The sequence below is a fragment of the Patagioenas fasciata genome, chromosome Z, assembly GCF_037038585.1.
Source record: "Patagioenas fasciata isolate bPatFas1 chromosome Z, bPatFas1.hap1, whole genome shotgun sequence".
Lineage (NCBI taxonomy): Eukaryota > Metazoa > Chordata > Aves > Columbiformes > Columbidae > Patagioenas > Patagioenas fasciata.
This window is the reverse complement of record NC_092560.1, coordinates 82091070-82376822: the sequence shown is the minus strand read 5'-3', so window position 1 is coordinate 82376822 and position 285753 is coordinate 82091070. Positions and strand designations below refer to the sequence as shown.

At 44.8% G+C, this 285753-nt stretch overlaps 9 protein-coding genes and 1 long non-coding RNA gene across 20 annotated transcripts in view; 4 read left to right on the top strand and 6 right to left on the bottom strand.

The window, feature by feature from the left end:
* ARK2C (arkadia (RNF111) C-terminal like ring finger ubiquitin ligase 2C) overlaps window positions 1-19495 on the bottom strand; it is a 52899-nt gene extending 33404 nt beyond the window's left edge. The window contains exon 1 of the mRNA XM_065860887.2: window positions 19332-19495. Coding sequence (XP_065716959.1) covers window positions 19332-19392 — 61 coding nt within the window. The 5' untranslated portion in view covers window positions 19393-19495. The remainder of the gene's footprint in view (window positions 1-19331) is intronic.
* A 22927-nt stretch (window positions 19496-42422) lies between these two features.
* Window positions 42423-88115, bottom strand: ARK2N (arkadia (RNF111) N-terminal like PKA signaling regulator 2N). Of its 3 annotated transcripts, XM_071801825.1 has the most exons (6): window positions 87918-88109; window positions 83551-83704; window positions 72005-72821; window positions 54034-54216; window positions 49520-49646; window positions 42423-45391 (listed from the first exon to the last, which is right to left on the bottom strand). In XM_071801825.1, the coding sequence occupies exons 3-6, from the start codon at window positions 72726-72728 to the stop codon at window positions 45202-45204; spliced, it is 1224 nt and encodes a 407-aa protein (XP_071657926.1). In that variant the 5' UTR covers window positions 72729-72821; window positions 83551-83704; window positions 87918-88109; the 3' UTR covers window positions 42423-45201. The 3 variants fall into 3 exon arrangements, with proteins under 3 accessions (XP_071657926.1, XP_065716791.1, XP_071657927.1); XM_065860719.2 differs by lacking the exon at window positions 83551-83704; XM_071801826.1 differs by lacking the exons at window positions 42423-45391; window positions 49520-49646; window positions 54034-54216; window positions 83551-83704 and adding an exon at window positions 59269-66062 and having other exon boundaries at window positions 87918-88115.
* LOC139826371 (uncharacterized) lies at window positions 84836-87933 on the top strand. The gene is made up of 3 exons (XR_011736360.1): window positions 84836-84977; window positions 85723-85808; window positions 87744-87933. It is a non-coding gene; the product is annotated as an uncharacterized lncRNA (long non-coding RNA).
* A 10812-nt stretch (window positions 88116-98927) lies between the features above and the next one.
* Window positions 98928-110007, bottom strand: HAUS1 (HAUS augmin like complex subunit 1). 4 transcript variants are annotated; one of them, XM_071802214.1, is made up of 11 exons: window positions 109945-109985; window positions 108952-109067; window positions 107719-107741; window positions 107567-107647; window positions 106871-107006; window positions 105400-105534; window positions 104470-104593; window positions 103626-103691; window positions 101872-101943; window positions 100199-100246; window positions 98928-99212 (listed from the first exon to the last, which is right to left on the bottom strand). In XM_071802214.1, the coding sequence occupies exons 4-11, from the start codon at window positions 107598-107600 to the stop codon at window positions 99153-99155; spliced, it is 675 nt and encodes a 224-aa protein (XP_071658315.1). In that variant the 5' UTR covers window positions 107601-107647; window positions 107719-107741; window positions 108952-109067; window positions 109945-109985; the 3' UTR covers window positions 98928-99152. The 4 variants fall into 4 exon arrangements, with proteins under 4 accessions (XP_071658315.1, XP_065716916.1, XP_065716914.1 ...); XM_065860844.2 differs by lacking the exon at window positions 108952-109067 and having other exon boundaries at window positions 109945-110003; XM_065860842.2 differs by having other exon boundaries at window positions 107567-107741; window positions 109945-109984.
* Window positions 110008-114267: 4260 nt separating this feature from the next.
* Window positions 114268-121837, top strand: ATP5F1A (ATP synthase F1 subunit alpha). Its single transcript, XM_065861183.2, has 12 exons — window positions 114268-114444; window positions 115579-115657; window positions 116733-116902; window positions 117717-117890; window positions 117968-118134; window positions 118279-118427; window positions 119320-119471; window positions 119602-119826; window positions 119931-120038; window positions 120553-120697; window positions 120813-120963; window positions 121632-121837. Exons 1-12 carry the CDS (start codon window positions 114385-114387, stop codon window positions 121711-121713), a joined length of 1662 nt encoding a protein of 553 aa, XP_065717255.1. The 5' UTR covers window positions 114268-114384; the 3' UTR covers window positions 121714-121837.
* Window positions 121838-124528: 2691 nt separating this feature from the next.
* Window positions 124529-150995, top strand: PSTPIP2 (proline-serine-threonine phosphatase interacting protein 2). Its single transcript, XM_065860945.2, has 15 exons — window positions 124529-124603; window positions 134701-134801; window positions 140819-140896; window positions 141800-141834; window positions 142359-142465; window positions 143174-143236; window positions 143686-143784; window positions 144381-144426; window positions 144804-144883; window positions 146662-146760; window positions 147279-147375; window positions 147693-147774; window positions 149417-149451; window positions 150251-150308; window positions 150886-150995. The coding sequence occupies exons 1-14, from the start codon at window positions 124571-124573 to the stop codon at window positions 150298-150300; spliced, it is 1005 nt and encodes a 334-aa protein (XP_065717017.1). The 5' UTR covers window positions 124529-124570; the 3' UTR covers window positions 150301-150308; window positions 150886-150995.
* A 3373-nt stretch (window positions 150996-154368) lies between these two features.
* EPG5 (ectopic P-granules 5 autophagy tethering factor) lies at window positions 154369-213808 on the top strand. 2 transcript variants are annotated; one of them, XM_065860791.2, is made up of 44 exons: window positions 154369-154469; window positions 159063-160004; window positions 161791-162034; window positions 162897-163033; window positions 163625-163732; window positions 164519-164592; window positions 166919-167027; window positions 167525-167639; window positions 168228-168378; window positions 169364-169519; window positions 169876-170033; window positions 173380-173534; window positions 174576-174716; window positions 174930-175094; window positions 176291-176410; window positions 177938-178197; window positions 179861-180001; window positions 180745-180889; window positions 181685-181882; window positions 182414-182524; window positions 183284-183403; window positions 183575-183741; window positions 183940-184167; window positions 187944-188067; window positions 188949-189090; window positions 189981-190152; window positions 191137-191299; window positions 191874-192016; window positions 193614-193770; window positions 194735-194929; window positions 195767-195980; window positions 196699-196859; window positions 196979-197186; window positions 197855-197930; window positions 198821-198924; window positions 199807-199982; window positions 200716-200901; window positions 203623-203832; window positions 203967-204111; window positions 206714-206956; window positions 207854-208073; window positions 209535-209750; window positions 210664-210778; window positions 211895-213808. In XM_065860791.2, the coding sequence occupies exons 1-44, from the start codon at window positions 154416-154418 to the stop codon at window positions 212075-212077; spliced, it is 7752 nt and encodes a 2583-aa protein (XP_065716863.1). In that variant the 5' UTR covers window positions 154369-154415; the 3' UTR covers window positions 212078-213808. The 2 variants fall into 2 exon arrangements, with proteins under 2 accessions (XP_065716863.1, XP_065716862.1); XM_065860790.2 differs by having other exon boundaries at window positions 176288-176410.
* Window positions 213809-218184: 4376 nt separating this feature from the next.
* SIGLEC15 (sialic acid binding Ig like lectin 15) lies at window positions 218185-227494 on the bottom strand. Its single transcript, XM_071802710.1, has 5 exons — window positions 227488-227494; window positions 225908-226291; window positions 221618-221977; window positions 219595-219625; window positions 218185-218281 (listed from the first exon to the last, which is right to left on the bottom strand). The coding sequence occupies exons 1-5, from the start codon at window positions 227492-227494 to the stop codon at window positions 218185-218187; spliced, it is 879 nt and encodes a 292-aa protein (XP_071658811.1).
* Window positions 227495-248321: 20827 nt separating this feature from the next.
* On the bottom strand, window positions 248322-264479 carry SLC14A1 (solute carrier family 14 member 1 (Kidd blood group)). 3 transcript variants are annotated; one of them, XM_071802365.1, is made up of 10 exons: window positions 264317-264479; window positions 258682-258834; window positions 257780-257969; window positions 256608-256736; window positions 255321-255513; window positions 253310-253457; window positions 252565-252699; window positions 251569-251618; window positions 250680-250891; window positions 248322-248947 (listed from the first exon to the last, which is right to left on the bottom strand). In XM_071802365.1, exons 2-9 carry the CDS (start codon window positions 258827-258829, stop codon window positions 250715-250717), a joined length of 1170 nt encoding a protein of 389 aa, XP_071658466.1. In that variant the 5' UTR covers window positions 258830-258834; window positions 264317-264479; the 3' UTR covers window positions 248322-248947; window positions 250680-250714. The 3 variants fall into 3 exon arrangements, with proteins under 3 accessions (XP_071658466.1, XP_065716644.1, XP_071658467.1); XM_065860572.2 differs by lacking the exon at window positions 248322-248947 and having other exon boundaries at window positions 250475-250891; XM_071802366.1 differs by lacking the exons at window positions 248322-248947; window positions 264317-264479 and adding an exon at window positions 263394-263657 and having other exon boundaries at window positions 250475-250891.
* A 15400-nt stretch (window positions 264480-279879) lies between these two features.
* LOC136114885 (urea transporter 2-like) overlaps window positions 279880-285753 on the bottom strand; it is a 296579-nt gene continuing 290705 nt past the window's right edge. For all 3 annotated transcript variants that reach the window (XM_071802363.1, XM_065860571.2, XM_071802364.1), the window contains 4 exons: window positions 285088-285235; window positions 283359-283493; window positions 281873-281922; window positions 279880-280518 (listed from right to left, as the gene is read on the bottom strand). In XM_071802363.1, coding sequence (XP_071658464.1) covers window positions 280249-280518; window positions 281873-281922; window positions 283359-283493; window positions 285088-285235 — 603 coding nt within the window. In that variant the 3' untranslated portion in view covers window positions 279880-280248. The remainder of the gene's footprint in view (window positions 280519-281872; window positions 281923-283358; window positions 283494-285087; window positions 285236-285753) is intronic.

Here is a 285753-nt window from a genome sequence, read left to right as displayed (position 1 = left end):
ACCTTGGAAGCCTACGTGCTGCGATTCAGCACAACCAGTGGGTATGGGGAGGCTGTGCAGCCCTCGGCCCCTGGACCAGCAAAACCCCTTGGAGAAGCCCATTAGCAGCACCAGGTTGCCACTGTTATCTTGCTTTCCAAAACCAGCCTCGCTGTTGAAAACCAAACCTGTCATTCAGAGGGAATTTGTCTCCCGGGGCTCTGGGTGCTGCTCTCTTAACAGAGACAATGAAATAAAGAGGTTTTCGGTTACAGGTCGCAGAATAACCTGTAAATTCTTCTTTATGGGGCTGTTTAAGTGCCTCATAAATACGAATAGTGGCGATGGCTGGAGTTAGGTGAGCTGTCACCTGGGGCAGGAAGGAGGGATGCTGTGGTGGGGAAAGCCTGTGTCCCCAGGGCTTTCTGCACAACAGGCACTTTTCAACTGAACTGATGCAACCACCCACACGTTTTCAGGATCAGTCACTGCTCACCACATATAAGGTGAGATTTTTCTCCTGCTGATGGGTTATTTCATGTTTGTAAGGTGTCTCGTGTGGGCTCGTAGTGGTTTTAATGGGTGTGAGGTGCAGCTGCTCCTCAAACTCCTGCTCTTGGACCTCTGGAGGTTGTGGGAGATGCAGTGTCAGGCACCAGAACTTGTTCTGGGGGAAAATTAGTGAACCCAGCTAGACCAGCCACCCATGTCAGCACAAGGGCTAAGGAATTTGCCAGTTAATTAGCACAGTACCATTAGGAGAAAGTTGATGGCCTCGGGGAGAAACCTGCAGCCTTGTTGAGCTCTTTCCACCAGGCTCTAAACCGCTGGCTAAACTGATTATTTGATTCTGCTTTTCCCAGATGAAATTCCTCTCCAGCGCAGTTCCTGCACTGGCAACATTTATATCAGATGAAGCCTTTAAAAGACCAGATTTTCAGACAAATACAGGATGTGGTGATGTCCCTACCAGAGAGATGTCTCCTAGCCGTCCCCATGAACCGGGATGGGAGGCTGGCAGACAGACAACCCTGTTTCACAGCAACTGATTAAGCTAGGATGGCAAGGCTTGGCAAAATTCCAAATTAATTAGTGCTAGCAACACGATTTACAAATCCCTTTTCACTTTTAAAAATCTAAAAATTGCCCAAATTCGTTTTTGCATACCTCACCGGCCTGATATTTCCCCTTGAATTTGCTGTTCCTGAGGTTGCACCTCTTTCACAGGGGGCTTGTGCCGTTTTTAGATGCTCTGAGTCTGAACATGTGGCAGAAGGAACTCGGACCCTTTATGGCTCTTGGCCTTTTGGAGAGGATGGACTAATCTTTGGCTGATATTTAGCAGAGGCTTCCAGAGCCGCACACGACCTCCTGCTTCATATGGTTATGACCTTTCAGCTTCGTCTGTGAGACCATCTGAAATTTGTTTGATTTCAGTTCCTCTGCAGGGCCTTCAAGCAGATTTCTCGCGAATCACAGTGCACCCAAATTACCTGATTCTGTACTTAAACGGCACAGCGGGAGGATGGCAAGGTGCTTGACCAGCAATGGGTAGTGCACTCTGTTTTAAGGGGAGAAGATGGCAGATGGGGAGAGGACAAGACTGGGTTGTGGGCCCAGGACCAGACCATCTCCTCCATGTATCTGCCATGAAAATACACTGGTCTAGGTTGGGCAGAGAGGTGGTGGCTGAACCATCCCTGGAGACATCCCAGGCCAGGCTGGACGGGGCTCTGAGCAACCTGAGCTGGTGAAGATGTCCCTGCTCATGGCAGTGGGGGCACTGGATGAGATTTGGAGGTCACTTCCAACCCAAACCATTCTATGATTTCCAATCACTGTGGGGTGAACAGACTGTACCACGCTCCCCCCGCAGCACACGAGAACCTACCAGGAACCCGTGCAGCTGCTAAATGGAAAAAAAAAAAGCACTTTTTTTAGTTCCACGTGTGACCTCGAGGCCCCAAGGATTTTTACTAATTACCCAATTTAATTTATTTCGCTCTCTTCGCGAGGCTAAGGCTTTGCTTCGCTGGGCCTGCATTGTTTCCATTACAGCCTGCTGGTGTCCAGAGAAGCTTCAAATTAAATATCAGTCACACATTCAGGTCAGGCAGCTCAATTCCATTAACGGACGACAACGCTCAGCCTCCTTGTAATGAATGCTGCCCGCGCCTCCTAATGATACCAGTGGAGGAACCGGGCAGCACCCGCAGAAAGTGATTGGCACCGCGCTGACACCAGGGACCACAAAATTGATTTTTAAAGTCCATTCATCTTCTACAAATCATGGCTTAAGTTTTCCTGACCTGTGACAAATCTGCACGGGCTTCGCTTAAAAGATAGAGTCGAGGGAAGAAAGAAAAAAATACCCACAATATCCACAAAAATCCCAAATTAAACAGGTTTCAGCAGGGTTGTTCTGTCTCAGTTTCTCATCCTCACCCTCAGCCATGTATTTCTGACTCTCACTTTACAAGCAAGATTAAAGGTTTTTCACCCCTCTGCCTCCCAGAAAGGGGGTGGAAAGGATCTAAAGATGCTACACGACCTACTCTGTCACTGGACTAGTGGACATCAGGTTGGGATAAGTCCATCCTTATCAGGTCTACCTACCCCTCTGTCTGCTTTTCATAGCCCAAGAGCCACCAACACTGGGTCCCACCTTGGTCTCTGTGCCCAACTGGGAAGCAGCTTTGAGGGGCTGGTGGTCAACACAGCAAGGAAATGAGCAATGTTGGTGCCCACCTCGATGTCTCTCCATACCCTCCTGGCATGGTCCTGTGGCTGGTGGTCCCAATGACCTGCAGTTCCCCTCCATGCTTCTACAACAAGGTGGTGCAGCTACTGTCGGTCATGGACAAATGAGGATTTACCACTAAAAACCATCAGAAAACGCTTTCGCAAATCCTTAGCATAATTAATCCAAACCTAAGGGTGCCGCCAGCTCATGTCCATACCAGACCAGCACAAGATGCAACATGTTATAGAGCCTTGATTTGTCAAAATCCCATTTGGGTGTCAAGGTGAGGATGTTCTCCACGACGTAACACAACAACATGGAGAAGAAGCTGAGTTGGGTGGAAATCAGGACTTTCTCTGTTGAGGGAAGGTGACAATTTCAGTTGTGTGTGACTACCCAAGGTGTAACCAACTAACTTCACAACATCTTTTCAGAGACATTTTGGAAGTGTTAAGTGGGGTGAGGGAAAAGAGGAAGTGGGGAAGGGGATGAAACAGGACTTTGAGGCACTGCTACCATACAAGAAATTCAGGTTTCAGGCTGCAAGCTGTCACACCATTATGGCTGAGGCATTTGGGAGCTTTATAACAGATGTTTTACGCTCTAAAATTCCTCCTTCCTGAAGGAAAACACTTATTCCACTCAAGTACAAAGAAGAGTTAAATACAGGCAGAGCAGTTCAATAGTGTGGTTACACCTATTAAGGCAACTGTAAAACTAGCATCACGGCATCTCTCATTAATTCCCTCTTGGTGACTCCAGATGTGATTTATTTCAATAAATATCCTGCTATTGAGAAGTGGACACAAGTCTCCCTGGCTCTGTATCAGCTGGCATAGCAAAAAGTTGCTGTCAGACTCAAAAAGTCAAGGTTTATCAGCTACACGGGGAATGCAAACCTATTGATCAGAGCGGCTACACGAGGAAGTTGTACGGTTGGTGTCAGCAGCCAAGTTTTCCCCCAGATCTCTATTTTTAAGCAGATTTCATAGAGGAGACGGGGCCTGAGTTATTCAGTGACCTTGGGAAAAATGTCTTCTCCAGATTCAAACAAAATCATGTGAAAACCATTCTTAAAAAAAAAAAAAAAAAAAAATCTATACATATATGACACTAAGAAAGAATTGAGGTTTTTATTTTTCATCTAAAAATCTCATCTTTGTCAGCGTTCTGTTTAATTTCTAAATCAATTTCCTGAAGAAAACGGAGACATCTGACAAAGTTTTTATGGCTAAATACAATTCTTCAGACATCTCCTATAACATAGCTCCTCAATAGAGACTCACGGAAAGGATGAAAACCAGAAATCTACTTTTCCCCATAAACATTTACATTTTCCCAGGAAATTTTACCTACCAAAGAGCAGAATCATTTGCATTTTCCATGCTCCCTGAATTTAATTCGCAGTGGCCTGTGAGATGGGCTCTGATGCCTTGTACAGGTGGAGAAGTGAGGGTGGGAGATCAAAAGCACCTACTCAAGCTCAGGGAAGGTCAGAGGGTCTGAGCAGGAATTTGTGAAGTTCGGGGTCACCATGTGGTGCCCGTTGCCCACCCAGACCCACACGTGTTGTTTGGGCAAGAAGGAGAACATCCAGCACTTTGGGGAGACCCGGTTTCTGCTCCAGGTGTTGGATACAGTCTTGGCCAAGCTTGGCCTTGAACCAGACCCATGGTGGTTTGGGATCTTCTCCATGCAGATGTGGCCATGGAAGTGGATGTCCCTACCCATGGGAAGTCCCCTTGTTTGCTTGGGATGACCCCAGCACAGAATGAGCAGAAAGCATCCCAACATTGAGTTTTATGGCAAGGGAGATCACATCTGCACCCATGTTCGTATCACCACACATGCAGCCCTGGGAGCAGGTGTACCCCCGGACACTGCTGACCAGAGGGCAGGTGCCTCCAAGGTGCTGTCATCTCCATCCTTGAATAGATCCCAGATTCACTGGGCTGGACCCTGAGACATTCAATAACCATGAACGTAGCCCTGCCTTGAGCTGGAGGCTTGGCTGGACACCTCCAGAGGTTCCTTCCCAACTGAATTATTACACAGCTCTATCAACCAGTCAAAGATACTCTAGAAAGAGAACATCTTCTGGGGTAGTTGGGTATGTGCCTCCACATTATAGCTCTGAAAGCACCATCAATGTGGAAAAAATCTCCTCTACCCTTGCTAGGGTTGTGCTTGTAAACGCACACGTGTGCAAAGAGTGATGCAGCGCACAGCGCTTCTGCATCACGGGGAGCGCAAACTTCACAAAAAGACTGGAATGAAAATAATCCTAGATGTGCGTTTTCCATTTACGCTGTCGGTTCACGGTGTGACCAAACCTTTAGAGACAGCAGAAGGAGATTACGAGATTTTTCACAGCACTAACCGCCGAATCCAGGAGAAGACTTCTGCCTGAGTTGAAGTAATACAGCATGAATAACACTGACCCGTGTAACGTCCACTGGTCAGTGGTTCTGGCAGATAACAATTAGAAGAGACAAAAGCAAGAATTGTAAAAGCGTATTTCAGATTCAACACAGTTCTGGGGGGAGAAGAAAAATACATATATATCTGTTCAAGCCACAAAATCTGACTCCTCGGAGATCCCAGTTACAAACAAAAAGGAATTAAAGTTGGGATCAGAACTTCTCAGCGATTTTAATTAGAGCCTCTAGAATACCAGCCGAGCTGCACCCTGCATTTCCAAAATTTCCCTTGTGATCTTGAGGAAGGTAAAGTACAAAGCATCTAATCCTGTCCCTCCATTCTGAAGCAGCATTTTGACCAAGCAAATCAAACCAAGTCCCGTTAGGAGGTGCAGGTTGGCTTAGTTGTCATCCAAGATTTGGCAGATCTGCAAAGATCTAACCCCAGAGAGATGCTTGCAGTCATTGCCCGAGCCCTGAATACCCTCACACAGAAAGGTGAATGGGCAAATCTTGATTTCTGACATTTTTCAGTGGGATCATTTTTGTTTTTTGGAGAAGCAACGAAAGCTGTACGGACGGCAGACTTCATCCTGGGACCCCCAAGGTTCAGGACGTTTATTCTCCTGCTCTAATGGAGTATATGAACTGCTGCTCTCAGTGTTTCAGGGTAGCAGCACAGCAGTGTAAAGCCCCACTAGTATTATCCTGCTTGTAGTTTTAAATACAGAAGTTCCTTGGTATCACAGATGCAGCTTGGGCAGAGTCGACACCCTCCTGAATGTCACATTTTCTCAGTGACAAGTGGTGGGTTGTTCGACCAAAGTGCCTGGTCCTTCAGAGCAGCTCAGCTTGCTTGACAAAGTTTTCCTTTTCTCTTAAATATTAAGGAAAACAGCCTATGGCAAACCCTGGCCCCTGCCCAGCTTGGGTGCAGTGGGGACCCACAGCTCTCCTAACCAGTACCAAGCTGCACTGATGAGCATCCCCAGCCTGTGGTGTGGGATCTCTTGGTGCGATGCTGCTTTTTCTTGACTTTCTGGTCCATCACTCACCATCCTGAGAGTATCCCAGGCTCCCTGCTCGGCACTGCCTTCCCTCCTCCACCATCAACCTGACCTGGGTGAAGACGTCCCTGCCCATGGTAGGGGGTTTGGACTAGGTGACCTTTGAAGGTCCCTTCCAACCCAAACCATTCTCTGACTCTGCGATCACCCAGCACTTCCATACCAGAGCTCAGCTAAAACCTCTCCCACAGATGAAAATTTGCCAGGAATGTTAAGCCCTCGTCCTTGGAGAGAGCAGGACACCAGAGGTGGAAGCCACCTTTCTCACCATGGGAGGTGGTGTGCAGGTGAACACACAGAGGAAGAACTTCTGCAGCTTAAGGACCACACCACGGCCAATCCTAAACCCCAGGAGATGTGGGGAGCAGACCCCTCATGGTGGCCATCAAGAAGAACAGATTACCTTTTCACTGGCTTTTTGGTGTCTGAACCTTGGCAAACACGTTGCATTTTCATGTTACTCTTGTGTTCTGGGCTTTTATGCCTTTCGTCTTTTTTTTTTATTATTATTATTTTTAATCACAAAGCCTCATTATATTTATTGGCTTTCTCAAAGCTCCAGCCCCCTGGCGTGATGCGAAAGTGCGTGCGTCATGGCATCACTAGGAGCGAACTTGTTCTTTATGCTGAAAAAAAACAGAAAGCAACCAAGAGCTGGGTCTATTCACGGTCTGGAGAGGAGTGTTTTGGCTCGGGGGCACGATGCCAACTCTGTACACACACACTTGCTCACTGAACTTACCTCCAACAGGCTGCTTTCAAAGAGGACTCCCCAGAGTCCTCTGCAGAGGTGGCAGCTCCAAGAGGGGTTCGTTGCTGGGTGCCCTGGTACACCCCTCCTCACCTTCATCGCCCTCTTGCTCAGCCCTGGCTCTCAGGTGGGTTCTTGTGCTGGCCTGGATGTCACCTCCCTCCAAGAGATGCTGCTGGTGAGTCATGTTTCTGAAAAGCATGTCCGTCCCCCCTGTTTCCCATTTGGATTGCGAAGTATTGGGAAGGGCCCCTTGCTACCTCCCCGTTTCCCATCACAGGGCCAGAAAGCTGTGACCAGTTGTGCCAGTGCACCAAAAACAGGAGGCGAGGGAGAGAAGAGGCACCAGAGCTCCCAGTACAACGCGATGGAAGAATAGCAGCACTTTTGCACAGGTGGTTTCCAGCAGAGTATCCATCAGAGGAACCCACTCTCTAAAAGCAATGCATTCTGGAAGTGATGCCAGGTGAGATATGTGTACGTACAGCCCACTCAGCACCACACCGTGACGGTCCTTTCCCCCAGCCAAGGGACCAACGTGAGCCATGCTTCAAAGCCAGCACTCTAGTTATGAGGTAGACCTTCCCATCACTGCATTCACTGGAGCACCACGTGCAGTTCTGGGTGCCACGGTATAGAAAAGATATTAAGCTACGGGAGAGTGTCCAGAAGAGGGCTATGAAGTTGGTGAAAGGTTTGGAGGGGAAGCCATATGAGGAGCAGTTGAAGTCACTTGGTTTGTTCAGCCTGGAGAAGAAGAGAGAAAGAGGAGACCTCATTGCACTTATGGCTTCCTCACAGGGGAGGAAGAGGGGCAGGGGCCAAACTTTAGTGACCAATGACAGAACCTGAGGGAATGTCAGGAAGATGTGCCAGAGGAGGTTAAGGTTTGGACATGAGGAGAAGGTTCTTCACCAGAGGTGCTGTACAGTGGAACAGGTTCCCAGGGAGGTGTCACGGCCCCAAGCCCAACAGTGTTCAAGAAGAGACTGGACAACGTCCTCAGACACAGGGTGTGAACTGCGGGGTTGTCCTGTGCAGGGACAGGAGTTGGACTTGGTGATCCTTGTGGGTCCCTTCCAACTCAGGACATTCCATGATTCCATGGTTCCCAACACCAGTGATTACAGCATCAACCACGGCCATCTCCCAGTGCAGCAGCCACCGGACAGCACTTGTTCTTCAGCCTCCTCATCCCTTCAGCGCGTAGAGAGCTCCCAAGGAGGTCCTCTGCCTTCTGGTCACACTATCCCATGGACAGCAGTGCCTTGCCCTCCCCTCCACCAAGACACACCAGACCGGTGTGCTAGAGCACCTCAAGTGTTTCCAGCAGGTTTGAGCCCCGGAGCCAGCACCAGCCCTGAGGAAGACTCTGGTGACTGGGGAATGAATGCAAGGACGGACAAATTCAGGAAAAGCCCATCACATCCACAGGGAAGAAAACATTGTAGATATTTAAAAGTGCTGTGGAAATTGAGAGAGATAAAGGTGGGCAAAACAAGTGAAGGGAACACCAGCAGCAGGGCTGGCCAGGAGGACTTCTCATCGGGCATATATCCAGCCTTGTAATGCATTTGCTGAAGAGCAGCAAACGTGTCCCTGCAGAAATCCAGAGGATGGGTCTAAGCCTGTGTTTGCCAGCATCCAGGTCAGCCCAGGAGGAAAAATAAACTCCTCTCACTGCTTAGTTTCAAAGCGAAAAATGTTGAGTGAGAGATGAAGGGCTGGGGACAAGGAGTCCTAGAAGGACAGGAGTTCAGCACAGCTGGTCGCACACAGTCTGGATGAATGTATGAGCCAGGGTAACATATCCCAAAACCTACTATGAGCCTCCCAGAGGTTGTTGCGGTCTGGCCCTTGATTTTTGTCAAAGAGGCACAAAATTGCCTGTTACAGGAAGAGCAGAGTCACACTGGACACCCAACAAACATACTTCAGCTTCCCTCACAGCACCCCAACTCCTTATAGGAGTAATTGCTGTTCAAAGGACCAGGAGGTTTACCTTGCATCCCTTCCCCTTGGTCCATGCCCTATTTTTCTAAGCTGACAGCTGCCTCTTGGTAATATTTTCATTGCCAAGGGCACCCCTGCACCCTACAGAGGAAGCATCACATGCCACCTGGATCTGGCATCTCCCTCCTTGCAGATGACCTGGGGCAAGACGATATGTCCTTATCTCCAGGGTTGTCCCATGGTCTGCTGTGGAAAAACACCCAGGGCGCCCACGGGCAGGTTTGTGATCACACACGCCAGACAGACTTTCGTGCTCCGATCAAACGGGAGGTGTGATTTGTCCCTGCAGGCTGGAGCAACTCAGGTAGATCAGCCCAGCGAGAAGCAAAGCAGTGGCTGCACATCTCTTTCGATACCTCAGCTCTCATTTTCATTTTGGAAACAGCCCCTGGCCCTTGCAAGGCTGGAAACCCACCCAATAGAGGTGAGAAGGAAGGAGGGGAAGGGGCTGACGTGACCTCCGGTGTTCTGTAAGGGTCCAACTGCATTTTGCAACCTCCTGCACTGGGAACAGAGCGTTTGCTTCTCCAAGGCTCATCTCGGGCATTAAAGCACTTTCTGTTGGTTAAATAAACCCAATTCCTGCACACATTAATGCCATAACGTAGTTTCACAGTACAAGAACGTGAAGGACTGGGGCAGTCTGTTCCTGACCATTGCATGTTTTTTCAAATGAGTACAAAACACCAAGTACATCTCCTGGATATATTAAAAAAAAATAGTGTCTAGGTGAAACATTTCTGTACAAAAAGCCCAACTGAAAGATTATGATGAATTGGTGTTATTCCCTGCATCCAGTTAATGCTGTTTAATTTCTGCCGTAAGATAGCATTTCACTTCTGGGGTTGTGGCCTATTTCATTTCACTCCAAATGAACCATTTAAAAGCCTTTTCCCCCTCCACCTCTCATTTCGCTGAAAAACTCAAAGACAATAACAAACCAGCAAAATAAATTTTCAACCAGTGAACTGGAAAATAATCACCATGATCAAAACCAGATATCTCTGTTCTCGTGTTGCTCCAGTCCCCAGAGACTCAGGTCAGTAGAAGTGACACCAGCTGAGCTGCTGGTCCAGCACCCACCAGCGCATCCCCTGGTTGGGACCCAACATCCCTCACTCCACGACCCAATTCCTCTGCAATATTCCTCCAATTCCAAACAAGTTGCCATTTTTTTTCAACTCATAGCTTCAAGGAGCAGCGTCAGAGACAGGAGTCCAGCCACCAAGCATTAATTTAACACAGGAAGGAATCAGACAGAGAGCTGAGCAACAAATTAAGGATGGACAATGAGTTTTGCTGCTGCTTTGCTAAGAGTAGGAAGGTATTTCACTCCCTGGGCTGTGGGTCATTCTTCACCCTTGCAAATGGGACCCTGAGAGGCTCCATCTCCCCACATCCCCCTGCCCACTATGCATGGTTTGGGTTGAAGGGACCTTCCCAGCTCCCCCAGTGCCCCCCCTGCCATGAGCAGGGACATCTTCACCAGCTCAGGTTGCTCAGAGCCCCGTCCAGCCTGGCCTGGGATGTCTCCAGGGATGGTTCAGCCACCACCTCTCTGCCCAGCCTGGGCCAGGCTCTCACCACCCTCAGGGACAACAATTCCTTCCTCATGCCCAGCCTGAATCTCCCTCCTTTAGTTTAAAACCATCACCCCTTGTCCTATCACAACAGGCCCTGCTCAAAAGTCTGTCCCCATCTTTCTCACAGGCCCCTTTGAAGTCCAGAAGGGTGCAATAAGGTCTCCCCAGAGCTTCTCTTCTCCAGCTGACCACCCCAGCTCTCTCATCCTGTCCTCCCAGCAGAGCTGTTCCAGCCTCGGATCATTCCTGTGGCTCCTCTGGCCCCTCTCCAGCAGGTCCATGTGTGTCCTGTGCTGAGGACCCAGAGCCGGACCAGCGCTGCAGGGGGGTCTCACCAGAGCAGGGCAGAGCGGCAGAGTCACCTCCTGACCTGGTGCCCACGATCCTGGTGATGCAGCACCCAGATTCACCCACCCGTCATCCCCCACCCAGTCTAGATTCACACAATTCCAGTATTCAGAATGCCTGACGATCCAGATCCGCAGCCCCCAACCAGCTTTGTTGCTACCTCCAGACTCCCGAGAGCTTCACTTGACACACAATACAACCATTATCTCAGGTTCATATGGACGTTTCCCACTCAGGCCAACAAGAGCTGAGCCAGCTGAGCTCAGTAAGTGATTTTGGTATAAGGTGGAAAAAATTGTCTCCGTTCAGCCTCATGAAGAGCTGCTTGCAGAACATTGATCTCCAAGGAAGCCCAGCCCCGGGGAGGGACTTTGGGGCTGCTGATGGGCTTTGCAGGTGGGCAGCATTGGAGGTGATCTTTTTTTGTAGGGTTGCATGCAACAGAGGCATTCGCTATCAAAAAAAAAAAGGCCTTGTAAACCCAATCCAAATCACATCACGTTATCTCTGTGCAGAAAGCCTCTTCATTCCTTATCTCAGCCCCTAGAGATTTGTGGGATATCACAAATAACAGCTGGACCAGATAAGGTGTCTTCCAACACGTTGGTTGCTCATAACGTCTAAAACACCCCGTCATGATGAACCTGAACGGACCGGTGGTTGTGGATGCTACATCTCATTTGTTTCCAATCTGACCCTGCTGTTTTCCAGATGTTTTGAGCAAACATTGTGTATGTTTTTTTCCACCATTCTCACGCCTCAGATTCCCACCTACAAACCCTACCAACACCCTCACCTCCAGCCATGAAGAGCAGAGACCAAAAACACTCAACGTTGGCCAAGCAAAGCTTAATCCACTTCCCATCCCTTCCAGCTTCTAGTGTTGGGGGATCTTCTTATTTCCAATTAGTGGCTCATGCAGTAAAACCCCCCAAGGAGGAGGAGAACCGTTCAGGATCTGACCCTCCAGGGTTTACCACCGTGGTAATGCAAAACCAGGCACGCCAGCAACAAAATGTTTATGTCCCTGTGATTCATAATACCGCAGAGTTTGCAGGAAATGTAATACCATTCACGATTAAGAAATGCTCTTGCTTTCTGCTAAATATATAAAATGATCACTCATCCCCTGAGCAGCAGATGCAAATTATACATAGCATTAGCCTCGTATGCCAACCACCATAATTCCGGTGCAGCATGAAGCAGTTTCCCAAGGCTCTAGAAGTCCCTTAATCTGCCTTTTGACGTCAAATGACAAATTTCTTGCCTGGGATCATTAACGGGATGACTAATGAAAGCTGATAAGTGAATTTATAAATGAAATTAAAGATATTAATATTAAAATCCAGGCTACGAGAAAGAGAAATGTGGATTTAACAAACCACAACAACGAGCGCGGTAATCTGCATGAGATTTACAGCTCTTTTCCTGCCAGGAAAATCGGAGACATGGTATTTTCCACCTGGAGGACGTGGAAGGTACCAGGCTTGATGGACACGTCTCCCAAAGCATTAGCAGTCCTAATACCTTCAGATGCTGAGATTTAAAGAAAAGCTCCTCAAATTTGCCAGAAAACACCACAGCAGGACTGAAAATATGATGACAGAAAATATATTTAGACTGTGGTCAGTTTGCTGTTTTTTTTAATTTGAAAAAGCCCACCTCGAACTAGATTCTCACCTCACTCATCCCAGTACAAGTGCCAAGCAACTCCGAGGACGTATTTTGGATTTATTCGCATGCGAACAAGTTCAGATCTTTCCAGCTTGGTGCTTTATCCCATGTCCAGGAAGCCTCACCATGGACCCACAGCTCATTTCTGACTCCAGCTGCTCCCCACAGAGGTTTGGGGTTCACGGGAGAGCCAATTTAAGCCTCAGCTCCCACCAGCTGATGATGATCAGCCCTGGATGGACCAGACAGATGTCCCAAGGAGTAAAGATAAATGAGATCCTACCTAATGCTGCAGGACTGCGTAAGAAGAGGCACCTCCTCTGCTATCAAAAGAAGAGAAGAAAGCTTCCTTTTGCCTGTAGATGCCCAGTTTTCAAGCAGATACATCATGGAAATAGGTTGGTTGGGCAAGTACTCATGAGTGGTGCCACCTGATGTGCCCACAGCTTCCAAAACAACCAAGAACCCCTTGGCTGTATCAGGACCTTGAGCCAGCAGCGTGACTGAAGAGTCAGATGCCACCAGGAGAATGAGAAAGCCCAGAAACACAACACAAAGCACCAATGGGGAAGGCACATTTGGTGCGGGGACATTTCCCAATCCCACCATCCAGTGGAAGAGCCCAAAGTGGGGAGCAGCCACACCATGGCGGGTGCCCAAGGGTCTGTGTTTCTGAACGTATCTTAGAAACCCTCCTGAGCCTGGAGAAGACAAGAATAGGTTTTTGAAGCAACTCCTAACTCAACCCCAGTGTTGAGTGCTTGGACACATGGCCTGCTGGGCTGTCCAGTTCCTGCTGAAGATCCCTGCAAAAAAGTCCCAGAAGGTACCCATAGCCTGGCTTTCTCCTCATTTAGGGGAACAGCTGCTCCTTGTACTATTTGCGGAAGGAGTTAGAGTGACACATGGTAACATGTCCACAGCATCACCTGAGCACTAAACAGATGGTCACTAATGGTCACCCACACCTCAGGGTGTCACCTCCAGCTCAGGCAGCAGCCCCACCAAGGAGCACAGGGACAGAGTGTGAGAGATGGGGACACCCAGATCCTTCTCTGAGCTACTGAAACCCTCATCTGAACATCTCCCCATGGGTACATCCTCGCTTCAAAGGGTCCCAGCCTGCAGGTACCCAGCTGCCCATCATTGTCTCTCCCCATAACCTGCATCTTCACTGCTTCCAGCATCTGCTTTGCTCCTGACCCCGCTGGGCTTATTCACTCAAACCAAAGCAATGACCTTCATCCAAAGATCTACGAACCATACACATGGAGCTTTCTGCAGGCACATTTAACAGCCTTTAAAGGGAGGGAGAGAAAACAAGAAGTGGTTAAGGACACTTACCAAGTGGGATCCACCATAGCACATGCCAGCCAGCCCGACCCAGCTGGGGCTGGGAAATATAAAGGACCAGCAGGCAGGAAAATGGGTGAGAAAAGGTCCCAGGAGACTGCAAAAATGGAGCAGAGCAGGAGCAGAAAGGGTTAAGTAAAGGCAGATTTTAAAGGGAGAATCTAACCACTCCCAAAAGACCTGAGTTTCTTTCTAAGGAGGTTTAGGAGTAAGGCAAGATGAAGTGAGGATTAAATTAGGAAGTCTCCTGTGGGGTCCTGCATGGAGATGGCCATGGGCACTGCACTCCATGTCCCCAAATTGAACCAAAAGAGGGAGAAAATGATAATTTTCCCCATTGGGTCTTAGCCTCACTCTTGCTGCCCACCTGCAGGTCCCTGCCCACAGCCACACATCGCCCTTCTCCTTCCCAAACCACCACATGGGCTGGAAAACCTCCCGAATGCTGTAGCTGAGTTTTGAGCACCAACGTTGCCACAAGCAGCAATTTGAAGCTCTGCTTTAATCAGAGTTTAACTCTACCCTTTTACTGAAAAGCCTCGTTCTGTTGCCCAGCTCCAGGAGGTGCAGGCTTATGTAGAAACACCCAAACACCTTGAGATGCCCAACAGCCATCACACCTCTCCCACCTGCAAAACCAAGTCTGGTCTTGGAGGTTACGAGCATTGATGATGATCTTGATGTAGGATAAGACCTTCTGCAAAGTCTGCCCTTGGATTTCTGGCGCATTTATTTAATGTTTCCCAAAACACGTGTTCTCAGGTTAAGGAGGGAGGGAAAGGCTCTTCTCTGCCGATCTGCTGCAGCACGTGTCCCTTTTTGAACACCTCTAGAGATAAGAACCTTCCAGTTTCGACACCAGCGCACAGTTTGGGTTTAAACCAGCAAGCAAAGGGACTGGAGGGGATGCCCATGCTCTCACTACCCAGTGTCATGTCCCACGGGACCCCCGGGAGGGCCATCCTCCCCTGTCCTTCCACGCCTGCACCTCCAGCAGCCGCAGACCTCTTCTGTCTGGTCAGTCCTGGGTGTCACACGTGCTCCCCATGGCATCTGGCGGGGCGGGGGGTTTCTCCTACAGATTTGGGAGCTCCCACAGCGCTTCACCCTCCCCTCCCAGCTAAACCAATTACCAGTAGGGTTTAAGACTACAATGACAAAAAGCGAAGCTCAGACTTACTCCAGGACAGCCCGTCCAGGTGGTTCGCAGAGGACTCGGCTCAGTGAGGACCCCGGTGCCTACGGATCCCCCCATCCCCATTTTGTCACCCCACTCCGTCCGGGAGACACCGAGCAATGCCAAACTGTGTCCCCACCGCCTCATCCACATGGCAGCTCCCAAGTTTTGTGGCAAACACCCCCAGATTCCCCCACTCCATCTTCACAGCCACATTTGCTCCCTCGCTTGGGCAGCGACTCACCGGTTCTTAAACAACACGCTTCCACGGGGCTGGATCCGCACACAGCACGGTAAATCCAGCTCAGATTTCGTTAGACTTTGCTGATGCTTCCCAATACAAGCAATATGTGACCTGCTACTTGTTTACCTTTTTCCCAAAAGTGATGGAAACGGTTGACGCCACCCCAAACCCCGCGTGAGGCACAGATGGGTCCAGCTCCCATTTGGCATCACTAAATGTGTGCAAGATCTTCACGTAACCCTTATATAAATGGATGTCGGGGCCCAATTTCTCCACGTTTGGGATTATCGGTCCCCCCGGTTGTTGGAAGAAGGTGTTTAACACCAGTTGGTGCTGGGGGGATCTTGGGGCTTTGCAGAAATCACCGCATGTGCCTCCACACCCACCGCGGCACCACCGGCGCATGACAAGGGTCAGGTTTCCTCAGCCTGCGATGCTAAAATCAAATAAAAACAGATTATTTGCTTCGTACCGGGTGGCTTTTCGAGACTCGTAGTGTCAAAGGAATTAAGTCATTACGCTGTGGATGCACTTGATGGATTATGAGCTATGAAAGGCCTGGTGGTTACTGACTAACAAGGCCGGGAGGTGGAGAGTTGGGGGGTGGAAAATGTTTCCTCTCGTAAGAAACACATTTCTAACGAGACAGGTCAAAATACGATGCGGATGATAAATTGCTTAAGTACCAGCTGCCGTTACCCCAGCAGTTTTCTGTAGGATTAGATTATCGAAGTATCCTCGGAGCACGTTGACCGAACAGTTTCGCTCTGTTATCAGCGCTAATTTGCAGGAGATCTGGGGGGTTTTTGTGCTCGCTGCAAACCCCAACAAAGGGGCAGCTGCCAGCAGGTGCACGTTTTGGAGGGGATTGGGTTTATCCATTTTGGGGTGAGGGGCTGGAAGGTAAAGGAGGGGATTATCATTTTTTTTCCCACATCATAACCCAAATCTCATCGTTTCACACATTGGGGGAGGGTTGAATTTAAGAAAAAAAAATAAAAAGAAAAGTAAAAAGAAAAAAAATTAAAACTCAAAAATAAAATAAAATAAAATAAGAATAAAATTAAAAGTCACATTGGAAAATGGACCAGCCCCCAACAGGCATGCACGTCTCCCTTCATGCAAGCGAGAAGCACAGCCTCCCTTCCTCGGGATGCGTACGGGGACATGTGTGGCATACGGGGACATGTGTCACGCAGGGAGCTCAGCGCCGGCCCGGGGCGAGGATGGAGCGAGAACAAAGGGCCACAGAAAACAACCACATCCAAAGGGGGGAACAAAGCGGGGGCAACCCGCTGGTGTTTGCAATGGGGGGACAGGATGGCCGAACAGGCATCGAGATACACGATAAAAAGTAAGGAAATATGGAGAAGGAAATAATAAATAAATGTTGGGGGCGGCGGGGAGGGGGGGGGAATTAAAGATAAATAAAAACTCAGGGTAAAGCGAGGAGGGAGGTGGAAAGGCACGGCCTGGCGGGATGAGGCGTCTCTCCGAGGGATGCTGGGGTAAGGCAGAGACACTTGCTTTTGGTTTTTGTTTTGCAAGCGGCTCCTCTCGGGATTTTAGCGGTGGCCACCGACCTGCTGAATTTCCCTTCCTCTCATCAAAAGGCAAATAACCAACCCTGCGCCTCCCCACCTTTCTGCGGAAATAAGATTAAAACAAGATGTTCCCCCCCCCCAACCCAGCCCCGGCCCCTGCTCTGGGGAGCCCTGACTTCCCTCGGATCCTGGTGGCATCCAAGCCAAAAAGGGAAGGTTTTACAAAGGTTTTACAGGACCATTTATTTTGCAGACCTGAGAAAGGAGGCCTGGCACGGGGACGAGTGACTGGTATTGTTATCACTTCGCAGCAAAAATCACTCTCGCTGACCACAATTTGGTTTCCCACCCCTCCCCGCTTCGAATATTTTCTCTCCCAACCCCGCTCTTCGCTCTTTTTTTTTTGACCAAAATCGAATTATTCAGAAGACGGTGGGGCCCGGAGGCTTTAAAGCAGGAGAATGTAGTTACAACATTAGCAGCTGGGGTGTTTTTTTGTTTAACAAGCCCTGCCTTGAAGGGGTCTGGCAAGGATATTTATACCGTGCCAGGCGCCGCGGGACCACGGCACCGCAACCTCTCGCCGAGCAGATGGTGGGCAGGGCGCTCACATATATATATATATATATTTATATACACGTTTAAATACACAGCTAATAAATTAGAGGGACTTTTTATTTCCCCCAGGCTCATTTACCTCTTGTTAATTGGGAGTTTAAAAATAAATTACTCCCCCCATCCATCCATCCGTCCATCCATCCAGAGGTTGTCCCTCTGGTTTTGGTTATCAGTCCGGTAAGGAATGTGCAATGTTGTAACCGGGATGAAATAAGCGGCAGAGCCTTCATCAGGCAGCTATCTTTTTTTTGGGGTTAATAATGAGGGCTTTGGGTTTGTGCGCCTTTCTTTCGGCTATTCTGCGGCAAAACGGAATCCTGCATCAGCACAAGGGTAATATGGACTGTGCGCCAGGGGAATATGTACACACAGAATAATGCTGGGGGGTAGATATGGGATAGGAATAAAAATAAATAAATAAGAATATGTATAAAAAAGCCCCCATATCCGCACTACGGGAAAAAAATCCACTCAAACCTCACGATGGGGGGAAAGCAAGGAAAAAATCTAAACAGCAGGATACGACAATAAATGGGAAAACAGCAATAGAAAAAGCACACTAGGTTAATATAGGAAAACTAGTTTCTTTATTGAGAGATCGTATATTAGTATTAGTGGAATCGTGTGTAACAATGTCATCATGCACACAATACAAAAAGGCAAGGCCCACCATGCTATGGAAGGGCAACAGAACAAAAGCAGCGTACACTGAGCAGATGTATAGGCTACAGCACATTACATTTCAGCAGGGTATGTCTCTACAGAGAGATTTACATCAGAAACTAGGTAATGTAAAAAAATACAGACCATGCTTTAGTTTTAGTACAAGAAAAAGGTGAAGATACACAACCAAAGGATATTCGATACAGAAAAATTACCCACAAAATAAGAACAGGAAGTAATTTAGCACAGCAGAAAAAAATGTTATCCCTGTTTAATGGAAAAACATTTTGCCAGTCGTCTCTTTTCATAATCGATTTTTTTATTATTATTATTATTTTTTTAGGGGGGAGGCAAGGGGTTGTTCGCCAGATTGGAGCCACGTTATTGGGACATTATTGGGACGGGACACTTGTGGCTGATAGGGACGGTGGGGCTGGTTGGGCACCCACGATGCTCAATTTGTATTTTTTTTCAAGAATTAAGGCAAACCGCCACATTTCCCTCTCCCCAGTGTTTTGGTTTTTTTAGGGGGTTTTCGGCCGCAATTTGGGGGCGTTCAGCCCCTCCCAAAGCCCGCCCCCCCACACACACTTCCCACCCAGGAGACCCGACGACCACAGCAAAACGAATCCACTTAACAGGAATTTACAGTGCAATGTACTCAGCTAAACAGGATGAAGGTACAAAAATGGCTGTTATCGTCTACAGCTACGCTGAGATGGCCTGGTGGCTATAGGCTACACGGCGAGACGGGGGTGGGGGAGTGGGGGGGAGTTAAATTAAAAAATAAAATAAAATTTAGAAAAAAATAAATTATATATATATAAGAAAAGGAAAATGGAGCTACCGAGGGACAGACTGGAGGTGCAGGTGGGAGCTGGGGGGAGGTGGGGAACCCCCACCCGGGGCACTGCTGGGGATGGGGCGGTTTGGGGGGGATTGGTGGGTGCGGAGCGCTGCGCGCCCGCGGAGCGGGGCGGCTGGCACCGATGGCACGGGGTGGGCAGCACCCCCATCCTGCCGGGGTCCCGGAGCCCGAGTCGAGCCGGACACACGCGCCCTCCTCGATATACACACAACCCGCCCCTCTCCGCCATCCCGCCCTGCTGCGCGGAGCGGCCCCGGGACGCGAACCCGCGGCCCCGGCGCGGTACCTCTGTTGCGCACGGAGCCGAAGACGGGCAGCACCAGGTAACCGACGTGCACCAGGACCATGCTGCGGCCTTTTGTGGCGCGGCGGAGTCGGCGGCGCGGCCCCGGGCCCGCTCCCGCCGGCCCCTCCGACGCGACGGCGAGTGGCGGCCGCCGCGCTCCGCTCCGCTCCGCTCCGCCGGCACACAAAGGCGCCCGCCGCCAATGGCAGCGCGCCGGCCGCCGGGAGGACACGCCCCCCCGCCGCTGGCCCCGCCCCGCCGAGGGACGCGTCGACCAATGAGGGGCTAAAAGGGAAAGGCGGGGCGGGGAGAGGGGGGCGGGGTCGGCCGTCAAGTGTACGCGCGCCGCGCGTGCGTGCGTGTGCACACGCGTGTGCGCGCGCTGCTGCGGTGCGGGCGTGCGAGCCTTGTGCGCGCCGGTGGGGTGGGGGGAAGGGGGGTGCACGCGCTGGTGCGCCTCTGTGCGCGGGCACGCGCCGGCCCGCACGTGCACGAGCAGGTGTTCACGTGTGCAGATGTGGACACGCGCATGTGCACACATGCACACTGCACGCGTAGACACAAGACACCCGTGCATACAGAAGCGTGTGCACACGCATGCACAAGCGGACACATGCACGTGCACACAGGCACGTGCACACATGCACTGCATGCATAGATGCACACGTAAGCACATGCACACACGTGCACAAGCAGATGCATGCACGTGCACACACAGATGTCTACCTGCATGCAGAGCCATATGCTCACACGTGTGCAGATGTGGACACATGAGCGTGCACACATGCACTGCACGCATAAACACAGACACGTGTGAGTACGGAAGCATGAGCACACGCACAAGCTGGCACATACACAAGTAGACACAGGCACGTGCAGAAGCAGACACTGGCACGTAGACACGGGCACATGCACACATGCACTACATGTATAGATGCACACATGTGCATACGGAAGCATCTGCACACACATGCACAAGTGGACAAATGCATGTGCACAAGCGGACAGGAGCATATGTACAAGCAGACGCATGTGCACACACGCATTGCATGCGTAGGTGCGCACATGTGCATACAGAACCATAATGCACACACATGCACAAGCAGACGCATGCATGTGCACACACAGGTGGCTACCTGCATGCAGACCCATATGCTCACACGTGTGCATGTGTGCAGATGTGGACACGTGCATGTGCACACATTCACTGCATGCACAGACAGAGAGATCTGTGTGTACGGAAGCGTGTGCACACATGCACAAGCGCACACATGCAAAAGGGGGCACATGCACGTGAAGAAGCAGACACAGGCACATGCACACATGCACTCCATGTGTAGACGCACACTGCATGTGTAGGCACACACATATGCATAGAGATGCATATGCACACACGTGCACAAGCGGACAAATGAGTGTGCACAAGCAGACACGCACGTGTACAAGCAGATGCTTGTGCACACATGCACTGCATGCGTAGATGCGCACATATGCATAGAGAAGCACATGCGCACATGTGCACAAGCAGACACATGCACGTGCACACACAGATGGCTACCTGCATGCAGAGCCATATGCTCATACGTGTGCATGTGTGCAGATGTGGACACGTTCACGTGCACACATTCACTGCATGCACAGACAGAGAGATCTGTGCGTAGGGAAGCGTGTGCACACACGCACAAGCGGACACATGCACAAGCAGACACATGCACATGCAGAAAGCAGACACAGGCATGTAGACACAGGCACGAGCACACATGCACTGCATGTGTAGATACATACATATGCATACGGAAGCATATGCACACACGTGCACAAGCAGACACATGCATGTGCTCACGCAGATGGCTACTTGCATGCAGAGCTATACGCTCACACGTGCGCTGTGAACACATGCACGTGCGCAAGCAGACACAGGCAAGTGCACACATTCAGTGCACACATAGACACAGGCACGCACGTGCATGCGGATGCATATGTACACACGTGCACAAGTGGGTGCATACATGTGTGTACATGCACAAGCACACACACAGGTATAAGCAGACACATGCACATGTGCACGGCACACATAGATGCATACAAATGCATATGTACACACAGGCTAGGTGCATATACATGGGCACTGGCATATGTGCACATAGGCACAAGCAGACACACACACGTGCACAAGCAAACACGTGTGTGCACACATGCATTTCACACATAGATGCTTACATGCTTACAGAGACTTACAGGCACTTGTGCACACACATGGGCACTGGCACACACGCACAAACGTGCAGACATGATCAGGCACACTCATGCACACATGCACAAGCACACACTGTGTACTCTGCAGTCCTGTGCAAATGTGCAGCTGCAGAAGCACACATGCATACACACACATGCATGCAAACGGGCGTGCAACGGCACACATTCACACACACAACATGGCCACAGCCCTGCTCTCCCCTCCGTACATCCCTCTGCACCGCAGCTTGCAATGACACTGCTGGCTGCAGCACGTATGGGAAACATACGTCAAGTCGTGCCCGAAGCAGAGGATGGCACTGGCTGCACGAGGATGATGGGGCTTGTCCCTGTCCCTGCAGGAGGCACAGTGGCCCATTGTGCTGGTGCCCCAGTTACTGACAGAACTTGTCCGTTGGGGCATCACTGACCTAAAATGGCTCCGTCTGAGCCCAGGAGGGAGCGTGGAAGCCCCACGGGGCTCAGAGCCGCCCTCCTTGTGAGACAAAGGGCCCTCATGGCTTAAAGCAGAACAATTACCTCCAAAAATCCCAACCAGAAGGTCATCGTTGTTTATTTAACGAAGTGGGAGAGAGCTCGTTGTGCAGGAGGGGTTTCTCTTGGGGGTTTCTCTTGGGGTGCAGGGTCCCGGGGAGCGTTTTTCCTGCTGCAAACTGAATTTTCGGTGCCCTCTCCACCCTGGCCAGGCTGGGGGTTGTTTTTGCCGCGCTCCCCCCGCGCTGCCGTCCCACCATGGGGAGCTCCCTTAATCCCCACTTATCTTTATCCGTCCTGTGCATCTGGCAGGTTTAAGCGCTCGGCAGCCTCATAATGTGTATATGTGATGGATTTGTTCGCGTGGATTATTGCATTGGGTTTAGCATTGAGTTTATTTTGTGTTGTGGTTTGTGGTGTGTGTGTTTTGTTTTGTTTTGTTTTGTTTTTCCTGATCTGATTTAAAACAGGGTCTCGGCAACCTGGATCTGTTTAACCCTTCCCCTCCCAGCCCCACAGCCTAAGGGCAGCAGCATGGGAAGGATTAACTTGATCCCCAGCAGCAGGGACAGCTGCCTGCACGTCCTCGCCGCCTTCTTCTCAGCTGTGATGTCCACCCAAAAGGCCTCTTTTGGGTAAGATTTCACACCATACGGAAAAAATCTCCGCTTTCCACTCATTTCTACCAGTAGCAAGAAATCATTTCGATAACCAAGGTACGATTCGCTTGAGCTCACGGTATTAAACACATCCCGCAATGGGACACTTCTTTGAGTGCTGAAAAGCCTGGGAGGTCTGATAGAATTAAAGAATCATAGAACAGTTTGGGTTGGAGGGAGCTTCTCAAGTCCCCAGTGCCACCCCTGCCATGAGCAGGGACATCTTCACCAGCTCAGGTTGCTCAGAGCCCCGTCCAGCCTGGCCTGGGATGTCTCCAGGGATGGTTCAGCCACCACCTCTCTGCCCAACCTGGGCCAGGCTCTCACCACCCTCAGAGACAACAATTCCTTCCTCATGTCCAGCCTGAATCTCCCTCCTTTAGTTTAAAACCATCACCGCTTGTCCTATCACAACAGGTCCTGCTCAAAAGTCTGTCCCCATCTTTCTCACAGGCCCCTTTGAAGTCCAGAAGGGTGCAATAAGGTCTCCTTGGAGCTTCTGTTCTCCAGCTGAACCCCCCAGCTCTCTCATCCTGTCCTCCCAGCAGAGCTGTTCCAGCCTCGGATCATTCCTGTGGCTCCTCTGGCCCCTCTCCAGCAGGTCCATGTGTGTCCTGTGCTGAGGACCCAGAGCTGGACCAGCACTGCAGGGGGGTCTCACCAGAGCAGGGCAGAGGGGCAGAGTCACCTCCTGACCTGCTACCCGCGCTTCTTTTAATAAAAGCCAAACATGACCAACCAAGGAGGGAATTCCACCTTGCCTCAGCTTGCCCGTCCCCACCATGATGGCTGCACGATGGGCCCCCGAGACCCTCCATGATGTCCACAGACCCTGCGAACACCTCGTTGTCCCCTCCACGGTCCCCCGAGACCATCGCTGGCCCTGGGCCATGGCTCCGGTTGCCTTTGACAGCTGTTCCCATGGCCCCGGCCCCACCGCCGCAGTTGTCACGGGCATTTCATGGGGCCGAGCGCTGGCTGCTGTTGTTTTTCATCCATGCATGCTCCCCCCAGGACACCCAATCTGCCAGTGGGGATTTGTGTGTCACACAGATGTCGCAGGCACAGGTTGATGTTAAAATTAGCCCTCAGCTTCCTCCTGCCCACATGGCCAGTGCCTGTTGGTGTGTCCACAATGCAGCTTTTGGGGTCCCAGCACCCCGCTGTTTGGGGCATCCTCTCGCTTTTACCCCAAGCCCTCTTTAAAAATTTGAACCATGGAATTATCCTTCAACGTGGTATTTCCATCACACGTTTCTTTCAATGTTTCCAGCCCCATGGATGCCACAAAGGTACCTATGGAACAGATGTTTTGGGGATGCAGGGTGCTGGGGCCGCCTCACTGCTTGGTCGACCACCAGGATGACCGTGAGCCAGCACTGGGCCCTTGTGGCCAGGAAGGCCAATGGTACCTGGGGTGGGTTAGAAGGGGGTGGTCAGTAGGTCAGAGAGGTTCTCCTGCCCCTCTGCTCTGCCCTGGGGAGACCACACCTGGAATCTTGTGTCCAGTTGTGGCCCCTCAGCTCCAGAAGGACAGGGAACTGCTGCAGAGAGTCCAGCGCAGCCACCAAGATGCTGAAGGGAGTGGAGCATCTCCCGGGTGAGGAAAGGCTGAGGGAGCTGGGGCTCTGGAGCTGGAGGAGACTGAGGGCTGACTCATTCATGGTTACAGATATAGAAAGGGTGAGTGTCAGGAGGATGGAGCCAGGCTCTTCTCGGTGGAAAACAATGATAGGACAAGGGGTAATGGATACAAACTGGGACACAAGAGGTTCCACTTAAATTTGAGAAGAAACTTCTTCATGGTGAGGGTGCAGAGCCTGGCCCAGGCTGCCCAGGGAGGTTGTGGAGTCTCCTTCTCTGCAGACATTCAAACCCGCCTGGACACCTTCCTGTGGAACCTCAGCTGGGTGTTCCTGCTCCATGGGGGGATTGCACTGGATGAGCTTCCCAGGTCCCTTCCAACCCCTCACATTCTGTGTGATTCTGTGTCTGTGTGTGTGGTCCCACATGGAAGGTTTCTCCCCTTGGCCAGGCACACACAGAGGATTTTTAAGAAAAATAAACACGATACAGAGCAGTTGAGAAGTGCTGGGGCACATGTGGCACATCAGCCACCATCAGCCACCGTCATTGTTCATTTCCAGACCATTTCACTACCTACCCACCTCAAAGCCCTAGGTAGTTTTGAGGTAATTTCACCTTCTCTGCAAAACTGAGCTGGGTGAAATCCTTTGAAAAGTCAGGATGGGATCAGAAGGCTCAAAACCTGGTGAGCCAGCATCCTGCAGACTTGGGGTGTTTTTGGCCAGCCTCTGGGACAGCAGAAAAGCCCCCATGAAGGACTTTTTCTGGCGGTTTTGAAGCTCAAGGTGGATGTCTGGCAGCCCCAGCAGCCATTTGATGGCAGGATGGAGAGCGATGGCATTGATGGCATTAAAAGATCTGATACCTTGCTCCTGATGGGGATGACACAGTTAGATGGCATGGTCTCTTTTCTAGAAGATGATCTGAACCTTTGGTTGTTCTCTGATCTCCATCTGCTCTTCGGATAATGATTTCCGTGATGTCAGTGGTGATACAACCATGGCACGGCCATGGATGGGTCTTTGGTGGTTCTTCTAGTGGTGATGGGTCTTACAAACCCCATGAAGAGGAAAATGTTTGGGGTTTTGAGCACCTCAAGTCTTAGACAGGGGGAGAGAAAGGGCCCTTTGGGCTTGAGAGACCAGCGCCAAAGATGAAAACCTACGGGGAAACGTGAAGGTGGAGAAATTAAAGGCAAAATAGCACAAATGAAGAATGGGTAGAGAAAAGGTGAAAAGGGACGAGAGATGTCAACCCAAACAAAGGTGAGAAGAGAGAAAGTGGGGCACTCCCCTTTCATGGAAGGGCTCTATTTGAGGTTTATTTATGCTGATGCTTCGTCTGTGCTTGTTTTACACCTTTGTTTTCTGCCTCCCTGTGATTTTATCTCTTTTGCCTTTTACCCCATTTATTTTTTTTTCTGTTCTCCAAAAAAAAAAGAAGTGAGGTAGAGAAAATCATTGTGCACTTACTTGAAATTAAAATGAAACATTTTAACATTTAGTGGGGAGAAAATAATATGGGGAGGAAATGTGCGAAAACCTCATATCCAAAGAGCAGCAATTTGGGAGGTGTGGAAGAAAACTGTGTCCCTATTTTGCCAAAGCAGATTTTGGATACATGGCCAGGGATTTTGTCTGGATGAAAACAGGAGCTCTTTTTTCCCCTTCCATTGAAAATAGGGATTTTTGGGGGCTCACATCTGCTCAGGGGGATCCCTAGCTCATTTAAGAGTGATCGCAATTTATTTCAGCAAAGGGGGACAAGGGGTTGCAATGCCCACATTTACACCTCATAATTTTGCTTGTCCTTTTTCTGACAGGTGGTGAATTTTGCTACACGGGAATGGGCGATGTTTCGCTGCAGTGAGTTCAGGGTGGGATATTTGGGATGACTGAATTATTCCTTGGAATTGCAATTCTGAGCGCGCATCCTCAGCTCTGACCCTCTGCCTCCCTGCAGAGATGGGGATTTAAGGTATTTCACATCACCCTGTTTCAAGAAGAATGGCCCCACATTTATCCCTTTTGCTCCATCCTGGCCATACTTTTGGGGAGCAGGGTTTTTGTTGTGTTTTCCTCCGTGGTCCCCAGGTGCTCTCCCCATCCCAGCATCCCACCAGCTCCCAGGAAAAAACAAAAATAATCTGTTTTGGGGGGCTTTTTTGTTGGTTTTTTCACATCCTTCACAGCCTTTTTGCCTGTTTTTGGGGGCACTTTCCCCGGTTCTGGGGGATGCAACAGAGGGTGCGATCGCATCCCCGAGCGCGTATCCTCCGGCTTTGGTGCCATCTAGTGCCTTCCCATGGGCTGCTCCCAGCCTGGGCTCTCCAAGATAAAATGCATCAATAAATGCCAAATTGCATCAAAAAATCATTATTATTACCTCATTTGCAGCTGCTGACAACCCTAACCTCCACCCTTATATCATGTACACCCGCGCCCAGCTTTTCCATGGGGTTGGGAACCATGAATTAAGGGGATTCCTCTCTGGCGCATGGGCAAGGGGGGAAAGTGGATGTAGAGCTAATTTTGAGAAGTTTTCCAAGCATTTTAAGAGTTTTGCTATACCCTCGCACAAGCTGTGAGTGCTGGTCCAGGGCAAGACCTCATGTTGGCCATGGAAGGATGGGGGATCTCAGCATCACCCCTGTGAAAACTTGGCTGTTGCATGTGGCTGCTTAGTGGGGTATAAAATGATATAATAACACTTTTTTGGCTGGAAGGGATCTCAGACCCTCCTGGAAAACATGCTCCCTGCCTTGTGTTGTGCCCTGGTGGGACTGCTTTAAAAATTACCCTAATTCTTCTTCTTAATGAGCAGCTGGAGGAAGAAGAGGTTGTGCAAGGAGCTGGTTGTTCCACAGCTCCAAGGAGGATGGGGGTTTTAATGGCCTGGGGCTGTTTCAGCAGCATCGCAGCCACGGAATCATAGAATCACAGAAGGGTTTGGGGTGAAGGGACCTTCCCAGCTCCCCCAGTGCCCCCCCTGCCATGAGCAGGGACATCTTCACCAGCTCAGGTTGCTCAGAGCCCCGTCCAGCCTGGCCTGGGATGTCTCCAGGGATGGTTCAGCCACCACCTCTCTGCCCAACCTGGGCCAGGCTCTCACCACCCTCAGGGACAACAGTTTCTTCCTCATGTCCAGCCTGAATCTCCCTTCTTTAGTTTAAAACCATCACCCCTTCACAGTATCACAGTATCACAGTATCACAGTATGTTTGGGATTGGAAGGGACCTCAAAAGATCATCTAGTCCAATCCCCCTGCTGGAGCAGGAACGCCTAGGTGAGGTCACACAGGAATGTGTCCAGGCGGGCTTTGAATGTCTCTCTGGCTTCTCTCTTTAAGCCAGTTTGCAACCCACCTCACTACTCTATTGTCGAGACCACACCTCCTCAATTTAGCTGTGAGGATGCTGTGAGGGACTGTGTCAAAGGCTTTACTGAAGTCAAGGTAGACCACATCCACTGCTCTGCCATCATCCATCCACCTTGTTACATTCTCATAAAAGGCTATGAGGTTGGTCAAGCATGACTTACCCTTGGTAAAGCCATGCTGACTGCCCCTAATGACCCTCTTATCCCTGATGTGCCTTGAGATGGCACCAAGGATAAGCTGTTCCATTACTTTCCCAGGGACAGAGGTGAGGCTGACCGGTCTATAATTACCCGGGTCCTCCTTCTTGCCCTTTTTAAAGACTGGAGTGACATTTGCTTTCCTCCAATCCTCGGGCACCTCTCCCGTTTCCCAAGACTTGGCAAAAATGATGGATAGCGGTCTAGCAATGACTTCAGCCAGCTCCCTCAGCACCCGTGGATGCATCCCATCTGGACCCATGGATTTATGGACGTCCAGACTACTTAATTGTTCCCTAACCCAGTCCTCATCGACTAAAGCAAACTCCTCCATTAACCTGGCTTCATCCGGGGTCTCAGGGGTACAGGGTTCCCCAGGACATCCTCCAGCGGAGTAGACAGAGACAAAGGCGGCATTCAGCAATTCTGCCTTCTCTGTGTCTTCTGCCACCAGGGCACCCACCTCATTCATCAGTGGGCCTACATTGCCTCTGGTATTAGTTTTATCTGCTATGTATTTGAAAAAGTTCTTCTTGCTGTCCTTGACCCCTCTCGCCAGCTGTAATTCTAAGGAGGCCTTGGCTACCCTAGCTGCCTTCCTGCATCCTCTAACAGCAGCCTTATATTCCTCCCAAGTGGCCAGTCCCTGCTTCCATGACCTGTAAACTCGCCTCTTCTGCTTGAGCATACCCAACAGATCCCTATTCAACCACACAGGCCTTCTGGCTCCCTTCCTTGACTTCCTTGTCCTATCACAACTGGCCCTGCTCAAAAGTCTGTCCCCATCTTTCTCACAGGCCCCTTTGAAGTCCAGAAAGGTGCACTAAGGTCTCCCCAGAGCTTCTCTTCTCCAGCTGAACACCCCAGCTCTCTCATCCTGTCCTCCCAGCAGAGCTGTTCCAGCCTCGGATCATTCCTGTGGCTCCTCTGGCCCCTCTCCAGCAGGTCCATGTGTGTCCTGTGCTGAGGACCCAGAGCTGGACCAGCACTGCAGGGGGGTCTCACCAGAGCGGGTCCTCAGACAGTCTCAGGAGGTGTGGAGGACAGCCAGGTGCGCGCCAGGGAATCATCCTCCTTTATGCAATGGAGGAGACGAAGTAAACAGCATTTTCAGCTTGCCAAGTCTTGTCCGAGACATGCTGCGAGCTGCCTGTTGAACTTATCCCTCCTTTTATTAGAGTTTAATCACTATGTTTTGTCTTCTGCTCTGGATGTCTTAAACCTCCATCCTGCTCCTCACCTTCCAGCCATTGACTTCCAATGGCTTGAATCAGCCCTGGGTTATCACAAAGACCACCTGCACCCATCTGCCCACCCCTGTGGGGGACAGTGGTCTTCAAAACTAGGGGGAACCCACCCTCACTGATGGAAATGAGATGGGAAAAATAAAACCCAACTGAATGAAGAGCGATATCGAGGCTGGTTCTCTGTCTCCGTGCAGCAGCAAAGGGACAGCACGCTGTCCTGTCCTTTAATCACATCCCAGGCACCTTGTGTCGGGGTCTGAGGTGGTGGCATGGGCTTGGTGGCCCAAGGGGAGTCCAAGGGCTGTATTAGGAGTTTGTGGTGCTCATCATCAGTGATACATCTACAACTCACCCACGGCAAAAGTGAGTGCATCAGCACAAGTAAGCACTTAGTCTCAATTATTCAAGGGAAGGCATCTGCTTACTCACTCCAGCCTGAGTAATGGTGATCATTTGAGCAGCTTCACACATCCCCTGGAGCCAACAGACACCAAAACGCCACAAGACTGTGTGAGGTGTTAAGGGGTGGGTTGAGTGTCTGGTTATTTTGTATGTCCTGGGGTCATCGGAGTAAAACCCCACCTGGCCCTGAGTTCCTGAGGAAGGTTGTACCATATTTTTATATCTCAAGTCATCATCGCTACAGAAAGTGGCAGAAAAATGCAGTTCACAACTTGATCGTGAACTTGGCGTTCTTGCATTATTAAGAGTTTCCATCCACAAACAGTCTGTGCCGATTGCTTCAAAGGGATTGATGGTTTTCTCCACGGCATAGGTCAGGGTGATGATGCTCTGTGCTTCCTCCAACACCTCACCCACCCTCACCCCTGAGCCCGGGATGATGATAAGAGACCTCGGCAGTCTGGAGACCAAAACCTTCAAAGAACAGGAGGACACAAGGAAATGGAATGGAGTTGGGTCAGGGGAAGTTTAGATGGGACGTTAGGAAAAGGTTCACAGTATCACAATATGTTTGGGATTGGAAGGAACCTCAAAAGCTCATCCAGTGCAATCCCCCCATGGAGCAGGAACACCCAGCTGAGGTTCCACAGGAAGGGGTCCAGGCGGGTTTGAATGTCTGCAGAGAAGGAGACTCCACAACCTCCCTGGGCAGCCTGGGCCAGGCTCTGACACCCTCACTGAGAAAAAGTTTCTTCTCAAATTTAAGTGGAACCTCTTGTGTTCCAGCTTGATCCCATTGCCCCTTGTCCTATCATTGTTTGCCACTGAGAAGAGCCTGGCTCCGTCCTCCTGACACTCACCCTTTATATATTTATAAACATTAATAAGGTCACCTCTCAGTCTCCTCTTCCCCAAACTAAAGAGCCCCAGCTCCCTCAGCCTTTCTTCATAAGGGAGATGCTCCACTCCCTTCAGCATCTTTGTTGCCCTACGGTGGACCCTCTCCAGCAGTTCCCTGTCCTTCTTGAACGGAGGGGCCCAGAACTGGACACAATATTCTAGATGGGCGGAGTAGAGGGGCAGGAGGACCTCTCTGACCTACTGACCACCCCCCTTGTAATACACCCCAGGATGCCATTGGCCTTCCTGGCCACAAGGGCCCAGTGCTGGCTCATGGTCATCCTGTTGTCCACCAAGACCCCCAAGTCCCTTTCCCCTACACTGCTCTCTAATACGTAATTTCCCAACCTATACTGGAACCTGGGGTTGTTCCTGCCCAGATGCAGGACTCTACACTTGGCCTTGTTAAATTTCATCAGGTTATTCCCCGTCCAACTCTCCAGCCTGTCCAGGTCTCTGGATGGCAGCACAGCCTCTGGCGTGTCAGCCACTCCTCCCAGCTTGGTGTCACCAGCAAACTTGCTGATAGTACACTCAATTCCCTCGTCTAAATCGTTAATGAATATATCGAATAATATTGGCCCCAGTACTGACCCCTGAGGCACTCCACTAGATACTGGCCTCCAACTAGACTCCACACCATTGACCACCACTCTCTGGCTTCTCTCTTTAAGCCAGTTTGCAACCCACCTCACTACTCTATTGTCTAGGCCACACTTCCTCAACTTAGCTGTGAAGATGATGGGGGAGACTGTGTCAAAGGCTTTACTGAAGTCAAGGTAGACCACATCCACCGCTCTGCCATCATCCATCCACCTTGTTACATTCTCATAAAAGGCTATGAGGTTGGTCAAGCATGACTTACCCTTGGTAGAGCCATGCTGACTGCCCCTAATGACCCTCTTATCTTTGCTATACCTTGAGATGACACCAAGCATAAGCTGTTCCATCACTTTCCCAGGGACAGAGGTGAGGCTGAATGGTCTATAGTTACCCGGGTCCTCCCTTTTACCCTTTTTGAAGACTGGAGTGACATTTGCTTTCCTCCAATCCTCGGGCACCTCTCGTTTTTCCCAAGACTTGGCAAAGATGATGGAGAGCGGTCCAGCAATGACTTCAGCCAGTTCCCTCAGCACTCGCGGATGCATCCCATCTGGACCCATGGATTTATGGATGTCCAGACTATTTAATTGCTCCCTAACCCAGTCCTCATTGACTAAAGCAAACTCCTTCATTGACCTGGCTTCATCTGGGGTCTCAGGGGATAGACACCTACAACAGTATCACCCCTGCCAGCCTCCCCTTGATCCTGACCCATACACTCTCAACTCACTCCTCATCCGCTCCTGGGCAGAATTTAGTACATTGCAGTTGCTCTCTCACATAGAGAGCAGCTCCACCACCACGCCTGGCTGGCCTGTCTTTCCTGAAAAGGGCATAGCCATCCATGACCACATTCCAGTCATGTGAACTGTCCCACCACGTTTCTGTAATTGCCACCAGATCATAATCTCCCGACCGAACATAGGATTCTAACTCCTCCTGCTTATTCCCCATGCTGCGCGCATTGGTGTACAGGCATTTCAGGGAGTGAGCAGAGCACACCAATTTCTCCCTAGGGGCATAGGAGGCCACCCTGTCCTCATCAGTTCTAGAATGCTGCCCCACTGGGAGAAGCCCAGCTACAACCCCATCCCCCTAGTTGAAAGCTCTCCAAATGAGCCCAGCTAATTCCTGCCCCAGCCTCCTTTTGCCCCTGTGAGATAAACCTTCACTGAGGTTCTTCACTGAGAGGCTGGTCAATCACTGCAACAGGCTTCCCAGGGAAGTGGTCATGGCACCAAGGCTGTCGGAGCACAAGGAGCATCTGGACAATGCTTTTAGAATCACAGAATCATTTTGGTTGGAAAAGACCCTCGAGATCATGGAGTCCAACCATTAACATCACACTATCACTAAACCATGTCCCTAAGAACCCCATCTACACATCTGTTCAACCCTTCCAGGGATGGTGATTCCACCACTGCCCTGGGCAGCCTGTTCCAATGCCTGGCAGTCCTTTCCAGGAAGAAATTATTCCTCATATCCAATGGCCACAGTGCTGGGACAGAAAGATGTAGCACATCTCATGCCAATCAATCTAAAATACTGATTTACCCCAAGGAGACAACTTCGTGAATCACAGTGGCAGCAATGGAAGGGAGAGGGTTGTCCCAAGGCAGGAGGCTGGAGTCCTCCATCAGAACAAAAATATTTCCTGCTCTTCCTCCTGTTGGACAAGCTATTGAGCCAGGAGCTGGATGGAAGAGGAGATGAAAATGGTTCATCTTCCCTCCAGCTGCTGCTCTGATCTTCATGGAGACACTGAGCAGTTCCATGCCTAAGAGGGATTGAAGACTCATAGAATCATTTTGCTTGAAAGAGAGCCTCAAGATCATGGAGTCCAACCATTAACCCAACATTGTCACCAAACCATGTCCCTAAACAGGGGTGTCAAACTCATTTTAGTCACATGGTTTAATTTTAGGTAGTCTTGTGAGGAGCAGGGTGTTGCACTTGATGATCCTTATGGATCCCTTCCAACTCAAGGTATTCTACGATTCCATGTTTGCTGAGTATATACGTTGCTTCCCCTACACGCTCCTGGCTCCTGGATTATTTTGTTACTTCGGGCACTTTTTTTAATGAGAGGTATTTGGAAGGTTGGTTCAGCAGAGCACAGGAGTGGAGACATTTCTACAAGCTGATGCTCCCACGTCTGATTGTTCACCAGAATTTTGTCCATGTAATCTCTGTCCTTTCCCTGTCCAGAGCCAAAACCAGGTCAGTGGAGAGCTTTGGTCTTTCCACAGACTGAGGGTGAGCTCCCATCACTGCCTGTCCAGCCTAATGCTCAGTATAAGACTGGAAATGTGGCACTAACAATCCAAGAAAAGACCCAGCATGCATAAAGAACCACCAGATACAAAAATTATTTTATGAAATACCCAAACCTGTGTTTTTTCCTCCTTGGGATGCACCTCATAAACAGACAGGTCCTATCTCAAATGTTCGCTGAGAAAATCAGAGACCATCCCCACCAGAGATGCATTTACACGCCGATGTTTTGGCCGCATCGCTCCACCGTGCTGGAGATGACACTTCTGCCCAGGGGCTGGGGATCTCTTATTAATGTTTACAAATATGCAAAGGGTGAGTGTCAGGAGGATGGAGCCAGGCTCTTCTGGGTGACAACCAGTGATAGAACAAGGGGCAATGGGTACAAACTGGAACACAAAAGGTTCCACTTTTAAATTTGAGAAGAAACTTATTCATGGTGAGGGTGTCAGAGCCTGGCCCAGGCTGCCCAGGGAGGCTGTGGAGTCTCCTTCTCTGCAGACATTCAAACCCGCCTGGACACCTTCCTGTGGAACCTCAGCTGGGTGTTCCTGCTCCATGGGGGGATTGCACTGGATGAGCTTTCCAGGGCCCTTCAACCCCTGACATTCTGTGATTCTGCAATTCTATGATCTCCTCCAGAGGCAAGAGGCCAAGCTGGAGCAGTTGTGGAGTCACCACCATCAGATGTCCCACTCCCGTGTGTCCCATCACTGGTACCCTGCATTGTGAGGATGCTTCCATCATTCCTTGCATCCCTGCAACCCAATGGGAAGCTGAGCAAGTGCCATCCCTCATCTTCAAGAGCCAACCCCGACCGCTCAGAAGAACCGCGCTTTGCCCAGGTCTATTGTTTAACCCACATCACCACTTATTTAAGTGCAAAATGACTGTTGTGGGGTGTACTTCACTCTTGTTGCTCTGAGCGATGCAGGGACGAGGAGGGGGTGTCCTCTCGGGACAGGAGAAGAAGGGAATCCCAGCCAAGGAGGTGGTTTCCAGCACATCGCTGCGTTGTGGAGGATTTCGCCTTGACTCTTCACGCAGATGACGGATCCCATTAGAGCTGTGAAACGTTAGCAGACGGGGAGCGTTAGAGATGTCAGAAAATAGATCCGAGGCCCTCAGCTGGTGATTTGTAAGTGGCAGAGCTCCTGCGAGAGGTGTTTTTATCCGGTGGTTTTGCCGCACGCCGTCCAGGGAAAGTGTGAATAAATGCGCCTGAGTGAGAAGTGTAATCGTGGAAAAGCAAGAAAATTACCCTTTCATGACTGTCTGTCATATCCTGTGCCAGGTAAGATGAGCTTTGAGTGAGAACACATAGTACAAGTGACACGTTTCCCATTAGGGTCTTGAAAGCATTACTCCAGCCCAAACACCTCTGACTTGAAAGCTCCTCTTTGGGTTTAGAGGACACTGCAGTTTGTAACACCATGGATAAACATCTGCTTCCTATCTACAGCCCCAGAGCGGGGACCCACGCTGCCAAATGGGGCACAGAGGGCTACAGTTGTAACACATGGGGAAAAACCAAGAGTATTTTAGGATGCAGATAATTAAATCTGCTGGCGGTAACATTGGTGAAGATGCACGTCCAAGTAAACAATGGAAAGTCACTGTTTTTATGAGTGGCTTTTTCAGATAGAGTTGGAAATTTCTACTAGAAAGCGCTGGTCGCAGGGTTGTGTAGCAGAACTGCCAATGCTGGAAGACACCGATGAGGTTGATGAGCTGGGGTGATGGACGCGATGTGACTTTGGAGTTCGGTGATGTCAAGTTTAAGGCAGACACACGACAAGAGAAGCAATGGGGAGGGTCTGAGTGTCCGTGTACCTGCTCATGGCAGGGTTTGGACCGAATGACCCTTGAAGGTCCCTTCCAACACAAACCATTCTGTTATTCTACAATCATTTCCAAAGGGTATTTATGAATGAGGAGTTGTAAGGATTCTCAGGAATGCATTTATACTTTTCACAAACTCCCTGGTATCAATACCCGGAGGGGCTGGATCCTCATCTGATGTTAATTTCAATAAAAGGAGGGCGTTCACCTTCTTTTGCTCCAAAGACCAAAGTTATGGAGCAAAGTTATAGGTTTTGTCTGTCGCAAGTTTGCATTTTGCCGGAGGTCTGCTCCTTTCCTTTGCAGGTAGGAGGGAAACTGCATCCCTGTGATGCTCTGGAGAGGAAGCCACAGACGACGACCCTAAATGGGAGAGGGAAAAACAAGTTGTATTTCAGCGAAAGGAGGGCACCATTTACAGATTGTCCAGGGACCTGGGGGACTAATCCACTTCATAAACCCTTCCAGTTCCCATTTTAAGGCAGACAAACTAAATCTTCGGCCACAAAATTAACACTGGGGAAAGCAGTAAAAAAAAATATCAAACCAGTTTGGGTAGTTTTTTTGCCTGTTCTCATGTCACCCCAGAAATGACAATTCCCACGGACTAAAGTGGCTCCTACATCAAAGCGAAGCGTCCTGAGCCACGAGGGGTGCGCTGGGTGCCGCGGGAGACATTTCGAGCTTTCTATTCCGCATATCCCCAAATCTAAATGCTCCAGGTGCCTCTTGGTGACGGAGGAACAAATGTTCAGTATGTACATCAGATGTCCTCGCCCCACGTTGTCACAGGTGAGTGATTTAGGGCCCTGTTTGCTGCAGAGTTTTGTTTAAGTCACTCAAGGCAAAGCGTGACTTAAAGCTCGGTGGCAGGTTTGCTGTTATGTAAAGCAGGGAGGAAACAAGCCAAGCCAAATCCTGCTCACCTCCCATCGCCTCTGGATCCCAAGACTCATGAAGCAAACTCCAAAGTTCACAGAAATAAGTCATTTAAAGGAGTAGAATAGCGGGAGGGCTGGCTCGAGCTGGTGGCTGCGCAGGGGTCCCAGCCAAGCACGGAAAATCCTGCGTTCTTATATTATTTACCTGTTTCTCGCACCATGATTCAGTCCAATGGCAATATTTGAGTTGAGGGTCTTCTTTTAGTTTAGCTGTAGATATTGTTTATAGTCCATAGCCTTGCAGGCGTTGTTTGGTCTGAATGAATCCTTTTCTTCTTAGCGAAGTGCAGAGCAGGCCCTGTTTTGCTGATGCCCATAATGTCTTCACATTAGCCCTGAAATCATCATTTTCTTCCCCGTCGATTCCGTTTTTCCCAGCAAAGTGAACTAGACCGCATCTCATGGATGTTCAGCGTAGTCTGTAGTTGCTTTTGGTAACTATGAGCAGAACTTTACAGCACACAGCCTACTAAGTATTATAACATGAAGCAGGAAGTATATTAAAAATCACAGAATCACACAGAATCCCAAAATGTCAGGGATTGGAAGGGCCCTGGAAAGCTCATCCAGTGCAATCCCCCCATGGAGCAGGAACACCCAGCTGAGGTTCCACAGGAAGGTGTCCAGGCGGGTTTGAATGTCTGCAGAGAAGGAGACTCCACAACCTCCCTGGGCAGCCTGGGCCAGGCTCTGCCACCCTCACCAGGAACAAGTTTCTTCTCAAATTTAAGTGGAACCTTTTGTGTTCCAGTTTGAACCCATTACCCCTTGTCCTATCACTGGTTGTCACCCAGAAGAGCCTGGCTCCATCCTCCTGACACTCACCCTTTATATATTTATAAACATGAATGAGGTCACCTCTCAGTCTCCTCTTCCCCAAACTAAAGAGCCCCAGCTCCCTCAGCCTTTCCTCACCCGGGAGATGCTCCACTCCCTTCAGCATCTTGGTGGCTGCGCTGGACTCTCCAGCAGTTCCCTGTCCTTCTGGAGCTGAGGGGCCACAACTGGACACAAGATTCCAGGTGTGGTCTCCCCAGGGCAGAGCAGAGGGGCAGGAGAACCTCTCTGACCTACTGACCACCCCCTTCTAACCCACCCCAGGTACCATTGGCCTTCCTGGCCACAAGGGCCCAGTGCTGGCTCATGCTCACCCTGCTGGGTGACCCCCAGGTCCCTTTCCCCTACACTGCTCTCTAATAGGTCATTCCCCAGCTTATACTGGAACCACTTATACTGGAATCAGCCTTACAATTCTAAGTGATTTATTCTATTCAGTATGCATTTATTTAAGGTGAATGACTGATGTGGAACTCGAACTGGGCTCATCCAGTGATGTGTGAGTAGTAAAATAAAAACCATTGCCACACAGCCTGTTCATCAGAGAGAGCTCGAAGCGGGCTCACCCAGGCTGTCGTATTTATAAAATAAAGTAGTTGTCTTGTAGTCAAACTGCACACAGTGGGAAAGGTCTGTACAAGACCCTCTACACCTGCTGCTTTTTGGTGTTCGGTTGCTGTTCTGCTGCCTTAGAACCACACAACGTCCTGAGTTGGAAGGACCCACAAGAATCATTGAGTCCAACCTGATATTGAAGTGCTGGAGCGGGTCCAGAGAAGAGCAACAAGACTGGGGAAGGGACTTGAGCACAAGCCCTATGGGGAGAGGCTGAGGGAGCTGGGCTTGTTCAGTCTGGAGCAGAGGAGGCTTAGAGGTGAGCTCAGCACTCTCTAGAACGACCTGAAGGGCAGTTCTAGCCAGGGGGGATTGGGCTCTTCTCCCAGGCATTCAGCAATAGGACAAGGGGGCTTAAATTTAAGTTTAGGTTGGAGATTAGAAAGCAATTCTGTGCAGAGAGAGTGATCAGGCATTGGAATGGCTGCCCAGGGAGGTGCTGGACTCGTCGGTCCTGGAGGTTTTTAAGCTGAGATTGGCCATGGCACTTAGTGCCATGATCTGGTCAATGGACTGGAGTTGGACCAAGGGTTGGACTGGATGATCTCTGAGGGCTTTTCCAACCCAGTCCATTCTGTGATTCTGTGAACCTCCCCTGGCGCATCTTCCTGCCATTTCCTTGAATAGAAACACTCGAAGGCTTTTCCAATGGCTCTTGGACATCCTCTGTGCCTGATGCCAAAAATGCATCTCGTCCTAGTGGTTTCTTTTCCTGAAAGAGTCATCTTCGTATGCTGACATGGACCACAGGGATCAACGTTGCGGTTTGAAATGGAGGGACAAGTACATGGGTGATTTCTGCACAACACGGGGACATTCATTCTTGGCAACACAAAAAGGAGGGGTTTTTAATCTTGCATTTGATTAAAAAGAAATACCTGATCAGCCACAGAAATCCACTTTCGAGGTCTTAAATCCTGACTGGTGCTGTACTCTGGCATCTTCACCCAGGACACCAAATGGGCTGTGCAAGCAGAGGTTCGGATGTGACAGCGTGGTCACCAACATGAGAGTGTTCAAGAGGATGAAAGTTTGTGAAGAACTTGGAATTCTGCATGATAAAATGTGGTGTGATTGTTAGGCATATTATAAGGGATGTAATTCCCAACTATCAAATGCACGTTTCTTTAATCATGTGCATACGGGCCCACTTGGCTTCAGTCAGCCCAGTTCATTCTCTCATGGAGTGGCAGCGCTGTTACCTCGTGCCCCTGTGTCATAAATACGTGGCATATCGTAGGCCAGTGGTAAAGAGTCCAATCGGTTGATAAATCGCTTGGTTTAAGTGTTAAATTAATATTACCTCTATACAGTGTTAACATGCATGCAAACTTGTGTCAAGCGAATAGCTTCAGTAATATAAAATGTCATTATTGATTGCGCTGCTGGGAATTCCTCATGCCGAACAGGGAGTCTTTGCCTAGATGTGTACCAGATAAAACGACTGCAAGTAACAAGCGTGATACTGTCAGAGCCAACAAAATCACAACTGGACGAAGCATTAGATTAAAAATTCTCATTGTGGTCGGTGACCACCTGAACAAGGTCGCCCACTGATAATATTTTCCACTCGCCTTCGGTCCTGCCAGATCACGATGTACTTTCAGCAGCGATATCATGATCTATTGTACCTTCATCTTAGAGCAATCTGCGAAACCAAGACTAAATATGCTGTTTTTGTCAGGGTGTGCTGGACAGGCTACCCCGTTAGGAGTAAGGGAGAATGGCTCGCGCACTAATTCTGCGCTTCGCACCACTGCTTTGATCTTTACCTGCAGGAATCTCAAGGGTGGATGATAAGGCGCCTTCACGACTCTTTCACAGGCCCGTTATCTAAGCGCAGAGGTTATTCTTGTGATATATCTGTTTCGCCACAGCACAGCTGCAGTTGCTTGAGTGTATTCACAGTTCTCCATCATTTTTGCGCTGTTCCCACCCATCCCACCCCTCGCTCAAGAGACGTTTCTGCTGGGCTGGCAAAGCTGGAGATGTTAATTTGGGCTTGCGGGATGCAGCACAGAGCACTTCACAGAGGCACACAGTAAACATACAGAAAAAGGAACAAACCTATCTGTACAATAATGCTTTAAATCAGGTATCCCATTCGTCTTGTCAAGGAGTTAAACGAGTTATTCAGCCGGGCATTATCAGGAGATTGTTCCACTTGATGCATTAAGTCCTGAAGATGTTAAATGTCGCGTTCCACGCTGGCTGGTTCATCAGTTGTGTTGGAGCAGCATGTGCCTTCTAAATCAAAGCAGCTTTTACAGCCATGACCAACACAGACTGGAAAGTGGTGGTTTGTGCTTTTTCAGACTGAACTTCAATGCGATGTTGCGTTCTCGACACCGGTAACACTGTCCCGGTGCTGTCTCTTCTATTTACTGAAGATGCCTGAAATGCAACATCTCTAGAATCTGATGTAAGCAAAGGATGTAAAATAAGACAAGTCTGGGTACAGTCTCTGGAGTTACTATATGAATTTAATAGTCTGTGGTCCCGCTTCACCATCCATTGGTGTGATTAATTCAATTTCCCCTTACTTAGCCCTGTATCCACAGCAGTGTGTGTACATTGCCGCCCCTTAGACCGGGCAGGGGCCAATATAATCAGCCTGCTGAGTATTCAAGGCCCACGGACCCCGTTTTATCTTTCCCCATGGCCTATGCAACTCCCTTAAATGTAACTCTGTACGGGCAGCGCAATGATGTGTGCATTTCAGAGTATGAAACAGCAAAGGGGTGATTGTGAGCCATGTCCCAAGCGTGTGCAGGGATAAAACTTCTCCAGCGCCCTAAAAATCCCCAAAAAGCATGTAATTGTTTAACCGCAGCTGGTGCAGAAGACTGCCGGACTGTTTGCCGTAGCTTACCTGGTATATTTCTCTAATATGTCCATGTCAAACTAGTCCTAAAAATAGTTCAGTAGCACTAGGGCCCTGTGTTTTAGTCAGGTTAAGCTGCCCAGCTTTAGTCCTGTAAGTGCATTTTCAATTTCTTTTTGTGATGCTGGTGTAATCAATAGATCATCAATATAATTGCAAACAGTAACAGTATCACAGTATCACAGTATGTTTGGGATTGGAAGGGCCCTGGAAAGCTCATCCAGTGCAATCCCCCCATGGAGCAGGAACACCCAGCTGAGGTTCCACAGGAAGGTGTCCAGGCGGGTTTGAATGTCTGCAGAGAAGGAGACTCCACAACCTCCCTGGGCAGCCTGGGCCAGGCTCTGACACCCTCACCAGGAACAAGTTTCTTCTCAAATTTAAGTGGAACCTCCTGTGTTCCAGTTTGTAGCCATTGCCCCTTGTCCTATCATTGTTTGCCACCGAGAAGAGCCTGGCTCCATCCTCATGGCACTCACCCTTTATATATTTATAAACATTAATAAGGTCAGCCCTCTGTCTCCTCCAAACTAAAGAGCCCCAGCTCCCTCAGCCTTTCCTCACACGGGAGATGCTCCACTCCCTTCAGCATCTTGGTGGCTGCGCTGGACTCTCTCCAGCAGTTCCCTGTCCTTCTGGAACTGAGGGGCCACAACTGGACACAATATTCCAGGTGTGGTCTCCCCAGGGCAGAGCAGAGGGGCAGGAGAACCTCTCTGACCTACTGACCACCCCCTTCTAACCCACCCCAGGTACCATTGGCCTTCCTGGCCACAAGGGCCCAGTGCTGGCTCATGCTCACCCTGCTGTCCCCAGGACCCCAGGTCCCTTTCCCCTACACTGCTCTCTAATATGTAATTTCCCAACCTATACTGGAACCTGGGGTTGTTCCTGCCCAGATTCAGGACTCTACACTTGCCCTTATTAAATTTCATCAGGTTATTCCCCGCCCAACTCTCCAGCCTGTCCAGGTCTCTGGATGGCAGCACAGCCTCTGGCGTGTCAGCCACTCCTCCCTGGCCACAGTGCTATATTAGCATTTGGTGGCAAATGGAGGGGTTGTATTTTTATCCCCAAAGCAATATTTGGAAAGCACGTTGCTTTTCCTGCCAGGTGAAGGAAAACGGGTCCTGCACTGAGCATGAACACCCGCACCGAACTCAGGGCGCTGCTCTCCCCTGTGGGACAGAGATGAAATAAAACCCAAGTGTGGCGTCCACCTCCACAACCACCACCCGAACGTGTGTTTTCCAGCTCCACAGAAGCCAAGAACTCGGTGGGGCTGAAAGGCCAGCTCGCTGCACCCTCAACATCCATCTCGACATTTAGAATACACAGGTAAATGTCTCTTCTTGTTTGCAACGCAGAGCCTTCACGCATGGTAAAAACATCAGAACTAAAGCAAATTCCCCTAAGTGGCTGGAAACCTAATGGATATCATAATTATTTCTATGTTGGCTATAAGAAGGCAAGCAGTAGGACCCTTAGTTTAGCACAGTGCAGGTGTACTTACTGTTCTTTTTATTAGAAACAATTTCTTCCCCAAAGGGCTGTGGGGCATTGGAACAGGCTGCCCAGGGCAGTGCTGGAGTCACGATCCCTGGAGGGGTTGAAATACACACAGATGAGGTTCTCAGGGACATGGGGCAGCATCAGGGGTGGGTTATGGTTGGACTCGATGATCTTGAGGGTCTTTTCCAAGCGAAATGATTCTGTGATTGTGCAGAACGCTATGGGCAGCGGCCACTCCTCCCCTGCACCCGCATCCCCACCAGCGCTGCAGGCAGGAGCCGCCCCGGCCTCGGAGATTAAAGCTTCTGGGTCAGCAAAACACATTTACACCCTGGATATCCAAAATTAAATGTGTTACGGCAGGAGCGGTGCTGAAATTGGGCAGTTGTAGCTCATTCCGGGTGCTGAAGGCTTTATTCGGGAGATGTGAGATACAGGAGACTGAATCAAAGTGGAGAAAAAAGATCCCGAACAAAGTGATATTGTTTAAATAATACACTCTATTTTATTTTGTCTTAAAATAGTTTAACCTTTATGCTACAGACTTGTTTCAAAAAACAGAAGGTCTCATCTTGCACCAAAAATATATATATTTTTTATATATATATAACACTCTGTTTTATTATTATTTTTTCTCCAAAGACCATTAAATACTAGATGGAAAAAAAACGAGAACTAAATAACGAGTGTCGAGAAGAATCGCGTTGGTTAACTAAAGTCGCACGTTTTCAACATTTATATTCTAAGCAATGATTTGTCTTCACTACAGAAGATTCCAAGTTCACACTCCAGCAATTCAGGAACTGCTAAACCATGAGGGGCTCGATCCAATGCATCAGGCCCCAAGTGCATTGGTTCTTGGCCATACAATGGCTAACGTTTCTCTTTCCTGCTGAGAAGAGCAAAACTGTCCAGGCACCTTTTGCTCTATTTAAAAAAAAAAACAAAAAAAACAAAAATAAAAATTTAAAAAATACAAAAAAAAAAATAAGAACACTTCCTAGCTATCCAGTGATTGCGGCTTTCAGACCACTACCCTTTCGAATTTGTTAAGATAAAATATGTAGTGTTTTAAATAAAAGAAAACCTGGTTCAGACTACAACACATGAATCATTTAAACAAACACAGTGCACAACTGGAGGAAGTTTGGTTAGGACGCAGTCGTTTTCATATATACATGGAAGTCACATCATATACAAACTGAAAAACAAGAGAGTTGGTTTGCATTTCTTTTTTTCATGGAAGGACTACAAATGGGTCCCTGCAGCTTCTTCTTCAAAACTGTTCTTTAAAATAACAAAAAAAAAAAAAGAGACTTTGTGAAACAGGACAAAAAAAGCAGCCGCACCAAACCACCGTTCCGAAATTACCTTTGCATCCCGCTGAAATGACGGCTCGAGCTGCGTGGTTTGAACACCAGGGCAAAAGGCGCTACTGATATAGATGCTATAGGGGCTTTTCCCAGTGCGCGCGCTGCTCCCTCCCTCCCGCCCCCGCGGAAATAAATCAGTCGCTATAAGCACCACATACATTTCTCTGGCCATGCAATACACTGATGTTCTGTGTTTTAGAAAGCTGGAAATTGGGACGTTAATCCCTTACCTAGTTGTTCTTTGAAGCGCGGTCATAACCGTTCTGCTCGTCAAAGGAAAAGCTGTTTGTTACTAACTATACCAACGCTGCTGTGCTTTGTTTTTGCTTTTTCAAGTTATGTGACAACATAGGCGATTTTAATTTACTTTTGCCCACGGATAAAATTGCTGGAAGCCAAATAAACTTAGAAACTGCTCAACACAGAGAGAAAACAGAACTTCCCATGTCCTGACTACCTCCTGCTCGGCCTTAAATGGGAAAAAATCTGACGACAGAACTGTACAAAATTCCCACTACAAACATTTTGAATACAAAGGAATATTTTAATAGCACAATAGACGTTTAAAGTGAATACCATCTTGCTAAAGTCTAATCTTTGGTTTTTGCCTCGAGAAAGGCTCAGAATGACAGATGAGGGGCAGGAACTTCCATATACGCTACAGAAACTACGGCCGGCTAAAGCAAGTAGTCCTGCTGGATTTTGGTAAATATTCTGGCAGAAAGTATTTGCTGGATCATAACCCTAAAAACGAGGATAAGAGACATGATCTAAAGCCAGGAAAACGGTGCGGATCTATTTTTTTTAAAAAGAAAATTAAAAATAAAAAGAGATCACAACCCTAGTCCCTGATCCTGCAACATCTTTGAGGGCAGTTGTACAGTTTTAAGCACTTGAATGGCCCCGTGAGTTTCAGCGACAGAACATCGCGCATTTGCTGAAGTGCTTTGCCAGACTGGGCTTTGCAAGTTGTTTCGGTTTGTTTTTCTTTTTTTGAGATGTTTTCGAGATGTGAATGAAGCAAATAAGCAACAGTAGAGACAAGGAGTACAAGCAAAATGTTTCGTTTCTCTCCTTCTGCGACTCCAGGCAAGACTTGGATACAGGTAAAAAAGTTCGGCCATATTTAAAAAGGAGAGGGATGCTGGGCCTTTTTACTTTACCTCATTTTCTTGTGCTTTTGCAGTAATCAGCTGCTTGTAAGTCACTACTATGACTATTTTAAACACTAACAAGCTCTGGGAAATGTTCAGTGAAACACAGTAGTCAAGTAGAGAGAAGACTCAGCACTGAAAAGAGTGTAAACTATAAATTATATGGAAAACAAAAACTTTAATTAAAAGCTGTTCAGTGCATACGTTATGGGCCGTTTGTATTAGACAGTCCCTCCTGCTGGTAACGCAACCAAATCAGCTTGAGCGTAAAAACTCTTGGCCCAGTTTTCAGAAGTGTTGAATACCCCCAAGTTCCACTGAAATCAGTGAGGACACAGCATTTCTCAAAATCACTGATGCTCACACAGCAAAACACTAACGTCTACTAAGAAAAATCAATATGCTGATAAATTAAAAACGTCCTGAAGTTGGAGGTGGGAAAGGGTGGGAGGACGTAAGTTTGCACACAGTTGTTTCTTCAGATTGACACACACACAAGTTAGTGACCCTAGATGTGTTTGAAATTTGGGTTTTAACTCTGGGAGGAATCCTCCTCGGAGAAGGCAAAAACACTTGAAATGATAGTGAAATTATATTATATTCTTACAGAAGTGAAAAGCTTAATGAGTTTGAATTTTGCAACGCCAGGAACCGGGCTTCCAAAGCTGAAGCTTTAACAACGTGTGCCACCAAGGGGGAGGAAGGGGTGGGGACAGACAGACAGCGACACCACGTTACAGTAGATATTTGCGCCTGGTGTCCTCATCCAAAGTGAGGTCTACAACTTCTGGGGGTGAGGACCAGTTCTGCTGGGGGGTCACAGCTGTCCATGGTTGGGTTTGCTGGGCGTTGATGTACTGGGAGCCCGCGCCGTGCTTCCAGGAGGACACGCTCTGGATCACACCTCCCCTGGGATGCACGCACCTGCGGCGACAGAAAACACACAAAGGGATTAAAGCAGCTATCGAATTCGGGCAGTTTGTCACTTTGGCATCTCATTAACAGGTCCCACTCCAAAATGTCCCCATTTATTTTCCATTTGTCGACTCGGTGACATCTCAAATTCCCAGTAACAAAGCTGAGACCAAACTTAAAAGTTCAGGGTGGTGATGGTGCAGATTAAATTATTTTTAAGAACCGAATTCTGCCAGTGGGTGCAAAATGCAAGCATTTCTATGCACATATCCCTATGGCAGAATCACAGAATCCCAGAATGTGAGGGATTGGAAGGGACCTGGAAAGCTCATCCAGTGCAATCCCCCCATGGAGCAGGAACACCCAGCTGAGGTTCCACAGGAAGGGGTCCAGGCGGGTTTGAATGTCTGCAGAGAAGGAGACTCCACAACCTCCCTGGGCAGCCTGGGCCAGGCTCTGACACCCTCACCAGGAACAAGTTTCTTCTCATATATAAGGGGCAGCTCCTGTGTTCCAGTTTGTACCCATTACCCCTTGTCCTATCACTGGTTGTCACCCAGAAGAGCCTGGCTCCATCCTCCTGACACTCACTCTTTATTTATCTGTAAACACGAATGAGGTCACCCCCCAGTCTCCTCTTCTCCAGCTCCAGAGCCCCAGCTCCCTCAGCCTTTCCTCACACGGGAGATGCTCCACTCCCTTCAGCATCTTGGTGGCTGCGCTGGACTCTCTCCAGCAGTTCCCTGTCCTTCTGGAACTGAGGGGCCACAACTGGACACAATATTCCAGGTGTGGTCTCCCCAGGGCAGAGCAGAGGGGCAGGAGAACCTCTCTGACCGACTGACCACCCCCTTCTAACCCACCCCAGGTACCATTGGCCTTCCTGGCCACAAGGGCCCAGTGCTGGTTCATGCTCACCCTGCTGTCCCCAGGACCCCCAGGTCCCTTTCCCCTATGCTGCTCTCTAATAGGTCATTCCCCAACTCATACTGGAACCTGGGGTTGTTCCTGCCCAGATACAAGACTCTACACATTTGCACGGATTCCAAGGATCTAGAAAAACTCTCCTCATCACTTGTAGTACTATGCATTATTCAGAAGCAGTCTCCTGAGAGCAGCTTTACCCACCGGACTTTTAAAGAGAAAAAAACGAGACAAAGAGAAAAAGCTATCTTTCCATATGAAATGATACTTTCATTATAATAATTACAAGAACCATCTTGTAACTACCTTATTACAGCCATTACGCTTGATTTTCCTTTGGTCTTCTAACTAAAAACCATAAACATGCTGAGAAGTGCTTGCTGATAACAGTACAGCCACACTTCAGCAAGACATTTAAGCTTTCGGTGATTATAGTCAACGAGACTAAATCATGTATTTAAAGATAAGCACACAGCCAAGTGCCTTGCTCAAGTGAGGTACATATCTACTTATTTGCACTGTATTTTTACCCATTATATTCATAATAGATGTGTGACGATTTAAGTACAAGCTAATAATAATTAGGAAAAAAGGAAACAAAGTAAAAGACAGACTAATTTTGTTATAGGATGAAGTGATGACAGGAATCTACTGGAGTCTTTAAGGCGGTCACTACCTGTCCAGCTGTAAATCTTACACAAGTGTAAGAAGAACTCTACACCCACTGCTCCAGAAGCTGTTTTGCTGTTCGTAGCACTGGTGGTGGCTGAAGCTGCTCCCAGTCTGGCTGCTGTGGGGGACCTGTTCTTGTTTCTTTCATTACGAAGGCATGTGTACCATATTTTAGGAACCCAGGTTTTCTACGCTGGTCAAATATCCCTGACATTTATGTTTTATTTGTTTTAAAGTAGCGTAATTTATTTCTCCCCAGAACTACTTTGGTTATGCTCATCTCTATTGTCTATGGTTAAAGAGTTTCACAAAAGAGAATTAAAAAAAATCTCATTCCCTGAGCTCTAACTTCTCTGAATATAAATGCCTCATTTCCTTCTCAGATACACTGCTTAGTTTTGGATGTGATGTTCAGAATGACTTTTTATTACTACCTCAGTCTTGAAAAATACACACTTAAAGTACACATCTACAAAGAATTAGAAATAAAAGGCTGGGACTCTAACAAATGCAGGCATTTTTTTTTACTTACAGCTTTCTTTTCAGATTAAATATTTTTAAGCATAACAAGGAAAGCTCATAGCCAAAGTAAACTAAATACAATGTTTGGTCTCAGGGACTATGGTCCATCGTTCTGATACAGAACAGTCCTCAATGCTTAGGCAAAGCTAATGCTAATTTTCCCCCTGAAGATGACAAAAAGCAAGCTATAAATTATCCCCTAGAAATGATATCTCGCAGGAATAAAAGTGTTTATCCTCGAAGAAGCCACACAAGCAGCCAACAGCAAAACATTCAAACATGAGCTGAGGGAACACGCTTTCCAATCTGTAGCTAAGGGAAGACGCCACGTAAAGGCAACTAAAAGAGTAGGTGAAAATAAAACCAGGCGGGCAAAAGAGGAAGACTGTTTTATACGCATTAATGATTAAAAAAGATGGACAAAAATTAAATAAACTGAAAAACGTGACTTGGTGTCCTAAGTAGATGCTAAGTAATATTCCAATGATGAGAAACACCGATTGAATAGCAATCTGAAAAACTACAGATGGTGGACAACCTTTGGGGTCTCACCACTCATACCAGCCCAACGATGGCATGGGATATACAGCACGATAAATAATAACTGAATCCAAACACCACGCTAACTAAGCATGGAAAAAAAACACTGATCAAACACCTAAGCCCTGCCAGAAGCCCATCTTTACTTCACAACTGCAAGCCTAGACCTGCAGGAGAAATGAAATTCTCAATAGGATTTGAACAACTGAAATACGTGAATATTTAATGGGGCCACTGAGAACAGGTCACGGGGAGGTGGCACGTGGTTACGTGAGCAAAGGAAAGCACAAAAGTGTGCCTTATGTCTCTCTTTGCTGAAATTATTTGGGTCCATATTGACTGAAACTGATTTTAAACAAGCAACTTTGCATTTAGTTAACATTTCCATTTTTATACACGGTAAATATTATCAAGTGTGGAAAGCTTCGGAACAGGGGACCCCAAAAAGGAGGGTTGTGTGTTCATAGTGCTAGAAAGGTTTACATGAACTAGATGTGGAGGACAAGTCCACGCTGCTTATCATTAGGAAAAAGATCCTCCGAACCCTGTGTCTGCTGGAGAAACAGCCAGGAGAGCGACCTCCCAAGGAATTAGTATCTGAAAGAGTCAGCCATGCAAGGACTTCCACTATTCTAGAAGCAAAGGCTAAATCTCTCTTCCTTCAGCACCTTAAAAATTCATGTTTTCAGATCCAACAGCACCGGGTTGTGCCCACACGATCTACACTGTTTCCCTGATGGGAAATTGGGTCCCACACACCTTCATTCTTCCTTTCCTCACCAAAAAAATACCTTAATCCAATGAAAGATCATGGACTAAAGAGGAAGAGAGGAGACTAACAGCTGAAGGACAGAGGGGCAGCTTGAGGGAAACCTCTGGCTTCATTACCCTTGTCTGCTTTGGGGGTTGAACTCTCTTGTATCTTCAATTAGAACCAAGATTCAGAAGGATCCACCTTTTAATCTAAACCTTATGACATAAACCATCGAAAAGCTGATGGTATTTTCACAACTACTGATTAAGTAAATAATCTGGAAGCTGATTAAATGCTTAATGTAAGTGAATATTTTGAAAGGAAACAAGAACCCACATAAGTATTTTTGTTAATGTATTTGCATATTCACACACTATGCCCTTAAAATCTGAACTTCTAACAATGGTTCATGATGTATATAAATTTGGTATGGCAATACTGGGTATTTTAATCCTAAATATGTTTTTCTTGTTAATGTTTGATACCGAATCACAAGGTTAATCTGAATACAATAGAAGCTGACGGTGTTCTGAAGAAAAACACATTCACACAGCAGAATAGTAAAAACTGGAGGAACATTTGTTATGTTTTGGGCACCAGTCATGGATGGATAACTATAGAAGTGGAAGTCAGCAGGGTTTTTTTATTAATTTTGGCAATACAGATATTCTGATAAAATGAAAGAACTATTAGAAGCGGAAAAAGCAAGAAAAAGGAATTAATACCTGGCGTGTTCCTGAACTCCAACAATCTCTACTTCACTATCAGAAGAGGCGATATTAATTTCTTCGTTGATCTGGGCATTACAAGAAGAGGCTTTGTCACTTGCGAGGAAGCCTGGATCCAAATGACCTACAGATGGGGAAAAAGCAAATACAGTCAATGTTTAACAGCTTACATGACTCAGAAATCAGCTGGAAATGAATTTTCCAAGCTAACAAAAAAAAAGACTGAAACATTAAGGTTGAAAAATCTTATTAGATCAACTTATCCAACTTCCAGTTCATCAGCTGATAAAGGATGATCACTGGATTTATTCAATCTCAGCAGCTCTAGCGATGGTGTTATCACACAAATCCTGACTGCTGCATCAAGAACCCTTGATGTAATTACACATCCCAGCACTTACTCTACAATGCTAAGAGTCAGACTGTGCCTAAACCTCTTTGAAATGAAGAAACAACCCACTGTCAATAAATCGAACTCAATGGCACTGTGGCATGCAAAGCTGGACAGAAACATCACACACACCAAGAAAAATTAAAATGCTTTTTTAAAAACACAAAATCAGGGTTGTTTTTCCTTACAGTTCCTCAGTGTTATCCAGTTAATCAGTCTGTCAGGGAACAAGTCCTCTATAAATACCAGTGTGGCAAGTTTTGCCTTCTCTGCCAAGTACTGCTAAGAACATTCTTCACTGCAATTAGTGAGGCTGTGTTGTGACTTATTAAGTAATAAGTGGAAAACACATGCCAGCCAAAATTATTTTTTTGTCTTACAGAAAATATATTTTTAAAAAATTAATTAAAAATGAGATTTCAATAAAAAGAAGAAAAAAAGAAAAAAGGGAAAATTAAAAAAAATAAGAAAGGGAAAGGGGGAAAGAAAGGAAAGGGGAAAAAAGAGGGAAAGAGGAAAAGGGGGGAAAGAGGGAAAAAATGGGGGAGAAGGGAGAAAGGGGGAAAAGAAGAGGGGAAAAGGAAGAAGGGAAAAGGAAGAAAGGAGAAAAGGAAGGAGGGGAAAAGGAAGGGGGGGGGGAAGGAAGGAGGGGGAAAAGGAAGGAGGGGGAAAAGGAAGGAGGGGGAAAAGGAAGGAGGGGGAAAAGGAAGGAGGGGAAAGGAAGAAGGGGGAAAGGAAGAAGGGAAAAGGAAGAAGGGGGAAAAGGAAGAAGGGGGACAAGGAAGAAGGGGGACAAGGAAGAAGGGGGACAAGGAAGAAGGGGGGAAAGGAAGAAGGGGGGAAAGGAAGAAGGGGGAAAGGAAGAAGGGGGGAAAGAAGAGGGGAAAAGGAAGAAAGGAGAAAAGGAAGGAGGGGAAAAGGAAGGGGGGGGAAAAGGAAGGAGGGGGAAAAGGAAGGAGGGGGAAAAGGAAGGAGGGGGAAAAGGAAGGAGGGGGAAAAGGAAGGAGGGGAAAGGAAGAAGGGGGAAAGGAAGAAGGGAAAAGGAAGAAGGGGGAAAAGGAAGAAGGGGGAAAAGGAAGAAGGGGGAAAAGGAAGAAGGGGGAAAAGGAAGAAGGGGGAAAAGGAAGAAGGGGGAAAAGGAAGAAGGGGGAAAAGGAAGAAGGGGGGAAAGGAAGAAGGGGGGAAAGGAAGAAGGGGGGAAAGGAAGAAGGGGGGAAAGGAAGAAGGGGGGAAAGGAAGAAGGGGGAAAAGGAAGAAGGGGAAAAAGGAAGAAGGGGAAAAGGAAGAAGGGAAAAGAAAAATCATCTGTGCCTCTGTTTAGTAGAAACCTGTGGAACACTGGGCAGCCCCGAAGCAGGTGAGATTACCTGTGTCTTGGAAACCACTCACTCAGGTTACATGGGTGAAGAATCATTTGTCGAGCAGAAATTTGGGATTAGATAAATGTATTACGTATATCTACTTTGATTGGACACCTCTTCGAAGACAACAGGAGAAGGATGTAGTAATGTCCCATAGAATTTCAAAGGTGTGTGAATATGCAGAGCTGATTATAACCCCATGTAGACCAAGACGACACAGACGGAAGAAATTAAACTTTAAAGGAAGTCCAGGGGAACCTTCTAATGGCTGGTTAAAGCACTTGGAAGAGATGCAAGCAAATAGAGGCGCAGAGACCATCCTGTATGTTCAATTTTCAGAAAGTGAAGACCTTTGGTGCAATATCTGATCAGGGTTAGCGAGGAAAGAAACCCGTGTGCTGCCTCCCAAAGAGGAGCTGCCACCTCACGAGACAACAAAAGGTATTTGCCAGCTGAACTTGAAGTAAATTAACAGCCCGGGTGGAGTTTTCCTAACATTATAGTTCAGCTGAACACCACCGTTCTGCGCCCTTCACTAGACAAGGGGATGTCTGGCAGGGGGAAAAAGCAGATTAGCTCTTAAATAGCCCCAAAATGATCCCCAGATGTATAACTGAAAGCCCCAAAAGAACAGTAAATTACCACAGCTTTAAGTTCAGACAACAAAAAGGCAATTAGCAGTAGAGAAACCATGATTAGCGGAGTAAATACTGCAACAGTAGCTGAGTGTAAACCAGGATTGTAGCATACAAACAGATTTACAGCCTCTGGCCATAAAAATTTAATGCCTAATAACATGCCTACACTGTTAAATTCTTTGCACGTTAGGATGACGCCCAAAGGAGATGTTTTGTTTGCCCTAAAACATCGGGGCTCGGGGAACAGCCCAAAATATTTGCCCACGCACAAAGATGTGATAGTGTGTCCTAGTAAGATTTTTCACTTCGATAAAGCTTATGTTGTTATTTTCCCGTGGGAACACATCATTTGATGCCTGTTAAACCAGATACTGGCTGAAGATTAAACTTGTGAATGCAAGATTTGAAAAGTCTGCCTTCCAAACACGCAGCCCTTGGCGCAGTAAGACGAAGCCAGTCCTGATGGTTGTGCCATCAGAAATGCACCGAGGGTGCAGGGCTCTGGGTACGCAGAAGAAGAACGTATTTCACCCTTTCAGACATCGACATGGCCGTAGCACCAGGAGCAGATTTGTCTGGACACGTTCCCAAAGGGCCAGGGATGAAGAATATTTTTGGTTTTCTAGTTTTCTTTTTACCTGGCAACGTCTTCCTTGCAAGTCCCCTTGGATATAGAAAGGAACACGAATTTTTACCTGCACCGCAGCGTTGTATTCGTAAGCAGGATGGGGAAGAAAGCTTGGTAAGAAAAGTTTATTTCCTTACACTCCTTTGAAGTACCAATCCATTAGTGCTACGTACAGATAATTTCAGCTGTTCTAATCGTTTAATAAATCATTTAATAAAGGAGTAGGCTTGTTAGGGGTCAAAAAGCTCACTTTCAGCTCGCTGCTATACTGAAAACAATACCAGTGAGCTTGGAGATAAAAAGGCTGGAAGCACATCCAGCCACAGACCATGGTGAAAATAACACAGCGGAGATTCCCACATTCAAATAATGGACTTGTCCACTACATAATAATGGGACATCTCTTTCAAAATCAGCCACATACTTGTATTTATTTAAGTTTTATAGGCGTCGAAAAGCAGCTCAGAGCTACCAGGGCACTTACACTGCAGGTGTCTTCTGGCAGGTTTGTGGTTGGAAAAGCCAGCGTGAAACAAAAAACTGCTGTGCTCCACTGCAGGCAAGACTGTGTCTTACACAGCTAAAGTGTTAACGTGTACAATAAAGAGTGGAAAGGAAGGCAGTATGTTGGCATACAAGGCCATGGGATGGAGCTAATGTTCCCCATTCGCTCTCTGCACCCCGAGCACTGCAGCATTTGATGCTTTTTAACTCCTTCGTTAGTGAAGAAGTTGCAGGGATTCAGCGAAACTGAACAGTTTTTATGAGCTCCATGAACTCCTCTGAATTCTTCCACAGTGTTTCTGCTCTTGCTTTCTTGAAGGAAATTTCTGTGCTGTTTTTTGCTGCTAAGCCCACTTATCAGCACCTTTTCATCTTTACCTGATGCTGGTATGTCCAGTTTTCTAAGGTATATTAGAAAAGCAGATGGAATACAAGCATTGGTTATTCCTGTATTTTAAAGAAACGAAGAGACAAAAGAGACCAAGACGACATACACAATTACAATAATTAAAATGGGATTGTGATCAGTTTAGTAGCTGGTGACACAGGTCATCATGATCAGCTATTCAGTAACAAGCTTAGCCCACTTTCGTCAAAATAAATAAAAATTAGAATTAAATTAAAACTAAACAAATAAAACCAACACAGCCTCCAACACACACACACAAGAACAAAAAACACCAAAAAACCCCACACCAAAATCCCAGACCTAAGTTCCAAGAAGCAATTAGAAGGAAAAGGAGGAGAAAAACATAATTAAGAAAATTAGTGTCAAAAGATACACTGCTGAAATCTTTGCCATTTTTTATCAGTTGTATTATGGAATAAATGCCAAGGCTTTTTAAGCAGCACCTATACTGTTTTATTGCACAGTCCGCACAAGGAGCTTTTAAAGTTGTGTAAATCACTAAAATACTGAAAGCAAGATAAGGGAGGGACACCGACTGAGATGCTGGAACAAGCATCGGAGAAAGAGGATTTAAACGAACCTGTGTCACCACTCAGCTCCTCTAGCAGCCCTCTGGATCTCCAGGCAGATCCCAGGTCTTGTTTTCCTAAAGAATTATTGTGCTCTTGAACTACTGCAGCCGCCAACAGATTGTCCACACTCACCACCTCCGGGTCTGAATTTGTGTCTGATATATCGTAATGAGCGACAATCGGAGGTCCATCTGCAGAAAGACAGAAGGAGAAAACACGGATTAGAAGTCACCATACTATGAAACACACCTTTAAAAGTATAAACAGTCTATGGGTTAATGCCATCCTCTACATGAAGCTCTTAAAGAACTATAAATTATATAAATTCTTAAACTTCACTTAAGGAAAGTACGTCTGAGATTACAGAGACATTTTAACTTCTGCATACATAAAAAACACAAATGCAAGAAAAACACATTTATCAATGTATCAGTTATCTGTGTACTATCTTTTACATTAACACATAAACATTTCCATATCTGACAATGTTACATTTACAATCCTAAAAGGATAAAACCTTCAGCTTAAAACAGAAAATAGTAGGTTACAGGACATTAAATTTGGCCAGACAAGATATTTAACTAGAAAATTTTACAAAACTCAACTGACAGCTCACATCGCTTTAGGGCTGGCTGAATAAAACTAACTTTCTGATATAACTGATCCAGTGACAACAGATTTAACATTAGGCAACTTTCCCTACGTAACATTTACCTGCCAAGGAAAAGGGAATTTCTCCAAATGGCTATGTTTTTTGGGGTGTTGTTTTTTTCAAGATCAACAAGAAACAAAACTATAATGTGCAGTAACAAACATGCTTTTAGTTAAATATGATTACCATATCCACCTTGGCCACCAAAGTGAAGAGCGAGAGAAACTTGCTTACATTATTCTGAAATCTATTATTGAAGAATAACAAAAAGCTATTTTTTGGTCTATTTTGTTAAGAGGCACAGAAAAAAAAGTAAAATTCAAGACAAAGATTAATGTGGGAGCAGAGAGAAAGGATATATGTAGTCATTCTGAAAAGATGCACATTTTTAACTCGAATGCCTCATCGCAGCTACAGCTTATTGACTCGGGGTGGGTGAAAATGGTTGGAATTCCCACTCCCCAAATGGCAGAATCAAAACTTTATTTGGGCCAAGACTTCATCCATAAAAACAAGGATGAAATAGGAAAACGTGAAGCCAAAGCTCAGCGCTTTTGCTACTGCGATTCCTTAATTCCAGAGCAGTTCTGGTGCTTGAGCATCTGCAGGAATTTTTGTTAAGGGTATGATGTGTAGATGGTATAATTTGTATGGAATAATATAAAATGATCATAAACTAATAATTTTTTTAGGAAGACAGGACCTCAAGAGGTATAAAGCGACTAAAGAAATCAAGAAACCAAGAATTAAATGAAAATACTTTTCAAGAAAGACTGGTTTCTTTCTTTTAGGAGTGTTAAGTGCCTGTTGAAGACAGAAAGAACGCAACAAACTAGAAGCATCAAATTTAGTCTGAAAAGCCATTTCTACTGAGGATTTTAGGGTGATTTTTTTTTTGGTTTTCCTTTTTTTTTTAATAACTTGGTGCCTGAAACATCATTCTACCCACTGTTCTAAGAAACGCCTATTTTGTGATTAGCAACACACTTCATTAAAAGAGCGACCATATTGCTTATTACTGGAGATCAGTTTTGCAACAAGGTATGAAGAAATTCACAATGTATTTCCAATCAGACCTGCCTCCAAAACAACAGTTTCATGAAACAATGTTGTATTACAAACTTAAAACAGACTCAACAAAAATAAATGAGTAGTTAAATGCCAACGTATTAAAGACCAAACTGTTCACAACATGAAACGCTGATGATTATGACTGGAAAAGAAGTCCCAATAATTAACTGAAAGGCAATCTTTGTCTTTTTAAAAGGCAATTACAAACTAATGGAATACCAAGTTCACAATTAAGCTGGTGATGCTCAGTTAATTATTTGCAAAAGCCGATGATTAAATCACATGCAGAAGTTACAGCTGGACTGAATCACGACAGGCATGTTTTCTTTCAGTCTTATCATCAGAGTTCAGCATGAACATACATAATGTGATCTAAAAAAATAAACAGTCGAGTGCAGAAGATACGAGGGTCAAGTACAATATTGACTATTTGACCATTTTTTCAAGAGGTTATCTAAAATTTCTAGAGCTGTGCACACTGTTCCTTCACATCTTTGTTCCTCTTGCATCTTACTAAAATCTGCAAAAGCAGAAGCGAAATTTGATTTTAGATAAGATGTGTCTACACAAGTAGAATTATATTTGGACAATAGGCACCAATAGTCTCAAGTCAAAATTGTACCACTCCTACATGTATAATCATGCAAAATGTATAATAAATGTATATACATGCAGAGTGATATTCTCATCACCTACCCATAGAAATAACTTGTGTGAAAGTCTTCATCAGTAGGAAATACAAGCATAAACTTGTTATCTGTAGCTCCACTCTTGTATCTTCCACACTTCCAAACAGCACACCTTATAACTTAGCTTAAATTTAGTATACATCAAACAGACAAAAATATTTTCAATATAATTTACATACTGTAATTATATTTGTCAGCGTAACAGCCACCAATTTAACAATCTGGGGGAAAAAAAAGCTGCTTATTTACAACGCAATCACAGCAGTGATCTGTTTTTGCCTTTCAGGATCAGATTTGGCCCCTGACATCAGGGTTATCCATACCTGTCACCTGTAAATGACCAATGTGGCCCAAGGAATGGCAACAAATCCTAGGATTCCCAGTGTGTATAAAAGAAATAAACACCTTTGTGTGTTTAAAAACAAACAACCAACCCACCAATATATAAGTTACAGACAACTACACCGAAGTTTCAATGAAGGCACATTAAAACACTCCCTAAAATTCCCCCTTTCTCAAAAGTCCATTTCCTTTTCAGCGTTACAAGGATGGGACGGGAAGGGTTAAATTTGGAAGTTAATAATATTTTCCCAGCCAACTACATCAGCATCTGATGATGTGATGTGAAGTGAATGTGTGGTACCAAGAAATAAGGACAAATTCAATTTGGCTAAGAAATAAGAGCAGAACCTCTTTCAGGTTGAAGAGGTAAGAGGATTAACTGCAACCACAGCTGTAACTTGTTGTATTTTGTTTGGGATGGAGCCACTTCTCAGAATTACTGACTGTGGCAGGATTTCAACAGATAAACAGACACCAGAACCCACCACACCATGCTACAAATTTAACGTAAGCATGATTAAGAGGTTCTCTGCTCCGTAATTTAAACTTATTTAAGGAAAAAAAAAATCAGACCTTTGGGAAGCCAAGCTGGCTGGAAGACTTAAATTTCCCTGGTGATAAGCCTTAACTCATTTCTAAAACAATAAATGCTTGAAAAGGACATGGCTGAAAGTTAATAAGTACCAGGAGCAAAATACAGCTGTTGACATTTAATGCTAATAGGGGACAGACCGCTTTTTTGTTTATTTTTTTAAATAATTCAGAGGCAGAGGTCATCACGGGGGCAGCGTTTCCAAGTGTCCAATTCTCTATTAATTTACAGAGATCATCAAAACTAATTTTGCTAAGGACGACTGAATCAGAAGACACACGCACAAAGGTTCAGGTCTACACGTGTCAATTTTTAAGCTTTCAGCACGGAAAATTCAACAATTTCTTATCTGCCAGCCACTCCCATGCCTCTCACAGAGCCACATCTCAACTTTCAGTGGTCTAAACTGTGCTATGAGATCCAAACTCATCCCTTAATCCATTATAATGGCAGCACAAGCAAAAAGAGGGAATCAGACATAAAATTTCAGGTGCAGGTTAAAAGCATTTTTCCTATAACAAGCACCGTACACTTGCACTGAAACAACTGTGCATCAATGCGCAGCAGTACTTTAACATAAGAAGCAAAAAATATAGTGTATTTAGTCCTGTATGTCATTATTGCTCTTTAGATTTCTTAAATCTAGGCATGTGGACCTAAACTCCCTCCTACTGCAGCCACACAGAAGAACTTAATGGACAAGTATTCCCAGCCTAGAAGCTGCAGCTTGGAGCATCATCTCCCCTCCTTCCCAGGGAACAGAAAGAGCTGAAGCAGCCCCTAAAATGAGGCACCTTTTACACTCCTGAAGTTCAGCACGATGAACATCGGCCTTAAGGATGGGACTTAAATTTTGCTGTATTTTCTCTACCCAGGTAGTGGGAAAAGACTAAAACCTCCAGAGGACTACCCTGACTGAATTCCAGAATTAAAAGCCTACTTTCGGTGGTCTGAATCGCCCTCTGGAGTCATCAGTGTCCTTGCAATGAGAAGTGAAACCTTACGAGTCTAAGCTTTAGAACACACAGAACAGGTAGGATAATAACAATAATAATAATTACAGCACTTTATTCTTCCAAAAAGCTTTCCATTTGTGGACCTCAAAGAGCTCCGAGGTGGTTATTAACCTCCTTTTGCCTATGGGGGAAACTGAGGCAAGCAGAGATTTGCAGCTTGCTCAAGGCTAACAAGCAGATGAGCTCGGCTTTGCAGAAAACAACGCTCCCCTCAAATTACTGAGCTATTTTTAACTGTTAAACTATTGAAGAGTTTAGAAATAGTGTTTAGGAATGCTTTCGTGAAACACACACAAGTTAAAAGGCAACACACAGAGGCACCCAGGTGCTTGTGAGCCCAAGGAGACACCCCGAACACAGGCACTGCTTTATCTTGGTCTCAGTGCTCTAAATTAAATTGCATTTATTTTTATACGACAAAAGAGAACACTGAGACATTTAAAAGCAGAAGATCTGAGAACATTCACATTCGGCACTTATATTTAAGAGATAACTCTATTTACCTCAAGATTTGGCAAAACGCGGAGTGGACTTTTGAAGATCAGATGATCACGACAGTGATCAAAATAATCAAGTTTTATGTGCCAAAACTTAGAGGATTCATCTCAAGGGACTTGCCAAAAGTTTTACAGGAGGCACACTGGTCAGTAACTTCGATCCGAACAGAAAGGGTTCACATACAACACTACAGGCTGAAGTGACAGTCGTTCTGCTTTAGATAAACAATACAAACCTGATGTTATTTAAAACATGATCCGGTTTCATAAAGTATGTGAAGTTCAAGTGGCATAAACTGGCTGAACTCTAAAACAATTCCCAAAGAGGGATGGGTGGCAGGAGATACTTGCTTTTTTATGTTTTTAGCAACATGAAATGCTTCATTACTATTTATATTGATTTATTTATTCCAGGTTACAGTAGTTACATTTCAAAATTTACAGGGTTAGACAAAGAATACATTGTCAATACAACAAAAAAAACCAATAGTAATGTAACAACATTCTCTCTAAAATCATAAAGTGAACAAAAATTATGCATGAATCCACCTTCCTCACATTTTCCTTCATTTCACACAGTAAAGCTTTTGTGTTTGTCTTTTTTTTTTTATATCACAATAATAAAATCAAAACAGCATGATCAAATGCTCTCAGACTGGATCGTTTTCAATATATCACACAAAAAGAGATCTCAAAAATTCAAGTCTCGCCGATCAACATTCATTGTTTCAGGCTTTTTGATGACTAGACGGAAAATATCTTGGATTTGTTTTACCAATTTAAAGACATAATAAAGTCTTTTTCATTGTGCGTTAGGCAAAGGCACATGGAAGGTGGCTGTGGACTGGAAATATCAGGGTGTGGTGTGCACTTCGTATCTCATGATAGATTTATTTTCCCTGATACCAGCTAATAATTGATTAATTATGGAAGCAGATATATTAGCCAGATCTCTTACCCAGTTTTACACACAAAAGTGTATCAGGAGGGTTTTGGAAACCATCGCACCCTACCCTGACATAGCTATGACAGTTAAAAAAAATCCCTATGGAAATAAAACTTAAATCAGGAAAAGGTGGGTAAAAACGCACCCCATGTACTCCAGAAAACAACTGCTTCTAAACCAATAATCCCATTTTCCATGTGCCTTCATTTTGCACTGCAAAGCTAATAAAATTTGTGAGAAAAGACCGATTTCTGGGTTCGCGTTTTGCAAGGTACTGCCCATCTCTGTCAACCAGCCTGAACGTTTCAGCTCCTACAGCACAAATCACACAGCACGTCTGTTTTGGTGCTTCCAAATGGAACTGCAGTGGTCACAGCGCAGAGCCTCAATTCACCTGATTTACACACGATAACCAGGCAAAGATTAAAGCCTCCCGAAGGATTCTCTGACCAAAAACTGCAGAATTGGCTCAATTTTTAATGAGGTTAAGTGCTAGCCCCCATTGAAATTAGCAGAAGTTTTCTACTGGTTTTAATGGGGGTAGAATTTAATTTATCAATGCCCTTGAAATATCACTTTTTTTTTTTAAAAAAAAGAAGGTTTACAGTATGTGGATACAGGAAAAGACAAAATATATTAACAAGAGAAAACAGTGTTACTAAATACATTTCAGTTTGTAGAATAACTGCCAAATACAATCCCGTTTCATTTAAGTTAAGATTGGTCCTCCAGTCTTAACTCTAGCAGCTCAGATAAAATAACCTAACGATCCTGCAAAAACAATAAAAGACACTGTGAACCTGAAAAGTATTTAAACTTCTGCCTGAATTTTGTCCTAATACTGTTAAAAATAACATTGAAGGGCAGTATATCTGAAAGGCTTATTTTTTCCCCTGTTCAGTTATTTTTTTGCATTAGAAACGCTGAATAAAGTTTCACTGCCTTTAGTAGAATCTGTTCTATGTTGTGTATTGCCCTTTTTTTTTTTTTATTCCCAAGCAAAACCTGAAAAATTCAGGTGTCTTGTTAGAAGCACGTGAAGCAGAAACCCCAAACCCTTGGATCAAATTATGTGTAAAGGGCAGAATTTAAGGGAGTGGAGCATCTCCCATGCGAGGAAAGGCTGAGGGAGCTGGGGCTCTGAGGCTTGGAGGAGACTGAGGGGTGACCTCATTCATGTTTACAGGTATATAAAGGGTGAGTGTCAGGAGGATGGAGCCAGGCTCTTCTGGGTGACAACCAGTGATAGGACAAGGGGTAATGGGTTCAAACTGGAACACAGGAGGTTCCACTTAAATTTGAGAAGAAACTTGTTCCTGGTGAGGGTGTCAGAGCCTGGCCCAGGCTGCCCAGGGAGGTTGTGGAGTCTCCTTCTCTGCAGCCATTCAAACCCGCCTGGACACCTTCCTGTGGAACCTCAGCTGGGTGTTCCTGCTCCATGGGGGGATTGCACTGGATGAGCTTTCCAGGTCCCTTCCAATCCCTGACATTCTGGGATTCTGTGAATTTCCTACAGACCTTTCTTACCAAACCACACTCAAGGGAGCGAAAAGCAGCACAAATGCCTGAGGAAATACACTGTATCCTAAAGCTCCCTGGCTTCCAAAGGCTCCTACACAGGGTGCGACTCCTGGAGCAGATATCTTAATTTCTTCATTTACTGAATTGCCAGTTTGGCATTTAAGCCGCTTGAAGTCTTACTTATATTGTACTTCCACAAAAAAATGCTAATAAATTAGCTGTGTTTCACCTGCTACTAAATCCCAACTTTGCAGTCACATGGGTGTTCAGTTACTCCCCTGCAAACAGCTGCCACACCGAAAACATATAATTTGATATTAAAAATGGCAATATAGAGACTACCATAGGCCGGCTGGGTTATAACTGGCACTGTCTCCATTGGAATTACACCAGCTGATCTGATGCATTTGCTCTTTCAAAACCATAAGCAAAATTCTTTGAAGAAACTGGAATGTTTCTTTACTCCATTTGAAAGTATAAAACCTAGGGCAATTAAACTCTGAATTATCATCTGTGATTCTCAGTGTCTGTGCAAAACTCCTACTGGTTTCTCCTCTGTTGTTAAATTTGAAGGAATTTGTTGAGATGTGAGAATAAACATACATTGAAGATTAACTCTGGGTTGGAAAGTAGAAGAGTTTCCTTCCGACAGTCTTAAAAATAGTCTTAAATTAGGGCAGGATGCTTTAACGAATCATAGAATGGATGAGATTAAAATTTACGTTAAAATTTCAGCTGAAGAAATTTTAAATCCCTGAAAGTCTCTCGTCAAAGCCCTTTGACAATAAGAGCCTAAAACAGAAATCATTACGAACTTAACCGCAGCCATATAATATAGCAAAAATATTTCCAGGAGGACAAAGAGTAAATCTGAAATTACGTGTTAGGAATCAATTTTCTGAAAGAGACGCCAAAGGCTGCTGCACATGTATTTAAAATACAGACTCATGACTAGTTTTGCTACCTGAAAGTTGGTTTATTCAGTGCTCTGTGTCTTTCAAATTCACAATACAGAGCATGAGGAGAGATGCTCCTGTTTAATTGCACAGCCCGACAAATCCTTCAGCAGGCAGGTTATATACATTACACCCAAAAAAGCAGAAATTTTGGGTTCCCCTCTTGGCTCCTAGAAGGAAAAACTTATTTCTTCACTCGGAAAACAAGCTATTGGACCCAATATTCAACCGTGTAAATCAACACACAGTTTTCATTTCAAAGGAGCGGATTTATGACGGCTGAATATCTGGCTCCAGGTTTGCAGCAAGTTAAAAGAACCAACACAAAAACCAATATTTACCATTTACAACCATTGGTCTTGCACAGGTGTTCTTAGCACTAGGTAGTTTTTGCAGGGAAATCAAGTTGAAATGATATCTAATATAAACTATTCCCTCAGCCTTCTGGGTGCCTTGGAATAATTTTATCCTAGGAAGAGCACAGCTTTAAAGTCTGTATGCTCAACTGCTATAACTGTCTGCTTGTTCTTTCACATTCATAACTACTTGAAGTGAAAAAAAAACAATGAGTATAAATGGATAAAAATGTGTAAAGGTGTTTAATTTTTGCCCATAGTAATGAAACCCAAATTTTGATCTATTACTACACCGAATGATTTCAGTATTTCTATTTCTTTAAATAGATCACCTAGCCAAGACACTTGCAGGCTGGCAGAAATCCCTAACAAAGTAATTATCTATTTATGAGATCGATATGTAAAAGTCTGTTTCAGTCTGAGAGATAATTAAGTTCAGCTCATCTCCTTACACAACTTGTTTTGAAATACCTAATTGCTCCATATATGCTATTTTATTTAAAAAAAAAGGTTAAGGCCATGCTTACAGACGTACTGAGTTATGTGACTCTTACACATTAAAAGAAACCAGTCACTGCAAAAAGCTGCTTCTGCATGCATGGGAAGACTTGTAAAGTTGTCATGCTTTATGTTATGCTGCTCTTATCATTGTCATAAAGGCATATATATATATATATGTATATATCAAATCTATCAACGCCAGAATGATCTGATTTTTTTTAATATCAGCAAATAATCTTCCCTGAAGGATCTTAAATTTTAAACAAATAAGGACAAGTCTATTAAATTACAATCCAACATAACTAGTTTCACTTTTACCTACAGTTATATTAAAAATGCACGCAGTTTCAGATGAGGGGGTTTTCTTACAAGTTCATATCAAAAGCTTTGTATCAAAATTATGCATGAAGGTGATCTGTAAAGATTTTATTCCAGTACTTAAAAATTATCTCCTGCATAGTCTTTCAAACAGTGACTCTGAGAACAACACAGCTCTCTAACCTCATTTTTTAATGAAGGCATCACATATGATTAAAATAAAAAAAAGAAGTCTGTGACAAGAATAATGTTAAAACACCAGTGTTAGTACTATACTGAAAACAAAAGGGATTTCTTGAGTTCCTGTTAGAGGTTTGATCCAAACCCCACCTAAATTGATGGAAAAACTCCCACTGACTTCAAGGAGAAAAAACAATCAGATCTATAGAAGATACAGCGGTTACTTCCAACAGGAAGAAAAGTAATTACACTAACATAATTAGGTTTTAAAAGCAAAACAACAGACCTAAAGGAGACATATAGCATTCTCTTTACTTAAGCTATCCCTATGCAAAGACCTTCAACTTCCATAATGAGAACTTTCATTTAATTCGCTTTAGAAACTTTTAGCAAGTTCCAACTGATGATAAATATATGTTTTTGGTAGTTATGGAGAGTTACTTCATAGGAAGAAAGGCTTTAATGGAGAGATGACCAAAAAATCCCTGTCTGTAGTGATAATAATAAGAATTAAATAGAGATTTCTAATATATAGTTAAAATTAATCCTACTTTAAACATCACAGTTTCAAGCCTGCCTATTCAGGCTATCAGTATAAAAAAATCCACACAATAGCAAGTTATTGTATTATTTAAATGAACCTAATGTTCTGGCATTCCCCATCACAAGTAAATAATTATTTCAGTGTCATTCAGACGTGGTTCAGAAGAAGCTCTTGCTGTCTGACCCAGACCAGCAGCCCACACCTTCAGACCACCACAGTGTTTACTAATCTGGTTGTCGAGCCTTATTTTAAATTCCTGTGCCAAGGCTCAAACCATCCGCAGATGGCTGCTTATCTTAGGACTGACATAACCATGTTTATTCCAGCATGAAGGATGCAGTTTGGTCGTATATACAGAATAAAGCAGCAGTATTTTCCGTGCATGGGTCATGCAGGCACACACAGTTGGGTGTGATTCACCTCACCTGACTTTAGCCAAAAATTATCTATTGTAAATTGTTTATGTGGGAGGCTTAGACAACTAATGGAAGAGAAAGACGCTGCCAGGAGGTGTCCTCTTGTAGGTGCTTATCTCTTCCCTTTGATTCGGGAGATCCACAGCAAATGACACCTAAAATTAGAGATGACTTCCACCCAAACCGCACACACACACACACACACACACACACACACACACATATATATATATATACATGTGTGTATTTGTGCGCACAGTATAAGACAGCTGCCTCCATAAATATGCCATGTGCAACACAGCGGTGACAATAATAAAAACTCCGGACAGAAAATGAACTACTAAATGGGAGACAAAAAAACCCAAACAACCAGTTGCGCACATTTGTTATATATAAGTAAATCTTTAGGGTAAGCTTGTTTATTACTTCTGCCTAAAAAGGAAGAAGGAAAAAAAATAACGTGTGATAAATTGAAGCTGTACAACTTTGGAGTAAACAGAGTTAAGCAAATGTCATGAGTCTGTACCTAATCTGCTTTTCTAGGGTGTTTTACATCCTTAAATACAAAACTTACTTCCTAATATAAATGTTTTAACATGCAAAAAGAGCATTTGGATGAATGCTCTGAATGCTCCTATTATAACAAACATAGCTCTACTGATTTTGTGGTATCTAAACAAGGATTCTAAGTCATACTTTTCCAAGGTTGGTGATGAAGGCTCAGTGTGGTTTCCCCTCACACCTTTAAAGGTGTCTGTATGGGTGTGCTGGCACATGCACGTGGGTACAATGTGGGTGTTTTAAAACTACATATATATTCTCTATAAATTAAACAAAAAAAACCCCAAAAATCAATGGTAACAAAGCCCAAAAGAGGAAAAGCAAAACAAGCATACACAAAGAGAAAAGCAAACGTTTGTTTTAGCATAATCCAAAGTAACATCAAGATTGCAAAGATCGGATTTTTTTTTTGTTTGTTTTAAGTTTATGATTGATTCAGATCAGGCTCTGCAACATTCCCGTTCTCTGGAAAGACAGGTGGAAAATTGTTATTGAAAGTTGCTGGAAACTCTAGCGCAGCATCGACATTTTGATATCCCACGTAAGAATTAAACGACTGCTGTGGAAGTACTTGGCTATCAGGCATCTGTATGAAAGCCCCTGACTGTGTGGTAGGGGGGACTCTTTGGCCAACTAGTTGAATTTTAGGTTCCCTGGGCTCCAGTTGTTGCTTGCTTTCTTCGTCCGTGTCAAGACGGGTTAGCTTTTCTATCCACATGCGGAATTTCTCCTCTGTCTGCCTCTGCATCTCGGCAAAGCAGTTCATGGCCTCTTCCAGGACATTGCCTATGCAGTTCCTATCCCACACGGTGCCCCTGTCAAGCAATCCTGGAATTTCCCTGGTCGCTCCTCCAGATCCCCCAGCACGACTGAAGCCAGCTTTAAAGACATTGAGGCCATTTGATAAGACATTGTTAAGTGAGAACATAATATTGTTTATTAAGGCATGTTAACTCAGGAAAACAAACTTTTCTAATTGTGTCCCTTGGGTATGACAATGGGGGAAGGATTAGCAAATATTAACCAACAGTACTGCTGTCCGAAAAAATATAACATTTCACACTCATTAAGATTATAAGAGAAATTTTGGCTTCAAAATTATTCTTATTCTAGAATTCTCAGACAGTCATGTCACAAAGGTTTGTTGTGTTTTTTTCTTTTAATAAATAAACCAAATTAGTCCAATTGCCTTGCAATTCCTGTTTTGGATTCAACTGAAGGTGTCAAAAACATTATACAAAAACATGCTTAGTTCAAGTTGCAATCCAAAATACTACTGTTTAACTTAGTAATTATGCACATTTTACTTAGATACTTGACCCCTTTTGTAACAGACTGTTAAGCATACACAAAACTGCATGCAAGATAACAGAAATAAAGGCTGATATAGTGATTGCAGCACTTAAAGCAGCCAAGCCCAAAGCTTACCGCTGTTGGTTCGATTTTGGAGAACGCACTAAACACCAAAGAGAACACACGACAGGTGCACACAAAGAGATAACGTGAATGCTGCGCTAACACACGAGGTGAAAACACCCTCCGGAAGGTCGGACGGACACGGATCCATCACATGGGGAATTCACACGACATGTGGGAGCGATCAACCTCACATCAACAAACGCATTTCTAGCGCCACTTCTAGCCAAGCCAGAAAACAGACAAGGCATAGCTGGGAGGAAATTGTTCTCCTTCTTTCCATCTATCAAAATTGACTGGCTTTGGGAGTATAAGGAAAAACTTCAGCAGCAAGAAGAGGTGGCCTCCTCATTATCTTACTCTAAATATCAATATGAAAAGGCAGTGTTATCTGCATTTTTAAGCCTAGAGTTCACTCAGGAATCCTCTAGGAAACAACAAAACCCCAAGAAACAAGGCCCTGTACCTCTCTGAGTTATAACAAACCACGTGTGCATGCCCTCCGAACACACAAACATTGCCTAAGGTAATTCAAACAAGAGAAGCATCACATTAAACTATACAAAGCAGATACAGAACCTGACAAATTTAATATGTAAACATGAAACTTGTGGGATCCTCTGGCTTAAGAACAGTAGAAAATTCCCCTAAGAATGAGAGAAATCACTGCACAACCTAAGCAAATATTTACTAATAAAAACATAAGGCACTAAATCTTTATTGGGATTTCACTGTGTACATGAAATTACAGTATTACTTAAACAGTAGATTATTTTCAGGAGCTATTTAAATGAGGTATACCTAAGTCCTCCTGTAACAGCAAAACAAAGCCTAGGATTATTCTTATTTCTGAGCAGTAGCAATGCTACCCATTGGGGCCAAAAACTTGCTATTAAAATCCTACTTTTTAAGTGTTCTCTCCTGTCTGCTTACGTATCAGACAGGCTGGAAATTCAGTATTCAGGTCCTCTGCTCAAAAATAAATTACTTTATAGCAACTAATTTGCATCCATCCAACTGCATTTTAACTAAAAGTAAAGCTATCTTTTTCCTAAAACATGGTTCCTTTTGTATATTCAATGTCTTTTTCATCCCTGAAAAAGATATTCCTTCTGCTCATATAATCTTAGCGTTGAATGTTCAATATGATTAATCTTTATTCGTCATTAGTCTGTGATCCTATCCCTAGATCAAGTAACTAAACCTCAGTCCTCCTCATTTCCATGGGCTTACCATCTGACACCTTTTAAATAACGTTGAGTAAGGTTTAATTGCAATTAAAAAACTATTGATGGCCGTATGTGAGACATAATCTACCTAGGGTTTTAAAGTTACGAATGAACTAGCATGGTCACAGTTAACAAAACCGTTTTGTAAACTGAAGTGAATATGTATTGAAATATGTATTACCCTGCAATACTATTTTTAAAAGGCATCATTCATAGTATATCTACAATTTACAGTTGCAGCAAATCGATGCTTCAGATGCTTCCCCTGCAATTCTTATAACATGGCTTATTCAATCTTTACTGCTGGCCTTAAGTGTTAAAAAAATTAATCGCGTCTAAAAAGGCATTTTTATTATATTAAAAAGCTAGCATTTATTTAATTGGTCCTTCTGCTATCTATAAACTTACAGCTCTATAGTTTTTGAAGCGACACCAGATTACAAGGAGAAGAAATTTGCAGTCACAAAAGGGGTCAGAATCCAAGAAGTACGTCTTATTTTCAGGATGATACCTCATCCAGAAAAGCGTCAAATTCCCCAATGCTGTCTCTTTAATTTCAGAAGTCTGACAACATAACAATTTAAGATGATATGTCACAACTTCATTTTAATTAGCAATAGTGGATTCCTCCGTATCATTATACTATCCAACATTTCTAAATAAGTAAACTACTGGAATTCACTCTTAAATTTCCCCCCAGTCCCATTCTTACACAATTGCGATTCCGAGTTACTTCAACCAAATTCATCCCTTGCAAGATGCTTCATACAGGGTCTACGCACAATCTTAGGAGAAAATAACCTGGCTGGGAGTCCCTCATGCACATTGTTCCCCTCTCTTTGGACTTCTACATATCAAAAACCCTTTTATTTTTTAAATGTGAGCTGCGACACCTCTTTTTTCTTTTTTTTTTTTTTTACATCAATACTAAAACTTCTTAAAATATCTTTTTGAAAGCCTAAAACATGAGTCACTCCTATTTCAATTTACATTTTCCTGAGTTCTAAAAAGCTCAATGGTGCTAAAATGCTAGGGGTTTTTGTATTATATTTGAATTTTTAAAACCCTCTTCCTTCTTCCACGTAAAATTGTTTACGCAGAAATAAATATTGATTCCCAGACTTGCTTTCACGCCAATTTACTTCAGAGTTAATTTGCACAAAGGAAAAACTTTTCACGGCAGCAGGTCTACCAGAACCTATTTCAGGACTCAAAGATCATCCTCTTATGCTGTGAATATTACCCAGTGTTTGTTCAAGAATGGCAAGACCCTAAATGGCAACAGACAGGCTCAATCATTAAAAGATAAGAAATTGCTGCTAATCTACCATAATTCAAAAATCATGGCATTCCCTAAATTAAAAAGCCAAGATCATGATTGCTCAAGTTGGTGAAAATACTCTTGGTAGCATCCATAAAGTTTAGATTGAATCTGCATTTTCAAGTATAAATCAACAACATGTATTCAGAATAACCTACTGTATCAGGCTTAGCCCCTACTGAGCTCACAATATTCGTACTGAAGTATTACCAGTAAGATCTCAACTCTTGACTCTTAAGTCCTTGCTGAGAAGAAAAGCAAGAGTTTTAGTCACACAAAGTGAAAGACTACTTATTTCAAAATGTGGCACTTAAATTTTCAGACCACAGACAAATCGTCTTTTGTAAAACTACGTGTGTCGACATAAGTTGAATACCCAGAGTATGTATAGCCCTTGTACATGAAGGCCACATTAAATTAACTGTAACTAAAAATTTTAGAGCATCTCTGTTGGCAAAGCTCTTTTTCAGAAAGCAGATATCTGAAAATCAGCCACAATAATAAGCTACATTTAGACAGTAACCAACACTACAACTGAAGTGTCCCAGTACAGTCAGACTAAGGGGAATACAGTTTACGTGTAAGGACCTTTTTCATCAATATGTACAGACTTTTTTCAAAAGGAAAAAGTTTTTTCATGCTTAAGTCCTTCTGACAGGTGCATTGTAGTTTCTTGACACTCAAGTATCAAGTTAAACCTGAAGTTTTCTCTTAGTTTTTGACTGTGTGCAAAGGACACACATGGCCTTAAATCCCCAGTAATGCTTCTTGATACCCTGTATTGTTCTCCAACTATGTGTTCATTCCTAAATTTTGAGCACATTCACAGTGTAATGCTAAGTGCACTAAAATGGCTTTCCAGTAAAAAAAAATATATATATATATATGTATATATAGTTATATAGTTATGTACTTTGCCAGTTCCAAGAAGAGGGATTGCAGATGGCATGTGAACCTTCCGCTGCAATGGAGAGCTGGGAGTCCTGCTCAGACTCAGAGCTCCACCGCATCTGTTAAGACCACAACGTTTCAGTAACCCACAACTAGCACAAGATGCACTTTTGGCCAACCTCGTCCTTATCTCTACAGAGAATATTTTTCTTTTGCACTTGGAGACTGTTTCCCACAAACCAAAGTCGTTTCTGTTTAAAGGAAAACTGCAATGTGGCAGGTACACATCGCACCTCGTTCCAAAACTTTTGATGTCTTAAGTGTGATTCAGTGTCAAGCAGATGATACCTGCTATGAAATAACAATAAAGGGCATTGTTCCCCAGGATAGTTTTTGCACTCCAACATCTTGCATTGCAGGTAAAATTGGGCCTTGGTGTGTTCATCATTAAGTCATCAAGTTGTTTCATATACTACAAGGAGACCTTTTCACTAGAAGCATCTCACAGTTAAGGCTGAGCTCAAACACAGAATGAGCCTAATGACACACAAAAAGTACCCCAGAGTGGTTTTGGGTCTCCACAATAGAAGCCATAAACCTTGGCAGATCTGAAAATATCATGTGGTGCCCTTCCGGGTCACAAGGTACTTTCACAACTTAAAAAATAACATAACCTTGGGGACCTCTTGTGTGTGTGTTTTGAGGTTTTTTTAGGAGCGGGGAGGAACCTGTCCCAAAACTCAATGAAATAGTCTTCTTTGACAGGCTTTAAATCAGGCTTTAATTGCCCAGCAAAGTGTAAATATAGTAAATAAACAGGCACAAAACTACGAAAGCTACAAGCCCACCTAACTACTAAATTGGTAAAAATAATTTTAGATCTCTATTAGAATTTTACTACAAAATAATCATAAAACTATGCCTCTCCCAGACCTTCTAATATAAAACATCAACTTCCTTGAGGCAACCTGCTTCCTAGCCATATGTGGGAAAAATGCCAGTTCTCATAGTGAAAGAATCATTCACTACAATAAAGTCAGTTAAAAGAGTTATCCTGCTGCAAATATTTTAAATAATTAATCTATCAGACATTCATTCAGCAAGTTATGACTAATTATTGCAGTTTTCCTTTAAAAGTTCTGGACCTATGTAAGCTGACACTTATCTCTAGAAAAAAAAAAAAGTCTTTTAGCACAGGAGGAAAAAAGGCATGTAACCCAGTAAAGATTGGCAAGCCAAAAGGTTTATTTTTATGTGATTTTATTTTTGATTGCCATGGATGTGTCAGAAAATTTTAAGTGTAGAAATTATAGATCCTATGACACAGGAAAATAGTAACAGCTTTTGCCTAATATGTTGAAAATTTAAGGGTGAACATAGCTTGGGCACCTGCGTAAACATATTCATATTTATGTCCTAAAATAGGTGACCAGCTGCAATCTGCATGAACTTACAATAAGGCTAAGTAGGTTTGTCATGCACTGAAACGTAGAGCTGCAAGCACAGCCTAAGTGCAATAATGAACAGGGCCTTATTGTAACAAGGGCAGGAGGGCTGCCAGGTTATTTCTAACACAGCTGCCGAGCTGTGCTCTTAAAATATTAAAGCAAAGCTGGCCACTTATCTTAAGAATGTGTTTATTAGATTATCACCATCTAGTGGGATTTGACAGCACTGATAGTTCATGTAGGCTTACAAACGAGAAGATCTGAAAATTCCAGAACTCAAGGATAGTCCTTCCACCAATTTACCATTTCTATGCTTTGTCGGTGTGCAAAAGTGCACTGAAACCTCAGAAATTATTTTTAAGATTTGCCCATGTCTTGTTAATACACTGCAGTCTTCAAATTTACACAGAGCTGCAGTTCTCCTGGTTTTTCTCAAGTGTCACTCATCTAATTTAGCATTACAGCTGAGAAACGATGTCAGATGTGTTACAGCTCAGTTTAAAAAACATCCTCTACCTGGTATCTCTGCAGTGATTGTCTTGCTGCTCCCTGAAACCTCTTCATCATCATCTGATGAACTCGTGCTCGAGTCACACGTCAGGTCACTATCACTGGTACTGCTGTCCTGCAGCAGGTTGTATTTCTTGCGAGCAGCTGCCTCCCGTTTCTGTCTTAAGAGCCGGATTCTTTCTTTGTGTTTTTGGCTTCGGTGACCTTTTACCTTGGTAACTCGGCCATTCTGCTTGTCAATAGACTGTCGGTTTTTCTTTGCAGCCATTGTTGAAGTTTCGCTTTCGGACCTGGATCGCCTGGATTTCCTCCCGATCACAGCCCCAGACACCACAGAAGGGTCACCTTCTACAGCAGCTTCAGCTTGACAGGGCTCATTCTCTTCTGTGGAAGACAACGTGTCTGAGTCAGCCAAATGCCCGCTGGAAGAAGGGGAAAGCATGCAATGATTAGAAGAGTCACTCTCGTAAACTCGACCACCCGTTGGCTTATCGCTCTCCGTAGATGCCAGCTGAGACTCTGAGGAGTCTCGCCTCAGTTCCATCAGTAAGCAAGGCATGGAGGAGAGGACTGCAGAGTCCACTGCAGCGGCCACGCTGTCCTTCTGGGTTTGCGTCTCCAGTTCTATAGGCCCATCTTCATCAGGAGCCACCTCTTGCTTTTCAGAAGTCTTTGGTGGAACTTCTGAATCAACAAGTTCTTCTGTTTTTCCCACTGCCTCCATCTTCATTTCAGAACACCAAGGTCCTCCTGGTCTCAAAGCATGGAGCACGTGGTCTGGAAGACGGGGTGAACTAGACACAGACTTCAGCAATGCAGCAGCCTGCACAAGAACAGAACAGTAAGAATCATTTACCCAAATAACTCAGTCCTGTTCTTCACAGTATTAACTTGATGCTTTAAATTACAGACAGCATGGTTCAGTATCATATTCACAGAATCACTGAATCATTTTGGTTGGAAAAGACCTTCAAGATGATTGAGTCCAACCATTAACCTCCATGACCCTAAGAACCTCATCTCTGTGGCTTTCAAACACCTCCAGGTTTTCTTCATTTAATTCTTCCCAGTGAATTCATCCTGTTACACCACACTATTCTTCCTTTCACACACCCATGAAAGACAGTATTGGAATCACATCAAATGTGGTTCACCTCACTAGAATAATCAAAACAGATCAGAAAATAATAAAAATATTTCTAAACTCTTACTTTACAGAATGTAAATCAATGTATTGTAAGCAACATATGCTAAACTTTTTCACCTAGAACTTCATACATATTTTAATGGAGAATTTTGCCCTTATGAACAATGCCAGCCAGAAAATTCCCAGACTTGGCAGTCATCTACCTGGACACACCAGAATGTAGTTCTGTTTCCATAGCTATGAGAAATCTACTCTCAGCTGAATAGGACCTCAACTTCACAAAATTACCATGTTTATATGGTAATTTGCAAACTTACAGTACCAACACGACATAGGAGAAATCCAGTCGCTTTGTGCAGAGATCTGAAAAAACAGGCTGCTGAACATCACAGAGCAAACACCTTCCCTTTGCAGTGGACCTGCTGCCAGCAAATCTCGCATACCAAAGACGTATTTAGAAGAAATGCCACAAATCGATATGAAATGGTCAAGGACACGGGTTTACGACATCTACAGGCAATGCCTTTAGAAGCATTAGCTGTGTTTAAGGCAGATTTGTTCCCAGCAACTGCTGCAAGCAACGAACAGTATCCACCCACACCAATACCCTAAATTTCACTTCAAGTTATAATTTAATAAGTTGCATCACTTCAGTGCAAATGCAAAGCCCAAGCTATTTATCTGATTGATAACTTGCATGTTATCAACCCAAAAGTATCAGAAGCACTTTCAGGGAAATTTTATTTATATTCATTATTCACACCCTGCCTTCCAGCTAAATTTTCACTTTGAATTCAAAAGAAAGATGTTTTAATTATCACATTTGCTTGCAGATAAATGGTATGAAGTAAATCATTTCTGGGTTTAGAAGTATTGTAAACGATAAACTTATGGCACCCCCACAAAAAAGTGTAGACAAAAAAAAAAGTAGCATTAAGACTTAACCTACTGTTCTTTGAAAACACATTTCTGCAGACGAGGACAATTAGTACTTGAGCAACCTGAGAAAGCACGAGTGGTTCAGAGAGATTTTTCTGTACCCTGACAATCCTCCTTCAGTTTCCCGATCCACCCCAAGCTGCCTGTAATTGCACATATGTAATTGTACGCTGCTTCCCTGACTCCATCTGCAGCACAGAATTAGCCTGTCTCCCTACTAAAAGGTTCTGTGAAAAGCTCAGTGTTGTCCTATCTGCCCTAAAACACTTTAAAACTTCATTTTTAAAGAATATTAAAATAGACCTCATGCTTCCTTCAGGCTAATGAATTAAATGCTGAGTGGTGCAAGGGGATTACGAAAACATTTAGAGAAGAGAAACCCTAGTTAATAAGAGAAAGCTTAGTTAATATCAGATAATACAAGAAAGATGGAGATGATCCCTCTAGGTCTGCCAAATAAGTGAAAGAAAACCAAACACCCTCCCCAAAACAAACAAACAAAACCCCACAAATAAAGCAGTAAACCCCACATTTACTTGAAAAAAAAAAAAGCAGAATACATGTTGTAAAATACAGGAACACATAAAGAAAAATATTTTCCAATACTTGCACTGAGTAATACTCCCTTGAAAGTAACTTAGAAGGATTTTTTGAGATGGTAATTTAATGTAGGCAATAAATATAATGTAAGAATAAATTTATTTCCAAGGCCACAGCATGGCATCAACAAACCCAAATGATGAATACACATGTTCTGAAACATAAACACATCCCAATACTGTAATAAGATCATATTTCTACATATTTCATCTGCAAAACTACATTATCAAATAATTCCCTTATACAAGCAAGTAAAACACATATTTGACTATTAAATGACTGATACACAGTGGGATATGTATTGTACCAGCTAGTGCAACTCCCAGCTTTGCTCTGGCCATGTACTTCAGAAAGAAAAGTACCTTTTCTAAGAGTTTTGAAATGTACATGTAAGGAAAAATGTGGTTTTTCAAACACGTACAAGAAGAATGATAGCCTGACCAAAATAAATGTATTTAATGATTAATTCTAATAACTGCAGAACAGCTTCTGTACTATTCATCCTTCTTGCCTGGGGAGCACAAAGAACAGAGCTTGACACAAAGCTAAAGGGCAGACAAAGAGAACTAGAGACTTCTTCACAAACGTCCTACTTGGGAACATTACCCACCTCTCAGCTCCCAAAGGGACTATTAACAACACCTGTACTCGCCCTTCCATCTCTCTGCCCTACCAGCCAAAAAAAATTATGTTCCATCTGCACAGTATCATCTCGCTAACAGCCTATTCTACAGCTTATGAAGATTTGTTTATTATTCAATAAGATCTTATTTTAACTACTCAAACCACGCTGGTCTGATCCCTCGCAAAACAATCAGTGAATTACATTTTCAGTAATACGGCAGCACAGGGACTGGTAACTTCACCAAAATGTATCTGGTCCAGACTGATGTGTGTTTCTTTGTGTACAAAGACACTTGCTCTGATGAGGTTTGTACCCTTCAGGTCCTCTGAACTTGCTATTTACAAAGTCAGCAATTGCAGTATTAGTATGCATATAAAAGAGAACTTGATATTTATCTCAGTCTGTTGTGACTCCAACAGACTGTGCTGCAAGGAAGAACAAAGACAGTACTTGCAAAGCCTTTTCTCAAAGAAAGAAAAAACGTACTGTTTTAGTTCTACTTGAGAAATTCATAAATCAGGGAGAGGAAAAGGACACTGAACAACTCCCACTCCTTTCTTGCTACTCACTTTATAACCGTACTAGAAGAGGTAATCTTAAGGTGATGCTACAGGAAGACCAGTTTCTTTCTTAAATGAGAAAATCATAGCACTGAAAAATAAGCAGTGATGCTTACAGATGGATACTTAAATAGACACTGCTCAGAAATGTCATTCTCCTTTTTCTGATGCAGAGATACTGCACTGATGATTTTAAAAGACAATTCTGTAAAAACTTCTGGCTGGATTTTTGCAACAGAAATCATTTTTTTTTCCCCAACCACAAACAGAAGACATCAGTGTGTGGAAGCCATCAAATATTTAAATGTATCTGGGAAATATTAACTGGGAAATATTTTCAAATTGTGAATTCACCTGTAAAGGCACCTAATTTGTACACTATGAAAACTGCACTGTAATTAAGAAATTCAGAAGGATTTTGAAGGTCAGATTAGCAGAGACACCCCAGCCAGCCTAACAGCTCGTTGCCATTAACTGGGATGGGTTTTACCCCCTACTCTTTTATCACTGAGCAGTGATATTCCTTCCTTTCTACCAGAACCGGCCCATCCTTTCCTGAGTACATTCACTTCACTAAGCCAGCAGAAAAGAGCATGTAGAAAATCAGTGAAATTTTCTGCCAGACTTGGCAGGAATATGAGGGAAGGGAGGGCAAGTAACAAACCATCTCTTCAGGAAAAAACAAACGTGATTAAAAACTACCTGTTGCTCTGTCTCATCGCCTAACCGAGAGTACTGAATGTTTCTTTCACATCGCTGTTTGCTCTGAGAAGAGATTTTTGAAGATAAAACATTATTAAAAGCAAAAAATTAAATTCAAATACAGGTCTCAGCAGCCTTCTAAAGAACAACTATAACGGAATATACGCTATTAAGTAATACATACTACTGCACAAGGAGTTATATTGGAGATGGCACACATGCCCTTTATCAATCAATAACTGGCCATACATACATCCTTCATAATATTTTTGTTCATTGAGCTCTCAGTAAAAGTTCTTCTTTATAATTGTATATCCTGCAATGTCACAAGGAAATGAGTTTCACCCAAACAAAAGATAAGGCCTGAAATACTTTAATAAATATCATGACACCCTAACCTTAATTGTACATTGTCATTTTAGTCTTATTGAATCGATTCATGATAAAGAATGCCTGGCTTATATGAAACAAACCAGCTCATTTTCTCAGCAGCTGCGGTTATAACAGATTCTTACTTCAGAAGTACTAAGTTTTTCATGGAAGTCTGCTGTTAAAAGTCACTTTAGTTTATTACTGACACATTTCCTCTTATTCACAACTCCAACAGACCACTTCTTTTCCCATATAACCTTCTTATACTGGTTTAAATGAAAACAAGAAAGATCTAGCAGAACATTGTCTTTTAATGGCATTTTCGCACTGAAAGAAAACAGCTTGAACAATACCTCCTCGCACCACTACTCACTCATTCCCAGGCTGTAATTTAAAAAATGAGAAACAGTACCTCCATTTTTGCAGAAAATAACATCAAGTACTTCCTTTAAGCTTTTTTTCTTTTTACATAAACAAAAAGTCTAATTGCACTGCTGCACAGGATTTACTTGTTCATAAAACACAGTTAACCATAGAGATCCTTACAGAGCTTGTACTACCTTATAGCCCCAGTGTCACAGAAGTCAGTATTTTCATCTATATCTGAATATGTTTTTGTATTTACACAGAACTGAAGAATATAGTGGCTCATACTAACAAACAATTATTTCCATCACCAGTGGATTACATCATCTCACATTTACAAATGAGCAAGCATAGATGGAAGAAATCAGAGATGTGAGGTAATGACAAATTCAGTAACTGAAGTTACTGAAATCATGAAAACCAGCCTTTTAAAAGATGTAAACACTCAGGCAAAGATCAGTTATGTCCTTTTGTGACAGAGCCACATAACTCTGAAGATGTGAACTGCTAATGACTCTGGCCACTTCCGAAGCTTCACCAAAAGCCTCTGTAGGTGGATCTGCATGTTGGTCGCGCTTTTTTTTCCTTCTCTAATCACCCATCTTTGCATCATAAGCCAACATGCTTAATTCAACAAACTCACCAGTTACATTCCAGTACAAGCAACGGAGATATACCCAATGACAAAATGTCTATATAACTAAAATCTAATCAATCCAAATAATGAGAATTTTATCAGCAAAAACTAATCTGCATCCAAACACAGAAGTACCAAGGCCTTCTGCACTTCACCACTGCTGTCCTTCGGACTTGTTTATCTCCTCCCCAAGATACCACACATTGTTTTATTGTTTTCTTTTAAGTGTCACACATACCCATGCACTTAAAACAACCGAAGCGTGACCAGCACTCGATTTAACTCAAGACAGTTGACTCAGCTCTGTGTGGATGTGTGTGCACGACGCTCCAGAGCAGATTTTTCATAACACTAAGCCACCCCCACATGGATACTGTGTAATTTATATAGTGTTCCTTTGAAAATGCTGCCCTAAAGCTGACGCACTGGCATATAATTCTACCTAAAGGCGCATTTCTGGGAGTGGAGCTGGCTCTTTATCAGATGATTCATAAATCAGGCCTGGTAGCGATTCTGAAGAATAGAAACCTGGTAAGAGAATTGCGGTGCCAAACAAAAGAAGAAAACATTAAACTAACACTGTGTTTCAACTCATTTTGCATAAACAAACGAAGGTTAAAAATAGGCTGCTCCTACTGAGAGCTCAACAGGCTGCATATACACATTATCTAAGGCCAAATAAAAATTACAACTGTATGTGTTAAAACAAAAGGTTTGCAGAGCATCCTTTGCAACCTTGAAAAGCAACACTTTTCATCATTAATAAGCATCAAGACTTTACATTTATATACAGGTTTCTGCATTGTAATGCTTAACGCACATATTCTGCCTCTTTCAAATGAAAGATAACTACCAGCTATGGGTTAGTTCACAAGCCTGCACACAGGCTTCCAGAAACATCCACCAGCTGCACTGGAATCCCACAAAAACAAAACCCAAACAAAAACCAACACGGTCCTTGGAAAAATAAATTCATTATCATACAGAGAAAGGCACACAAGGTTGGCTGCACTTACCCTTCCAAAATCTCATTTATTTCTCGTAGTGAAACCATTTTTCTCAAGTGCGCAGTCATTTAAAGTCTACAATGCTCTCTACTCTAAAAATTAAAGGGGACATAATTTTATTACTACGTGTTCCTAAAATTTTATACCACTCACTTTCAGATTTTTCATTATTCTTTCAACAAAACTAGTGGAAGAAATCAATGCCAGGACGGTCATGCTTCATTTCTTTTTCTCTCTGCCATAGATTGGCTTGCAGAAGATCCCGTGCTACACACCTACTGAGAACAGTCATGTGGATGTCCTATCTTTTTCTGACTTTAACAAATCTTCCCACTTCACCTATCCATTCCTGTTACTCAAAGGAAACACATTGTGTGCTTCTTCCGCTGGTTCATGCCATTTTACATAAACAGGCTTCTCAAGAAATCAAGAACTGTAGAATCATAGAATGGGTCCCTTTCAAAACAGGACATGATTCTATGAAATGACAGTGTATTGTTCTACCATGTTCAATAAAGCAATGCTCACAGAAAAGCTGCATTTTAAATTGGAAATAACAGTAGCAAATCAATCCTGATCTTCAGAGCACTGATTTTCTATTAAGAACAGTTACCTGAAATACCCTAAAAGTAATCACACATTGCGTTACCTGCTAGTAGCTCCAACTGGCAAAACAGGACAACTGCAATTAATTTGGAAGTTGTAAAGTCATCTCGGTACTACAGTATTCATTTGAGAAGGGTTTGAGCCTGTCCCCTGCAAAAATCAAAGCCGGTCCATCACGGAGAGGCACAAATTTACCCTGCTATGGCTATTATTTGGAAACACAGAAGCACCAATGAGTGCTGCAGGAGACCAGGAGCCCTGAAGTCCATCCTGCAGTCCACCACCACTGTAAAGAGGCAGAACTTGGCTACCCGCTGGGCCAGCTAGCACCCATCAAGTTATTTTGTAATTCAGTCTCCCAGAGGAAAGCTGTGCACCTCATCACTGGGCTGAACGGGACCAGGGTCAGGGTCCAGAGCCAGGTGAGCATCTTACACAACAGGCCTGGAGCTAGGGAGAGCATTGGACGGTTCACTCGATCTTGCAAAAACACCACTCCAAAATTGCACAAGCCTTGACATCAGGAGGGGAGATACTCTCAGCAGATAAGAGAGATGTTTTGTCAAGTTACGTGTAACGTTCCTTTCCAGTAACAGCGCTGCCTACCCAACCCATGCTACAATCTCCCCATCTCTTTCAGCTATCCAAGAGCTCAAATCTCTCCGTTCCAAGTGGTATAGATTTATGACAACCACTTAAAGATGAGTTGAGAGATATTAAGTGACTCTACAGTTTCTAAGTATTTCATGATCAGAACTTTTTACACATCTTTGCCACAGGAAATAAACAAAACAGACCTGCAGATATTTTAAAGGTTCAAATACTTAAATTCCACACCAGTGCTGTGTCTTTGCTTTAAGTCAGTATCTCCCTGGCATAGGGCAGGAACATACATATTTTGTGGTCTGGTCAACTGATGAAGAGAGAGGAGGTGACATGCCCAAATTCTACAGAAAGGCTAGAAAGCAGCTGTAAGCCAAAAAAACCCTGATCTCAATTCATTTCCTCATCCACGAGCCATTAGTATTATTCATTTACTTCTCTAATTATTAAGCTAGTGGTATAAAATCTAATTATTGGAACAAAGTTGCAGCAGGTATATTACTGAAAAATAAATTGTATCAACCCACTAAAGGCAAAGTCACATTGCATTCAAGTTATGAAAATTTTAGTAACCATAAGATACCAACCACTGTCAGGCTGCTCTTGATGGAGAACCCTTGATTGTTTTTTGACCAGCAACAAGAGCTGCCAATTGATTTCAGCTAACAATCGATACTGCAGTCTTTACACGTCCAAAGTGCTCCTGACGAAGGAAGCACTCATGATGTTGGTCTGTCCTGACCTAATTAGGACTCTGTAAGCAACTGGTTCACTGGACACAACCTTCTCACCAAGAAAACTCACCCACGCCCCTGAACCACACTCAAGGGCCCGGCTAACTCAAGATCGCTAAACTTCTGAGCCCGTATACTTACAAAACCTAACACCCTGCTCCCTAGTTTGCATCAGTTTCTCAGGAAATGTAACAAAAAAGTTTAAGTCTCACAGGATGGCACAAACATCTACAGACACAGGCAGAAGTAGAGGGACGGCCGCACAGCCTGTAAATGGAAGGAGAACGAAGCCTGGTAAAGAAAAAGGGCAGCACAGGACGGGGTTAATTTAGAATAAGCTTTTGACAAACAACAAGTGAAAAATAGTAGGAAGTAAACACAGGCTGGGTCTACAAATGAACACAAGCTACCTTGAGCATTTCAAAATACAGAACTGACTGGGTCAAAAGCCCGTTACATGTGTGTTGTGAATAATGTTTCTAACACGGGTTTTACTATGAGATACTTCCTACAATACTTAGTTGGCAGAGGTGAAGAAATTTGACCTCTACAGGGTAACTGACCAACCAGGAAACAGACATATCTTTCCCACAACATACAGAAGACTTTGCATGTATTTGACTACAGAAATTAAATAACAGCATCTAAGGGGATACCAAGTTACCAGCTATAAAAAGAGCGAAAGAAAATTTAAGGGTAGTTTTCATCAGTACCCTGCAAGTACTGCCAGGGAAAAATAAAATTAAAAAAAAAAAAAAAAAGAAAAAACACAACACAAAAAACCTTACTTACCCTAAAATAAAAGCACCATTTACCCCAAAGAGATCTGTTGTGTTATTGCTCTTGGTCTACGAAAAAGACATTCAGCTAGCGGAGCCTTCTTTAGATTTAAACTTATGGTTAGCAACAGCAGACATAAACATTATAAACTATTTCCCCAGCAAAAGGGTAGACAGAATTAAAAAAAAAGCATCAAGTCTGGAGTATTAGTTCAATCTCATTTTGTTCATCCAACACAGTTGTTATTATTGCTGTAGTTCGAGGAGTTCCATACAAGATAAACACTGAAATCCACTACAGGTGTTAGTAAGTAGAAAAAACATTTTGATCTTGTAAAACAAAGCAGGGAAATCAAGTGTCTGTAATCAAATACACTTCAAATAAACTTCTATAACTGCAGAAGCTCTCAATAATTAGCTAACTGTGGTAAGATATTCACTAAATGTCCCTAGCTTAGTTTTACAGTATTCAACAGTTTCTGGGTTTTCTTTATGGCAGTGAGCCCGCGAATTGCCTTTAAGATGACTTACTAGTATCAGTAGCTGTAACCACGGAAAATATAACTTCACCCTAAAGACTTTTTAAAAACAATACTTAAAGAAATGTTTGGTTAGGAGTTTTTTTTGTTGTTTTTTAAACTCCTCACAGGTTCTGCATAATGCTGATCAAAAGGTATTACCAGCTCTGGAGGAACCATACCTACTGCCAACTCAAACTGTGTTTATCAGAATCAGCTCATGGGCTCTGCTACCCACAAGCCCATTCCTTCCCACCATGATAATTTCCAAAAGACATCTTATTAAACATGATGAGGCCCCAGGCTAGCAGTGTTACATCCAACTTCATTAAGAGACAGCCTTGAAAACCCCCTTATCTTGCACTGTATTTCCAACCACAAGTACAAGGAATCAGCAGACAGCCTCCTGACCTACTTTTTATCACTCTTTTCTCCTTCCCTAAAATTCTGCCTTTGTCAGGTTACTTGGAGCTCTCTCTCTTTAGCAAGAATTTGAATTCCCAGAGAGCAAGAACTCAGAGAGTAAGTTAAGGAGTCAGGACACCACCAGCTGCTGCAAAAGCCACTGTACCAGAGAACAGTACTGTCATAACCTCACCTGGATATCAAATTGGTTCTTTCTACTTCAGAAAGTTCAACGATGCTATTGGAACACAGAGTGCCAGCTTCAAACTGGAACCACGGAAATGTGATATTCCCAATGAGAAACAAATTACTGAAATGGTAGCAACTGCATCATAGCACAGACAACTGGTATTTTAAAGTCTAGCTCTCAGTTATTCCTGGCTCTGCTACTGTGAGTCACTTGGTCTTTACCCATTTTGCATGAATGGAAGTGAAACCTGAGTTCTCTAAAATAAGTCTTGAAAGACTAATGACCAAGCACTCAGGAACAAGACACTACAGCAGAAACATAGCAAGGACAACGTTTATCCAATCATGGTTGGGCTCTGCCTGCTCATTTCCAGGAAACTCTGAAGCATCAAAGCAGGAGAGCATTGTGCAGGATACTGCAGGAGTGTCACTATAAAGTCAAAGTCATGATCCAAGCATATTGACAGAAAAATGCTAGCTTGGAAGAGCCTTAAATACTTGTATTTAATTAAAAAGTGACCACCTGTTCTGCTTATGATTAAAAAGCTGTCAGACTGAGTCCTAACAGCTTTTAAGCTGTCTTCTTGGAGATCAAATATCACAAGGTCTGATGTGGCTGAAGCCTGTACACTATTCTGCTACTTGAATCAATTTCTGAGTATTTGAGACAGGCTATGTGGTCAAATTGATACAAAACCCTAAATACCTTATTAAATGAAAAGGGACATTGGGTTGTATCATTCTAAATCTAAAGCTGACTCACCACACGACCACGGACATGTTACTTGACCTCCCTGTACGTTCAGTAATGCATCTGCAACAGTGAAACGGTAACACCTCAGCGACTGAGCAGCATCTCATTTTCAGTCCTGAATGAGTAATCCATGTGTGCCAGAACAGCAGAAAGTCAGTAATATCTGTGGAGAAATTGCTATATTGTACACGCTCTGTTTATGCTGATCAGACATGTGAAGAGCGAACACTAATCAGTGGGAAAGGGCAACCACAAATTTAAATTCCAACCCCTAGCAGTAACACTGAATAAGTGACACAGTATCAGTCACTCCGATCCAGTTCAGAGACATACTCTGTCATGATAAGGCAACTGCAGAAGCTAATACTTAACTACATGCACACTTTCATTTACAGTCTATTCGATCCAGTTTTCCTTTTGCTCAGAACTGCACATTTGCAGAAGTTACACTCCAGACCTCAAGTCGCAGACCCAGAACTGCGCTATGCATCAAAAACATGGAACAGAGACGCAACACAAAGACAAAACAAATAACCACAAAAATTATACTAAGTTCCCTGGGATAACATTTGCTGTCACAGATTCCACAGATAGAGCTGCCCCCAAGTTACAGTGCTAAAGTTAAAGGTCAGTTCTCTGCTGAATTATGATTGTCCTACTGGAAAACCAAGACAAAAGTGGTTTCCTTGCCATGTAAACCTCAGGTTACCTCAGAGGTGTAACTGCACAGTGACACGCACTGTATCACAGAACTTCATCCCAGAGCTCTTTCCCAGCACTACCCTGTCCCCCTCTTCTACTGCTGCTTCATTTTTTGTTCCCCATTGCAACTTATAACGCTCAAGAGAGCAAAGATCTTTCAAGTTTTGGTACTTCTTTTAAAGAGTGCAAGTTACATGCTTGCAACTATGCTAATTAAATCTTTCACTCTGATCCAGTAAGTGTGTTATTAAATCTGCTGCTCAGTTTCTGTCAATGTTCATGGTTTTGTAAGTAATTAGTCAACTGCAGATAAAAACACAAAAGCTGAGACTGACCATAGACTAAATTCTGTCAAGAAGTACCACCAACACATTAACTTTGAAATGTTATAGAAAATCAAATATAGGTTTACTGATTTGCAGAGTTTTCAAAGCTTTAACATATCTAGTGGTGACCTTTCGGTCAGAGGGTAACCAGACAGTTGCGAACGCTCGGTCTGCAGCCGCTTTCACAGCATGGTATGTGGGAACTCCCACCTCATTAACAGATGTTTATAAGTGAGACATTGATATACAGGTGTGGGTCACAGATGGCACACACATCCTTGGTGGAGCAGGCAGTTCGTGTGATAATATACAAGAGATAGCGAAGAAAGTGAAAAAATCAAAGTAAGGCAAAGAAGACTGCATTTTAAAAGTAAATACTCAGCAAGACGTGGGATCAGGACAACCAAGGTAATTATATCTCATTGCTCCGATCAAGTTACACCAACTTATCTACCTAATGCTTAGTGTTCAAAGCCCCTCATGATTCTCTATACTTACTCCTTGCTCATCCGATCTTATCTTACCTCATTAATCCCCACCTCCTTCACACTATGAGCTGCCAGTGCGATCTGCCCATTTGTCAAGCGCACACAAACACCCTTCCTCCCTCTCTCTTATCAGCTGGAGCACTGCTTGGTTTGTGACCGTATCAACCACTCTCAACTGCCTTGTGGTTGCCTTCAGGTTCCTTCCCTTTTCTTCTCCCTTCACAGTACCTCGTTTAATGTATCCACTCATTTCCCAGCTTGTTTGTGCACTTTAAGTTCTACGGAGCAGGCAGCCTTCATGTGCTTACAGAGCACAAGCAGAGATGGCCAGGCTGACCTGCAATACACATCATACGCTTGAACGTGTAAGACCACAGTCCTTTCGTCTTCCTGATTTCTCAGGAATTTCTCATCGCAACTCTTAATGATGCCAACTAGCAATTAGGCTGAAGAGCAAACAGAAATAGTTGACATGTTATAATTAAAAATTCAAGTGTTTCAAAATGAGTCAGAACTGTTATCCTCATACTTGAGCACAAATACCAGCTGTCCAAGCTCACATACTACCTTGCATCGCCGTCACTGTCCCTCCTCCTAATCCCTCAGACAAAACACCTGTGTTACTAGTATACCAGAAACACAGAAAGCAGTATTTTTATTATTAGCTTTTAGCAGCCACATAACCACCCCATTTGGAGCATCTTTTGCCAGGACGAGACTCGTCTAGACCACTAGATGTGAAAAATACTTGGTAAGTGATGCTTAAAAATTATTGCTGTTGGACAGCTGAGTTCTCCGGACATTATCTCACTGTTTTTCTACTGTACATGCATATAGGGGAGATGTTTGCGTTTAGCAAACACATGACAAGCAACTTACTGTTCTCCTCAGAGCTTGTTACAAGCCTGTTCACAAAGTCAATGGGGAAGCTGCGCTGGTGTGACTGCCTGCCTGTCAGCTCTCCTATCACAGAAACAGCAATTACAGGTGGTAACTAGGGCAGGAGAACCACACGATGAGACCTCAAATAGAGCACCATGCCCAGTTTCCACCTCAAGGTCAAACATTACGTTTTTTTAATAGACTTAAGCAATGTAGGATACTTTAAAAGAAACAATTTACATTTAACATGTTTGCTGTTCTAAGGGGAAAGCTATTACTGTTAGCACTTAACATTTTGGCTTCAAAACTGGAAAAAGGCTCGCACTTGCCTGTAAGTGAAACTTTTATTTGGTCTTGTGCATGACAAGTACCAGAGGAGTCGTAAACAGAACCTATTTGGAGGGTGGGCAGGGAAATTAAGGTAAATTTTACGTTTTTAAAGAGATGCTCAAGGGTTCAAAGATTTGCTTCTCATTCATTTTCAAAAGCTAAAATTGCTTCCCATTTAAAAAGCTAAAAAAACACCCCTGCCAAATAAAAAGGATTTACACTTATGTCATAGCATCTCTACACAGTCTTTGAAATGCTGATAGGTACTTTGTGCTAGTATAAAGTATATAACTAGTTACAGCCAAGACCTTGTTTAATTAAGTTATTGTAGCCAAGGACTTATAAAGGTACCTACAAACTTTAATACAAGTAGCCTAGTTCCGCTATTAATAAAGTAAGACATAAATACAATTAGACCGTATTAAAAGGTGGAAGCTCTCCCGACCAACTACACAACGATAACCTCAAAATAAAGCACCAAGTCTTTCAAAAAGTAGCCGTTTTAAGTAGCTGTTTGACAACCTCAATGAAAAGAAAGTTACAATATCAGAATGGGGGCAAACACTTAAAATATTACAAGTCTGCTCAGGCTGCTTTTCCCTTTTTAAAGAAGAACAAGCAGTGCAGTTAAATGTTATATTTTCCTCAGATGCCTGTGCCACTCAAAGCCACATCTGCAACACATTAGATGTCAGAGCTCAAGGGGAACTCAGGCCAGATAAGCATTGAACAACTTGAACTTGTAAAGAACATTTAACGAAGAACTGTTGTTTCCACATAACTGAGGACCTGTTGCCTGACCCCAGAGACATCGGACTATGAATCATTACTGTGAAAAACAGTCTCTTCCCAGAATATATACTGATACCTGTATGCATACTGATACCTGTATTTATAATCTACTTTATGGGGAAGGGTAGCCAAAGCACCAGGAATCCATATTTTAAATAGACTGATAAGGGGATGGGTATTGTATACGAACTGAGGCAGCGTCAGGTGGTCTGTAAACCCTGCAGTACCCAATCAATGGGGAACAGGGGAGGGAAACTGCAGCCAGGATTTTGGGGGGATATAAGCAGGGGTTTTTTGCCCTATTATGTGTGCCCACCTCTAGGTAGAACACGCAGAGCTGCAATATCATTATTAAAAAACTGCTTTGCTGAGAGATCCTGCCTGAGCCTTCTACATTTGTGAAGAAATTGTTTCCTACAGGACTATGAATCCTTAATGTAAAACATAGTCTGCTCCCGGAATATGTACTGATACCTGTACTTACAAGTTAATTTAAGGGTAAGGGTAGCCAAAGTACCAGGAATCTATATCTTAAATAGATTGATAAGGAAATAATTGTTTCCTACAAACTTTTTTCCCACATAAAATACATATCCCCACATCGCCCAAGGTAAAGAATTAAGAAGAAAAAAAAAACCGCTGAAGCAGCATAAAACTAGCGTTGCATGCCTTGTTTTTTAAGGGCTTTTCTCTAGGGGGACCCCCGGTATATTACAGAAGAACAGAATGTGCTGTGGCAAAGCTGTGACCCGCGAGGTCGGGACAAAACCCCCCGGACCCCGCGTTCCCCTCAGTCCCGCCCGCCCCCGGCAGGGTAACGGCCACCGGCTGAGGCCCGGCCCTGCGGAGCCCTCACCTGAGCGACGCTGGGCCCCTCTTGGCCTCCCCCGCGGGGGGCAGCAGCTGGGGCATGGGCAACCGGGAGGAGCCAAGTGTCCGCCGCTCCGCTGCCGCTGCCCCGTCCCGGCCGCTCCGGACCCCGACGCCAGAGAAAATGTCACCGGAGGCCGCGGGGCTCCGCTGCTGTGTCGTCACTTCCGCCCCTCCGGAGCAGACGAGCGGCCGCGCAGAGCGGCAGCGCTGCCCCGCTCGCCAGCGCCACCCTGAGGGGGCGGTGCGGCAGTGGGGGGAGTCTAGCTCTGAATGGAAACACCTCAAGTTACAAAACAATAACTTAACCCAGTTTGTGCCGCTCTGTGTGATTACAAGGGGTTCAGAACAAGGAACCTGGAAGAGTCACTACGTTGACCGCATTCATGGTGATCAATATGTAAAGGATGAGTGTCAGGAGGATGCAGCCAGGCTCTTCTCAGTGACAACCAGTGACAGGACAAGGGGTAATGGGTACAAACTGGAACACAAGATGTTCCACTTAAATTTGAGAAGAAACTTCTTCCCGGTGAGGGTGTCAGAGCCTGGCCCAGGCTGCCCAGGGAGGTTGTGGAGTCTCCTTCTCTGCAGACATTCAAACCCGCCTGGACACCTTCCTGTGGAACCTCAGCTGGGTGTTCCTGCTCCATGGGGGGATTGCACTGGATGAGCTTTCCAGGGCCCTTCAACCCCTCACATTCTGGGATTCTGTGAAATATAACTATTTGCTAGAAATAGATTTCATTTGCCATAGTTATTACTAATTTAACTGTATGATGTACAGTTTACATGAAGAAAAACGCAAGCAAAGTGGCAAAAGTTCCCAGTGTGGCAGCTTTAAAATGAAAATGCTCAGGGGCTAGAATGTGTTCATGACCAAGGTATGGTTGACCTCTACTAAGAATCAATACAACGAAGAACAGAGAATAAGATTCTCCTAATAAAAACAAGAATAAGAATGCAAATTCTGTCAGTGAAATGAGGAAATTCACAATTTTAAGCGGGGTTCAATTCCCTGTCATTTGAACCAGCCAAGTAAGGACACTTCCTTCGAGTGCAAGTATATTCCAAAAATTTAAGAGAAGACCTGAGAGCTATAGAATCTGCTTTGCATCCTTGCATCTTCCACCAGTTCCTGACATTCTTGAGAACATCCCTTTGCTTCTCTTTGACTCATTTTCCAGCAGGCTGGGCTATATAATGTGTGTTCATAACCCACCATGGAGTCTGGAAGAGAAATATGAATTCTAAAGAAACACTATGAGACCCCAAAGTACCAGGAAAGACAATATACAGCATATTTTGCGACCTCCCAGGCTGGTTTTTCTTTGCTATAAGCAACCAGAGTAAGAGTTGTGCTTTGAAGTGTCTGGGGCTGCTCCAGAACATGGTTGGGGAGTCGAGTAACCCATCTAATTGGTGGCACACATCGGTAGCTTTCGTGTTTTGGAGTTCCAAACTGAGGGTTTGCTTGGCAGCTCTTGAATTGGATGGTAAAACCTGTGTAGATGCCAAGAGGCTCTGAAATCCTTTCTGTGAAATTATTTCAAGCTCTGAATATATATGAAGTTAATAACTTGGCCCTTCCCATTTCCCTTTTTAGCTTTTACTCTGGATCGGTGGCCTGGTTTTCCAGATGAGGTTCGTGGGTTAGTGGCAGAGTTGTGTTAACGCTTGGGCTCGATGGCTTCTCCTCTGCACGTTGATCAGAGACCCGCGGGCTGGGTGCGGGAGGTCCGGTGAGCAATTAGGGTGACGTTATAATGCATTCGTTAAATGCCGTTTCGGTGTTTCCTAGTCAGAGCGTTTAGCTTTGCAGCCCTGGGGTGTGTGTGCCGCACAAGAAATCGTAGGCGGTGCTCTGCAATTTTAATACATGCAGCAGCGCATTCTAACACACGTTTCAGCACAGTCCCTAAACCCTGATCAGGGCCTACAAACGCCTGGGAAATATGAGTGTTAAACACTCGTACAGCAGAGGCACCCTTGTATGGTTCTGCTCCTTCACTGCCACTGCTCATGGCACAGAATCAGTTACAGGGTTGGTAGGACAGAAACGTGTGTAGGCATCTACCTACCCCCCCCAAAATGACATACGTGGACTTGGGAAACAAAGGCAGATATCACATCAAGTGTAGAGTCTTCCATCTGGGCAGGAACAACCCCAGGTTCCAGTATAAGTTGGGGAACGAGCTGTTGGAGAGCAGCGAAGGGGAAAGGGACCTGGGGGTCCTGGGGACAGCAGGGTGACCATGAGCCAGCACTGGGCCCTTGTGGCCAGGAAGGCCAATGGTACCTGGGGTGGGTTAGAAGGGGGTGGTCAGTAGGTCAGAGAGGTTCTCCTGCCCCTCTGCTCTGCCCTGGGGAGACCACAGCTGGAATCTTGTGTCCAGTTGTGGCCCCTCAGCTCCAGAAGGACAGGGAACTGCTGGAGAGAGTCCAGCGCAGCCACCAAGATGCTGAAGGGAGTGGAGCATCTCCCGTGTGAGGAAAGGCTGAGGGAGCTGGGGCTCTGGAGCTGGAGAAAAGGACACTGAGGGGTGACCTCATTCACATTTACAGATATATAAAGGGTGAGTGTCAGGAGGATGGAGCCAGGCTCTTCTGGGTGACAACCAATGATAGGACAAGGGGTAATGGGTTCAAACTGCAACAAAAGAGGTTCCACTTACATTTGAGAAGAAACTTCTTCCTGGTGAGGGTGTCAGAGCCTGGCCCAGGCTGCCCAGGGAGGTTGTGGAGTCTCCTTCTCTGCAGACATTCAAACCCGCCTGGACCCCTTCCTGTGGAACCTCAGCTGGGTGTTCCTGCTCCATGGGGGGATTGCAATGGATGAGCTTTCCAGGGCCCTTCAACCTCTCACATTCTGGGATTTTGCGATTCTCAGGAGAATTTATCATATTGAGGAGAAGTAAGAGAGAGATTTGGGTACGTGTAGAGCTACATACTCAAGAATTCATGATTCTCTTTTAAAACCCAGATATTCATCACCAAACATTTAAAAACACTTCCTTTGCAAGAGCACCAGCCTCTCTGGTGCATCCCCATGTGGGCACAAACAGGGTGCGAACAAAAACCCATCCTTGAGAAAAGATAAAACCTGCCCTGCGTGGGACGGCTGGGCCTGCAATCCAGAACCAGCTCTGATTTCCCTCGAGCCTCCCCTGCCAACCAAAACCAACCCCCACAACCTGGACCAGCTGCTTCGGGGAAAATAATGCAGAATCGGTATTTTCAGGGAAGGATGTGGTTTGGAGGAACGGCTCCTGGAAGACACCCGGAGGACGGCACGTGGTTGCACAGGCGTTAGGAACAGGCAAGGCGTTTTTGGACGGTGTACAGGAAAGCATCACGGCACAGGCGAGGGCGGCGAGCATCTGCCTTGGGTTTGCAAGGAGAGTGATAAATGGGAAGGAGCTCGAAGAGCCGCGACTGAAGCAATTGTTAGGCTAGAAGCATTACAAAAGACAAAAAACCAAGAAATTCTGGCAATTATAGGTACAACGGAACTAGTAAACTAAGCAGGGAGACATCAGTAATCTGTAAATATTTGAATGAAGGGGCACAAAGGAATAAGGCTGGTGATACGTTAATGATTTTAATGGGGTGAAATTAAAGGAGGGCTTGTTTAAGCTGAGAATCAGAGTGGAAAGCTTTTGAATGGAGAACTGTAGGCTGGAAAATTGTCTCCCTAAGGGAAGTGGTGAAAGCTTTATTGCCTGAGATTTTAAACGCCGGATTAGGAGAGATACCAGGGGACTCGTTCTGAGTTTTCAGGGAGATGGGCTGAAAGATTAGGAAGGGAGGAGGAAAGGCAAGAGGCGGTGTTGGCTCCAGGAATTTAGGGAGCACAACCCAGCGCCTCCTCTACGCTCCTTTGGCTCTGTTTTATCATTCTTCAACCGCTTTTGCCGAGAGTGAGATGATTTCGGCATTAGTTACCTTCATGAGGGAGTGATAAGAACTCGGCCATGGAGAAACACGGTTGAGAAATGGGTGTCCACGCTGGAGCAGACGACCGGAGTGATCCTGGTCCACGCTCCTGTCCCGAAGTAAAAACTGGTTGTGAGAGCATTTTGGCTCCTAAGGGCTTCCAGGCTTGGCTACCTCACCTGGCTCTTGGCTCCTCCATCCCTGCTCCCATCTCTGTCCCAGCCCCAGGCCACAATTTCCAGCTCCAGAGCAGGAAAATGACTTTTCAAGAGCCCCTCCCCGACAGCGGCATCCATAGGAACATTACTAAGCATCCCCTGCAGGAGGAATATGTAGAAACTTCACCTTCCCAGTGGCATTTAAACAACGCCCGGTTTCCAGGCTGGGCTGCCAAGCATCCGAAATCACAAACGCGAGGCTGAAACCCGGCCAAGCTGCCCCCTTGCTGTGCTCCTGCTCCTTCCCGAAGCCACCCCGGCTCCTCTGCAGCCATCAGTGGTGGCCAGAAGGTGACCAGGACACCCAGGGGTTCCCCCACCCGCAGAGGAAGTCAGGACAATGGAGGAGTTTGCCTCGGTTGATGAGGACTGGGTTAGGGAGCAATTAAGCAATCTGGACATCCATAAATCCATGGGTTCAGATGGGATGCACCCATGGGTACTGAAGGAACTGGCTGAGGTCATTGCTGGGTCGCTCCCCATCATCTTTGCCAAGTCTTGGGAAATGGGAGAGGTGACTGAGGACTGGAGGAAAGCAAATGTCACTGCAGTCTTCAAAAAGGGCAATAAGGAGGACCCAGGCAACTATAGACTGGTCAGCCTCACCTCCAGCCCTGGGAAACTGATGGAACAACTTATCCTTGGTGCCATCTCAAGGTATACCAAAGATAAGAGGGTCATTAGGGGCAGTCAGCATGGCTTTACCAAGGGGAAGTCATGCTTGACCAACCTCATAGACTTTTATGAGGACATAACGAGGCGGATAGATGATGGCAAAGCAGTGGATGTGGTCTATCGTGATTTCAGTAAAGCATTTGACACAGTCTCCCACAGCATCCTCGCTACTAAACTGAGGAATCGTGGTCTGGACGATCAGGTAGTGAGGTGGACTGTGAACTGGCTGAAGGGAAGAAGCCAGAGAGTCGTGGTCAATGGGGCAGAGTCCAGTTGGAGGCCTGGATCCAGTGCAGTGCCTCAGGGGGCAGTGCTGGGACCAGTACTGTTCAACATATTCGTCAATGATTTGGCCAAGGGAAGAGAGTGACTGTCAGTAAGTTTGCTGGTGACACCAAGCTGGGAGGAGTGGTGACACTGGAAGCTGTGCTGCCATCAGAGACCTGGACAGGCTGGACAGTTGTGCGGGAAAATGGAATGAAATAGAACAAGGGCAAGTGTAGAGTCTTGAATCTGGGCAGGAACAACCCCAGGTTCCAGTGTAAGTTGGGGAACGAGCTGTTGGAGGGCAGCGAAGGGGAAAGGGAGCTGGGGGTCCTGAGGACAGCAGGGTGACCATGAGCCAGCACTGGGCCCTTGTGGCCAGGAAGCCAATGGTACCTGGGGTGGGTTAGAAGGGGGTGGTCAGTAGGTCAGAGAGGTTCTCCTGCCCCTCTGCTCTGCCCTGGGGAGACCACACCTGGAATCTTGTGTCCAGTTGTGGCCCCTCAGCTCCGGAAGGACAGGGAACTGCTGCAGAGAGTCCAGCGCAGCCACCAAGATGCTGAAGGGAGTGGAGCATCTCCCGTGTGAGGAAAGGCTGAGGGAGCTGGGGCTCTGGAGCTGGACAAGAGGAGACTGAGGGGTGACCTCATTAATGTTTACAGATATATAAAGGGTGTCAGGAGGATGGAGCCAGGCTCTTCTCAGTGACAACCAATGATAGGACAAGGGGTAATGGGTTCAAACTGGAACACAAAAGGTTCCGCTTAAATTTGAGAAGAAACTTCTTCATGGTGAGGGTGTCAGAGCCTGGCCCAGGCTGCCCAGGGAGGTTGTGGAGTCTCCTTCTCTGCAGACATTCAAACCCGCCTGGACACCTTCCTGTGGAACCTCAGCTGGGTGTTCCTGCTCCATGGGGGGATTGCACTGGATGAGCTTTCCAGGTCCTTCCAACCCCTGACATTCTGGGATTCTTTGACCCTCCCATGCAGTTGGTACCCAGTGAAGAGAGAAGGAACCATAAGGTTTACTTTAAACACACGCTTATTGGTAAAGCTTCTGCTTATGTGCTTGTGGTTATTTTTTTGTTTCCAGAAGAAATATTTCTGAATTGAAGAAGCAGAAATCCTTCCAGCCTGCTACTGAATTTTTTTAATGAAGTGAGTGTATAAGAAAATGGAAGAAGTTTCTAAAGCCACTTGAAGTTACTGACGGCAACTGTGTTCTCAGAGACAAACTGAAGGATTTCCTGCAGTGTGCAGGACCCTGTAATTTAAAAATTCAAACAATAGCTCAGAAATACACAACTTTTCCCAGGCCTGTGAGACCTATTCAGTACTAGATGTAATTTAAAAAATCTTAAGTACACTTAGAATTTAACACATCACTTTTTTTTGCTTATAAGTACCCAAACCACAATTAAGTATGAAAGGGATATTTAGAGTGTTTTACTGGAGACAGAACAAAATGCAACCAACCTACTATTTAAATAAACCTTTAAACTATTTTAATATTTTTTCTAAAAATATTTCATTACAAAGTCTCGTATTAATATTCTATATCTACTAAAGGATTGATAGGAGTGAAAAAAAGATTTGGATACTTTCAGTCAAAAGGAAGACTGAGAAGCAACCATAACAGATTGTTTGCAGTGAGTATTTCTGTAGTATAGACATGTAGACAAGAGATTCTATCCACATCTTTTGATCCAATGCGTTTTGAGTAAATAGATACGTATTTCAGCTCAGCAGCTTTAATTTTGCCTCTTATATTCTGTATTTCTCAAGGGTTTTATTTTTCTAGTTTTAGTAACTGAATGATTTATAGATAATAAACCACAGGATCACAGGATGTCAGGGGTTGGAAGAAAACTCGAAAGATCACTTAGCTATCACTTAGCTAATCTGGGGATTAACTTTTTCTCAAGCAATTATTGTTTTGCATGTTGGCCTGATTAGAACAGTGTATCACTGTGTTAAAACTTAAACAAGTTCACACTTGAGGCTGAACACTGTTTTTCATGTCTAGTGCATAATTCTTTATTGTTTTCCTCTCTCAGGTGGAATTTGGATCCTCACATTTTCCAGGGGGAGGAACTGAGCTCCCAGCGAGCACAACTGTGCTCAACTCGCAGGTGTCAGTAGACGAGTGTCTCCAAAAACCAGGCTGGGAGCCCAGAGCGGAGCAGCTGATGTAATCTGAAGTGAGGCTGAAGCAGCAGAGACCTCTCCAGGCATTCGTGTCATTCTCAGTTGTTTGATTATTTCATAATACACAACAGCCGAGGGGTCCAGCTGGTCCTCGCCACCCACTGTGACCCCCGGGAAACACTCAGCAGCTGCCAGGCCAGGGGTTGAAGCCCAAAACCAAACCTTTTCTCAGCTGAGTGCTTGGGCTGGCGCACTCCTGTGTGGGCAGCACCTCTGCGAGTTGTTGATCCCCATCCCTGCGCTGGAAAAGCTGGAGCTCCCCAAAACACAGAATCCCAGAATGTCAGGGGTTGGAAGGGACCTGGAAAGCTCATCCAGTGCAATCCCCCCATGGAGCAGGAACACCCAGCTGAGGTTCCACAGGAAGGTGTCCAGGCGGGTTTGAATGTCTGCAGAGAAGGAGACTCCACAACTTCCCTGGGCAGCCTGGGCCAGGCTCTGCCACCCTCACCATGAAGAAGTTTCTTCTCATATTTAAGTGGAACCTCCTGTGTTCCAGTTTGTACCCATTACCCCTTGTCCTATCATTGGTTGTCACAAAGAGCCTGGCTTCATCCTCATGACAGTCACCTTTTATATATTTAGAGGAGACTGAGGGGTGACCTTATTCATGGGGATCAATATGGAAAGGGTGAGTGTCAGGAGGATGGAGCCAGGCTCTTCTGGGTGACAACCAGTGACAGGACAAGGGGCAATGGGTACAAACTGGAACACAGGAGGTTCCACTTGAATATGAGAAGAAACTTGTTCCTGGTGAGGGTGTCAGAGCCTGGCCCAGGCTGCCCAGGGAGGTTGTGGAGTCTCCTTCTCTGCAGACATTCAAACCCGCCTGGACACCTTCCTGTGGAACCTCAGCTGGGTGTTCCTGCTCCATGGGGGGATTGCACCGGATGAGCTTTACAGGTCCCTTCCAACCCCTGACACTCAGTGACTCTGTGTGACACTCACCCTTCATGTATTTATAAACGTTACTGAGGTCACCACCAGCGGGGAGGAGGGACCCCTCCGCTCTGCCTGCACAAATGCGTAACTGAAGAGCTGAGAAGTCTTACAGGCGGTCCACCGGCTGCATCCATCCCATTTATTCAGCTTTGCTCATTTCCATCAAACGCTGAACTGCCGGGTCCAACAACTGGCCGCTGATTCACGCCGCGCGTGGCGCGGACGGCTCAGCTGTGGCACAGAGCTCGCACGCAGCTGCTGTGCGTTTTTACCTCCTCGCGTTTCCAGGGCTGGGAGGCGACACGTGGCGATCTTCAGACGGCTCTGGAGTCGAAGCCTGGCCCTGCCGCTGCCTGCGTCCAGGCTCTCTGCCGAGGAACGGGACGCAGCAGATGCTGCTACAGGGAGCTGTGCCGCTGCTTGGTGGGCACAGGGGGACAAGAACCCCCAGGTTTCAGAACCAGGGTGATGTTGCGTGACAAAGCGGTGCTAAGGGAGAGCCACAGCCCCAGGTTGTCCCAGGCCTTCAGTCATGGTTACACGCCGACGATAAAAAACCATCATCTAATGTTGTCTGAATAATCCTTGAGGCTCTCCTTGAAAGGCAGCGCTGGTTCCATCCACAGACTCTTGTCTAATATGTCTTCCTATCCCAAAGCACGATCAGTGCTCCCTCGCATTATAAATACTTAAGCAAAGCATTTCTGATCTGTTCTTAAAAGCCTCCAGTGATTAAGATTCCTTAATCGTCAGGTCATGACCTGCAGTGCCTGACAATGGTTTTCTTGTTGACTCGTTCTCTGGTGTCTGTTCGGGTACGTTCTGATGCCTGTCAAGGCTATGACTTCTCTCCCCTCTCTCAACACAAAAAACTCAGATTATGCCTTTGCTCTTTACAGATTCAGACTATTCCATCACCTTTTTTTGGTGTTTTTTTGGCAAGCAGTTGCTGTACCTATAGTCACCCCTGCTCTTGATTTCACATCAGTTATCTGTGAGGTAGTTTCCCCTTAGCCAGTTTAGCTCATGTGTACAAAAGATGGCCTTTCCACTCGCTTTTGCCATCTTAATTTCTAGCCCAGAACCAAATCAAGATAAATAGCCGTGAAACTAAGGCAACTAACCCTTTCCTAACATCTCAGTTTAAAACCCTGAAACTAAACAGCGACTCCCTCCAGAGTGTGGAAGATGAGGCAGAGTCTCACCAGTCTCTGGATGTTCATCAGTTCTTACTCGTCATGGTGAAAGAAACAAGGTGAAGAAGGTTACACAGTGAGGAGGCATTTGCAGTTTATTGACATCAGTGTCATTCTGAGCTTGCAACAACTTCTTAGAAATCAGGGCTACACCCTAAGCGTGATCAGATAATCTAATGAAGCAATAGAATCTTTTCTCCTGCAGACCAGTGAAATAAATTTCTGCAGTGAAGTAACAGCTCCTGGGGACACACGCACCACACTAAATCATTAACATGATCTTTTGCAACCCTAATTGCAAACAGATGTAGCTACAAATTGTCACAAAGAGCACCACAGCTCTTTGGACATCGTTACAAAGGGGCCCTAGTCCATGCTTGATGTCCTTAGGTGCTGCCACTGTTTCTATATTTTGATTTTTCCCCATCCACAGGAGATTTTCAGATATTTGGCTTTATTACAGAACAGCTTTTAAAAGCTGAGGTGTTCGAGGCTGGTGTGGTGGGGGCATGGAAATCAGAGGAGGGCTCTGGGGACCATTTTGGAAGCTGTCATTTGAGGCTGAATTGGAAAAGACCATCTAGCATAAAAATTATCACATCCCACAGTGGTTCTGGAAAAATATCCATGTGTTTTCAGAAACAGAAAGGCTTTACTGTAAAGCCCTTTTAAAGCTATCGCTTTGCTATCCATGAAGCTATGTATTTATTTTCCTTCGTTTAGGTCTATTTATAAGGTAAGGACAAACACAAAGCAGTCAACAACAGACTACTACCTCTCAAAGCCTTGAACATGGGCAAACCTTCCAGGTTTTCATTTTCTCAGAACTTTAGGAGGCTGACACTGCTCATCCCATCTCTTACCTGCAAGCAGCACAGTTTGCCAGTGAAGCCAGTACTACGACTCACGTGAAACAAGACAGAGCTCAACCTGCTTCCACAAAGATAAACAGCCATCACACACGCAAGAAAATCCCCTTTGTGGGCTGTCTCGGATGCTGCAGAGCTTTGGAAGGCAATGGGAACCACTGTTCTGAGCCCTAGGTCACCATTTCTTTATCATTCACTTTGATTAAAATATCAAATCCCTGCTGAAGATATTAAGGAGAAATTTAACTGTTCTCTTCTGTTCAAAGAAAATGCTTCAACTAAGAAGCACTCTATGCACGCGCCTACAACACACTTTGGCAAACATAGAATCATACAATTATTCAAAGAACATCAGACATGTTCCTAATGGAAAAAAAAATAAATTGTGTGTCTACAACCCTGAAATGACAAGAAAAAACAAAACAAAGGACCAAAAGCCAATGATCTAGTAGATGTAAAGAGAGTCTGTCATCACCATACTTGCACCAGCAAACAGAGGACTCCAGGAAAAAGCAAAATCCAGAGCCTGGATGGGGAAAAAGAAGAGATCCAGACCCCCTGATCAGTTCAACTCTAATTTGTAACGGTCAACCAAATCCTGACAGGGACATCTCCTGGTGAAGGTGCCGTCCTGGAGGCCAGTTACAGGTGAATATCACATATGGGAAAAGAACTGATAAAGGAAACAGTAAGTCTGGAGATTATTTTATTAAAAACAGGTGAAGTTTAAAAACGCAAAGCTACATGAGCGTGCTTGCTCTTAGGTCACAAGTATGCCGCACAACAGAAGAAGAGTAAGGCAGAAAGCCAGAGGAGTTCAGCAAGAAGTTAGAAATGTTTAAGTAGTGCAAACATATAGACAGTAGAAGGGAAATCTTCCACACAGGGCACTTCAGGTAGGCTTGAATCTGCTGGGGTTATGTCATCTCAAGCTCCAGGCCTTCAATATACTTTGTGAACTCTATGTCCAAGACTTCCTAGTAGGAGAAGAAGAAACAAGAGGACTCAGTGATCACAAAACAGTTTTCTTACATTCTTGTTAAACACACCTATGATGGCCAAACCGTGGCGTATTATTAGCACTGACTAAGCCAGCTACTAAACTGGAAGGTCTCACTACTGCGAACAGCAGTAGTCTCTCTAGACAACTAGAGAAATCTCCAAATGAAGGGCTAAACAAGCTCGGTGGCCTTTATACTGTGCCCCAACGTGACATTAGACACCTTCAAGCTGAACAGGTACACTCCAGAGGTGAGTATTCTGACCTGATAAAAGCCTCAGGCTGGTAAGGTGAGCTTGTATTTCTCAATCAAAACCAAGTGGCTTACCAACCTGAGCTGTCCCATCTGAAAATGTACAAATTACTCTCAAAGAGCTGTGATTTTTGACCACAGCTTTAAGGCTTATCACCAAATACTCTGTGTTGTATCTACAAGCAAGCAGACAGTACCCCAAAGAAATACAAATAAGTTTTAGGTTCGAATTTGGCCCAGCTTGCTCAGAAAAGCTATGTGTGAACTTCCCAAACAGCTTTATATTAATGTTTTCTAACAACCACACCTGCGGGCAACACAAGCATGGATGAAATGGGCATTTTATGTTATAGGGGAAGGTCCCCACTGCAGCTTATGGGCTCTAGAGCCCTCTGACAGTTCAGGAGCAGCAAGGAAGGTTGTGAAACCAAGAAGCTGCACCCCAGCTGAGTGAATAAACATTCTGACGGGTGAATCAGACAAAATCCAGAGGGATATAGATACCTAATCCCTGTTCCGCCTACCAATGTGCACTGCTTCTGTTTTACCGCAGCAAAACTTCCCTCTAGAGGTCGTTAAGACCACAATCTGAGGCAGAAACAGATAAATCCACAACCCGTTAATATATATAGCTTGTTTTGGAATGACAGCACTTATTTAAATATCTGTGAAAGATAAAATCATTAAAAAAAACCAATGAACAAACTTACCAGTTCTCGTTTTACTTCTTCAATTTTCACTTGTGCAAGGCTAGGATTCTAACAAGAGAAAATGGCGTAAAAATCAATATTTCAGTGGGAAACACAGAGCTATTGCGTTACTGCAAGACTCTAATGATGGGTTGCAGTGGAATTCAGGGATAATAATAATAATAATTCAGGGATACTAATAATAATAATTCAGTTTTGTGTACACACTTCACGTGCAAAAGGTTTGGTTTGGGCAGTCATGTATTTTTGAAATTCTAGTATGGCCTGAAGTCTAAAACCCAAAAGATTTTTAGCAATTGTCCAAGTGTACCAATCAAAGAACTGGATTTTAAATATATCCATGCATGAGTTTTCCTAAGTACGATAAGCTCACAAGAACAAATCTTCCTCCCTCCTGCCCACACCAGAATCAAGGCACCGGGGCTCTCCCTGTCTCCACTGACAGCAAGAACCGGAGAACCTAATCCAATTTTGGACAAGTCCCTTTCTCTGGACCTCTATGCCCCGTTTATAAGAACTGGAATGAATTTATTTCACCTGTTACGCAGGAAGGTTGAGGTTAGCTCTGTTATAGGCTGTGAGCTGCCCAGATGAGGAGGTAACAGAGGCCATATCAGGTAACTCAAACACAAGACAGCGAACTACTCAAAATTGCACCAAATAAAACCAAAAACCCGTTTGACTATTCATGCTCCAGTTTTTGCTACTTCTCCCCTGAATGGCAAAGTCCTTAATACTCATCTGTAACAGCAATGACAATTTTCCATAGGTGACTGGAAATGCTTGGGTTTAGTAGTTCCAAATACCACAGGTGGTAATGCAGAAGCCACACAAAGTCAAGGCCTGCTGTTCCCAGACTAAACTCCTGCTTACTCACAATTTCAGTCATTACAAAGTTGTTCACAAAATTACCCTTAAAAGAAACAGTAGTTTCTAACAAGTGTTCTTCTAATTGAAAAGAGTAAAATCCTTTTTATAAAACACACTTCCCACAGCAGTCTGATAGTAACTCCTAGCACAGCGACCAACAGTGACAGTAGCCAAAGTACAAAATGAAGAAGTGATGCACAGGCAGTGGATGTCAAAACGGCAATTTAGTCACCTTACTGAGAAACCTGTGATTTCAGAGCGCTGTGCAACCAGCACCTTCAGAAGAAATCACAAAAAATGATGGAGCAGCCAGTACTACATAAGCTAGGGTACTTGTTTTAGGAACAGAACATGCATGTGGCTATTTCTTCATATTTGTTAAAATCTTACTCAGAGCTCCAACCTCTGTACAACGTGCTATGTCCACCATATTGACAGTCTGATGACATGAAGAACTAATAGATCGGTGAATTTCAAAAAAAGAAGCTATACCAAAGAATTATATTTTATTCCACATTTCTTTTTCTAAATTCTAATTAATTCACCTTGATAGTGAACTCACCCAACAAATCTGTGTGCTTTGTTAGAACAAGGCTTTCCTGGTAAGCATACTTAATTTCTTGGCTTTGATTAACAAATACATAGCCTCTGTTTAAGTAAAGTCGTCTGTTTACACCATTAATAGACCAATTGGACATCTAGCTATCCACTGAAACCACCGCAACAACACTTTTTATATTCCAAAGTCCATTAAAATTAATCTGATGGCAAATATACTAGAACAATGGGGGAAAAATACTCACAGGAACTAAATCACCATAGGCTTCCAGTTCCCTCTTAAAAGGCCTTATTTCCTTCTTCATTCGTTCCACTTCCTGTGAAGACAACAAGGCAGATTATATTCTTCAGTCTTACGTGCAGAAGTGATGTAAATCAGTGAAGTAGATGCACAAATATCTGCAGCATTCAGAATTCACGGGTGTTGGTCTCATGATCCTTCTTAAAATGCACATAAATCTAAAGATCTGCTTTAGATCCAAGATGAACAAAGATCTTCAGTGAACTAATATTCAGTTATCAGTCAGACTCAGTTCAAATTTTACACAAAGGTATCAGTTTTCCTTTCTGAAGACATCGTCAGATGTTTTTTTTCTGAAAGTGTCACCACCTGATCTCACCTCCCTAAAAGGAGAGGGGATTTCAGATAAGAATCCGTCAGACTCAGTGTCAGCCTCGGAGATCACTGAGCCCCAAGGAAGGGGACACATTCTCATGCTTTTGCACATTCGGCAGCAAAAAGACTTCCCTGACATTTACACTGCTTTGTTTGTTTTATTAACAAGGGAGGTAACTTCTTTTTGGGTGTGAAAATTGAGCACCTTCCACAACCTCCAACTCTTTAGAAACAATTAACTAAAAGAAAAAGAAAAAGGCACTCTATTGATAAATCATTTTGTTGCCCAATTCACTGAGCTCTTGGCAAAGCAGATACAGAAATGTTGGAGAGTCAAGCCTGTCTTTGTGCTCAGGTTCTAGAAGATGACAAGTCTAGGAAATTGCTTACGACTTTCTCTATGTAAAACTCCAACAAAAAATGATTTTTGGTTAGGATGCGTCTTGAACACTGTGCAGTGTAAACATTGCCACCCAGTGCTGGTTCATGAGAATGACAACATAAAAATCAGAAAACCTATTTTCATTGTTTGGCTTCACTAACACACAGGAAAAGCCAGCAAAATAAATGGGGAGAAGGATTAAGTTCTCGTTATAGTAGTAGCAATACTATTAAAATGTGGTGAGTACAGACAGAACACCACAAATGTTACATGTGTACAAATGCTTCAGCACAAAGCTGGAAAATCCGTATCAAGGAACTCATTAAATGTACTTTTCCCTTTAAGAAATTATTCTGCTGGGCTTACAATGCTGCTGAAAAATATTATAAAGACAAAAGAAAAAAAAAAGCACACAGTGGTAGAGAATTTAGGTTTCACTTGATGTCCTCCCCTTGCTCTGAAGTGTTTGAAAGCAGGTTTATTTCACACAAACTAGAAAGAATCACCTGGGTCATTCTACCAAGTAATTGCAATGCACAGGCAGCCATATGACAGGATAGAGACCAGAGAACATCCACCTGTTTGTAACACGGATCACGGGCTGCCAATTTCCTTCCAGTGGCAGGGAATTTATTCCACTAAAATTCTCTAGCAGGCTATATTCCCAATTACAGAAAGAGAAGGGAGGGAAAAGACAATTTAAAAAAAAAAATTCCAATTGTTCTCCTCAGAGTCCAGAAAGAAAGCACCACCTCCAGTTCAAAACAAGCCCGCTTTTATCTCCAATGAAAGAGGCACCTCTCAGTTTATAGGAGAGACAAACCCATCCAACATACCCCAGTTCACAGGTATCTGTCTACAGCATTTTTAGTTTGTTCTTTTCTTCACCACTAATATTTGCTGAAGTAACCAAACAGCAAACTACACTTCCTGAAACTGCCCAACAAACAAGGCTGGTCTCTATCACTGTAGAAACATCCACCTTGTACAAAATAACCGACCTCAGACAGATCAATGAGTGCTTTGTGTGTCAGCGAGTGGTCCAACCCTGTGGCAATGAGGTGGTCCTAGAAACAGGAAAAAGCTTGTTTGTAAATGACCCCAAAATACAGCAGAAAGAAGTAAAAAATTACCGTTTCCTTGAGTTCTGATCTAAACAGGCAAACAAGAACGTTATTTGTCAACAATGGAAATGTGTGCTATTTGAATCACAGCTGTAGCTGGTATGTGAAATGAGCCGCTACTAAAATTTATATCAAGAATAACAAATCTTTGCAGAAAACTAGTGGGAAAAGAGCACATAGCAAGGCTGGGAAGAAGCTTCCCATTAAAATGTCATCGATTCTAATACATTTTCCATCTCAAACTTGTCAAGGCTTTAGACAGCATCCAAGTATTAAATGAAGCATTCACATGTCCTTCACCATGTAGGAAAGGTAAAGAAGACAGTACAACTTCTGCCTTTTGTGTTTTATCATTTATTAATTTCCAAAAAATTGCTATATTCAGAATCTGGACACACCATTTACCTCAGCGAATGAGCGGCTCAACTAGCTACTGTCTGTATACTCTTACATGACAGTACCTCACGATAACCACAAGGTAGTCTGAGCTAATACAGTTCTCAGGGAAAGAAGAGAAAGTGTCCTTTAGTTTACAATAAGATGACCTGGAGTGCAGTAGGAACAACTCAAGTGTAGTAGCACACTGTGCTGTTAACCCAAGACCCCTAAACCCTGAAGTTTAGGAAGCTCCAGGGACGCCTCCAACTACAATGCTGGTCCCAATCAACCATGACTGTGCCATCCTGTCACAGTATCTTGTCAGAAAATTCCTTCCATCTACCTGAGCCTCCTGGATAAGGATTTTGAATTCCTTAGATTTCTTTGTAATGAACTCCAACTTCTGACGCTGGCTGTCTTCTCTGCCCTTTTCTAACTCCAGAATTTCCCCTGGTTTTTTAACATCCCTTAAAAAAATGCAGAAATAAACAAATTTTTACATTCAAAGAGATACCAGTATATAAATACTGCTTAATTATCTGTGCTTAGGTTAAACCCTGTAATACAACCAACACTAGAAGGAAGAGAACAGAGAAAAACACGTGAGATTTCCCAGTGGAAACATCCGCAGCTGTCACATCCACACTCCCAAAGGCTAGGGGAAAACAAACAAACAAATAACAAAAAAAGAAAACAAAAAACAGCCAAGGGGAAAGCCATCTGCATAAAAGCACAGAGTAACAGTCTTCCGCGTAATTCCCTAATTCACTTGGGATGATCCTGCTATACTTAGCAAAGCACCTCAGTCTACATCCTCTAGGGAATGGAATTATATTGATTTATCATTATTATTATTATTATTTTAACACACTAATTAAAGGAAATTCTTCCCTGGGAACAGTTATTTGTTTTGCCCAGCTTCTTCACTCTGACTACAGAGCTCATGCAAAATGTGGTAAGAAGAAGTCAGGTTTGCCTTCAATGTGAGACAAAGGCAACTGGTAGAAGATGCCAGCCCATCCATGTCTGAGAACTGCTTGTAGACCATTTTTGATTTTAAATAATGAGTTTGATGGCAACCCAAATCTCTTTCTACTACTGGATGTCTCCAGAGCCCATGGCTTTTGATAGATACTTCCCAATATTGTGAATTAGAGGTGCATCAAAACCCTGAAAATTCAGTTATCCTTGTTAGTTAATCACAACCAATGTTCCACATTGCAGAGATGAGCAGTATTGCTCACACCTTTCCCTTTTCTCATGCATTACTCACTCATTTAACTGCTTTTCCATCAGCAGTGCATTAGTTATTCTTTTCTTCATCTGGGTCAACTCCTGTTCCATTTCTCTGTTTTTTGATTCTGTTGTGTACAGTTCCAAAGTCATATCATTGATGGCAGCAAAGAAGCTGGTGAAAAGAGAGATTAAATGGGAACGCTCAGAAGTAAGCTCTTCTGAAACTCAGAATTTTTATTTTCTCCACACTTTACACAAATTACTTTCTATTTTTTGTTCTCATATTATGATACATCAGATAACTGCCAGGTATTTCTACGGAGAAAAGTAAAACAAGTCTCTAAGGGTGTTTGCTTCCCCTAACTAACAAAGATTTCATTTGGAAGGGGAAACAGTCCAGCAGATTCAATAGAAGGAAATGAACAAGACCTGGTGCTACAGTGAATATAACCATTGGGTCTGACATGATGAGATGCTCCACTCCTGGCTTGCCAAATTACCTTTGAAAGAAACTGTATTCAGTTCCATGAAAACCACAGAATCATTCTGGTTGGAAGAGACCCTCAAGATCATCAAGTCCAACCGTTAACCCACCCCTGGCACTACCCCATGTACCTGAAAACCTCATCTCTGTGTATTTTCAACCCCTCCAGGGATGGTGACTCCAGCACTGCCCTGGGCAGCCTGTTCCAATGCCCCACAGCCCTTTGGGGAAGAAATTGTTCCCAAGATCCAACCTCAACCTCCCCTGGCGCAACTTGAGGCCGTTTCTTTGTGCCCGTGTCTCCCCTCAGCTCCTGTTCTCCAGCTGAACCCCCCAGGTCCCTCAGACACTCCCATCAGAATAGTGCTCCAAATGCACGTCCCCGAAACATATCCAGCAGTATTTCAGTCTCTTCCCAAACAGTCCAAAGCTGCTTGCTCCTCTAGTTGAGGAGAAAAGCAGTTAAGGGCCAAGCTCCTGAACATCACACAAATATTGGATTCCAAGGCTGATTTTAGCCCTTCCTCACTACCTGCGCCCAGCACAAACCTGCTGTGTTAGGGGCTGAAGCCAGGCTGGGGAGAGAGGCACAGGAAGAATAGACCAACAGCTGCCATTTCCCTGTGTCTGAGCTAAGGAAATCTCCTCACATTAATTAACTGCAGCCAGGTAAGAAAGATGAGCTGAGACAAAGACCAGTTACAGTTCCTCAGTCCTGGCCTAAGCAGTATGAAACCTTCTGTAGCTTGTGCTACCTGGCACAAGTCTGAGTGACAGCATCCTGCAGCCATTGACCACAACAGCTGGGGTAAAAGATGGCACCTCTCAGGCTTCCTTCACCAGAATAATCAAAAGTTGGAGCTTTGTGCTCGGTTCCTGTGTCCTCCAAAGCTGCCCAAGGGGATGCAAAATAAGCTAGACAGGTAAGATTCCTGGTGTGAAAGTTGAATTTGAAACTGTTGAATTAAAAAAACAGAGGGAAACAGCACAGACCATCGCTTTGATGCACAGTGGGAATAATTACCTGGCAAGAGACGTGTCCTTCGTGTCAAGTGTCATTGCAGAGTCTACCAGGATATTGAGGTCACTGGCAGCTTCACTGGACAGACTAGATGGGGAAAGATTCAGACTTTCTCTGAGAATGCTCGCTAGATAGTTAGCTGGAAAACAAATATGAGCAAAAATCATAATTATTTTTGTATTACTGTTCTTTCAAGGCCTAGATGGGACTCTCTCTTTTAATGCTTGTGTTAGAAATGTATTTATGGTCCCCTGAACCACTTGCTCCAGAAAAAACACATCACTCACTCCAGACAGCTCAAACATAACTCAGTCACCTCACTGTTATTTCAGATTCCTCAAGCGCTTTCCTTAACAGTACCAGCTCAGACTCTTAAATCAGCTGTAGGGTTGCTTCTCTGTCTATCCAGCCAATATTTCAATGCTGTGCTACTCAGCCCAACAGGCCAGGAGTTTTTAGGAACTAATCTGCTTGTCTGTATTTACAGCACGCTCAAGATGGCTTAAAAAATTGCTCTTGACCAACTTTATGTCACTATACATTTTTTCAAAAGGAAGGCATGGGATAGCAAAAGCTGTACCAGAACAAAAGCCGAGTTTATTCCAACTATATATATATTTTTATTTGCAAGAATTTAACAACGCTGATCTTCAGTGTCACTAACTTTGATGGAACTGAGAAGTGGAGCTTTAAACTCACCCTTTGCTTCATATTCTGCTGCCATCTGCTTCATGTCCTCTACCAGCAAAGAAAGATCCTTCTCCCTAGTTTCACTGCGTTCTGCAAGATCATACAAGATATTAACCGTCTCTTCATTCACTTCATACTCTGGAATGGGCTCATTGCCATACCTTTTCTTCAGCCACAAAGTAACCTGCCAGAGAAGGGGAAAAAAAAAAATATATATATATATATATATATTAAAAAAAAAGTAAACAGACAAGTAAAAAGTCAGAAAATAGCTGACAGATGTGAGAAATGTAAAGTGCTGCAAGTTCCGTGTTTCTGAGGAGTAACTCCTACTATATCAGTCACGGGATGGGTGGAAAAAGGGCAGACAGCTTCCCTGTCTCTTTTTCAAACACACACTGAGGTTTAGAAAACCTTTTCCTTTTAATCCCCCTCATTTCATTGGACACGTGCTTATCTCAAGTTGATAAAGCTTTATTTTTTTATTCACATGACTGGTTTGCTACAAACACACTAATGGTTCAAAAGATGTTAAATGGGTATTTGGGCTGCCGGTAAAAACTGCATTAAAGCCATGTGGGATAGAGATGCCCAGTGATCAATGGGAGAGTTATTACAATGTGCAGGCTTAAGCCCTGCAGAGCACAACTTCTAACACAGAAAATAAATTCATAAATGGGAGAGAGATCAACACAGCGCTCTCAGGTGGCACTGAGAGACTTGATTATGGCTGGTAATAATTGTACACATGGAAATTCAACACCGAGGAAACATGAATTCTTGTCTTAGGCTATCTAATCAACCTGAGGATGGTAAAGGACCCAGCCTTATAACTTGACATTCTAGCATATCCTTCTTTATGCTTCTGCCACACCAGCATCTCAGCTGCATACATTGCACACAGCAAACAAGAATCAAAGAATATCTTGAGTTGGAAGTGACTCATAAGTGAAGAATCTTTTCCTAATGTCCCATCTTAACTTCCCCTGACCCAACTTCATTCCATTTCCTTGTGTCCTCCTGTTCTTTGGAGGTTTCGGCCTCCGGACTGCTGAGGTCTCTTATTGTCTCTGGCTCAGGGGTGAGAGGTGGGTGAGGTGTTGGAGGAAGCGCAGAGCATCATCACCCTGACCTATGCCGTGGAGGAAACCATCAATTCCCTTTGAAGCAATCGGCACAGGCTGTTTGTGGATGGAAACTCTTAATAATGCAAGAATGCCAAGTTCACGATCAAATTATGAACTGCATCTTTCTGCCACTTCCTATAGTGACAATGATTTGAAGTGCAAAAATGTCAGGCACCCAAGATCTTCATAATCTAGCATTTTAAACCAACTTAATCATAGACTGGTTGGGGTTGAAGGGGCCTCTGGAGATCATCCAGTCCAACCCACCTGCTCAAGCAGGGTCACCAGAGCAGATCACACAGGATCATGTCCAGCTGGGTTTGAATGTCTCAGAGAAGGAGACTCCACAAGCTCTCTGGGCAGCCTGGTCCAGGCTCTGGCACCTCAAAGGAAAGAAATTTCTCCTCATATTCACATGCAACCTCTTGTGTTTCAGTCTGTGCCCGTTGCCTCTCACCCCGTCACTGGGCACCACTGAACAGAGTCTGGTCCATCCTCTTGACACCCACCCTGCAGATATTTATCAGCATTGATAAGATCCCCTCTCAGCTTCTCTTCTCCAGCTGAACAGCCCCAGCTCTCTCAGTCTCTCCTCATCAGAAAGATGCTCCAGACCCCTCAGCATCTTTGTGTCCCTTCAGTAATTCCTTGTCCTCCTGAAATTGGGGAGCCCAGAACTGGACACAGAACTGCAGATGTGGCCTCACCAGGGCAGAGCAGAGGGGGAGGAACAACCTCCCTCCACCTGCTGGTCACACTTCTCCTAATGCACCCAGGTAAAATTGACCTCCTTGTCCACAAGGGCACATTGGTGGCTCATGGTCACCTTGTTGTCCACAGAACTCCCAGGTCCTTCTCTGCAGAGCCGCTTTCCAGCAGGTCAACCCCAACCTGTACTGGCGCCTGGGGTTGTTCCTCCCCAGGTGCAGGACCCTACACTTGCCCTTGTTGAACTTCATCAACAAATCGAAGGTGAGTGATCTGGGGCTGTTACCCAGCAGGGAGTAGAGGATGAGGTGGGCGAACACAAGAGATTCCCGCTGCAAAACCCGCCCAGCGGGCACCGCTTCCCCAAGGGGCAGGAAAAGGATCCCTTCCCGGCGCCCCTCACCAGGCCCTGGGCCGGCCCGGCGGGAAAGGAGCGCCCGGGCGGTTGAGGGGCGGCCCGGCCCGGCCTCAGGGAGCCCCAGGAAGGGGCTTCGGCCGCCTCCAGCAGCGGTGACCCCGCACCGTGAGACCCCGGCCCGATCCCGCCGTTACCCGCTCCAGCTTCTTCTCCATGGCGGCCGCCGCAGCTTCGAGCCTCCCGCCTCCGTCCCGGCATCCCCCGCGGCCGCGGGGCCTCATGGGACTCGTAGTTCCGGGCCCCCCATTTTCCTGCATTCAAATTCATTGAAACACAACGAAAAATAATAAAAAATTCGCTTCACTAACCGCACTAAACACTTTTACCAAAGTGGATTGAAACGCTCCAAATATTTTGAAATTATTTACTTTTCCCTGACACCCAACACTTTCAAGAAAACAGTATTCAGTCAGTGAGATAATTTGAGGGGACTTTTTTGGATGGAATTGCGTATTTCATGTACATCATAAGGCAACTTACAATAAAAGCATATAAAGCCCTTCACCAAAAAGGCTTAAATCACATTTTCAAGTTAAAGAGTAAAAATCAAATAGCTTGTATATCACCGCTTACACAAATAAATATAAAAGCTGTAGTCCTTATTAGAAAATTTGCCATAAAAACACATTTTCTGAGTCAAATCCTTTACATAGTTATCACGTAACCACTTTTCTCTAGCAATGCAGAGAAAGTGCAAGTGTGTAAATATGGAAGACTGGCAAGGAAAATTGTAAATACCCTCAAGCGACTGCAGCTGGGGTGTAGAAAAACACACAAATACTAATTGTTTAACCTTGAGTGCCTGACAAGGGACTCTGTGTTTCGGTAACACAGGTCTGTAGTAGACTTAGGGGCACCTTATGGAACATCTTGAGGTCCCTGCTCTGCTGTGGAGAAGATCAAAGCCCAGCAGAAAACTGCGCCTGTGTGAATCCTTGAAATAAGTGCAAAACCAGCAGTTTTGGCGATTCTCTGGCAAGGACAGAGCTCCTCAGTGCCTGTGTTTCCTCCTGTGTGCCTCTCCGAGTGCGTTTTTGGGGATCCCCCAGTTCACAAGGTAAGGAAACTAAATTTACTATTTAAATTTTACCCGTGGATTTGTGGTTGTTCCTGCGACCTGTGTCATCTCGGACAATAAGGCTTAAATGGGTTATTTAAATAAATGCGGTTTTTGTTTGTTTGTTTGCTTGCTTTCAGGCAGTTTAACAGGATTCGAAGCAGCTACTGAAATAACCAGCATGTGAAACACTGCAGAAGCATCACATTCGACATGTGCCAAAATGGTGGAGGATTTTTCACTCAAACTTCTCAGTCTGGGAAGTGGGATAGTGGGATCTGCACTACACAAACCTCTCTGGATTTCCAGCAGGACACGATCACACTCTGCCTGCCTGAGCTTTGGCACTTTCTCTCTGGCAGAATAAACCCCATGTCTCACATACGGGACTTGTTGCCAAGTGTGTTGTCCCGACAGGATCAGACCTTGGTAGATGGACCTGGACAAGGCTCTGGCGAGACCTTATTGTGGTCTTTTTGTACTTAAAAGAGGCCGATAGGAAAGATGTGGACTGACTTTTGAGCAGAGCCTGTTGCAATAGGACTAGAGATGATGGTTTTAAACTAAAGGAGGGGAGGTTCAGGCTGGACATGAGGAAGAAATGTTTGATGCTGAGGGTGGTGAAACACTGTCCCAGGTTGGCCAGAGAGGTGGTGGATGAACCATCCCTGGAGACATCCCAGGCCAGGCTGGACGGGGCTCTGAGCAACCTGAGCTGGTGAAGATGTCCCTGCTCATGGCAGGGGTGGCACTGGGGGAGCTGGGAAGGTCCCTTCCAACCAAAACTGTTCCATGAATCTATTCTATGATTTTAAGAGAGACCCCTGTGCACCATAACTACGACCACCTCTGGCAGCGAGGTTCTCCTCAGCTCGTGACACTGCTGTCCTGTCACCGTCACCTCTGACGGCTCCTGTGGGGTCAAGCTTTTGGGTTTCACACATTATCATCAGACTGGCAAATTAATTTAAGCTCCTCTGTTGCAGCAGTAAGAAAACCAACAGGGGGCTGGATGCCACGTCATCCCTTTTACCCCCATTTCCAGAGCACGGGTGAGATGCCAGTGCTTCCCTGCCATGTTTTTCTTCTGCCACCAGCTGCTGGTACAAGATAAAGCAGCCAGGAACTACAGGCTGGTCAGTCTCACCCCTGTGCCCAGCAAGGTCGCAGAGCAGATCCTCCTAGAAACTATGCTATGGCACGCAGAAAATAAGGAGATGATTGTTAACAGCCATCATGGCTTCAGTAGGGGAAGATCATGCCTGAAAAATGTGGTGGCCTCCTACAATGGGCTTGCGGCATTGGTGCATAAGGGAAGAGCAAGTGATGTCATCTACCTGGACTTGTGCAAAGTGTTTAGTACTGTCCCACACAACATCCTTGTCTCTAAACTGGGGAGATGTGCATCCAATGGATGAACCACTGGGTGGATAAGGAATTGGCTGGATGGTCACGCTCAAAGACTCAACAGCTTGTTGGCCAAGTGGAGACCAGTGACGAGTGGAGTTCCTCAGGGCTGGGTTTTGGGACTGGCGCTCTTTTAAGACCTTTGTCGGCAACAGGGACTGTGGGACTGAGTGACTCTCGGCAAATTTGTGGATGATACAAAGCTGAGTGCTGTGGTCAACATGCAGGAGGGACGGGATGCCAACCAGAGGGACCTTCACAGGCTGGAGAGGCGGGCCGTTGTGAATCTCACGAAGTTCAACAAGGCCAAGTGTGGTGTCCTGCACATGGGTCAGGACAATCCCAACCATAAATACAGGCTGGGTGGAGAAAGGACTGAGAGCAGCCCTGAGAAGGACTTGGGGGTGTTGAGTGATGAGAAGCTCAACATGACCCAGCAATGTGAACTTGCAGCCCAGAAAGCCAACAGTGTCCTGAGCTGCATCAAAAGAAGTGAGACCAGCAGCTTGAGGGAGGTGATTCCGCCGCCTTCTGGTGAGACCCCACCTGCAGTGCTGGTCCAGCTCTGGAGCCTTCCATGTAATAAGGACATGGACTTGTTGGAGCAAGTCCACAGGTCACCATGATGATCCCAGGGCTGGAACTGTTCTCCTGTGAGGACAGACTGAGATAGCTGGGGAGTTCAGCCTGGAGAAGGCTCCAGGGAGACCTTACAGCAGCCTTCCAGTACCGTAAAGGAACCTACAAGAAAGCTGGAGGACTTTTTACAAGGGCCTGTTGCAGTAGGACAAGGGGTAATGGCTTCAAACTCGAAGAGGGTAGATTTAGATTAGATATAAGGAAGAAATTATTCTCCATGAGGATGATGAGGTGCTGGAACAGGCTGCTCAGAGAAGCCATGGATGTCCCGTCTCTGGAAGTGTTCAAGGTCAGGCTGGACGGGGCTCTGAGCAACCTGATCTGGGTGAAGATGCCCCTGCTCACGGCAGGGGTGGCACTGGTTGAATTTTAAGGTCCCTTCCCAACCACTTCCCAACCCAAAACACTCTGAATCTACAAACACCTGCAGCTCCCAAAAAAGAGTGGACAGCCGCTGACCACCCTGTCACCCCGAATTGCTACTGCTTTAATCTAGATTCTGTTTCAAAGATAAATATGCTTTATTTTCATGGACTTTAATGAAAGTTTGTCGCAATGAAATAATGTTTATATTACTACATTGAGAAGTATAAATGCTGATGAGACTCAAAGACAAATGGAACTGCAGTCAATACAGACCCAGAGAACTTTTCATGCTCATGCCAAGAAATTGTGATTAATTTGTTGTGGTGCAAGCTCATTTCTGAACATGTTCCCCAGTAGCTTTGTGAGCACCCAGTGCAGCCACTGGTATCCATGTCCCCCATGTTCCCATGGCCCCATATCCCCCTGTGCCCATGTTGCCCATGTCTCCAGTGTCCCCCATATCCTCATGTTCACCACGTCCCCATGTTCCACATGTCCCCGATGTTCCCATGTCCTTATGTCCCCCATGTTCCCATGGCCCCATATCCCCATGGCCCCATATCCCCATGTTCACCATGTCCCCATGTTCCACATGTCCCCATCTCCCACACGTCCCCCATGTTCCCATGGCCCCATATGCCCATGCCCTATGTCCCCCATATCCCCCCGTGCCCATGTTGCCCATGTCCCCAATGTCCCCCATATCCCCATGTCCTCATGTCCCCATGTCCCCCTCACAGCCCAACCCCTCCCGGGCCCCGCCCACCTCAGGCCCCGCCGCCGCTCCCCGCCCCTTCCGCCCTCCCAAGGCCACTCAAGGACACCTGCCGCGACTGAGAATTTTTCTAAAAGTCCCATTTCTGGATATTTTTTACATTATTTTACACGTATCTCTACACATCCCCAGAAGCAGGAGGTGAAAGCTGGGGGGCTGCTGGGGAACCATTTCCGGCCGCGCGCCCGCCCCGTGGGCGTGGCCTCACCCCCAAAAGGGGCGGAGCGCGGCGCCGCCATTTTGTGGAGAGAACGAGTGTGGGGCGGGCAGCGCCTCACGATCGCTTCGCTCTCGTTCGGAGGAGCCGCCGCCACCATCACCACCACCACCATGCTCTCCGCCCGCCTGGCTGCCGCACTCGCCCGCTCCCTGCCGCGGCAGGCCGGCCTGGTGAGCACGGCGACCTGAGGACAAGGGCGGGGGGGGGGGGGGGGGAATGGCGGGCGCCGCCATTTTGGCGCTGAGGTGACATTGAGGGGCCGCGGCCTCCGAGCCTGGGGCTGTGTGTGTGTGGAGTCACCTCAGCGATGGGCACGACCCGCTGCTGAGGGTCTGGGGTGCTCTCGCCCGGGGGGTTTTGAGGCTGTGGAGACGGTGTGGCCTTCCTCGGGGATGCGGGTTTGCCCATTGCTCAGGTTAATGTCTGAAAGCTGCTAGGACCCTGTCACGGTCTGGGATTTGAGGGGCAAGACGTTAAGAGCTGGTATTGTTTTTTTCTCTTTTTTCCCCCTCATTTTTTTAGTAGTCCCCCATTTTTTCGTATTCCCCCATTTTTTTATAGCTCCCCATTTTTAGCGAGGTTGCAGAGATCTGTCAGAATCTGCTCCCTGCCTATGTCCCCGGTGAAGGTGAATGGAGAGGCCTGCCCAGGCTTTCAGAAAAATAGCGTTAAATGGGACTGCACTGGCAGCTTTAGCATTATAACAACCATTTAATGCATTAATATCATAGGCTTTTATTTTCATTTTTGCTATCCTATATGTTCTAGCCATGCTGAAGTTACATCTTCCTTACGAAGGCCAACCCTTAGAACACATGCTCTTCCAACTCAAATTATTCTATGATTCTGTGGCTTAGTGACAGAGTTGGGTTAGCAGTTGGACTCGATGGTCTTTAAGAGTTTCTTCCAACCAAAATTATTCTGTGATTGCTCCCTTGCTCAGTGCAGTAAAGAACATTCTGTTTTATTTATTTGTGCCCTAAGGCTGTGATGTTCCGTGCGAAGGAGGCAGGTGAGGGGGGGTGTTGCTGTGGAGCTGCTGCAGTGCTGTGGCAGTGACATCAGTGTGGTGCAGAGAAGTGCAGTGAGTAATTCACAGCAATCTCCTTTACCATTTGTCCTTGCTTTGCAATATCGGGCTTGGTTCTGTAGCTACAACTTGCAAATGGAGTGCTGTGGGGCTCAGCTCAAAACCAAGACACATTAAATATATGAGATCACAATCAGAAATTTCAGTGTGTTATCTCTTAGTATTTTTTTTTTTAATCAAGACAATCTCACTGTCATTGAAACAATTGTTTTAGGTTTCCAGAAACACCTTGGGTGCTGCATTTGTTGCTACAAGAAACCTCCATGCCTCCAAAACATGCTTTCAGAAAACTGGTGAGTCTGGGAAAGGTCTATTTGTAAGAATTCGTTCTGTTAGATAAAAAGGAATTTGAATATGGAGTGTGAGAGGTTTGTGTGTCGGTGGACAGGACACTCAAGGACACATATGTACAGACAGCATTAGACAGTGAACATCAGTGAACTTCACCTCTATAACTGTTTAAATTATGCCCAAACCAAAGGACAGTCTCATCAGCTGGCTTGCACAACTTACCTGCTTCACAAGGATTTGATTCAGTCTTCAGCTCCTGCAGAATTATTTAAAAAAAAAAAAAACGCCTCAAAGCCCAGTGTCCTGTCTTGTTTGTCACAGGATGAAGGGACAGATGACTTTCCCAGGCCTGCCTGGGTTTGACCTTGTGTCCTTGAGTGCAACTTTCGTTGCCAGCGTCTTGGTGTTTAGTGAAGGCAGCGGCACTGCATAGCTGTATTTTTGGTAGTGGTTCATGTGCAATTACTGAAGTGGTTTAGGATGATTAAAGGTATGATTAGGAAATAACATGTTTACCGTGTTACTGTTTCGTAGCTGAGGAAACAAAAAGTTGTTGGAGGTGCACTGCCAAAGAAGCTGGAGGAAAATGGAGAATTCATTTTATAGCTTGTATCAAACACCTTCCTTCTTAGATATATTGAGTTCATTTAAATATATTTGGGTCACAAATTGGCTGACAGGGTGTTTTGATGCCTCCAGTGCAAGTAAATGCTCTAAATGTTCTGCAGGCAGAGCAAACGTGTCTGTTCTTTCTCAGCTAAGGTTGATTATTTAATCGAATTGCTTTCTAAGGCAGAGATTGCAAATAGTGTGGGACATAATGACAGAAAGTGATTACTAAAGAGCCATCAATGTTGTGACTGAATCTGGCTGGTAATGATGAGTTGAAGCTGCTTTATTGGCTGTGAACAGAAGCTGTCATTTATCTTATGCAGCCTTTAAAAGGAAAAGTGTTGCTTGCTAGACCTTGAGGCGTACCTGAACAAGGGTACCTTGGCTTGTGAATTCAGGGCAAGCTTACTGAATTCATACTGTGTCTCTAACATGCCATATTTGGTTGGAAATGTCTCTTTCCAGGTACTGCCGAGGTCTCCTCTATTCTTGAGGAGAGAATTTTGGGAGCTGACACCTCTGCTGAACTTGAGGAGACCGGTCGTGTGCTCTCAATTGGTGATGGTATTGCCCGTGTGTACGGCCTGAGAAATGTCCAAGCAGAGGAAATGGTTGAATTCTCCTCTGGACTGAAGGTAAGTTTTCACTGAAGCAGTTTGTTTAGCATAGAAATATAGAGATGACTTTTTTTTAAGGGGTACATTTGGCACTGTTTCAAAGTACCTGTATGGACCTTTTACGGACTTCATTGCAAATTTAATAGGTATTAACTAGTTGAAGTTATACTAGAAAAACCAAATATTCTTTGAATTTGTAACACTTTGCTTTCACTATTAGTATCTGCTTCTTGGGCAACATTTGAGCTTTGTCTTCATCTAGGAAATACAAGAACTAATTTGGCATTGGTTTTGTTTTCATTATTTTAGGCTGGCTTTTCTGTGTATTGTTGAATAGTAGCCTCTCTGCTCCAATGCATCGTGTGGTTTGCTGATTTCTTGTAGTGCTGAGAGCAGAGTAGAGTTAAAAAGCTGTCTGAGTGTTCTGAGAGTACTCTGTCACCTCTTCCAGTATTTTTAATGACCTAATTTGCTTTAGGCAGAGAAAAAGCTAGTGCTTTTCTCTTGTCCAATTCCTAAGCAAGAGAAAAATGTTATAATTGAACCCTGCTTATCCTTTGTCTTCATTTTATAGAGATAAGTGGCTTAATGCTATATTGCTGTAAGTGTAATTAATTATGTGGTATGAAGACTTGGGCAGGTTCTTTCGCCAGTGTGGAAGAACATGCACACATTATAATTAAAAGCCGAATATTGACTCCTGTTACAAATAAGACTGAGATAAGACAATGTTAGATATTCTACGTTGTAGAATATCTGTACTGCTATTAAACTGTCAAAATTTTGTAAATATTGAATGAGTTTTTTCAGGATTATGTGGTCTTTGTCTTAGGGTATGTCCTTGAATTTGGAGCCCGACAATGTTGGTGTTGTCGTGTTTGGTAACGACAGACTGATCAAGGAAGGGGATGTTGTGAAGAGGACTGGTGCCATTGTGGACGTTCCAGTTGGGGAAGAGCTGCTGGGCCGCGTTGTAGATGCCCTGGGCAATCCAATTGATGGGAAGGTGAGTGTAACGAGGTGCTTACCGCCTCTACTGTATTTGTGTGATACAGACTGCAACAGGTTGTTTCCTCTCTTTAGGGTCCTATTACATCTAAGACGCGTAGAAGAGTTGGCTTGAAGGCCCCTGGGATCATTCCCAGAATCTCCGTGCGTGAACCCATGCAGACCGGTATCAAGGCTGTGGACAGCTTGGTGCCAATTGGTCGTGGCCAGCGTGAACTGATCATTGGTGACAGGCAGACTGGGTAAGTTAAATGGCCAAGGTAAAAGTGTTTCCTGAAGTGGAGACTTGAGTACAGCGTGTGCTGATGTATGAAGTTGAACACAGAACTCTGGAGAGGATGGGAGAACTACAGGCAGCTTAACTTACCTAGCTCTTTTTTACACAGGAAAACTTCAATTGCAATTGACACAATAATCAACCAGAAACGATTTAATGATGGAACAGATGAGAAAAAGAAGCTGTACTGTATCTATGTTGCAATTGGCCAGAAGAGATCTACTGTTGCTCAGCTGGTGAAGAGGCTCACTGATGCAGGTACAGATTTTTGGAGATGCCTGAGCCTGGCAACTAGTGACATCCTATTGTCACTATAATGCTGAATGACCTCTCTTACCTGCCAGTACAGACAAAAATATTTTTTTTTATTAGATGAGTGAACTCATCTTTTCTGCAAAACAAATCTGGAGAAAAAAACCCTCTTTTGCTGCATAGCATTAGAAGACTTGTACGTGACCCCAAAACTGTTGTGATTTGTTGTTTTGGTTTTTTTAATTTATGGAGAGTTGAGAGAGCTTACTCTTGGCAGACAGGCCTGATGACAAGTTACGTTCCACAAGTATTTATGGACTTGCCATTTGTTTTATGTGTATGCAAGTCAGTGCAAATAGCAGTTGCATGTTTAGTGGAGAGACTTTACTGCCCAAACAGACTTGACTTCATTTTCAGAAGCCATGATCTTGTTGGCCAAGGCTGCATATGTAGTAGAGCTTGCAAGGATCAGGCACCTTACCTCTTGCATGGTGGTCAAGCAGGATCATACCTAGCAGTAAATCTCCCTGGCATTTTAATGATAACAATTTGGTTAGGACTGTGAAACAGTATACCATCTCCTTGCAGAAGATGGACTTTCAGACTGAATTACTTCTGAAACCAAAGTGTGTGTTAGTGAACATTTAAACTTCATTTTAAATGAGAAAGAAGTCAGAAAGTGTTACACATTAGCTGCCATGAATTTGCTCTTGAAACATCAGGAGTTAGTTGAGCTAACAGATGCATTAACCTAGTGTGGTGTTCTTTCCTGTACCAATGCACTGATGCTGCTTTGACTTTTCTTCAGCAACTGGTACTGCACATGTGTGTTGTATTTGCTGATTACAGGTGTGGTGAAGTAATATACTCAGTGGTGTGTGTCTCCAATTCTTTCCAGATGCCATGAAGTACACTATTGTGGTGTCTGCCACAGCATCCGATGCAGCACCCCTTCAGTATCTGGCTCCCTATTCAGGCTGCTCCATGGGGGAATACTTCAGAGACAACGGAAAACATGCGTTGATCATCTATGATGACTTATCCAAACAGGTCAGGAAACATTGTTTATAGGCCTCATAGTCTAGCATTGCTGTTGTGGCTGTAAGATCACATCAGGTTTAGAAATTCAGAATTTGAAACAAGCTGCTGAAATCTGAGAGCTTTTCTTTGTACCACACAGGCTGTTGCCTACCGTCAGATGTCTCTGCTGCTGCGTCGGCCACCTGGCCGTGAAGCCTACCCAGGTGATGTGTTCTACCTGCACTCCCGCCTGCTGGAGAGAGCAGCTAAAATGAACGATTCCTTTGGAGGTGGCTCTCTGACCGCCTTGCCTGTCATTGAAACGCAGGCTGGTGATGTGTCTGCTTACATTCCAACCAACGTCATCTCCATCACTGATGGACAGGTAGGACTCCCTTGCATGCCAATACTTCTGTGTAGCTTACTGGCAGGTCTCTGAGGAGGTTTCCAGGCTTCTGAGCAAGACAGTAAAACAATTTTCTTCTACAGATCTTCTTGGAAACTGAGTTGTTCTACAAAGGTATCCGTCCAGCCATCAATGTGGGTCTCTCTGTGTCCCGTGTAGGTTCTGCTGCTCAGACCAGGGCTATGAAGCAGGTGAGCATGAAACTACTGCTCCTCTTCTCATCAGAAATGAGTAGTGTGTAAACTTTGCAACCCATTTCATTCTGAACAGCTGTGAATAGAGAGCAAATAAAGCTTTGCATTCCTTAGTGTTAGAAAATTATAAAAGAACAAACTTCTCCTTTACCTGCTGAGAGAGAAGTGGAGTAGGGAAAATAGTATCTGCATAAAGACGTGGGGCTGTTATATTTTCAGTTTGTTGAACTGGGTACTGATCTGAGTAGAAATAGACAATGCTCTTAAGTCCATGCTTTTAGTCCAAATAGGGAATTTGAGAGATTTAACATCATCTCTCCCTGTTTTAGGTAGGAATAGCATGCTTATGTTAAAAGGCCAAGCAGACAGTTTGATTTTTAGAAATGGGTGTTAACACCTGAGATTCACGTGACTGATATGCATGGCAAAGCTGTCAGCTGAAGGTGACCTACAGACTGCTCGGCACCTTTTGAAGGGGGTCAAACAGTCTGAGCTGTATTTTCTGTTGTAGGTGGCAGGTACCATGAAGCTGGAATTGGCTCAGTATCGTGAAGTAGCTGCCTTTGCTCAGTTCGGCTCTGATCTGGATGCTGCCACACAACAGCTGCTGAACCGTGGTGTCCGTCTGACGGAGCTCCTCAAACAAGGGCAGTATGGTGAGTCTCCTGGATATAACAAGTCCGTGTTTCCCATTAGTCTCTTGTACTAACGAGAGTTGTCTTTGTGACAGCATTAAGACATTCTGTGGAATGAATTCTTTGTTTTATGCAGTTCCCATGGCTATTGAGGAACAGGTTGCAGTCATCTATGCTGGTGTAAGAGGTCACTTGGACAAGTTGGAGCCCAGCAAAATCACTAAATTTGAGAGTGCTTTCCTCGCTCATGTACTGAGCCAGCACCAGGCCCTCCTCTCCACCATCAGGTATGTGATGATTTGTCTTACTTCATACCAAGGGTACTGACCTGACAGCTGGAGCGCAGGTCACGATCTCTGAACTGTTAATTTACTGTATCACAGAACATGAAGCCTTAACCTGCTTGTACCAGACCTGGAGGTTCAGTCAGTCCTTGTCCTGCTGTCCAGAGCTCAGCTTCTTGTCCCCAGTCTTTACTTGGGAAATCAGCTGATCCTTAAAATGAACGCATTTGAATTCTCCTCCTAATCTGATACTGCAGTCACTTAATGCAGTCAGTTCCCATATTTTTGATAGCTTTAAGCTGCTGCTGTGGGTTGAGGGTTGTGGACTGCCTTCCCTGCTGCTGAGGGGGTCGTTGGGGGTTTCCATAGTCCTGTAAATTGGTCCTGGCTTGTTGGGTCGTGAGTCCTGTGCCTTCCGTCTCTGAGGCATAGCTCTGTGGAAGAGCTACCTACAGCTGTTTTGAAAGTGTTTGTTGGCAAACCTTTGTTCTTAAACAGGACTAACTTTAGGAGAAAGTATGTTATATTTATTTAAGTGGTATAGCTTCATGCACCAGACAGAAATGTGTTAATTCATCTGCTCCTTTTGTTAGAAATTGGGAGCTTCATTTCTTGCCTTAGGGAGTGTATCTATTCCTGTGTCGGAAGTTTAACTAAACTCTTTTCAACAGGACCGAAGGGAAGATCTCTGACCAGACAGAAGCTAAGTTGAAGGAAATAGTCACGAATTTCCTGGCTACTTTTGAGGCATAAACTCTTTAGCTGTTCCCACAGACCAGGCTGTTGTTGTGCTCCTGTGCTCCAGCTCCATCAAAGACTTAAAAGTATATGCGACTTGAATGTACAGATCTCGATAATAAAAGTTTCCATGTAAAAAGGCTTGTATATTCCATTCTAAATTATTGCTACTTGAACAACATCTGCTTTCAAAATGACAGCGTTTTGCTTCCTTGGACACGCGCTTGCTAAAGAACTCTGAAAAACCAGGGAGCATCTTAACTGTTGGGTGGATCAAGCTCCCTGTACAAGAGCGAGCAGGGGGAGCAGTTGCCTTTGTGACAGAGCTCAGTGTCACTCTACCAGTTTTTATCTTTTTCACTAGAAAATTTGTCTTAGGGAAAGGCACAACTGGGGAAGGAGTTGACGCTTTCTTGTCGTGGGTGGTCACTAACTGAACCTCATAGTGTTCTGTAACAGTCTGATGCTGTGACAGAGTATGTAATAGAATTGTGGAGTCAGAGAACCTCGCTGCCAGAGGTGGTGGTAGTTATGGCGTACAGGGGTCTCTCTCTTAAAATCGTAGAATAGATTCATGGAGTAGTTTTGGTTGGAATGGACCTTCCCAGCTCCCCCAGTGCCCCCCCTGCCATGAGCAGGGACATCTTCACCAGCTCAGGTTGCTCAGAGCCCCGTCCAGCCTGGCCTGGGATGTCTCCAGGGATGGTTCAGCCACCACCTCTCTGGCCAACCTGGGCCAGGCTCTCACCACCCTCAGGGACAACAATTTCTTCCTCATGTCCAGCCTGAATCTCCCTCCTTTAGTTTAAAACCATCTCCCCTTGTCCTATCACAACAGGCCCTGCTCAAAAGTCTGTCCCCATCTTTCTCACAGGCCCCTTTTAAGTCCAGAAAGGCCACAATAAGGTCTTCCCAGAGCCTTATCTAGGTGGAACACCATATTCTCTTAGAACTGTCTGTCCCATCCTCGTGCCTGGCTCAGAAGGTGACTTCTCTCAGAACTGTCTGTCCTAGTGTCACCAGACAGCTGCACGTTTGGCTGTTAAAACTGCGAAAGCCATAAATGCCACCATCTGCTGTAGCTGGCTCCAGTTCTGTCCGTAAACTGCCTGCAATCATCACAGGTTTTTGGGGGAGGTTTTATACCAGCCCATCTCTTTCATTTCCTGTCTTTCTCTGCATGCTACATCAGGTCCGAGATCCTACTGCTAGAACTGTGATCTAGGGGGTGGGAAAGTTCAGTTTAAAGTCGCTCTGCTTTGTGTGGTGTGTTCAGCTTTATCTGATACCCTAGAACTTGGTCCCTGATCCTCGCTCAGCCCCTGCACCACAGCCCCCTGTCATCAGGGCTCCTGTTGGGGCTGTTCACTCTGTCCACAGTTAACTTAGTCCATGGGAGCTTCCCACCTCCAAGTTCAAACCTGCAGCGCTGCAAACAGAAAACTCTTTTCTCCAAGCCTTTCACACAGTTCCAGGCTGACAAGCTTCTCTGTGAATGGCTTGAGTGCTTTCAGAGGAAAAACCAAACATTTTTATCCCAGAAGTGTCTGACACGTTGGAATGCTGCTGGAGGAGAGCTTACTGCAGAGCTCCCTGTGTCTTCCACAATCTTGTTTCTCCTACAGGCAGCTCCCAACGGGTAGCTGGGAGGCTTCAGGGGCGTGGGAATGCTGTGGTGGAGCCTTTTTGCTCTGGTTTGTCCTTTCCAGGGCAGATTTTACAACTTGCTGCTCTCATTTCTTCCCCAAAGGACAGTTGGGCATTGGAACAGGCTGCCCAGGGCGGTGGTGGAGTCACCATACCTGGAGACGATGGACAGACGTGGAGATGAGGTTCTCAGGGACATGGGTTAGTGTCAGTGTTAACAGTTGGACTCGATGGTCTTGAGGGTCTCTTCCAACCGGAATGATTCTATGATTCTATCTGCTTTCATCTTTTTTTAAGAACTGCTCAGAGGTCGCTCACCCAGTGTCACCCAAACTAAAGAGAGAGAAAACCTTCCCAAAATACTCCAAAAGCCTCTGGTCGAGCCTGGTGGGAAAGCACTGCAGGTGACAGGGGCTCGCCCTCTGCTCTGTGTTTCATTCCTCAGACCGTGTGTTTTTTCCTCAAGGGTGGATTTCTCCCCATCGCTCACATCCCCACCCACCACATCCATCTCCACTGAATCCCAGGATGTCAGGGGTTGGAAGGGACCTGGAAAGCTCATCCAGTGCAATCCCCCCATGGAGCAGGAACACCCAGCTGAGGTTCCACAGGAAGGGGTCCAGGCGGGTTTGAATGTCTGCAGAGAAGGAGACTCCACAACCTCCCTGGGCAGCCTGGGCCAGGCTCTGACACCCTCACCAGGAAGAAGTTTCTTCTTGTATTTAAGTGGAAACTCTTGTGCTCCAGTTTGTACCCGTTACCCCTTGTCCTATCACTGGTTGTCACCGAGAAGAGCCTGGCTCCATCCTCCTGACACTCACCCTTTATGTATCTGTAAACATGAATGAGGTCACCCCTCAGTCTCCTCCAGCTCCAGAGCCCCAGCTCCCTCAGCCTTTCCTCACAGGGGAGATGCTCCACTCCCTTCAGCATCTTGGTGGCTGCGCTGGACTCTCTCCAGCAGTTCCCTGTCCTTCTGGAGCTGAGGGGCCACAACTGGACACAATATTCCAGATGCGACCTCAGCAGCGTGTCCCGCTCCCCGCGGAGACCCAGGAGCGCACCGCGGCGCTCCCCGCAGCGAGAGGGCTGGATGGAGCCGCGCCCGGTGTTTCTTTGGAGAGGGGGCGGGTGTGGACACGGCGCCGCGGGGTGGGACCAGCGGGACGGGGCGGACCCGGGGCGGACCCGGAGCGGCAGTGGCGGCGGCGGCGGCAGCAGCAACATGCGGGAGTCGCTGTTCAGGGACAACTTTTGGGTGAGCGGGGGCACGGCGGGACCCGGCTGGAGGCGGGGGGGTCACAGGGATCACAGCTGGGTGGGGGGGGATCACCATTCCCTGCTCAGAGCTGGCTCCGTGGTCCCGGGGTGGCTTTGCTGAAGGCTCTGAGCATCCCCTTGGCTGGTGTCGCCCGTACACTCGTGTCCCCACAGCTGTGGCTTTGCAACCTGCCCCACGCAGCCAGAATGTGCCCCGCCGAGCTGCCGATGCCGCGCTGGAGGAATCGGTGATGGGCTGAGGGTGTGCTAATATCAATTGTCCACCAGTGAACTACTCGGAGGCGCTTTGTCCGAAAAAGCATCCTTGGATTTGAGTTAATACTGAACTAGGAGCGAGTGCCTCTGTGTGCTGCTGCCGAGCTGCGGAGGAAAAGCCCCGTTTTGGGGAAAGACACGGTTTATTATTTTGAGTCTGAACTGTGCTTTTGGGGAATGGAGAAGTGCTGAGTACCCACTTAACTGCTGCAGAGCATTGGCACTGTGACTGCTTAGTTCCTCTTGGTGTGCATGTCTTCATTGCAGGTACTGGCAACCAGGAAACATTACAAAATTTTGGCTTTTGGGGCAGAAAGTCCCTGTCTGTGTATGGTGGCACTCAGGGTTTACCAGACCATGCCTGGGCTCCCGTCTTGCAGGACAGGGGGAAGGTGCATGGGCCTTGGGAGGAGTGGGCACGGGGTTTGGGACTCCTGCATGCTGTGGAATGAGAGGGGGCAAGTGCAGAGCACAGCGTTCACCTGACACATTAGCATGTTATCCACCATAGTGTTGTCAAATACATAAATCCCACATAGATATCGAACCTGGCTTGGAAAATAAAGCCAGCTTTGCAGCTGGCAGCAGTTTCTCAGCTATTTGTCACGGAGGAATTTCCGCGGTGCTCCCTTTGCTTTGCAAACGTGCAGCAGGGGAGGGATGCGAGGGTGGTGTCAGCATCCCCCAGGCTGGGGGAGTAACTGTGATGCCAGGAGAGCTGAGCAGACATGGTTTGTTGGGCTTCATTGTATTGAAGAAGAGGTGCTCGACACAGCGCTGGCTTTGGGTAGTGCTGCCCAGTTTGTTCCTCTCCTGCTGCGGTGTGATGATTTTTGAAGGAGGCTCCTGGAGGAGTCGGCTCAATGGGAGAAAACTCGGGGCAGGAGCAGCCCGAGGCTCTGATGGCGAGGGTAACCCAGGGCATTGCACAGGGCGCTCTCTCCTGCCCAGACCCTGTGTTGCAAACGTGTCTGTTTACTGAATAATCCCCTGTACCTCCCCGGGCCCAAACTATCAGTGTTGACAGGGATTTTGCCTGGCTTTTTCCTTTCCGAAGCCTGTGTGCTTCACCTCGCGCTGACCGAGGAACCATGCTGGGGGCAGGCAGCTGCGGTGGAGGTTGGGTGGGAGCGTGGTGGATGTGACTCAGTGGAGAGATCAGGCCCTGCTGCGGTGGTTTGGCCCATGGAAAACGCAGCTACCACCCCAGGCAGCCTCCACGCCACGTACCGGTGACTGTGCATCAGCTGCAAGGGCTGGGGAGGGGGTGGGGGGGGACAAGAGATAAGCAGAAAAGCCCAAATCTGGACGAGGTGCGGAGCGGAGCTCATCCGGCTTTGGTTTGCTGTTAAGTGCAATGAGATAGTGCAAACTTCCCCCTGCAGTTTTTCCTCTCAGATAACTTCGCTTAAACCAAAAAAAGGAAGGTGAACTCTTCTTTGGCAAAGCAAGTGATTTTGCAGCGATCAGGGCAGCCTGATGGGAAAAGGGAGATATTGTGGGGGCTCCACGGGAGGGATCTTCTAACTGATGGGACAAAGTGTAATTGGTGGGACAACTGATGGGACAAGGTGTAAAAAACAACCGAACCCCTCAGAAACTGAAACACTTTTGGTGTTGCAGCTTCCAGCATCTTTCTGATGAGGAGAGACTGAGAGAGCTGGGGCTGTTCAGCTGGAGAAGAGAAGCTGAGTGGGATCTTATCAGTGTGATAAATATCGGCAGGGTTGGTGTCAAGAGGATGGACCAGACTCTGTTCAGTGGTGCCCAATGACAGGGTGAGGGGCAACGGGCACAGGCTGAAGCACAGGAGGTTCCATCTGAATATGAGGAGAAACTTCTTTCCTTTGAGGTGCCAGAGCCTGGCCCAGGCTGCCCAGGGAGGTTGTGGAGTCTCCTTCTCTGAGACATTCAAACCCGCCTGGACGCGATCCTGTGTGATCTGCTCTGGTGACCCTGCTTGAGCAGGTGGGTTGGACTGGATGATCTACAGAGGTCCCTTCAATGCCAGCCAGCCTGGGATTCTGTGAAATGCAGCTGATCGTGAATGGTGACAGATGAATTTCTTCATGGGGATGAGCTGCAGCCTCCTGCTCTGCCGGGGTGGTGGGGCTGTGCCTCAGACTTCACAGGGGACTCATTTAGCTTTAAACCCCAGCAGTTCTGGTTTCTCCAGTGGGGTGTGTGTGTCTCTTTTCCTGCACTGGAACCTGCTCCCGGTGTAAAGTCCATGATGCACTGTGTTGGGAAAGCACACTGCGACTTTGCTCTTTGCATTCGAGTTTGCTCACGCTCTTAGGTCTCAGCATGAGCTGATAATGTCCTTAAATAAAGAGGTCTGGACTTTCATAGCTCCTGCTCACACAGAGGCCGAAATCCGGAGATGCTCAAAGCTGCGTGTGCATTGCCCCGAATGACCCCACTCGTGTGACGCTTCCTTGCACAAATCATCTTTGTTTCCTCTTGTCCTGCCTGTAGGGATTGCCATGAGTTGAGCAAGTGTGGGGTTTTGTTTTCACTCGTTTTTGCAACCTGCTGTTCTTCTTTCACTACAGGAGGTCTCCTCTTTCGCTTTAATAATTTTCTTGGTACGTGTCTGGTTCTCCCCAAGCCTGTTCTTGCAGAGTGTTTTGGGTAACCCGACAGTAAAGCTTTGTGTCTCATCAGAGCGCTTTGGTCTGGTGAAACTATGTGGGAAAAATAGAAACGATGATAATGCTAAAACATACCTTGATCTATTGTCTAACAGCTTGCACCGACCTTGGTCTGGTCAAGTGATTTTTGAAAATCAGACTGAGGTATCTAAATCTCGCAGGCACTATCAAATGTTTCTGTGTCACGCCACGAAAAAGCGATGCTGCTAAAGCCATCCATAGCAAATTTTCTGCAGTAAAAGCTGCACTGGCATGTTTAATTTTCTGACAAAGCACATGGAAAATTGTCTGAAAGCACCCGTTTACCTCCCAACACGTAGGAAAGGAGTTATTGCACCTCTTTTTGCAGAGAAATGCTTTGCCCCTCGCTGCAGAGCAAGGGAATGCTGGTGTCTGCAAATGAACCCGCTGCCAGGAGTTACGGGTGTTGTTTTGCCAGGGCTGCGACCAGCTGTATTCTCTATATTTTTTTAGCCTCATGAGGCTGGACAGGGATAAACTCTTCCTAATTCTTGCTGAAACCCAGGGGAGCGGGCAGCGGGGGATCTGCCAGCCTGGGGTTCATTCCCCAGCTGATGACTTGCGGTGTGACACTGGTTGGGCTGTTTCACTTCCCCTTGGCCCCTGCTTCTCCTTCTCTAAACGACGGAGCTCACGGGCAGCGTGATGGAGTCCTCAGGCCACCGTTTGGAAGCGACAAGGTGGGGTTTGTGGGCAGAAGAAATTGCACTGAGGCGGGGTGGTCCATGGCTTTCTGTGTCTTTAGGATGGGCTGGGTAGGCGTAGGTGCGTTGGTACAAAGTGGAGGAAACCACAAGTGGAAAATTATTAAGCAAAAAAACCATTTTTTCTCAGGATGCTGTTCCCAGGTGGGTGAATTTGCAGTGGGTCCTTCTCCTCCCTGTGAGGAGTTTTGTCTGTCCTGTCGTACCCACCTGGTTATGGGATGGGGAGGAACTGTATCCTCTTGCAGCATCTTCTGCTCTCCTCACCCCGCTCCCTGTGGGCATCAGCACAACCATTTCTCCAGGTCTCAGCAACCTCCGCAGGACCCCGAGTGATGTATGAGCAAGAATAACAGACACATTTATTGTTGCATGGTGTTTGTGACTACTAAAATAGGCATCCAGCTTCTGCTGTGTTTCTCTGAGCAGATAAGGCTGAGGAGATATACGAAGAGCTCCGATTAAATAAAGGATTTTTCAAGAGATGGTCTGTGATCAGTGCAGTGCCCCAGACCTTTCAGTTTTGGGAAGGCTGGGATGGACTGCTGGAGGGCAGGAAGGATCTACAGAGGGATCAACGGGCTGAGGCCGATTGTCTGCGGTTCAACACGGCCAAGTGGCGGGTCCTGTACTTGGGTCACAACAACCCCATGAACGCTGCAGGCTCGGGGAAGAGCGGCTGGAAAGTGCCTGGAGGAAAAGGACCTGGGGGTGTTGGTGACAGCAGCTGGACACAAGCCAGCGTGTGCCCAGGTGGCCCAGAGGCCACCAGCATCCTGGCTGGTACCAGCACTGGTGTGGCCAGCAGGCCCAGGGCAGTGACCGAACCTGTGCTGGGACCTGGGGAGGCCAAACCACCAATCCTGGGGGCAGTTCTGGGCCCCTCAGCTCAGGGCTCAAAATGGTGGCCTCAGGGGCACCAAAATCACCTCAGAACACAAAGTGACCGCCCCAGGGTCACCAAGATCTCCTCAGGGCTCAAAATGGTGGCCAGAGGGATGGCAGGATCACCTCACAAGAAAGGCCTTGAGGTGCTGGAGCGAGTTCAGAGAAGGGAACGGAGCTGGGGAAGGGGCTGGAGCACAAGTGTGATGGGAGCGGCTGAGGGAGCTGGGGGGTTCAGCTGGAGAACAGGAGCTGAGGGGACACATGGACACAAAGAAACGGCCTCAGGTTGCTCCAGGGGAGGTTGAGGTTGGATCTGGGGAACAATTTCTTCCCCAAAGGGCTGTGGGGCATTGGAACAGGCTGCCCAGGGCAGTGCTGGAGTCACCATCCCCGGAGGGGTTGGACAGACACACAGATGAGGTTCTCAGGGACATGGGTTAGAGGTGAACTTGGCAATGTGACGTTAATGGTCGGACTCAATGATCTCAAATGTCTTTTCCAACCTAAACGATTCTATGATTCTCTCATGTCATTGGCTACTCAGTGTGTGTGTCTGGAGGGGGCTTTCCATGTGAATTGGGGTCAAAGACAGAAATGTCAATCTCAGCAGCTTGCCTTTTAGCTGTGACTTACTCAAGGTTATAACATGACTTCAGATCCCCACTAGAGCATTTTAGCTCCTCTGTCGTCTACAAGTGCAAACAAACCCCCAAATCATCACATCAAACACACAAATTGCTGCTCTTCTGTCTGAAGGATGTTACAAAACATGTTACAAAAGCGGTTTGTGGAGGGGGGGCCACAGCTTGCTGAGCCCTGCAAGCTCGAGAAACATCAGCTGCTGGTTTGTCACCTTGAAATCATCTGTTTGTAGTTTCCATGAGCTGTCTTCTAAATAGCACAGGGGCTCAGAGCTGTTCCCAGTGGGGAGGACCAGGACAGAGGGTGGGGGGAGAGATGCTCATCCTCCTGCATCCCTCTGGTTGGTGCAACTCCTCGTTCTCCATACCTGTCTTTGACTTAGTTTATTATATTAAATCTTGTCTTCTGGGCATATGGCTCTGTGCTCTTTGTGTTGTTCTTCCTCTTTCATTGCTTCCCGCTAGCTCTGCCTTTGGGATGCCTCATGGGCAGTCACGCTGGTCCTTTTTATTCTTTCCATGCTCAGAAGGTTGCTGCAAAGGCTGGATTCATTGCATACAACCCTGCCCAGCTCCTTCTGGGACAGAAGCTCCTCCTGCCTGGAAGCATCTCTTATGGAAACCTCCACTGTCTCTGTTACCTCCCACGTTTCATGTAAAACCTTGCACTGTGAGGCCTGGTCCAGCCTTGGATGCTTAGGAACTACATATGTGCTGGAGCCTCAGCACAGGACACACATGGACCTGCTGGAGAGGGGCCAGAGGAGCCACAGGAATGATCCGAGGCTGGAACAGCTCTGCTGGGAGGACAGGATGAGAGAGTTGGGGTGTTCAGCTGGAGAAGAGAAGCTCCAGGGAGACCTTATTGTGGCCTTTCTGGACTTAAAAGGGGCCTGTGAGAAAGATGGGGACAGACTTTTGAGCAGGGCCTGTTGCGATAGGACAAGGAGTGATGGTTTTAAACTAAAGGAGGGAGATTCAGGCTGGACATGAGGAAGAAATTGTTGTCCCTGAGGGTGGTGAGAGCCTGGCCCAGGTTGGCCAGAGAAGTGGTGGCTGAACCATCCCTGGAGACATCCCAGGCCAGGCTGGACGGGGCTCTGAGCAACCTGAGCTGGTGAAGATGTCCCTGCTCATGGCAGGGGGGGCACTGGGGGAGCTGGGAAGGTCCCTTCCAACCAAAACTGTTCCATGAATCTATTCTATGATTTCAAGAGAGAGACCCCTGTGCACCATAACTACGACCACCTCTGGCAGCGAGGTTCTCCTCAGCTCGTGACGCTGCTGTCCTGTCACCGTCACCTCTGGCAGCTCCTGTGGGGTCAAGCTTTTGGGTTTCACACATTATCATCAGACTGGCAAATTAATTTAAGCTCCTCTGTTGCAGCAGTAAGAAAACCAACGGGGCGCTGGATGCCACGTCATCTCTTTTAGCCCCATTTCCAGAGCACGGGTGAGATGCCAGTTCTTCCCTGCCATGTTTTTCTTCTACCATGTTCCCTTCCAACCCCAATTATCCTATGAATTAAATTCTACTGGAAGAGGAAGGCAGATAAAATAAAGAGCTTAGTGCACATTTTTAATGGATGTTTCCAGTTTCTCCTGGTGCACTTCTGGCTGGTGCAGCAAGTCCATGTGTCCCAGGCAGAACAGCAGATGCAGGAGCCCTTGGGTGCCCCCGACATGCAGTGATGTGGGTCTGACCAATCTCTCCTGCAGCCACCAATGGTTCTTCTCTGAGTCAATTTTATTTCCTTTGAAACCGGGTGTAGGAAGCCAAGTTCAGTTGTTGCTGTGTTTTGCAACTGTCCTGAACACTGGCTTCTGTGCAAGCGTGTTTCCTTTTTCACAGACACGATTAGCAAAGATGCGATGTAAACTGAGAACAGGTTGTGGGGTTATCAATAAAAAGTCTATTTTGAAGGGATGTTTGTGCTTTGTAAAGCAACAGAAACCAGATTTGGTTTCTGCTTGGGTCCTTTGCACAGTTCTCTCTTCTCATGCGTGTCACGGATGGAGCAAAGCTGGTCTGGGATACCCGGGGGTTTCCTGCAGGTCTCACTCCACCCATTCTCCACTTCTTGCTTTCTGGCCACTGACATTCAAGTCCTTGACTTCTTAGGGAAGTCCACGTAATTAAATCCTTCGTTTATCACTAACACCAGCCCTGTTCCTCTTCATTTATCGCACCAGGTACAAGCACACAAGAAGTCCTCACTTCTGCTGCCCACATTTTCACGCCAGTTCGCTGCATCCTGGATTCGAACCGTTTTCTGAATCTCTCTGTCCTGCCTTTATTCCTTTTTGAGCTTCTTAATAACTGTTCATGGCTTCTGCCAGAAGGCTGTGCTGCCATCCAGAGACCTGGACAGGCTGGAGAGCTGGGCAGGGAAAATTTAATGAGATATAACAAGGGCAAGTGTCTTGAATCTGGGCAGGAACAACCCCAGGTTCCAGTGTAAGTTGGGGAATGAGCTGTTGGAGAGCAGTGTAGGGGAAAGGGAGCTGGGGGTCCTGGGGCCAGCAGGGTGAGCATGAGCCAGCACTGGGCCCTTGTGGCCAGGAAGGCCAATGGTACCTGGGGTGGGTTAGAAGGGGGTGGTCAGTAGGTCAGAGAGGTTCTCCTGCCCCTCTGCTCTGCCCTGGGGAGACCACACCTGGAATCTTGTGTCCAGTTGTGGCCCCTCAGTTCCAGAAGGACAGGGAACTGCTGCAGAGAGTCCAGCGCAGCCACCAAGATGCTGAAGGGAGTGGAGCATCTCCCGTGTGAGGAAAGGCTGAGGGAGCTGGGGCTCTTTAGTTTGGAGGAGACAGAGGGGTGACCTTATTAATGTTTATAAATATATAAAGGGTGAGTGCCATGAGGATGGAGCCAGGCTCTTCTGGGTGACAACCAGTGATAGGACAAGGTGTAATGGGTTCAAACTGCAACAAAAGAGGTTCCGCTTAAATTTGAGAAGAAACTTCTTCCTGGTGAGGGCGTCAGAGCCTGGCCCAGGCTGCCCAGGGAGGTTGTGGAGTCTCCTTCTCTGCAGACATTCAAACCCGCCTGGACACCTTCCTGTGGAACCTCAGCTGGGTGTTCCTGCCCCATGGGGGGATTGCACTGGATGAGCTTTCCAGGTCCCTTCCAAACCCTCACATTCTGGGATTCTGTGATTCTGCTTCCTGTTCCTGCAGCCTTTTTCTCAATAATTTTTGCTCCCGTATGTGCTGTTCCATGCAACACCGACTCGTTCTCTTTGCAGAAGATGACAGGCAGCACTTTCTGCTCAGCTCTCTGCATCCGCTTCAGGCTTCTTGCAGAGAAGGAGACCTCATGGCCAGGGCATCTCTTTGTATTACCATAGCACTTAGGAGCCCTGCTCTTGGCCTACATCTCCAGGGTGGTAAATCCTAAACAGTCTTAGGGCACAAATGCGTTTATTGTCCTAAGGTGCTACCAGGCACAGGGATGAAGAAAGAATAGGGTAGAATTAGTCAGCTTTCATCCTAGCCCACCTACATCATTGTTGCGTGTATATTTCTTTCTTTTTTTAATAACTGTCACAGTACAATATATGTTTTTAAGGACTAATTTGAAGAAAAGCAATGATCCTTCAGAAGTCTGTGGGAAGCTTCCCCCAAGTGTGAGTGGCATGGTGGGGTTGAGAGCCCTGGGTTGGGAGATGGGACTTGTCTCCAGTGAGGGAAGGACCTCTTTGTGGCTGTGACGTTTTTTTGGGGAGTGAAGAAGCTGTCCTTGTGTGATGTGTAGGAGGTCACAGAATCATTTTGGTTGGAAAAGACCCTCAAGATCATCGAGTCCAACTGTTAACCTAACACTGTCACTAAACCATGTCCCTAATAACCTTATCTACACATCTTTCAGACATCTGTAGGAGTGGTGATTGAACCACTTCCCTGGGCATACAGCAGTGGTGGGGGGACCTGGTACTTAGGGAAATGATCTTTGCAGTGGTGTTTTGAATTGATGTGTGAGAAAGGGTTGCTTCCTGCAAGACCAAAGAGAAGGCTGTTGCAGCAGCGGTCGTTGGGTACGTCCATACATTGCTGAGGGCAGTGAGGGAAGCCCATAACTCAGTGATCCCATGCAGAAATGTCTGCTAAATTCACCCCCAGCCCAGATGCCGGTTCCTACACCAAGGCCAGACATGGGGGCGATGCCCAGAATAGTGCAAGTCAACACTAACCGAGATCCATCTCTGTGTCTGTAGAAACTGATAGGAGCAGTAGTAAGATGGGTGACATTTAGAGACTTGGAGGGTTTTTAGTGTTTTATTTCATTAAGTTAGAGCTGACAGCCATGGAGATGCTGTGTGCCGTGGGGACAGTTGTGCTCAGGCCAGGAGGGACCAACAGGATGTGGTAGGACCAAGCCCTTCTGTCTTCTGGAAGTCATGTAAGTGCTTTGTCCCAGTTTGCCACCACTGTTGTCATTTACAGATATATAAAGGGTGAGTGTCAGGAGGATGGAGCCAGGTGACAACCAATGGCAAAACAAGGGGCAATGGGTACAAACTGGAACACAGGAGGTTCCACTTAAATTTGAGAAGAAACTTGTTCTCAGTGAGGGTGTCAGAGCCTGGCCCAGGCTGCCCAGGGAGGTTGTGGAGTCTCCTTCTCTGCAGACATTCAAACCCGCCTGGACACCTTCCTGTGGAACCTCAGCTGGGTGTTCCTGCTCCATGGGGGGATTGCACTGGATGAGCTTTCCAGGGCCCTTCAACCCCTGACATTCTGGGATTCTGGAGCCCCTCCCACCCCCAAAAGATCTTATTTCATACGATTTATAGGCAAACCAGAATGAGGCACTTGCACACCTGCTCCCAGCTGAGCAAGTGCTGCTGGAGGTGGCAGTGGCCATGGACAGCACTGACGGAGATGTGATCACTGTTCTTATGTTTCCAGAGCTCGGACCTGACAAGTACGGTGGGCTACGACAGCATCATACAACATCTGAATGACGGCAGGAAGAACTGCAAAGAGTTTGAAGACTTTTTGAAGGAAAGGTACAGAGCTGCCTCTGGAAACAGGTTGGGTTGAACCTGGGAAGAGAGGCGCTGGCATTACTGCTGCTTGTATTCCCAATTTAGTTTCTGTTGTGTTTAACTGTCCACTGTGTTAAAACACTTTTGATTTTCAACTGATGAGGAACTTGTTTTCTCCTTGAACAGCTGGTGCCATGATATGACGTCTGTGTCCGGGAATCCACAGCTGTGAGGCAGGGCTAGATGCTCACATTTTGAAATCTCTGTGAAAAAGAAAGAGGAATCAGAAATTGTTTAATCATTCAGTCTTACATGTTTCCAGACATCCGTACTGATGTGTTTGCAGCTCTTGGTGGCCAGCCCAGGGGTGCGAGGTGATGCAGGCAGGTCTCAGGAACAACCACAAAACCACAGATGAAATGCAAAGAGTAAACTTATTTTTGTTACCTTATGAACCAGGGTGTCCCCTAAAAAGCACCTGGGCAGAGGCACACAGGTGGGGACACAGGCACTGAGAAGCTCAGTCCTTACCAGAGGATAACCAAAACTGCTGTTTTTCACCTGTATTTCAAGGATTCACACAGGCGCAGTTTTCTGCTGGGCTTTGATCTTCTCTAGAGCAGAGCAGGGACATCAAGATGTCCCGTAAGTTGCCTCTAAGTCTGTCACAGGCCTGTGTTACCTAGACACAGATGTTCTACTTGTCAGACACACAAGGCTAAACAACAATTAGTGTGACATATCTATTTTTCTACACCTTAGGTGCAGCTGCTGGAGTATATTTACAATTCTTCTCCTCACCAACCTTCTGTTATATTCTCACATTCCACCCCTTCCTCAAGAGACACCTCCACTGGGGCTGGTGAAGCTGCAGATGTTAATTTGGACTTGTGGGGTGTAGCATAGAGCACTTTACAGAGGCACACAATAAATATATAGAAAAAGGAATAAACATCTCTCTACAACAATGCTTTGAGTCAGGTGCCCCACTCATCATGTCAGGGAATTAAATGACTCATTCAGCCAGGTATTATCAGTAGATGGTTTCATTTGATTCATTGAGTCCTGAGGATGTTAAATGTCTTCCACGCTGGTTGATTCATTGTTCACGTTAAAGCAATGCATGCCGTCAAAATCAAAGCAGCATTTATGGTGTCAAAGGAGGAAACAATCCACTGTCAATCCATTTTTTAATGTTCATTGGTGTACACCATTATGTGCTCATAAAAAACAGCAATAAGAAATGCTAATACCAAAATCTCTTAGAATAGTATAACTCTGTAATACAGCTACCAGGGTTGCCATGCTGATAGAATATGTTGTTAAAAGATCTGTAGCTGCTAATTTTCCCTTAACACCAAAGGCAGATAAGTTAGTTACAGGAGAGGCTGATAAAATCTAAGTATTTACATGTTGATCTTGGGCATGTGCTTCTAGTACAAGATTACAAAGCACAACAAGCCAACCTGTGATAGAGGTGGAAAACAGTTGTGTCACCACCTTCCAGTAATAGATACGTGTTGCTCCAGCTCCTTCAGCTAATATTACTCACAGTTTAATAACCTGGTGTGGGTTAATTACCCACACAGTTTGGGGAGCTCTGGCTCGTGCTTTTTCAGATCGAACTTCAATTTAACGTTGGGTTTGTGACACCAATAATATGGTGTCTCCTCTAGATAAGGTACGGGTATTCATTGAAGATACCTGACATACAAGAACTCGAGAATCTGATATCAACAAGGGATGTAAAATAAGAGCAGGAGTTAGGGCACAAAGCCATACCATGTTCTTAGGGGTTATTATATGAACCTTCACATCCAGACCAACAGGTCATGGTCCTACCACACAATCCATCAGTGTAAACAATTCGGTTTCCCCCACGGTTACCATTTTGGGACAGATAGCACCTGGAAGAACTTCAGTCCCCATCACATTCTGGAGGTGCTGTACCTCCATCAGTAAACCGGGCATGGTTTTGTGCTTTTCTATTAACCTGTCACAAGGGGCAGGCCCTTCACAGGAGATGTAGGGATGAACAGTGCACTAAAAATCCCCAAAAAGGTCTGTAGCTGTTTTACTGTGGCTAGTACAGAAAATCGCTGGACTGTTTGCTGTACTTAATTTAGTATTTCTCTAATCTGTCTATGCCAAACTCTTCCCAAAAATAGTACAGTAGTACTAGAGCCCTAATTTTTCTTTAGATTAGTTGCCCAGCCTCCATCCTGTAAATGCACTTTCAGAAATTTTGCAGCTGTTTCAATTTCTGGTTTTGGTGCTGCCGTAATCAATACATCATCAATATAATTGCAAACAGTAGTGGTACCCGACCATAGTGCTACTTCAGCTGCTATTGTTTGGTGGCATTTATGTTCGTATCCCTGAGGTAGTGCTTGGAAATTATATTGCTTTTTTGTCATGGAAATGGATTTGTAACAGTATTTTGATTTAGCAGGAATTTAGGATTTATTGAGGTAGATCACCAGTTTAGTATATGATTTCTAATAATTCTTAATCAACAGGTGATTAATAAAGCGGTTGAAAAACAATTCAATGAAATTTACTATAATCAATACAGTGACTTAATTAAAGACTTGATGATGGCAACATCACACTATACTTAGAAAAGAGATAGATCAAATTATGTATGCATAAAATCACACGTAGCTACGGGAATAAAACACATACGTACAAGGTTATAAATCACACACTAAATCACAGACACTAATGTGCATTAATCCATGCTTATCTGAATATATTCGCACCGCTAATGTGCATATGTATGTGGAATATATGGAGATATACCTGTAGCTAAAATTTCCCTCTTGAGTTTAGCAAATTGCTCACTTCTAGTGCAGCGTTCTCAATGAGCGCTTGTTGAATCTCGAGAAATCTGTCTTTGCTGTCAGAGTGTGCAGAGTTACACCTTTGGATCCTTGCAGAATCGTCAATAAATCGTTATTGAGTTTTCCTGAAGTCATCTTTGGCAGACATCTGACCAGGAGGAGATGCTGTGATCCAGAAGAACTTAAAGGGTCTCGCTTTAGGGTTGCTGTTTATAGGGTCATGGGATCGTTGATTCTAGTCAATGAATTTCCGCTCTGGCCACCCTTAGGATGAAGTAATTTCTGGTGCTTTCTGCCATTTATCTGTGTCCAGAACTTTTCAGATCATACAGTTCTGTACCATCCTGCCCGGGCTATGATCGAGGTATCAGGGAGACACAGGTGCACCAGGTTGTGAGGAATGACTGGTCGTTACTGCCCTTTTCAGGCATTTGTTTCCTCATCACCTGTGCTGTAGCTCCTTTTGGTTTTGATGTCTTTCCTTTGTTGATCACCTGAACAGAGTGTCCTGAAATTACAGCACGAATTTCCCTCAAGGAATTTGCAAGGATGCCTACATTATATCCCAAGTAGCAAGTGACAGGACAACAGGAAACGGCCTCAAGTTGCGCCAGGGGAGGTTGAGGTTGGATCTGGGGAACAATTTCTTCCCCAAAGGGCTGTGGGTCATTGGGACAGGCTGCCCAGGGCAGTGGTGGGGTCACCACCTCTGGAGGAGTTGGACAGACACAGAGATGAGGTTCTCAGGGACATGATTTGCTGACAAGGTTGGGTGAATGGTTGGACTTGATGATCTTGAGGGTCTCTTCCAACCAAATGATTCTATGATTGCCCGTAGCATTTGTCACTGCTGGTATAAACAAGGGTTATAGTGAGGCAGGCGCTCCTCTCAAAAACTGCATTTTGACACTTTTCACTACTGCTACACCAAAAGCGATGCATGAGCCATCCCCATCTGCCACACTGAATTAATACCTTTTTCCATTGTACACCAGTTTTGTATGAACAACAGTAATCTGACAGGTCTGCATATGCTGTTGAAACTGCTGCACCCAACCATTGATATAATGGAGGTGCAATAATGTCTCATTCATCAGGACCTCTGATATTTTACAGCTGAGCAAATCCACATTCTATTTGGTCACCATTGGCTATATGGCTCAATATATCTTTTTCACCTTCTAATAAACGGATAGATGCAGCTCTAGTATCCCAAGCTTTCAAAATCCATGTAGTATGCCTTCCCTACTCTTCTGCTGATAGATCTCTAAAAATTCATTTAAATTTTTTGGTGATCGCACCTGTATGTCAAGGATTCACACAGGCGCAATTTTCTGCTGAGCTTTGATCTTCTCCATAGTAGAGCAGGAACCTCAAACATGTTCCATAAGGTGCCTCTAAGTCTGTCACAGGCCTGTGTTACCAAAAAACCAGATGTTCTACATGTCAGGCACTCAATGCTAAACAACAATTAGTGTAATATATCTATTTTTCAACACCCCAGCTGCAGTTGAGTGTATTTACAATTCTTCTTGCCAGCTTTCTGTTATATTCCCATACCAAGCCACATGCTCTCCCGTGAAGCTCACCTTGCAGATCATCTTTAGAAGATCAGGTAAAGACCTGGACGTATGAGAGGCATGGCTTTGTCCTGAATTTGTCTTTGTACATTATGGACATCCCACAGACTTTAAGTTAAAAAGAAGCAGTAACATTAGATAGTGTGTTTATTAACCAAAGGATATGACCTAAGTGGAGGTTCTGTGGCTGCAGTGGCACAACTGAGGTGCCCTGGCCATGTATTTTGACTTCATGGTTCACCTGGTTAGCAATGTCAAAATGGGAAGACAGTTGTAGAACAACCCTGAATTAATATAATTTTGGTATTGAGAACTGGAGAAGACAAACCTGTGGACAAAAGACTTGGTATAAAGCAGCCTGGGATGGGGATGAAGAACATTAGAAGGTGCAATTAAAAGCACCTGGTGCATTTTTCTAGGCTGTAACCCCATGTTCCAGGAAAATCTGGGCTTTCTACCTGCCCCAGGAACCATCTGCTGCACCCTGAGAACTGTGTTCTTGGCAATGGAGAAAACTCCTCCACACGCTGTGCCCCCTTCCTCTTGAGGGAGATTTAGGTTCCCAGTGACGTGTCTCGCCAGGAGGAGATTACAGAAGCCCAGGCTGTCTCAGGCACGGTTTAACCTGGATCTGGACTTGCTACTGGCCCCTGTCTCTGAACACAGACCAGTTCTCCATGTATAGCATGACTCTTACGTGGTCCCAGCCATGGGGAAAACGCCTACTAGACTCGAAGCTTTGTCTCAAAAGGAAGTTCATGGGAGTGTTGTTAGGCAGAGGAAAAAAAAATAATTTATAATCTTTGTAGTTTTCATTTCCCTACAATCTTCTGGAGTTTTTAAAGAGTTAAGTTAGGAGAGCCCCACAGCCAAAGTCTAGGAAACAACAACATAATGCATCTGCATTAGAGATAGAGGCATTTTAGGAAGCTATTTATTTTGTCCAGTAGACCTTCTGATGCAAGCCTCTAGCAGTACTTGTTTCTCTCCACTGACTGCAAACAGGTAGAGTGGCTCACTCAGGTAGAGCAAGCCCAGCCCTGGTTGCCTGCACAGGTTTCAAAGCAAAAAAGCTGGTTGTTCTTAGAATCTAACAGGCAGGCTTTCTTTCCCCAATCTCTTTCTTCTGATGGGGAGGACAATGAGATCTCTCAAGGTGTCATTTATGTTACCTCCACAAGATGTGGGCTCTTCTTCAGATGTTCTTCCTAAAGACCAGAGGCAGGCAGGAAAGAGTACCCTTGCTTCATTTTAAAAAGTCCTGAACAGCTAAAATGGCCCAGCTGCTCTTTGGGGTGTGTTTATCGTACCTGAGTGGTCTTTGAGATGTCTAGTCCCTTCTGTCACATTGGGCTGAAATCACCCAGGGGACATGCTTAGTCCTCCATCTCCTGCTGAGGTGGTCCTGGCACCCATGGGCTGTGGGGAGATGGGGGGAGCTGAGAGGCCGTCGGGTAATTGTGAACAAGAACCTTCCTTCATCCACCCATGCACTGTTGGTTTGCAGCAGGTCAGAAGATAGGAAGGGTGTTAAGAGTGGGTGTTGGCCTCTGCTGTAACCAGGTACCAGCATCTGAAATTAGAACTTCCTCTCATTTATCTCTTTCCTGCACAGGGCAATTATAGAAGAAAAATATGGCAAAGAGCTCATTAATTTGTCGAAGAAGAAGCCCTGCGGGCAGACGGAGCTGAAGTAAGTTCACAGTCCTGTGTGTGTTTTGCTTTCATGGGTATCCTTACTTGGAGCAACGAAGGAGGACGAGGAGGAAAGAGGTTATGAGAGACAGAACAGCATTGAAATGTGATTACGACACTGACAAAAGGTGATCTGAAATCAGTCTTGTGAATGAACACTGCACAGTTGGGTTGCCCTTTGCCAATAAACATGTTGGACTCCACCAAGTTCCCACCAGCCGTAGAGTAACCGAAGCATCAGATAGGTGAGATGTGGGCTGGTGGTTCAGCAGAGGGAGGAGAATCATGAGACCTCGGGTTTGCTCCTGGCTGTTTGTGTGGCCAAAGGGAAGTAAAGGTACTTCCTTGCCTCAAACCATGCAAATCTTCAAAGCCCAGCACGTTGCCCCTGGTGCTGCAGCTGGTTCCGTGACTGGGTCGCCATTTCCCCAGCGACCCTTGGCACCTTCTGCTTCCTGCACTTTATACATGCCTGGTCTGATATTCTCCCCATCATTTATTTACAGATTTATATTGAGATGTCACGTATAATGTTTCTGAAATCTTACCTGTACTATATTTACAGGGAGAAAAGTTCCCCATGTTTCCCAGCACTGGCCAATGAACCACATAGAGGCTGTTCATCCCAAATGATACTCTTAGGAGGTTGCCTGAAACATTTTTCATGAAAGTCAGGATTTTTGACAGCATCCAATGTTCAGAAGGACAAAAAGTAGCTGCCAAACCAAGGGACATGTGTTATAGTTGCCAAGAGGTGTAGAAAGGGTAAATAAACCTGCTTGGATAGGAGCTGCTTTTGCCTGTGTTGAGTGAAGGACTTGCCACCTGCTTTTGGAGAGATGCTGATGCCTGCACCTGGCTGTGCTCTGCCACTCGTTCTAATGCTCTGCCTGTTTTTCAGCACGCTGAAGAGATCCCTGGACGTTTTCAAACAACGTGAGTAATTCTTCTTCTTCGTGTTTGTCAGGACACTTGGCAGCACCAAAGCCTGAAGGCAACAACTTGGGAAGAAAACAGCAGAGAAGCCTCCAAAGCAGTGTGAAGCTGGGGTCAGGCATAGGCTATCCTCCTGAGATTTATTTTTTTAGCATTATTTTTTCTGTGCCCTGAGTTGGTTATCTGGGGCAATGCTCCCTTCAGACAGCTCCTTAAGGCTGTGATGCGTTGCAATGTGCCTGGATTCATCAGGATGAGGGGCAGATGTGACTGTGCTCATTTGAATAACTTCTCCTGATATGAGTTTTCTTAAACTAAAGGGCAGGCTCCAGCAGCAGGGTGGATCCTGAAGAGCTCCTTACGTAGGCAAGCACTGCTTGGAGGCTTCTTCAAAAGCTCTGCTGCTTTTATGTGTTTTGCAAGGGGACGTATGATGTGAGGGTCTCTGGGTCGGTTTGATACCAACTGCAACAGCTGGCTTGAGCAACAGAATATATACATATATTTTTTATTTTTCTTTGCAGAGATAGACAAAGAGGGGCAAGGTCACATCCAGCTGGCGCAAACCCTTCGGGAGGAAGCGAGGAAAATGGAGGACTTCAGGGAAAAGCAAAAACTGCATCGGAAAAAGGTCAAGCCTTGTGGGACCGCTCGCCTTGGCCGCAGGGGGTTGGTCCTGCCCCAGCGATGGGCTGTTCCTGGTCGGTGTCTCTTGCTGTGCCCCATCCCTCACCGTGTCCTCGGTTCCTGTGGCTGCCGGGAAGTCCTGAGTTCCTTCCTACATGTGGCAACCACGCTCGTGAAGTGTGCAGCAACCTCCAGCTTCCTTCTTCTTGCTGCTGTGTCTTCTCCTTCGGGTGGCTTTTGGGGTCAGTGATAGCAGGGGCTTAGCTCCAGGGGTGCCAGCCTCAAACAGGAATGTTTTTAAAGCAAGTATGTAGTGCTGTATGGTCTCCATAGGGTCTGCTAATCTTGGCAAGCCTTTTAACTTCTGGCTTGAGATGGCTTGGTCTGGAGAACGAGGGAAAACAGCTAGAACTAGGGGCTGGTTTGGACAAAGCAGAGGTGAGTGGGCTTCCTATTTTGCCAGACCCTATGGAGACAATATCATACTATATATTGCTAGGATTTCATTCCTTCGCATACACAAGTGGAGGCTTAGATAGATGCTTAGAAGATTAATGTCTTGGATAGGTTTTGGGAAGGCGCTTTGGGTAGACGAAGGTCTTTAAACCTGTCTCTATTTGGTCCAGGCTTTTTCCTTTTCCTAAGCCACATAGCTCATCCTGGAGCTCCGATGGTCAGGGATGTGCTGACCCCATGTCTGTTGTCTTCACAGATAGAACTGATAATGGATGCGATTCACAAAAACAGGAATTTGCAGTACAAGAAGACCATGGAGGTAAAGCAAATGTGCTGGTGTTTCTTGTCGTGCGGGTTAACGCTGCTCAGATGCATGGCCGCGGGGCAGTTAGATGCGAGGGTCTTTCTCCTCTGCTGCAAGTTCCTATGTTGTGTCTGCATGAGTGGTGTGCAGGCTGTGCTCAGCACAGCTAAAGAGTAAGCAAGGCTGGTGGTGGCCTTGTAGGGCTGGAGACGGGTGATTTAGATGCCATGGACTTGATTGCCACAAGCTTTTCATCTTGAGAGAAGAGCAGCTTCTCTTGTGAGGTTGGTTTGGCCCAAGCAGTAGGACTCCTGGGACCCTGCGTGCCATCCCCTGCTCCGCTGGCAGGCTGTGCCTGGCTCTTCACTCCTAGGCTGGGCTTTCCTCCAAAGCCTCCCGTGTGAGCTGTGTTTGCATGTCCTTGCTCACTGACACGTTCCTGCCCTGTTTGGTGGCTTTCCCAGGCCAAGCGGCTCTACGAGCAGCGCTGCAGGGACAAGGACGAGGCGGAGCAGGCTGTGCACCGCAACGCAAACCTGGTGACACAGAAGCAGCAGGAGAAGGTATGGAGAGAGGGTTGGCCATGGGGAAGGGGGATAAACGGAGGTCTCTTCTCACAGCTCTCCTGCCCCATGGCTCTTCTCCTGGCTCTGGGAGTTGAGGTGAGATGGAGGGGGCTGGTGGTTCATCAAAGTTCTCCTCTACCTTTCTTAGAATCATAGAATCACTTTGGTTGGAAGAGACCCTCAAGATCATAGAGTCCAACTGTTAACCACCTCTAGCACTGGCCCATGTCCCTGAGAACCTCATGTCTGTTCAACCCCTCCAGGGATGGTGACTCCAGCACTGCCCTGGGCAGCCTGTTCCAATGCCCCACAGCCCTTTGGGGAAGAAATTGTTCCCCACATCCAACCTCAACCTCCCCTGGCGCAACTTGAGGCCGTTTCTTTGTGTCCCTGTCTCCCCTCAGCTCCTGTTCTCCAGCTGAACCCCCCAGGTCCCTCAGCCGCTCCCATCACACTTGTGCTCCAGCCCCTTCCCCAGCTCCTTTCCCTTCTCTCAACTCGCTCCAGCACCTCTTTCTTGGTGTGAAGGACCCAAAACTGAACACGGTATTTGAGGTGTAGCCTCACCAGTGGTTCTCTCTCATTTTTGGCAGCTGTTCCTGAAGCTGGCTCAGACGAAATCGGCTCTGGAGGACTCTGGTGAGCACGGAAATGGCAACGTTTGGAGGGCGTGGGGTGCGTTTCCCAGAGCAGGCGGTTGTGAAGCCATGGCATGCCTCTTGGGCAAGCACTAGTCTTGGGTCAGGCTCCTCAGAAACACGTGCCCAAGACACTGGAGGTGGGCACCTGCCCTTGGGAAGCCTGCATGGCCCCATCAAGGCGGCTCCTGTAGCAGGACCCTCCACCTTGCTGTGTGGTTCCACGTGCCCTTGCAGTGCCCACCATCAGCTGAGGTCACACATTACTGCTGCTTTCTCCCTAACGTTCCAGACATTTCAGGCTTCATGTATTACCTTTTAGAGAAGGAGTTTTTTAAAAATAGTGTTAATCAGATGACAATGTGATTTCCGTCGCAGACAGGAATTACCAGCAGAGCGTTACTACACTGGAGAAGATCCGAGAAGAATGGCAGAAAGAGCACATCAATGCTTGCGAGGTAAATGCCCCAAAACGCCTTCATATAGAGATGTTGTCCTCTGGATGTCCATCCCTTGCTGTGGGGCTGAGGGATGGTGCAGATTTTCCTTCTGCTCTTTATTCCCCTGACAGTGAAGAAGCAGGATTCATCGCAGCTAACCCTGTAGGTTTCTCATGCTTGGCTTCCAGTATAGTTTCCACTACTTTTTAATTTTTATTTTTGTCTTCTTCCATCTTTTAAAATCAACAGACTCACTGCACTGAATAGTGACATTTTTTTGTCTGGACGTTCAGTGTAGCTATCTTGTTGAACAGTCATGGCCACAGTCACCTTTGCACATCTGGAAAATTGAGGCCAATATGTGGAGAAATGTTTTACAGTGAGGGTGGTGAGAGCCTGGCCCAGGTTGGGCAGAGAGGTGGTGGCTGAACCATCCCTGGAGACATCCCAGGCCAGGCTGGACGGGGCTCTGAGCAACCTGAGCTGGTGAAGATGTCCCTGCTCATGGCAGGGGTGGCACTGGGGGAGCTGAGAAGGTCCCTTCCACCCCAAACCATTCTGTGATTCTATGATTCTACAGCGACAACACCACCCAGCAGACTCCATCTGAAACTCTAAAGCCTTTAAATGGCTTTGCAGCAGAGGCTGGTGGTGGGCTGGGGATGCAGACTGGGTGAAGCCATCCCCATGCAGCAGGAACCCTTCGCCTTGTGTCTCATGGACCACGTGGCAGCACGGGAACCCCTCTGAGCGGCTGCATCAGCCTAAAGCGGACTGTCCCACTGCAAAGTGGTCTAGCAAGGATTTATAACACATGCTGGGCAAGTCCAGAGCTGGTGGTGAGAGGACTGTGCAGCTGCTGTGCTGCTGACCTGTGTCTTGCAGCTGCCTGTGGTCTGTGACAGAGGGATGGACAGGGACCACAGAGATCAGGGTTTTATCCAGGGTCTGCTGCAAGCTTGCAAACAGCCTTCCCACTCCCAGCTGTGCTGATCCCTTCACAAGCTACTTCTCATCAGGCCTCTATTTCACTTTTTTTCCTTTTGAAATGGAATTTGCAGTCTGTTCTGTTTGGCAGGTGTCAGCGTCTCAGTGCTGATGTGCTTGTGGTGTCTGGGGTCTCCAAAAGCCCCTCTGAATGTGGACCACTGGAAGCGGTATTTTCGCTTCCACAGACAGATCACCTGGAGATTTTCCCCTTGATGTGTTGCCAGGGTCATAACTGATAACAAGCGCATATGTACACTCGTGATCAAATGTTATCTTTCACGGAAATGTGTAAAGGTGTGTGAAACTGAGGTGCACCAGACAGCAGATTTCAAAAGATCTGGGTTTAAACCTGCTTGGAAAAAGACTGAACAGCAAAGAGGGAGAGGAGAAGCCAGTCAGTGCAACTCTGTTTTGATGTATCCCTGGTGCTTTTTTATTGCTTCATAGGTGTGGGAGGGAGGTGACCTGGGATGGCACGACCTAAGGAACAGGCAGTGATTTGGAAACTGGCTAAGCCTCCCAGAGGGAGTGGTGTGCCTGGTGACCCCTTCCACATCAGTTCTGCAGGCTTTCCTGAGCTTAACACTCATCTTTTAAATACCTGGCTGTGTAGAGGGATGATTTCTCCTCTGGACGAGCTGGAGGACTTGTGGTTTCCATGTTTGCTGCAGATGACCATCATGACCTGCTCCTGGCTGAGTACAGTCACCTTTGTAGTGGTACGTGAGGAAGTGAAACATTGAGGATAAAAAGATATTTGCTTTCATTTTAAAGATGTTGGGGCCATTTTGCCTGTGTCATTACAGTTCTTTGAGACTCAGGAGTGGGAGCGGATCAACTACTTTCGGAATGCCCTCTGGCTCCACGTCAACCAGCTCTCACAGGAGTGCGTCCAGAATGATGAGGTACGTCAAATCAAGGTCTCTCCATACCTTCATTTTTCTGTTGGGATAGCAGATCCCAATTTGCTTTCATGAGCTGTGTTATGGCCGAGTTGGGCTGTGGCCTTAGATCAGCCACTGGACACCAGCACGAGTGTGTAGGCAGAAGGGTTTGGCTGGAGCTCTTGCAGATGAGGTTTTCTTTGCGATTCAGATGTTTTTTCAGGGTGGTGAGAGCCTGTCCCAGGTTGGGCAGAGAGGTGGTGGCTGAACCATCCCTGGAGACATCCCAGGCCAGGCTGGACGGGGCTCTGAGCAACCTGAGCTGGTGAAGATGTCCCTGCTCATGGCAGGGGTGCCACTGGGGGAGCTGGGAAGGTCCCTTCAACCCAAACTATTCTATGATTCTGTGGTTGCCCTACCATTGAAACTTGTGTCCTGGGTGAGCACTGGGCTTTCACTCCATGTCTGATCAATGATGGGAAAAAACCCTCTTTTTTTTGACCCGATGCATAGAAACACTTTTTATTTCCCTTTTGCAGAAATACGAGGAAATCCGCAAGAGTTTAGAAATGTGCAGCATTGAGAAGGATATTGATTTTTTTGTAAATTTACGCAAAACTGGAAGCTTGGCTCCAGGTAAGAGCTCAGTACAATCTCACACAGTAGTGCTGACTTCCTTGTGCTTCTCATGGAGCTGCGGCTCTGACCAGCACCAGTATGGATGCAAAAAAATAATGAATTTGCAACATCCCTCATTTCATTCACTGGCATCCAGCACTAGTCTCTGCCATTTATCACCAGCTCCTGATGGTAATCTCCCCTTTCTGTAACTTTTAATTTTCTTATCAAGCATTTCCCCAGAGATGGGGAAAGACTTAGCAGCTGAATGTTGCTAGGACAAGTAGTTTATGGCTACAAAAGGTCTGTACTTTACTATGGTTAACTTTTCCCAGCTCCTGTTGTTTATGAAAACTACTATAACACACAGAGAAATCCAACTCCTGTGAGAAGTCCAGTTCCTGTACCTATATCAAGGTAAGGGACAAATTGCACAATTGCATTTGCTATTGCAAATTATGCTCTGCCCTCCAAAAAATGTTATTTTATTGCTTTCAGTCTATTGGAGGCTTCACTGGGGAGTATTAGAGGAAAATATTTCTAATGCTGTATAGTGCATCACTTTTCACAGCAGGAGGTATACCTGCCACAAGCTGTTCAAGGACCAGTCAGAAGATTTTGTTCCCCCTTTTGGGATCATTTCTCCCTTCTCATGGTTAGGAATCTTATTCTGAAAGTGCTTGTGGTGAGGGTCTGCTCGTTTTTTCTTGTATTCCAGAAGTCTTTTGCATGGAGGTGGTGGGTTGTGATGCCTGGACCATAGAAAAGCAAGGCAACCTGGGGAATAATGAATTCCATGTCTTGCTCTCTCTGGGAACTATCTGAGCTCCCTTCTATAGCAGCCTTTGGTACCAGAACGAAACCTTCTGGGCTTCCCTGCATGGTTCTCCATGTGGTCTGTCTATGAAAGGGGAGATCAATCAGTAAAAATCACACATGGGGACAAATTCACTCCCCTGGGACGGAAGCTGGGCAGGGAGGTCAGCGTCAAGGATGCTTTAGCCTGGGGAAAAATGGGGATTCAGGGCTAAAGACTGCTGCTAAAGATGAGTGTGTCACCTTGGGTGTCATACTGGGAGAGGAGTCATGTCCAATTATGCTTCCTGATGTCTCACTCTGTAAAAGGGCATGTAAAAAGGCATGCCCTGAGGCTCGCTTGTGAATGTTTCCCTGAATCACTACTTTTTGGTTACTCTTTCCTCTCGATTGGCTTCAATTACCATGTTTGCCAAGCAGGCTGCTGGTGGTGAGCCCACTGGGACATGCCTTGGCAACAGGTGTCCATAAAGCCCAGGTTGGCCAAACCTCTTGCCCTGCCATCAGCTCTGGGAGGGCACCTGAGGAACGCAGAGCCAGGACAACCTGTAGCCATGCAGATCACAGAATCACAGAATCCCAGAATGTCAGGGGTTGGAAGGGACCTGGAAGCTCATCCAGTGCAATCCCCCCATGGAGCAGAAACACCCAGCTGAGGTTCCACAGGAAGGTGTCCAGGCGGGTTTGAATGTCTGCAGAGAAGGAGACTCCACAACCTCCCTGGGCAGCCTGGGCCAGGCTCTGCCACCCTCACCGGGAAGAAGTTTCTTCTCATATTTAAGTGGAACATTTTGTGTTCCAGTTTGTACCCATTACCCCTTGTCCTATCATTGGTTGTCACCAAGAACAGCCTGGCTCCATCCTCCTGACACTCACCCTTTATATATCTGTAAACATGAATGAGGTCACCCCTCAGTTTCCTCTTGTCCAGCTCCAGAGCCCCAGCTCCCTCAGCCTTTCCTCACACGGGAGATGCTCCACTCCCTTCAGCATCTTTGTTGCCCTGCGCTGGACTCTCTCCAGCAGTTCCCTGTCCTTCTGGAACTGAGGGGCCACAACTGGACACAATATTCCAGGTGTGGTCTCCCCATGGCAGAGTAGAGGGGCAGGAGAACCTCTCTGACCTACTGACCACCCCCTTCTAATCCACTCCAGGATGCCATTTGCCTTCCTGGCCACAAGGGCCCAGTGCTGGCTCATGGTCATCCTGCCGATCCTCAGCTCTGTGTTTCCTTCTCTGCAGGAGGGGACCTCTACCCACCCCGACCAGTGCACCAGGTGAGTTACTTGCTTTGTGTGGTTTCTGGCCCCACAGAGGATCTTTCTGCTCGTGTTCTGTCGGACCAAGCTGCGCCAGGGGAGTTTGAGGTTGGATCTGGGGAACAATTTCTTCCCCAGAGGGCTGTGGGGCATTGGAACAGGCTGCCCAGGGCAGTGCTGGAGTCACCATCCCTGGAGGGGTTGAACAGACACACAGATGAGGTTCTCAGGGACATGGGGTAGTGCCAGAGTTCGGTTGATGATTGGACTTGATCACCTTAAGGGTCTCTTCCAGCCAAAATGATTCTATGACTGTATGTTCTAGCTCTCTAAAGGGATTGTTTTAGGTGAAGCTCCTGTTGTAACTCTGGTGCCTGCTGAATGATGCTGAGAAGTCAGGGGTTGACTTTGGAGGCAAGGTTTCACTCAGAAGTTGTGATCGAAGCCCCCCATATAGGCATTTCTGAAGCTTAAGGATGTCTAAGCTTGGGATCCCACCAGTCTCTGCAGTTTGGGCCATTCTCTGCTTCAGCAGCATGAGTTGTATCATTCCCAGTGCTGCTTCAGGGATGGGATACTGCAGTGGGACTTCGTAAGACAGGTTCTGCTATGGCTCTTAGGCAAATCGAGTCATCTCTTTGAGTGTCATTTGGTAAGACCAGGTTCTGCTATGGCTCTTAGGCAAATCGAGTCATCTTTTTGAGTGTCATTTGCTCCTGCATCCCATCCTTTTAACATGGGTGGTCAGTGCATGATGATGTCTCGTAGTGAGCACTTCTCATGAACAGACCCAATTTTTCTGTACTCTGTGTTTCAGGTGATCCTGATTATGCCACAGTTAGTGACTACAGCTTGATAACTCACTAACAGCCACAGTAAGTACTCACATTTGGTGCAGAAAGGATTTAATAGGAGATGTTGGAGCGAGTGGAGAGAAGGGAACGGAGCTGGGGAAGGGGCTGGAGCACAAGTGTGATGGGAGCGGCTGAGGGACCTGGGGGGTTCAGCTGGAGAACAGGAGCTGAGGGGAGACAGGGACACAAAGAAACGGCCTCAAGTTGCGCCAGGGGAGGTTGAGGTTGGATCTGGGGAACAATTTCTTCCCCATAGGGCTGTGGGGCATTGGAACAGGCTGCCCAGGGCAGTGCTGGAGTCACCATCCCTGGAGGGGTTGAAGAGGTGCGGAGATGAGGTTCTCAGGGACATAGGTTAGTGCCAGGGTTGGGTTAACGGTTGGACTTGATGATCTTGGGGCTCTCTTCCAACCAAAGTGATCCTATGATTCTATGCAGCTATGCACAGGAGGCAGAGTGGAGAAAGAAAGGCCACTGGTTAAGGGATGACAGTTTGAGGTGACCAGCTGGGAGTGATGGTCTTGTCAGCCCCCCCATCACTTGTCTGAGCTGGAGCTGTGGTCTAGGCACTGTTGATCGTATTCTGTATGTTCTCCAGGTAGAAGACACTGTTGGTCTGGGCAGCGTCGCAGAGGTGGTGTTGCCAGTTATTCCCAGCCACACAGAGCTGAAGTGCTTCTCCATTTTAAGAAAGTATTTGAGGACTCTGATAATTATTCATATATTCAGAAAGTGCCTACTAAAATCCTGTGCCTTTGATCAACAAACTTCTTGTCTGGATATCCCATCTTCACACTCTGTGGAAGAAAAGGAATATAAGAGATGGACCCAGGCACAGGCTGGAACCTCCCACTCTCCACATAACTGAGAAGTCATATGTGCCAAGGGGATTGCTATACGATGCTTTGGGCACACTGGCATGTGTTCAGGGCATATATATCCCACTCAGATCTCAGGTCACATCTCTGTCTGTTTCTGAAGTTTTTCATTAATGGTGACTAAACTTGTAATTTAGGTTTAATTTTGGTCACGTCTCTCAGGGAACTTACTTTGAGGAGCACCAGCGATTACACCACATGCCTGCAACAGGTTGCCCAGAGAGAATCACAGAATGGTTAGGGTTGGAAGGGACCTTGAATATCATCTAGTTTCAACACCCCTGGAGGTGGTGGATGAACCATCCCTGGAGACATCCCAGGCCAGGCTGGACGGGGCTCTGAGCAACCTGAGCTGGTGGAGATGTCCCTGCTCATGGCAGGGGGGGCACTGGGGGAGCTTTGAAGGTCCCTTTGACTCAAACCATCCTGTGATTCTGTGTGCTCCAGGCTTGCTGGAAGCGGATCTGCATCTTGCCTGGTGCAGCAGTCTGCAGCACAGCTACCTCGCGAGAGGCTGTGCCACCATGAACCTGCTGGGAAGTCCCACGGCCTTGTTGATGATCTGAAGGAAGTCAGTCAGCTCCTCCAGCCACCTCTCTGATGAAGGGCTTGCATTTTTTTTTCAGGTTCATGGTATAGCTTTTCCCTGGTAGGCTCTGGAGACCCCAATTTGATTAACTTCTGGGAATCCCTGAACTTCGACTCATTCTGCCTCTCCAGGACCAGAAATAAACTTAGCTACTAGTGTTATGCTGGAGCCGTGAAACTCATCCTCTGACCTGGTCTCCTCAAAGTTTGTGCCCTTTTTGTTATTGAATATATGATTATGGCTTTGATTCAGAAGCTCACATGCCTCTGTGCCGCTGGTCTCTCTGAAGTCCCTGTGTGCAGTGTTGCTTAACAGCTGCTCAGTGTCTAACGGCACTGGACATGGGGACAGGGGATATGGGGACCAGCACACAAACCTGTTGCCCGCTGACTTTGGAGCAACAGGAGTTGCTAGCTGCGTGATTTTCTTCAAGTTGAATCTCCATGACTTCAGCGTGTGCCTAAGCCCACTGGTCCCTGGGGCTTTTACTGCGTTTCCTTGTGTGGAGAAGATCTCGGTGAGCTTTAACATCTGTCCTGCTGCGCTGAAATGCACATGTCAAGGAACCAGTTGTCCTATTTTATTTCCGAATGACCAAGTGTATAAATATTCTTCTGAAGGAGCCTGCTGTAGTCTTAGTTCTTTAAATACATATCTTAAAAATAAGTTTGAGACTTGTGTGCTGGATGTGGTTGTGTCCACTTTCTCTTGGGGCTGGGGCTGGTACACCTTCAAAGCACCCTAAGGATGTTTGGGTGGTGCGAGATTCCTCTCCTGTAAGGAAACCTACAGGAGCATATCTTTGCTCAGCCTCCATTTCAGTATTTGCTCAGAACCAAGACAGTTGTGGGAGAAAACACCCCAAGGAAGTTCTGGCATGAGAACAAGTGCCATAGACTGCAGGGCTGTCTCATAGGGCTGTCTCCCCTGCAAGAGTTATCTACTCTACAATACATTGCACGGTTTCTTTATTGGTATTTTTCAGCTGACTGAGCACAATCAATGGCGTCAGGCTTTTCTGGACGCAGAGGTCCCCAGTGAGGCTGAAACTTGGCTCACACATTCACAAAATGCACATAAGTTATCCCAAAATAAGGGTGCTGGTTCTGAGCACACCAACTGTTCGAACAGACCTAAAGCCAAATGCACTCGGTCGTGGAAGAGGAGCATCCAGACATGGAGCTACTAGGAAGCAAGACCGTGTGCCCATGAGTGCTGAAGTGGCTTTTTATCTTCAGTTCCTTCCCTTGCCTGGTTGTTTTCCAAGGTGCAGAGGACTCTTGGCCTCCTCCCAAACATCTATAGGAGGATCTGGCCTCCTCTCAGACCCCTATAGAAGTTCCTGGTGTTAGGGACACTGGGTGCCCTCCAGGGAGAGACAACAAATGCCTTAATAAGACAAGTGCTTAAATAAGACAGAATAAGAAGAGGAATATGGATATGGACACCTTGCCTTTGCGCAGAGTCACACGCAGCTCTCCCTTTTTGTTCCTGCAAGCCAACGCATAATTTATCACATGAAACCAGCTCTGTTGATAAAGACTCTCACTAACCCATGTCCCTAAGAACCTCATGTCCTTTAGCTCTGGTAGCTAATGTGTTGGTGTCCAGCTAATGCAGCTGTGACAGTTGAGTAGTTGAACTGACCTGCACTCACCCTGTTGTTGACTTACAAGACGATGGCCTTAAATAGTTGGTGTAGAGGACCTCTTCTGAAATATTATATCCTTATTTTGATTTTTTTAAAGGCTTTTTCTTACACATGGGCAAGAATAGTGTTATTTTCTTGCATATTTAAGTGTGCTCGCTGCACAGGGCTGATAGCAGTTTACCTTGTTCAGAATGTTGCTTGGAAGATCATTTACTGAAAACAGCAAATTGGTGCAAGGCCTGGAGGATATCAGATTATCATAGAAACATTTGGAATCATAGAGTCACTTTGGTTGGAAGAGACCCTCAAGATCATTGAGTCTGACCATTAACTCACCCCTAGCACTGCTAGACCACAGCTCCAGCTCAGACAAGTGATGGGGGGGCTGACAAGACCATCACTCCCAGCTGGTCACCTCAAACTGTCATCCCTTAACCAGTGGCCTTTCTTTCTCCACTCTGCCTCCTGTGCATAGCTGCATAGAATCATAGGATCACTTTGGTTGGAAGAGAGCCCCAAGATCATCAAGTCCAACCGTTAACCCAACCCTGGCACTAACCTATGTCCCTGAGAACCTCATCTCCGCACCTCTTCAACCCCTCCAGGGATGGTGACTCCAGCACTGCCCTGGGCAGCCTGTTCCAATGCCCCACAGCCCTTTGGGGAAGAAATTGTTCCCCAGATCCAACCTCAACCTCCCCTGGTGCAACTTGAGGCCGTTTCTTTGTGTCCCTGTCTCCCCTCAGCTCCTGCTCTCCAGCTGAACCCCCCAGGTCCCTCAGCCGCTCCCATCACACTTGTGCTCCAGCCCTTTCCCCAGCTCCTTTCCCTTCTCTCAACTCCCTCCATTAAATCCTTTCCGCACCAAACGAGCGGACGCGCCGCGACTCGGTTTGTCCCTCCGTCCCTCCCGTACCGGCCACGCTGCCGATTGGCCGGGATGGTGCGGGGGGCGGTTCCACCCATTCCGCCACCGCCCCGCCCGCCGGGCCGGGCCCGCAGCAGCGGGAATGGCCGAGGCCGTGAGGGGCACCCGCCGGGCCCGCGACAAGACCAGACCCAAGGTAGGGGGAGCCGGGCCGGGGGGAGCGCCTCAGGGTGTTGTTCCGCCGTCCCGGGGCGGGGGAGAGTGCTCGGGTCTGTCAGCGGCACTGAGCGGGATGCGGTGCGGGTGGGGTGCGTGTGACACCCCGCGGGACTTGGGTGAAGCGATTTGGGGCCGCTCCTTTATTTTTGTTTGTTTGTGCTTGCTCTTGGCGGTGTGTCTGTCCGTTCTGTTTCACGTTGGGGTGAGGAGGGTGCTTTCCTAAACTAACTGTGCTTTTGTGAAGCGATGTAACGAGGTTTAGGGTAATTGGCAGCCAGGGAACGGGTCAAAGGGTGTAAACAAGACTTCTGTTGCTGTAGCTCTTGGCCTTCCCGAATAGTCCTGCGCAGCGAGGCGGCTGGAGCTGTCCCGGGGAACCCGTAGAGCTTATAGACATTTAAAAGTGTTTTGTTATAGTGTGGGATGGCAGTCCTTTTCCACTGGGCCCTTGTGGCCAGGAAGGCCAATGGTACTGGAGTGGGTTAGAAGGGGGGCGGTCAGTAGGTCAGAGAGGTTCTCCTGCCCCTCTGCTCTGCCCTGGGGAGACCACACCTGGAATCTTGTGTCCAGTTGTGGCCCCTCAGCTCCAGAAGGACAGGGAACTGCTGGAGAGAGTCCAGCGCAGCCACCAAGATGCTGAAGGGAGTGGAGCATCTCCCGGGTGAGGAAAGGCTGAGGGAGCTGGGGCTCTGGAGCTGGAGAAGAGGAGACTGAGGGGTGACCTCATTCATGTTTACAGATATATAAAGGGGGAGTGTCAGGAGGATGGAGCCAGGCTCTTCTGGGTGACAACCAATGATAGGACAAGGGGTAATGGGTACAAACTGGAACACAAAAGGTTGTGTAACCTCAGCTGGGTGTTCCTGCTCTGTGAGGGGATTGCACTGGATGAGCTTTCCAGGTCCCTTCCAACCCCTGACGTTCTGTGATTGTGTGATTCCATCTCACATGTATAGGTTTGTCTTTGCAATGCTGAAAACATGACACTGTGTATAGCAAGCGATGCTGTTTCTTATTCAGTAGCTGGTGTTTTAGTTGTTAATATCACTGTTCCTGGGTTTTAATCCTCTTGTGAGTGTGTTCCTTGCTCATGATGTTAGTACCTACAGCTTTCTGAGGGCGTGGTTTTCTTTGCAGCTGTGCGATGTGGAATTTCGGTAGCTTGTGGAAATGATTTGAGCTGAAATATCTCACCTCAGAGTTCAGTCAAAAAGGAAATGTTTCCCTTAACTACTTAACGTTTTTCATGTTGTAAACTGCACGGCTGTGGGGTCCCAGTCCAATTTCAGGCTCAGGAAGGTTAAAAAATGATTCCAAGAGTGAGATTAAGACACAAACGAGGTCAGAGGCCACCAAACATCCTTATTTTATTTCTGTGCCTGAAGACAGAGTAAAGCTATTTCATTTTCACACCTAAAGCTAGAGCAACAGAAAAAAAGAGGGGGAGAAATTAGGAGTAAAGTTAAGGAAGCATGAAGAAGATAAGCAAGAGATAAGCAAAAGAGAGTCACTGCCAGGGATCCAAATGTCCTCTCCTGTTGGCCAGCTCTCACGTTGAAGTTGTGGCTTTCAAAGCCCTCTGAAAAGAAATTGATGAATTAATTGACCAAGGTTGTGTAAAATAAGAGGTAGATCTAAATGTCAAAACTCAAGGCAAGTAAAGACTGTAGGGAAGAGCGATCCCAGAAGAGTGTGTCACTGTTTTTGTTTTGATTCAGCCCCATGGCATGCGCAGGGCAGTCAGATCCTAGGGCTGCTGCTTAAGAGGATCGGTGATGACTCACAGATGACACTGGTAGCTCGTTAACAACATGTGTACCGTGACTCCAACAGCTCCTGTCTTTGGCCATCCATTCCAGGTGTAATTCACCGTGAAACAATTTGCTAGCAATGTCACGTGTGAGAATCCAGAATCCTTCAGTGTTACACATGACCTGTTCCTGATATTTTTGTTGCTGTTACTATGCTCAGCTCTGTTAATAGGAAGGAGTGTTTGAGGATGCAGTTTGTGGTCCAGTCACATTGAGGACTTTACCATTCCTGTGCCTCGGGAACCGCTGTGATTTATGGTTTATTTATGGTAATCCTTTGAAAAGCTGAAATTCTGGGGAGCTGGGAGAAGGGCTGGCTCAGCCGTGGAGCTGCCACATAGAGGAATGGATCCCAGGGCTTTCTGAAAATAAGAGCCCCAAAGCTGAGCTTGTCCAGCACCCGTAACACCAGAGTGATTCAAACACAGCAAGGTGGCAAAACCAGTTAACATGGAACTGGCGAAGATGAGGGTGTATGTGTGCATCTCGGTGGGTTGCACTCAGTTACTGCAGAGGTGTTTCCTGAAAAAATAGCAAGTGTCCTTAGAGGTTGAGCTGTTGTTTAGTGATGTCCTTGGAGAGTGGTTAGGCATGGGACAAGGCTAAGGAGCAGGTGTCATCTTTGACTTAAATACCAAACCTCATATTAATTCAGAACTTCATTTCTTTCATCCTTTCTCAGATGAAATCCCTGATTTTTTTTCCTCAGAAACTGAGAACTGAAAGGCACTTCATAAATTTTAAACCCAAATATTTTATCTAACAGTGGCGTTTGGGAAAAACACAGAATGCTGCTGAAAGATAAAGGTAGTTTCTTCTGTACAAGAGCTGCAAGAGGGAACTTTGAGACTGTAGAGGGGAAAGGGCCAGCATGTCTTTGTAAAGTATGAGGATCAGTACACAGTTAAAAAAATGATCTAGTGGTATAGTGTCCTGTGGAAATTACTGACTTGGAGTTAATTGTCACGAGATGTTTATTATAACAACAAGTCCTAGTTAAAAAATTGTGCTGATCTATTTTTAACCTGTCACCTGTAGCTTTACTTAGGCTTGGAGTGTGTCAGAGCTGCTTTGTGATTTCAAGTTTTAATATACTGGAAAACACAGTCTGAAAGCAAAGCCAGAGTGTTGCCATTTTGTAAAGGAGCTGTAAACATATTTGAAGTAAAATTAGGCTTGACATCAAGGTTAGCTAGGGCCTTGATTTGAGCTGTTTTCATATATGGCTTCTCAGAAGGCCAAGTCATGTCAGCTGCTTAGTGAAAGTGTGTGTGATACTGTCAGCATGTTTCCAAAACTACCATCTTTTCCCCAGTCCTGGATGAATATTGAGGACTTTTCCTGATTTCAGATGTGTTCTTTATTATATTGAGTCATCCAAAACTGGAGCACTGTAACATAACTCTTCTCCGTTCTGCTCCTAATAAACTGATAGGTATACACAATCTACAAATTGGGAAAACACATGGCCAATTTTTTGTTTTATAAATTGGCAAATGATTTACAAATTGACAAAGTCTTTGTTGGTTTCCCGTGCAGCATTACCTCCCACACTGTGCCTTGTGGGGGAGGCAGATTTACATCTTGGATGAGGTTTATGGGAACTATTTACTGTGCCTTGGGAGGGAGGCAAATTTACATCTTAGATGAGATTTATGGGAGCTATTTACCCCCAAACTGATCTCAGTTGAAAAATGAGCAATTGTCTTACTACTTTGATGTCACCACTAAGTTTTTCTACATCTCTAGTGTGTAATGCCTAATGAAAATAGCTATTTCAGTAATTGTAAAGATGTTGTGATGGTTTTAAAATGTAATTGTGGGGTGCATTCCAGACTCTTCTGCTCTGACTTCTTTTAAATTTTTCCATTCACTAAAGTATTTCTGTGTAACTTAAGACAAATCACAAGGTAAATTTTTTTGTTTTTTGGTAATAGGGTGGTATCCATTGACTCTTTCTAGAAGTCATGGTCCTGTTATTTTGATTATTTAATACATTAATGAAACATTCTCTCCTGTACTATTTATAGCTTTTTACATAGAAATGTTGAAACATTGTTCAAGAACTAAGAAAATATACACTGATAGACCATCTTTAAAGGGCAGCTAAAGAACAAGGATCTGTTTGATACCTTAGTTTTTGCCTTAAATATTATGAAAATTACATAGAATCCCAGAATGTGAGGGGTTGAAGGGCCCTGGAAAGCTCATCCAGTGCAATCCCCCCATGGAGCAGGAACACCCAGCTGAGGTTCCACAGGAAGGTATCCAGGCGGGTTTGAATGTCTGCAGAGAAGGAGACTCCACAACCTCCCTGGGCAGCCTGGGCCAGGCTCTGACACCCTCACCAGGAAGAAGTTTCTTCTCAAATTTAAGTGGAACATCTTGTGTTCCAGTTTGTACCCATTACCCCTTGTTTTGTCATTGGTTGTCACCAAGAAGAGCCTGGCTCCATCCTCCTGACACTCCCCCTTTATATATCTGTAAACATGAATGAGGTCACCCCTCAGTCTCCTCTTCTCCAGCTCCAGAGCCCCAGCTCCCTCAGCCTATCTTCACACGGGAGATGCTCCACTTCCTTAATCATCTTTGTTGCCCTGCGCTGGACTCTCTCCAGCAGTTCCCTGTCCTTTGTTAAGAGTGGTTTTTGGAGTCGTGGTGTTGACAAATACTAGTTTTGGTGGTGGAGGGATTTGGGATGTGAGAGGGAGAGACTCACTTGGTAGTGACATTCTGTTATTATTTTTTTTTTTCCCTAGGAAAAAAAGAAAAAAAGGTGGGAGGAGTCCCGGGTACAAGAATCTGATGATGTCTTCCTACCTCCTGTGCCAGAAGTGTCTTCTCAAACTAGTGAAGCGCAGGTGGAGCAGCCTGGAGAATTTACAGAAATTTGTCTCAGTGATGAAGTAGAGGATGGAAAAACTATAAACGCTGTGTGCGACATCCCCCAGAGTGGTTTATCTTCAGCAAATCAAGGGTCTTCAACAGTAACTCTAGAGCCCACCACAGATACAGAAGAGCTCAAAGCTGATCCTTCCCATGAGGAATGTGGGAAAGATGTTGAGAAGAGTGCAAGAAGTAAGTTGGATGAACCTCACAGCCCCATGGAGGTGGTTGCAAGCGGATCAGGCAACTCAGATTTGCTGAGTAGCACGTTTCATTCCAGTGCTGCTGGCCCCCAGACAGTAGTGGGCTTTGAATGGGACAAAGGAGCTGAAAACGTACAAGATGTTAAAAACCCTGTTGTCCGTTCTTCCAAGAAGCTTTCTTTTAGTATCTCACAACTCTCTTTGGAGAAATCCAAAACAAGTATTCAGCATTCTGGTTTGAAACCAATTTATCCAGACTTGTCGGCTGAATTGTCCCGTGAGAGACCAACCGTGATAGCAGTTAAACCGCTGTCGCAGAATGAAAGGCTTTATCCAGAGCTCCCAACTGAACCAGAACTGGTGCCATTTACCAGAGAGCAGCTGAAAATTTTTGAGCCGTGTTCATGGTTGGAGAATGTTGACTCCTACGCAGAGGAATTCGAAAGTGTTGCTCATCAGGACAGGCATGAATTTTACGAACTGCTCCTCAACTACCTGCGCTGCAGGAAGCAGCTGTTGCTGGCTGAGGCAGAGCTGCAGGCTATGACAGCTGACTGTCAAAACTTTAAGGGAAGATTGTGGACGTTTAAAGAAGAACAGAAAACTGTGCAGGTGCTGTTGCAGAATCTAATTTTGAACCCAAACTGTTTGGATGTCATTCCAGACATTAATTTTATTTGCTGTCAAGTTTATTTAATATTTTTTTTTTTCTAAAAAAGGTGCTTGCCTTTGTTTTCTGTCTCTCCACTGACCCCTGGTACTTGAGACTATCATTCCGTTGAGATTTAAGATGTTTTGCTTTTGATTTTTAAACTCTGACAAGTGTAGGGTAGCGGGATCTCTGTTAGTGATCTCATGGAATTAAGAATGAGCTGTGTACAGCCAGTTCTGCCTGTAGGGTTGAGGAAGTTTGTGCCACTTCGCTTCAGGTAGATGCAGGGGATGCGCGGTCGAGTAGGACTTCAGAATGATGATAGCGGTGATGTCCCATCTGGCCTACTTCCCGTAGTGACAGTTTTTGGTGACATCATTCCTGCTGTCACAGGTGGCAGCTGCAGAGGAGCTTGAGTCACGCTCGTGGGTGACCCTGCTGCTCAAAGCATAGGGAGCGCAAGGTCCATACATTTTGGACTCTGGACATCTTGTAGCTCTGTGGTTTTAGCTGCTTCCAGGGTGGTTGTGGTACTCTGCAGCATTTGTGTCTGCAAACCAGAAGTGTCTGGGCAGCTCTTTGGTTCACACATCACAAAAATTTTGCCTCAAAATCATTATGTGTAACTGATTTTTTGAGCCGGACATTACAGTGGGAGTGAATGAAATTATACTGGTGCTCTGATTTGTTTATACCCAGCACATCATTGAAACTGTCCAGGGGTGATCAGTATAATACCTGTGTATGTGGTGGGTTTTCCTGTTGTTTCTGTAAGTGCAGTGCCTCTGCTGCAGAGTTCCTTGGAGTTGAGATATTAAAGAGACGTCCACTGAATGGATTTAAATCTCTTCCTTTTTGCTAGGGAATAACACTGAACCTCACTGGACTCTCATTTTTGTGTTGATCGCTTTCTACACTGAAAGTGGTTTCGTTTTCACTTTTTCATCCCCACTGGGCATCATACAGTTGGCTAAGTTTGCTGCTTGTTTTTTTCCATTCCAATTCACTATGTATTTATTCTACGTCTGGAATAGTTGTTGCCTTTATACCGATTTAAAATTCTTACACTACTCACTTAGGAAACACAGGGTTATTTTAAAGCTAAGCTTCCAAAGTGCTGGCTCTGTAGCATGTTTTCTGGTTACATAAAAGAATTAACAGGAGTGTTATGTATTGTGTTTTTCTTGTGCTGAAGAATTAGAGATAGGACAGACAAAAACTGATGTCAGCTTTTAATTCCATTTTGCGAGAAAGTTAGAGTGCAGTTCATTTCTGAAAATTTTAAATGTATAATGGAAAATTGTTAAAAAACCTCAGTTCTGGGAGTTTAGAAAAATATTTATCTTGTTTAGGTACATGTCTTAGCTTAAAAATAGCAGACCCAAATATTTATCAAGTCTATAAACTGAGAAGCAGTTGCACTGGCTAGGAGTAGAGAGATCTGATTTTGTTACGTCTATCGGTGATACAAACAAGTCAGTCATACCTATTTCTACATCTGAGTTATTGAGGTTTTACAGAGTAATTTTTTTCAGAAGTCAGGGATGTGATTCTTCAGTAATCAGCAGTTCTAAGAAGTATGGAAGATGTTTTGTCATGTTTGTCTTTTCCACCTGTGAAGGGACTCCTTTTATGAAAGCTTTGAAATCTGTTGATGGGATGGTTATGTCAAGGTTAATTTCTGTAAGCATGCTCGACCCAGCAAAATGACAAACCACTTAAATAAGATAATTGCTTTCTTTTCAGGGTGTCTGTGCCGATCAGTGCAAAGTGACAGGTCACCATCGCTACCAGACAGTGGAGCTGAATGAAAGTGTGTTGGGAGAACTCAAAAAGCTGTTTGAAGCCAAAGCGGAGCACATCCATCAGACACTGGCGCTGCACTTGTACACTTCGGTGCTGTCCCGGTTGCAGGTGGAGTCGTATGTCTATAGGCTGCTCAGCAGCTCGTCCCTGCTGAGATCGGTGGCTCTTCAGCAGCAAGAACAAGGTGTGTTGCTGGTCTAGACTGCTCCCCAGGATATTTAGGTTGCCCAGCACCTTGTTCACCTGCAGTTTTGGAGACTTGTGGTGTAATTTGTATACTGGAGTGTTTCTCTTCTAGTACTAAAACCTGATGGTCTGATGTGGGGATCAGTGAGACTTTTTTCTTGCAGGGAAAGTCTCCAGCTCTCTTAACTTGTTCACCCAGAGTGGAAGCTGAATGCAGGCGTACCTTCTTCTATCTAAGTGTCATAGTGTCACTGATTACTGTAGAGGAACACTGGGTGGGAAGGGATACCTTGACTCCAGCCCTTTGTTGTCAAGGCAATGTATACTACAGTCCCTTTCCCAAATTGGTTATGCACAATTCTATAATCAGTTGGATATTTTTCCTGTTCTACTTCCTCTTGGAAGGCCATTTGAAGTCTCACAGCTTTAATACTTAGAAATCTTTTTTTGTTTTCATGCTAAGTATGTTACTTATTTGGATTTGAGGCAATATAATATTTTAGCTGAAGTGTTCCTCCTCCTCTGGATATTTACCCTTTCTGGTCCTCCTCCTTTGACCCCCCAACTTCCAGGTAGTTTATATGGATAGTAAATGATGGTTCTTAAAAGGTCTTCCCTCAACATAAACTTTTTGTGAGAGTAACCATAGTTTGTTCTTTTTGTAATTAGGACCCAGTGCTTAATTATAAGATTAAATAAAAAAAGTGTTCTTTGTCCAATTTAGCAAGCAACTGTGTTGAAATATCTCAGTATCTGTGGAAACAGAGAGCAAGCTTTCTATATAGCCCCAAAACCACTACTTATGCTGTCACTCTGAGAACTGCTCATCAAAACTCCTTAATTCTGTTTTTAATTTACAGTTTCGAAGCAGTCAGAAAATCTTTCTTCAGACATGGGACAGCTGAAGGAATGTATCAGCGTCCTTTTCAGTTTCACTCGCAGAATTATTGAAGATCCTCAGTTTCGGAGTGACCTTCACCTGTGGCTGCAGAGACTGGTGAGGAGGGAGTAAGCATGGATATATGGGTTTGAGCCGACATATGGGATGAATTCGGGACTGATTTCTGAAAGCGTTACAGTTCCTGTTGCTGTCCCACACGCAGTGTTGGTTATTTTTTTTTAATTTGTTCTGCTTGAGGAATAGAATCTGCTAGTGACTCTTTAGAATGAGTTCTCTTGTCTAATGAAGTCAGTGGAGGTCAGCAGCATTAATGAGGACTGGCACCTGAGCAGCCAACAATGTTCAAAGTGGACTTAACACTCAATATTTATTATGTTTTCACTTGCTTTGAAGGCAAAGCTGTGCAGACTTCTTATTTTTGAAAAACTTCCTGCTGATATCTCAATAAATTGCTTTGTAATGCAATTGTTAGGTAATTAATTTTTCTACACCAAAGAAAACAGCTTTTGACTCGTAACTCATGCGAGCTGACTTTTAAGTATTGTTCTCCTGTAACTTGCTCTGAAAATTGAGGTTTGCTGGAAAGCATGGGAAGAGAAATGAAGAAATGGTATTATGCTAGTCAGCAAGACTATAGGGGAAGGAACCTTTAAATTGTTTACAGATTTCCAATATATTTCCCTTTAGGTGTCTGTGTTGCAAAGAATTGGCTGTCCAGGTGACCATCTCTTCATCTTCAACCACATCCTTCGGTGTCCAGCTGGCATCAGCGAGTGGGCTTGTCCGTTTGTTCAGGTGTGAATGTGTAGTTTTTTATTGTCACAAGGTGGAAGTGGGGGTGGAGTGGGTAGGAGAATGTCTTGTGCCTCATCAGTCCCTCCTGACTGACACCGTGTTTCCAGGTGTGTGGAATCGTGGTACCAGTGAGGGTTTTCTGTCAAGAGATATGTTTACCTATCTTAACCCAACAATTTTTATATCCTGCGTGTTGGAATGTGGCCGGTTTCCATGGGAAGTTCATTAGTTAGCTAATTTCATGGGCAAGGGAAAGGGTTTTTACTTTGCATGGGTCAAAGGGAGAGCAGATATCCAAAGGCACCAGGGTGTTCTTGCAAAGAATGGTTTTGCTCCTCGAAGAGGGGAAGATGTTTCAAATTTAGCTGTAGGAAAAGGATTGCCATTACACTAACCAGGGGAAGGCAAATAATGAAATAAAAAGATAGAACAGAATCACAGAATCATTTAAGTTGAAAAAGACCCTTGAGACCATCAAATCCAACCATTAACCTAAAGTGGCAGCATCCTGACTTCCCCTGTGCTGTGTGTGGACTGTGTTTTTTTCCTCCTTTAATTTCTCTAAGTACCTTTTTTTTTTTTTTTTTGAAGACTCCCAATATTTTACCATATCAATATGTTTGCTAGGGTGTGGGTGCTGTCTTTTATGAATACTTTTTAGTGTTTTAGTGTGAACAAAAAACTAGTGAAAAATGTGAAACTCAGCATTTTAATTTCTCTCATAAAAAGACTTTATTCTCTCTTTTACTTCTTTAGATTTACCTAGATTATTGCATTTAATTTCAGATCAAAGTCTTGGATAACCCATCAGGTGTCTTTCATTTCATGCAATCTCTTGCCTTGCTTATGTCTCCTGTCAAGTAAGTATGGGTATGACTTTATAAATTTGTTATGATTATTTAAGAGTAGAAAACATGACACCAGATCTACTTTATAAAAGCCTGAAAGTTTGTTTCAGGAAAAGTCATAAAAACAGACACAAACAAGTGATTCAGAGTTTAAAGTCAAGCTCTTTTCACTCATTCATCTTCAGATACAACCTTGGCAGTACGTTCTTCTGCTGTGCACAGAATGATGCAGCTTGCCTTCAGCTGTCGAATAGCTTGTGACAACTGAGATACCCATGTTTTGTTGCTGTGAATTCTGAGAGTGTTTGCCTTTCGTGGTGGTCTGTTAGTTACGCTCTCTCTGCAACAGAAGCCCTTGAGTAAAGGGTTTGCTAAGTTGGTGTATACTCTGGTCGTGCTTTACTTTTTTCATCCTTTTTTATCTAGAAGGAATACATGGTGCTTGGAGAAGCTAGTTAATATAATCAATCATGATTGAAAACTGTTATGTGCTTCAGTTAAAATATACAGCTTGGCTACCTCACTGTCCAGATTTTAATGTCAGACAATCAAACTGCTGATATTTAGGGCTGTCATTGTGATCTTTATCAATAATCTGACCCTGAGTTAAGCGTGGGTCCTATTTATTGGACTATATTATTTGAAAGGATTTTATTTTTACATTTGCTGTGCAGAGCTGCTTGGGGAACCAAGTGTATCCTGAGGGTTTGCATACTGCCATTGCATTTTGGTGCTTGTGTTTGGGACAAGGAATAATTCACATTGTATGGAGTGGCACACTGAGTTGCTGATAGAACACCCACAGTGGCTGTACTTTCTGTTAAAAGAGCTGGTGCCTCTCTGTTACAGCTGCTGCGTGTCATGAACAAGTCAGAATTCTGAATTTGGTTTGTGAAATCAGTATCTTGAAACTTGGATTTCACTTGCCCTACGTTTGTGTTATCAGAGTATAAGTTCAGGTTGATCAGGAGGGTGATACTGTGCTGGAATTTTCTGGCACTGTGTGCAGAGTTCTACCAGAACATTTCTGGTTAGAAGGAAGTCGTATGTTATGCTTTCAACTTTATACATAACCTTTCTGTACATTCATTTAACTTGCTAGTATAGGTCTGAACAACTAAGGATTTATACAGTACAGAGTCTGAAAACTAGTGTCTCAATCTCAAGGTGGCCTAATACTTTGAAGTGGAGCTGGCTTGATTTGAGGCAACCCTTTCCTGCAAGGCCTTTAGCACTGGCCTTTAGCACTGGTAGCTCCATGTACCCAGGGCCAGTCTTGCTAATGTGTTGGTGTCCAGCTAATGCAGCTGTGACAGTTGAGTAGTTGAACTGACCTGCACTCACCCTGTTGTTGACTCTCCAGATGATGGCCTTAAATGGCTGGTGTAGAGGACCTCTTCTGAAATATTATATCCTTATTTTGATTTTTTTTTTTTTTTAAAGGCTTTTTCTTACACATGGGCAAGAATAGTGTTATTTCTTGCATATTTAAATGTACTCGCTGCACAGGGCTGATAGCAGTTTACATTGTTCAGAATGTTGCTTGGAAGATCATTTACTGAAAACAGCAAATTGGTGCAAGGCCTGGAGGATATCAGATTATCATAGAAATATTTAGAATCATAGAGTCACTTTGGTTGGAAGAGACCCTCAAGATCATCAAGTCCAGCCGTTAACCCACCCCTAGCACTGCCCCATGTCCTGAGAACCTCATCTGTGTGTCTGTCCAACCCTCCAGGGATGGTGACTCCAGCACTGCCCTGGGCAGCCTGTTCCAATGCCCCACAGCCCTGTGGGGAAGAAATTGTTCCCCACATCCAACCTCAACCTCCCCTGGCGCAACTTGAGGCCGTTTCTTTGTGTCCCTGTGTCCCCTCAGCTCCTGTTCTCCAGCTGAACCCCCCAAGTCCCTCAGCCACTCCCATCACACTTGTGCTCCAGCCCCTTCCCCAGCTCCGTTCCCTTCTCTGAACTCGCTCCAGCACCTCAAGGCCTTTCTCGGCATGAGGAGCCCAAAGCTGCCCCCAGGATTTGGGGTTTGGCCTCCCCAGGTCCCAGCACAGGGACGGTCACTGCCCTGGGCCTGCTGGCCACACCAGTGCTGGTACCAACAAGGATGCTGGTGGCCTCTGGGCCACCTGGGCACACGCTGGCTCATGTTCAGCTGCTGTTGACCAATCCCTCCAGGTCCTTTTCTGCCAGGCAACTTTCTGACATGCTTATTAATTTCTTGTCCTTGCATCTGATTTTTAAATATCTTCTCTTAACTAAAATATGACAATTCAAAATTTTTAGTTTTCTTGTTTTTTGCAAACTTGATTATTTCTCTTTAAATCAGAAATCGGGTTGACTTCATGTGCCATATGAAACCAAGTGAAAGGAAAAGTTCTTCTTCGTCTGGGAAAGAATCTGGAAACTGGACCCTGGTGGATGAAGGAGGAGAAGAGGTACAGCCAAGGAATTATTTTTTCTTTTTTCCCTTTGTGGTTTTTGCTCAAGGTTATTGTATTGTTTTTGTGAAATGGAAAAAAAAGCAACCCTGTTGTTCAGTTAAAATGCATAATAAGAAACTCAGTTCTATTTTACTCTTCTTCTATCTCTGTGATACAACTGTAGATAGTGGAGCTTCCAAGGATGAGAATTAACAAGTGGAATTTAAACATTTCAACTATTGAGTGCGAGAGGTACATGGAAATAGTCATATGTTTGAATTGGTGCTTCCCTTCAGAAGCTGGTTGGACTAACATAGTCCTGTTTCCTGCTGCTGAGGGCTTTTGTGTAGAAACACAGACAGAAGAGGAATTTAGGAGGTTATGTGTGTGAAAGAGAATTAATTTGTACTTTGTTTTCCTCTTACAAGCAAACTGTAATTACTATAATAGTGAAGCCCTTCTATCACATGTTTTGTTGTAAAGCTGCTGAAAGCAACTGTGTCTGTCTATAGGATGAGGATCCTGAAACAAGCTGGATTCTGCTTTCGGAAGATGACTTGATTTCCCTGTTGTCGCAGTTTCCATTTCATGAACTCTTTCAGCAGTTCCTTGGTTTTACAACTGGAGGTAAATCAGCTGCTAAAGACTAATTCTTCGCTTTGCTTACAATAATTGTATTAATGACTAAAACTGGTAAGAATGCTACTGCATTATAAGAATCTCTGAGTGAAATAATGATGAACCTGTGCAACAGCTCACAGACAACAGATGAGGAGTGTGATGAGATGGAAATGTATGCCATGTGTTTAGGGTAGCTTAAGAACTTAACAGCAGTACTATCACGCAAAACATTACAGTCCTTTCCCTTAGTTTTCATCTGCTTGATAGTTATACTCACAGATGTGCTTTCAGAACTAATTTTTCCTCTGTCCGTCTTAACTATAATGTTATAGTGTGTTTTGTCAATAATTTACTGAATCTCTGGACAAGTGCACAAACATAATTTCTTGCTAGAGGTTTTACAACCTGCATAGATTATTTGTACTTTTATGCTTAACAGGTATTTATTGTTCATTTCATTAAAAAAAATCCGTTAACTAACAGTGAGCTGTTTACCAGCTATATGATCAATTGTGTTGAGTCTGTTTTAAGTTACTTAAAAAAAATCCAGATTCACATGGTTTTGTGAAACTGATTTTTCTGTCTTGGCCTTAGGTGCTTATTCTCCTGAAAAAACAACCCCCCAGGAGATGATGAAGATTTTTGCTTTTGCAAACTCCTTAGTGGAGCTTCTCTCTGCGGGGCTAGAAACGTTTAACAGAGCACGGTACCGACAATTTGTGAAGCGAATTGGTCAGCTGATCAAGTAAGAAAATATCTTCTCTGTGATACGATTAAATCTTTTTCATACAGTCTGACTTAAAATTTAGAACTGCTACAGAAAACCGCAACAAGCCACCAAACAAACAAATAAAACTAAACCCCATCAACTAAAATAATCACAGCAAAAAACCCCAAACAGTTCGTGGGTAGATTTTGCTCTGAGAGTTAGTTTAGGATTAATTGCTTTGGGAAGCTGCAATCTGAGTCCTTGGCTCTAAAGCTGCCTGTGAAGTGGGGAATTGAGTCTGAACTAAATGCTGTGGGTACAAAAGAGCTGGTGAGCTGTGGGACACCAGGCTGATTCCATCAGTGATGCACTTGTTTTGTTATGGAAGGTCACTGATACCCAACAGTTTCTTGAATTATCCCTTTTTATAGCTCATGTAACTGCCTTTTTTCTATTGTTATCCGGAATTGTTTGTGTGTTTTTAATTTGCTGCTTGATATCTTCATGTTTTTGCAGTAGGCAAATGTGATTGTGACATAAAATGTGCTCTTTATTTTTACATCTCTATCAGTCATTTTTTATGGCTTCTGTGAGTGTGTTTTCAAGGGCGATGCAGTTAAACCAGAAACAAAATCCATGTTTTTCCTTTGTGTTCTTAGAGCAGTAGCTTTCTCAGTTCCTGCAAGAACTTTTTGCGTGTACTGCCATTTCATCATATAGGATTACCTTAAGGCTTTAAAGTTCAGACACAAACTAATTTAGTGTAGCAGAGTATTGTGCATTGTTTGCTTCCAAAGCCAAAAGAGGATAACATGGGAAATTCAGACTAGCCTCGTCTGAAGAGAGAAGGGAAATGCTATTTATATGGGAGTCTTTGGGAATCAGAGGACAAAGCGTTGAATGTGTCTCATGAACGTGTCTCAGATCAGAGTCTACTCTGATCTGGTTGCACTTGTCTGTTTTTATATGATGGTGACACCACATAATGATCCTTCTTTGACGTGTTTATTCTGCTGTGCAGGATGACCCTTTGCAATGTGAGTGACCACTGGGCCCAGTATGTTAGCAACAATACGCCATATGGAACAGTAGCGCATCCCTACTCAGTGGAAAAATTGCAACTGGAGTTCGATGAGCTGTTTTTCAGAGCTGTTCTACATGTTCTGAAGGCAAAAAGGTGGGTTGTCCCATGTGCTTGATACTGGCTTCGTCTTGGAGGAGTTAGATATTTCAAACTGGGAATTGCAGTGGGCTTAAATACTTAATGCTTTAGACAAGACTGCAATATGCAGGATTTTTCATTGCACTGGTAGTATCAAGAATGGCAGAAATCATGCCTTGAATTCTAGGATCTGGCAGAAGTTCCGGGGACTTGTTCAATTCAGAATGCGGTTAGACTCAGAATTAGAGATGCTGAGACACATCTTCACGTTCCTAATTCTGTTATATGGCAGAGATGTGGACATATGTCTCCTTTCTTTAAATGCTGGGATTTACCAGGTTGAAACTGTTTGTTTTCTTCGAATCCAACAGGTTGGGAGTCTGGTTGTTCATGTCTGAGATGCCTTATGGAACCTTATCCAGCAACATGCTTTGGAGGCTCTTCTTTGTCATGCACTGTGCAGACAGCGAGCACCTGGAACAGCTCTGCTCTACACTGCAAGCTGCTGACTGCAAACAAAGACTCAAAGGTTGGATTCCTTCACTCAGAACCGGTTCTCAGCTACTGCTGCATTAGCCGTGGGTGTAATTCTTTGGAGATTTTGTTGTGCTGTGTTAGCAGAAACACAACTTGTCCCGTGGCCTCAGAAACGTTTTGGGCAGTTCATGGGCTTCCAGTACTTTGACCAAACTCCAGTTTTAACAGGAATTGTCGTATGTACAGTCCTTTTAGTTTTTTCTCTGACAGTGGCTGCTACTGGCTGCTTTGGAGAGCTGTGAAGATGCCATGCAGTAGGTACATCTTGTGTATTCTTGTATCAGGTCCCATCTTGACTTTTCATAGGATTTGAAGAGTGAGATTTAAATCCTGATATATGGAATTTTGTGTCATTTAGGGTTTTTTGTGAGCTGTTGATTGTTTCCACCGTGCCTCCTACCCTGTTTGCTAGTTTTGGCTTCAGTAACACGTGGTGGGAGATGTGCTTATCTTCCACACCCACAGGTGTTTCCTGTATCCCATGCCTTGTTTTCGTGCTTTTCTTGTCCTGTATGCCACCTTTTCTTTCTGTTTCCCCTCGACTTCTGTCCTGTGTTCTTCTCCACGGTGATTGTGGTGGCTTCAGCTCTAGCAGAGTTATTTAGAAGCCAGCTGGAACGCTACTTTCCCTCTGCTGCTTTCTTCGTGGAAAGTATGGACACGTTCCAAGTACGCCTGGACACCTTCCTGTGTAACCTCATCTGGGTGTTCCTGCTCCATGGGGGGATTGCACTGGATGAGCTTTACAGGGCCCTTCCAATCCCTAACATTCTGTGATTCTATGATTCTATTTCAGGATGTGATTAAAAGGGAGACAGGTAAACAAAACAGTGACTCCTTACATCACAGCTTCTTTAATGTCTTCAGGGAGAGCAAATCTCACTCTGTCAGTTCTACTTTTCTGCTAGCTGGCAACCCAGATAGCTGTTACCACATCAGCCAAGTCTTTTGATGGAGAAGCAGAAGAAAATGGCAATCTTGAGAAGTTACAGAGTGTCTTGACTCTGTGGAAGCTCAGCTAACATTTCAGGCAATTTACGCAGAGTGGGAGAGGGTTATCAAGCCTGTAGCTGGGTACACTTCATGAAGTGCTGGTCTGGTTAGCACTTGCCTGCCAAAACAGTTGCAGTTACGCTGTTTCAGTAGCACTTTTTTTTTTCACAACAAATTTTTACCGCATTTCAAGCAAAGAGGATGTAATATGATGTGGTGGGTTGCAGCTCTGACAGTAACAAACACTTTTTTTTGTTTGTTTTGTTCAGGCTTCTGTTTGCTTTTAGCTAACTTTTATGTTTTGAAGTCCCTGGTATGCTGATGCAGGGTATTTTTATCCTCTTCATTCTCCTGGATGGATTATGTGAGCACAATACTATTTTTCACAAATGTCTAGACAGGGAATATCAACACTTCTTTCAGTGGAATCTGTGTAATGTTCCTAAATAGCTTATTTTGATTGACACCGATATAATGCTGACTGAATTTCCTGTAATTCATACTCTAAAAGATCATGGCATGAACATTATTTTGGGAGAGAACCTTTTTTCATTCCCTTCACAGATTAAGTTTAAGAAGTGTTAAGAGTGGTGATTCTGCAGGTGTTACCAAGCCTTGGTATTTGATGGAAGATTCAGGCTGGCGTGCATAGAGGTGGGACCATAGTTGCTTTTAAAGGAGAGGTAGAAATAACGTTGTGAAACGAAGTCCAATGATGGTGCTGCACTGATTAAGACAATGTCTGGACTATGAGAGGTACTGGTTATAAAATGACCTTCTGGGGAAATACGGGAAGTCCAGTTTACTTTGGGTATTCTAGAGTGGACCAAATGTTAGTAAGTTTACTGTGGAACACACACTTTCACTGACAAGCAATGCCTTTGTATATAGTAATGATACAGTCTTTTTTCCTTCTGCATTACCTTAAAAACCCCAAACAACAACAAAACACACAGTGCTCTGTAACTTGTGATATAAGGCTAAAAGGAGCATTAGGAAAGGGAGATGAATAGATGGGACATCCTCTGTGTGTTTATTGTATCTATCAGAGTGTGGGTTATCTTCTGTATGGAAAAACTCTTCACTTAAATTGCACAATCCTGTAGCACACTGTTCATGAGATGTTTTGGCTGTACTAGTCTGACCTTCTCAGGTTGAAGAACAGTTGCAAAGTTCTTGAAAGCCCTTAAAATAGAACGTAACCTAAGTGGAAGTGTTTCATCACAAGCAAGCTGAGCTCGTGCCTCTGCAGATTATGTAGTTGAGTACCACCATGAGAGCTGCTTCTGGAGATTCAACTGCTATGATAAGATCACTGCAAACAGTGTTTACTGGCATGATATGCTTCAGAGAAAGCAGACCACTCTCCAAACCATTTTGCCGCTCAAATGCAGCTTTCAGTGCTTGTTTTGCAGCACAGACTCTATTCAAAGTCATTTGGAGGAGATAAAAATTCTTTTAAAGTCCTGTTGTGCTTTTGTTGTACCCTTCCCTTCCTGTTGTCCCTCACCTCAAGGGCTGAAATGTTTATTTCATTTGGCAACCTGTCACTTGGGTTTGAAGAGGAAACCTGCCTTGAATTCAAGTGAAAGCATCTTAGCCTTCCTGTCCTGTGCAACTTGAGTTCTCTGTTTTCAGAAACATTTTCCAAGCAAATGTGTTCAGTAGTTTTCTTGTATTGAGTTTGAGAAACTGAAACCAACTTTTCCTTGTAACTCTTGAAAATAATCTAGGCCCAGGGCTGGATGCTTGAAGAACTTTTGTTTGTAATTGATGTAGAATGATCTCCGCAGATAAATTGCTGCTTGAAATCATGGAATGGACAGAGTCAACTTGATCAAAACCTCTCTGCTGTGCTTGGATGGGCTTAGTTTTAATCTTCTCTTGACTGTGTGCTGATTAAAACTAAAATCCTTTCATATAATTTGGATTTAATCTGTGGAACTAATTGCTCCAATATGTGTGGAAACCAAAACCATTAGAACATTTTTAAAAAGCAGAAAGACTGAAGCAGTTCTTCCTGTGTATGGTGGACTTTGCATGGTTAAAATAATATTAAAAGTTGATTTCCAGCTGTTCTTGAAGCTGTTGTAGCTTTCATTATGAATTGTTAGTGTATTTACTAAAACATGTGGACTCACTACACACTATGGTGGGTTTTGCACCTTATTTTAAAGCAGCTGATACCAGCCACTTCTGAAGAGAGGACACTAACCCAGTGATGATAATTCCTCTGTCCCCGATTCGCTTTCTGGGATTGGGCTGCCAATAAATGTATAGGTACTAATGACGCGTGTCCTGTAATGCTTCTTTTGTCATGTTTCTTTTGTCTGACTTTTTTCTAGACCCAGAGCACCTTGAAAATTTTGAAAAGTATCTCAAATCAATGAACTGCTCGGAAGAAATTTGTCTGCTCACCACATTTGCTCAGATGGCACAAACCAAACGGGCTGATGCTGACGAGGATTTTATTAGAATCGTAGTTTTGGAAATATACGAGGTGAGTAATTTTACTGGTCCATTCAGGAAAAGGATGGATGTGCTGTCTTCCTTTCTAGCAGTGGAAGGTGTGAAACATGCGTGGCTTCTGTATTTTGTTCTACCATGCAACCAAGAAGGTGCTACTTCTGAAGTTTATAATCTAGTACTGAATTAAAATATTCCAAAGTGCATGTTTTTCTGGGAGAAAGAACAGCTTTTTGGTAAACCCACCCAGAGTGAAACAAATGAACAAAAATAAATTTATTTTGCTTCATTTTTCTCATACAGGTCTAACTTATAGTTTTCCTGATGCACAGACTCAGACACAAATTTCCAGAAATTGTCCTTAAATAGTTTATTCACAAGGTACAGTGTAGAGCAGCATGAGCTGGGGGCCTCCTGAAAAGAGACCCTCAGGGAAAAGAAACTTGGACAATTATACCCCAACAGCTTAAGCTCCCAACCCCCAGCACACCACTCAAAGTTCTGACTTTCAGTTGTCATTTTGCACCTGCAGAAAATAAGTTATTGACAATAACCAAAACATGATTTTGTTTAGTCTAGCTTTAGATGCCATTCTGCTTCTCTACTTATCTCCAGGGACGCAGCTCCCTTCCTCTTCTACCTTGAAGACTCTCAGGTTTATGTTTAACAAGGGAGAAAGTTCAAAACTTTGCAGCTTGCTAAGCAAATTTAGTTATGCTAAGTGAATTCCCTGTGAACAGTTTCTACACAATTTCTATAAGAGCAGTATGCCTGATAACTCAATAAGCTAGGGCAGTCTATTCCCTAACATAGTGGGTTTTTTTGTTGTGGTGTGTAGGTTTGTTTTCGTGTGTGTGACATTGTTGTACCTGTGTTTAGTTTTGTACTTTGTTTTTGGTACTGTGACATAATAATTTCTTATAGGACAATCAGTGTCAGTTTTAATATCGGCATTTATCAACTTTGTCCAGAATCACCAAGAGCAATTTGGTTCTGTGTTTTCCAAAAGGTGTTCTATCGCGGTGTTAGCAAAGGTCAGCTACAACCAGTAATACCTCTCTGCTCATCTTCTCAGGTGTCTTATGTCAGTCTTTCCACGAGAGAGACGTTTTCAAAAGTCGGTCGACAACTCTTGGGAGCGATCGCCAGCATCCATAAGCACATTATTTCTGTACTGCTGGATCGAGTTAGAGACACCATTGAGAAAGTCGGGATGGTAAGTGCTAACGTCCATCACTTAAAACTAGAGGCCACACAAACTGTTTCAAGGTACAGCTTTGTATCAATGGACCATGTTAAAGACCTGCCCATGTTTTGGTTTGTTTGTTTTATTTTTTTTATTGTATTACTTTTAAGATAGAAGCGCATAATGCTGGTTATTGTTCCATACTGAGTACTGATTAGACTTTTTTCTTTTCTCTCCTCAAAGGTGTCTTTATATCTGTTTAAAGAACTGCCATTGTACTTGTGGAAACCTTCTTCATCTGAGTTAGCACTGATTGGCAACTGGTTATTAAATTACAATCTAACGACAGTGGAGAATAAACTAGCCTGCATTATCTTGGAAGGGCTGAACTGGGGATTTGGTGAGCGTGTATGTATTAAAAACAGGAGGCCTGAACCTGGTCAGTTTTACAGAATAAGTGTGTTACTCAACCTGAGACTGTAATTTAATTCTAAGACAGTTAATTACGTGCTTTTATATGATGGTTGTACTTGATGGCATAGGGTGGGAGCTTGACAATAATTTTACAGCGTTCTGCCTGATGTTTGGTTGTCTTGCTTTCTTGTAGTGCTGCAGCTGAGATTAAAGAGGTACTTAAGCAGGAGTTTCCTCTTTCTAAACAAGAGGGAACATCTGACAGGACAATTTTAGTGCATCACTTGATTGAGATATTTGTGGCTGCAGAAATAGAGGAGTCTTCCAAGAAGTGTGTGTGAGCCTGGTGTAACTGTAGTTGGCAGGCTGGTATCCAAGTGTGTTTTTCGCAGTGCAAGAAAACTAATGATTAAAATTAGAGATTTCGAAGCCCTGAGCATTATTTAAATAATTGGAAGATATTCCACAGAATGGGTTGCTTTTGGAGCTCTGTCAGCTCAGTAACTAATAGAGGGTGAATGTTTTATCAGCTTGAAACAAATTATGGGGAATAATTCTGTCACCTGTGTTCAGTGATCCATTGTAGTCTGTAACATCTGATGGTACTGAACTCTTCCCTCTGCTGATACTTGTACAGCAAGATTGCCTTACCTTTTCTCCCTGTTTCTTGGTGACACATGAAAACACATGAATGGCAGGAGAAATGAACTGTGAGATCTTCACTGTGCAATAACGGTGTCATATCTGTACACTTTGATATGGGGAAAAATAGTTCTTTGATGTGGCTGTTGATAAGACAATTTCTATGCTTTGATACAGAAAACATGATCCCTTTTTTTTAGTCTTGTTTTGCCTTTAAAGGCAAGATTTCAAGTGTCTGTACTATGCAATTTAAAATGTCATCTACGGATCTTTGGATCGGTTGCTATAAATCCACGAAATGCATGTGAGAAGTGATTATGGTCACTTTTTTCGGGAAATAACCTAGCTGTTGAGCTTTGTGTTACCTTATTATTCTTCAATATTGAGCCAAAATTTTTCTGGCTGGCCAAGATTTTGCCTCAGTATTACAATCCTTAATATCTTTCTGGCTGTTGAAATTAAGATTTATTTCTTTGTAGTGCAACTGAATTATACTGTTGTAAAGACCTTTTAAATGAGGTTTTGTGATATGACTCTGTTTTTAGCAGGGTACTCTTCATCTGGATTCATCTGTCCATTCTGAAGTTGCATTAATGGTCCTGGAAGCATATCAGAAATATCTCTCTCAGAAACCGTATGCTGGGCTGATTTCTGAAAGCATAAACCAGGTATTTCGTCTTCGGAATTACAGGGAATAGCTTAGTGATAGACAGGGATAACTACAGACCAAGACCTTGTTTGCTTCTTGTCTTTTTGAAGCTATGCTATCTTGATACTGCTAAATCATGATAATACACCAACTCTCAGTATTTCTGTATCCACAGACCTATTTGAAGATACTGTTAGATTTAGGTTGAACATCTACGTGAGAAGTAACAATTGTAAATTTCTTCCGCTTTTCATTATTGTGCAGCCTGTGTTGAATAGTTGCAAACTGTTCTTGCAGATGATCATTTACTCATGTGGAGCTGGACAGTACTTGCTTAATAAAATGCTACTTACTACTACTGGTGAATGTAAGAGACATCCTTCCTGTGTCTCCAGCTCATAGTCTTACCTTATTTAAAGACTCTTTTTTAGGAGCTTTTCAGTAGTGTTACCTGAAAACCCTACAAACATTTATTACATTGATTTTACAGCACGCTGGTGACGGAGGAAGGTATGGCTCCAAGTTACAGAAGGGGAATGGAAGGATAGGAAGTTCAAGGTTAAAAATCCCTTTTTTTGGTTATTCAGTCCGAGATGCTTCTATTTATTTATTCAGAGCTTTTAATATTGCGTTGTGCTTTGTCTTCTCAGTATTTCTCGTACAGTGCTTTCTCCTCCTGGTGCTTTTTTCCCCACTTTTTTCTTTCCACACTTTGAATGTTCCTTATTGTGTCTGCTCTTTTCTGACTTGCTTCTCTGCACTGCTTAATCATGATTTGTTGTCTCGTGCCACCTAGATGAGTTATCTTTTTAAACCTGTTTCTGCCTTGATTTCCACTTATATTGATGAATCTGTCCTAAACTCGCGTGAGCTTGTTTGTAACTGGAACTTGAGAGAAAATAATGCTTAGGTTCTTGTACCTCCACTCAGAGGGGATGAAATACCTGCATTGACTCCCAGCTCTGCAATTTCAACTGGTCTGTCAGAGCATGTACGATATTTTTTTCCAAAAGATTCTTTTTATCTAGACAGGGTCTCAATGATAATGGACACGTGTACATGATACAGAGAGTCTACCTGTGCACAGTCCAGGCTTCTCTATGGGGGGAGGCTGTCACGTTTTAGGCTCTTTGCTGACAAATGTTGCTTTTGTATATATATTTTTTGCTTTCCTTTCAGTAGCAGTCTTAAACATTACTGAAGTTTGTGTGTGGTGGTTTTTTTTAAGTAATAAAAATAAAATTTAATCCGAGACCAATATCTAGTTTGGAAAACTTTAGCCAAACCTTATAGGTTGGTATGCTTTACCAAATGGGTGGGTGGGGAAAGAAGGGAAGTGGAAATCAAGGCCACAGAAACAGAGTTCTCACATAACCTTAACTGATGGTGCTATGAGGTATGTCTGAAAAATAACTGCTGTTGCTCTGATCTAGTGTCATGGTGTTGGAGTAGAGGAGGAAACTCATCCAAGCTGACCCAAGTCTTGACCCTTCATGCTGGAGTACGGCTGTGATTCCTCATTCCCCTTCCTGCTGCTTTGTTCCAGGTCTCCTACTTAGCCAGCATTGTTCGTTATGGAGAAACACCAGAGACCTCGTTTAACCAGTGGGCTTGGGGTTTGATCTTGAGGTTGAAGCTCCACAGGAAAGACTGCAGCACATGGCAAGACTGGCCGACCGTCCCCGCCTCGGACAGCGCACCCGACATGATGGAGTCAGTCGCACTTCACCCCCTCCTGAAGGCTGTTAAAGACAACATCCCGTTCGGCTGTTACCTGGCGCTGGCAATGACCACGTTAGGTCACAGGTACGTGTGATTTTTCGTGTTTGCCTTGCGTGGATGGCCCCAGCGACCGAGCATCTTGCCTACTGATGAGCTGAGGTCTGTTAACGTCTTTATGAACAAAGGACTTCTGGTGCAAGGGGTTGAGCAGTCTTTCAGGGATTGTAGTTTCAAACAGTGTGCTGTTTTCTTTATTTTGCTAATACTGTTTTTTGCCTTTGTGTGTTAGAGTCAAAATAGTCCTTAGAAATAGCACTGAAACCTAGGGATTAGCATGATTGCCATGGACAAGAATAACCTTTTAAACACACTTACTGAAAAGGGTTGTTCTACAGGTGATTTTTTTCTAGCAGGGCTGCAGCAAAGCATTCAGAAAATAGTGAGGAGAAAAAAGCCACTCATGCCAGTAATGATAGAGAGCTTTATAACCTTGAAACTGAACGTCCTAGCCCTCTCTGTGTTTCAACGCTGTCTTTCCCAGTGTTTTCAGTTGGTTTGTAGATAAAGCTCTTGGACATAATCCAATGTACTAGCTGATTAAAGTACAAAGCCAGGCATAGATTAATCAGTCTCTCCAAGGTCTGTTTTCCCTGAATCTGTAATCTCTTTAATTATCCCTTACTCATATTCAAAATATTGAATAATTGTTTTCTTGCTTTACTCTTTTAAAGAGAAGTTGTTTGGGCTTTCTTTTCCTTCCCCTAGCCCTTGCTTGGTGCTAAGGTTGTGCCATAGATACATACGTCCTTCTTCAAAGGACTGGAGTAATTTGAAACTGTTATGAAGGTATTCTGGTTTGAGAGTGGAAGTTTTTACCTGACTTTGAGCATGGAATGAAAAACAAGGAATCTCTTCTGAGTGTGTGGTGTTTTGTTTTATTTTATTTTATTTTTCTTCAGACACTTTGTCCTTACAAACAACCATTTAATATCTCGCTCCTATCTAAACCATAGCATTGATCTTCATCATGTGCAAAAATTCAAGGCCAGTGATGTTAATGAGCAGAAGAAACAAAGCGCTGTACTGTATGGTAGTGACAATGCAACATTTCTTTTTCATGACCTTGGGTTAAACATATAATTAATGTTTTACATCTTTTCCTAATGTGCAGCTCTTCTCAGTTAGCAACTTGATGCAGAGCAATATACCGAGTAGGTTGCCGCTAATGAGTTTCCTGGTCAGGAAGAGCAGGATTAATCTCTGGTGACTGCAACCATCGAAGTTCCTACTGTAAAGAAACCCTCCGAGCTCCATCTATAGGTAGTGAAGAAAGATGTCCACAACATTGTCCATCCTGAGGCGATGTCAAAGTAGCTAAAATCAAACTCCCTCTCTACGATTCTTCCATTGCCTGGAGAGGGAGGCAAGTTGGCAAGGTTAGCCCAGAATCCTGAGCTTCATATTGATTGAAACATGATGGATGAAGACCCCCTGTCTCCAGTGATCTTTGGAAGACAGGACACAAACCCCCAGAACATCAGGAAATACTTTCCAAATCTGTCAGCAATCAAATGACTACAGCTGAACTAAAAACTATCTGGATTTAGCTGTTTAGGATTTCAGAAATTATGTGTGAAAATAAAAGTGTCTCTACTTCTCAGTTCACAAAAAAGAAGACAACACCCTTGTCTCTTTCTGCTGATGGTGATTTTATTTTTCCTTGTTTATTATGTTTTTGTTTTGACAGCATTGAGAAGTTCTGTGCTGAAGGGATCCCTCTTTTGGGTGTGCTCATCCAGTCAAGACATCTGAGAACAATAGTCCATGTGCTGGATAAAATTTTACCTTTGTTTTATTCTTGCCAGTATTATCTCCTGAAGAATGAACAGTAAGCATTATTTATTCCTAATACATGTATTGATAAAGAAGAATGAAAGTTAGTCTTGACTGTTAAACTTATCAGGCTTCATCCTGGGGTTTGCATCCAGTGAGAGTGTGACTCAGATGATGGGGAAATGTGTCTGGTTTATTGGCCAGATAACTTTCTGGCATTGGCTGGGGTTGAGGAAATAGTTGTAGAAATATCTCCTACTGACATTAGAAGTACAGTTGTCACCAGTGCTGCTGCTGTGCCACAGAAGTGGTCTTCAAACAGCTGTACTGACGAGTAGCTGTTGTGTTTAGATGAGTGAGGAAGACAAGCAGGTGATACTGGTTTAACTGTGTTCTTACTGGTAAGGTGAGCAACTGGGAGTGTTCTCAAGTGCTGGACCCCACTGTCTGTCCTGGTTAATTAGTAAAGTGGTCCTTGGGGTGTGTTTGGCTTGTAACACCTGTCAGCTTCCCAAGCAATAGTAGATTTGGGTGTGGATGTGGATCAAGACCTGTATTCAGTCCTAATGGTCTGCCTGTAATTATGGTCTGCCTTTAATTGTGGTCTGCCATGAACTGCTCATGCTGTGCCTATGACATATATAAAACGGAGCAATTAAATCCGTGGCATGGTCATGAATCAAAAGCCTCGTATATGGGTGCCAACCAGTGCTGTTGACCTGGCTTTAAATTCTCTAGAAGCAGATTTTCTGCTGTATGAGAAATTTTAGACTTAATTTAATTTGTTGACATCCCTAGGTTTTTATCTTGCATCCAACTGTTCCTTCATCTGGATAGTGGAGTCCCGCAAGGTGTGACCCAGCAGGTTACGCATAAAGTAACACAGCACTTGACAGGAGTCAGCTATGGAGAAAATGTTAAGCTGCTCAGTGGTATGATACAGGTAAGAAGATTGTGAATGCAGTGGAGAGGTTTTTTAAAAAACAAGTATATTTTTTTTAACTGAGTGCTTGAGGTTAGGTAGGTTACTGAATCTGTCAGTTCTTCAGCCACAAAGTACCCTGCATCAAGTATCAACAGTTGGGTGTGTTTCCTGGAAACACTTAGGCTTAAACTTGCCTAAGTCTGGCGATGCACATGACACTGGACGTAACAACGGTACGTGTGTTTCAGACTTCCTGGAAAACACATTTTCTGATACCAGGTCAAAAGTGCCTAAAAAGGGAATGTAATATGCACACAGAATCCCAGAATGTGAGGGATTAGAAGGGACCTGGAAAGCTCATCCAGTGCAATCCCCCCGCCGGAGCAGGAACACCCAGATGAGGTTACACAGGAAGGTGTCCAGAGGAATGCAGCAAAAAAGCATTGCTTTTGACCATTAATTTATAGTTATAGTATGAAAACAAGTTAATGTATTGGGGAATAGTAGTATTTTTTCTAAATGTGCAGAGAAGTCAAGAACCAAGGCCTGCTAACAGTAGAGAATGGTAAAGAGAGAGACTGATGGCCTTTGCGTCTGTTTTTGCTGATGGCACAAGATGCTCGCTCTCCAGGCTACAGAATTTCTTCTGGAGGTTGGACATGACAGAGCTGTTTTTACATAGGCATAGAGAGCATCGTAAATACTAAAAGCATAGACCCACAGCCTTATGCAAGTTAAATAGCTCTTGAAGAAATTTTTAAGCTTTCCTAGAAGCTGGAATCCCTTCAATAATTTTGCTGTTTAATTTGGCAGATGCACATTTTTCTAAGCGACCATCCAAATGGAGTGGGGCCAGCCGCAGTGCTGGAGTTCTGGGTTCAGCTCCTCACCAGCCAGCAGCTGTGGCACAGGGACCAGGCAACACTCTTCTTGCTGGATGACTTGTGTAAAGCTGCTTTTCAGTACAATCAAGAGGACTGTGTGCAAAAGCTGCTTTACCAACAACATAAGGTAAATGGGTGTGCTGTAATGGTGTGGCTGTTGAGTAAATGGTCAGTTCATGCGTTGCTTGTTCTAATTTTGATGTGAATGTATTTTCCTGAAATGCGACAGGAACAGTCATGATGATGAGCCATAATGGAATTATGTTACCTGATTTCTTTCTGAGTAGCTCAAGATCAGTGAAATATCTGATAAGTGAGTAATAATAAGAATTAAAGCCTATTTGGAACACTTTTCTCATTCATGAGTTCTATCATAGTATTTTAGTTTGTGGTCTTTGCATTTCAAATGTTTGGTTGTGTATTTATAATAAAAATAGAGCATCCTCTCCTGAAAAAAACCAGATGCTGTCACTATAACAGAATCTTTTCGCTGAAAAAGAAATAAAGTACACGGAGGTGTCTGCTTGAACTGAGGTTGGGAAGTACCAGCATGAGGCAGTGGGGAACCTGGACGAAGGCACAGTGACATACCTGTAGCATGTAAGTCATCTCTTAGGCTGCTTACAAAAAAACCCCAATGTTTTCTGTTTCTACACAGAATGCTTTGGGCTATCATTGTGACAAAGGTCTGCTGTCTTCGCTTGTTAGCTGGATCGTAGCAGGCAATGTGACACCTTCCTTTGTTGAGGGTGATGCCAGTTCCTCTCAGGTAAGCGGGACAATGGTTTTGTATGAACAATCCTGTGATAAGCGATGTGTTTAGGTTTTTTTAATGCTTTTGCAAGTTTTTGTAAATTTTTCTCTTCCCTCTTCCTGCCCTTGTGTTCGCCAGTTTTCTTGTAATAAAATCCTAATTTAGCCTAAGAGAATGCTGTGGGATTTTTACGCTAAAGGGAATATGGAATGTTTTGTGCAGAGAAACTTTGATCTGTGTTCAAGAGTTAATATAATAGGATTTATTAGTAATTTTTTGTATTAATCTTCAGTTGCTCCCAGTGTATTTAATGGGAGAAAATACGTAAAGCCTGACTGTTCTATTAGATCAGTCATTTTCTGATGGGTATTTTGAACACTAATTGATTTCTTTCTGCTTAATCAAGTTCCTCATTCAAGCAAAAAGAAATAAAACCTATAATACCTCAACTGGAGGTGTGCAGTACAGGTGGGAGAGAGGAGATATTATTTTACAGGGTTTGAGTAGGTTGCTTCCTCCAGAACTTTCTGGATAATTGTCACTTTTCCCTGGTTTCCCCGTTCTTTCCCACGACTGTACAGAATACAAAGAGGATGTTTGAATGTAGATAAGGAGGAAACTGGCGCTCAGTTTTCTTTTTGAGATATGATACTGCTTCTGTAGCTCTACTATGAGAATCTGGCAAAGACATAATCCTCTCATGAAAACAACAAGCTTCCTGATCCTACCCCTGCCATTTTGTTATCAATTTTTCTGTTACTGCTGTTTATACAGGTGTGGTTTTCGTGGATGGTGCTGAATATGGAGTCAATATTTGAAGAAGATTCACAGCTTCGCAGAGTTGTGGAGGGGGAGTTGGTTATTAATGCTGTGACTCCTGATCAAGCTTTGAAGGTGAGAGAACCGTTCATCTGCTTTTATCGGGCAGGACTGCTGGAGAAAAGTGTTCCCTTGTATTGCTTAGGTTTTGTTTTCACCCTGTGTTAATAATCTGTTGAGTTAAACTGTGAGAGCTTGTTACAAGGAACTACAGAACACCTGAAGCTGAAAATGTTCTTTTTGCAGAAAGCACAGGCCCAGCTGAAGCTGCCTGTTGTTCCTTCCCTTCAGAGGCTCATGATCTACCGCTGGGCTCACCAGGCCCTCGCTACCCCTGCTGATCACCCTCTCCTGCCACTAATCTGGCAGAAATTCTTTCTCCTTTACCTTCACCGACCAGGACCACGATATGGGTGAGTCTGATCATAAGGGCTCTGGCAGAACAGCAAGTGCTAAGAAGTTTGCGTTGCAAGTGAGATTAATAAGTGCCTCACAGTAAGACTCTATCTGAAAGCAGCATCTCTCTATACAGTCAGTTTATTAATATTTGCAAAGGTGCCAATTTGACACTTGCAACAAGACTTTGTTGTGCTTTTTTTGTTCATTATTAGGTTACCTGTAGATGGCTGTATTGGAAGACGTTTTTTCCAGAGCGCAGCTCATGTTAACTTACTGAATGAAATGAAGCAGCGCTTAATAGAGGTAGCGGACTTCCACCATACTGCCAGTAAAGCCCTAAGAGTGCAGAATCCCGCCAAGGGCAGCGACAGGTCACCAGAGAAGGCGAGCTCCTCACCACATTACCTGACTTCACCAGAACTGCATAAGGAACTTGTCAGGTAAAGAAAAACTGCCCAGTTAGACCTCACTCAATGCAACCACCTGAACAGCTACTAGAGCACGGTCTTAGCGGTGGGAGATGTGAAGGGATGTGAGCCTTGACTGACCTCGATGCGCCACAGGCACTCGTTCTGTGTATAATTCTGGGCAAATCTGTTCCTCTGCTGATACGAATTGTTTTGTTTGGGGGAGGGCTGATTTTCCTACTAAAAACGTTGATAAAGTTGTTGCTTTCCTTATGGGAGAGCTTTGCTTTTTAATTAATGATATCCTCATACTGGTAAAATGTTTGTTGTTTAGACATATCTGCTACCATTATGCACATCACTAGCAGTAAATGTAACATGCTACTTTCTAGTATATGTCAGTTTGTCACAGACTAGAGCCTAAATTTATGTCTGAATAAGATCGCTTCATCAGGGAATTTATGGGGACTGTGACACATGATTCAATTAGTGCAGTTTACCCAACTGAGCTGTGACAAGTGTGTTCTGTGCCAGCTGGAAAGCGATAATGTCTGCTTAACCAAAACCTTAGTGCAAGACCAGAATGTCAGGGATTGGAGGGGACCTGGAAAGCTCATCCAGTGCAATCCCCCCATGGAGCAGGAACACCCAGCTGAGGTTCCACAGGAAGGTGTCCGGGCGGGTTTGAATGTCTGCAGAGAAGGAGACTCCACAACCTCCCTGGGCAGCCTGGTCCAGTGTTTGAAAAGTCTACCGTTAAGTAGTATTTGCAGTATTACAGTGTCTGGATTTTCGTGGAAACTATATTTGAAAAGATTGTTTGAGGGGAGTCCCTTGTTCAGTTCTTTTCCCTAGGTTTCCTGTAGCAGATACTCGGGCATGGATTCCAGAGATTCTTCTAAAATGAATAATTTATTCACAAGGTACAGCGTAGAGCAGCTCGAGCTGGGTGCCTCCTGAAAACGGGCTCTCGGCAGAAAAAAACTTGGACAGTTATACCCCAACAATCCAAGCCCCCACCCTCAACACATCACTATGGAACAATTGCAAAATTAGAGTCTGGAGTCTCCCTGTTCTTCATTGCATCTCTGCATTTTCATCAGGCGGGCTGTCAGTCGAAGTTCTGACCTTTGGTTGTTATTTTTCACCTGCAGCTGACAGTTGACAGTAACCTGCAGTTGACAGTAACCACAACATTCTTGTGTGTAGTTTAAGATGCTGTTCTGTTCCTTTACTTATCTCCAGGGTCACAGCTCCCCTTCTCTTTTAGCTTGAAGACTCTCAGACCTTTTTTACTTAACGAAGCTGGAAGTTTTGAAGGTTCGCAGCTTGCAGAAGTTATGCTAAGCAGATTTAGTTATGCTAAGTGAATTCTATATGTGCAGTTTCTAACCGGGTTCTACAAGAAGCAGTGCACTCAATAATTCAATAAGTTAGGGCATTCTGTTCCCTAACAGGGTTTTTTAGCTTCCAGGATCTGAGCTTCTTTTAAGTGTTTCACCCGCAATAATCAATAGGTACTGACAAACAAACAAGGAAGATCATAAATCCTGCTCTATCATATGTGAAAAATAATCTAAAAGTGCTCACTGGGTAGAACTTTATTAATATTTTGTCAGTCCTTCATTTTTAAGGAGGTCCTCACTCCAACTTAAAATCAGACTGTTCTACATCCAAATAAATCTTACACTCTGGAAGTTTAATGATCACCTAGATAGGAGGGAAGATATTGGTAGAGTTCAAGAGCTGAGGCTTGGAACTAGAATACTTTTTTCACAGTGATACAGAAAACAGGAGTTTGCTAATGATATTTAATACCACACTGCAAAGATGTAGTGGTATTCTAGTTCTCCTTTGTAATTATACAGGAAAACTTGGATGGTATGATTATAAAAAGGGTACCCCTCAGAAGGGTGACTACAGCTGAAGAAAGAAGTACATTTATGTTAGAGTGCAGAGTTAGCAGAGAAAGAAATAGGAATAGAATAGCCACGAATCCACAAAAAGGGCTGCAAAGCTGACCCTGGCAACTACAGGCCTGTCAGCCTGACCTCGGTGCCTGGCAGGGTGATGGAGCAGATCATCCTGAATGCAATCACGCAGCACCTCCAGGATGGACCAGGGATCAGACCCAGCCAGCATGGGTTTAGGAGGGGCAGGTCCTGTCTGACCAGCCTGATCTCCTTTTATGATCAGGTGACCCACCTAGTGGATGAGGGGAAAGCTGTAGACATGGTCTATCTAGACTTCAGCAAAGCCTTTGACACAGTCTCCCATAATATACTCCTTCAAAAGCTGATAGCCCGTGGCTTGGACAAGGGCACTCTCTGCTGGGTTAAGAACTGGCTGGAGGGCCGGGCCCAGAGAGTACTGGTGAATGGGGCTTCATCTAGCTGGCGGCCAGTCACTAGTGGTGTCCCCCAGGGGTCAGTGTTGGGTCCAGTCCTGTTTAACATCTTTATTGATGATTTAGATGAGGGGCTTGAGACCATCATCAGCAAATTTGCTGATGACACCAAGTTGGGGGGCAGCGTCGACCTGCTGGAAGGCAGGAGGGCTCTGCAAAGAGATCTGGATAGACTGGAAAAATGGGCTGATTCCAATGGGATGAAGTTCAACAAGGCCAAGGGCCGGGTCCTGCACTTTGGCCACAACAACCCCCTGCAGCGCTACAGGCTGGGCACAGAGTGGCTGGAGAGCAGCCAGACAGAAAGGGACCTGGGGGTACTGATTGACAGCAAGCTCAACATGAGCCAACAGTGTGCCCAGGTGGCCAAGAAGGCCAATGGTCTCCTGTCCTGTATCCAAAGCAGCGTGGTCAGCAGGACAAGGGAAGTGATCCTTCCCCTGTACTCTGCATTGGTGAGGCCACACCTGGAGTATTGTGTTCAGTTCTGGGCCCCTCAGTTCAGGAAGGAGATTGAAGTGCTGGAGCGGGTCCAGAGAAGAGCAACAAGACTGGGGAAGGGACTTGAGCACAAAACCTATGGGGAGAGGCTGAGGGAGCTGGGCTTGTTCAGTCTGGAGAAGAGGAGGCTTAGAGGTGAGCTCAACACTCTCTAGAACCACCTGAAGGGCAGTTCTAGCCAGGGGGGGATTGGGCTCTTCTCCCAGGCACTCAGCAATAGGACAAGGGGGCATGGGCTTAAACTCTGCCAGGGGAAGTTTAGGCTGAATATTAGGAAGAAGTTCTTTACGGAGAGAGTGATCAGGCATTGGAATGGCTGCCCAGGGAGGTGCTGGACTCACCGTCCCTGGAGGTTTTTAAACTGAGATTGGCCATGGCACTTAGTGCCATGATCTGGTCAATGGACTGAAGTTGGACCAAGGGTTGGACTTGATGATCTCTGAGGTCTTTTCCAACCTAGCCAATTCTGTGTGTGATTCTGTGTGTGTGTGAATTTGAGTCTGACAAGACTTTAAATCTGACAAGCCTTAAAAGGTGTAACTCAGGTGTGAGCTTTTTAGAGCAGCCAGACTGGCTCAAACAGTGTCTTGTTTTTCTTCATTGCTCATTCAAGTGGTGTTGCTGATACGATTTCCTGGCATAAGAAACACTTCTGGTTCAGGGTCATGTTTGCTGATTTGCATAAATGTTTTCCTTTTCAAAATTTGTCCTGTTATTTTTGGTTACTGTCCGTCATATTTTTCCTCTTTCCGCTGGTCTGAAACATCTGTGTTTTGATCCGTGTCACCTGTTAGCATGATTTTTCCCATAAATATAAACCCCAGAATGAGGCTACTGTGTAATACGTGCTACACATACAATTGAAGTTCACATTGATTTATTTTTTTCTTTTTTTCCTCAGGCTTTGTAATGTTTTTGTTTTGTGGTTGGAAGAAGAGAGTTTCCAGAAAGGAGACGTATACGTTCCCTCTTTACCGAAGCAATATGATACACATAGACTTGCTAAAGTCATGCAGAATCAACAGGTGAAGTGCCAATCACACTGGCAATCTGGAATCCAGAATTCACTTTACTTATTAACATCGGTCCTGTAAAGTAGTGAGAGACTTGGGTTTACTGGTCTTTAACAGGTGTACAGAATGTATAGTGACTTTAAAGCTCTTTTTTCCTAAGAATCCTGTGCTAATCTAGACAGTCTTCCTCTATATTTGAGTGAGGACTCATGAGTGGATTTCTTTCATATCTTAATGAGAATACAGTCCTTATTCTGTACTGTTCTGAAATTCTTTCCATGTTCTAAGATAACTTCAGAGAGTTACTGAAGTTGGTACTTGAGAAAAGACTGGAAGCTGAAATCTGCTCGTTTGGTAGTCTGTAACGTGTCAGGTTCTAATGCAAGTTAGTGACTGGGTGGGCTATGTTATTCTGTCTAGTAAGCCTAAAGAGTTAGTAGAACTAAAAAAAACAGTGAGAGGTGAGATTTTGGAAGGGCATTTTCTCATGCCTGCTTTGTTTTTATTCTTCCAGTGTATGTGACAACTGCAAATGCAAGCCTGCTTTATGCTCATTACTGTTAATCATGCCGTGATGTTTTAGACTGTCTTTAGGAACAGAGTTTTAATAATCTGTACGTTTTCTCTCTGATTTGTTAAAATTATACTGTGTATGCTCGTCAGGTCTCTAAGTGCCATGAATGCTTTTCAGTGGCTTATCTGCACATGTGATAAAAAGTCTGCAACTTTTTTTTCTGTATAGATTTTCTTTTTTTTCCTTAGTAACAATTTTCCTATTATTTAAACCAACAGAGTCTAGTTTTATATACTTATTGTAGTTCCCGAGCTAGTGGGTTGGATGCACAGTATATGGTGCTGACCAAAATGGGTAATTTAATTCTTCTGTGCTGTAGGATTTGTGGACTGAGTACGTCAACGTTGAACTCATACACCATGAGTTTCAAGAAGCTCTAAACCTTTGGCTGCAGGTACAGCTTGAATCACAATCAGTCAGTGTTTCTGCATGTCAGACAGATTTCACCAACCCTTTATCAGGTAAGAGATAAGAATATTGTTAGTGAAACGGGTCCAGAAAGAATTATTAGCATGTTGAAGCCCTGGTTTCTTTAGGAACATAACGCTGTTTGTGAATAAAGATCTGAATACCATTCGTTTTAATGGGTATGGCGTTTTACATGAAGTTTTTATGCTGTTCTCGCTAAGATGCCGTGTGAGAAGTTAACATCCATGTTTTTGGTTTAAATTTTCCTAAAGTTTAGATAGAGACAGCTGAAAAGCAAACACAAAAAAACACTGTAGCTGAAAGCAGAAAGATTTTATCTTTTTTTATTTATTGTTGTTGTTCCCAATGTCTTTCCTTGCTGTTTTGCTGGAATTGTGGCATGGGGAAATGGTTGTTGTAGCACAGAAGGGGATAATAGTCATGGTATATTAAGGATATCATGAGATTGGAATTTGGGGGGGTGATAAAAAAGATGAGGGAGGGAATAGAAGGAAACTGGAATGGTGAGTTGGCACGTTCTGGGGGGGAATCAGAGCTGACAGAACTCGAGATGAGGGTGAATTGTGGGGAAAAGATGAATTTGGCTCAGCAGTCTCAGTTTGGGAGCCTCTCTCAGATGAGGGAAATAAATGGGGCTATAAAGAAAAACTGGAAGAGTGGGAGGAAACAAGGAAAGCAACGAGGCCTTGAGTCTTAATGTTGTGTGGTGGAGTTGGTCATGAAAATTGGCTGTGTGAAATAAACTTTGTCCACAAAAACAGCTGGATTAGTTGAGCCATTTTTTTGTTTTTAAAAAGGGAGGAATCCTGCCTGAGAAATACTTGTCTGCTGCTAAAAATGTTTCATGCAAAAAATAACGGTTTTGTTCAGTTTCTTCTAAATTTTTCTTACTGACAAAACTTGCCTTTGCTTTCTTTTCTAGCCAAAAAGAGGATAATGGATAGTTTGAAGAAGTTTGATACTCCCAAACCCCTTCTTCCGCTCCAGACCATGAAAGCTCCCGTGCCAGTCATTTCCTCTGACAGTCTAGTAAGTCAGAAAGAAGCAATTCGGCTTATGCACATGGACCTTAACGTCTTGCAGCAACACGCCAAGTGAGTTACAGCTGTTTTCCTCCTGCCTGTCTAGCAGTGTCTTCAGGTGCCCTTTACAGCAGCCTCGTTTGTGGTGTTGGCACGAGACTGTCAGTACTTGACGACTTCTACAGAGTTTTAATATCTTTTTCTTGGCTATCATGTTATTATTCCACTCCTTTAAGATAAGGCTACAGAAGTCTTATCTGATGACTGAGATTAAATCAGGTGACATCTACCTTCTACAGTTTATTTTCTCATTCGCATCCTTCTGAAAATAAAACCTCCTGTTAGCCTGGATTTGTTGACAATAAGTTAATTAACCCTTCTGCACTAATGTAGTAGCTACAGTGTGAAGCGCTGGAACCCCCAGGAGAGAAATCTGATTTCTAGGACTGTTAGCTTTGCGTGTGAAAGAGAAGAGACTTTTTGTTTCTTAATATTCCTACTAAGAGAGTCCAGCTGAAGTATTTTCAAATACAGCTGGTGAATCTGTAGCTGTTCTTGCAAAGTATAGTCATTTAATATGTATATTATGATTAAAAAAATAACCCAAACAGAAGACAAAACAGAACAAAAAAACAAAGCTCGCTACACCCAAGACAGGACATGTCTAAACAATTTTTGCAGCCATTCTGGGTGGGCTTTATTTTGTTGACTGAATCTTTCCATTGTCCAGCCTTTTATTTGTCTGATGGAAAATTACGTTTCCTACAGAGGGTCGTCTATTTAATTTCCTTCTAGGTTGTCATGTAGAATAATTAAAAAGAGTTCATGCATACTTGAGTAGTTGCTTTTCATATGAACCTATTTCTTTATTATTTGAAGCGCTATTACTTTGTGGTTTTAACTCAGTTTCGTTTAACAACCTTTTATGCTTTCAAGGAAAGTGTCATGAGTCTTTGTATAACACATTAAATTGAAATCTCATCTCTTGCTTATAAATTCTTAGCATTACTGTTTTCAGAAAAGGTTTTGGTAATTTTATTAATAAATGCTTTTCAGAACTGCGGCTCTCTGGGAATCACAGCATGTTGCTCTCAATAGTGAAATACTTGATGCTCTACCTAAGGTCTACGTCAATCGGGAGGAGCAGATCACCCTCCATGTGGAGTGCCGGGGAACTTCAAATAAAGGCTGCCAGGGAGCAGCTCTTCTAACAATCCAGGTTAGAAATGTGGCACCACTTCTGTTTTGGGGCCTGTTGGACATGGGTAATGAAAGCGAAATGACCAAATGGTTACAAGAATAGTAGCAGTTGACCAAATAATACTATAGAGACGTAATACTTAAATAACTAATAGGTAATGCTCAAAAGGAGATGCAGTTCAACAACTGCAGAATAAATTCTTGCGTAAAATTTGTTTTGCTCATAGTGTCCACTCTGAACTGCTTCCCAATGTGTGAATATGCTCACATAGGAGTAGAAGCATGAAAATGTTTATACACATATTCCCCTGTTGCTTGCTGTATGAATTTCTTGATCCCACAGTCCATGTGGATTAAAAGTCTTACATAAAATACATGAATTATATTGGTGTGTGATAATTAAATAGGAATATGACCAAGCATGTGTGCTTGAGCATGATGTATTAAATCTGATCAAAACTCTCAGGGGAAAACCATCCGTGTTCAGAGTTCTCATACTGGGCTCTGCTTCATTTTTACAAATAGGTGCAACATCGAAGAATCTTAGCGAAACATATCATTCTGAAGTGAATATGTGTCTTTTTGTCATTTAGTTTGAAGGGAAACATAAAAATGAAGCAGTGAGCCAGCAGCTCCATGCATTGCGTGCAGAAGTGAGACAACTGCAGGCAGCAGCCACGAAGCCACCTTCTCTGGGTGTTGTGGGAGCAGCAGTACATGTGGAAAATTTTATAACGTAGGTTGTTCAGACACTGCTTTAGGTGGTGATGTTTTATATTTCTTTTTCTGTATATTAGAGTTAAAATGTGGAATCTGTTTGTGTGTGTTTTTGCAATGCTTATCAGCTTTGGGTCGACAACAGAGCTGGAATCCTGAGACTTGTATGTTTGTGACACAAACCTCTAATGGAATAACTGTATTATCAGAACAGCTAAGTGCTCATCATTCAGCACCTATAGGGCACACAGTATTGTTTTCTACTTCTGTTTATTGTATTCTGCATTAGAATATTCCTTATAACCCTGCAAAAACACATAGTGATGACAGCGATGCTGTATTAAACTTGAGGAAATGGCAAACTTGTACCACAGCTGTCCCAGTTATAGCATAAACTATATGTTTTCAATATCTCTCTTTGTAGGTTTTTCCCTTTTATAGTGCAGGACGTAATTCTTTAATAGGGAGTTATGACTTGAAGTAGCTTTTCAATCCATGAAACAAAATTCTGCATTGGAAGAGGACTATATAATATCACTTTTTTCAGGAGATGAATAAATGGATTAATCCATGACTGCCTTCCTCTTGAAGACCTTTTAGGGTTCATCCCCGAGGTCCAGTTTTTGCAACACTGTTCTTCTCAATCTCCTATATTTCTACCGGGATTCTTTTAATGTAATTGTTTCCCTACAGACTGTACTCACTGTACAAGTAAAAATTATCTGATTACTATTTCTACATGTTCTCGATCATCAATCTGAAAAATTCAGTGGATGGGCTAATTCTTGGGACTGAGATCTGTGGAACCACTTGTTTTTCAGATGTCTTAATTCAGACTCAGTGGAGATAGGGGTTTGAGCTCAATGAAGCACTTATTTGCCAATACCCGATAAAAGATTGATTCTGTTTTAATTCTTTTATTGCTGAGCCTGTGAGATAGAATGAGGGAAATTTTATTGCAGTACAGATGTAGTTGAGATGGCCTAAGAACATGATTTGAGGGGTAAATGATCAGTTGGAACTATGCTGTGAAAAATGTTTTGATGATCACTTTCTGACTTATTTTGGAGGTACCCATTTCAGGCAGCAAAATTACTTGAGCTAAACCTGGGACTGTTCAGCCTGGAAATGAAAAGGCTCAGGAGGTTCTCACCAATGTATAGAAATACCTGAAGGGACGAGCGTGCAAAGGAGATTGAGTAAGGCTCTTATCAGGGGTGCCCAGGGGCAGGACCAGGAACAACGGGTACAAACTGAGACACAGAAGGTTCCCTCTGAACATCAGGAAACACTTTTTTACTGTGAGGGGTGATACAGGCTGCCCAGGGAGGGCAGAGAGTCTCCGTCCTTGGAGACACTCAAAAGTTGTGTGGACATAGTCCTGGGCAAATAGCTGTGGGTGTCCCTGCTTGGTCAAGGGTTGGTCCAGATGTGCTCCAGATGTCCCTCCCAACCTCAGCTATGCTGTGACTCTCCCACACCACGCTAGATTAACATGTAAGCCAGAAATACTCAAGTCTATATATTGGCAAGAAACCTTTCTTTATTGTCACAGAATAGTTTCCTTACGTAAATTTTAATCTGCCTTTTATTTTTTCTTTTTTTTTTTTTTGCAGAGCCTTAATAAATACCTACAAGATGCAGCCTTTGCCTGCAATTAAGAAAGTTGGAATTAGTTTGTTTTTTACGTTAGTGGAATACGTGTGTGATGAAACTCAACGCAATCCTCCCACAAGGCAGTTCTTCACGTCCTGCATCGAGATTCTAGGCCAAGTGAGTTTATTCTCTGATTTTCGGATACCTGGCGCTTATCCCAATTGGCTGCTGTTATTGGGGATCTAAAACATCCAGAAGCCTGAAAACTAACTTCTATGTTTCCATCTCATTTCCTTTTAATTCGTTGTATAATATGCACAGTCTTTAGGGGAGTTTAAGCTTGCTTATAAACAAAAGAAAAGCTTGCTCTGAGATGCCTGCTTAGTGCTATTAAATGTTCACAGTAATAGTTAAACACTAAGGTAGTTTTGGACAGGTAATTAAAGTTTGGGTACTTCCAGTGCATAAAAGAGTGTTTGAACCTATATTTTGCTGTTATTGATTATTTTCTAGCTGACATATGTCTTGTCAACTTCTGTGTTTAGACACTTCTCTGCAGCCTTGCAATACATATTCTTTCTGTTGAGAGTTAGCCAGAAGTTAGAACATGCAAGTGCTTGGTTTTTTTTGGTAGTATTGGCCATGGAGAACACATTATGTAGGTGCTCTAAGAAAAAACAATAGTCTCTGCTTTGAGTCCAGGTATTTATTTTCATCTCTTAGGTACAGTTTGTTTCCATGTGCAGCTGTTCTTAAGCGTTTCTCACCGCTGAAGTGCTGAAAAGCTCTCCACAGCCGTAGTTCTGTTTAAGTTTTTCTGAATACCAGGCAGTGCTGCTGTTTTGTCTTTCTATCCCCTCAGAAAAATTGTATTTGTACATATTTTTATAGAAAACATGTGTGGTCACAAGTGCAGTTCCTATAGCTGTGTGCTAGGGGAACATTTTTGTTACATTTTGTGGAACAGCAGTATTTAGTTGAAACTGATCTCATACAGTCTGTCGTTTTGAGGAAGCTTTTTTTTTTTAAAAGATCCAGAATTGTCCAAAAAACTGTCAGAGGTGGTTTTTTTTAATTATTTTTCTTTTCCCGATAGATTAATTCTAGTTCATTTTTTCTCTCCCGTTCCTGATTTCCTCAGGTGTTCATCAGTGGGACCAAGTCAGAGTGCCAACACCTCCTCCAGACGATCCTGTGGAATCGGAGGCTCTGTACTCTCCTCTCTCCTTACTTCACTCCTGCTGCCTCTCCCAGTGAGTTCGTGGCTTTATATGAAAAAGTCGTGTCCTTTCTGAGCGAGGATAACAGCGACGTCGTCTTCATGCTGCTGACAAAGGTAAAGTACTGGTGAATACTGCGTCTGGTTTGCGGATTGCTTGTGTGGGTGTTCTTTCACTAAAGACTGTGACTTCAGCTAAGGAAAGAAGAGTTGAAAATCTGCTACCTTGAAGTAGCCTTGACAGGTACTGTAGATCTGCGTTGCTCATCTTGAACGTCATTTGTTTTGTTTAAGCTCAAGAGGGGCTGGAGGCAAAAGCAAATAATAAGCTTAAACTACCCTTTCCTAGATCATATAATAAAAATAAGTGTATGCTTCCTAGGGCTCGTTCTTGAGTGCACTTCTACTCTTGAAATTAAAGCACGCTTGTGATTGCTTCTTCTGCCTGGTATCTCTGTGGAGACATTGGTCAAAATAGCCAGTGAATCCCAGGTATCTTAAAAACAACAACAAAACAAAATTGGATCAGTGGCTGAATCTTCCATCTCTGGCACTCATGTGCTTCCTGCCTGTCTTAAAACATTCAGAGCTTGGTAAGAGCAAGTGATTTGTACATCTCGTGTTTCAAGGCTGCATGATGCTGCCTATCTGTATTGTCGGTGGAGAAATTGCTGTTAGGCTTTGATATCGCTCTCATTCTCTTCATTAGTTACACAGAGACGGGGTTCAACAGCCGTGAATAGCAGGCAGGCTGTCCTGGGCACAACCCTGAGCTGTCCTTATTGGCAACGATCAGCTTTGTCCCTGTTCTGTATATTTAGAAACTTCTGTAATATTCTGAATTGCAACCTTCAGAGACTGGCTTTTTTTTCCCCTGAGAATTTCTCCCTTCTCCTGGAGGTGTTGTGTCTGTTAAAGCTTTTACTCACTAATGCTTCCTGTCCTCTGTTCTAGTTTGACCTTACACAGTGGTTAAGCGTTGCTAAGCCACCTCTGTCTGAACGTACCAAGCTTCTGGAGTCTATTCACTTGGCTCTCAATGTATGTGGCCTTGAACCTGAAGAAGATATTTTGATGCCATTTAATATCTTCTGCAAGCATTGGGCTAACCTTCTCCAGTATCAGTTCCCTGATCACTATAGTGATTTCCTAAGATTGTTCATGCAAAGTGAGTATCTGAGTCAATGCACACTGAGCCTTTTTTATGGAACTCTTCTGGCTTAAAGATGTGAACTGAGCGCAGTAGAGTTACATAGCAACAAATACAGAGTGACTAAAAGCTTTAAAAAAGTTTCTATAGGCACATTTATGTGCATGCTATGTGATACATTTTTATTAGATGTATTTTAGCTCTACTACAAAGCAAAACTTGCCTGTCGATCGAAGTGTAGATGCCATTGCCAGCAGATTTTCAGAAGGTCAGAGGAGAGGTTTCTATTAATGGAAGCACTTATTAATTGATAATTATACTACTATCTGTAATGCAGCATCGTTGTTCCTGAGCACCCCTCAATGTCAAACTGACAACTGGAATTATGGAGACCTGGGACTGATACTGAAATCTGCTGAAAATGTCCTGGTTGACATTAGGTGCTGCCTGTAATCTGCTGGGCCTCTAAAATGAGAACAGCAGTACTTCATTTCTCTCAAATCGCATGGGCTGAGGCAGCAAGTGTCTCTTTATGTAAACACGGGTGTACTAAGTGCCTGGGAAACTGTCTGAGCAGAGAACATGTAGATGCCAAAAGGGAACGTTAAATTTCTTACATTTAGGAGAGATATCTCTTGCTCATAAGCTTGGGGGTTTCAAATAAACTGTTGTTGAGAAAGGGATTAATATCCTTCACTTGACTTTCACAAATCCATTCCCCTCTCTTTCTCCTAAGGCTCTTCAGAGCAGCTCTTAAGCCCTGACTGTTGGAAGGCATCGCTTAAAGCTTTGGGATGTGGTCCGTCGGTGGCTGAACAGGGAAGCTTCAAGAAAAGTGATTCTACTGAAAGTCCCGTATTACAGGACACTGCAAAAGTTCTCCTGTCCGCAGAACAGGTGGGTGCCTCTCTGGTTGATTTATTATGTTTTTCAGGTGAAACAGGTGCCCACCAGTGACAGGAAACACTACTGTGCAGTCTTTCTGTTGCTGATTAATAGTTTCCTTCTTTTTACAGGTTAGAGAGACAATAGAGTGGCTTTCCATGTCTTTCTGCAAACTCCGTCTGGCTTCGGTGGACTTCAGGACGTTTGGCCTGTTTTCAAAATGGAGTCCTTATGTGGCTGAAGTGACTAAATTCCAGGAGTATCTTATCAAACGACTTATTGATACCGAAGTTGACAATTTAGCCCAAGAGCCTGTTGGCAGTAACAGAATTCTAGCAGGTAATGTCTCTTAAAAGCAAATTTCTGAAGAACAGGCAGTCAGTTTCTCTAATTTCCTCTGCTAAAGACCATTTAAATATACAGTAGGATCCTCTTGCTCTGCATTGGTACAGTGATGAGAACACTGGAATACAGATAGGATAAGTTCATGCTGCTTACCAGCCACGTGGAACTTCATGCTTTATGCTTGTTGGAGGAAGCTTGTTTACATTTCAGCTTGCTTTGAAATAATTTTATGAGGAGATCATACTTCCTTCGAATAAAAACATCATCTTTTGTACTGAGCAGAGGTTTGGGAATGAGGGACTGCTGAATTTCTTCATTATGTAATTTTGAGTTGCAGAAAATCATCCGAAACATCCTTTATTTTAACATACGCAGCTTTGAAGTGCGAATCATCGTTACCTCCACGATCTCATGTGTTAAAGTGATACTAACAAAACATCTAAGCAATGCAAAATGCTTATGATTGTTCTTAAAATGATCTTATTGTTAACCAGAGTTATGAATGAGCATATTGTATTTTAAGGTTTTGTTTGACCAGGAAGAACTAGTTTAATGTTGAAATAAGCCAAGGATATTTTATTTGAGTTTGGATAACTATAATATGTTCGCTATTGCTAATTCAAGGGCAAAAAAACCCAACTTCTATGTTTATTTTCTTCTAGCATTGCGGTCTTTGTATTCAGTCATTGCTGGACTCTTTAAACCATGGATACTAGTCTTGGATAAGGAAGATGCAAGGTATATATTGCATTTCAAAATTAAGTGAATTTTTGCTAAAGGAAGGACCTTAACCCTATAAGAATGGCTTTCATTGTTGTCTGATTTTTTATCATTCATGACTATGTTATGACCTTTTATTAAATAGCTGTGACTTGTCATGTCCTTAACAACTATGGAACTAATTCATGAGTTCATTAAGTCAAATTTTCCAAGACTTGTATTGAGTAATTGTTTTAGATACAAGAAGTATAACCAAGCTCTGGTCAGGAAGCAGAAATGAGAAAAATACGGATTGCTCTTAGTTCTGGAAACACTCAAAGTTAATTTTCGGATTTTATTTTCTCTTCTTAGGTTCTGTAATACTGATAACTCCTTAGTGCAAAATAAACCAAAAAGCCAAACAAATAGAACCCCAAATGCCAGTGGTAACTACAGAAATCATTGACTAAATGAATCCTATGATGATCTACTGTCATGTGTACCTCTGTCTTCACATGGAGAGTTATTTGTAATGTTACACACTTAAATTTTATTTTCTTCCAAAGGCAAAAGCTTTTTGATCTGTGAGCACATCTCCAGCATTTAATTAGAAGACTGACTACAGGTGGCATGTGCTGTCATTCAGAAATTCCTGTGTTTCGGTACTTAATTCAGTTATGAAGTACCGAACAACCAATCTCTGCTTAATGGTGTCTGGGTCTCCAGTGTGGTGTTACAATACGTGCCTCTTCTGAGGAAGAAGCAGGCAGTCCTAACGAGCTGAGTTTGAGTTAAACTGCTGTATTGATTTACTGTGTACTACCTACACTATTGATTTACTGTGCTTTAGAATGTTTAAGTGTTTATGATCAGTTTATGGTCTGGTAACTTGGCACTGATATCTGTGTTGCTTTGCTCCTTTTTTTAAGTAACCAGCCCTGCTACCCGTGGTTGGAGTGTGACACTCCTGTGGCATCCACCGTGGTCTGCTCGTTCACGGATTGCATCAAGCTTTTGCACGAGAGCTTTAAAGGTGGGTGAAGTCCATGCTGTTCGAATGCAGTGGCACCTTCTGCGCTATCAGACACAAACTGATTTTTTAGGTTGAGTTGTGGCACAAGAGGGGATTTTGTTTGTTATGAACCTCTAGCCAACATGATCACTGCAGTGGCACCAGGAGCATTTCTTTATTTAACCCTTGAAAGGCAGCTTTGTTCCTTGGCAAAGTAGATGACATGCTTGATAAATGTGTGTCTGTCAGATAACAAAGTGAATGTGAAGGAAAGCAAGAGAAAATGAGTTGTGATGAGACTCGTGTGACTTCACTCCAGGTCTGTGTGTTGTTCCCATACAACAAATGCAGTAACTTGTCGCTATGACCAATACATGTCTTCACAGCTAGTCTCAAGGGTAATTTAATCTCCAGGATTTTGAGCTCCTATTTAGCGTTACTTATTGTGCCTAATGTGTAGTTACATATAAGAATGGAAGAAATTAATTTCACAATTCCTCTCAACAACTTTTAGGGATGAACTAGATTCAAACTTAATCTGTTAAAAAAAAAAAATGTATTTTATGTAATATATGCATTTTATAAAATTTAAGAAACATATTTTTAAAAAAACCACAAACAACCCGACATAAAAGCACTGGAGTTCTACATGGAAGGAGTATGCTGTAACTCCAGATTATTGTGCAGCAGCTCTTCAAAAGATCAAGGAAGGTCATGAAATCATAAGCTTCCCCACTGATTGATTTGGAGAAAAAAATCTAAAAGCTTCATCTGCTTAATCTTTTTTTCTTTTCTTTGATGAATTTATTTTAGTTTAATTTTCATTTATGGTTTTTTGTCTTCGAACGTGGACTTTTCTGTAATCAAACGTTCCCTGAAGCTTTTGTGTTTCTTTGAATCTAGATAAGCTGTTTCCAAGCCACCATGGGGCTCTCTGGCTACATCTCATGTATTACTGCGAATGTTGCACAGCCCCCAGAATGCCAGAGTTTATTCTCTATACTTTCCATACTGAGTTCAGAAGGCTTCCATGGAAGGAAATGCATCCGGACCAGATGCTTATGGAAGAGTTCTTTAAAGTGAGTAAACAAGATCTGTTGGATTAAGCTCATAGTCACTGTTGCCCTTGAAAATAATTGGTGAGCTGGAGACAGATCTTTTTAGCAAGTAAGCTTTTAACGTTTGTAGCATTCACAGCTGCTCATTTTGTGATTGTTTTTTTTTTTAAAATGAGTGCTATTGAGTCTTTGACAAAGTTGTGGGCATCTATAAAGCTGTCAGTCTTTGTAATCTGTCTTTACTCTATCTGATTGTTTGGTTCATTACGCATGTATTTAATATGCATTTATTTAGAGCCAATATATTTTACTATTGCCACGTTCTACTCACTTCCAAGTTGTCTGAGCCAATTTAAAACTGCAGGTAGGTGTGGGACTTAGTGCTTATCTGTTCAGGATGAGTTCTTCATGCAGTTCTAAACAGGCTCAGAATTCTTCATTTTCTCTTAGAGTGAAGAGAAATAGTTGCAGTAATGCAGCTAAGGGTTCATAATAGATTATTTTCTTTCCGGTTTACAGCAGCTTGATATTCTGTGCTGGTTGTTTGAGAGGCTTAGGAAGTTATATGTGCAGCTCTTCTGTTGGGAGGCAGTATCATGAAGAATCAGTGTCTGTGTACTCCTCTGCTAACCTAAAGTGCTGCCACAGATTCATGGTTGGCTAAGGAGTTGAAAAGTATTGAATGTATTGATATCTTACATTGTTTTATGTACCTGCCTTTGTTTTTTTTTTTTTTTTCCTTTCTCCTTCCTAGATTGAAAGAGGCAGCCCCAAGAGTTGTTTCTTGTTCCTGGGTTATGTTTTGTGTGAAATAAACTGGGTCAGTGTCCTCTCTGATGCCTGGAATCCCAACCCTCATCCTCAGACTCACAACATGATTGTCTGCTTGCTGTATATGATGGTCCTGTTGGGAAAGGAGGAACAACTTATAGGCAAAGAGGTAATTCTTGAGAAGGTTCATACCTGCCTGTCTTACAAGAAGAATAATCCTTTGTTAGCAAGGACACAGTCTGTGACGACTTTCTGACTTGCAGAATGCTTATCTCAGAAGTTCCCAGGTAAAATACCCCAAATAGTGTTCTAGAGATGGACAAGACTAAATCCTTATGCAAGGCATTTTGTATAACTGATGTGAGGGAAAAAAAGAGCTGCTCTTCATTTTAAGAAGCTTCTGTAGGTCCTGTGGTACAGTAGTCTTGTAAAGAGTAGGCAAATAAACACAGGCAGTCTCCTGGAGTTACAAAATGACTCTGTGTTTTGGAAAGAACAAATATTTGTGTTAGTTTAATCAGTGTTTAAAAAAAAATGTGTAAAGCTACTGTGCAGTAGTTTTCATAGTTAAGTATGGGATGCTGCATAGTGTATCTTTCCTGTCTCTTAGGCCAGCACTTAATTAAAATATCTGTTTCCTTTTTCTAGGTTTTGGAGGGGCTTTATTATAAGCACATGCAGAGCAGAGGTAGTATTAGTAAGGATTTACATGTGCATCTCTAATACATGTGTATATATATATGTATGTGCAATATTACGTATAACTTAAGGTGAAGCTTATTCTGACAGCCTGAGTAAAAAGGCAGTTGAGTATCAGCCCGCTTTGATCCAGGTGCAGGAACATCACTATGGGCACAGGAACATTACTGAGTGTGGTGTTCGTGCTTGTAGCACCTCTGGTGCCTTGAGAGGAATCGAGAGGCTCACTTTTATTGGTAAAAAGTGAGTCACATTTATTCTGTCTCAGCCAGTCACGTAAATCTCCGCTGTGCCTCGCTTCTTTTTCTGAGTGGCACACATGGAGGGATGGTAAGGAATCGCTCGTTTGTGAAGAGCTTAAGCCTGGCTCTGCATCTTACTGCACGTGTTCATGATGTTTTCCAACCTGATCTTCAGTGCTGGTCATGCTTCAAACTGGTTGTGTTGAACCCAGCAATGGGATTAGTCCCTGTGGGGTTAGGAGCAGCACTTGATCCCAGTGTACCTTTTTTTCGTAGCTGTCTGAAAGGAAAGTATTTATTTGTCTGCTTTAACATGTTTTCTTGGGAGTTATAAATCTCAGAAGTGCTTTTGCAAACTTGTATTCCTTACCATGAAACGCTCCCCTTGTAACTCTGTGTGATGTGATGACAAGTCACAATGATGTAACAACATCTCGAAACCCAGATACATCCTTAAGAAGCATGTCACTGTTCGCTTCTGATGAATTACTGGGGACAGATTACTTCATCTGCTGAATCTTAGGTTGTGTTTTCTTGTCCTTTTGCTCTGAAGGAGGATTTTATCATCTGTGATATCTCAATGGTTTTCCCATTTATGGCTGAATTCCAGTATTTTTGAATTGTCAGAGTGGGAAAGAGAAGCATTGAGTGTGAGGATGAACTTTCCAAACCCTGCTTTTGCTAAGAACTTTGTGTGGGTAAATCTAGCACAGTCTGATTAAGTCCTTTGCTTCTGGAGGACTGGGTAATTTTCAAGAAGTCCCTTCTCACATCTGCAAGCTTTCTTCTATTTGCAGCATCCTCTGTCTTCTCTTTCCTCTGATGCATTATGAGGTGCTCTGTCAAGATGTCACCAGCAGCATTGATCTACGCTGTATTCCACTTTAGGAAAATTACTGTAATTCATGTGCTTTTGACCTGAATGTATAATATTTGCTTATCAGAAGCTTCTCAAGCTTCAAAAGATACCTGTTTGTACGTTGTGTGAGTCAGCCTCAGGAATTCCCTCCTGGCCTCCAGCAACGCGTCCCTGCTCTTTTACCTCCCAGAAACTCCTGTGACACCTTGACCTGAATCTCAAACGTTCTCAGCCCTGCGTTCCAGTCCGTGAGCAACCTGGGAAGTACTTCATGTACCAGTGCTGCAATCTTGATGTAAAATCATAGAATCATGTAGTCTAATTTGGGCTTGTTCTGGATCCTTAAAGTCTACTTAGGTTGTATTGGCTGTCAACACAATTCTAGCATTTGTTCATTCTACAACGTCCAGGAATTTGATGCTTCTTAGTGTCAGAGGTGGCTGTTGTTTTGCATATGTAAATGAACCCGTGAGAGGAGGATAGAGGTACCTGAGGCTTGACTTCGGTGCTTATTGACGGGGGATTTTCCACCCGCGTACTTGCGCTGCCTGTGTGAGATGCAGGCACTGTAGGCCGCTGTGCTGTTCAGGGTGGTATTTATGAGAATAAGCACTTGAAGAGACCCCCAGTTTGGTAGACGATTCACCAAATGGAAAACTGAGAGACCTGGCTCCTGTCATTGGTTCTACTGTGAACTTAGGTGAATTTTCAGTTATTTTTAATGCCTTTTTATAAACCTCCGCAGAAATGACTTTACCTTGTAGGGTCTCCACTTCTTTCTAGCAACCTTTACATGTGTACACGTCCAGTTTTGACATCTCTCACATATTTTTGTGCTTGGTTAGCACTGCTGCAGCAGTCCCGAGCACTGTTCTGTGGACGCTGGAGATGACATACATGTGTTGCCATGCTGCTTGAATGAAGAGTTGCTTTTCAACCAGACTCCCAGTGGTCATCTATTTCTGTCGGGTTTCTGCTCAGTCTCCTTCAAATTTTGGAGTGTTGCCTTTTTTCCAATATTAAGTACTGTGAATATGAATTTAAAACAGCAAAGAAGGCAGAACTTAAACCGGTGTCTTTAAATCTTCAGGAATCGCCACTCATAAATCTTCTTGGACAGACCAGCTCCCTTCCTTGGCAACTTGTGGGCATTTCATCTTACCAAAGCATCATCAGCTACTGCAGCAGTCACTACCCTCCCTCTGTTGTCCTCGCTAAGGATGCTGCAGCTGAACTGATAGTGAAGCTCCTGAAGGTCTCAGCAGGCTTTGGCACATCTTCGGATAGTCACGTCCACCTTGTAAGCTGAACTGCTTTTGCAGCATCTCAGAGATGTTCTTGTTCTTTGCGCTGTTCTGCTTTTGTCTGTTATCGAGTGTGGAAAGAGCTCTAGGCATGATTTATTTTCTGATTTACTTTAATTTTAATTAACAGGATGCAACTCTGAAGTGCCAAGCATACATTCGCCAGGTGGTTCAGTTTCTCAGCATCTTAGAACAAAGTGGGAAGATTACTCTTGCAGTTCTGGAACAAGAGATGTCCAAGTTGCTGGATGATATAGTCATCTTTAATCCTCCAGGTTTGTGTTAAAGAAGTAGCAAATCACTTTAGAGCTGCCAATACCCTTTATTCTGCTGTGCAGATTGTTGAACACCTGTGACTATGTGATTATTTGCATTACTATAATGTCTCCCTTATGGGCAGCAGGGCATGTTGCTTCGATGGTGTGTCTGTAGGTGGTAGATTAGCACAAAACAAAATGTTACCCTGTAGAACTGTCAAGAGTGGGAGAAACAACAGAAAAAACGGGGGTTATGTTGTGAGGAGCTTGAGGCATTATTTTCTTTGTTGTCTAGGTTTTTCATCTTTTTGTATTTTATTTGGTATTTGCATCTTTTAAAAGGAAGGATGACACAAAGGGTTTGGGTTCTGAGAAAGGATTCTAAACTGTTGTGCCTTTGGGAAAACCGACTCTATTGAAGTAGGGGACATACGCTGGTGGTATGGTGTGTCCACAGCATTTATGTTGATGGCAGTGTTAGTGCTGGTACCATCCTGACCTTCCTCTGTCAAACCTCAGATGAAATGAGTTGTCTCACTGTACAGCACAGAAATACTTGTAATGAGTCTCATCTGTTATGTCAGTGACCCACACAGGTGTGCTAGCAAGAGTGAACAGAAAGTGTCTGAAAATCTGAGAGGGTGACAACTGTCTGTGAGTATCACGGAATCCCAGAATGTCAGGGGTTGGAAGGGACCTGGAAAGCTCATCCAGTGCAATCCCCCCATGGAGCAGGAACACCCAGCTGAGGTTCCACAGGAAGGTGTCCAGGCGGGTTTGAATGTCTGCAGAGAAGGAGACTCCACAACCTCCCTGGGCAGCCTGGGCCAGGCTCTGTCACCCTCACCATGAACAAGTTTCTTCTCATATTTAAGCGGAACATTTTGTGTTCCAGTTTGCACCCATTTCACCTTGTCCTGTCACTGGTTGTCACCAAGAAGAGCCTGGCTCCATCCTCCTGACACTCACCCTTTATATATTTATAACCATTAATGAGGTCACCCCTCAGTCTCCTCTAAGCTCCAGAGCCCCAGCTCCCTCAGCCTTTCCTCACCCAGGAGATGCTCCACTCCCTTCAGCGTCTTGGTGGCTGCGCTGGACTCTCTCCAGCAGTTCCCTGTCCTTCTGGAGCTGAGGGGTCACAACTGGACACGGTACTTGTACTGTTGCTCGAGGAAGCTCTGTAGGACAGCACCATAGTCAGTAAAACTCTTTGTGGCTTGAACAGAAGCGAAGACTTGCCTGTTGCTTCTCAGTCTTTGTAGCTGAGAAGCTTTGGAGAACACAGGAGCTCCAGCAGAAGAGAAGCAACTGTTTCGTGAACCCATGTGCACAGTCTTAGGTGTTGAAAGACTGAAAGAGAGAATACTGTGGAGTGTGGGAGGTATTGGATTAAGCTTCTCTGTGGGGTTTGGAGGGGGCTGGTGAAGGGTTTTGGAAGAAGCTCTGGGGCAGCAGCTTCTGTTGACAACAGCTGGAGAGGAGAACACTGGGTTTCTGGCATGGGCACCATGCCAGGGCTTGTCCTGGGGATCTGGTGGCCCTGGTGTCTGGTGTTGGTCCCGCTCAGTGGCTGTAAACTGGTTGTGACCTTAGGTGAGTCAGTTGACTTCCTGACATCTCCTTTCTCCTTTGGTCTGTGATAAGATGTTTACCTTACTGGAGAGCTGTGCCACGGCAGATGACTTCTGGGGCTTTTTTTCCTTTTTTCTTAGTAGGTACATGATACAAACAGAATAGTTTCATTTGGAAGGGACCTCTGGAGGGCCTGTAGTCCAACCTCCTCCTCAAACCAGGGCTAGCTTCAAAGTTAAAACAGGTCATTCAGGGCCTTGTCCAGTGAGCTTCCAAATATCTGCAAGTGCAGCAGTCTCAGCCTCTTTGGATGATGTTTTTCCAGTGATTAATCTCTCTTTGTGCACAACTTTTCTTCATAACCAGCTGAAATTTTTCCCTCTACGACACCTAATATTGCTTGAAAATTTTCTTTTGTAACAACAGTGGCTTTTTCTCGTCAGTGTGTGCAAAGGTCTACTGTGCAGTTAGACTTCTAAGACCCAAGTGCAGGAAATGCTTGTGCTTCGAGGGTACAGTTACAGGTGGCCCATGACAACGTGTTCAGGCAATGCAAAGAGATGGTTTCAAAAAAATATTCTGGGACTGCACACTGATATTAGCAGGAAATCTAGAATCCTGGAAATGTGCAAGCGGATTGTGACATTTCAGGGTTTACCTTGGTTGTGTTTCAAACGGAATAATTGGAAATCTTGGTTGTTTCACTCTAAGCTGTGTTTTAATACCCAAGTTTTCTTGGAGACTGTAGGTGTGTGTTATAATTCAATTAATTTGCTCTGTAGTCGTGGTAAAAGACGCTTGGTGAAAGGTGGGCTCTAGTGTACAGTCTTATCAGTTGTCTCTCTGTTTAATAAATGATGAACTGTCTTGTCAAGGGAAGAGACTGTGGGGAATGGGTGTCTGACTGCAGTTCCATAAGTACAGACAAGGAACTGGGATGTGTAATGGGCAAGAGGCTTTTCCCAGTAGCTGCAGAAAGTGTTCAGTGGTGAAGCTGACTTTGGGTTCCATTTATTGAAACGTTTCTCCTGTTTCCGACTGCCAGATATGGATCTGCAAACACGCCACATGGCCCTCAGCAGCCTCTTCACAGAGGCGCTGATGATGATGAACAACTCCAGCATCGCCACCGCCGAGTCTCTGCGAGGCAGCTTGCGAAAGTGGATCGACAGCAAGGTTCAGGGTTTGCTGGCAATGCCCCTGCTCACAGCAGCGTGCCAGAGCCTGGCGTCCGTGCGACACATGGCGGAGACCACAGAGGCCTGTATCACCGCCTACTTCAACGAAGGTAGCGACATGTCTTCTCTTGCTCATCTCAAAGCCTTCGATCAATGTATGATGCCCGTTAAACTGAATATTGTCTGAAATACTTATGGCTTCATGCTGCCCACTACTGGAGCTGGGTTTTAATCTGGTTTCTATAATCACAGAACACAGAATGTCAGGGGTTGAAAGGGACCTGGAAAGCTCATCCAGTGCAATCCCCCCATGGAGCAGGAACACCCAGCTGAGGTTCCACAGGAAGGGGTCCAGGCGGGTTTGAATGTCTGCAGAGAAGGAGACTCCACAACCTCCCTGGGCAGCCTGGGCCAGGCTCTGACACCCTCACTGAGAAGTTTCTTCTCAAATTTAAGTGGAACCTTTTGTGTTTCAGTTTGTACCCATTACCCCTTGTTTTGTCATTGGTTGTCACCCAGAAGAGCCTGGCTCCATCCTCCTGACACTCACTCTTTATATATCTGTAAACATTAATGAGGTCACCCCTCAGTCTCCTCCAGCTCCAGAGCCCCAGCTCCCTCAGCCTTTCCTCACACGGGAGATGCTCCACTCCCTTCAGCATCTTGGTGGCTGCGCTGGACTCTCTCCAGCAGTTCCCTGTCCTTCTGGAACTGAAATCAGAGCTCCTTTATTTATATCTGATGGCTCCCAGTTGTCACATGTGTATCTGCTGTAGTAACTAGATGTAGAAAAATAAGGCCATCGTGGTCTGGGATTTTGAACTCCTCTAATTGTATATTTTCTTAAAAATGTTATCTGTCTCTGTGAATCCTGGAAGGGTTGCCATTTTTCCAGCTAAACGAGAGGACTTTTTTAAAAAACCAATCATCTCGTGAGAACAAAACAGGTTTTACCAAGTGCTGCTTACTCACATGCTCTTTGTTCGGTCCTTGTGTTCCGTTTATAGATTATCCTCACCACCAGCATTTAGGCTGGGGCCTCATACTCGTCTCCCTCCAAGTTCCTGAGCTTACCATGGAAGAATTCCTGCAGGAGTGTCTGTCTCTGGGAAGCTACTTGACCCTGTACGTCTACCTGCTGCAGTGCCTGAACGCTGACCAAACTCTTACCAATGAAATGAAAATCCTGCTGACCATCAGCAAATGGATGGACCAAGTGTACCCAAGGTACAAAACTCAAAGCTGATGAGTCTGCTTTGGCTTTTAAATAAGCCTCTAGTCGTGTATGATAATGTGGCCAGGTTAATTTCACCAGGTTGCTGGATGAAATGACTGATCCTTCTGTATACACTGTAACAGAGTCTGCCCAACCTCAGTACCAACACTTCAGTTTAACCACAACAGTATTAGAGGGAATTGTATTTGCCTGAACCCTTCCGGTGTGGTTTTGATCCATTTTCAGTGAGACAAGCTTGATTTCCATGGCAGCCTGTATTTGTGCTCGGTTAAAATTACTTTAAGCAAACCTTATGTCACTATGGGTTCCAATATCCAGAATGTCCACTAGGTGGGGCAAGTTGTGGGCTAAATATTCAATGTAATAATGAGAAACCTGGTGTTCAGACATCAATGGGGACTGTTCAGCAGCTCTGAACCAAATCTGAACCCAGAGGATCTGGGGGGTACCCTTAGTTAGGGGTCTGTAAAAGAACTTATTAGGTGGCAGAGTTATCGTGGGAAAGAATGGATAGCTTTGGGGTTAAAATGATAAGACTTTGTGCTTAAAATATGTGACAACTGTATTTACACTTACTGCTGGAATTGCCAGAATTTAGCAGACATGGTGAATGTTTTTCCATATTAATGTTGGTAATGTTGCTATGTGCAGTGAAAGAACACTTGGGGAAAACGCACGTTCCCACTGTTTTTTGAAATTCAAAGAATAGTGTTGTAGGTACCATAGTAATTTGATTGCGGAAGTGTAAATGAGATAGCAAAGCCAGCATAAACAGCAAATTAAACCTTGCTCCAAACATCAAAGCTGGTGGGAAATGACTGGGCAGAGTGGTGTGAGGATAGTCTGCAGGAAACTCGTGCTGATGCTTTATGTGGAAAATCTGAGCTCGTTAACTTAAACAGCAAACTGTTTGGGGAAAAGATTAAAAATATCATAGGGGGAACTTCACTTTGTGCTTTGCTCAACAAAAAACTGAAATGTTTCCTGTTCTAGAGGATCGTATTAAAAGTCTAAATAGTTATGGAAGCAACAGCTAGTGCTTTCTGAAGTGTTTTATTGGTAAGTAAAGACAAAAAAAAAGAGTAGAGATACAGCTTCATTTGTTTTATACCAAGTCTTAGCCACGTTTAAATCCATTTATGGCTGCAATAGAATTTTTTCTTGGTTGTAAAGCTTAAAAGGAAGCATTGTTCTCTCACAGGCCGTTAAAACCTGCTGGCTGATGTCTGCATCAAATCCGTAACAATAGCAGTTACAGTAGTATAACAGGTGGGATACCAGATTCATTCTGTCCTCATATAGTAAGATTGACTGTCATTAATTAACCATCTGAATTCATCGTGAGCCCAGTAGGCAGAGATACGAACTCTTTAACTCCTGAACCTGTGCATCTGACTCTTGTTTTTTAATTTATATTTTGTTTTATTTTGTTCTTTAAATCTTACCTAAAGCTCAGCAAGGGAGGAAGCAAAGCTGTTTCTCTGGTGGCACAAAGCCATGCAGTTGTCCTTGATTCAGATGGAGCAAGATGACACCGTTCTGATCGAATCTGTCATTTGCACGCTGCTGTCGATCCAGGGCAGGCAGAGCCAGCTGGCCGAGGAGAGACTGACTTCTGGAATCCTTGGTGCTATCGGGCTGGGCAGGAGGTCTCCTTTGTCACCCAGGTGAGGGCTCAAGCAGCAGTGGATTAGTTGATTTAATATGAGTCATCGTGTTAAAAAAGCTGCAGCCTGAATCCAGACCGCAGTGTCAAAAGATGCTCTGAATCCGGGCTGTCCCCAAATCTATAAACGTTAAGAAGTGAATGTGAACTTCTGCAAACTTGTGGTGGAAAAGGAAAGAAAATGAAGTTGAGATTCTGGCTTCCTGTCCGTCTCCAGCAAAGTTTGTAGGGAGGCTGTTTGTTAGAGGAAAACGCTTTCGCTTGGTCTGTAGAACACTTCTCCAGTTGACCTCACAAGAGGTTTGTATGATCTCACGCACGCTGCCGTTTCCATCTTAACCTTGAGGTGTTGGAAATCCTAAGAGAAGCTCAAAGAGCTTGTCATTCACTTTACCTTCTAAAGAGAGACACCAAGTTTAGTTTTTAAGTATTAAAATCTGGTTTGTTATGGGAAGAATGCCAAGAAAAAGATACGTAAATGTTTGTGGAACACCAATTCAACACAGTGCCTCAACATCACTGTGTGTTTATAAAGACCACCTGGGATGCAGTCCCGTTAAAATTGTTCTGAAATCTTAGTCCTGTTCAGCTTGTCTTTTGATTTGGCTGATGTGGCTGTTTCAAAGGCTGTGAAATGGAGGAGTAGATCATATGTGGTCTTAAGGCTGCAGCTGAGCTTGGAACAGGTGTAACATCTCATATGTATGGTATTATCCTCTAGTGTGTATTATGTAGTATTATGGATATATTGAATTGAATTATTTCTTTCTGATGCATTGAAAAAGTTCCTGTTAAGCCTTTACTGTGTCCCTCACGCAAGAGAGATCTCATGGGATAGAACTGCCAGTTCATCTGCTGCTGAGGACTCACAGATTTGATGCCACCTTCTCTCTCTGTGCTTCTCCCCGTGCCAGGTTTCGAGTGGTCGCCCGCAGTTTGTCCGCCTTCCTCTTGGTGCAGATTCCTGCGGAGGGTCAGGTCCGCCTGAGAGCGGGGTCGGAGCCAAAGCTGTCGCAGAAGGCCCAGCAGGTAACGTGTGCTGGATTCTTGACGGGCCCTCTTTGCGTGCTCGCTCGGTTTGTGGGCTGAAGCTCGCAGGTGCCGCTGCAAGCGTTGCTTCAAGATAAATCCGGCCTCAGCACATTGGTTTTATTCAACGTATAGTGCAGGCCAGGTGATGATGTGAATGTGTTGAGCTCTGGTAGCAGGACTGTGTGACTCAGCCGTAACCTAAAATGATCCTGAGTTGAATGCAAGTAAAACTGTTTATACAATATTCTGTATTAATACAAAGGCACTGGTTGCTGATCTTAAACACTGAAGAGCTGCAGATGAACTTATCTCTGTTAATCCTGGGTTCAGAAACCGTGGAACGTAACAGGTAGAAAGAGTTCAAAACAAGCAGGAAAAAATGATGCTGCTGTGGTTGACCTAGTTTTCTTGATAATGCAGGACTAGGTTCACACTAACGTTGTGAGATCAGGACCCAAAAGCTCCATGGCAGATAAACATTCCTCTTCAACACTTGCACTGACAGTGTGATTGTTTCAGTAAGGGAATGAGAGGAGGAAGGAGGAGTTGATTAGAAACCAAAGCAAAGTAACTTGTTATAGCTTGTTTCTCCTCTCTAAGAAATGAATGAAACTTGTTCAGATGTATTTCCAGAATTTGCCTTGGGTGGTACTGCCAGCATAGTTTCTTTTACATATGATTTCTAGCTTGACAATGTCTCTTCAGTGTTACTATTAGTAGCAAAATAATACTTTCATGAAAGTCAAACATGCTCATAAGAAAAACCTGAGGTGAGTGGTTAAGTGTATTACAGTTTGTAGTTTGGTGTAATTTCCTTGAAACCATGTCCTGAGCTCATGAAATAAATATTTGACAATATTTGGGTTGCAGAACCCTAGGAAGCCTTGGTAGAAGAGTTGATGTGTTAATCTCGGTGAAGGAACAGCTTGAAAAATATCAGATGACTTGAAACACTATTAAGTGATTGTATTTTACAAGCGTTTTGTTCCAAATACTCCAGGATGTCTAGTAAATAACAGTCTTCTAGTGGAATTGCTAATATGGTGGCTCATGAACTGTTTTGTTACAGACTGAAGCACAAACAGCTAACAGAATTTTCCCTTGTATCTATAGGCACTGAATGCTCTTGAATCTATGGCATCGAACAAACAATATGTGGATTACCAAGAGCAAATCTCCCAGGCTTCTCAGTTCATCAAGCATCCAGAACATTGTCTTCGAGATGGCAATAACCTCTTGTCTCTCCTTATTAACGCGCTGTACCCAGAAGTGCATTATTTGGACAGCATACGATAGCAGCACTGAGCTCGCAGGATCGTCACGCAAGTGTTGATTACACTGGTTTACGTATAATGTTGTTATTGCACAAGTGATTTTTACCTTCAGAGTTCCACTGTGTGAATGAGAACTGCACACTGGCGAGTTTTTCCTCCTCTTTAAGGTTTTCCTTTTGTGATTTGTAGGCCTGCAGAATTGCTTAGTGTTTTTTGGCTGAAAACACTTGAATATCTTCCTGTGCGTGGCGCACATCTGAGAGGAGGATACCTGGGGATAGATTTATACATCATTAGACAGCAAAACTCATCCTGTAGCACCTTAAGTTTTTGCTTTGTGCCTTTTTATTTTCCAATGTGTCGTCACTCAGGCCAGTTCTAAGTGAGTTGGGGATTGTGTATAAAAGAGGTTTTGACTTTCTTAACCAGGCTACCTGTGAATCTTATGTACGTGTCTGAAGACTTGTGAAATCCCTGTGTTTGGGAAGATAATATTCTAAATTTTGACTCGTCTTGCTATCCCACACAAATCTGTAGTTGAAAGGCATGCCTAACATCTTCTTCCACTTCTGTAAATACAAACTAGGATTTGAACTGGAGAACTTTGTTTTTTCCCATTTTCTAAGTATTAGTGAGCCTGCATCTATATTGCTTGATTAAATATAAGTAACATCTAGCCAAGTTCATTTTCAGCCAGATGATTTGAATCCAGAGACCTATTTTTCTGGCTACCCAGTGTCTGGGAGGGGAACAGTCAGTTATGTTCATGTTAGATAGGATTCCTTAGTTCTAGAAGTCGGGTTGTTTAGGACATACTGGTTTAACAAGTGGATGCTCACCCCTTAATTTTACTTTTTTCTGCCCAGCTGAGCATGGCGTGACAGGGTGACACTATGGTAAGATATTTTTCTTGTGTTTAAATTAAGTGATCACTTGTTAAAATTCTGTTGCCAAAGCATGAACCATGAGACTGTAAATCTGTTGTTCCAGCTGAACGATCACTGTCTTTGTTGCCTTGTCTGATCATAAGATGCACCTTTTGTTGGGGAGTTCCCCCAATTGCTTGTCTAATGTCCCCTTGATCTATTCAAGGTGGCCCAAGATCCTGCAGTCCCAGTCTATGAAGGAACAATGGTAATTTCTTCTCTTGCTCCATTAATTGTGCCTTTATGTTTATAACATGGTTACACGTTAGAACATTAGTTCAGGTCACCAGGGGATGGAAACGTGCTACCTACTGTCTGGTCAGTAATGCTTTGAAGTGTCGCTCTTGACTCTGCTTCCAGTGCTGGAGAAAAATATCACCTTTTTCTTCTTGATTCTGCTAACTATGCCAGCTGGGTCATTGGATCACCTTCATCTTAATGTGGTCTTAAGAGTTCCTTGCTCTATCTGCGAGCCTATAAATATATATACATATATATACATATATACGCCCTTCTGTGTATTAAACAGATATCGATGCAGCATGTTTTTTAACAGACTCTTTTGGAAAATCAATGTCTGGAAGAACACACTCTGCTGCTTTTTTCCCCTCAAAGACTTAAAAGCACTGGGTTTATTAGATTCAATGTTATTGATCAGTTACCTAAAAAATGTGAAAAAGTCAGAAGTATATGTGTTTGGCATGCACTTTTAAAATAAGGTATTGTTCCAGCTGTTGACTTTTTACAGATGTTGTATTTATAAAATGCTATGTCTGCAAAAGTCCATGCAAAATAAAGATGAAAAATCAAGCAATTTGAGACAAAAATCATGGTATTTTCAACTTACTGGTAGAATCCGCATCAAGTAATGCATAATTGTTCTTAGAGGAGAAAGTGTTGATGGGGGGAATGCCACAGCATTGCTCAGTTGATGGAGATTTGGAGACTCTTCTCTTTAACATTCTGAATTTAACATGTATGGGTACAACAGCCTGTTTTCATGGCAGAACCCAGGAGAAAGCTCATCTGTGTAATGGCAGAAATAATGCTTTTCTGTCCTGGCAAAATTATTTTTTGTTCCTTTTAGTTTTACTGGAAAGACTTTCACATTCTCAGCATCTCCCACCCTCCCTCCTACCCCAAACTGTTCTTGTTTACATCACGAATTGAACCAGGTAATTTGCAGGAGAAAAACTGTGTGTTTTGTGTTGTTTTTAGCATTGGAGATTGCAGTGGAAAGATGAAACTGGGATGTCAGCTGCTGAACAACAAGTTTGCCTTCTGGATAATTTGTGCAGAACTGGTATCTCTGGCTTTTCAAACGCTCGACTCACACAGCAACTGTTCCGTTGGGATGAACTGTTGCCTGTGCATTGCAGCTTAAATATTTGTTAAGAAAATAAGGTCAAATAGGGAAATGGATGTGGCAGCCGAGTGTGGCTTTGATTTAAGTCTATGGAATGGAAAACCAGAAAGCTGAATGGCGGGATACATGAAAGGTGCAGACAGAGCTCGGTGTGCAGACTGACCCCACATCATCGCGTGGGGTTCAGGAGTTGGTGTTGCTGCTTCAGGAGCTGAAGTGCTTAACAGAGCAATGGCTGAATCACCCAGACCCTGAGTATGGCTTATGCACAAACCAGGAAAAAAAGGAGAGGAACTGGAACACGCTTTTTAGGACAAGTGAAGTCAGTACTAGAAATTCAGCTGGCTGAACATGAGCCAGCGTGTGCCCAGGTGGCCCAGAGGCCACCAGCATCCTGGCTGGTACCAGCACTGATGTGGCCAGCAGGCCCAGGGCAGTGACCGTCCCTGTGCTGGGACCTGGGGAGGACAAACTGCGAATACTGGGGGCAGTTTTGAGCCCCTCAGGCCGAGAAAGGCCTTGAGGTGCTGGAGCGAGTGGAGAGAAGGGAGCGGAGCTGGGGAAGGGGCTGGAGCACAAGTGTGATGGGAGCGGCTGAGGGACCTGGGGGGTTCAGCTGGAGAACAGGAGCTGAGGGGAGACAGGGACACAAAGAAATGGCCTCAAGTTGCGCCAGGGGAGGTTGAGGTTGGATGTGGGGAACAATTTCTTCCCCAAAGGGCTGTGGGACATTGGAACAGGCTGCCCAGGGCAGTGCTGGAGTCGCCGTCCCTGGAGGGGTTGAAATAGAGATGAGGTTCTCAGAGACATGGGGCAGTGCCAAGGGTGGGGTAAAGGTTGTATTCAATGATCTTGAGGGTCTTTTCCAACCAAAATGATTCGGTGATTCTATGTGCCCTACTGTGTTTTGTCTCTCTAGTAGACACTGGTTTTAGTGGGTGGTTTGAGGACCAGGGCCTGCCAATGAGATGCTTCTTCCACTTGTCTGAAGGTGACCGTATCTACTTCTGGGCAGACAGTCTGTAGCAAACACGCACCACACCACCTCCTGTGTTTGTTGTCCTGCTAATTCTGAGCGATAAGCACTCGGCTGGCTCATCGTCTGGCCCTGGTCAGTGCCCTGAGCATTCCTGCTGTGCTCTGACATCTCCCTGTCCTCGCCATGCCAGGCTGTCCCTCCTGGAGCCCGTATCCATCTGTCGCACCACCCTGGGCCTGTGAGCTGTCCTGCAGCATCTCCATCGCCCCAGTGAGACTGTAGCCCTGCAGCTGGATCTCTTAATTCCTCCAGCTTGCTCCCCTACTTGAGAGGCACCTGCTTGTGCTGATTTCTCAGAAAAAATAAGAGCGCTTTCCCTGCAATGCTGTCCTGTAGGCTCTTCTTTATTGCCCACTGTCCTGATTTTGTTAAAATACAACTTTCTCTTTTAGTGAATTTGCCTGCCAGCTAAAGCCTTCATATTAGCTGCATTTTCCTGGAGAACCAGATACATGTTTTGGTGAACATAGCAATGAAATGCAAAGTTATGATAACAATTGATGCACATCTCGCGAGAGGGGCACGGAGAAACAGGTGACCAGGAAACTGACCAACTGTGTATAACATCCCATTCACGTGAATACTTCATATAAAAGTGGGAGATCAGGAGGATCTCGTCCCTTTTTCTTATGGCTGACATTAGGAGAGAACCTTGCTCGTCGTCCCTGTGAACTGAGGCCTAGTGAGAGACTGAATCCAGCTCCGGTTGGCTGCAGAGCCCAGTGCAGGACTTCGAGTGCCGGCTCTGCAGTTGCTGAGACTTTCGAGATTGGTTTTGTATATTTTGTATTATTTTCTCTATTCTTATTAGTAACATTAGTAAAACATTTTTAATTTTTCCAACTCTCTTCTCTCTGTCCTTTTCCTCCCAATTGCCTATCCTGGGTGGGAAAGGGGGGTGAGGAAGGCGCTGAAGGAGGAAGAGGGTGGAGAGGAGGTTAACAATACATCTGCCACGGTTTTATTGTCACCCCGCAATCAAAACCCTCGACACCCATGTACAAAGTGGGCTCCTTCCACTCCGTTTTGTTGATTGCAAGATGTCTCCTCTGCACATCACCCCACACCTGCTTTCCAGAGGATGAAGCAGTGAGTAGCAAGAGGTGAATGCTGAGAGTGGACTCTTCTTGCTGAAGACCAACCTGTGGGTTAAAGAGGTTGGGGAGAGGAGCAGGATTCAGGCAAACTCATTCCCGTGCCTCTCGCAATGCCCAGGGCTGTGGGGTCCTGTACCTGGAGGTCCTTGTTCTCCCATAAGTGCACTAACCTGGGTTGTGCTCTGGAAGCCACATAAACAGAAGTCAGGTAGTGCTGATCCATGGGTTCTTGCTGCAGCGATTTTGCGACGTGTGTTTGCCGGCAGTGCTTGAATTCATGGTGCTGACAACACGCAGCAGAGCACACCTGGAACATCCCAGGTGGTTTTTGGGTGCAAGGTCCGATGCGTCTGCTGGGACTCAAACTACTTGATTTAAACAATCATTTTTCAAGATAAAGATCCTATAAACCAAGCCTCAGTCCCATACACAGGTAGAAATATATTCTCATTAATATATGTCTATAAATCATAAGGGCTGAGAAATTGTCCAGTTAATATCTCTGTGGTCTATTTCTTCCTGTGAAACGGAGCTGACTGATCCATGACTACGCTGTCTGCTGTCACTTCCTCTTTGCATCTTTCCCTGTTTTTATTAAACCTGGTTTTGCCACTGCTGGGATTTCAATCTGGGATTTAAGAGATCAAGGTTCAAATATTTCCTTTTTATTTTTATTTTTTTTCCTTTATTATCCTGGCCAAGTCAAATGTTATGAAGATGTGAACTTTAATAACTCCCAGGCTTGGGGTGATCTTGCAAGCGGGACCACAGGCTTGATGGTGGTCCTGGCCAGCAGTGGTTTGTTAAGAAGATTTTTGGAGCTGCAACACTGAAATGGTTTTAGAAAGCATCATATCCAGCGATATGAACCTGAAAGTAGGTTCTTGTCACTCCTCCTTTTATCATTCTCCTCCTCCTCCATGTCAACCCATTGCTCTTCACAGCCCTTCCCTGGACCTTTGTCTGCCTGGCCAGGTTCACTTGTGTCTTCCTACACCTTAAGTTGGGTCTTCTCACCTGGTTCGCAGGTGTAGCGTATTCACAGTTGGGTTGGAAACTTGTGCGTGGGTGACCCGTGGCTTTGTAGACGTGTCTTCACCTCACAAGAATTTAAGAGACGAGCAGCCAGACCAGAAGAGTTTTAGACATGACTTGTGAGGCTTTAAAGTAACCTTATAACGTAACATATAGATGGACAGAGTTTAGAAAGAATTTTTTTTTTAATTAAAAAAAGCCAGTTTGATTTATTTGAACATTTCCACAGCGCATTTATCACAGAGCTCTGAAATTCTGCCTCTGTGTGCATTTGGAACATGAAAATAGTTCACTTGTGGCTCTAGAAAGCTGCATGTGTTTTGACAACTGGTGAAAAACGCTTTTTGGAGTAACATTTGAAAAATTAATATATGAGGAAATGGTAGACCGTTACCTGCTTGCTAAACAGTATTTGATATGGGCTAAAAACACACAGGTTGGTTAGAAGTTATGTCTCACGTAGATCCCGTTCTGCTCTTGCGGGTCCAGCCATCTTTGTTTTACCTTTTCATCCTTCTGTCTTCCCTTCAAAGGCTTCAGCATCAGGGATGGAAAACATGCACCTGCAAGGCCTGTTTGGCCGCCTGTGCATCACTCAACGTCAGTCCTACGTTCACGGGGACAAAGGGGCCTCGTGCGGAACCCAAACCGTGCCAGCCCAGGTCCTCAGCTGCGTCTCGACGCTCTTCTTTCCGTCGGCAAAGTCTGGTCCCCGCCGTGTCTGCGGTCACAGTTCTCGTAGGTGGAGTCTTGCAGCTGTGGCCTGCCAGCAGGAGAAGTGAAGAAGGTGAGGACGTGTTTCTGGCTGCTCTAGACTTCATAAGTGGCTTCAGCTAATAGTCAAGGGGTGTCTGCAATACTGACGTGGGTCCTCCCATCTGCAGCAGGTGGTTTTTTAAGTGTTGGACTGGCATCTAATGTTTTAGCATCCAGAAGGACCTCCTACACCATTAGCATTAACTACTACTGCTGTTCTGCTGCTCAGAGCCTCAGGAGATGATGCAAAGCTTTCCCGAGAAGAGTCTTCTCAGGTAGAGCATGGAGGATCTTGTTTTTTAAGCTTTATCTACACGTGTATCTCTACAAATACAATCGAGGGTGCAGTATGGTTTGGACACTGTTAAATAGCAAAGCTATGCTTTTGCAAATAACTATTACAAGTTTAACTGTAGGATTAAGTTCCGTGCTAACCCTGGCCTTGTGCTGATGCTGTGCACCAGGCTGTCCCACTGAAATGTCCATCTTTCCTGAGTAAGGTGGGGAAGGAGACATCACATGGGGATAGCTCAGGTTGGAAGGAAGCAAACCCAAGAAGGTGTAATTGGATTGACCTCAGATATAGCTCCTTTAGGTTTAGCTTAAGGTTTTTAGTTTGGGGGTGTGTTGTGGGGTGTTTTTCTACCTCTTCCTAGCTTGGCCACCACAGCTGTCAGGTGTGCCCAAGGACGGTGTTGTGCTGGGTGACAGGAAACACCAAGGGTGCTGTGGGAGCAGGGTATGGACGCCAGCTGAAGAGTTGGGCCCTGCCACACCTGATCTGACTCTGAGAGGGGCTGTTTGGCGTCTCCGTACTTCTTCCACACTTGACAGATCTCATCAGCTTTGGCGTGGGCCCTTTTCCTGCCCCATTAGAGACTGGGGTACAAAGGGAGTTCCCTTCTCTTGTTATCAGTTCTCAGCCTGGCACATACCCCATCCCAGCCTGTTCCCCCCGCTTGTCCCTCAGGTCCTTTTGCTGGTTTAATGTGGCTTCCTACCACACTCTGGGCCTGTTCATCACTGAAACTTCTGCTAGCCCTTTGCTTCTGCTGCGTCCATGTGCCATGTTCTCTCTAACCTGCGTCCCAGGCCCATGTCCTCGTGTCAGTGGGGTCTGTTCTCAGCAGTACCCAAGCCAGATCCTCCTCCCTGCAGTGCTTGGTCCCTCACACCAGCTCATCTGGCTGTGAGCCCAACCCTGTCCTTGTCTCAGGAGCCAGAAGGTTGTTGCCAAGACCAAGGACACATTGCTTTTCTCTCTTTAGCCATGTCCACCCTTCAGCTGGATAACACAAGCAGAATGCAGGATGTCCTTACCGGGTCAGGCTGGCTGGCGCAGAGGGGGGACCTGTGAAACAGGAAAGAAAACATGGGTTAGAAACATGGGCAGAGTGAGCTGTGGAGCCAGGACTGACCTAGAGCTGTTGGGAAGTTGCACTGAAAGGTGTTGGTGACACCTCAGTGAACAGGGAGAAGACCTTTTATCAGGCATGCTGTCCCCTTCACAAGGGTGGGAATATGGCATTGGAATATAAGGAGTGAAACATTTCTGATTTGTCTCAACAACTTCTGCAGTTTGAGGCGAATGGTGGCTTTTGCAGGGTGTTCACATCAGACCGTCTGCAGATGAGTCATGATGATGAGACTCGTCCAGCCTTAGAAGTGGAGCCAAGAGTCCCTGGTCTCCTCCTTCCCATCCCATTGCACAGCCGGGTGATGGGCTGGGGACCAGCAGCCTCCGGACTTCTTGGGAGGTCTCATCCCTCAGTCCATGAGCTGATTCTCATCTCTTACAAGCTGGGCTTTCCCTGCTCTCATGGCCTTGGTGTAGCTGGGAGGTGGGATTTCACTAATGGTATTACAAAATCAAAGACTTGTTTTGGTTGGAAAAGACTTCTAAGATCGAGTCCAACTGTTAACCCAACATGGCCAAGTCCACATCTAAACCCTGAGAACTTCGTCTATGTGATGATCACGGAGAGGGGTGGTCTGTGAAACAATGGCACTCACTCAGGAGATTAAACTGTTGCCTGGGATGCAGCAAAGGTAAATCTAAAAGACGATAATTAAAAAATCTGGTTGCATGGTCAGTGTGTTCTCTGCTAATTGCCCATCTGTTATTTTATTAACTTTTCCTCTCCTTGGGCACAGGGAAACTCGCGCTCTCTATTTTCAAAATTTCCTTCCTGAATGAGGCCTCCCATCTGCAGGCTGTGACCGGCCAGCCAGGAGATCCTTCTTGCTTCTAATTAGATCACAGAATCCCAGAATGTGAGGGGTCGGAAGGGACCTGGAAAGCTCATCCAGTGCAATCCCCCCATGGAGCAGGAACACCCAGCTGAGGTTCCACAGGAAGGTGTCCAGGCGGGTTTGAATGTCTGCAGAGAAGGAGACTCCACAGCCTCCCTGGGCAGCCTGGGCCAGGCTCTGACACCCTCACCGGGAAGAAGTTTCTTCTCAAATTTAAGTGGAAACTCTTGTGTTCCAGTTTGTACCCATTGCCCCTTGTCCTATCATTGGTTGTCACCCAGAAGAGCCTGGCTCCATCCTCCTGACACTCACCCCTTATCTATCTGTAAACATTAATGAGGTCACCCCTCAGTCTCCTCTTCTCCAACTCCAGAGCCCCAGCTCCCTCAGCCTTTCCTCACACGGGAGATGCTCCACTCCCTTCAGCCTCTTGGTGGCTGCGCTGGACTCTCTGCAGCAGTTCCCTGTCCTTCTGGAGCTGAGGGGCCACAACTGGACACAAGATTCCAGCTGTGGTCTCCCCAGGGCAGAGCAGAGGGGCAGGAGAACCTCTCTGACCTACTGACCACCCCCTTCTAACCCACCCCAGGTACCATTGGCCTTCCTGGCCACAAGGGCCCAGTGCTGGCTCATGCTCACCCTGCTGTCCCCAGGTCCCTTTCCCCTACACTGCTCTCCAATAGGTCATTCCCCAACTTACACTGGAACCTGGGGTTGTTCCTGCCCAGATTCAAGACTCTACACTTGCCCTTGTTCTATTTCATTACATTTTTCCCCGCTCAACTCTCCAGCCTGTCCAGGTCTCTGATGGCAGCACAGCCTCTGGCGTGTCAGCCACTCCTCCCAGCTTGGTGTCATCAGCAAACTTGCTGATAGATTCCACATTATGTCTCTCTCCTAGGGTAGAAATCATATCATCATTAAAAAACAAAACAAAACCAAACCCAAAAAAAGATAAAAAAAACCAAACCAAAACTAACTGAAAAAAACAAACACAACCAAAATCTCCTGCCTGACTTTATCTGCCGTACCCCATCTCTGGTTACCAGTGTGATGGAGGAAGACTACGGAGGGAAACAGCCATACATACCTCCTTTCAAGAAAATGGTGAAGCCCAGTATCACCAGCAAAACAAGCACCTTCATTCCCAGTGGCACGAAGATAAGGATCAGGAAGAAGGAGCTGTTGGATGCTCTGAATTTATAGAAGTACACAGCCCCCTCCGCTCTCCCGTGGCTGTTGACAGCTGTACAGGTGTATTTCCCATCGTGGGTCAGGTACTGGAGCTCCTTGGTGACGCGGTGGTTTGTGCTGGTGGTGGAGGTGATGTTGGTGTAGGGTGGTCCGGTCCAGGTCAGGGTGGGTGCTGGCTCCCCCTCTGCTGTGCAGCGTGCCTGGAAGGTGCTGTCCCCGTTGGAACTGATGGTGATGTTAATGATCCTGGGGGAAGCTGCAGAAGTTGCAACGGGGAAGAGAAAATGTGTCAGGCTACAAAGGTGGGTCTAACACAGAACACCTGGAAAGAGCACTTGGTTTTGGTGGAGCCTTAGGTTGTTGTGCCAGGGTAACTTTGGGATCAAACCTCCCCTTCCTCATTTTTCTTGGCACTTTCTTTCCCTAGGTTACAGTCATAGAACTATGGAATAGTTTGGGTTGGAGGGACCTTCCCAGCTCCCCCAGTGCCCCCCCTGCCATGAGCAGGGACATCTTCACCAGCTCAGGTTGCTCAGAGCCCCGTCCAGCCTGGCCTGGGATGTCTCCAGGGATGGTTCAGCCACCACCTCTCTGCCCAACCTGGGCCAGGCTCTCACCACCCTCAGGGCCAACAATTCCTTCCTCATGTCCAGCTTAAATCTCCCTCCTTTAGTTTAAAACCATCACCCCTTGTCCTATCACAACAGGCCCTGCTCAAAAGTCTGTCCCCATCTTTCTCACAGACCCCTTTTAAGTCCAGAAAGGTGAAATAAAGTCCCCTCAGAGCCTTCTCTTCTCTAGGCTGAACACCCCAACTATCTCAGCCTGCTTGTGAGCAAAGGGCTTCACCCAGCAAAGCCTGGGCACAAAGATGTGTACTCCATTTGTGTTTTATCCTTGTGATGCCTTACACAGCTTTCTGAGCCTCTCTCATCTCCTCCTGTTGTGACCTTCCATGGTGGCAGGAGGCAGAGCACTGTGCTGTGGCATCGATGAAGATGGATTGCTTTCTGCAGCTGCACCATGAATTGCAGCTGATGGGTTGTTTGGACTGGCTGCATCTGCACCTGGTCCAGGACAAGGCAACCATGGTGCTCTCCTGCAGGCATCTCCTGGCTGTTCCCTTGGTCTTGGACCTCCAGAGCACACATGGAGGGATCTGTTTGCGTGAGCCCTTCGCTCAGTGCCTGAAACTCACCAGATTTGGCAAACAATTGACAGGGAACATTTCCACTCTCCGCTACAACCTATTTTTGATGTTTTCTTCCAGCCCTGTTGTGACTGCCCAGTAGCTGGTGTAGGTACACGGTTGCTTTAGGGTAGCATGCCAGTACCAAGATAGGGCCACCAGCTTCTAGCATGTGGGATTGTGTGACTGAATAAACAGTGGAAAAGGTCATTTGGGGCATGCAAAATGTTAAGAGGCACTGTTGACCGTGTCCTTGCTCTAGTCTGCTAAGGAGGCATAGCTGATTGTCTTAGCCATTCGTCCTCTTCACTTGGACCCACAGGCTCATTGCATGCATTTGTTTCCTAAAGGCCCGGTGAAAACTTGAAAAAACGAAATATGTGTCCTCAGAGAGGAAAAGCAGTGATTCAACATTTATCCAATTTTTTGTCAGGCTGGACAGCGAGTGCATCGCTTGCAACCACCTGCAGCACATCTTCCCCCTTGTCTATATAATGTAAGAGGCATTTGAGGCTGGAGAACTGTTCTGTAAGAAAGGTAACTGTGATAGTCATCATGTGTCTGTGTGTTTTGGTGTTTAAATTCACCTTTTAACCAGTATTTAACACCTCCCATTCACACTGTCAAGGTTTACTCCCACATCTGCTAATGTCATCATTCCTCTGACGTTAAAATCCAGGGAGCTCCTGGTCATGCTGCGTGTGGGTGTTTGGGAGCTGTTCTGGATGACTCAAAAAGCACAAGTTCCCAAGAAGTAACAGAGCTCATCCTTGGGTCCCATCTGCATGCCCACCATGCACAGTAGGCACAGGCAAGAGAGAGGACAAGAGGAAACGGCCTCAAGTTGCTCCAGGGGAGGTTGAGGTTGGATCTTGGGAACAATTTCTTCCCCAAAGGACTGTGGGGCATTGGAACAGGCTGCCCAGGGCAGTGCTGGAGTCACCATCCCTGGAGAGGTTGAACAGACACAGAGATGAGGTTCTGAGGGACATGGGGCAGTGCCAGTGTTGGGTTAATGGTTGGACTCAATGATCTTGAGGTTCTTTTCCAACCAAAATGATTCTGTGGTTCACTTCACAGGCAAAATCATCTGACATGTGGCATGGCTGCACTCAGGGGGAAGGTCTGAGTCTGTTCCCGAGGCCACCCGGGTCTCATAGAGCTCCTTCAATCTGGGAGCACACCCGGGGTGGTGGCATTAGCGCTTTCCTGAACCAGGTCTCCTTGTAACCGAGTGTTGGGTCTGAACAAAGCAGGTCACAGCCCGGGGATGTGTTTCGTGGGCATGGAGGGGTATGACCAGGGCTGTGTAGTCTGTGTTGGAGACTCACCCCTGCTTGCTCTGCTGTGTCTCTACCCTGCTTGCTCTGAAATAAGGTGTTTTTCAGCCATATTATTCATCTGACAGAGCAAACGAGACCTGCTGCAGTGAGGGGGCTCTTGCATTGGGTTTCTGTGCTATGAGCCTCGCATGGGCTTTAGTGGGAGCTGGTGGGCAACATGTGACTTAGAGACTCAGATTTGACTGCTGTGGGATTCACCTGAAACCATAGAATCACAGAATGTCCTGAGTTGGAAGGGACCCACAGGATCACTGAGTCCAACTCCTGTCCCTGTACAGCACAACACCACAGTTCACACCATGTGTCTGAGGACGTTGTCCTGTCTCTTCTTGAACACTGTTGGTCTTGGGGCTGTGACACCTCCCTGGGGAACCTGTTCCAGTGTCCAGCACCCTCTGGGTGAAGAGCCTTTTCCTCATGTCCAACTGATCCTCCCCTGTCACATCTTGCTGCCATTCCCTTGGGCGTTACCTCTGTGTTTCTCTCCTTCCCATTGTCTAATTACACTACAGGCTCCACAGGAAGGAAGAACACCCGGTGTACATCTCTCCAACAGCTATTGCCAAGGGTCCTGAGCTCATCTGGGGATTCAAATGTCACTTCCATGCGGAAGTCCACCCCATGGAAGGGCTCCTCACCTTGTACGACTGTTGTCTTGTGTTGCCTCAAGAATGCTTTGCCCGGTCCCTGTTTCCCCTGTGGTGTCAAAGTGATCCTTTGGCAAAGCTGGAGGGAGCTTGGGCCTGTGTGCTTTCCAAAAGGAGAGGGTTGTGTCTCTTAGCTAAGTGTGACCATGGCAGCTGGAGATGCTGCTTCCATCCAGATAGGGGTATGAGCTCAGTTTTTTGCTTGTTTGTTTGTTTGTTTGTTTTTCCTCAGGTTTCAAAACGGTGTTTCACCCCAAGCTGGAGATAGTAAGAACCATCAAGAGGATGTGAAGCTCCTCCCTGTGTCCTCTGATCTGTGTGTATCTCAATGGTGAGGTGAGCCCGAGGAGCTTTAGGGATTAAGAGCTCCTCATGTTTGACATTTGTTGATGAGAGCTCGTTACCAGTCTATCTGTACTTAACATTTCCCGCTCCAGAGGAGTTCAGACCTAGGGCACGTGGGAGCTGGGTATCTTGTCTTCCCAAGCCCATGTTGCCTGGTTGTGCTTAGGTTCACTAACGCGTACTCAGCAACCAGGCTCTCCAGTTTAAATCCTGATAGAAGGACATCTTTGACCCCGGCTCGCCTCTCTGCCACCCAGACGGGTCCTGTGCTGCAGGGACAAGGTGGGATCACAGCGTCTCAGAGTGGTTCAGATTGGAAGGGACCTTTAAAGGTCGTCTAGTCTAACTGCTCTGCCGTGAGCACGGATGCTAAAGACTTGGCTGGTTCCTACCCCAGCAGGCACAGCCTGGATATTTCCTTACCAGTTTTGTTCCTATTCCCTCCCTGCATTGTGCACATCCCCTCATAGTGGAAGACTGCAGAAGGCAATGACTATTCCCTGCCCAAATGCTATAAACTATCCCCAGAACTGGAAAAGCCACCCCTCTGGAACACCATCACAGGTCATTTTCTGTTACCCTCACATCACTCTCCACGTCTCATGGCATCCTCTCTTCCCTATGGGGTGGCTTTACCTCCTTTGGCTCTCTTGCCCTCTTACCAATCAAATGCAGCTTAATCCCATTCCTGCTTTCGTACTTGTCGTGGATGTCTCCAGACAACTCCACCCGGCAGAAGTATCTCTCGCTGTCGCTCCAGGTCAGGTTATCAATCCTGATGGACAGGTCCTTGTGCCGGGGGTTGCCAAGCAGTTTGTATTTGTTTTTGTAGCTGATGGCAGTCTTACAGAGCTCGCTGGTGCTCTGACTGACGCACTTGAAAACTACGGTGCCGTTGTAAGGTTCCTTGATCCTCCAGATGGCAGTGAGGGTCCGGTCAAAGGTTTTGTAGGGGTGTGTGAACGTACAGGGCAGGACAACCATCTTCCCAAGTTCACCAGTGACATCAGATGGGACATGAACGGACCAGCTGTTGGACTGCACACCTAGAAGCGAAAAGAGACCATAGAATAGTTGGGGTTGTGTCCTGATTTTGTTAAAAAACAAGTTTCTCTTTTAGTGAATTTGCCTGTCAGCTAAAGCCTTCATATTAGCTGCATTTTCCTGGAGAACCAGATACGTGTTTCGGTAAACCTAGCAATGGAATGCAAACTTATTGATAAGCACGGATGGACATCTCGCGAGAGGGGCAACGAGAAATCGGTGACCAAGAAACTGACCAACTCTGTATAACATTCCATTCACGTGAATACTTCATATAAAAGTGGGAGATCACGAGGATCTCGTCCGTTTTCCTTTTCCCTTCTGCTTATGGCTGACATTAGGAGAGGACCTTGCTCGTCGTCCCTGTGAACGGAGGCCTAGTGAGAGACTGAATCCAGCTCCGGTTGGCTGCAGAGTCCAATCCAGGACTTTGGGTGCCGGCTCTGCAGTTGCTGAGACTTTCAAGATTGGTTTTGTATATTTTGTATTATTTTCTCTATTCTTATTAGTAGTATTAGTAAAACATCTTTAACTTTTCCAACTCTCTTCTCTCTGTCCTCCTTTCCCTCCTGATCGCCTGTCCTGAGTGGGAAGGGAGGAGAGGGAGGGGCAAAAGGGGGAAGTTGGGGGGGAAAGGAGGCTAACGATACATCTGCCAGAGTTTTATTGTCACCCCACAATCTTAACCCTCAACAGGTTGGAAGGGACCTTCAAAGCTCATCCAGTCTAACCCTGCCATGAGCAGGGACATCTTCACCCAGATCAGGTTGCTCAGAGCCCCATCCAGCCAGATCCAGATGATCAAGGCTGATTTATCTGGAGTGTTTAAGAGGGGAACTGGCCCTCCCTCCTGCATCTGCTGTGTTGTTGCTCAGAAAGTGGATGCTGGGTTCCCGTGGTGGGCTCTGTGCTGCTTGGTGTTCTTGCTGAGGACTTGCGGATGGTTGCACAGCCCAGTTACTGTGGCTGCACTGGGTACCAGTCCCCAGCGGAGCTAAGGGGACTGACCAGCTCATGTTGGAAGTGACCCGATTCTTAATCAGGCTGCTTGTTTGTGAACAATGGTGTCTAAAGTTGTTCAACACCATCTTTTGCGGTTAACGGACAATTTATGTACTTGGAGGAACAGTTTGTTGTTTTGTTTTGCCTGTATTCGGTGATCTTGGGGCTTTAGGCTTGTGCACACACACACACATACTCCACATTACGGTATTTGTTACACTAATAAGCGGTTGCATTAACCATGGGGAAGGCAGCTGACATTTCTAACAGTCAGTGCTGCTACCATCACAAAGTAGCATCTTATTCCTAACAGGCGACAGGGTTGGAATAAAGACTTGGAGATACTAATCTTACAAGGACTGGTGAGAAGGGGTAAGTTGTCTGTGTCAGCTCCTTTTGCAGGAAGGAGGATGCCCTTGATGATGGAGAAGATGTCTCCCTCTTATCAGAGCAGGTTGTCGCTGTGTGGACTCCAGCTGCCAGTGTCTTCCCAGACAGGCCCTGTCCTGGTGTTGTGATGGGGAAATCCTGAATTTTCCAGCTGAAGTGCCAAAGAACAGTTGGGATTTTGCTCTCCTGGCCGAATTGGGTCATAGTAAATCCCAGAGCACTTTGGGGAACTGAACCTTGCTGCTCCCAGACCTGGTCTGATTGTTTCTGTCTGGTGAGACTGCGTCTACTCTGCCCTGGGGAGACCACACCTGGAATCTTGTGTCCAGTTGTGGCCCCTCAGTTCCAGAAGGACAGGGAACTGCTGGAGAGAGTCCAGCGCAGCCACCAAGATGCTGAAGGGAGTGGAGCATCTCCCGTGTGAGGAAAGGCTGAGGGAGCTGGGGCTCTGGAGCTGGAGAGGAGACTGAGGGGTCACCTCATTAATGGTTATTGATAAGGATGAGCGTCAGGAGGATGGAGCCAGGCTCTTCTGGGTGACAACCAATGATAGGACAAGGGGAAATGGGTACAAACTGGAACACAAAAGGTTCCACTTAAATTTGAGAAGAAACTTCTTAATGGTGAGGGTGCAGAGCCGGGCCCAGGCTGCCCAGGGAGGTTGTGGAGTCTCCTTCTCTGCAGACATTCAAACCCGCCTGGACACCTTCCTGTGGAACCTCAGCTGGGTGTTCCTGCTCCATGGGGGGATTGCACTGGATGAGCTTTCCAGGTCCCTTCCAACCCCTGACATTCTGGGATTCTGTGATTCTGTGATGAAAACAGCCTTCACCCGACTGGATGTTCCTCACCTCTGAAGTATACAGGGAAAACTCAACATCTCACCTGTTTCCCTTCCCCAGAAACCAACAGCATCAACAACCAGCACCTGTAAGCAGTGCTTTCCATATAGATATGTGCACCTATCCACTGTCTTAATAACTGCAACAGCTGTAGCAGCAGATTGTGGCTTGAGGAACATCTGTGGCTACGTTCCTGTCTTATAAAACTCACTGAATGGCTTCATTAAACCAGGAGCTTTCCCCTCAGTAGCTGAGAATAACTGCAGAAAATCTAAAGGTGTCCTGTAAATAGTTGCCACCCTTCCCTGGTGTAGCTGACTTCACTGTGGTCTGTGGGCATTCAGCTGTTGAGTTGATCATGTAAAGTCCAAGATAAAACTTTTTCCCTGTTCATGTATCTTTTCTCCATAATATTTGACAAATACCTTAGTGGTGATGCAGCCTGCAATTATCTATTGTGTGCTGAACAATGGACAAAGGCCAACACAGGGCCGATTCTCTACCGTTAAGTTATTTATCTGGAGTCAGGGCCAAGCTGGTATTTTGATTACTGAGATCTGGAGTCGGGCTGCCTTGTAATTCACCGTAATGATATGAGCACAGTTTGCAGCCTCAGTAATCTAATATACAAGGTTACGTGGCCACAGGAGCTCCAGGAAGCTCATGGACTTTGACCTGACAGTGTAAACAGAAAAAACTATTGCTTTCTAGTTTATTTCATGTTACTTTGTTTGTTTGTTTGTAACCCCTTACTTTTGGAGAGCTGCAGAGCGTGTGCTTTTCAGTACATGGTTTGCTTTTTATTTGCCACCCTTTTGATTTGCGTTTTTTTAAATCTTAAGTGAAGAACATTATTTTTAGCACATAAACATCCCCTTGCCTTCCACATGAGAAACAGTGTTATAAATAAGTGCTTCTAATGTTACCAGCTCCACCCATTTCTATGGAAACACAGTTTTCTTGGGTTGTGAGTGGATGGAGGTGTCAGCATCCTGTGTATAATTTAACCTTAAAGCTTCACCATGGCAGGTTTTCCATGGCTTCCTCTGGACAATATCCATTTATTCCTGGGATTGAGGGTCTCACAAGAAACAGGGTAGGTTGTAGGCAAACAGCCTACACACCTTCCACAAGGTAACCCCTGAAAGGAGTTGTCATGTCAGTGTATTTGCTAGTTGCCAGTGGAAAAGTCATGAAGATAACAAGAAGATCAAGAGCTGGAGAACACCACAAACACTAGGCTTGCTCTAAGCATATCCCGTTGACATTAATGGAACTTAAGTGCGTACTTAAAGAGGAGCTTTGGTGCTCTTTTGAACTGGAGCAAATCGTGTCCATTGCATGATAAGTCCTAGGAACACAGAACAGCACTTCTGGGAGGTGATGGACGCGTGACACACAACAGATAATAGAACCATAGAATCGCTTCGGTTGGAAGAGACCCTCAGGATCATCGAGTCCAACCATAACCCAACTCTAGCACTAAACCATGTCCTTGAGAACCTCGTCTAAACGCCTTTTAAACCCCTTCAGGGATGGTGACTCCAGCACTACCATGGGCAGCCTGTTCCAATGCCCCACAGCCCTTTGGGAAAGAAATTGTTCCCCAGATCCAACCTCAACCTCCCCTGGTGCAACTTGAGGCCGTTTCTTCTTGTTCTGTCACTTGTTACTTGGGAGAAGAGACCAACACCCTCCATACTACAACCTCCTTTCAGGCAGTTGCGGACAGTGACAAGTGGCCCCCTCAGCTCCTGTTCTCCAGCTGAACCACCCAGTTCCCTCAGCTGCTCCCATCACACTTGTGCTCCAGCCCCTCACCAGCTTTGTCGCCTCCTCTGCACTCTCTCTAGTATTTCTGTGTCCTTATGATGAGGAGGTGAGGGGAAAAGTTAAATTAAGAAGGACTCTGCACGGGTTAGGAAAGCAAAAAAATGCAAAAAAAACCCCATGAAAACCTTCTGACAGTTGCAGAGTCAACCTTTGGGTCTTTTTCTAGTATCCTCACATGCATCTGGAATTTCACGATCCTTTTAAGCAATGTGGCGGATGGTGCAATTCTTGGAGAGTTTGTTGTGCCAGGCAGTGCCGCTGGCACTTTGACAAAAGCAAGAAGAAAATCCGTGATCGGACAGGGATCCACAGCAAGCTCAGAACTCACCCTTCCTGGAGATGCGAAGGAGGCACAGGAGAAACAAACCGAACTCTCTCATGCTGTTTGATGTCCTCCGCTGAGGTGTATTGGCAAACCAGAACCGTCCCTACTGCATCTGAGCTGCTGGTCTTGCAGTCACAAAAGGTTTTTCCAGGGATGTAAGAAGTTGTGGTTTTCCTCTTCCAGGAGGGAATGAGCTGTCTAGCTGAACCAGCTCTGGGTTCAGATATTAATAGTTTTGTGGTCAGTCATGTGAAAAATCCAACAGAGGGAATCAGACTGTTGCTGTTTTCCATCTAAAGGAAGGGGGCTGCAAATTGGGGCTGCAAACACCCACTCTGTCCATGGAATGGTGTAAGAAGGGGCGGTTTTCAAGTGCTACCAGCTCATTGGTCTGGAGGGAGTCCTTGCAATCTGCTTAGAGAGGTGGCAAGGGAGACCCTGGCTTGAGGCAGTTCACCTGTGTCCAGTGCTGGCCCCTCAGCTCCAGAAGGACAGGGAACTGCTGCAGAGAGTCCAGCGCAGCCACCAAGATGCTGAAGGGAGTGGAGCATCTCCCGTGTGAGGAAAGGCTGAGGGAGCTGGGGCTCTGGAGCTGGAGGAGACTGAGGGGTGTCCTCATTCATGTTATCAATATGTAAAGGGTGTCAGGAGGATGGAGCCAGGCTGTTCTTGGTGACAACCAATGATAGGACAAGGGGCAATGGGTACAAACTGGAACACAGGAGGTTCCACTTAAATATGAGATGAAACTTGTTCCCGGTGAGGGTGTCAGAGCCTGGCCCAGGCTGCCCAGGGAGGTTGTGGAGTCTCCTTCTCTGCAGACATTCAAACCCGCCTGGACCCCTTCCTGTGGAACCTCAGCTGGGTGTTCCTGCTCCATGGGGGGATTGCACTGGATGAGCTTTCCAGGGCCCTTCAACCCCTGACATTCTGGGATTCTGTGTCTGACTCTCTCTTTTCATGTCGGCAGCTACTCCACTCTCCGGTTCTGCTGCCTCTGTCCTGTTTGGGGACAGGGACAGCAACAGCTCATGGTTCCTATCACAGGCAGTGATGGTTGCACAGCCACTGGAGGGCTCCCAGAGACAATATAAGGTGTTGCTGCTGTTCCTTCTCAACTTGCTGAGCAAAAGTTCCTGGAGGAGGGACATGGAGACTTGGTAGCATGAAGTGTCTTTGCTGCTTTCTAGGCCCTTGATTTGTTCCAGTCTCAGTTAGAATGTCTGTGAAAGGAGGGATTTCTGTTTTCACAAACTTTTTGGAAGAGGCTCTGAGAGTACCTAGTTATTATTTACAGTATCTTGGACCTGTCACCACTCAGCAGAGGGTGGTGTTGTTTCAACTAAAGACTTACATCCCTATGCATGTCCTGGAGAAGGAGGATCAGGACCCAGTGCTCTAACTACTTTGCAAACCATCCTTTGTAGCTGTAAAAAGTAATACATGACATTGTCAGCAGAGAAATCAAAGGGTATGGGTAGTGGAAACAACAAATAAAGAGTCCTGTATCCTTATCCCATCTGTGTTATGTGTCTTTTCTGTGTGCCTTCCCCATTTTCTCCATACACAGTTTGATTTTATCTATTTGCAGTGTAAACTTTTTGGTGTTGTGATTATCTCTAAACATTTCACCTGTCTTGGCCCTTTGGGTCTCAGTGGATTGAAGTAAAAGATTACATTGAAATCTATGCTTAAAACCTTGTTATGATGAATCATAAATGGTCAATGTAAAGAATAGCTGCAGTTAGTAAGTATGAACATCTCCCTCTCAAATGTTTTACTCCAGCCTCTCCCAGGCAAATATCTGATAAATCACGCATCCTTCAGGTTTTACCTCTAAACAGTTTTTATTTTCAGACCATGAGATAGCTGTTTGCAAATAAGTATTTGAATGTTTGAAAATGCAGACTTGAAAATATATAGCTGAGAATGTTTGCAAATTTTTTCGAATGAGCCAAAAAATTTTGTAAGCAAAACCATCCATGGCCACATGATTCACAGACTCTGTTATCTGTGATCACTTTTTTCTAGGTCTATGCTTAAATAATATCTAAGATTTCTGTAAGGAGGGCTGCTTCTGGTCCAACACTAAAACCAGGATGCCTTCTGCATTCATCAAATCTTGTTTTTCTTCCTGGTAAATCTTTTTTAAGGGCTGTAGGTAATGACAGCAATTGTTAGGCTGCTTTACTAATATCTTCCCTCAGTGCTTGTACAGAAGCAACCAGAGACACCAGAATTTCTGGTGCTTTCTTGTGCAACAAAAATACACGGAATCAGGAAAAAGAGAAGAAACGAGAAATATGTGCGTTTTCCCGCTCGGAAAATGGATTGACCCATTTTAATAAAAATAATCTGTGAATGAAAACTGGAGAAACCTGTAAATACAAGCAAGTAGCAATCAAATGTAGGCCAAGGGCAAATTTTCAGCCAAGGATATGGAGACATTTGCCCGTCCTAGCAGTGGTAAGGCAAGTTCACAGCGTGCACTTTGACAGCTGAAAGGGAGTATCTTATGTCCCCATCCCCATCAATGGCTGTGTCTCGTCCTGCGAACAGCAGCCCTGGGGTTTTGAAGGCCAACATCAGCATTTTCACCCTGGACTTCGCCTCTTCTGTCAGCCCTGAGTTCAGGTGATGGCCCCACGAGGCACTTGGAAATGTGGGAGATATGTGGCGTGTGGGTGTTGCTTTGGCTGCAGTAACCATGTGTCTGTGGCTCTGTAAGGAATTGTATGCCCTACCACATGTGTTGCAGTTTAAAAACGCGATCTGATGGAGAAAGCACAGAAGGAATGATGTTGAAATAAACTGCTTGAGGCGGTCAGTAGCTGCATGTTGCCAACGTAAATGTTTTACTGGAGCTGCAGTGTTTCCCAGCTGCTTTCAGCCTCTCCTGTTTGGCTGACAGCTTGCAGAGATTAGCCTCTTGCAGAGTGTTCACCTCTCCTAACTCCCTGAGAAATTCCCGCAGCGTTTTCTGATGATGGATGGTTGACAAAATCTGCAGAGCGACCCAGAAGCGTGCCAGGATGATTTCTTAGCAGATGTGCCCTCCCATTCAGCGATACCCCTTGCACCGCATGCGTTGGCAGGCAGCAGCTTGTTATCTGAGCCCTTTGGACCTGTCAGAAGCTGCTCCTTGCCACCTCTCCACTGACCGCCGTGCTAAACTGCTGTGATCTGAGCACCTGTCTGGTCCTGTTTGGCTGGAGATGGGCACAGCAGAGCTCACACCTCCTGGTCCCACGTTTGTCACTGAGGACCTCCGCAACGAGATTTTCTGTGTGACTGTACCCGTGCTGATAATGCAGCTGCTTATTGAAGGACCAGAGTGGAAATGGTTTTTCCCCCTCCCTCCCTTTGGGTCTTAATTCCAGCTCTGAGGTTTTCTACTTAAATTACTTCAGCAGCATGTGTAAGTCCTGCCTCTCATCCTTCAAGTGTACCAATCTGCACACATTCAATGCAAAAGCCTTATGTCCTATCGAATCTGGCACTCTTTCCCGAAGGGATTTGGTCTGTGAAGTCGCTGGGAGGTGAAGCTGGGAAACCAGAGGAATTTGTCCTGGACAGGACAAAACCAAGCTGTGCTGAGCTTCTTGGGGAGACACTGTGGGCTGGTGATCTACCCAATGCGACCATCCTCACCAAGGTGGAGGGGAAAAAACGATAATCAGCAAGTATACTGCAAAGAAAGTAGAAGGGGTGGGAGGGATGGAGGGTGTCAAAGCCAGACACCATTCCTGTAGGTGACACCAATCCTGCTTCCTGGTACAGAGTGACACTGGGGAGCATAGTCACCACTGCGTCAGGCTCCTGCCGATCCAGTTGGAACATCTACAGATTTGGTCACCCACTTCACCCCTTACAAATGGTGCTGACCTGGTAAACTCTCCTGCTTACCACACCATTTCTGCAAGGTCTCGGGCTGTTCCATCACCAAAGCTGCAGCAGCGAATTGATGGAGCGGTGATGAGGGTTGGTGAGCCCTTGTTGCCCCAGGTGAATGTCATCTAAAGAAAGTTTGATGCATATTTGCGTATGTTTAGCCTACCATGCAACTATTGTGTGAAAAACATCGCTTACATCTTATTATGGACAGAGCATCATGGAGAGAAGTAGAAACAGGAAGCATCTTTGTAGTAACATGTTGTCTATTGACTTTGATGGTCACATCCACATATGAAGAAGAAGAAGAGGACTGATCTCCCAGACCTGTGACTTTCTGTCCCCACTGCTGCTTATGTAAAGCCTCTGCTATGGCTAGGAAGAACTGGGTCTGGGATGTGGTGTGCTCAACTTTTCCCTTACCAAAGTAGGTCAAAACCACCTAGAAAATGAGCCTGGGGCCATGATAATGCTAGTGCCTGCCTTTTAAAGGCAACACTAAGCCTTAGGGTAAGGCAACCTTATATTACAGGATTGCAGAGTGTGGGGTAGGGTTGTCTCACCTCAGTGCTGGGCTTGGTCCCAAGCTTAACCAGCATTGTAGATGCACCTGATTTCATGACTGCTTTGCCCTGAAATGCCTTATGTGCCTATTCAGAATGGTAACCCTAAGAGACCTTTGAATCATGAAGGGTATGTGTATAATTGCTTACTGGTAGCTACAGAAGGTTTTTGTGACAAGTCAGCGCTCCTCGAACCCAAATTTGCTTATCAACCACTGACTGTCCTCCCCTGGCCAGGTCATCCTGTCATCCAAATAAGTACTGAAGGTCTGGTCTCTGTGTGACGCTGGGATTAGCCTGAGCAAGGGGGTGAGCCAGCTGGCAAAGCCGAGACTAACCCTGTCCTTCAGCCTAATCCGAGTGATGTGTCTGATTAAAGGTGCTTGAAATGCCACCAGAAAAGAAATCCTGACCACCATTCCTACTAAAAGTGAGCCTGTGAAGATTTATGTGCTCTGTCTTTCCCTGCTGAATGAACATGGCTGGCGATTTAGAAAATTTATGCTCCTTTGTCTGTGGGTTTCATAGCCTTTCTCTGGGATGACAGGTGTCCTCTTCCCTCACATTGCAGCTTGGGAGGGAGCTGGGCTGGTTCTGTTGGTCTGAAGCAGGTCCTGAACCTTTCCTTGACACAACGCTCTTGGCTGGTGAAGTGATGGGGCTGGTGCACACCCTGAGCTGTGGCCACCACCACCACCTTCTTGCTGTCCCGCTTCGCAGACTCAAAGCCGATTCCAAAGCACTTGGACTTAGATCTGTGGCAACGAACAGAAACACACTTCTCTAGGACGTATCTCTGGAGAATACCTCTCTACTTTGTGTTTTTGTTCACAGTCTTCTTGCCTGAGATCCTGCACCCAGCCTCTCTAGAGTGAAGCTTATTCTACCATCTTCTCTGAGAAAAATACTGTTTGATTGTCCTTTGTCCTTCCTCATGTCTGATACCCTATCAGCTTTCATTGATCCAAATGCAAAATGTAACGGTGATGTTGTTGTTGCTGATTTGCTTGTTGTTTGCTTGCTTTTTTGTAGTCTTAGTGCCCCAAGCTGTCATGTGTCTGAATTGTGATTAAGGCCTGGACTGTTCAGCTGCTTCTCCTTGCTCACTGGCAAACTTTAGCTGAATTTTTTATCTTGGTATTATCTGCATCTCTGCAGCTCCAGAAGTGTTTAGACTGCTCCTCAACTCACTTGTGTCAACCACAGGTTCTCTGTCCTGCATGGGTATCTTGCCATTGTCCTTGCTCTTCAATATAATGCAATATTTATTTGAAAGTGATGGCTTCCATGTGTGTGTTGAATGACCAGAAGAAACCACCGCACCATCTAGTCTGACCTGCTATATAAATTCAAGTATAACATAGATTGTTTTCATCTGTTTGCTCCTGATCTGAATTCCAAAACTTGTGTTTGACCAAGGTACAGAATTACCGCGTGTGGTAGGAAGGAGTGAGGGAAGGCACAGTGTCCACAGCCCCTGCTCAGCCACAACAGGCGGGTGTGGGAGGAAAGGTGAGCTGTATACACAAAGCCAAGCTGTTGAGGTAATAAACGAGGCAAGGCTGAGTGATCACACCAACGAACGATGTGTAGAGGCAATATTCTTTGACAGCCTTGACCTGATTGTCCCAGGATTGTCAATACTGCAGTTAAATCTGCAGCCGAGTCATAATCAGAGACAAGTGTGTTTTAAGGGCATTGTAGACACTTCTGCCATTAAGGGGACCACTGCCAGTAATTTTTGTAGGTATGACCGTATGACGGTCAGGCAGTGTAGGTACTATTGAAAGAGGAGACCTTAATCTGAATTCTTGGCAGAGCCTGTCAGTGCAAGATCATCTCCTTTCTAGCAAAGACAGGAATTAGGTGAGATAAAGGCAGCAAATTTCCTTGCCCTGATGGACTCGCCTGCCCCTGGAAGAAGCAGGACAAGGAATCATCTTTGCTCTCTATGGCAGCAGTTACCCAGAGGACAAGTTGAAGATGGGCTTGTATTCCTGCTTTATCTTATTTGGAGTTGTTTCCTAGAGTTCATCTCGCTCAATGGGTATGATACTTCGATGTAGGTATGAAACAGAGATAAATAGGACTTGCTATATTGCTGCCTGTGAGACTGTTCTTTACCTTCACCCCAGGAAACATTTCTGGTATTAAAGGGGACATTTAGTGGCAATAAAGGGCAAACTGTTTTGAGCACATCTCTAGCATGCTCAATCCTGCCTTCAAACCACAACACTTACCCGTGTCTCTGTCGGTAGGTGCCCAAATCTGGCAGTTTCTCTTTCTGTGTTGTTGGTACTGGGATTCGCTGGATCAGAAGGTCTCAGCGATGGAAGTGCCAGAAAGAAACATGTGAGTTGTAGTACATAAAGGCATTTAATTTTGCTTCCCCTGGTCTCTGATAACATAGAAGTGCTCCCAAAGAGCTGGTGCTGACACTTTCAGGCCAATGTAACCTTTACTTAATTGCACTATTGCCATAACCTCATACGGCCCTTTAGATACCAAGTGAGATAAGGCCCCTGCCTAGGGGACCTCACACTCATTAAGAGTGATGGATTATGACATTGACTCCTGGGACTGAGATCAGAGGCTGATAATGTGGAAGAGAAGTGTTATGGGCAGTGCATTGTTCTTATCAGTTCTCACCACACACGGGGTTGAAGTAAACAATAGATCAATTTATATCACTCTATACACCCTGCTCACAACCATGTGTGCAGGTGGCTGTTGACTCACCGGCAGGACCTTGTTGAAAGCTCAGTGTTTCTGTGCAGGCAAGATTGCACCAGCATCTGCTTTAATCAGAAGTGGCAAAGTGAGGGAAGCTGAGGAAGCATGGTGGACAGTGGGGTGAAGAAGAGATGCAGCTGGGGTTTGGGCAAAGATGATGCTACAGTGTTGGAAAACAGCAGGTCACGGGGAGATGACTGGAGGTGTTTAAAAGGTGTTTAGATAAGGTTCTTAGGGACATGGTTTAGTGCTAGAGTTAGGTTAGGTTATGGTTGGACTCTATGATCCTGAGGGTCTCTTCCAAATGAAACGATTCTAGGATTGATTCTATGATTCTATGAGCAAGGATGGCCCTTCCATGAGGTGAGCGTTTCCATACAGTCATTTCTACCCTCTCCAACCTTGAACACTCTTTATGGTTTGTGACCTTCGGTCATGAGCCCTTTAGCAGAGAGATTTCCTGCTTTAAGGTAGGATGGAGGCAGGGCTTCAGTGAGGTGAAATTTGGTCATGCTGCAGGGTAAATAAAATGCTGACAGTCTAAAGCTGGGAATCAGGTAAAGCAGGTGGGGAGGGGAATGTGCTGGTTAGGAGTGAACGTGATGGATGGAACCAGCAGTTACAGCAATTCTTGGCAGGTAGGTTACTCACAAATCTCTGCTTCTCATGTGATATCTTCAGAGAACTTTGCCAAGTTAACCGGAGAGTCTTTGCAGTCCCAGAAGGCAAACTCTTCCTGGGGTTTCTGTAACCCGTTGGGTTGGGTTTGAACTTGTCTTGGTGTGTTTGAAAATCACCGTGTCTTGTTGCAGCATGTCCTTAAGCACCGTAAGAGTTAAAAATATGTGTCCCTAGATTGCCCACATTTTAGTTTCCAGCAGTAAGAGGGGAAAGGAGGTTTCTCCTTCTGTTAGGGAGCTGGGTGACTAAAGTCATCCATAGGTGGGCTTTCAAGGAATAGACTGCAACTGACTGTCATGTGAAGAGATTTTGATCTAGCCCATGCTGATGAAACAGAGCCAAGTCCTTGTAGGCAAAGGGCATTACTTTATCACAGATAACCATACTGTAGAAAGATTAGTTCATGATTAAGTAAGGAAAAGAAGAACAGACATGTGCGTCCTCTGAGGTGCAATCACTCATTTGCCTGTCAGGCTTGATTATTTTCAATAACCAAGTCTTTGGCCCTTTTTTTCTCTGAGTGTATAACAGTTTCTCAGTTATCCTTTGAATGCTTTTGGATGTGTTCCCAGAAGAACTTAAAACCTGAATAGCTTCCTGAGATCTCTGAAAGCAGCTGTCTTCTCCAGCCCCAGTATGTGGTTACTTCTCCCGTGATCAGGAGAAATCTGACTATGTGTATTGTATTGAAGGAGCACATGAGCAAGCCCACATGTCTGAAGTCAGAGCTGTTTGGGTGCATTTCTATCATTGCTCGCTCACGGCTTCATCTAAAAAGCACAGGTTTCTGCAAGTCTCACAAATAGCTGTCATTCTTTGAAAGGACAATGGAACAAACTAACATTGCAAGGCTCGCGACACCATTATCAGTCACATCGCAAATGGGGCCTCTGTTACCTGCTTAGCTTTATTACGTAAATCTGCAGCTCACAGGTTAGCAGCCTGCTCCGGGAGAAGGATTGTTGTGAGGACAATGTGCCTTTTCTGCACGGCTTTCTTGCTGACATTCCTCCTCTGCTATCGTAGGCTTCAGCAGTCCTTGGCCTGCCCAGTGCTGGACCTTGAAGGGTGGCACTGGTTCTACCGGGCTAGTCTACACAAGTCTTGTGGAGTCCTGCTTGCTTGCAGAGTTGCCACCCTGGGAGGCAACGAAATGCTCACAGCTGTGTTTTTTTGGCTATACTCTAGAGGTGCGGATGGGTGGTTTGACTTGTGGGGAAGGTCCATTCCACAAGGTCCCAGCACAGTCAGGATGAAGCGGTGAACACCGCATCCCTCTTGTGTAATTTCTTCTTTGTCACCTGCTCCTTGTTTGTGTTGAAGATGAGAGACAATGTCAGCTTTCCAATGGGAGTTACCAATCAGGGGAAAGATTTTCTTTAACTTTCATTGCAGGTGAAACAGAAAACATTTCTGTACTAAAGAAAAAAAAAAGGTTTTGGTGTTCAGTGGAGAAAATCTGGATACCTCAGTACAACAAAACCTGTTTCTCAAGCACATTTGGTGTACTTTATTTCTGTGACCTCCCTCTGCTTCTTTTTAGCTCATCTACAAGCATCCCAGGGATGGATAAGGACAGATGTCCTTTTTTGTTCTGTTCCTGCTATTCTGCTCTGAATCCACAGCATGACTCTCAGTTTGCAACATATATCATTTGGTATGTTAGGGGGCATTTGCCCTTTTAAAACTAATCTAGTTCTTCTCTCTCTGCTTTGTACCAGCTTTCAGCTTTGGCTTAGTAAAGTAAAAAATTATCAAATTCATCCCAAAGTTGTATCACTCATGTTTTGGCTAAAAGTAATCTCACCCTCCCTTATGTAAAATCCCTGCTATGTTTTGAGTGGGCTGGTCTGTCTGCTGCATTGCTGTGTGGAACCTTTCTTTCCCGAATGCTTTTTTTTTTGGTCTTTTCCAGTTAAACTAGTGTAATCAAACAGTGTTTCTGTATCATGTGGATGAAGGAAGTCTACAGTGCTGTGGACTCTCTTGCCAGGTCATGTATCTTTCATCATTCTCCACCCCACAGAGATGAAATCCTGTGCCTTTAGGTGCTTCAGGAGAGAAATGAACGGTATGTACTTTCCAATGACCTGGGGAGGGCAGCAAGAGTTGAGTGAACTCCAGTGAGGATCTTGCTCAGGGACAACTATGGATGGACACTGCTGTTGTAGGAATGTGGGTGCAGAGGGAGCCCCAGAGAAAGCAACTGGAGGGGATTGTGGCTGAGGATATTCCAGGATTAGTGAAGTCAAAGTGGTTGGTGGTGCTGGAGAAGCTAGAACACTTCCCCAAAGGGGCTGGTGGTGACGTCCATCACCAACAACACACAAATCTTGTGGAGTCCTGCTTGTTTGCATCTCTGCAAACCAGAAATGGGGAAATAGAAAAGGGAATGGGGACACTAAGAGCCATCCATGGTGGGATGGCCTAAATGAGAAGGTGTTTCCTCAGGTGAAGGGCAGAGGTTTGATATCTCCTTAGGAGAATTCTTTTGGCCTTGCAGTTCTTCCAAACTGTTGATGTGTTCCTTATCTCTTGGATAAAGCTTGGGTTTAATACACGTGCTAGATGCTCACAGTGCCTGGCAGAGAAGTTACAGACTGAGATACATCTTGTTGCTAATCCACCACCTCACGACACTCACTGTTAAATAGAATTTCTCTCTTCAGAGAGGGAGAGTTTGTATTTTGAACATATTCCATGTGTAGTTAGGGTTGAGTCATCTACGCGGTTTGATACGAGTACGTTGAAGATAAGCGGTGTGCTGGGTTATGCTGAAGTAAATCAGAGAGATGTGTCAAGGAGGTTTATCATTCCAGATCTCCCTATTCAGGACAAAGCTGCTGCTTTGTATGGATGGAGTTCATCAGCGTAGCAAAGAGTTGTCTCTTCCTCTGGCTGAGAGTACACACAGGACATCATTGCAGGCAGCAGAAGGTAACTGAGGATCCTACATTTGCTGCCAGAAGCTGCCACTTGCTATAGGTGTTCTCCATTGTCAGAGTAGAGTAAAACATCAGAGAGCAAAGGAAAGGTGTGTATGAGCTGGGAATGTGTAATGAAAAACACAAAACAATTCCAGATACAGGAGGTTTTCTTGTTTTCTTGTGCTGCAGATGGGAGAAGTTTCAGGTCAAGGGAGACAGACGAACAGGAGCTACTTCTTATGTGGCTTGCTTGTCATCACTAACAAAGCCTCATCTACCTTTTTACCCACACAAAAGGCTGGCTAATGAGATGAGTGACTGATTCACTAGATTTGGAAGATGAGGTGACAACATTTCCCTACATTAACAGTGAAAAGGCCTCAGGCAGATGCTCCTTGCCTGTTTACTGAGAGTCCTATTTGTGTTTTAGCATCTCAACACAAACACATCAGTATTGTAGTTGCTTCTCCCCCCAAAAATTAAACCCCAGATAATGTAATATTTTGAGTGTATAATTCCATTCTGGTTTTTTGAAGAGTAATAAAGATCCACTCCCAGTTTTGTTTAGACAATAGGATTTTTCCACTTACAAATGGTGGTGTTGCTTTCTCCAAAGAAACATGACTTTCCACCTCCCTCTCTCTTTCCTTGTGTGAGAAACCAGGGTTTAGAATCTCAACCTAAAATAAAACTAGCTGGATCCTGCTGTCCTCCATAGGGTCTAACCCCCTAGATTGTGATGCTTATTTACCATATGAAAGCTCAGTTCTCAGAAGGGCAGAAATGCTGGAATCATCGCTAGTCCACCTCTTAGCCTCCAAGTGCTTTGCTTGTGAATCATTAGCATGACCAGTGAACCAGGAGAGCATCATGGTGGGCAGGGAGTTTACTGGGCTTCCCAGCAGGAAGGCTTTGAAGAAGATGTGGCATAAGTCTCTTAGAGCCTTTGCCCATTCTTTGAGCTACCATCTAGTATTTTGGCACTACGTTGTTTCGTGTTTTCTTGGTAGACTTCCACTACTCATGACATAGTAGAGGCTTCAGTCCTTGTTAAAAGGAAAACATAATGTGAGACAGAACATACAGCAGGGTAGGTAAGAGCAATATGTGTCTATATGGTATGGTGCTGAATGCAGTTACTGGTTCAGGACAGAGAAAGGAACACCTCTTCTTTCTCCTCTTGTGTATGCAGGTCTGTGAGCATGCTCTGAGATGTTCACCCTTCCTGCTGGATTAGACCCTTCAGGCAAGTGGAGTGGAAGGAGAACTGCATTCCAGAGGGTTACTGGCCAAGCATGAGTGGCTGAGGATGCAGATGTTTCTGGACATGTCCAAGAGGAAGGACTTGTTCATGTGGGTGGGGTCATCTCCCAAGATGATAAACCTACTTGTTGATATACACACAGGAGCAATAATCCAGGCTTTTGTTGGGACGAGTATAGTTCTAGTCAATGTTGTCCATGGGGTCTAGAGAGTGATTCAGCACACGCTAAAACTGACCCACACATTTGGACAGCTGAATTACTGTCTGGACTCCATGGATTGCATTGATTTGATCTCCAGTGACTAGAGTAGGACTTTGGCATTCAGTACACATATATATGTCAACATGGAGACACACTAAATTTAGTTTTCTTAACACATGGTCTTCTGGATACTTCATGGGTAAAGCAGAGTTAGGTAGGGGCTTTGAGGATCTAATCATGACTTTTAGCTTAAGTTGGCTGTTAACCAGAGTCATGGGGTATCTGTCTCTTGTGAGCTGTTGCATTGTGGAGATAAGACATTTGAGGATCTACATGTAAGGCCCACATTTGTCCCACCTAAACTGATTGTCGTTAAAGTGGGTGTCTAGTTGCCCTCAGCCCCTTCTGTGGTCAACAGAAGAAGATAGGCTGCTCTTATTTGGCTAACTATTTCAGAAAGGATTGTATTATTTTACCAAAGTGCTTCTCTCTCTGCCTTGAATCTCTCTTTCTCTGTGTGTAAAGCATTTGTAGCTACCAGACTACCAAGTCTGGCATTTCAACAAGCGTCTGTGAAGTCAAATGAGGTGTATCTAGAACTTAGTTGGGCAGTGTGTGGTGAGAACCAGGCACTACAGTTACAGAGAGCACAGCAAGAGACAAGTGTTGCCTGACCACAAAGAGATCTAAAGAGTAAAGGCAAGTGGAAAAAGAGTTTGGTACATTTTCCTTTTAGAGATGGGAAATAAAAATGCAGAGTGTTTACCCAGTATGTCTGTACTCAGAGGCACATATGTTGCATCTTTATGCCGGATGTTCAGCACAAAGTCAAGTTCCCATAGTGATTTTTTTCAGTACAAGTCCTAGAGGTTCATGCGCAGGTCCTTAGTGACAGTCAGGATTTGAAATTTGTAGCTCACTAGTGCTCTGAACATTTTTTTAAATAAAATCTAGGGATGTAGCTGCTCTTCCTTTTATTTATTTATTTTTTTTTAAATTATTTTTTCTGGATATGTGTAATTATCTTGTCCTGCATATTTGACAGGCATGTGTAGGACCTCATATAGACATTGCAACCTCTACAATACACATGCAGAATGTGAACTACCAGAACATCCCACCCTGTGCATGAGACTGAATTCCAGCACAACTTCCAATGACAGTGCAGGGAGGCTATCTCCATTCACAGCAGTTTGTAACTTCCCTCCCTGTTTCTTAGAAGCTCTATTCAAGTTTTGTTATCTCTTTAAGCAGCTTGCTTTTTCTGTGGCTTATAAGCAGTATATATGGAAAGTGAAGGTAGCATCAGATTATTAGAATGATCTCTTTTTAACATTTTTTTTTTTTAAACTATTGTTTTGAGAGCATCAAAAGGTTTTCTATAAAGTTGAAAACTACACTACTGGTTTGTCCTACACTTCAATGTCTCTGTGTGGTATGAACAGAGTGAGTACAGTACGTTCTGAGAGCAGTGCCTTCACCTGTCACAGAATCACAGAATCACAGAATGTCAGGGATTGGAAGGGACCTGGAAAGCTCATCCAGTGCAATCCCCCCATGGAGCAGGAACACCCAGCTGAGGTTCCACAGGAAGGGGTCCAGGCGGGTTTGAATGTCTGCAGAGAAGGAGACTCCACAACCTCCCTGGGCAGCCTGGGCCAGGCTCTGGCACCCTCATCGGGAAGAAGTTTCTTCTCAAATTTAAGTGGAACCTCCTGTGTTCCAGTTTGTACCCATTACCCCTTGTCACCCAGAAGAGCCTGGCTCCATCCTCCTGACACTCATCCTTTAGATATCTGTAAACATGAATGAGGTCACCCCTCAGTCTCCTCTTGTCCAGCTCCAGAGCCCCAGCTCCCTCAACCTTTCCTCATACGGGAGATGCTCCACTCCCTTCAGCATCTTGGTGGCTGCGCTGGACTCTCTCCAGCAGTTCCCTGTCCTTCTGGAACTGAGGGGCCACAACTGGACACAATATTCCAGGTGTGGTCTCCCCAGGGCAGAGTAGAGGGGCAGGAGAACTTCTCTCAACCTGCTAACCACCCCCCTTCTAATCTACCCCAGGATGCCGTTGGCTTTCCTGGCCACAAGGGCCCAGTGCTGGCTCATGGTCACCCTGCTGTCCCCAGGACCCCCAGGTCCCTTTCCCCTACACTGCTCTCTAATAGGCCATTCTCCAGCTTATACTGGAACCTGGGGTTGTTCCTGCCCAGATTCAAGACTCTACATTTGCCCTTGTTATATTTAATTACATTTTCCCCCGCCCAACTCTCCAGCCTGTCCAGTTCTCACTGGATGGCGGCAGAGCCTTCTGTGCAGCAATGAAGATCACAGTGGCTTATTCTCTTAGAGTATCACATCCAAAACTATACACTACAAAGTCTTTCATAGCTCCTTTATGGCTGAGGCACCAGGATTTTTTGCTGGAAAATTCCACTTGAAAAAATTCCTTCTTTCCTCTCCAGTGTGCTAGTCTATGGGCACGCTCTTCCTAGTATTATTTCTTTAATTATACTAATTATCAAATCTGATCCTAAACCTCCCACTGATCTCAGCCTTATCCAATTAAGCTAATGACTGATCAAAAAATGTTTAGTCTAAAAGGAGGGGATTTGTAGTCTGTCAGTTTTCCAAGCCTGTGGTTACCCTCTATTTTCCAATCTATATATTTTTGTGGGAGGAAAAAGTAATGAAAGTACAGATTTTCCTATAAAGTGTTTGCGTTTAACTCCGAATTTTGTGATAATATGTACATAAGATTTTATTTACTCACAAAAAATAATTTCATTGACTTCTCTGGGCCTAAAAGTGGAAGCAATTACTCTGAGGTTGCAAGTGCAACTGAGATGTATTTTCTCACACAGGTAGAATCATAGAATCTTAGAACCGTAGAATAGTTTGGGTTGGAGGGACCTTCCCAGCTCCCCCAGTGCCCCCCCTGCCATGACAGGGACATCTTCACCAGCTCAGGTTGCTCAGAGCCCCGTCCAGCCTGGCCTGGGATGTCTCCAGGGACGGTTCATCCACCACCTCTCTGCCCAACCTGGGCCAGGCTCTCACCACCCTCAGGGCCAACAATTTCTTCCTCACGTCCAGCCTGAATCTCCCTCCTTTAGTTTAAAACCATCACCCCTTGTCCTATTACAACAGGTCCTGCTCAAAAGTCTGCAGTCTGAAAAGCATCTAGGCTCCATCAAGTAGGATGAGTGTCTGTGTGCCAGCAGCTGATCCTTTTCGTTTACCAGTATGGGTGTATCCTTTGGGGACCTAAACCCCAGTCTTCTGGCACAGTTCTATGAACTATTAGGACTTTCAGCTCCTGATTATACACTTGGCGTTTGTACACATGGGAAACTAATTACAAATTACCTTCATCTATCTGTGCCTTTGAGAATAAGCAGAATGAGGATCAGAAGTCGTTGGGTTGGCTTTGCTTTGGGAGTTATACCATTTTCCCACCTCATTCCATACCTCAGGTAAGCAGAATTCCTAGCAACAGGAAAAGGTCTTACTACATGGAGCCACATTTACATGGCAAGACAAAGAGAAAGCGTCAGGGGGATGTTCATTTGTGTCTAACAATTCACTTGCCATAGTAGCCTTTGCAATGTTTATACTCTGAGGGAGGGCAAAATAATCTAGTTTTTCTTTTGAATGAACAACCCTTCCTTCCTCATGGCTGGTGTCTTTCTTAGTGGGTGAATTATTCCTAACTATGGCCAAATTCTGTTTCAGTGCTACACTTCATACAAAATGTCAAGTTTCAAAAGATTAGTTAATTTCCAACACAAGCATTCTTCATACTGCTTATATTTCATGTACAACATGGTAAAACAAAAAAACCCCACAATGGTCCTGAAGGGTCAAATAAAGGAGATTTTATTGTTGCATGTCCACACGTTTGAACATCTGAAACGCTGCTGTGCTGCACTCACACATCCTGGTTTTGGCCCTGTTTCTGCAACTGACTCTTGGGTCTGATTCTCAAGTGACCTGGGCTGAATATTTCCTCCTGCCAGTTCGGCATCACCAAGGTAGTAGCACCTTTGCTGCATGGATAAATATTGGCCTTTTCTGCATTTGCCAAGACACTGGTTTGCTGGCAGAAGGGGAAATGAGGACTGTAGCCCACTTCTTGGTACTGCTGCTGGTGCCACCAGAATGCCCGGCGCTCCGTGAGGGAGCAGCACTGTTCTGTGGAGGCAGAAGAGAGGGCTCTGTTGACAAAAGTCTGCTGGCCTTTGTTCATCATCCTGCAATTTCCTGTCTTAAATTGTCATTCATGCTTTCCCTCCTCTTACCTCCAGCAACAAACCCCATGCAGGACTACAAGGTGTGGAATGGCCTATTAGAGAGCGGTGTAGGGAAAAGGGACCTGGGGGTCCTGGGGACAGCAGGGTGACCATGAACCAGCACTGGGCCCTTGTGGCCAGGAAGCCAATGGTACCTGGGGTGGGTTAGAAGGGGGTGGTCAGTAGGTCACAGAGGTTCTCCTGCCCCTCTGCTCTGCCCTGGGGAGACCACACCTGGAATATCGTGTCCAGTTGTGGCCCCTCAGTTGCAGAAGGACAGGGAACTGCTGGAGAGAGTCCAGCGCAGCCACCAAGATGCTGAAGGGAGTGGAGCATCTCCCGGGTGAGGAAAGGCTGAGGGAGCTGGGGCTCTGGAGCTGGACAAGAGGACACTGAGGGGGGACTCATTCATGTTTACAGATATCTAAAGGGTGAGTGTCAGGAGGATGGAGCCAGGCTCTTCTGGGTGACAACCAATGATAGGACAAGGGGTGATGGGTACAAACTGAAACACAAAAGGTTCCACTTAAATTTGAGAAGAAACTTCTTCCCGGTGAGGGTACCAGAGCCTGGATCAGGCTGCCCAGGGCGGTTGTGGAGTCTCCTTCTCTGCAGACATTCAAACCCGCCTGGACACCTTCCTGTGGAACCTCAGCTGGGTGTTCCTGCTCCATGGGGGGATTGCACTGGATGAGCTTTCCAGGGCCCTTCCAATCCCTGACATTCTGTGATTCTGTGTGTGGCTGCAGCCAGGGCTACTGAGCAGCTGAACCACAGGAGAACGTACTGGGCAGCAGGAGACACACCAGTGTCCGATGGTGGAGACTGGGGCAGTTACTTGACGTGGAACTGGGACTCTTGGAGAGAATTATGTGCATCATAGAATAATTTTATTTGGAAGACATCTTTAAGATCACAGGGTCCAACTGTTAACCTAGCACTGCCGAGTCCACCTCCAAACCATGTCCCTAAGAACCATGGAAGCAATGAGAAAAAATGTGGCTTAAATAACATTTATTTGATGTAAAGAAAAAAAAAAAAGAACAGTTTCAATAATAAGCTAAATTAGTTCTGTTAGCAAAGACTGTGTTATGAATAATAATTGGAAAAAGCACAATATGCATGTTCTGACTAATACACATGTCAATTTACAAAATAACTGTTATTTCGCATGGGATGATGGAAAGAATGAATTCTCTGGGTAGCATACAATGAAGAATTTATTCAGAATGATGTGCAAAATCTTTATAATGGCTGAGACATGTCCTTCATCTTTGGTTGTTTTTTTGTGCTGTGCATATTCTTTCTTTATGGTGCTTCCAAAATGTCGCTGTTGCTCAGCAACAGCAAGCTGAAACAGCATCAGTCAGAGGAAACCTGCTGATTTACACTGCTCATAAAGTGTTTGCTCTTATCCGAGTGCAGATTTTGACATCAAGATTGAAAGCTAGCCTTTGTAGGTTCTTCTCTCTGGGGCACTCGTGGTGCTGGGTGGGGAGATGTCAGTTCAAACACCATCCTTTTCCGTCCTTTTCCATCACAGTTTGACAAGTGGAGAGGTGCATCCTCAGTACAGAATGTGACCCTGTCTAACCTCAGTCTGTGGGTCGTGCCAGCATCTCCCCTAGGAACAAGACCTCATCTGGTCTCAAGGAGGTTTTCAGCCCCAACTGTAGTTCTGCACAAGACTCTGTCTTCAGCTGATTGTGCCTCCTGTACAGAAGTTAAAATTTCCTAAATATCCCCCATACACTGTTTGCATAATTTTCTTTTCCAGTGTCTTCTAGACCACTTATTTAAGAGGTAACCTGTGTTTGGAAGAGCTTAGTGGTGAATGCATCAGAAAACTTACACCAAATTCAAAGAAGTATGAATATTTGTTTTAAAAATTATCCCCACACAATATTATGTTGATATTTACCAAGTAAAACACAGCAAATGGTACATTTTCTACAAGTAATATCTGGAGTGTCAGTCATACAGAAATACTGTCAAACACCTGAAAACTTAATGCTTCAGCAGAAAATACTGCCAGCAGTTAATCCCAAATATTTTTCACTCAGATCTTGTTGGTATTCATAAAAAGACATTTTTTTTTGACTCTGCAATCTCAAAAATCAGCAGTATCACTAATCACAGGCTACTTTTTATTTCCTTTGCCACAAGAGGAACAGGTTTTGATCGACTTTCCCAGGAGCAACAACCTGATCTAATTGAAGATGCTTATGGCAGGGGCAATGGACAAGATGACCTTTAAAGGTCTCTTCCAATCCAAATCATTCTATGATTCTATGACATTACTGCATGTAGGCTAATGCCAACTGGAGGACCTGGCCATACGGAGTATTTGTGGTGAAGATGTCCATTGCAACATCAGATGAAGTATCTCAGTGAGCCACCATAGGGTGGAAAGAGATGGCATAGAAGTGACTTTGGTAAAGAATGGGGACCACACCATTTTGCTGCTCGATATCTGTGGGCCAAGGGGGGTGGTGTATGTCAAGAAGATCAACTCAAACTTGTTCTACTTGTGTACAGACTGAACAGAGATGTTTTATTGTATAGAAAAATGGACAACAGTGACTTTGCTACTGTTCTCTCCTCTGCTAGCCCATGGCCAAGTTCAAGTATTAAGAAAAATCTCAAGATTCACATAAAATTGTGTAACTTTTTACATTTTCTTTTTGCTGAAAAAGATTATTTTCACTGGCAGTTGCCTTGTTGGCCTTGAGCCTACAGATTTTTCTCTGCAGATGGGTAGACCTGAAACCTTTTTTCATTAAATAATATTAGAGCCTGACTCAAATCGAAACATCAAAAAGCTAAGGCTTATAGACACCTGATTCCTGCCATTATTGTGATTTTTATACAAGTCTTGCGTGTGTTAGCAATGCTGCCTGCAATTTATCTGTGCCCATCTTGCGTGTGATGATTGCTAACAGAAATCTCTCTCCACCGGGCCTGAGAGATTCTTCAGGCAGAATTCTTCAACCACTAATCTTCTACTTAGCAAAGGGTACTCTTCATCGCACTTCTTTGCTACTATGAAGCTCTCTAAGACACATGCTATAGCTGTCATAAGCTGGTTTTAGCTGTTAATTAGAAGTCCCATCAGATGGTGAGAGATGGTCTGCTCTTTATTGCTTTATGTCTAATTGCTGTGACTCGGATTTCACAAATTTCACAGATTTTTTTTTCTTTCTTCCCCCCCCCCCCCCGCATTTCTAAGTTGTTTCCCCACTGCTTAAAATTCAAGTGTCTTTTCAGGCATATATGGGAAAGGTCCTTCCAGCACAGCACAGTCCTATCTAATCAGGACAGGACAAGCAAATGTGATGAAAAAAATCTCTCCACTCAGAAGGTGGCAATTTTTTTTAGTCTTTTGATTTTGTAGCAGAGAAATAATGTTTTTTTTTTGGGGGGGGGAAACACCTTGTATTCGTACCTTAAAATCTTCAAAGTATCTGTCATGTTTGGTCTTTATACTTCATAGCAAGACTTCCGATGTTTCTTCATCTTCAGATAATAAGCTCGGTTGGCTTCTGGATAGGTGACTTTGGAGAGCGGTAGCTTGTAGATGGCAGAGTTGTTTGTGGTTAGTAACAGAAAGGTCAGCGCAGACAAGCAAAAAGACCATGTTCCTGATGGCACCCCAAACTGCAAGTAAAAACATAAAGCACTTATTTAATATGTGTCTTTCTTTCATTTGACTCTTTAACCCTTAAACAAAACTTAGAGCCAGGCGACTTGGCATAAGCTTTGTCAAGGAAGTCTTGACTACATTTTGCATGGAGTCTCTCTTTGGGGAGGCAGTATTTATGAGATCTTGACATTGTGCGTTAACCTGCAACATCTACCATCTGTGGTGAGAAGGCTGCCGTCTCATTGTGCATCTGCAGTAGTCTTGGATGGAGATGAGACAGGAGTGGATGTCAGAGACATTTGTTTTTATCCTAGGCTGCTGTACTGACTGCCTTTTGGCACTTGGGGAAAGCAGCTAAAGCAAATTTGAGGTTTCTTTACACATGTGGAGGGCCCTTTAATCAATTGCTTCTAGTATTAAACATAGAAATATAATTATCTCAGACATGATGGGGGCTGAACAGCGGAAATTGAGGCAAGCTCTGGGCGTGAAAAGTGGTTATGACTGAAAGTGGCCAGTTTCAGTGAGAACCACACCAAAACCCTGGGCATATAGTGTCCCCTCTCCTGGATCAGCTCTGCCTTTGGCTGAATTGTTCTCCAAGTCTTGGTGTGTTGCCTGACAAACCAGGAAAACATAGGGTGTTCAAATCTGCTGTTGGAAACAAGACCTCAGCTGATAAGGTACTTACCACGGACAACATGTTACTCACTGTTGCTCCCAGGTAGGCACTGAAGAGCGCTGTGAAAAAGAAAGGTAGTTGCTGGTGAGTTCAGTTGCTCGTGGAGGAGAACAGCAAGGATAAACGTCTCACACTGCCTTGGGTATCTCAGCCAATGTTTATGACCACACCTGGGCAGCCCCTCTGAAAGCTTTTTCCTTTGCACTGTCCCCCCTCCAACCTGGAAAGGTCTAAATAAAAAAGATCCGGAGTGATGAAAAATGTGACTATGGAAAGGGGTTTTGAAAAATGGACCTACGTGGAAAGTATGTAGCATGATGGATGGGGTTAAAGAGGAAAATAACCCTTCCACCCCCATCTTTCATGCCTCTAAGGCTAGAAGGTGGGTCAATGAGATACAAAGCTAAATCTTTTTTATATGAGCACTGAATGAGCAATAGTTTCACTCCCAGCTCACAGTGATATTGAAATTTCATATGGAATTGCCTTATAAATAATTCTTCAATCATTTTGTGTTGCCTAGCTCATGCCTTTGGTTTGCATTTCAACAGACTGGAGAAACTCTATTGTCTAACTGCAGGTGTGGACTGATCTGGACCTCCAGTTTTCTCAAAGTTTAGATATGTCCTTCTCCAAAAAAAGCTATTTGAGATTCTATCTATGACTGGAAAAAACAACACAATGCATCTAGCAACACTGAACAAACACAATTAATGCCTCAAAATTAAGTATCTAGTTTCAAAGACCTCAGTTAATCAGCATCCAGCGATCACACCTTGTGTTTTCAAATCAACCTTGGCTGAACACAAAAGCACTGCTTTTATTTTGTCAGGGTACATTAGAGAGATGGCTCCAACATCCAGCTCCACCATTCTTCAGTCTCACTTACGCCCATCTGTTCTGTCTAGAGGTGGCCGTCTGGATTCAGCCCACCCCCAGTACAAACACATCTTGTCTCGTTTCAGAAGGAAACATGGCAGTAGGGAAAACCCGTAAGGTACGTACCACAGGCAATTGCCAGCAAATGTGTCTGCCAGGTGAACGCGTAGAACATGCCTCCAATCGCCACACATGAGAGGGAGCTGTTGTAGCCCCACAACCCAGAGTAGATTTTGCTGAAAGGTGTTGCTAAGCTCAGAGCTGCAAAATAAATCAAAGATTTGTCATTCCTTGGCCAAAGGGATCAGAGGGTCTAGAAATGGCATGAATTCAACTTCTTAGGGCTCCAGCCTGCATATGTACGCTGACTTTCTATCTGTAGTTGTGTTGCTAAGGTTTAAGACTAAAGGCACTTTAATCTAATGCAGTCATGGCAGAATTTCCCTGGTGCTGCTGAGCTGAATTTGTCCATATTATTTCAGCAGAAGATATATAAGTGAAAGAGCATACATGTGAGCTCTAAATGCATCCCTGAGGCCTGCACATTCAGACTGATGGCTGCGGTTTTTATTAGGCTGCTCCTAAAACCATCAGAATGTATTCAGAAATGAAGTATTTCATGATAAAAATTCATTTCAGCCAAAAATAGTCTTACTTCTTCTGAAGATTTCCACCATCATAAAATGAGGTAAGAGAATAGGGAAGTCAATCAAAAGAATTCTTAAAACAGAAGTATATACATAATTCTTTTTTTCAAGCAGTCATTCTTCAATGGGAGAAACATTTGTGACTGTAAATGTTCCACTCATTGTGGTTCTTCTTTTATTCTCCTTGCTTTTGTACAGATATGTGACAGAAGTCAAATCCTTACCTGCCAGCATCCCCACTGCTGATCCAATTGCCGCATGCAGACAAATGAGTGGAGAAGAGATGAATAAAGCAATTAGGAAGATTCCCCCAGTCCAAGGGTTATCACAGCCATAAACCTGACCCACCCCAACTGGAATGGATTGTAGGAGCTGCAGAAATTTAAAAGAAAAAAAAAAGACAAAAAAAAAAAAAATTGTTATCAGCTCTGTAATTTCATTTTTTTTTTTTAAAGAAAAGTTTTTTTTTTTTTCTCTTCTTAGCCAGGTTCATGTTTGGCATTTGTTGTATGCAGTCTCTCTTTCTAGGCTGTAACTGGAAAGTTTGAACACATCAGGACATTTCCACAGGGTTTTCCCTTTGATGAAAATGAGTTCTGCCTTGTTCCCTAGCCATGAGCTCCTCTGCCAGATTTTTGCTCTAATAGCAAAGGTAAGTGTCTTTTGTGAAAGGACTTGGAAAGGACTTTGCTAATCATCTTTACACGTGCCACTGGCTTGGCCATTTTTGCATTCTGTTATAATACATGACTGTGAGTCTAGGGAATGGAAGTAAATGGTGCCTTTGAGAAGGTATTCAGCTCTGAGTGGCTTGATATGAGAACAATGTGGCCAATAATATAATATAATATAATATAATTACAAGACTTTACTCAGGTAAGTCTGTATCCCTGATGTATTTGTATACCTAAAACTCCCTTGGGATTCATCAGGAATATCAACGAGAATCGCTGGGTTGGTGGGACAGAGCCCAACATGGTTACAGCTTAGAGATGGTTTTAGGACACTGTTGTGGTTTAACACAGGCAGCAAAACATCGTGCACAGCCATCTGCTCATTCCACCCACCTCCATTGCGATGGAGGAGAGCATCAGAAAAAAAAAAAGGTAAACCTTATGGGTTAAGAAGAAGAGAGTTTAATAGGACAGAAGGGGAAAGAATAATAGTAACAATAGTAAAAAATGAGTCATGCACAACGCAATTGCTCACCACCCAGTGACTGATATTCAACCTGTCCCTGAGCAACAGTTCCACCAGCCAGTTTGCCCTGGTATATACACGGACCATGACATCATATGGTATGGAATATCCGTTTGGCCAGTTTGGGTCAGCTGTCCTGACTATGCCCCCTCCCAGCTCTTTGTACACCTGATACAATGTGAGGAGCTGAGAAGTCCTTGACTAAGCAACAACTAAAAAGTCAGTGTATTATCAACATTATTCTCATTTTAAATCCAAAGCGCAGCACTATATCAGGTACTAGGAAGAAAATTAACTATTTCCCAGATGAAATCAGGACAGACACTTTCTGTCAAAATGTTGTGTTCCTCCACATAGAGCAGTCCATTTATGGTCTTTATAAAATTATGCACCATGGTAATGATTATTTTAGAAATGTCACTTTTGTGTATTGCCATTCAGTGTCAATTAACTTCCTTAATCACTCCCTGGGAACCTCTCAAGATAGTCCACTGAGCCTTAGGGGAAAACGATTAGTCTAGTATCTATGTTGTTTACCACACTATGCAGGAGAATAATTTTCTTTTTTGAAAGGTGCCCCTTGGATATTAACTAAAAATATGTGAACATGTACCTGCAACCAAGTTTGCAACCATTCTTCCATAGTAATATCTGCTTACTCCTTTCTAATCAGAAAAATGCAATATTATAAGCACAGCACACTCTACATGGAAAATGAAAATTGACCTGTGAGTTGACTGGCAGTCTCAGCATAGCCTCACCTATGGGGCGCTGACCAGTATTTGTACGGTAATGGGTATTTAGATTCTAAAGGCTCTTTGGGGATTATAATTTAGATCCAACTGTAAACGGAACATACCAGATACCAAAAAGATTCTTATTCTCAAGCTAACGAAAATGTCAATTCCTAGAGTAAACCTTTACATTTTTGATCGTGGATATCTTATAAATGCAATTTTGTATTGCCAGGCCATAATGCAGAAACATAAAGGAAGAAAATACTATTCTCTAGTGGTTTTATTTGTAAAATCCTACCATTGGCATTTCAGCATCTGTCCAGGTAATGTTTGGTGTTGCTGCTGCAGGCTGGATGACAGTTGTAGGGAAGAAGAGGTTATGGGGTCCTGATGCAGCCAGGTAGAGGGTCAAGGCCAAGTTGAAAGGCAAAGTGAAAACTGGTAGATCCCACTTACAGAAGACTGAGCCTAAAGCGCTGGTGAAAACAGGGCTGCAAGAAGAACAAAATGGTGTCACTTGGGGCTTGTCAGCTAGGAAAAACAAAGCAAAACAAAACACCAAGCCCAGGATGATGATGATTATTATTATTATTATTTTAAGCTGTTTAATTTTTTCAGTCTTTCTGATAAAATCAGAGATATGCTAGGGTCATTTGGTAACACTTGGTAAATTTCTTACCCTTCCCTGGGCAGTTAGCAATGTATAGATTCCTGTCACATTATACAATATGTGGGGTGAGTTTGATGACCGTGAATGAGCAAAGATCCCTGACTTGTGTGGAGGATCCAGCGATTTAACAGAGTTTTTCCCACAGATCAATCTCAATGTTTCCTCTTTTTTTGAACAGTTCAAGTGGATTGAATTTAGGACACCCGTGCCAGGTCTGCATAAACTGTAAAGGTGGCTGTGTGTCCTTTTTCAAGCTTATGGATCAGAAGTAAAGGCTGACATCAAAGCTGTGTTTATTAAAGTGAGTGTAACACTACATGAACTTCAGGCAGACGTGTGATATGTGTGGTTTAGCAATCTCCAACTAGACATTTGGGGGCAAAAGACCAGCTTTCAAAATTTTTGCTGTCCAAGTACCTTGCAGGTTATGGTGTCATAAATATGAATAAAATATATTAGTTTGTTTTCATTAGCCATCATGTCTTGAGACCACGGCTCAGCTTCTATGCCTGAAGAGGTAAATTCTCATGACATTTTTATGTGATGGCTTAAATAGATTAAATGCTTGTGGCTGATGGTGGTGGGGAATAGTTAAAATAATGTACCGCTTGAGAGAAAGATGTGTTGACGCATTGCAGCAATGTGGCTAATATTGAGGGCACTGAATTAGATATGATCAGCTATTGATTTTTCTTTTGCCCATTGGGTTTATTTGTGATTATATGGGTATTTTATTTGTTTCATGATTACACTTGAGTTTAAAAGTGCAACTGATGACACAGATGCAGGAGCACATATGTGCCAGTTGTATTTCTTTTTCATTGTAGTCTGTAGGGTGCATAAAAATACAGTAACTCAGTCTCAGTGTGGGGACAGTGGGGCTGGAATAAGAAGAAGAAGAGCCATCCAACCTACCACGTCATGGACACCAGTGCTACTGGCAGGAGAAGCCACCAGTGGTAGTCTCCCTTAGCAGAGAAGACGGCCATAAGCAATCCCACCAAGACGCCGTTATAGCCATACAGACCTGCTGCAATGGCTGATCTGTGTGAGAGAAACAACCGCAGAATCAGAGAATTGTTGAATACCAGACTGGATGGGAGCACAAGGATCATCTGGTCCAACCTTTCTTGGCAAAAACTCAGTCTAGACAAGATGGCCCAGCACAGAATCCAGCTCATTCTTAAAAGTGTCCATTGTTAGGTGATCCATGACTTCCCTGGGTAGATTATTCCAATGGCTCATCTCATTCTGAAAAATTTCCCTCTTGTGTCCAATCGTAATCTCTCCAGGAGTAAATTGTACCCATGGCCCCTTGTCTTTTCCATGTCACTCCTTGTAAAAAGGGAGTCTTCACCCTCCTTGTAGCCATCCTTTAAGTAGTGGAACATGGTAATGACAACCATTGACAACGGGTAATGGGTTCAAACTGGAACACAAGATGTTCCACTTGAATATGAGAAGAAACTTCTTATCAGTGAGGGTGCCAGAGCCTGGAACAGACTGCCCATGGAGGTTGTGGAGTCTCCTTCTCTGCAGACATTCAAACCCGCCTGGACACCTTCCTGTGGAACCTCAGCTGGGTGTTCCTGCTCTGGCGGGGGGATTGCACTGGATGAGCTTTCCAGGTCCCTTCCAACCCCTGACATTCTGGGATTCTGTGGTTCTGTGATGAGATCTGCCCTGAGCCTTCTTTTCTCAAGGTTGAACAAGCCCAGTTCTCTCAGCCTTTCTTCATATGGTGGCTGCCCAGTCCTTTCTTGATATCTTCCCCCTTGCAGATGCTTTGCTCAAATCACCCCCTCCCCATGCAACCATGACTCTGTGATGACGACCTGCCAAGACTTCAACACCGACCTTCTGTTTCCCAGGTCCTATGTCCTCTCAGCCCCAGCTGTCCCTTCCACATTTATGTTCAGTGTCCCTTTGCATCAGACACAGCTGGTGGGAAGATCTGTCTGGTCCCATCAGACCAGATATATAGCCAGTGTAGGTTAAATACATGTTTTTCACCCGTGTTGCTTCTTTAACACATCAGTCAGCATTGAGCTATAGGCTGGGTTTGAAGGGGAAAAGGATGAACTCACCTGTCCTGACCCAGAATAAGTGCTGTTAATGTTGAGACAACTGTTCCTAAGCAACCTGTGAGCGTCCACCACGAGTTCTGCACCAGGAAGCCAGCAACCATGATAAGCCCACTGAGGGGATTGTTGACAAACATCACCTGGGATATCCCACGCAGCACCCAGTCAATGAACTGGATCATGAGAGGTTTACCTGGAAGAGGTAAAATTAAATAATAATTAAAAAAATATATGCAGATGATACTGATTTGGGATGTTTGTTTCCAAACTCGGAAAGAGTTTTGGCAGTGGGACTTGGCAGCATGACTGAAGACATGAATCAACAAGACTGTAAAACCTGACTGGGATTTAATATGGTCTATACTGGAGTCTCACAGCTGGAAAGCTGAGATGAACAATGTGTTTGCCAGAGTCCCCTGTTATAAAGTACCTTGGCCTGGTTTCATACGAACAGGCTAATTTATGATGTCTGTGCCTCAGATGGCAAATTGTGTGTGTATCCCGTTACTGATTTATTACAGGGACCAAACACACCTACCTATGAGTAATTTAACTTCACAATGGCAGTGGGCTTGACAGAAACCGTTCTGCTGATAGGACAGGGAGCATTATGAAGAATGGCAGAGCACAAAATAACCATCCTGGGCTATGTTCTGTGGGACTAAATTCGCTTTGTACATGGCATGTTGGGAGGTAAATGCCATCTCAGTCATCCTCAAGATTTAAGCAGTGTGTGGATCTCTGCACAAAGCTGTTTTTTTCCCCTCCAAAATGGAAATAAATCATGGCAGGGAGAACTTCTGTACTATTCCAACTTGAATCACATTACTGAGAAGTTAGTTATTACTCCTTTGATGTAATTTTTCTTTGGAATCCCCTTATTAGTCATGATGAAGTAGATTTACCTTTTAGCCAGGCTCCAAATTCCTTCATGTCTCCAGTGATGTACCCAACAGCTCTGCAAACTCTCTTCCCAGCTTTGCTTAGTGGATTCTGCTTTATTGGATTTCTTTCCCCCTTGGTTTCTATCTTGACATCAACGCTGTTTTCCATGGTCCCTTTGGTAAAATTCAAGGGAAAAAAAAAAACCACAGTTCATTTCAATGACTCTTACTGATCTGTGTTTATTCTCTCTACCACATACTGTTGCTCACTATGTGTTATTTTGGAGCCAGAAAGAGGAAAATCCTTACTCTGAACACCTGATTCTCATATTTCCGTGAGCACATTTTCTCTTCTTGTGCTCTTGGGACCCCGTGCTGTCCTTCCAGACTTTCATACAGTCATAGATGTGAACACCAGAAGGAACTGCTGAGCATCATGTCACAATGGTATTTCACTTTTTATCGACATCCTGCTTAGTGATACTGTGTTTTCTAGAAATCAAGCACCTCTTGATGCAAAGGGTGATATTAAGCGACATTAGGAGGCATCGACTTCACAGAAGTTAAAGCTTAACTCAATATTCAACTTGAAAGAAGCTGAACGCAGAAGCTGGTAGAAGTTGAACCAGAATCCAGAAAGATGATTCAATAACTGAATTTTCCCTGCTACTAACCCTATATTTCCAGTTTGAATTGATCCATCAGCCATCAATAAGAGGCACCTAAAGGTAGGTTTATAGGCCTCTGTACTGTCACTTGTTAGGATCAGTTCAACCTTTCTCATGAGCATGGGCTTAGTTGTTCATGGTGCCTTACTCTGTTACACACGTGAATACATACTGTTTTTTTCTCTATTGTACTTTCAGCTGTCCCACCTTCAGAAGTACCCAGCACTGATTTGAGACATCAAAGTTCAAATTCAGATGATTGATTTCCCTTCTGCCTTAGTCATGTTGCCTTCTTCTCTCAGTAGGGTGTTAGCTGGTCTGCACTTGTCTTTGCTCTTTAGGATAAGACAAGATAGGTGACCACCTTTTGGGACCTGTAGTACGAAACCCTCAGTGACTAATGAAATTTAGCAGGCAGTATATCAAGACATGTATAAGATAGGGTAGCGTTGTAGGCCAAACAGAAATGTTTAGGCCTAAATTAAGGTGTTTGGAGCATCCACACAGGACTGACAGAGATGGGTTCCATACGGTAGACATGCCAGGAACTGCTAGAACACCCTTTAGCACCTCACATAGCTCTAGACAACTTCCTTCAGTCACTTCCTTCAGATACTTGCATCTAACTGCAAACACTGGATTTTAAAAATGATGTCTTATATGGACATTTTTTGTTTCATGGCCAATTCTTAGTATTAAGTCAGCAAATTAAAAACCAGCCAAACATTTCTCTGGAGCGTACTCAGTTTCCTGAAGAGCAGGACTAATTCCTGGTAATTGTCAGGACAAAGAAAACGCATGACCAGGTACATTATTGAATGAATACAGACCCAGAGCTGCTTCAGGTCTCACTGGTCAGTAACAGCTTGTGCAAGAAGTGCAGTATTTAAGTCATGACTTAATAGTCTAAATAAGATGTTACAAGCGATAGTTTGAGTTAGCCCTTGACTCACTTGCAACTTCAGTAAAAACATTCTTGGCATCTGGGAAGAGAATTAATAGTTCAGAAATGCATGTGTTGAGTACTTAAGTTGAAGCAGCCTCCCCCTGGGCATTACACTTATACATATGGTCAAGCAGCTCTGAGTCTGTGCAGAGAAATGGCTGGGTAACGTACATCCTGGCCAGTTACTTACTGTATGTCATTGGAAGGCTGATGGTGTCATTTCAGGGAGTAGTAAATACTTGTAGAAATAACAAATAGGTATTTTCTGCCTTCTGTCAGTGGCCCAGTGAAGACAAGGATGGGTGTCATACGAAAGAGGATGAAGGCAGGACCAGTAAGTAGAAGGATATTGAATTTGACTTTGTGTAGAACACACTACTACACTACTTTGTGTAGCAGCTTAACTATAGGAAGAAGAAAAGGATGAGGCTGTTGCTAGGGATGGTGTCTTAGTGCTGGAAGGCTTATTCTTGGCTCAGTTATAATTCATTACCTTGATTCATTAACCTTCGCTTTTCTCATATTTTATTCTGAAATAATAGAATAAGCGAATTGTCTGCACTTTCAGTTAAATCAAAATTTCCAGCCAAGATAAATGTTCTTCATTTGGTGAAAGTGCATTTACATTTTCAATTTAAAGAATCTTCCTATTTGTGTGGCTTAGGCTTTCTCTGTTGCTAACCCATAAAGTCAAGGGCTGTTGCATTTGTGTTTGCAGAGTGATGTTGTGTGTCCCGTGCTAGCATGCCCAGTATGTTTCCATGCATGCCAAGTGAGGGGCTGTTGGCACTGCAGGAATCTTCAGAGTGGGGTGTAATGTGCATGTGAAGAGGTGTTGGAGTCACTGTCTGTTCTCCTTGCACAGTGGAGGATAAAAGGGGTCAAGTTGCAGGCCCTAATTAATCAAAACCTGATTAATTTCTTTGCCACAGGAAGGCATTTAATCACAGACTTAAGGCAGTCCTGCATGGTGCAAGCCTCAGACTGCAGAATTCCTCTGCTCTGGGTTTCTATGGGCAGAAATAAAGTCAGGTCAATGCACCTGGTACAGCAAAAAGACCAGGTGACCAGGTGAGTGATTTCCACTGACCTGACTTGAACTTCACCCCCAACAAAGCCTGAGTCAAAGCTCTATGTACTTGTTCTTCCTGAATATTCAAAATAGTAGATTTGGGGGGGTGATCATAGGTACCTCTGGTCATCAGTGCTGGTCAAACTTAGGTTCATTCTGCCCCTGTCTATCAATCATGTGTCTCTCTAGAGAAGGATCACATGAACTTTGGTTCCTCTTCTATATGAGTTTGTATATACTAAAGGGGAGGAAATCATCATGAAACACACTCATCACTTGCAGAACAGCCTGGTCTCTAATAGACAGGATAAGAGCACTCTTGGTTTCAGGCGGGGTCTTTGTGACCCTGTAAAGACCCAGATTCAGTCCCATTGGCTTCACCACCACCCCAGATCACATCCCAGGTGCTGCGACGAGGCTGCCTCCTATATGTATTGGTTTGGCTGCCACCACAGCTGTGAGGCTCATCCCACCTGTCCAGAAGGAGGACTTGCACTACTTCTACTTAGTTGTCCAAAGAAAGTACAAAGGAGTCATGAACCAACTAAAAACTGGCACCAGCATAGAATATTGTGGGCAATTTTAATAATTCCTGATGTTATAAGTAGCAGTAGCTGCCATAAATGCTCTGATTAAGGATCTGCCAACACATCACCTTGTTCTAGGGAGTAGGCAATAGCAGCTATTTGAGAAAGGGCAGAAGAGAAATGGTGTCTCATTAAACAATAATGGAGATGCTCAGAGAGTTCTAAGGCAGTGATGTCTGAATTTTAATTCAACCTGACGTGTGTGTGTGTTCTGATGGTGATTCCATGAAGGTCAGTTACATTAACATGTGGTTTCCAGCCAAGTTTTGTGTGTTTTTGTTTTGTTTTGTTTGTTTGCTTGTTTTTGTATTGTTTCCTAGTGCGTGGAGGAAGGAAATGGAAATATATTGCGAAAGGGCCATTCTGCTGGAAACTGCTGTTTAGCTTCTGCAGGGGGCAGGTGATTTTTTATTCCTTGTTTCTCTCAGTCTGGAAAAATGTTTTTCGATCTCAGATTCTTAACTAAGGCCTGTGTAAGCCCTGCTCTTGGACACAGAGGTTGAAGTGCACTCCCTGGTCTCACATGTGCTCTGGAGAGGTGCTCCAGACACACATTTGGTAGCAAATGCAATGTGGGGTCCTGATGCTGGTGTGTAGGAGCAGCAACAGCACCAAGGCAGAGCAAGTCTGAACGTGATTTTCATCTCTTGTGGTGTGTGCTCTGCTTGTGCTCCGACTTGTGCTCTGCTGTGCATTCAGAGGAACTGTTTGAAACTATTTTCCTATCACGTACCATGGAAAGTGAGAGCTAGATTTGGGGCACTGGTAGTTTTCCCCAGTGATTCCAGATGTTTGTTGCTCATTCTTGCCTAGATATCTCTGTGCTGATGTATAATGTCTCACTGCCATCCTCATTAAGGGCTGCTCATGTAAGTGAGAGGGAAAGTTTTGCAGCTAAAAGTACCTAAATACTTTTTGTATCAGCTATGAAATGGAACCCATGAGAGTAGAAAACAAATCCAAACCAAACTAACAGATGTTTCTCTTGCATGAAAATCAAATAATCATAGGGTCCAGAAGCTAATCTTTTTTTTTTTTTTTAATTATCTTTTCAGAGTTAATAAATGTCTCATAACAAACTACCAATGTTACGCAATTTCTTGTCTCCCTAAATCAATTTCTCTTCCACTTGTATACACTTTCTGCACGTCACACCGTACCTACGCCATCCCAGCAGTGACTCGTTATAGCTGCAGCGAAGCACACTCTGTGCTGCTGCTGCACACCTGCAACATCTGGCCTGCAAACGCTTTGTTGTTCACATGCTGAAAATGAGACAAGCCCTGTCACACGTGCATTGTGTGTTATGCCTCTTAGAGCGGTGCTGTGTTGCAGCGGGGAGAGAAGCAGAGGCTTTTATTTGGCTGATTTTTTAATACTAACAGGCAGTGGTTATTTCCAGGCTGGTGCCTGTGCTGCTAGGTGTTGGGCTTTTACCTCTAAAAATGCAGCAGACTTACCTAGCACTTTCTTTTCTTCCTGGAATTTTCCTTTCTCCCTGATGAAATTCAAGTTGCTCTGTAAATCTGGAGGATTTAAATTACCGTACGGTATTTGTTTGTCCAAGGAACTGCTACCACACAATGACAGTCATTGTATCTTGCATTCTCCGAATTGTTGCTGTGAAGTGTGCGGGCAGGCAGCTCTGTGTGCAGCATGTTTTTAGAGGAATTCCTGCATCCAAGTACAATAGTAGGAAAGGGCCAGATTCTCAGCAACTCTGATTCCAGCACAGCCTGTGTAATGCCACCAGTTTAGTAAAGCTGGAGAAGTATAGTGTTGTGTTATGTATAGGAACACACGTGTGCACAAGCACACTCCCCAGAACAATGAGATTATAATGCACTTGACCCTCACTGAAGAAAATAGTCCAGGTTTCCCCATAAAAGATATATTTCCAAAGCATTAGTTCAAAGGAAAGCTTACCCCTCAGATTCAAATATTCATTAAGCTCATTCGCAATTCAATTTTTGGAGATCTGTCTCTCAGGGTCAGAGAAATCCAGAGATACTATCACATTAACTATATATTATTACTGTCTCGGCATTTTTCATTTTGCAGAATGGAAAGGCAGTAAAAAGGACATGTTAAAGAGTTTCAGCTTTTAATTTTTTTTTCTTTTTATCAAAGGTTCAGCCAACTGGGCTAAGCAGTAATAGTAAATCCTCACCCTGCTAGAAAATCCTCAATAACTGAACTTCTTATGACATTCCCTAAGCCCCATGCTCCTCTTGAGCCTTAGCTGCTCTCACTCAGGAGCACTGTTCAAATGCTGCTTGTTAGGTATTTTGAGGGAGAAGAAACCTCCAGGTAAGTCAGTAACTCAGCAAAAAGATGCATGTCTATTGCTGTGCATTAAAAGAAACAAACAGAGACCTCTTACCTCTTCGAAGAGTTCAGGGGTAGATGTTGCTTTGCTGGCTGGGATGGAAAGAAAGCAGGGCTAAGAGAGTGGGAAAAAGAAAATGCCCCACCAGTTTATATAGGCTATCATGGCTCGTGGCCTGATATTACTAATTAGTTTGTTTCTCCTCCCACTTGGTGAGCTCCAAGCAAATGTTAAGAAGTTCCCTCTTGAATTCTCCACCTTTCCTCTTGCTCTGTCCTTGGTCTCTTGCCAAAAGCCTCTCCAAATGTCCTCTTCCCTGCTGCTTGTTTTATTTAACTCTGTCTTTTCTCCTCCTCCACCACTTAAAAGGACTCAAGGCTTCAAAGAAGACTCTCGATACACCTGAGCTTGACCTCCTCAGCGTTATCCTCCTTATCCACGGCAGCTCAGAATCCTTCCCTCTCAGAACACTGACCCACCTGGGAATGTGCATCACAATGTGTCACATTCAGCAGGCTGTCGAGTTTTCTCATTTCTGGGTAGTTTTCAGAAGCACTATCTGCTAACACACCAAAGTGGAGAACCTGGTGGCCTTCTGTTGTTCAGTTTATTTCCATAATTCATTTGGGAAAGTCAAGGGGTATTTTTTTTTTTTTTCAGCCTGACTCACTGGAGGAATCTGAAATATCAGAAGTGTGGCATATTTGAGAGCTTTATAAGGCTGTGAAATTGCTGTGACAAGCAGAGAAGAGGCTGGAGAAGGAATTCTCAAGAGAGTGCATTATAGAAGAAAGGGCAGAGAAGAAGTCAGTGAACTTAAGGAACCTGTTAGGATGATGTAAACCAGAGTTTCATTCACTTCCCAACTCTTTTACAGTGATGACTTGCACAAGCAAACCTGCAACTTCACCTGAGTGCTGGAGCGAATGGTTTGCTGTTGAACCAGAACCCATCAAGCTTTATGACTTTGCTCCCTCCAGCCCTGTGGAAACAACCTCAGCATATAAAAGGGCTGGAGCAATGTAATTCTCACTGTGTTCATTCCCAGAGTGTCTGTCTGATGCTGTTTGGTGCTGGGCTGGCAGAACTCATCTTTCCTTCTCTGGAGAGAGGGAAAGAGGAGTAAAGAATCATGAGATGAAATAGAAACAGATTTAATAGAATCGTAGAATCATTTTGATTGGAAGAGTCCAACCATAACTAAACCTAGCACTAGCCCATGAACCCAAGAGCCTCATCCATGCATCTTTTAAACCCCTCCAGAGATGGTGACTCCACCATTGCCCTGGGCAGCCTGTTCCAGTGCTTCATAACCCTATCCATGAAGAAGCGTTTCCTCATATCCAATCTGAACCTTCCCTGCTGCAACTTGAGGCCACTTCCTCTCATCCTAAATGATAAATAATAATAAATAAATACAAAAATAGTAAAAGAAAAATGATACAATGCAAGTCTGTAATCACTAGAATGTGTGGTCCCAGCAGTGAATGCCAGAAGATGGACACCACAAGCACAGTGTGTTCAGTAAAGGTGCAGAGATAACAGCAGAACACAGGGAAGGTTCTGGAACCAGGCTCTGGGAGAAGGAACAGGATCAGGACCCCCTCAGGCATGTTGACCATTTAGAAAAGAGAGCCATTCCCAGCAGCTGCCCACTTAAATATGGAATGTGATACTCATTGTATTAAACATTTTTGTTGGTCAGCTTGTATCAGTTGTCCTGTATCTGGTTGTCCCTGCATTATACACCTGCTTCCTTGCAAAACATGATAAACTGAGGGACAACCTTGGCTTCCCTACCAACAAACATAAACGTCAGTGAATTCTCACATTATTTCATACCAAGTCCCAAACATAGGAGAGTTACTAGAAGAAAACAATCACTCTGTCCCAGGGTGCTGTCTTGTTATGCTTGAACTATATTCAAAAACAAAGGGACCACACTGACTAGCAGTAAGAAAATTAACTAACTTCTTGGAAAATTACCTGGCTTCAGCCAAAACACCACACTGCCTTTTGATGGAGAAGTTTCTGACAGGAGATTGCATTTTTCTTTTTATCTTCAAGAGTGGTATTTCTGCTAACAGTTGTCAACTTAGCACTGCTGCGTGAACAAACCTTCATAAAACACACACCAGTGTCATTGAAACCAGCACCTTTTCTGCTCTCTGTGAAAGGGATGCAGTGCATGAAGCAGGCAGGATTTGCTGTTGGGCTGCCCTGTTCCCATCTCGGGAGTGATGTGTTGGCTCTGCAGGCTCAACAGCTGCCTTCCCCTTCCAGAAAACCAGGTTCAGGTCTGTTCTGTCTGATTCTGGCACTGTAATGAGGTGGTTGACACATTGGAGGAGATTAATAAAAAAGTCACTGGCTTGTAGGTCTTTGATGGATGTCTTGGAGAGATGCCTTGTTTAGATTATCAAAGAGCTGGTTAATAAGTAACAGGATCAGAGTCTGCTGATGCCTACATGGGAATGAGGTCCCTGGCAGCAGCTTACTCTGTCATCTAGAGTCAGAGGAGTGATGTTCTCCATTGCCATGTGACAGGTTCACTGGACCATAGGTGCATCTAGCCATGGGGAGGGTTTAATTACTGTGACGATTACCTTAGGAAATCCCTAGATTTCCAACAATTACTCTCTAAAAGGGACTGGGCCAAATCCCAGATTGGATGCTGGAATCAGCTGCAGGAGAGCCCATGTGCCTTAGCCAGTCCTGAGGATGGAGATTCTCTATAGGACTGGTGCAGAAGAGAAGGAATGGTAGAAAACCTCCCAGATATAACTCAGTCCATGTCAAGCCAGGTGCTCCCTGCTAAACTCCACTGCTGAGCACTCTAAGGTGTAGGTGTCTACTCCTGGTTTTTGCCCTTTTGGATTCCAGGTGGGGAGACTGGAAAAGCAGAGGCCATTCCTTGTCAAAAGGATCAAGATGTGCCATGTGTCTGTTATTTACTGAGTCCAGGTCTGGGGTCCTCTGCATAGGTCAGACATGGACCTGCTGGAGAGAGACCAGAGGAGCCACAGAAATGATCCGAGGCTGGAATAGCTCTGCTGGGAAGACAGGCTGAGAGAGTTGGGGTGTTCGGCTGGAGAAGAGAAGCTCTGGGGAGATCTTATTGTGAACTTTTCTGTGCTTAAAAGGGGCCCATAAGAAAGATGGGGACAGACTTTTGAGCAGGGCCTGTTGTGATAGGACAAGGGGTGATGGTTTTAAACTAAAGGAGGGAGATTCAGGCTGGACATGAGGAGGAAATTGTTGTCCCTGAGGGTGGTGAGAGCCTGGCCCAGGTTGGGCAGAGAGGTGGTGGCTGAACCATCCCTGGAGACATCCCAGACCAGACTGGACGGGGCTCTGAGCAACCTGAGCTGGTGAAGATGTCCCTGCTCATGGCAGGGGTGGCACTGGGGGAGCTGGGAAGGTCCCTTCCAACCCAAAATATTCCGTGATTCCATAACTCTATAATGTGCAAACTGATCATGTAGGTAACACAGGTGACTAGCAACTTGCCTCTTCATTTTAGACACATGTGAAGACCACTTGGTGCTGAGTGCAAGGCAACTGGGGTTGTTGTCTGGCATGTAAGTCCCACATAATGAAAGAGAACTGAATCCATGGCTTAACTTATCAGCTGTCTGCTGATGGAGCTGGTTGTTGTGTTTCTTTTGCCTGCTGTGCTCTGTAAGACAGTGGCTCTGAGAACTTCTCTTCGATCTAGCACAGTGGTTGACATGAACAGAACAGGCATTTGTGGTTGGTGGTTAGTACCTGAGCTGTCCCAGAGAAATGCCCCAGTGATCCATGACTATGTCAGCTTGCCAAGCAGGAGCCATCTAGTTGTGTTAACTGGGTATAGCGCTTGAACTCATCAGATCTGCCAGAAAAGACTCTTAGGGCCCTAATTCAGCTTCACACACTGTATCTCCACGCCCCTCTCATGGCTCAGAAAAACAGTTGGTAGCAGATTACCATTATGTTGCTGGTTTTGCCTGTGCTCCTCAGCTCAGATTGCACTGAAGAATTAGGTCTGCACAAGGAGCGGCATCAGTGTTTGGACTCCAACAGGAGCTTTAAAGTTACGTAAATCCACGTATGGAGCTCTGCAGATCACTTTAACTCAAGTTCTGGTCTACAAGTTGTGGATGTGTGAAACACAGCCAATGTTTGTAGGCTCCTTGTCATGCCTCATTGGCAGGGAAATCACTCCCTGGAGCTGAGCTCCTGTAGCTGGTTGCTGCTGAGAAGAACGGCTTTACCTTCTTACTCTCCCCATCAGATGTTTGTACAAATGGATAAGATCCTCCTGAACCTTCACTTCTCCAGGCTGAACAGTCCCATCTCTCTTGGCCTCTGCTTTCACAACAGGTGCTCCAACTCCTTAACTATCTTAGTGGAGCTTTTCTGGACTCACTCATTCTGTCCCCAGCTTCCTGTTCCAGGGAGCCCAAAACTGGTCACTGTACCCCAGGTACGTTTCACCAGTGCTGAGTAAAGGAGAAGAATCACCTCTCTCGATGTGATGACAAAGCTTCTCCTAATGCAGTCCAGGAGGCTATTTGACATCTATACTGTAAAGGCACATTGCTGGGTCGTGGTCCACCTGGTGTCCACCAGAACCCCCATGGCCTTTTTTATTAATACTAAGCTGCCTTCCAGCTTCGTGGCTCACAGCATTTGCTGGTGCATAGATTTTTTCCCTCCCCAAATGTAGAACATTGCACTTCTCCTTGTTCAACTTCATGAAGTTCGTGTCAGCCCATTTTTCCAGCCAATTGAGGACCTTCTGGATAGCAACACATACCCTCTAGTTTTGTATCAGAAACTACTCCTGGTTTTGTATCTTCCACAAATTTGCTGAGGGTGTACTCTACCCCTCACCTCAGTCATTAATTAAGAAGTTAAACAGTTTTGGCCTCAGTATAACCCCTGCGCTATACCACTAATGACTGGCCTCTAATTAGAATTCAGGCCACTGATTACAACCCTGTAAGCCCAACCATTCAGTCAGTTCTCAGTCCACTTCACTGTTCACTTATCTAGCCCATACTTCATTAGCTTGTCTATGAGGAAGTTACGGAAGAGAGTATCAAAACCAAATGATGCTTCAGAACTGCACCAATGACTTAGGACCATAGGATAAGACATGTTGGAAGGGACCTTTGCATTTCATCTGGTCTAGACTCCTGCTGTAAGGCTGACTTTGACCAAAAAAAACCTTAGAAAATAATTAACTTGCAGAATTTTTTGCAATCTGTGATTTGTCTGGAGTAGCAATGAAAATGAAGGAATGGCTGGAGGGGGAGACAACCACATGGTGTGTTGAGAGAGCATGATGCTCAGCCCCAAGCCGGCTGAGGAGGCAGCTACTTTGGCCAGGTATGGGCTGAGCCATACTGGAGGCACGAACATCTTCAAGTCTGTGTTTGTTGGCATCTGTGGCCATGTTTCTTTTCATCATCTTGTTGTTCTGAGCAAAAGCTGAGTGGAAAAATCTGTTTAAGCACATAGCACCAAGGGGTCTGTCACTATCTTGCACTTGTTTGTTGAGGGAAGCAATTTTGGGTTCGTACAGAGTGGACCAAAAGCCAGGCTGGTGTGAGCAGCTTCTACTCCTTCATTTTGGCCTGTAAAAATTCTCTAGAGAAAGCTGAGATTTGACATTCCTTTGTGTGACAACTGGATGATGTTTGGCGAGTGGCTGTGGCGGTGGCTGGAGAGGAGAGCCATCTGGCTTTGGTGTCCAGCTCCCTCTCGTGGTGTGTCTCCAGCACAGTCACATGCACAGTTATGGAAATCGGAGCCAATATTCAGATGTCTCATTTTTAGAAGCCTCATAAACACCAGTTCCCTGGTCCTGGCACAATCAAAACCCCCCATGTTCTGAGCTCATGTGAGGATACTGCTGCTGCTGTACGCTCCCAAGATACACAGTTCTCCTAATGCACAGACATCACTGCCATCAACATGAACTAGTTGAAGATGTTCTTGCTCATGGCAGGGGGGTTGGACAAGATGACCTTTGAAGGTCCCTTTCAACTCAAACTATTCTATGATTCAATGATCTCCTGTCTTCTGCTCTGGAGCCCCACTGTCCTTCCTGTCCAGCCTGACCTGCTCTCAAGACTCACCTTTGCAGTCCATGAGAGCGATTAACTAGTATCTGGAAACTCACTGATGAAGAGCCACAGTCTCTCTCCCCTGGGATAGGAGTGGGGCAGGAATTTATGCAGAGTGGGTTATAGGTGTTTTATGGTGAGAGTAACATGTAAAAAGCTCTGTGTTCTCATGGCAATTAGGCGCCAACTTTAGGCAGAGGTTCAGGCTCTGTTCCTGTAGGCTGATGCTCTGAATACTGGAGAGCTGGACTAGCGAACAACCCATCTGTTTCAGTTGTAGAGTTTTCAAGATATTTGTTTAAAATATTACTGCCAGTGGAAGTGAAAAATTGCTTGGAAGTGAGTTGTTAATAGTTGGCCAAAGCCAACATGTGCCGAGGACCAGGCTGGTGGTTCAGCACCTAGGTAATGATGAACTACCACCTGGCATCATTCTATTCACTAGTGTAGAGGTGGCCGTGGTGTCCAGCACAAGAAATGTCTCTGACACCCCCAAGGAGGACCAGATAGTCATATATCTCGTGAAGCTCAGTGAAATACAGGTTAAAGAATAGTCAAGCACATTCATTTGGCTGGGTCTCCTTGTTTAGACTTGTATTCCCTGACCTTTTTCTGAGCTGCACTGTCACTTTTATAAGTAATGGGAATTTCTTTGGGCTGGCCTGGATGCCTGCATAAAAGAGCACACATAGGACCTCCACTGGAAATTATTCTCTTGACCATCCTGATCTTATATTCAATTACTTACCATGACGAACTGGCTCCCAAGATAACGTGGACTTTGGCTGGAAGGCACTGGCCTCTGATATGGTTGTCTTCAGCTTCAGAGAACTTCATATCCTGCCCTCTCTCCCTGCTGTGTGTGTCTGTTCTAGAAGAAGGAGTATCCGTTTTGCCCGGCACCTGACTTGATCCTGTTATTTTCTTTGCAAAACTCTCCATTTCACACCATGAATCTGACCCCTGAGGCTGCTTGTTTTTCTGGTTACCTGTAGCACTGTAGACTGCAACAGCCGCATTGAAACATCCCAAAATGCTAGAGGGTTTCGGAATCCCATAGTTCACTGTATCACTGTATTTTAGAACTGGAGAGGAAATTGCAACTCGAACAATTCTGAAATCCAGCTTCAAACTCCTCTTCTGTCCTTCTGACTTCAGGGAAAAGCCCAAACACAAAGAGGTTTGCATTCAGACCTACCTCAAGACAGCAGGAGCCCCACAGGAATGATAAAACTGTCCAGATTCACCTCATTTTTGTGACACAAAACCAAGGTGTTCTTACGCTGCTTCATCCACTTTTGCAATTTCAGAGCCAGTTCACTTTTAACATCCCGGCATCTCAGCTTTGTAGTTTCATGCCCTTTATCTTTCCTATGCACTGATGGTGGGAATGTAAGTTTCTACAAGGTGTCACGGAGGCACCTCAAGGTTAGCTTAAAGGACAACAGGGTCCAAAACAACTTTTATTAAACCGGTGAGAAACAGGGTTTTAGCACTCCAAAAGTGACTTAAATACAGGTTCAGATATCAGTTGAGGAAAATTTTTAAGGGGCAGCAACTAATACAACAGGCGGTCCACGGAATGCATGCACATGGCTTCACCAAAATAATGCTGGAATCATCTCTGAGTCCGGGAGGAGTCCACACTTGCCTGAACATGGTGCGGGATTATTTTTAAAGACATACACGTACTCGAAGTGAGTATGGAAAGTTAGTACACTTGCGATTCTGCGAGAGTAAATTTATAATACACTCGCAATCCTGCGAGGGCTAATTTACTTACACGTGCAAATGTACACGGAATATTACACGTACTTATGTGGAAGCATGGGACGAAAATACACTCACAATTGTGCGAGGAAATAATTTATACACGTGCTCGTAGTGAGCATGGAAATTTACACGTGCAAATGTGCACAGAAAATACACGTGCTTGTATTAAGCATGGAAAGTATGTGTGCACATGTGCACAGAAAGCTACACGCGCTTGTATTAAGCACAGAAAGTACACGTGCAAATGTGCACAGAAAGTTACACATGCTTATGTGGAAGCACGGGAGAAAAATACACCCGCGATTATGCGAGGATTAATTTTACACGTGCTCATGTTGAGCACGGGAAGTTACACATGCATATGTGCACAGAAAGTATAAATATACTCGCCATCCTGCGAGAAATTTTACTCACACATGTGGCGGCAAGGCAAGCAAGGTCTCCGTCCTGGGGAGAGGGGCTCTCGGTGGCAGCATCTCGCTTGTGCTCTGAGACACCTGTGACAATGGGTGGAGTCTTGACGAGAGTCCCATTTTTATATTCACTGATCAGATCTGACTGTAGGCATTCCAGAAGCTTCTCTGCACCCCCACACTGGCTGTGGGTGCCCCCGAAGCCTCCAACATCCCCCACACTGGTCACAGGTGCCCAGTGGCTCACTGGCGCCTCGGCACTCCCTTCTCCTAATGGCCCTGGCCAGGGTGCTCTGGGGCCAGACAAAAGAAGCTGTTAACCTCAAACAGCAGAGAGAGAGGGAGATGTGCCTGCTCCTTCCATACTGAAGGAGGTGGGGGGAGAGAGGGGAGTTTGCATCCTGCCACACAAGGCATGCCTGCTTTCAAGGAAATAATCCATTATATGTTGTAGGAGATGCATGTGTTGGACCTTAACAAAGAGAAGGATACTGTAATATTTCCAAAAAGAAACTCTTTCAATGTCTAAATACCAGTGTTTACTATTTTCTTGGGAAGTAGCTCTTAACAGAAGTGGAAGGTGCTGTACAAAGCATGGGTCTGCAGCTCTGATCAATGAGAGAAAGAGGACTGGTAACATCCAGAATGAATCATCAGCAGTAGGATCATCAGCGATCAGTGCAATGGATAGATGCAGAGTTGTGCTGGCTGTGGAAGGCCGTGGAGTTTTGTAAGCAAAACTATACAGCAACATTTTTATGCACGCGCACCAACAGACATAAATCCATTTACAGTAAAGGTGCACATTTTGTAGCAGACAAAAGAAAAAAACCAGTTATATCTGTTGGATAACTCAGTTTCTTGGAACGGAAAATGGTCTAAACAGGATTCAATCTACAAAAGAGAAATAAACTTACTCAGCTACAGTAAAAAACATTGCTGACTGATGATTTGTCATCATCTTTGCCTTTCTGCTTTTCTCTGCAACCAGGAAGTCACTGCTTGATTTCTGGCTGAGTGGTTTTGCAGAGCAGAGACCTGCAGATGACAGAGCAACAGGGCTGTCAGCACCTGGCTGAAGTGAGGGGAATGTGGAGAAGCGGGATCAGGTACAGACTGACGTGCCCTGGAGTGAGGGAATGAAAAACGCCACATCATCGCAAGTTGCACGGGTCAAGGATGTCTCTGTCTCTTTGTCTTTGCCTTTTGCAGTTCAGTGCACAGCACAATGTGATGTGCAGCTGCAGAGTTGTGCAAAGCAGCCTGCAACCCTGTGTTTTTTGTGTGGGTTAAGTAGCTGGATGTTTTTGGAATGGCTCCCACATGTATTCAGCACTGATGAGACCGCACCTTGAATCCTGGGATCAGTTTTGAGCCCCTCATGCCGAGAAATGCCTTGAGGTGCTGGAGCGAGTTGAGAGAAGGGAATGGAGCTGGGGAAGGGGCTGGAGCACAAGTGTGATGGGAGCGGTTGAGGGACCTGGGGGGTTCAGCTGGAGAACAGGAGCTGAGGGGAGACAGGGACACAAAGAAATGGCCTCAAGTTGCACCAGGGGAGGTTGAGGTTGGATGTGGGGAACAATTTCTTCCCCAAAGAGCTGTGGGGCATTGGAACAGGCTGCCCAGGGCAGTGGTGGAGTCATCATACCTCGAGGGGCTGAACAGACGGAGATGAGGTTCTCAGGGACGTGGGTTAGTGCCAGGGTTGGGTTAACAATTGGACTCAATGATCGTAAAGGTCTTTTCCAACAAAAATGATTCTATGATTCTATGTATTTGGTGCTTCAACACTGCTGTGCTGAGTGAAGCTGCACATTTTGAGAGCATGGATTTGGATGTGCCTCAGATATCTGTGCAAAGGGCTGTCCCTGGAGAAGAACGTGAAGGTGCATCTCCATGACAGTTTAAGGTGCTAAATGCACCGAGGTAACTGAAAGTGCTCAGGAGGTGCTGAGCAGTAGCTGGAGGTCCCCAAACTCTCTGCTTATTCCCAGGGAAAGTGTGGTGGAAGAAACCTTTTCTTCCCACAGAGCTATCCGTTGTCTTCCCATCCCATCACTTGGATGTGTGAATTCCAGCTGTGGTAACAGCTGCAGGAGTTTCTGAAAGACCCCCTGAGAACTGTAAAATCAACTGAGACTAAGGGTTTGTTTCCTGTTTGAACTCCTTCCATCTCCCAAGTCAAAACATGCCCTTCTGTTGAAGGGGGAGCGAGGGGACAGTGTTTGTCAAACAGATCTCACGCTCAGAGTGGTGATATTTCTATAATCCTGGCAAACGTGATCTACATAAAAAAAGAGTCAGCCTGCAGTGCAGGGGAATATGTCTGTCATTGCAGACTGGAGATATCTGGCATGGACAAAGCACAGAGCAACTTCACAGCAGCTGGAAATTTTAGAGGCTTATTTTATTTGGACGTGTCGTAAAGCTCAGGGTTGTTCAACTTGTGGCGAGGCCCTGTTCTGCTGGAGTACCCTTTTGGAGTATAAAGCCCCTCCTGATGTTTTCTGGTGGCTGCCAGGGTGCTGGCTGGCTCCACGCACAGGCTGCCTGGGAGCTGGAAGTGAGACGTTTGTCCTCCTTGCCCAACAATTTCACCCTCCTATTTGCGTCAATCTGTAGTTGCAAGTATGGGAAGAAAGAGTGTTGACATTGCTGGGGGGCTGAAAAAATGACAATACAATATTGAACAGAGCTCCCCTCTACTCTGCCATGGTGAGACCACACCTGGAATATTGTGTCCAGTTATGGTCCCTCAGTTCCAGAAGGACAGGGAACTGCTGGAGAGAGTCCAGCGCAGCCACCAAGATGCTGAAGGGAGTGGAGCATCTCCTGTGTGAGGAAAGGTTGAAGGAGCTGGGGCTCTGAAGCTGGAGAAGAGGACACTGAGGGGTGACTCATTCATGTTTACAGATATCTAAAGGGTGAGTGTCAGGAGGATGGAGCCAGGCTCTTCTGGGTGACAACCAATGGTAGGAGAAGAGGTAATGGGTACAAACTGGAACACAGGAGGTTCCACTTAAATATGAGAAGAAACTTGTTCCTGGTGAGGGTGTCAGAGCCTGGCCCAGGCTGCCCAGGGAGGTTGTGGAGTCTCCTTCTCTGCAGACACTCACATCCGCCTGGACACCTTCCTGTGGAACCTTATCTGGGTGTTCCTGCACCATGGGGGGATTGCACTGGATGAGCTTTCCAGGTCCCTTCCAATCCCTGACATTCTGTGATTCTGTGATTCTATGAATGGCTGGGGCTCTTGCTCCCCATAGAATGCTGCAGCCGCTTCACCTTATCACTGTTTGAAAGCATAGCATCAGGTTTTCCATTCTTTTGGCCTTGGATATCCTTTCTGGGCTAAGAGGTATCATCGTCTTCTATGGTAGTCTCCCTCTGTTTCTGTCTGCTCTGGACCCCAGTAGTACATGAAGGGGCTGGTGGGTGTCAAAAAAGGTCGCCAGATGAAGGAATCAGTGGTAAACACGCTCCAGCAGCCAGGAGGCTCCGGTGTGGGTCACAGCATGACTCCGACCTCTACTACAAATAATGTTCACTGAGAAGACAAATCCCTTCCACACTCCCTCAGTGCATCTTGGCTAATTGCTCATGAAGAGTAATTAACAGGTGAGTCATTCTGGAGTCATTAATACCTAAGCCAGAACATCTAAAGCGCTTGCCTCAGTTTTTTCTGCAAGTGCTGTTCACTTGTGTCTATGTGAGAAGATCTGGGAATGTCCTTTCAGAGCCTTTATAATTTCAATTTTTTTAAAGGGCTAAGGAGCAAATTGAAGAGTAAGAAAACTGACATTTGGAGCAATAAATTAAATATCTTTCTTAGAGCCACATGGTATATACATAGTATTTTCACACTGGACTCCACCTATAGTAGACCAGACAATCTTCTCTGTTCGCTGAGGAGGCCTCTTGCAATTCCTTTGTGTTGCTTCATCTAATCCTATTTATTGCTGCTGTTCAAACTTTTGAAGGCAAATTTTCAGGAGGTTGTTTCTATATATGCAACTACAAGATCAGGCATCAATTTATGTAAGAATATTTATTTCATCTTCTTTGGAGGTAAGGTGGGTGGAGTGACTCCTCTAGCTATAGGAAAAACTTAAGTTTTTTTTTCTTTTTTTTTTTCTTTTTCTAGTGATCATGTTTGTTTTATGTGAAATCTCTGGGAACTGACTAAAATTACTAATCCCACTGAAAACTGTACATTTTCTTTTCTTGATTAGTATTTTCTGTAAAGAATGGTAGACAATAGGCTGCTGGGGCTACCACTGGTAACTTCAGTTAGTGTCTTTATTGCCTACTGCTCCCTCCCAGGAGACAATTGATTTGTCTTGGCTGTTTTCAAGAATTATTAGTGCTGGCTATAGCTACTCAAGTCTTTTGATTGGCTAGAGACTTAATAAAGATGTTTATACCCTATTTTTATGGAAGACTTCAACTCTAGAAATTACTAATTGATTTCAGAACAGATATACTTGTGGCTGAGGGATGAATGTCTGCAATAGCTCTTGCAGGACAAATTCTTTCCCATAGCCATATTGTGCTTGGACTTCACTCTTATTTTTAAGAAAACAAATATTGTGCTTGACATAACTAATAGCAGTTGAGGCTTTTCTTCAAAAATATGGTTCTAGCATTATTACATAGTATTTCTGTAACTTTGTGTTGCTGCTATTCTGATCTTTAATGCTGGATTATGTGTGAACTAAACTAAACTGTGCAGGGCAGATGATTGGATATGAGGAAGAAATGTTTGACAATGAGGGTTGGCCAGAGAGGTGGTGGCTGAACCATCCCTGGAGACATCCCAGGCCAGGCTGGACGGGGCTCTGAGCAACCTGAGCTGGTGAAGATGTCCCTGCTCATGGCAGGGGTGGCACTGGGGGAGCTTTGGGGATCCCTTTCAACCCAAACCATTCTGTGATTCTGTGTATGATTCCTGCTAGTTTCACATCCTTTATTTTTCTCTGGCTGCTACAGAAAGAAGGTGTTCAGATTGCTGTGTGTCACCTCATGCGTTATTCCAACTTTCTTTGTTTCTCTACAGCAACAGTAGCATTGGGATGTCCCTGATCATGCAGTCTGTAGTGACCATACACAACCTCTTTTTCAGTAGCAATGGTTTGCTGCCATAATGGTGTCAAAGGCAACTTGGCAGCAAGTTCTCCTGCAGCTCTCTGCTTTCTTCCCTGCCTGCTGACACCTTGTCTGGTGGAATCTTTGCTTTTTTTCTGAGGTCACCATGCAGGAACAAGCAGTTGCACATGCAGCCTACAAATTCCCTTTAAGACTGGCGGAGATCATTTGCAGCAGTCCGCTGTGGTAGCTTAAGGGCTTAACTGCCTGTGTCCAGCAGCTGGGTCATGGGCTGTTTTTTTTTTTTGTAAACAACCTGTTTCTCCTAGATTAGCAGTTTCCATCCCTTGTTCTTGTGTTATAGGAACACACTTGGTGCCACTGAACCCCTCATGCTGTCCAGACCTCATCTTCTTCATGAGTCTGCTGGGATCTGCACGGGAGGTTTTGATCACTATAGTGTGTTTGCTTTTCTGCTTGCTGCCATTGTAAATCTCTCAGGTCTTCCTCCCTCTAACAGACACAGGTCGGGTGTTGAGTTGTGGTCAGTCTCACCCCTCTTATTTTTCCCTGGGCCCACAAACATCTCAGAGCTAACATATCAGGAACACTGCTGGGATTCTTGGTTTTCTATTAATCTCCAAGAAGACCTGTGGCATGTGGAAATGTCAGCTCGCTCCCTTGGTGCCTTTCTGGATGCCATGTGTAAGCTCAGGTTCAGAGGCTAACCTGAGGTCTAAAATGTGACAGAGGTGTAAAACAGGTGCTCACGTCTGAGGGTGCAACAGGTTATAATGGCTGCAAAGCTCCTCTATCCCTAAACATTCAATGATGGGGTTATCTTGGCTACTGAAATTTGGACTTCATGTTGGAGTCTGTTCTCTCAGGTGGCATCTCAATCTGTCATCAACCAGATAGGGGAGGAAGCAGGACCTAAATTTCACTAAAGTCCCCAGAATGGCCTAATCTGATTAAAAAAAATCTCAACATACTTGTATAACACTGTATTCTTATCTCCCAGGCTGACTTTCATCTTTCTGCCAAGAGGCAGAAAGGACAGCGCCTGACCTGAATGCTTGTGGTTGCACAGGCTCCTTGCATTTCGAATCTTCAAGACCTTTGGGTCTGTGATTTTAAACTGAACACGTGAAATGGCTTTGGAACAAGGAAGCCTTTCTGTCAGGCTTGTTTTGAGAAGGTTTTGGACAAGAAAAGTCTTCTTTGGGGAAATTGTCTCTTCCCTGTTGTAAGGACGTGGAGAAAGCATAAAGCAGCAATGTCCCTCCTGCGCTCGATGCCTGTTAGAAGCCAACTCCTGGGGAGAATATTGGCAGGACTGCCCTCAGCTTCCCCTGATTGACTCTGATCATGCCTTGTGAGGTGTCTCTGGGGTGAGTCAGACACTGGAACCCACAAGAAGATCACACAGAATCACAGAATGTTAGGGATTGGAAGGGACCTGGAAAGCTCATCCAGTGCAATCCCCCCATGGAGCAGGAACACCCAGCTGAGGTTCCACAGGAAGGTGTCCAGGCGGGTTTGAATGTCTGCAGAGAAGGAGACTCCACAACATCCCTGGGCAGCCTGGTCCAGGCTCTGCCACCCTCACTAATAAGAAGTTTCTTCTCAAATGTAAGTGGAACCTCTTGTGTTCCAGTTTGAAGCCAGTACGCCTTGTCCTATCATTGGTTGTCACCGAGAAGAGCCTCCTAGTCTGATACCGAGCAAACAACAAGGCAAGCCTTTGACTTGTTCGTTGCTTGTGGCTTAACACAAGAGAACTGCTCCCCTAGGAAAAGGAGGGAAGAACCACAGTACCTGACACCAGCAGTAAATGTTTATCTCATTCTTTACATTTTTCCCATTTCCCACTGTTTGTGTGTAGGGATTCAGTCCTGCTATCCTGCATTCAGCAGGAGAGAGATCTTCTATATCTAAGACAGAAAATGACACAAAGAAAAGAAAAATATTTGACCATTGTTAGCTAGTCACTTTAGTAGTCTAATTAAAGTATATATATTCACACCTTCATTGTCTTTGTGCTTAATGGTGACTCAGGAGATAGCACCAAATATTGCATGTACTCTGTAAGAATATTTACCCGTGTATGTTGTAGCTGTTGGGAATGATTAAGAGGGGTAGACATTGAGGGGACACAAGAAAGGAAGAGATCATTCTATTTATTCTGCTTTCAAACATATATATTCTTAATTTGAAGTGCAGCTCTTGATGTAGTTCTTACGTTATTTATTATTACTAGATACCAGGTCCTTAACATATTTATTTTGTTAAAATACTTATCTGAAATTAAATACAGCCTCTTATCAGCATTAATGTTCTTCTGCTTATTCTTATAATTATTATTGATAAGAAGTGGCTTTCAAGTGAACAGCACATGTATTGATAAGGCAGCCATTGTTATGTTACCTTGATGCTGCTTGGAAAGTTTTGCTCAAGGACAAATTGTGTTTTTTCCATAGTGTGTGATACTGAATCCCCAGCCTGCAGGCTGCTGATGAAGGTGATATTTATGGTTGTGGTGTCCTTGGCTAGAATGTGAAAAACTGCCCCAAAATCATACAGTCATGGACATTTGAAATCAATGAGCATGGCGGTTTTTCGGGGTGCACAGGGGGGTGCCTCCTGTGCTTATTTTTGAGTCACTGGAGGGTTTCTGCTCCTTTTGTTTCTGCTCTTCTCTCCTGCTCTCTGATGCTCTTCTCTTCATTCTCAGGTAGTAGATCCGGTTGGCCTCTGGGTAGGTGACTTTGCAGAGTGGGATTTTGTAGATGGCTGGGTTGTCTGAATTTATCAACAAAAAGAGGAGCGTGGAGAAGCAGAAGGGCCAGGTGCACAGTGGCAACCCAACCTGATAGGAGAAAGGACAGACAGACAGGTACATTTTGATACCTCTTTGAGCATGTTCCCTTTGCTAACTTCTGTCTGTGGCTAAATTCTTGCATTTGAGAGCCTAGGAGAGCCCTGTGCTTTCCCTGGGGATAGCCCCATGTACAGGGTCACCCATTCAGATCCATGGGAGGATGCCCAGATGCAGGAGCTGGTTGTGAGGGATCTACATCTGAGCTGGATTGCTGCTGATCACTGGAGGACTAGGAAATTCCTCCGATATCAAATGTCGATTGAGCTGCTCACACAGAGGTATCTGCTTTATCAGAAATGTACAGGGATACGTAAGGTGTTGCACATTGGAGACCTCAGTCCTTTTGGAGATGCAACTGCTGGCCAGAATGGCACTTGGCACCAATTTTTAATTGAGGTCCAGAGCTCTGCTGACTGTAGTGAAGGTGAAGACATCCAGCTCATATGTAGTCGTTTAAATTCTGTAATAAATGAGCTGAATCCTACCCTCACTGTCCTGTAAAATGTTGTGTAATGAGAGTACTATCCACACATATTCACCATCCTCAACACCCATGTGTTGCTGGCATTGCATCCAACCCTCAGTCCTGCTCTGTGACACCCACTCTTGACCTGACTTGAGGTCTGCCAGAAAACAAGATCACAAGGAGAAAAAATTAATGTTATTTTTTTCTGATGTGCCCCAAAACCAGGTGTGCTTAACAAAGCAACTCATCTGCAGGAATCTGCACGGTACGGAATGGATGCCAGATGAATATATTCAATGCACAACGCTGCTAGTTATAAGTATTTTTTCTTTTAAGTTACTAAATCAATTTTATTAAAATATGGTTTTGCTTTAATCTCTCAGATCTTAAAGAAGAAAAAAAGATTGGCATTCCTGGCTTCACCTGATTCTTGATCTGTCCAAATATGTCAATTTTGTATTTAAGAGAACAATCTCACACTCATTTTAGTTCTTATATCCACATCAAATAATATCTGTAGGCAGGGTGGGAGGAAGATCTCAGAAACAGCAAATATTCAACATATTAAAAAAATATTGCCTGCAAATGAGTGTTTCATCTCAAACCACTTGCTGTTGCTGGAATTCACATATATGTGCACAATCCTACTGTGGATGACGTGCTCCAAAGCCTTTGAAATCCCATTATCAGCTGCAGAGTCTGCAAGTTAATGGTTCAAATGACAGAGAATCTGTACAAGACCTGCCATTGACTGTAGCATTCTCGTATCTTTGCTGTCAAATCTGACACAGAAAATTTTGGGGCACTTCCTCAGCATTATATCATAACAAATCAAAATACAGCTTAAACAAACAAAACAGAACCCCTTAAACTTACCACAGAGAGAGTATTAGCAAGAGCTGCTCCGGAATAGGCACAAAATAATGCTAAGAAAAGAAGATCAAAGACAGATCAAGATGAGGAAAATCTTGCTTATCTCTCCAAAGAAATTATTAGCAATAGAAATATTGTCCAAATGCACAGTAAAGTATCCTGCCAGCTACCTGATGAGAGGACTGATACTATAATTCAATGATTAGTTAATATTCCCCAATGATGCATCTGGCCATTTGAATGACATTTGGTCCTATCTGCTCTGTAGAGATGGTGAATGAAGACTGTGTTTTTTTATTAACAGCAAGTGAAGGTGGTATCTCTTTTTTCTTTAATTTTTTTTTTAATTGGCACAACCTAACCTGTGTACAGCGGGGTAATACAGGATTTACCTTGTCCTGGGAACTGGGGCGGTCAAACCTCAATTCCTGGGGTCAGTTTTGGGCCCCTCATGCCAAGAAAGGCCTTGAGGTGCTGGAATGAGTTGAGAGAAGGGAATGGAGCTGGGGAAGGGGCTGGAGCACAAGCGTGATGGGAGCGGCTGAGGGACCTGGGGGGTTCAGCTGGAGAACAGGAGCTGAGGGGAGACAGGGACACAAAGAAACAGCCTCAAGTTGCACCAGGGGAGGTGGAGGTTGAGGTTGGATCTGTGGAACAATTTCTTCCCCAAAGGGCTGTGGGGCATTGGAACAGGCTGCCCAGGGCAGTGCTGGAGTCACCATCCCTGGAGGGGTTGAACAGACACAGAGATGTGTTTGTCAGGGACATGGTTTAGTGGTGGACTTGACCATGTTAGGTTAATGGTTTGACTTGATGATCATAAGGGTCTTTTCCAACCTAAATTATTGTATGATTCTAGGTTTCTGTGAAATTCTCCACCAGTATCTGTCCAGTAGCTTCAGACCACAAGCAGTTAACAGTGGGCGTCCTTCCCTCTGAGGTGGCAAAGAAGAAGAAAAGGAACCCAAGGACAAAATAAAGGAAGGGAAAGCTATGTAGCAGTGTGATCAGGACAGAAAACCACTTAAATACAAATGGTTGAAGGATGGGTGAATCTTCATGGGAATTTCATATACATTACATTGTTCTTGAACTCCTCCCATAGGGTCAGTTTTTGACTGCTTTTAGAGACAAGGTCTTTGGGTAGATGGATTTTAAACTGACATTGTGTAACAATTCTCTTCTTATGACACACTTCCTCTAATGATACATATTGTTATGAAAAGGCTTCTTCTATGTATCTGTTGATTTGCTAATTTGTTCTGCTCGATGCAAAGCTTGTGCTCCTTTCACAAACAGTGCTGACATCCTTCCTAGATGTTTGTAGGTTATCAGGACCTAAAGGCCTTTCTCTCTGTGCTTGCATCTTGCACATCCAAACTCCATTCTGATACCAGCACAGAAATAGCTCTTGCATACTACCTGGTTTTGCAGCTGTCATAGCCTGGCTGCATACATTTTTTCTCCCCTTTATGTAAAAGATACGTACCGCAGGCAAGTGCCAGCAAATGAGTCTGCCAGGTCAAGGCATAGAACATGCCCCCAATTGCAATGCATGCGAGTGCACAGTTGTAATTGTGTAAGCCAAGGTAGACACTATTGAACGGAGATGCGATGCTCAGGGCTGCAAGACAAAAGGCAGGGCTGTGTGGTCAGATATGAGAGGTAACTCAGGAGGAGTCATCATTTTCTGGGAATGCATCATCTCTATGACATCTAGACAAATTCAACCATGCTCACACATGTGTAACACACACATGCAGATAAGGGATGAAACAAAATGAAGCTGCTTGTTTTGGAGCTCTAATTACATCCATAACGTTGGAATTTGACCCAGCTTCAAAAGTTTATTTCAGGCAAAACCTTCTGCACATGCGCTCAGTGTGTTGTAGTTAGTCCTTCAGATGGAAAATCCAGCCAAAGTTCTTACCCAGGTGTCCTTCTTTCAGAAAACCATTCTCACATGTACTATTTAAACCTCATACGTACCCTGATCTTGAAAATCAGAGGCACAGCTGGGTGTCTTTTGTGAGCATAAGCAGGGTTTTCCATCTCTTTCTAGTGGCCTTTGCTAGATGTGGTCTAGATAACTAGATGTGGTCTAGATAACTAGATGTGGTCTAGATACTAAGTGTTGTCACTCCGTCACTGCTGTGGAAATTCTCCACTGGGTTGGGAGCTGAAGGTCTGCTCCAAACCCCACAGGTACTTCTGCAGGATTTCTCAGAGGCTTCAGAAGTAACAGTAAAAAGAAGAGCACAATATGTAATGCACAGGCCACCTTCATGCTGCTCTAAAGTTTAATACATTTCCTGCTATAATGTCCTCATTTGTCTTCTGTTTCATCGCTATGCTTATCCCCAGATACTTTCCTCTGATATTTCTTTTCTAGATTAAATGTCAGACTTGTAGAAGACTTGCCAAATGCTCTTAACTGTACAAATAATGGATAATTTTTTTAAACCAAACCAAACCAACAGCAACAACAAAACAACAAACCAAAACCCACAAATGTACGGAGGCAGTTCACATTTTCTACAAGTGCTTGAGAGCACAGAGAACTTAATGTTGGATGACTGTGTCTTTTCCAAAGTTGTTGTCTCAGACTACACTTATTCCATCATATTTTTAAATTACAGTTGGTCACATAAGCGGCATTAATCCTTTCTAACTACAAGGGTCAGATACATCTCTCTTAGCTTAAGATCGTTTCTCTGGTTAGTGGAGAGAGATCATTCTGAGTGGCATTCATACAAATCTGCAACAGGACAGAATGAGCTGCAACCTAGAAAAGTGTTTCTTCCCATTGACTGATCAGCTCCTGAGGTACACATCTGCATGTGGTGGTGATTTATAATAAAACACTTGTGGTGGCAAGAGGTCATTTCCGACACTATTTTACTAGGTTTCCTTATTACCTCTATGGGATTTGTCACATCCAATGGCAGGAGGGTCAAGCGAGGTGCAACCAACGACCTGCCTTACAAGACTTACAAATCTAATAACAAATTCGAAGCTTAAAGAAAATCTTCTGCTGTTCTTGCCTTCACCATGTTGTATGACCTTCAGTAAGACCTTCCAAATCTAAAGACAGTTTCAAAAATTGAGTGTTGTCCCAGGTATGTCCAAGCCTATGCAACTCTAAAGTCCGTACAGTCATATAAAGGCCAACATAAGGATACCCTATTCAAAAAATGACTTTGATAAATATTTCCTACCTGCAAACATTCCCACTGTTGATCCAATTGCAGCATGTAAACAAATCAGTGGGGACGAGACAAATAAAGCAACAAGGAAGATGCCTCCAGTCCAGGGGTTTTCACAACCATATACTTGACCAACACCAACTGGGATGGATTGCAGGAGCTGCAGCAACCAGTAGAAAGGTCTTGTTATTGCATCTCTTTACTCAGAAGGACACAGCACTTATTTTGTCCAAGCTATTGGTTAGAAAGGAAGGAAGCAACCCTGGGTTTGAGTGGGACTGATGGGTAAAAGATGGCTCTCATACCCTTCAAACCAGAGTTAGTTCACTGTTTGGTTTGAACTTCATTAGTCAAGATGGACTTTCGTATCTTTTGGGATGGTAGTATGGTGGATAGGGGAATAGGATGTTTTTATTTTTTTATGTGATTTTAGTGAGGAATAAAAATTGTAACCTTCCTAGGCAATAACAGTCTGGTAGAACTGTTTGATTTGAGTTTATGATATATTTTATGAAGCATATCAGTTACCCTTATGCTACTTTGGGAAGGTGATCATCCAGATCTAGAGCTTGACCTGAGGAGACTGGGCAGAAATGAGTTTCTGTCCCTTCAGAATCCTGATGTTCTGTATTTTCGTATTGTTACTGACCATCTTGCTGATGTTCTTTAATCACATCT

Excerpts from the sequence above, each read along its gene's own strand:
- SIGLEC15 (XM_071802710.1), bottom strand. Across the intron at positions 221,978-225,907 it reads GATTAAGCTGCATTTGATTG|CTTCCCCCAGGATCATTAAC; the intron begins GTAAGAGGGCAA and ends CAACTTCTGCAG. Across the intron at positions 218,282-219,594 it reads GCGCCAGCCAGCCTGACCCG|GCCACAGCTGCAAGACTCCA; the intron begins GTAAGGACATCC and ends TCCTGCTGGCAG.
- EPG5 (XM_065860790.2), top strand. The coding sequence starts at position 154,416 with ATGGCCGAGGCCGTGAGGGGCACCCGCCGGGCCCGCGACAAGACCAGA. Across the intron at positions 175,095-176,287 it reads ACTGGGGATTTGGTGAGCGT|CAGGGTACTCTTCATCTGGA; the intron begins GTATGTATTAAA and ends CTCTGTTTTTAG. Across the intron at positions 176,411-177,937 it reads TTTCTGAAAGCATAAACCAG|GTCTCCTACTTAGCCAGCAT; the intron begins GTATTTCGTCTT and ends GCTTTGTTCCAG.
- SLC14A1 (XM_071802365.1), bottom strand. The coding sequence starts at position 258,829 with ATGGAAAACAGCGTTGATGTCAAGATAGAAACCAAGGGGGAAAGAAAT. Across the intron at positions 257,970-258,681 it reads ATTTGGAGCCTGGCTAAAAG|GTAAACCTCTCATGATCCAG; the intron begins GTAAATCTACTT and ends TACCTCTTCCAG. Across the intron at positions 255,514-256,607 it reads GCACTGGTGTCCATGACGTG|CCCTGTTTTCACCAGCGCTT; the intron begins GTAGGTTGGATG and ends TTCTTCTTGCAG.
- HAUS1 (XM_065860841.2), bottom strand. The coding sequence starts at position 109,965 with ATGGAGAAGAAGCTGGAGCGG. Across the intron at positions 105,535-106,870 it reads AAGGACACGTCTCTTGCCAG|CTTCTTTGCTGCCATCAATG; the intron begins GTAATTATTCCC and ends TCTTTTCACCAG. Across the intron at positions 103,692-104,469 it reads TCCTTATCCAGGAGGCTCAG|GACCACCTCATTGCCACAGG; the intron begins GTAGATGGAAGG and ends TCCTGTTTCTAG.
- ATP5F1A (XM_065861183.2), top strand. The coding sequence starts at position 114,385 with ATGCTCTCCGCCCGCCTGGCTGCCGCACTCGCCCGCTCCCTGCCGCGG. Across the intron at positions 119,472-119,601 it reads ATGATGACTTATCCAAACAG|GCTGTTGCCTACCGTCAGAT; the intron begins GTCAGGAAACAT and ends TGTACCACACAG. Across the intron at positions 119,827-119,930 it reads TCTCCATCACTGATGGACAG|ATCTTCTTGGAAACTGAGTT; the intron begins GTAGGACTCCCT and ends TTTCTTCTACAG.
- PSTPIP2 (XM_065860945.2), top strand. The coding sequence starts at position 124,571 with ATGCGGGAGTCGCTGTTCAGGGACAACTTTTGG. Across the intron at positions 124,604-134,700 it reads TGTTCAGGGACAACTTTTGG|AGCTCGGACCTGACAAGTAC; the intron begins GTGAGCGGGGGC and ends TTATGTTTCCAG. Across the intron at positions 144,427-144,803 it reads ATCGGCTCTGGAGGACTCTG|ACAGGAATTACCAGCAGAGC; the intron begins GTGAGCACGGAA and ends TTTCCGTCGCAG.
- ARK2N (XM_071801825.1), bottom strand. The coding sequence starts at position 72,728 with ATGAAGATGGAGGCAGTGGGAAAAACAGAAGAACTTGTTGATTCAGAA. Across the intron at positions 49,647-54,033 it reads GGAGCTGAGTGGTGACACAG|GTCATTTGGATCCAGGCTTC; the intron begins GTTCGTTTAAAT and ends CCCCATCTGTAG. Across the intron at positions 45,392-49,519 it reads GGAGTTCAGGAACACGCCAG|GTGCGTGCATCCCAGGGGAG; the intron begins GTATTAATTCCT and ends CTGTCGCCGCAG.